General features: G+C 42.7%; 7 protein-coding genes and 2 long non-coding RNA genes across 22 annotated transcripts in view; 6 read left to right on the forward strand and 3 right to left on the reverse strand.

The window, feature by feature from the left end:
- The first annotated feature begins 684 nt into the window (after nt 1-684).
- Nucleotides 685-6,966, forward strand: NODAL (nodal growth differentiation factor). Its single transcript, XM_067552987.1, is given in 5 exon segments — nt 685-696; nt 3,479-3,649; nt 4,555-4,828; nt 4,831-4,916; nt 6,430-6,966. Coding segments are annotated over 5 exon segments (696 nt in total). The 3' UTR covers nt 6,583-6,966.
- A 9,022-nt stretch (nt 6,967-15,988) lies between these two features.
- Nucleotides 15,989-37,420, reverse strand: EIF4EBP2 (eukaryotic translation initiation factor 4E binding protein 2). Its single transcript, XM_067552704.1, has 3 exons — nt 37,018-37,420; nt 24,867-25,043; nt 15,989-23,614 (listed from the first exon to the last, which is right to left on the reverse strand). The coding sequence occupies exons 1-3, from the start codon at nt 37,154-37,156 to the stop codon at nt 23,583-23,585; spliced, it is 348 nt and encodes a 115-aa protein (XP_067408805.1). The 5' UTR covers nt 37,157-37,420; the 3' UTR covers nt 15,989-23,582.
- On the forward strand, nt 37,127-182,325 carry LRRC20 (leucine rich repeat containing 20). Of its 12 annotated transcripts, none has more exons than XM_067552691.1 (7): nt 37,426-37,711; nt 58,557-58,633; nt 68,249-68,481; nt 70,859-70,988; nt 77,601-77,750; nt 113,971-114,138; nt 179,505-182,325. In XM_067552691.1, the coding sequence occupies exons 4-7, from the start codon at nt 70,907-70,909 to the stop codon at nt 179,660-179,662; spliced, it is 558 nt and encodes a 185-aa protein (XP_067408792.1). In that variant the 5' UTR covers nt 37,426-37,711; nt 58,557-58,633; nt 68,249-68,481; nt 70,859-70,906; the 3' UTR covers nt 179,663-182,325. The 12 variants fall into 12 exon arrangements, with proteins under 12 accessions (XP_067408797.1, XP_067408793.1, XP_067408792.1 ...); XM_067552690.1 differs by having other exon boundaries at nt 58,557-58,622; XM_067552695.1 differs by having other exon boundaries at nt 58,557-58,622; nt 68,463-68,481.
- On the reverse strand, nt 67,139-69,671 carry LOC137156083 (uncharacterized). The gene is made up of 2 exons (XR_010920664.1): nt 69,403-69,671; nt 67,139-67,608 (listed from the first exon to the last, which is right to left on the reverse strand). It is a non-coding gene; the product is annotated as an uncharacterized lncRNA (long non-coding RNA).
- A 24,757-nt stretch (nt 182,326-207,082) lies between the features above and the next one.
- On the reverse strand, nt 207,083-217,163 carry LOC137156231 (uncharacterized). Its single transcript, XR_010920706.1, has 3 exons — nt 217,078-217,163; nt 212,712-212,792; nt 207,083-209,025 (listed from the first exon to the last, which is right to left on the reverse strand). It is a non-coding gene; the product is annotated as an uncharacterized lncRNA (long non-coding RNA).
- On the forward strand, nt 216,110-233,172 carry NPFFR1 (neuropeptide FF receptor 1). Its single transcript, XM_067552956.1, has 3 exons — nt 216,110-216,314; nt 229,852-229,951; nt 232,281-233,172. The coding sequence occupies exons 1-3, from the start codon at nt 216,125-216,127 to the stop codon at nt 233,170-233,172; spliced, it is 1,182 nt and encodes a 393-aa protein (XP_067409057.1). The 5' UTR covers nt 216,110-216,124.
- A 7,536-nt stretch (nt 233,173-240,708) lies between these two features.
- On the forward strand, nt 240,709-259,203 carry PPA1 (inorganic pyrophosphatase 1). Its single transcript, XM_067552705.1, has 11 exons — nt 240,709-240,843; nt 244,102-244,166; nt 248,096-248,149; nt 250,437-250,556; nt 252,019-252,105; nt 252,480-252,606; nt 253,510-253,637; nt 255,261-255,346; nt 255,558-255,627; nt 256,956-256,995; nt 258,871-259,203. Exons 1-11 carry the CDS (start codon nt 240,780-240,782, stop codon nt 258,900-258,902), a joined length of 873 nt encoding a protein of 290 aa, XP_067408806.1. The 5' UTR covers nt 240,709-240,779; the 3' UTR covers nt 258,903-259,203.
- Nucleotides 259,204-261,950: 2,747 nt separating this feature from the next.
- SAR1A (secretion associated Ras related GTPase 1A) lies at nt 261,951-273,877 on the forward strand. Of its 3 annotated transcripts, none has more exons than XM_067552707.1 (7): nt 261,951-262,388; nt 264,353-264,427; nt 267,851-267,970; nt 269,323-269,388; nt 270,955-271,058; nt 271,677-271,808; nt 272,682-273,877. In XM_067552707.1, the coding sequence occupies exons 2-7, from the start codon at nt 264,370-264,372 to the stop codon at nt 272,796-272,798; spliced, it is 597 nt and encodes a 198-aa protein (XP_067408808.1). In that variant the 5' UTR covers nt 261,951-262,388; nt 264,353-264,369; the 3' UTR covers nt 272,799-273,877. The 3 variants fall into 3 exon arrangements, with proteins under 3 accessions (XP_067408808.1, XP_067408807.1, XP_067408809.1); XM_067552706.1 differs by having other exon boundaries at nt 262,342-262,497; XM_067552708.1 differs by having other exon boundaries at nt 262,342-262,497; nt 269,326-269,388.
- A 9,842-nt stretch (nt 273,878-283,719) lies between these two features.
- Nucleotides 283,720-288,358, forward strand: part of TYSND1 (trypsin like peroxisomal matrix peptidase 1) — a 10,191-nt gene continuing 5,552 nt past the window's right edge. Inside the window, exons 1-2 of the mRNA XM_067552710.1 lie at nt 283,720-285,329; nt 287,887-288,017. Coding sequence (XP_067408811.1) covers nt 284,164-285,329; nt 287,887-288,017 — 1,297 coding nt within the window. The 5' untranslated portion in view covers nt 283,720-284,163. The remainder of the gene's footprint in view (nt 285,330-287,886; nt 288,018-288,358) is intronic.

Below are 288,358 nucleotides of genomic sequence, written 5' to 3' on the forward strand. Positions count from 1 at the left end.
ATCATCTTCAGCCACTGAGCATTCATTTCTCCCTCTGGAAACTTAAGTGTTTGTATGGAAATATGGGGGAGGTTTACAGCCTGCGTGAACAAGACTTGCAGAAAGATTCCACTACTTTTCTGTCCTTTTCTCTCTGAAGAGATACCCAGGAGATTGAAAATCATTAACGAATTTTCCTAGGTAATCCTCCAATGATTTTCAGCTGGGTAACTTTCTAGGGAAAATCCTAGGGAGCAGAGCTACCTTACATGTTTCCAGTTTCAAACCTTTGACAGCATTTTGAGATTTGGAGGGAGGGTGGAGAAGGAGAAAAGCAGAAGACATGTGAACGGTCAGATGTTTTTTGAATTTTGACAAAAGTTTGACATTTCAAAATTCTGTGGAAAAAATTGGAACTTTTACAAAAATTGTTAGGAAGTTTTTCCCCTCTAGCTTTGCCCAGCTCTACTGAACATTGCCTGATGCTATCTTTTACCAGTAGACAAAATTCAGTATCATAGAACAGTGGCAGTGCTATACAGTAGCTATGTGAGTCACACCTGTTGTATCATCTTAGATTTACATTGCATGGTTAGATAAGAATGAAATAGTTCAGCAGTGCAGAACGTAATAAATACTTTTAATAATAAAAAAGTAGGGAGATGAAGAAACAAACTGAGCATACAGTATATTATAAAGGAGATTATGTTGGAGCAGGTGAGCATATATTTACCTTTTATCTCAAGAAGGATACATATCTCAAGAAGGATACATATCTAGAGCACCCATACTACTATATGTATGTGCCTTCCTTGGAGCCCCTTTGCCTTCCTGGAGCCCCTTTGTCTTTCATGAAGCCCCACACAGGTACAGAAGTCCACCTGCTAGGATCAGAGCCTAATTAAAAAGTTAAGTAAGGCGATCATCTCTGCTTCTCTCTTGAAGACTGAGCGGGCGAGGTTTACAGACAGGGGCACCATTTCAGATTTTACTAGGGTGGGGCAACTTTAACCAAGATTACAGGGACTACTTAGGCCTCTAGGTTTTTTTGCAAGTAATAAGTTAGAGATTTAGCTGACAGGAGCACTGTACCTAATTCCTTTATAAAGAAATAAATAAACCCCAATTAAGCCATATTTTAAGTTTATTTGTAAATTTAGAACAATCAGAATACAGAAAAAGATTACCAATCCCACATCTGACTAGGCAGATAATAATGACAACACTGATTTAGGCCACTACAAATGAAAGAATTTAAAAAAGTGTAATGTAGTTGGTAACTACTTATGTGCTTTACTTTCTGCGTGTGTTTAAGTGTAGACAATGGGGAAAAATCAGTTCTTCTACTTGTAATTCATTTCACTTTCAGTATCCTAGTAAGTGCTCCAATGTTTGGGCTGCAATCTGCACAGGAATCTTGGTCTAAGAACAATTTTCAGTCAGATACATAGCCTTTTTAAAAAGGTTTTGGAATTTTTTTTGTAGTTATGGTTTTATAACTTTGTTGTTTTTATAAAATAAGTCATAGGTGCTGGAATTAGGGGTGCAGCATCCCCTGGCTTGAAGTGGTTTCCATTATATAGAGGGCCAGCACAACAGCTGCATGATCTCTATATTATTCTTGGGCATGATATTTTTGGAGATCTTTCCATCATGAAAGAAGTTTTCAGATTATGTGTTGTAACCTGATCATCTTTCACCACTAACATAAATGAGCTGATGCTAAACTACAAGGTTAAGATGAACATTTAAAAGTTTGTCAAGGGGGAAAGTAGTATTAGAGAGACAATATGTGCATTAATTAACAAATGAAGGAGGGGGTGAAATTAATGATGGCTCAAAAATAGCTGAGATACCAAATTTAAAAAAAATCTCTTTAAAGAAACCACTATCTAGAGTGTAATTAAATGATGGATGTCAGCAGCATTGATCTATAATGAACAAATTTTGGCAGCCAAATCTTACACATTTTTCATATAGGCTTGGGTTTATGTGCACTGAAGGTTTTATACAAATAATTATGATAAATAAAAAAGATTAAGTTGGAAGGAGGTTTCTAGTGCATAGCTGTAAGGATTTGAGAGAGTAAACATCAAACTTCAATGAAATTCACTGAGGTACTCAAGTTTATGAGACTCTGGACCCTCAGAAATATTAAAGAGTAAGTACAAGACAAGAGGAGCTAAGATTACTTACCAGGACAAGAAGGACATACAGCACATCATACACAGCTACAATGGCTGCTTGAGGGCAGCAGTAGCTTGTATCTGCACATACAAAGGACCACCAACTCCTCAGAAGGTATTCTGGGGAAAAGGTCCTAGAAAAATGCAACCCTGGGGAGATTTGGTAAGATCAAGGCATTCACAGCATTTGTATGTAACAGCTTATGTGGACCTACCTGGTAACCTGACCCAACCAAAGCCCATGGTCGGAAAGATTCTCACAATGGGATTAAATGGCAGAATAAACAGCCACGCTGGAGTACTGCTATTCACTAAAAGATTAGGGCATTGGAAAAAATAGGGAAGTTTTAAGTGTAATTTAAACAATATTTGTGGTGTGACAGTGTTTACTTATTCCTTCACAGTAGGGAAAGATTCCAGGTGGTCATTCTTCAGTGCTGCTCTTGCAGCCTGAAGCTTCCAAAGCTGGGCTGTCTGTGAGGATAATTATCACCTGAATGTGCCTGGGCTGCTGCTATTGTGCTGTGTCTATTGGTGTTACAAGGTCAAGGAGCTTGCTCCTAGCTTTTTAACATGTCAATGTGAAGATGTGGGGCAGATCATGGTGAAATCTGCAACATCTTCAGACTAAGCACAGATCCTGCTGAGAGTTTGCTTTGCTTCCACCAGCTGAGCCTGTTTGTTTTTTCAAGATTGAAAAGTGCTGCAAGGCTCCCAGCCCTGCTATTGGTTCTGCCACATACCACATTCCTATTGGCTGAGCAAAGAGTAGGCCAGTTGGGGATAATGGGGGAGAGGAGCAAGCAAAGTAATTGCATTGCTCCAAGTCCTGGCTGGTGAGGGAAGGCTGGGGGGGAAGTCACTACCAGCTGTTATGAAAAATCAGAATAGGGCGAATGCCATGTCCTGCCATATCTAACTGCCACCCTTACTGATGGAAGAAAATATCTGAAGGTGGAAGAAAACTTGCCAGCCATAGAAAATCAGATGTGATGATCATAATGGTCCCTTCTGCTCTTTAGATCTATTAATCTTATTGCTGCATCTGTTGAGAGTTGGTTAAATCACCTTAAAAACATCTTTTCTGTTTAACTTACAAATATCTCTGTGAAGAGTTTTGCTGTGCTCTGTCTGAAATATATATATTGCAGTCAAAAAAATCATTTTCATAAAGCAGACTGATCCCAGAGATAAATCTCTTCTTGTCCTTGTACTTGGTTATGTAGCTGTTATCACATGTGGAACTAAGTTCCAGTAGAAATCCTTCTTTTTTGCTGCTTTGCATAGGTGTTGATCAGGTGGGGCAGAAATAGGTCATTATTTTCAACTTCTCATCCATTAAACCAAGGGAGGAGCTGCAGCTGGCTGAATTAAGATTCCATTTGTCCAGGTCTCAGGGACACTCTGAACCTGCTGATGCCCCAGTGCTGCTAGGTATCTTTTACCAGAAGGAAACAACTTATCAGAGTGACAGTGACTACCTGGTGTGGCGACAGTATAATATCTAGTGACTGGCACTCGCCCCTGCTCACCCCCTCCCGCTCGGCAATTACAGTAGACCTGAGACCTGACCTTATCAGGACCTTTCCTGACACACCTAAGATAGCACGTCTGAAATGGCAAACAATGGGACGTTGCAAAAAGCCCAGGGCAGCCATCGGCTGTTACGAATAATGCACACCTCTCACGAACAGGGGCAGCCATCAGCTGTTACAAATATTGCACACCCCTCCAAGTGCATAATAACTGCTGCATTTTGGCGGGCCTGGCCGAAGAGCTATCGGCCCGCCAGCCTGATCACATGGAGCTGCTACCTCTTCCCGCCCCCGAGTCCTCTGCTGGGTGAGAGTCGAGTCAAGTGTAACCGGTCCGAGTTTTGAATCCGAGTTTTTCTCATGTCCCCCATTGGTCAGGCGTCATGACCCTGTTCCTCGTGGTGGTAAGATTTTAAATAGTATTCTTGTTATAGTTTTCAGGTATAAGTAACATTAATTTGATTATGCTTTTGAAACTCATATAATCGTTACCTAGTGTACTCTGTGTCTTGTTCTTCTTCTAATCTGCTTAAGTCCCCCACATCCCCTTTGCCTCAAATAAACTTGTAAATAGTTAAGAAACTGTTTTCTCAGCATGGTGCTTGGTAATCTGGGGATTCCTTTACCTGACTGCAACACCTGGGTAATCTCCATCTGGGCTCATTTGCTGCCTCACCCACCTTTCCCTCAAACTGGATGGTCCTGGAAGTCACAGAGCAGTTCTCCAAATGGTTCAACAGTAGCAGCTCAACAAAGAATTTATCCTGGAGATCTCCAGCTCAGACAGAGATATGCCAAACATTTGCCTAAAAAAAGAGTGCAAGTATAGTAAATTGGATTCTGTTGACAATCAGGAGTTTGTAGTGTTTGTCTCCAGTCTCTCCAAAGGAGGGAAGGGATTGGGAAGCTCAATGCTACTGGCGATGCCCAAGGGCTCAAAGTATCCAAGGCAAAGTATCCAAGAAGGCATGATGCACCTGTGGAGCACCCAGAGGCACAGGTGCCACAAAAGACTCCAAGAGCTGCTTTTACAGAGCTCAGAGGGAGCTGGTTCTAAGTCACTGTGCAGAAGAGTGGACTTCCATGTGGATTTTGATGGAATAGGCTGGGCCTCATGGATTGCGTACCCCCAAAATACAATGCTTTCCGCAGTGAAGGGGAATGTCCCATGCCACTGAAAGTGGAATTCCAGCCCGCTAACAATGCCTATATGCAAGTAAGATGCCTTTTCTGATCAGTCTCAGGGTTTCTCAGTAAATAAAACTGTGATCTATGTGAATTGATAAGATTAATTGTTTTCTCCATGTTAAAACCTTTTTATTGCAGATACACAATTACTTCTATTGGAAACCAGAATGGCTCCCCCATCCAGCAGTCAGTATCCTTAGGGAGCCTTAGACGTTAAAGTGCTGTTCCATTGCTCCTTTCTACTTAATATTTTAGTAAGGCAGGAGTTCAACATTTTCATAGTATTGGCACCAGTTTAAAAGAGTGCCTTGTGGACACCTTCCTCTCTCTCCATAATCTCTGTAGCATTCCTTTGGCAACTACAGCAATTGCTTACATGCAAAAAAATAACAAGAAGAAAATAGTTCATGTATTTTTAGCTTGTTTTAATGCATTTTAATAGCTAGAAACAAGAAGGGAGGAACCAGAAACCAGCTGGTTCTTTGTGGACCACCAGCAATTCTCTGCAGAGCATAGTTTGGAAATCAGTGTTAGGCATCCTAGGTTGAAAATCAGTCTGTGCTGCCAAATGAGATGTAAGGGTACTTTAATGCTCTTGTATAGTCCTTTACTATTTAAGCTTAACAGAACTGTTTCAACATACTTGTGGATAATCAACATCGGTGAAAACCTTGGACAAATGTAACTTTCTCTAGGATGGATATAAATCATAATACTTTGCATTTCTACAGCACCTCCCATATGAGGCTCTCAAAGCACACAAAACAATTTAGCTTTGAAACACTTCTTGATAGATAAGGAAACTGAGGCAGAGAGTGATTACTGTTATACCTTGGACAAATCAATTATTCCCAGCTCTTCTACAGATTAAGCCCAGACCTCCTGATTCCCAGTTCTGTGCCTTAACTATAGGGCCATTCTTCCTTTTGTGCACAGTATCCAAGAATAGGGACTTATGGTGAAATCTTGATCTCTCTGAAGTTAATGGGAGTTTTACCATTGATTTCATTAGGGTCAGGATTTTATCCAGGGATACTGTCCAAAGTCTTCCTTGTATCTCCCAAAGCTTAAAATCACAGAGAACACAAAGTTTAGGCAGTCACATGAAACATATTTGTCAGACATTTCTGAAGATGTTTTAAAGAGCTATATTTTTAAAGTCAAATTTAAAGATGGATTGCAAATAAAATATTAAAATTCCAACGACTTTACCATTGCTTACTGAACACCCCAGCTTTCTTCCTTTCTCTCAGACAGCCTGTCAAATGACACCAGCTTCGGCACCTTACTGGCTGAATTTCAAGTTCTCCAAAAAGTTGTTAGTCATGCTGCTGTCCACCCCTCAGGATAACTCATTACCCTTTCCCCTAACTACCTTGCTTCTCTTTTCTTAGTACTTGATGCTAAGCATCTGGATTCAGTCAGGGCATGTTGTTCCTTTCCTTCTCCTCCCCAAAAGGGAAAAGGGAAAAAAAAAAACAAAAAAAACCCAACCACCACTATCTTTCATGTGACATTTGGCTCTTTTTCCCCCCCTCCAGAGTTTGCTGAAATATTATCACCCTGATCGAGTCCCTGCCTCCTGCTGCAGTCCAGTCAGAAGGAGTCCACTTAGCATGCTCTATTATGAAGAGGGACAGGTTACAACAGGCCACCATGAGGACATGATTGTAGAAGAATGTGGCTGTCACTGAGGAAACTTCAGAGCTCTGTGCAGGCTTTCAGTTCTACAGAGGTAGGGTCTGTAGCCCAATTTGAATGTCTGCAAACAGTTACCATGGACAAGACAGCACTTGTGCCCTTAGCCTACTGTAGCCATCTTAAAAGTTACACAGCATTTTTGACAACAGAAAAAGGAAACTTTTTCACATACAAGCAGTAGGATGACAAGCTGTGCCAAACCCTAATACTTCTTTCAGCTGATATCAAGACAACTAAAGGAAAGTACACAACATTAACACCCGCGGTCTAAGTATGGAATATAAATATCCATTTGTTGGTATATATGTGTATACTTACCTCTTGGTGAATAACCATAGCTATTGAAATCAGGAGGCTGAAATACAAATCGATGTGCCGTCTGAGACTATTTGTCATGAGTTCAGGATGAGCTACATCAGAAATGAACTGGTAAAAAACAGGGTTACTTACCAGTAACTGTTGTTCTTCGAGATGTGTTGCTCATATCCATTCCATTATAGGTGTGTGCGCGCCAGTGCACAGATTCCTGGAACTTTTTTCCCCTTAGGCCCCGTAGGGTCGGCTCAGGTGCCCCCTGGAGTACCGCGCTCATGCCGTGGTACATAGGGCGCTGCCGACTCCGCGGGATCTCAGTCCCTTCTTTCTGCCGCCTCCAACAGTGGGCACGGAGGGTGGGTGTGGAATGGATATGAACAACACATCTCGAAGAACAACAGTTACTGGTAAGTAACCCTGTTTTCTCTCTTCGAGTGATTGCTCATATCCATTCCATTATAGGTGATTAAATAGCCATACCTTGGAGGTGGGTAGGAGTCAGCGTTGTGCCGCCCTTGCCAGGACGGCCCTGCCAAATCCTGCGTCCTCTCTCGCCTGCTGTACGATGGCGTAGTGGGACATAAAGGTGTGGATCGATGACCAGGTTGCTGCTCTGCAGATGTCCTGCAGGGGCACTCCTCCCAGGAAGGCCGCAGATGAGGCCTGGACTCTGGTTGAGTGCGCTGTCACACGTCCTGGAAGCGGCACTTTCGCCCGTTCATAACAGGTCTTAATGCAGGCGGTGATCCAGGTGGAGATGCACTGGGTGGAGACAGGTGAGCCTTTCATCCGGTCTGCCACTGCCACGAACAGCTGCGTTGACTTCTGGAACGGCTTGGTCTGTTCTATGTAATAAGCCAGGGCTCGCCTGACATCCAGTGAGTGCCATCTCTGCTTCTCCTCCGTCCCGTGTGGTTTTGGAAAGAACACAGGAAGGAAGATATCTTGGTTATAATGGAACTGGGACACCACCTTAGGCAGGAAGGCCGGGTGGGGTCTCAGCTATACTTTGTCTTTGTAGAAGACCGTATAGGGGGGCTCCGAGATCAAGGCTCTAATCTCAGAGATCCTCCTAGCCGATGTAATGGCCACCAGGAAGGCTACCTTCCAAGAGAGGGAGAGCAACTGGCATGTAGCCATCGGCTTGAAGGGGGGTCCTGTCAACATGGTGAGGACCAGGTTCAAGTCCCAAGGAGGCACCGGGTTGCGGACCTGGGGGTATAACTTCTCCACCCCTTTGAGGAACCTAGCTGACATGGGGTGTGAAAATAGGGATCTGCCCTCCATCGGCTGGTGGAAAGCTGAGATGGCCGCCAGGTGCACCCGAAGAGAGGCCAAGGCTAAGCCCTGCAGCTTCAAGTGAAGGAGGTACTCCAAAATCGCCTGTATTGGCGAGGAGCATGGTAGGATGCCCCAGAACTGGGCCCAACAGGTAGAACGCTTCCACTTGGCTCGGTATACCACCTGGGTGGAAGGTTTCCTGCTGCTAAGCAGGACCTGCTGTACTTGCATGGAGCAGGCTCTCTCTCCCTTCATCAGCCAGAGAGTCTCCAAGCGGTCAGGTGGAGGGAGTCCAGGTGAAGCAGGTGACCCCGGTCCTGGGAGAGTAGGTCGAAATGCCTCGGGAGCGGCAGGGGCATGGTTATGGACAGGTCCAGCAACGTGCTGAACCAGTACTGTCTCGGCCAAGCTGGGGTGATCAGTACGATATCCGCCTTGTCTCTCTTGATCTTTAAGAGGACTCTGGGTAGCAAGGGAATGGGGGGAAACGCATACATGAGAGTCCCCGTCCAGTCTAAAAGGAACGCGTCAGAGACGGAGCCTGGCTCGCGACCCCGGAGCAAGCAGAATCTCAGGCATTTCCTGTTCCAGGACGACGCGAACAGGTCCAGTTGGGGAACACCCCACTTGCGGAAGATGGAAGCTACCACCTCCGGGTGCAGTGACCAATCATGTCGGGGAAGGAACGACCTGCTGAGGCGGTCTGCCTCATCGTTCCTGATCCCCGGGAGGTGAGAGTCAGATATATGAAAGTCATGTCTCACCGCCAAGTCCCAAAGCTGTATGGCCTCCTGGCAGAGGGCCGAGGAGTGCGCTCCCCCCTGTCTGTTCATATAGAACATGGCTGCTGTGTTGTCCGTTAGGACCTGTACAACTTTGCCCTTGAGGAACTGGAGGAAGACCTTGCATGCAAGGCGGACTGCCCTGAGTTCCCTGACATTGATGTGCAGGGACGTCTCGCCTGGTGACCAGCGCCCTTGGGTGCTCAGGTTGCCGGTGATGTGTGCTCCCCACCCCACATCTGAGGTGTCCGTGATCAAAGTCACCGACGGTACTACCTCCCTGAAGGGGTCTCCTTTCAACACCTCCCCTGGGTCCTTCCACCATCGTAGGGACGCCAATATCTGGGTGGGTAATGTGACCATCCTGTTCAGAGAGTGTCTGGCTGGGGCGTACACTGAGGCTAGCCACATCTGGAGAGGCCTGAGTTTGAGGCAAGCTAACCTCACCACATACGTGCAGGCTGCCATGTGTCCCAACAGCTGGAGGCACCGCCTGGCTGTCGTTGTGGGGGACCTGTGGAGGTTGTCTATTATGGCAGCCATTGCCTCGAAGCGAGGCCTTGGGAGGAAGGCTCAGGCCTTGGTGGCATCTAGTGTGGCCCCAATGAACTCTAAGCGCTGCACCGGGGTGAGAATAGACTTCTGCTTGTTGATGAGCAGCCCCAGGTTGGTGCATGCCACGCACGTGAGCTACAGGCTGTTCCTGACGTGGGCCCTGGACCTGCCCCGGATCAGCCAGTCATCCAGGTATGGGAATATCTGAACTCCCTTGCGGCGCAGGTGGGCCGCTACTACCGCCATACATTTTGTAAATACCCTGGGGGCAAGGCTGCAAACTGGTAGTGGGCACCAGCTACCATAAACCGTAGGAACCTTCTGTGCCCTGGGAGGATAGAAATGTGAAAGTATGCGTCCTTTAGGTCGAGGGCAGCATACCAGTCCCCTGGATCTAGAGTAGGAATAATAGAGGCTAGGGAGACCATCCGAAACCTGAGGCGTCTGATGAACTTGTTCAGACGACAGAGATCTAGAATGGGCTTCAGACCCCCCTTGGCCTTGGGGATTAGGAAATACCGGAAGTAAAAACCTCTTCCCCTTTCCCGTGGGGGAACCTCCTCCACCGCTCCTAGCTGGAGGAGGGAGCAGACTTCCTGAGTGAGGAGATGCTCGTGAGAGGGGTCCCTGAAGAGGGACTGGGTAGGAGGGGAGTCCGGAGGGAAGGCCGTCAGCTGTAGGGCATAGCCCCTGCGGACTATACCAAGGACCCATCGGTCCGAACTAATACTTTGCCAGTGGGCGTAATACGGCCTGAGTCTGTGGGCAAAGGGTCGGTTGAGATCCAGGAGGAAAGGAAGAGTGCCACTCTCGTGCGCACCGTCAAAAGGATTTTTTATTGTTTTGGCCCGTATTAGGGCCACTCTGGGCCCCCGCTGAAGAACCTGAGCAGTCTCGGCGGTTGGGGCTTCGGAACTGTTCCCGACCCCTCCTGGGTTGAGCGGGTCTGGGGGTTTGCCTTGGAGGCTGAGGCTGCTGCTGGGCCTGGGGCCGAGACTGACGCCTCGAGGCCTGTGGGGTGTAGAGCCCTAGGGACCGCAGCGTAGCCCTAGAATCTTTCAGGGCATGCAGCTTGTCATCAATTTTGTCCGAAAAGAGGCCAGCACCATCAAATGGGAGGTCTTGTATGGTGTGCTGGGCCTCTTGGGACAACCCTGACGATTGGAGCCACGAGGATCGTCTCATGACTATGGCCAAGGCCATAGCCCTGCTGGCGGCATCCGCCGCGTCGCTGGAGGAATGCAAGGCCGCTGCTGCCACCGCAGCGCCCTCCTCGATGACCGTCGAGAAGTCCGCAGCTTTATCCTGGGGTAAGACCTGCGGGAGGATCTCGGCGAGTCTCTGCAGCGAGGACCAGAGGTTGAGGTTGTACCTCCCGAGGAGCGCCTGGTGGTTTGCGATCCTCAGCTGCAGAGATGTCGTTGTATAGACCTTGCGGCCAAACAGGTCTAGTTTCTTGGCCTCTTTACTCTTGGGGGTGTTACCCTGGGCCCTTTGCCTATCCCCCTGGTTCACCGCATCCACCACCAACGAGCATGGTGCAGGGTGATTATATAAGTACTCCACCCCTTCGGTGGGTACAAAGTACTTCTTCTCTGCTCCCTTGGCAGTAGGGGGAACCGAGGCGGGGGTTTGCCAGAGGGACTTTGCAACTTTGAGCACCCTCTCGTGGATGGGGAGGGCTACTCTTGATGGGCCTACCATCCCAGAAACCCCGAATAGGGGTCCTCCTCCTCTGAGAGCTCTTTCAGTTCTAAATTCAGGTTGCTAGCAACTCTTTTCAGCATGTCCTGGTGAGCTCTGAAGTCAGGCAATGGGGTCTTGCGGTCCCCGGAGATGACATCATCAGGGGATGAGGAGGAGGACTGAGGAAATGGCCCTGTGGAGGGGCCTTCCTCTGGGTCTGATCCCCCGTCGGAGGGATGGCCCTTATCCTGCTGGGTCGCAGGAGGAGGTGGTGGCGGGGCCACAAAGGAGTAGAGTGAGGTGGTAGCCTGGCCCACCTGTGTACCCCAGGGACCCCAATATGGCCACTGCCAAGGCCCCTGAAGCCACGCTGCAGTTGGCATCGGTGCCAACTGGGACACCCGGTGCCGAGATCTGGAGCCGGAGCCGCTAGACCTCCGCTGACTTCCCTTTGCGGGGAAGCGGCTCCTGGAGGACGACGACGGCGAACGTCTGTGCTGTTGAGTGCATTGCCGGCGCGGAGAGGAGCTACTGGAACTAGAGCATCTCCTCCCTCTCGACGACATGCATCGATGCTTGCCCCCCGGGGACCGAGAGCGGTGCCGACGTGCGGATCGGGACCGTGAGGATCGGTGCTGACCAGAGGAGCAGAACCGGCCACGAGATGTAGCGCACGTTGGTGCCGGAGGCTGTGGTGCTGGTGCCGGAGCGACTGGTGCCGGTGCGGGCGGTGCCAGAGGCAGTAGTGTTGGTACCGGTGCCAAAGCGGGCGTTGGCGGTGCCGGTGCCGCCATGTAGGGCACCGGGATCCACGCCGGACTGGGTGCCGGGGATCGAGACCGGTGCCGTGAGCTGCAGTGCCAAGCTGGACTCTCCACAGAGGACTAAGAGGTAGTCCTTCATGAACTCCTCGAACGCCCTTGGTGCCGTGGCATCGAGGAGCTTGACTCGGTGCCGGAGCTGGGAGGGGAGCCCACACTCTCTACCCTCCTTGACCGTCTGGGGGGAGACTTGGACTCTTGTCTCTGCCACACACCGGGGCCACCCAGCGCGGGTTTACCCCGAGACGCAGGTCCCCTCGGCCGAGGGGGCGACGGAGGCGTGGGCAGGCCCATGAGGGCACGTGCCGCGGCGAACGCCTCCGGCGTCGACGGTCCTTGCAAGGGCACTACTCCACTCCGCAGAGTCAGGGAAGGCTCCCTGCGTGGAGATGCCGGTGCCGGAATAATCTCGACGGCACGTGGCTGGGGCATCTCCTGACTCCCCCGGGGTCGGGTCGGCGGTGTGGGGGAGTCTCGGTGCGCGGAGTCCTTGCGGCGCTTCAGTGCCAGGCCCTGGGTTGACGACGCCAGTGCCAGAGGAGCGCTCCGTACCGAGGAGACGCTCGGTGTCGCAGGTGAACGCGCCGGTTCAGAGTCCGGGCGGAGGGCGGACTCCATAAGAATAGCCTTCAGCCGCACTTCTCTCTCCTTCTGGGTGCGGAGCTTGAAGGCTCTGCATATTTTGCATTTGTCCCTGCGGTGCTGCTCCCCGAGGCATCGGAGGCAGCGAGAGTGAGGATCACTCACAGGGACAGGTTTGGCACACTCAGTGCAAGGTTTGAAACCCGTTGAGCCAGGCATGGCCCAACACGAAGAAAAAACCCCCTGAGGGTTTCCTAAACTACCTAATTACTTAAGTGCTTTGTAAACAACTAACTACTAAGGGGCTGCGACTTGCAAAGCAAGAGGCAATGTTCCAGCAACCGTCAATGGGCGGAAAGAAGGAACTGAGGGCCCGCGGGGTTGGCAGCGCCCTATGTACCACGGCATGAGCACGGTACTCCAGGGGGCGCCTGAGCCGACCCTACAGGGCCTGCTAAAAGGAAAAAAGGTTCCGGGAATCTGTGCATGGGGTGCGCACACACCTATAATGGAATGGATATGAGCAATCACTCGAAGAGAAAACAAATGCTTTTCATATGGCCACACTGGCAACTTGAGTTTTTCTTGTGCAGGAATGTAACTGCAAATCTACCCAGCAAAGCTATTTGTGGTCTCCAAATAAAGATGAGAAAAATAATGTTTAATCCTGTTCATGCAGAGTTCAGGCTAGCAGTGAATTTTAGGACCTCGTGGTAAGTACCCTACGTGGAGTGGAAGATAACTTTTGATCTACAACAGAGTTCTCACACTCTTCTATAGTGTGGACCATGTCTTAACAGTGAGTTCATCTCAGGACATCTCCCTTCCCACTTGTACTCATGCTGACCACCTCATGCTTAACATCCCTGTGGGGTGCTGGAACTGGGGGTATGGTAGCACACCATGTCAAAATAGTAATAGCAACTGAATGCTTTTACAATTTTGTTCAGTGGCTTTCAGTGCCCCCACTGTAAAAACTGTTCCAGTGCCCCCATCTCTATAGCAACCACAATTTTTTACCAGAGAAAATGAGGAAAGCATTTATATATTTTTCTCTCTTTGGTGCAAAGTATTCTCGTCTTTTTGAAAATCATTTTTCTTTTTCTTCTTCGCCTGCCATCTGTACTATTTCTCTCTCCCACTGCTCATGCATTTCTGCTACCTGGTCCCTTCTCTCCTACAGCATGATTCCCTGTTGCCTTGCCAGCCTGGGGGTCAGCATTTGGAGTGGTGAGAGCAGCACAGACTGGAGGCAGAGCTATTGGTCAGGCTCAGCAACATGGGAAGTGCAGTGCCAATCGTGCCACCAGTGGGCTTCATCCCACTTAGCCATTCTCAAACACTTAGCCGGATCCAGAAGATTGTTTTACACAGGAAAAGCAGCTCATTCACGGTTAGCAAACCTTCCCCCCCCCCCCCCCCAAATACTATGGTGAAAGAATCCTGTCCCAAACAGGCTGCAAAGAAAAGGGACAGCAGCACAAAGGACCCTTCCCTTTCTCTTCTGCAGCTGATAATGCACAGAGAAGCTTTGATATAGGTAAGGAGAAAAAGGGATTATTTATGGATGCACTTATTCATTCCAAGGTACAAAAATAGTATTCCAAGTCACCTGTGTGGGTAGAGCCCCAAACAAATAGCAACCATAGTTTGCAACTGGGGCTGTCAACCAGAGGTCATGAACAGGTATCAGAGGGCTGCTGTTCAGTTCCCATAAAGCTAAATGGGAAGCTATTCCCAGGGCAGTCCTAGTACTGTAAATTTCAATAACTCTTATAAAACACTCATACGCTTTATTTTCTACCTTTGCTCTTGCTGGTGAAATTAAGCTCTGGATACCTATTGTTCATATACCCAGCTAAACAATGGCATTAAGACTTAACTGGCAGTAGGGCTAGTAGTCACTGCTTTATATTTATATTTAAATAGGACACATTCTTGAAAATCAATAAAGGAATCTTAAATCAATAATAAATCAAACATATGCCTATTCATGCCCTTTTTTGTTGTTGTTTGGGTAAAATGTAGGCAAAGATTATTCAAAGAGTGAACAGGCACAGAGTGAGTTGTTAGTTGCCAGATTTGTTTGCTTACCCAAAGTCATTAAGCCCTGCACATAAGAACTGAGGTCCTCTTTCTGAAGCTATTCTGGGTTAGATGGATGACAAGTTTCTCCACTAAGACCTGTAGACCACTGAACCATTCCTGACTTCATGATCCCCCTCAAACGTTTTTACTAGCTCACAATATTTTTTTTTTGTCCCATCAAACTTCCCTTGATTACTTGTCATGTCAGATCAGTATAAGAGTCATCTTTTCACCTGAGGTCCTTCAGCACCCAAGTTCTCTTTGTACTGTGGGATTGAATGTTAAAGGTCCCCATGCCATTCTTTTTAAGGGAATAGGTGTATCCTGAGTCACTGGTCAAGATTTCCTTCACCCCAGAGGTGGCTGTTCATCAGGGATTATATATGTATGTAAGTGTGAAGAGCTTGGGGATGAAGAACTATCAGAAATGTATTACCCTACATTGTATCACTGTACTTACTACAGAATGTAGTGGCATGAATCACTGCTGCATTGACAACAGTGCAAATAAAAAAGTATTAGCAGGCACAGAAGATGCCAGAAAACTGTGACTATCCCTTCCACCCATTTGCTGTGATGTTAAGGTAAGGGAACTACAACATATCCAATAGACTCAGGGGTACAATACCAAACAAATGAGTCTTTCATCCAGAGGATGCCTTAATTGTGAACGATGAATACAAGGAAAACCTCACTGAACCGCACCATAACTGTCCAGGCGTGCTTTTTAGGATTAGTACTGCAAGACAATAATCAGAGCAGTAAACAAGATGCATTCAGTGCTATAACTCTAATCTTCTACAGTCAGAAGTCCAGGGTTATGCTGAGTCACTTTGCTCTGCACCATTTGCTATTGGGTCTGAGCAACATGAATGATTGATTTATCATCAACTGCTTTTGTGGTAAGCAAAGAGAAGTCAGTGAGCCAGGGGATGAAAAGCCAGGGCAAGCTAAAATGCTTCCTCTGTTGTGACTCTCTAAATTACGCACCATCCAACAGCAGCAGCTTTCTCCAGCTGATTAGGGAGTCCCATCCAATGATCCTCAGCTAGAAACATGAGATCCAGGAGGAAACATGAGGCAGGGAAGCAAATGGACAGGGAAATATGGCCCCAAAATGTTGTTCACCTTTTATTTGGACTTTTAAACTTTTAACCGCAAAATACTTAGAAGAATCTTTAAAAGAGATCTATATAAAACTACAAACAAAGGGTCTGTTTTTAAAAGCCCCTGACTTCCTGTAACAGAACAGAAGCTCATCATAAAGAAAATAAATCCAAACAACATAGTTTAATATAATCAAGATCTTTATTGATCTTGTAACAGCAACCATTGGTGAGAGCTTTTTTCCAAACACCTGTTTGTTTCAAGGACAGTAAAAAACTGAATTATACAGAAGTTGCCCAATTATTGTTCAGACAATCTGCTTTTCAGCCAAAATCACATTTAACAGAAAAATTGAAAGGGAGTAGGGGTAGGAAAGGGAGAAAAGAAGGAGCTGGCAATGGAACTTTTTACAAATTTATAAAGGCTTTCTAAGAACAGTGAGTTTAAAAATGTCACAGGCACCCATGAATTACCAAATGATTGTACTGTCCTCTATGCTCTCCAAAGTCATGTTCACAACTCAGCTAAGAGCTGCTTTACAATACTGCAAACAGTTTTCCTATGTGAGGTGAAGAAAGGCACTGGATCACCATCTCGCAGTGATGCACATATGGACATGGGAAGGGACCTAATTTTTTCACTCTTGGTGTGATTAACAAAATGGTTAAAACTCAGTCCTGCTGCATGTTCCTCTTGGCTCCTGTTTTAGGTTAGTTATCCTTGGATTTTGGTTTTTAGAGCAGTTTTGTGAAAAGAGTCACTCTGCTAAAACTGATGCTTCACACATCAGCTTTTTGCCCCTTCTTACTTAGCAAAGTCAGTCTTCCCCATACTGCTCCATCTATCCAAGAATCTAATAAGACTTCCTGGGAATTTATTTTAAGTAAAATATATTTATTTTTATATATTTGTGTGTGATATGAACAACCGCCCACACACCTACATATTTCTATTTGCACACACTCTGCCCCTATCACACCCCCACCCCCCGGTGGAGATTTGTAACTTAATGAATAACCACACAATTTTGTCAGGTAACTATCAAAGCATACTTCTCAACCTGCCAGACGTCGTATGTGGGATTAATTCACAATGACGGAGGCAAAGGACAAACAGCTTAAAATCACATTGAGTAATAACTATTTATTTCTATTATCTCAATTTCATGAATCCGAATTTCTTAGATCAATTTACAAGCACAAAAGAAAACTCATACCAAGCCCATGTGGAACGAGGGGTGGATTTATTCTAAAGCAAGGAGTGATTTGAGAGGTGTGCTATCAAGTCTTACAAGAGTCCCCACATTTACTACATCACTCCCTCCTCAAAAGGCATTACAAAAACCTCCAGCATGAGTTCAGAGGAAGGGGCTGTTTTCCCTAGATGGACAGCTAGAGGAAAGAACAGATAAAAGATGGTCACTGAAAACTAGATGCTGCAACAATCTGAATGAAACATTCAGATAGAAATAAGTTATCAAAAAAGAAGCAAGTCCTGCATCTTTGTTGCTCAACGAGTCCCATTACAAAACTAATTTTGAGTTTAGCTCCTAAGAAAATACTGATTTGTCATAAAGTGGTATTTTTCAAATGTAGTCAGGGGCAATATCATTAATAAAGAACAGGCACTAGGAGCTGTGGAAGAGCAATATTAGCTCTAAAAGGAAGGGTGCAATGGGAGGTGAGTGGTGGAGAACAGCAACCCACAGATAGCCAAGCCAGGCTGATTTACATCAAGAAGACCACCATCAAATTTATGGGGTGGGGAAGAGAAAATTACTAGTTAAAATTTACAAGGTAAATAGTTCAGAAATACAAGAGAAAAATGAAATTAAAACATACACAATGACACTCCCTCCAAGGATGGTGTACTCCTTTCTTTAGCTAAGAAAAATGGTTAACTCTTTCCCATCCAGCTGTTTAGATTTTGCTATGTCCTGGATTCCTCAGGTCAGCAAAAAGCCCATGTGTTCTGGGGTCATTTAGAGGTTTCCTACATATGAATATAGAGACAGGGAAAAATTAAACAAGACAAAGATAATTATGAGGAATGTGTTTTCTTTAAGGACAGAGTCAATTCCAAGAGCAAGATGTTAGCAGCCTAGAGAGGATCACACTGCCCTCTGATGGCAAAACTGATGAACTTAAAATACTATACCACCAGGAACACACGTGCAAGAATTACGTTTGTTTTTTCAATAGTGTGGAAACAAGCCCTGTACTGCTGAATCTAAATGATGGAACCTGAATGTAAATGGTCATGGTACCAAAAATGTGGGATTTTTTCCCAGTGTGTAGACCACTAAGGAGGGGAGAAGGAAAGATAAGCTGTGCTCTATGCCACCTGGCACATTTTCTGTTACTGGTGGAAAGGAAGATATGAAGCCAGAAAGTCTAACAGCCAATAAACATGAGAGAGACACAGAAGGCACAGTTCAGGAAAGCGCTGTGCAAGCTTCCCACGCATCTGCTATGACACCGGATTTATAAGAAGTGTGCATCCAGTAGCACTTCTGGCTGCTCCCCAGGCCACCCCAGTACATATTGCCAGGCATACCGAGTACTGCAGAAGCCCAAGACAGCTACCAGGCATGGGGTTTGAGACCAACAACTCATTTCATTTGAAAACTAAACCACATTTGACTCCTAATATCCAGAGATGAAAGGAGAATTGCAAAATAGACACCCACTCGGCAGTGTGTAACTGGAAGCTATTTTATCCTTCCCTCTTCTCCCCAAGGTCAGCTTCAGAGGACAGGCACACAGGTCCAGAGGAGAGTTACTGTATACACAGGCTGGATAGATAGTTAAGCAAAGTTAGTTCAAAATGGATGTATTAGGACTGTCACAAAGGCACTCCGTTTCTGATACCAAAGCTTGAAAAAGAAACCACCATTTTTTAAAAGCTTTGGACATCCTGGACACTTGTGACAAAGACTTAATATGGCTTATTGGTAATTGTCTCGTAGCTCTTAGCACTGGAGAGCAGCTGGCAAGTTGTTCAGAAATGGACCTTCTGCTTAGGCACAGAAAAGAAATGCTGCTTTCAGTGTAGTTAATTCAGCACAAGAACCAGCATCAACAGTGGCTGACATGACACTATTTGCAAAAAACTTAACAGATTGCTTTGGGATTAATGTCATCCCTAACCTACCTCTAGGAAACAAAACCCTCAGTCAGAAACCATTCCCCATCCCATGCTGCAGATAGCCCCACTTCTGCAATCTGTTCTGTTAACACAGACTCCAGCACCGGTGCAGAGCCGCTTCACACCAGCACAGTAATCTGTGCTGTGCAGGATTGGAGTCTATGCTTTCATGAAAAGCATAAAATTCAAAATCAGGAAAAACTGACAATGGTTAGATGGAAAATGGAGGTGAGATAACTGTCACTCTCAGATGTGAAGGTTCATTGTAGGTTTCTTTCTATAATATAAATCACTATTATTCTACATCAATCAGTACATGTCTTTTCACATAAGCTGTGATCCTTCTTTCAAAGCTCTGCATGCCTAACTCAGAGCAAAAGTGTAGAAGGGAAAGGAGCAGGGGTGGCAAGAAATAAATTTAAATCGAATCAAATCTGAACTAGAAACACTGCATCTTTGAGTTCCCTGTGTTATTATTGCTCAGTTTATAGTTTATTTTAAAAAGAAACCACAGAATTTAAGCCCTTTCAAGATACAAATCAGCACTGAGATGGACCAAACTAAAACTAAGAATGGGAAAACGGGTCACACCAGCTAGGATAGTGGGTTGTTGGAGAGGCAAGTGGATTTTTGTTTTGGTTTTTTAGGTGTGCGATTTAACTCAAGGAAATGGAGTGTTTGGGGCCTGGGCTGGCTCTGGGCATGGTGCTGCTGAGGAACAATGCAACAAAAGGGTTAATGGAAAAGGCTACTGATACCAAGGCAGACATCATCTTATAGCATTGTCTATCACCATCCTTTGTTTGTGCCCACAACAGTACTGGAGGGAAGGATGCAATAACAGAATACATCCATCTCTATCTTGTTTTTTTGTTTTTGTTTTTTGTTTATAAATATGTCAGAATTTTGATAGTCAGGTACAGCCAAGTACAGAGTGAGACTCAGTTAGCCTAAAACTGGTTAAAGGGCACTGATGGAGTGATACAAAGTTGCCCTGATGCAGGGAAAGATCTGACCTGCAACATCTGGGACACAAAATTTAAGTGCAAAATTTAGATTTAATATGATAAAGAATTTACAAAACTGAATATTTTCATTACCATCTTCCCTTCAGTTTTAACAAAGAGAGCATTTAGATTGGATTTAAGTGTTACCCTGCAGTTGCAGCCTTATACTGGTGTTTAAGAACCATAAAGTATCTGAATATTTTCGCTGTCCGAAGCAAGTGTAGTGGAAATAGTAAACAAGAATTATTAATGGAGAAAAATAAATTAGATTATATTTTGCTTCAGTTTTATTAACAAACAGGAAATGACATGTTTAATATTGTTTTTAACCTGATGGTGTCATTTTAAACAATTGATTTCAGATATTGATTGTTCAACCAGGATGATATCAAGATGGAAGGTAGGATAGGCTCCACCTCACACTGCTGGTGTCACAGATGCAAATGATTGCTAAGATAGCCATCAGCAGCAGGAGACACAGAAATGCAGATTTTAATCAAAATCTAAATTCAAAATGAAACTGAAAGGGAGAGTGTGAATGTGTGGAATTGCTTGTTAAGGGTATTAATGTTACAAGACACTGCACTGAACAAAACGAATGAGAACTCTTTATCAAAACCGATCAGCAAATCAAGAAAGGTTGTTGAGTGCATTATTTTTATCCAGTCACCATTTTTCATGGCACCACCGCATGTCCCCAGGAGTTGGGAGGGAGAGATAAAGCACAAAACAGTAGAGACATGTCATTGCACAAAATGATGGTGCCTTTAACATCATCTCCACTTTCATGACATCCTCCTGTCCTTTAAAAAGTATTTTGACGCTTTCCTATAACCCTTATTTCCACTGTATCTGACAGTCTCTCAAATACTAATGAATTTATCCTCACAACACTCCTGGGACGTGGGGAAGCGCTGTTATCCCTATTTTATAGATGGGAAACTGAAGCAAAGAAAACCACATTATTTGCCCAAGGTCAAACAGGAAGATTGGCAGTGCCAGGCACAAAATCCAGATTTCCCTAATCCCAATCCAGTGCCTCAGCCACCAAACCATCCTTTCCTCTCTGGATGCTTGTTTCTTGCCTTGGCGATTAAAAAAAAAAAAAATCTCAAGTCTACAAAAGTCAGAATGGTTTCTCCAGCCAACAAATAAGAGGACTGTTGCATAATGGAAACTTGCTGTACTGTACACTTAGGGATACATTTTCAGTGTTGCAGAAGGGTTTTAGCTGCACAATTCTCGTTGTAAGAGTTAAATTGCTGAACGCCTGTGCAACGCTTTGAAAAGCTGAGAGGTTACCAACAAAACAAAATGTATCACTATGATGAAAAAAGTGACTAACAATATCTTGGCACTGCCCATTTCTTCTTCCTGTTTGTCCCTAACAATTCTTAGTTCACTGACAAACCCAAGTTTTAACTATTATCAGCACTGCAGAGCAAATCTGGATTCTATTCTGCCTCATCAACAAAACTGCCTGCTAAAATCCAGAAACTATTGCTGGTGATGATGCATGAAGCAGAATGAAAAAAAATAAAATCAAACAGTGTTTCCTACACAAGACGGAACTTGTAGTGCACTTTAGAAATATCTGAACTGAACAAATTGGATCTGGGAGACACAAAGTACAACTGAGCTTTCTATAGCATCCTTCATACTTAACATAGGTGGAATAATGCCAGAGAATAAATACAGGACATATAGATGTAGTTTTAATCACTTTTCTGGCCATCACCAAGCGTTAAGGAGACCCTGCATTTCCCAGATACACTACAGAATCTATTCCTGAGAGATCAAACATTACAAAGGGCTTTTGCTCCTGTGTTATTCACATTTTGAAGGAGAAGGAAAAACAAGTTTTACAATAGACCTTCCCCTTCCCAAAGAAGTATTTTACCAGTAAAGTGCCCCTTTTATATATCAAAAGAGAAAACAAGGGTCTTTTACCAATTTATAATTGAGCTGTGTAAATTTCTGACTCACATGTCAGATACAGTCCCCCAGCTAGTGGGTCAATGGGAAACAAGTCTACCTACGGTTTGAGTGATGCCGTCAGTGACTAAATCAAACCCATCAAAAACTTCAAGTGGCAAGGCCAGACTGGAATTGGCCAGAAGCACACTTGCCAAAATCCACACTAGTCCAGCGAATCCCTTTGGCAAGATATGGACAGGAGCAGCACTAGACAGTGTGGAACCAAAAATGACCCATACAGGCAGATGTTCAATTTTACAAGTCAGCCAATATACACCTTGGCAGTGAACATAAAAGTTGCCAACAAAAAGCCCTGGAGGAAAAGTAATGGAGCCACTGAATGAAAGGCTCACAGTGAACTTTGAGTGGAAGGATGGTGTAAGATGAGAAGCAGGCCCGCTGTTCCTCAGAGAGGGCTCGTTTCACATTTGCTTTTTCCCTTCTGATGGAAGTGTTATTAAATGTTTAAAGTTTTAATTTTAAGTGTATTAATTAAAACTGTTAGTGGGGGGTAAAACAATGCTCCTAATGCAAGAGAGATGAGGGGTGTTGGAAATCAACTATTACTGCAGTATCTTTAATATAACACTCTACAGTGTGGACCAGCAAAGAAATCAGGAGAAACTAACAAGGTCAAAAGGGCAAAAACAGAGAAAGTGCTGAGGATAATATGAGATACCCCTCCCCAATATACCAGAAAAAAAGAGTTTTGATTTAGCATTGATGGACTCACTCAAAGTACTCAGTGAATAAAGGGTTAAGTTTCAGAAAATGGGAAGTTTTTGTTGGCATTCCTTTGGAATGGGATAGAAAGAAAGGAAGAGGAGGAAGCAGCAGTATAATGAACTGACAACTTCCTCTAAATACACATAACGTTAAGAAGTATTATCCAAAAGAAGTTTTTTGGGAGGAGGGGGGAGGAGAACCAGTGAGGTGCAGGAGCAAGATGAATTAAGGTTATGCTTTTCCAGAAAAGAGAACATGTTACCATTACAGGGCACACAGCACACACAGAGTCATGGAGAAAGGTCAGAAGTGGGACTAGAACCCAGCCTTCCCTTGAGTTACTCAAGTGAGTGCTCTGCTCACTGAGCAGAGACTCTTACCTTTCTCCCACTATTCCTTGCAGTTGCTAAAATGTGAGTGATCAAGAGTATTTGAGACACCATTTACAACTTGCTGTGCACACACAAGCCCTTTGTGAGCTGGGATCAGGCTGAAGGGAAGGGAACAGGGAAAATGCCATCTGCACTTAGTATAAATCCACCAGTCCCTGGCCCCTTTGCTGTTTGCAATTAATATCCAATTGATGATGGAGGTATGTTCTCGCTTGTGTATGGTTTGACAGGTTGCCTCTAAAGTGCGAGTTGCCAAGGTTCTACTTGAAGTGCTCCTCAGCTCAGTATAATTTGACAAGGGCATCCATTCTGTCACAGAGCAGGGAGATGGGGGTTAAAAAAAAGAGGCAGAAGTTGGGGGAGCTAGTCTTCTTATCCTTTGGCACTTGGAAGATGAGGTGAGGAGTCTAATGGAGACTGCTGCTGCTGCCGCCTCTTCCACCTTTCAGTTACAGATCTTATTAGCTGAATCGGGTATGTACAGGTATCAGAAATTGCTGCCTCTCCATGGTTACGCTCTGGGGTAATTAGATGTCCATCTCAAACTGAGCATCATCCCCTGGCAACAGAAAGAGAGCAGCATTAGAGGGAGATCTCAGAAAGCTTTCAAGAGGAAAGACAATCCATACACACCTACCTACTTACCCACCACATTTCCTCACATATCTTCTGGTAAATAATAAATTGATAGGTTTCATTCCCATAATTAACCTTGCACCGCAGTACGGGCAATTCAGATTATCCATTATGGAAGAATATGCTCTTTTTGGGAGATGCTGCAATCACAGTGTGCATTAAGAACAGAGTGGGCAGCCCTGTCTCAGCAATCATGCTGCTTTTGCTGGTTTAAATTGGCAGCATTAAAAATCACCAAAATATCAAGTTTTTGTCAATTTATTTTATTTCCTTTATTTGTAAAAGGGTCCTATGAAGATCAGTAACAGCCTTGACTTCAATGCAAATGTCCTAGTTGTTAAATATTAATTAATGTATGTACAGTCCTCTGAAAATGTTAAGGGTTATATTACTGCTAAAGACACTCTGTCACCTTGAAGTGATGAGCATTGAATCTTGCTACCCAGATCTCATTAAAGGAAAAGAAGACAGTTTGAATGCCACTCAGTGGCCCATTATCTATGGAGAGAGATGATACAGCAGGAAGTAGTTATCTGTTTAATCACATCCCTGTACACATAGGAGTATTTGATCTTCAAATATGCTTTCTTTTAAAAACAAACAAAAAAAAACTTTTCTACCATGGCAAGAATGACATGTACATTGATATTCCCATCTTCTCAAACACTCCCTGGTTTAAAAAAAAAAATCCTGAACCAACAAACAAATTTTACCTAAAAGAGGGAGCAGTACCAAAAACATCAGGAAATCCATTAGGGACTTTGCTATGGCTAACCATTTTCTATGGAAGGTGCTTAGGACTGAGGGATGGCAGTATAAAATCCTTACAGATACATAAAAACCCTCTCTAAATATATTATTTCATATTACAGAGTCAGGATGCCAAGTTTCATGCAGGGAGAGGGAAGAAGAAAATTAAGCCATATTTAAGTTAAATATTTCTGAAATCAGACAAATCCCTTTTGCTGTGCCTGAGACTTAAATAACAATTACTGAACTGGGGGGAGGAATCACTCTGAGAAAGGAAACCTACATATTAAATTTCAGGCTGCAGATATTTATAATAAGCCCATCACCATAGCATCTGAGCACAAGATCTGAAAATGTCACAAATAAGGAAGCTATAAAGAAGTTAACCATAGTATCAATGACTACTATCATCCACTCTCTCTTACCCATTGCAGGTTTCCTGTCATGATTGTGCAGATTGTTTACTTCCACTTTGGAATCCTCAACCATGGTACCAGGACTGGTGACTCCTGGAATATTTGGAAGATGGCATGGTGGGGTCTGAGCCATAGGGGAATTGCGGCGATCTAACAGAAACTTACGGTCATAGATGATTCGGGTACCTAGCACATAGTCCGACAAAAGGAGAAAAATGAGCATGTAAGAATACATACAGAATATGTGTTGATAATGACATTCGTCCATGTGAGCAGAGTTCAGAGGAAAGACGTATTTGGAGTCTCATCCCCAGGCTGGTAAAATTAAATGAAATTAAAAGAAGCATTTGGGCTTGGGAGATGATATGTCGACTCCAATCACTTCCTGACACTTTATTTACAGAGTGGCACTGCCTTTTATCTCAGTTAAAAGGCCTGTTTTTCCCACTCTTGCAATCTTGAGTTAAAGAGGCACAGATTAAATGCATGTCACCAGATCATATAGGAAAGAAAGCCCCGATACCCTACATGCAAGGGCTCCCAAGTCAGAACTATGTCCAGCACTGGAGAATCCACACTTGAGCCAACTCATTGTGCCCTCAAAGTGAGAGAATAAAAAACAAGTCTTAGTTTGAAATCAGTCCTATTTTGTAACAACTCTCTATCCCCCGATCCACATTTCAATCTTTTTCTGCTACCAAAGGATGTAATAGAGGGGAGGAACTGCTGGGCAATTTCATTTCAAACTGTTCAGTGTTCTCTCATACTGTACAATAAATATTCCCTATGTCCCCAAGCAACTTATCAATACCAAATAAATTTAAGTAGACTCGCTCCAGTTCAACATTATAGACACTACAAAGTCTACAACCAGACTCATGGAACATCCTTAATTTTACAACTTTTTTTGGTTCTGAATGCAGCGTTTGTGAAAGGTGCCAACTGACAGTTCTGAACACTGAAGACTTCTGTTTATCCATAGTATAGGATGACATGGACACGAATAATGCAAATTTCCTCTCCAAAGAGCTTCCTGTGTAGCGTGGTGGGACTTCTAGAGGGTGAGGGAAAAGGACAGTTGTATCAAGTTGAACACTGAGATACTAGCTGTCACCCTTGCTGGCCTCTATACCCATTAGTGCCAATCATGGTGACAGTTTCTGTGATGTGGACCCCTATTCATTGGTACTATTGACTGTACTGAGACCATTTAGAAAGGATTGAGTGAGCAAAAGGGGAGGGGGAGTGGCACTCTATGTAAAAAATGGCATTACCTGTTTCCAAGTCACAGATACTAAGAAAAAAATGATCTCGGGGGCTTATGGATCAATGTCCTAACACTGAAAGCATAAGATAGGATACTAATTGTTTGCTACAGACCATTAAATCACACTAGGGAACAGAAGGACCATTTCCTTATGCACCTTTCTACAATAAATTGGAGAGGGTTCAGAGAAGAACCATGAGAATGACTAAAGGATTAGAAAACATGCTTTATAGTGAGACTCAAAGAGCTCAACCTATTTAGCTCAACAAAGAGAAAGTCTATGGATAACTTGATGATAGTCTATAACAGTGGTTCCCAACCTTTTTGGCTTGAGGGCCACAGATATCATTTTTACAACCCTGAAGGGCCACCAGTCTCCGCCAGCAGCCCCCTCCCCTCCAAACTGCAGCCAGACGGAAGGAGGTCAGCAAGGAGGCTGCCTCCCTCCTCACTGATCTCCCATCCCCCTGGCTGCAGCAGGGAAACTACGGCGTCCTGTAGCCCTGTGTGCTCCACCTGGGTCCCTGGGTAGTGACTCCCTTCTGCAGCCAGGGCGAAAGGAAATCAGTGCTCTTTCTCTGCCTCCAGCAGGGACCCCAGCACCTAGAGACCCAGGCAGAGTGATTTGCCATGCTTCCTGCTACAGCCAGCGGGAGGGGAGTGCTGATCTCCCATCCCCTTGGCTGTAGCAAGGAGCTTGCACCGGTCTTGTAGCCCCGCAGTAATGCACTCTGCCTGGTTCTTCGGCAGTGGCTCCCTTCTGCAGCCAGTGGGAGGGAAGTGGCGAGCCACTTTGAAAGACCCCCGGGGCCACTTTTGGCCCATGGGTTGAGAACCACCAGTCTATAAGTATCTACATGGGGAACAAATATTTAATAATAGGCTCTTCAATCTATCAGAGAAGGGTATACACTATCCAAAAGCTGGAAGCTGAAGCTAAACAAATTCTGAAGGGAAATAAGGCATACATTTTTAACAGTGAGAATAGTTAATCACTGGAACAATTTACCAAGGCTTGCTTGATTCTCCATCACTGACAATTTTTAAAATCAAGATTGGATGTTCTTCTAAAACATATGCTATAGGAATTACTTTGGGGAAGTTCTATGGCCTGTGCTATACAATAAATCAGACCAGATCAGTGGTTCTCAACCTATTTATCACTGTGGGCTGCATATGTAGCTCTCTCTGTGTTATGTGGGCTGCATCCACACAATATATATATACATATTGAAGATGTCACATGGGCTGCAACTGTGTGTTGTTTTGGCCGCAAGCAGCCCATGGGTTGAGAACCACTGGACCAAATAACCACAATGGTCCCTTCTGGCCTTAGAATCGAAGATGGAGATTACCAAAGCATAGTAAAGGTCTCAGCTGGAGGGAGGGAGGGAGAGAGAACAACATGTTTTGGAGATGGTGCATCCTCCATGAGGGTAAATGGGTGTGTGTGTGTCAAGGATGACAACAAGGCTGGAAGCCAGAAAAGCAGGTGGTGTGGAGGAAGGCGTGGTTGCTGTAAGACTGTTACATCCTAACGTAGATGAAAAGAAGAATGACAGACTAAATAAGAATGAGTAAGAATGTTCCATGGTCTGTTCTGGGTGACCACAGTTGCACACTGAAGAACCTTTAATTTTCCATTTGTGCACAAAGTATCTGCATCTCAGTGTGGGAAACTGAAGCCAGGGATCTTCTACGTTGGGTCTTTTACAAGGTGTTTATTTGTAACTTCTTGTAAACTCCATTTGGATTTCCAAGCTTCATCAGGGTTGAAGTTGCACTGTTGAAGGTTAAACGTGTGGGTCCAAAAGGGCTTACGTGACTGCAAGCGGTAGGAAGGGACCTTGTTCAGGTCCTGGTGGTTGGGAAGATGATAGTTTTCCATGCTCCTCTGGAATTCCCAAAGGATTGTGGCATCGCAGCGAATGGATGGGGAAGCAGTGTGCAACAGCACTGGCAGCCAAGGTGTTGGGGCTGACTTGAAGGTTCCAGTGATGCACCGCATTGCTGTATTCAGTTCGACATAAACAAGTCGAGTATGGCTACTTCAGGTCCATACTGTACAGCACAATACTCTGCTACGGAGTACACAAGGGCCATTGTTGATGTCTGTAACTCTGATGCTGATGCTCCCCAGCTTGTGCTTGCCAGTTTCTTGACCAGGTTCTGGACCTTGTCTCGTCTTGGCAGCTCCCTTCTTCAGATGGTCATGGAAGGTTAGCATGCGATCCAGCTTCACTCCAAGGTAGGTCGGAGTGGCGTCATGTGTGTTGCCACAGGTCACTTTCAGGATGCGCTTATTATTCCTGTTATCAAGATGGATTGCAGCGACTGCTGTTTTTGGAGGATTTGGCTTGAGCCTCCATTTCCGGAACTATTCCTCCATGGTGTTTAGATCCCCATTCAAGGTGGACTCGATGTTGCTGAAGGTGGCTGCTTGTATTACCAGGGCAAGATCATCCACATACACAAATTTCCGCAACTTCATTGGAGGCATGTTGCCTATGTAAACATTGAAAAGTATCAGCGCAAGTACTGAGCCTTGTGACTGAGTCCGCTGTTGAGGAACCGGGGCAAATGGACCTTGTTACCCAGGTGGACATGTAGCTACCTTCTGCTCTGTGTCATCCATAATAGACATAGTGTTTTGCAGCAGGGATGAACCTTATGAGTATCAGCATTGACCCTTTAATCCAGACCATGTCATAGGTCGATGGCAGGTCTACAAAGGCTGCGCCAGTCAGATTTCCTCTGGAATCTGGCCTCAGTGTGCGTTACAAAGACCAGAACTTGGTCATAATTGAATTTAGGGCAGAATCTTGCTGGTTCTTTGGGGATCACTGACTTGACGAGAGGACTGATTCTCCAGAGAATGATACATTTCAAGAGTTTGTAGTAGTGCACAGGAGTGATACTGGCCTATACCTTCTGGGGTCGTCGGTCGGCTTGTCCTATTTGAGTAGGGCAATGACTATCGCCTTCCACCAGGCTTTTGGAATGGATCCGGATTTCATGGTTTTAGTTACAGTTTCACCAACCACAGGAATTCCCTGGGACCTATGATGAAGAAATTCCTGGGGGAGCGGGATACCATCTCTGCAGGACGTCTTCCCTTTCTTCACTGTGACTAAACCTTCTTTCGCTTCATCTTTACTGATTGCGATGGGGTCTTGTGAAGGGATTGAGGTCATTGTCCGATGTAGTTAACAATGGATCTCTCGCTTACGTTTTTGTCGAGTGATCCTTTTGTGCTCTCCACCAATTTGGAGGCTATGGAGTTGGGCAGGACTTTTGAGGTCCAATATTCTGTCAGATTAGCATCTCCAAGATGTTGTAATAAGGCCCAGGCATGGTGACTACTGTGTGCGAAGTTCAGACCTTCAACACACTCAATCCATGCTGGCATCTGGCTGAGTCTAGAGACTCTAAGAGGGCCTTCACAACCTGTGGGCTGCCTGACTGGTTGTACTGTCAGTGCAGCTCTTGGGTCTCTTTTGTCCAGCAGGAAGTGTATTCTTCCAAGAAGTTCCAGGAGATACTCTTCTTTGTGGCAGCGGTAAGGAGGCCAATGAACCAGTGATAACATTCTGGTGTTGCGGGGATTCAGATCACCACTTTTTGATGGCTTCCCTATAGCAGTCCCAGTTGGCTTTGGCCAGGTTCCACCATGGGATTTGTTTAGACAGAATCATGGGGATTTTGAGGCTGACGTGAGTGATGATGGACCTGTGTTGAAAGTCGGAGAAGTTGGGAAGCATTTTGTGGGATGCATGAAGCGTACTCCTACTTTTATCTTTGGAAACAATGGTGAGGTCTGGGTTGTAATCATGTTGCCAGCAAGCAGATTGGAAAGTTGCTTACTGTTTGGGATCAAAGACCAGTTGCAGATCTTCCGTGGACATCCAGTCTGTGAGGTCTTCACCATCGGCTTCATTTACTTCATAGCCCCACATAACATGGTGGCTGTTAAAGTCACCAATGTATAGGACTGGGATTGGTGCATTTGCGAGCACTGGCTTCGGCCATTTTGAATTAGGGGCTTTATACATGTTGGTAATGTGCAGCTCCCCATCCTGATGGCGGTGGTGTGGGTGGCTTCTTCAGTTGGAAGGAAGATGTCAAAATCTGTGATGATGTTCTTCAAATATATGGCCAAGCCATATTTCAGATGGTAGTGGCTAGTCTTGAGGTTGTAACCATGGATATGGTAGCAGCTAGCCTGTTGGTCACTGAAGACGTGGGTTTCTTGGAGCGTAAGGATGCATCTTCAATGTGTTTGCAAGAAATTTGCACTCCTCCCGGGAAAGTCCCTCAACATTAAGTTGGAGGATCCTTGTTCCAGAACCTATATGGCATGTTACTTAGCCCTGAAGAGGGCTTTGTGGTGGTTTGAGTTGTTGCTCTGAAGACCAGGATATCAATGTTTCGTCACCGGATTGATGGCATTAGTCATGATTTCTCACTTATCAGAGGGGCCATGTGAAGGCTGCCATGTTCCACCTAGGGCAGTTATTTTGCAACAAGATATCATGTACACAATTCTTCATATCTGAATCGCAGAGCAACACCTGAAGCCTTTTATTTTATTTCCCCCCTCTCTTTTAAATACTCTCTAACCAGATACCTATCCATGTAGGTGTCTGCACAGCAACTAGAATGAACAATGGGTCCCGATCCTGATTAGGGCTTCTGGGAGATATTATTTAATATTTCATATTGTACTAATAGGGTACCAGCTGAAATATTCTTAAAAAATTTTGCTACTTGGATCCAGGGCCATCAGGAGTCCACAAAATATTTTCCTGCCTCAGTTCCAGGGGGGGTAAAAACCAGTGCCTTAGTAGTTCTCAAACTGTGGGTGTTGAGAGATTACTCCACTGATAAGAAGAAATTAAAAGCATACTTAGCAGGAAAGGAGCAGGAAAGGAAAGGAAGTAATGGCTCCAGGCAAGGGAGAAACATGAAATAGTAATTGCCACTGTCTTAACAGAATGTTGAAAAGATAGTCAAGAGAGCTCTCCCAGAAACAAACAGGGCAGTTCCCAGGGACCTCCACTCCTGCTTTCTGAACTGCTATTTTTAAGGGGACCCTTCACCAGGAGGACTGCACATGTAAAAGCACTTCTGAAGCCAGAAGGGTTAAACACTGGATCAATTCAAAACGCTCCCAGAAGCCTTCTACTGAAGCAAGTTATTGAAGGCAGGGTTCCCCCTTCGTTTTACAGAAGGATTTCTGTCAATGTGAGAAAATATCCAATGTCCATGACAGGTGATAAGATAAAGTTGGCGCTTTCAAATTAAAGCACAACCATGAACTCAAAAGGACAGGCAACTATTTTCAGAAAACAAACAAAAGGGACTCTGTACAAGCAGGACAATCTATCCTAGCTATAGCCTCTGCATCCTCATTCAGAATTCTATGTTGCCTGTCTCCAGCTTCTACGGGCTCTTGCTACTCCCTAAACCCAAAATAGGATTCTGTTTCTGTATATTCCCTCTCCCCTATAGTTGTCTTCAACCAGACTCACAAGAGCTAGTCTCCAATACTCTGTTCCTAAGGGCTCTGCATTAACTCTTAATTTTCTGATACCTGGGATAAACTCTCGTCTGTGTCACTTATGAAAAGGACACCATTAACATGAAGTCGAGTCAGTTTAAAAAATAAAAATTTAACTGCAGTCCTATACTTCTGAGAGTTCCCCACAAACATCAAAGGTAGGAGTTTTACAATAACATTTTTATTTTAATGAAAAAAAGATTTAGGAGTCTTGCACAACAGTGAGGACAGAGCAACAGGGGAAAGAGTTAAATAAACTGGACAGAAAGTGCTGTCAGAATATGCAAAGTAAATAAACTGAAAATATAGATTTCTCCCAACCCCTCATCTCAGTTATAGCGATTTCAGGCATTACTTACAATAACAGTTAATAAAAAATTCAGGTAGACATGGATATACATTGACAGTGACCCTTTATTTTGGGAGCATCTTTCTGGAAGACAACAATTCTAAGTAGCAAGGAACTGGGAGTTGTTCGGTTCTATGCCTGATCCTGCCACTTATCTTTTATAAACCTGGGCAAGTCACTTAGCCTCATAAGAAAACTGAGGCCCAATATGTAAAATAGAGATAAATAATACAGTAGTATTTCCCATCTTTTTAGTGTACTTTGTGTTCCTTGGATGAAAGGTGTTTTAAGTGCAGAGTGATGGTGTTTTCAACACCAGTGATATTTTTAACATCACAAAAACCAACCACACAATTTGGTACTTGAGTAGACACTGCCAATTGTAAGGGCCAGAACAGTGATATCAGAGACAGTGTAGATCTGGATTGCCTAGCAGAATCACCTGTTGTGTTACATGTGTGTGTAGCACAAAGGGTGTTATAGCGGACTGAAGGTTAAAGATTAAGGTACCTTGGCAGTGTGTGTGGGAGGAAGAAGTTAGCATGGTATCTGGTTGTAGTACAATGAGTTCAAGTTAGTGCCATTTGTCCTTCATTTCCTTGAGTGATACATTTACTCATGAATTTAAAACAATAAAATAAAGGCACCCAGTTGTAGCTAACCATTGATTTATTCAGAACCTTTATATTTAAATGCTGCATTAAAATAAAACCACCAAGAACCTTCTGAATGGAGGGAGGGGAAAGAAAATTTGAACTGAGTGTGAAAAATAAAAACTTAGCATTAGTACTGTTCAGCATCCATGGATTTGACTCTGTAAAGTGTTAATGAAATACTAAATATTAACTACAACTATAAAAAACTACATTCAGCACATTAACTTAAACTTATTTCTTCTTTTAGTTTCCAAGTATGATTGAGAGTTTTCAATCTAGAACCACTCACTAAATTGTCACACCTATCACTGAACCAGGGACATCATTCCATGTGGCTTGTTGCAGGGGTCATATAAGGGGGAAGGAATTGTCTACTATTTTTTTAATTCAACTATTTTAGGGTAGGGGAGTTCATTTTTGAGGTCCATCTCTGTTTCTCCCTCACTCCCACATTGATTTCATTAAAATATCTCCTCCTGCCACCGTTTATTTTCATCATTCCCTTTCCCATTTCTTCTGTGCATCTCTCCCCGCCCCATGTTTATTTAACTATGCCTCTTCCTTATTGTGGGATTCTGGGATCCCCCAATGAACACATTCTAAATGTTACTTCTTCCCTGAATACTCCAGTATGACATTGATACCCTCTTAGGCTGAGGACAGAACTTTCAAAGCACAAGCAAGCAAAATGAAATTAACAATTCCAGTAAACCATGCTCTGCTGCTCCTGATGGGGAAGTACAGTGCTGGTAGGTAGGTGAGTGAGTGAGTGAGTTAACACAAACTTGCTCAGCTCTCCTCTGTACCCCAAATTCTACAGCATCCAATACCCCATGTGCCTCTCTTACTCCTGTTTATAACATTCTGCAGCAGGAGCAGCAAACAGAATCTGGTCAGTTTCATTCTGGTGCTTCTGGGCAGCAGCAGTACAGATTTGAAGCTCACATGGGTATTCTCATTCCAGAATAATTTCTAAAATGCAGGCTAATTCAGAAAAAACAGGAACAGAAAGTCCTGCAACTCTACCCTTACCATAACAGAACCTCACAATAGACTAGTGCAAGTCTATGAGATCAGGTACTCCAGTCTTATCTTCTCAAAAATTTTATCATTTTTGAAGAAGTTTTTAAAATCATCATCATCATCCCTGATTCTTTAAAAGATACGATTCCACCAGCATGATACATGCTACAATATCACATCATGTAGGGATTTCACAACTCACAGTAGATTCTGAACAAGTGTATTTATGTTATATGCTAATATTTTGTCCCTCTTATCCAGGTTTTTTATCACATTCTGCACATACTTCTAATAATATAGTTGTTTTTTCCCCTCATTTACAGATGATCTTTTTAAGGCTTACAGAACAGCAATGGCAAGCCACCTCATGCCAGCACGAAATACCATAACAGAAGCAAAACCCAACTCAATAGCTTAATAGCAAGAAAAAGTATTAGAATACCTAATTTGGAGGAAGATAAAGTGAAATAATAGAAGTCCATTACACAGGAGGATGCAGAAACATTATACAAGGCCTGTAAAATGCACACACTACTAGAACTGTATTTGCTACACAAAAAAGACACTAGTTTTTACATTTTTATAGCCATCTGCAAAGTGAGCAGCTGACAAAGTTAAGAGACAGTAAAGGATAGGCCTATTCACAAAAACCGCCGTACTGGGTCTGACGAATGGTCCATCTAGCCTAGTATCCTGTCTTCCAACAGCGATTAATGCCAGGTAAATCAGAGGGAATGAACAAAACAGGTAATCATCTTGTGACCCCTCCTGTCATCCATTCCCAACTTCTGGCAAACAGCAATCCCTGTCCTTCCTGGCTAATAATCATTGATAGACCTATCCTCCCTGAACTTATCTAGTTCTTTTTTTAACTCTGTTATAGTCTTGGCCTTCACAACATCCTCTGGCAAGGAGTTCCACAGGTTGATTGTGTGTTGTGTGAAAAAACACTTCCTTTTGTTCGTTTTAAACCTGCTGTCTATTAATTTCATTTGGTGATCCCTAGTTCTTGTTATGAGTAGTATTTACTTTCTCCATACCAGTCATGATTGTATAGACCTCTATCATATCCCCTTTTAGTCGTTTCTTTTCCAAGCTGAAAAGTCCCAGTCTTATTAATCTCTCCTTATATGGAAGCTGTTCCATACTCCCCTATCATTTTTGTTGCCCTTTTCTATACCTTTTCCAATTCCGATACATCTTTTTTGGGATGGGGCAACCAGATCTGCAGATATGGGTGTACCATGGATTTATAGAGGCAATACGATATTTTCTGTTTTATTATCTATCCCTTTCCTAATGATTCCCAACATTGTGTTAGCTTTTTTGACTGCCGCTGCACACTGAGTGGATATTTTCAGAGAACTATCCACAATGACTCCAACATCTCTTTCTTGAGTGGTAACAGCTAATTTAGACCCCATCATTTTATATGTATAGTTGGGATTATGTTTTCCAATGTGCATTACTTTGCATTTATCAACACTGAATTTAATCTGCCATTTTGTTGCCCAGTCACCCAGTTTTGTAAGATCCCTTTGTAACTCTTCGCAGTCTGCATTGGACTTAACTATCTTGAGTAGTTTTGTATCATATGCAAATTTTGCCATCTTACTCTTTACCTCTTTTTCCAGATCATTTATGAGTATGTTGAACAGTACTGGTCCCCGTACAGACCCCATCTCCTTTAGCACATATAAATAACATACATACAAATTTACTATACCCCAAAAAAGCAGCAAATTCTGCACCCTTAATATTTGACTATAAGGAAAATTAAGACAGATTAGAGTTCTAATATATTCTTTCCACATATTTTACCACTGATCTAAGCCAGGAACCAAGGCACTATTTTTAAAGTGACCCTGAAAACTACTGTGAAATGACTGCTTAGATATTTAATAGCAAAACAGCTTTGCCAACTGAAATATCTGAGTGCTTTTCCTAAGAGCTCCCTCTCAAGAGAACAGAGTCAATATTTAGCTCAGGAATCCTGCCTGTGTGCATGTCTGCCTCTATGGTTCATGGAACATTCAAGTCATGTAACACACCATGGGATTTACTGTTAATCGATTTTTATTTAGGGTGGTGGGGACCGGGAGGAATTATTTTATGACTCAGTCTTGTCTTTGGGAGGATGACAAGGTTAAACTTTAGCTTTTAAATACAAATAGGATCTGTGGTGCTCCTATGTCTTGGCTCCTATTTAGCTCTTTTAATACAATCAACAAGAGCAGCAGGCTTATCAATACATTTATAGAGCCCTGGTTTTCCAAGAACAAGCCTAAATGAAGGTTGCTGCACAGCATAGTAAACAACTTTGCTGCAGTCTACATCCGTGTCAGTCTACAAAGTTAGTACTTCCTTCAACTGAGCCCTCCATGCTTGCTGATGCATTTCTTTAGACAGAGCTAAAAGAACCCCAAGCCCCCTTGACAATGGCCAGAGGCTGGTTTCTCACTGGGGGCATCCAAGTTCTCGGTAGAGTTCATGTTTCTCTCCCTGCTGCAGCTGCTGGAGAATTCCCCTTACTCCTCCCTCCTATCCTATTGTGCAACAGTCACAGGCTTGTCCTAGATTCTTAGGCCTTGTTGACAAATATCTCCCCCCCCAAAAAAGGAAGAAGGAGTTTGGGGCCCAGTGAAACTGTTTCCAAACCCAGCACAAGTGCCTTCCCTCCTCCACCCTTCCTTACAAATGAAAAATCAAACGTTATAAATAAATACAGAGGGGGAAACGGCTCTTTTCGTGCTGGAGTCTCTCCTCTCCCCTTTTTACAGTGATCTCTGGTGCAGCTATTTCTCTTTGCTCCCCACCAACGCTGCTGGTTCCATAAAGCACTAGCCTGTGTGTACCCCTTTGCTTTGAAATCCTGGGGGAAGCGACAGAGAAGAAGTAATCCTATAAATTTACCCGACCCTCACCGCACAAGGAGTAATAAACGTGAGGGCCTCCGAGCAGGTGGGGGTTGCACCTACCCCCACTATCAAAACCTGCACTTTCCTGCGTATTCTTCCCTTCAGTTGCACCCAGTGTAACATTAATTGCATGCATTACACTTCTCTGCATATTCCCCGCCCCCACTAAATTGCATGCACTTCTACGCTCCCTCGCCCCCCACTAAAACTGCCTGCTAGGTAACGCTAATTACATGTACTTTGCATCTCTCTCTCCCTCCCGTTAATTGCATGCACATCTCCCTGCAGCTGGTTGCAGGGAGCCCCGCGTGGTTGCTTGCAGGGAGCAGACTGGCGCGTGTAGTGATGGATGCCTGGGCCTGGCCAGCAGCTGGGCGTGCTCTTTACCTCCAGGAGTGGTGGAAAACAGGGTTCCCCCGGGCGTGGTGCAATAATCATGAGGTAGCTGCGTGGCGTCGCTGATGGGCACCGTCCTTGTGGGGATGGCCCGGCTCTGGCTGTGCTGGTGGCCGCCGGAGGAGGACATCTCCCTGCTCTACTGTCCCGGCTGCGGGGGGAGGTAGGTGGCTGGTGGGAGGGAAAGGGGCAAAGACGCTGAAGGAGGAGGTGGCGGCGGCGGCGCTGGATTCACTCGGGGGGCGGGAGCCGCCTCTTTTTTCCGACTCCGCGGCGCTTTCTCTCCCTCCACCGCCACCTTCTCCCTCGGCCTCCGCCAGCAGCAGGAAGAAGGGGGCCGCCGAGCAGGGACAGGCGGGAGGCGGGGACAGGCGGCGCGACGTGCGGGGCGGGGCGGGGCGGGGCGGGGCGGAGCAGCCCAGCGGGCGGGCGGCCTGTGTGGCAGCTACTGCAACAAACGGCTGCTGCTACGCGAGCTGCCTGAGGAGGAGCCGCTCCAGGCCCCGCAGCTGCCCGGGCCGGGGCCCGCTACCGTTTTGTGCCGCCCACCCCTCGGGGCAGAGCGGGGAGTAGGAGACTCGTCCCCCCCCCTCCCCTGCACGCAGGCTGGGCGAACGGCGACTCGGCCCCGGCTAGCGAGCTGCTCGCGTCTCCTGGGCCAGGCTCGTCGCGGAGCCGCACACAGGCACGTAGTGCTGGGCCCATGCCTGGGATACACGTGTAGCATGTTCAGTCCACATGTGCATGCTGGGTCCATGTGTCTGTGCGTGCCTTGCATGTACGTGTCTGGTGCGCTCGGGCGTGTGGGGCAGCACCGCCTTCCTTGTAGAGCTCGCTTCTGTTTAATTTACACGTCGATTACTAACGGGGCCTCAGGCACTTTACTGACAAAAAGACGGCCACTAGGCTGAAGGGTTTCTGGCAGGGTCCAAGGAGTGAGAGTGACAAACAATGGAGGGGAAGGAGGACGAGGGATGCAAAAAATAAGGCCAAGAACATCTGATAATATCATATGACAACAGCCTTCTAGCCTTTTTTTGGTAACATGGGATTAAATAATAAGGAACTGGAGTTTATCTTTAAAGAAAATACTGTGGTTATATTAGATTATGGCTCCCACATACATAATTTAAACACGGCACTCAAGATGTGGCATAAATGACTCATATTTCGATTTTTAGTCTGAAGTTATCAAAATACATCATGAATATTGTCTCTATAAGGATAGTTGGATTTTTTTTTACCTTACTCTGTTTTTCTCTTGGAAGCCTCTTTCAATTTTTTTTTTTTTTTTTTTTTTGGACTTTAAGTATTGTCTCTGCCTCTTTCCATATCTTCATCCACAAAATGACATTGATTTTTGTTAGTGCTATCAAATTGTGAAACTGGCTTTCTTGCAATATTTTTGTTGTAGTGCTGTTATTTTATTTTGTTATAGTACTGTTATTTTATTAACCAGATTTTGTTAGTGCTATCAAACTATGAAACTGGCTTTCTTGCAATATTTTGTTGTAGTGCTTTTATTTTATTAACTGGATCAGGGTCATTAGGGCAGTTTTATTATCATTAACATACTCATGCTGATTTGTTCAGCAAAATGCCAAAGGACAAGTTAATTGCAAGAATTACTAAATATGCAATGTATTTCGATAGTAATCTATACTAGGTTTAATTTAGAACAACCTCACTCTGGTGCTAGATGCCTGAGGAAATAGGAAGAAAGCCTTTCATCTCCTGACCAGTGATTGAAGTTTAGCCTAGATTTGTAATGATGAAAGTAATTAGTGATGGCAATTTGATGACCTGTGTGAAATGAGCAAGTTCTCTCAATCTATTTCATAGTGGACAGGTGTCCACATCATAAATGAATACATAAGTGTCATGCACTAGCACTCATTGGTGTTAAGAGAGAAGCTAATGATTCACCAGGCATGGAGACTGAACTACCTTCACCATTAAGGTCCAGTGTATAATATGAAAATTTTGCCATGTCTGAATACAGTTGTCAACAATCATGTTAGCTGAATGGGAGCTGAACAAAGTTCAATGGTTAGCTACGAGATCACTGAACACAATTTGTTTTGGTATATTGACTCCCAAACTCTATTCAGTGCTCATTCAGCTAACATGGCAACTGCCAACAGTGTTCAGAAACTGTACAATTGCATAATGTAGACAAGGCTGCAGAGATGCAGCTGATAGTTAAGATACATTTGTGGGGCATGGTGTAGAAGATTACACTGTCACTGTCTGGGCTGAATTTTCCACAGGAAAATCAGTCTACCATCTTTCATGAGCAGTAACTTTACTTTTTAAGAAAAAGGAGGGAAAGGAAAAGAAATAATTCATTAGCTTTAACATTTACTGTTGTGTGTGACATGAGGTATATTTTACCTAGGGGCTGGACATCCTGCCTCTGATGTATTCCCCGTTCACTGCTAGCCAAAGACTGATAGACAGGAACTGGCAGATAAATCTGGGTTTCCTGCGTGGCACTCTTGTGATGCTTCCTGAAGGGTTCAGAGGGACCTTGTTACTATCTGCCCTTAGCGTGGAGAAGCCTTCTCTGCCTACTGTGGATCAGTTCCCCAATACCACCAGCCTCTGGAAACACAAGCACTGTTTTCCAGGCCTCTTCAGGTCCCACTTTCTCTTTACAGGTTAATGATAGGCACACTCTAACCCCTGCATCCTCCAAGGATCTCCCTGGAATGTCCAGCACCTGATCCCTGGGACATTCACAGAATTCCCACATCTTCTATGCCCAAAGGAACAGTCATGGGTGGTGTATGCACTCTCCTCCTTCAGGCAGACTAGTCCCCCTTCCACCTAAGTCCCTGCTCCCATCCCACCCTTTCTGCCAGAGGCCGTGCCCCACCTCACCTGCCAGCAGAGCCATGGATGCCCCCACCCCAGCTTGCCCCCGAACCCTAGCCAGAGCACTGCAACTCCAAGCAGCCCCCTGTCCCCCCCCCCCCTCCCCTGGCTGGAGCAGAGTAGCTACCCAAGTCCCAGCAGGCACCCAGCCAGAACAAATAAGCCCAGAGCAGAGCAGCCTTAAGCCCCGGCCAGAGCAGAGCAGTCACCCACCGGAGTGCCCCAGTTGGAGCGGAGCAGGCCCCTGGTATCTCAAGCAGTCCTGGCCGGGCCAGCCTGCCAGCACCTTCATTACCTGTCACCCGACTATGAGGGACAGAAAGAGATGGAGACACCATAGCACATGCATTTGGTGGCATGGCAGCTGTGCCAGAGAAGGCCTTTGATACCTGCAGCCTATGGGAATAGTACATCATAGTTTACCAGTTACAGCACATAGAACATAGCTCCACTTAACACCCACCCAATTTATTTATAGAGAAACCAGATAAGTTTATTTAACAAAGAACAGTGAGTCAAATAACAGCAAGCAGAAATATTGGAAACAAAGAATAAACTCATAACACTCACACTAGAGCCTAAACTTAACTAACAAGACATTGTCATGTTATACACAGCAAAATCTCACCCAAAATCCTTCCAGTGTATTACAGCCAGACTGGGCTGCAATCTTCCATTCATGAAATAAGCTTGTTGTTGGCTTATTTCCTCGGTGAAAGATGCAGGCTGAGTCTCTGTACATACAGCTATTGTCCCAGACATCCATTTTCTCCACTGGCAAATAGGCTAAGCCCCACTGCTTGTGTTTTCCTGTCTATAATCCCCCCCTACAGACTTTGCAATCAGTTGATTAGAGCTTTGCTCAGACTGTAAATAAGCACTCATTATGAAGTATGCAACATTCAATTTACATGTAGACAGACAGACACTTGATTCTAACCTTTTGGTGACCAGCCCCAAGTCACAGACCTTAAAAACATAATTTTCAGTATATGCAGGCTGGCGGGCAGGGGGACCAATCGCTTAGGGGCATGGGCAATTTAAAAGGGTCTGGGCCTCTTCTGCCCATGGCCTTGCCCACATTCCACACCAGACTTGGTTGCTTGCCATGTCACTCCTTTTCTCTCCTGGCTCAGACCCTCCCCTCCCCCCCCGCAAGTTGGGGGAGGGATGCAGTGGGGCGAGTGGGCTGAGTGGGGAGGGGGCGGGCTTGGGGTGGGCGGAGGAGGCAGGATGGACTGTTCTGCCCTTGGGCCTGCAAATGCTGTCCGCCGGCCTGAGCCTATGTCTATGTCTATAATGCCTTACATATTATGCATTTATACATTTTGCAATGATTTTGAAGATCAGTGTTACACAGGTTTGCAGTAGAGACCTTACGTGAGATTCTTTGGCAATCTAGGATGTAGATACCAGACCCAAGGGATCCCCGAAACCTGTATGCACCTCTGTGCCCTCTATCACTTGGCCTCAAGAGGCCCCTGGGTCACCACTAACAGTTGGCAACAAGACCAAACATCTTGAGAACACATGGGTGGCAGTGATTATTAAATGCTATTGTGATTAGAGCTTAGATTTGCTTTGTTTGGGATGATGCAATGAATTGATGCTTTTCTCTGGTGGCTGCATCCTGATCCAAAAGTAGGTATGTCTATACTGCACACTGTGTAGCTACATGATGCAGTGAAATGTAGGCTGCATCCACACTGTGGTGTATAGCTACACGCAGCAGTGAAAGGCTCTAGCAGGGGGAGGCAATGGGGAACAGCTCCAGCAGCTCTCTGCTGCCAGAGCCATTCCTGTCAGCTGGAGCCTTTCCCTGCATCAAAGAAAGGCTCTGCTGTTGGCTAAACTGCTAAAAATAGCAGTGTAGATGGGGGAGGTACTGCTTGGGCATATAGAGAACTGTGTGGGATACATACCCACAGGACTTAGCAGTGTCTTTACTCATCTAAGTAGCTCCTCACTATCAACATTGCTATTTATACCAATGCTAGGGGGCTGTGCAGTGTATGTATTCTGTATGTCACTGTAGGGAGTGCACAGTGTAGATGTACCTTGTAATTACAAAAGAAAAACATTTCTAGTCCTTATGAATGCACATAACTTCCAAAATATGAAACAGTTGTAAACTACGGCAAGGATATCTGGTGTGAGTTAGCAGACAGCCTGAAGCAATAGCACTAAGTGAGGTATGAATTGCCTCTATTAATTTCCAATGAGCGTTGACTCAGAAGTCTGATGTCCATTTAAATATTACAATTTAAAAATATTTTTCTCATCCTCAAAACATACAAGACAGGTGATAGATAACAATGTTATGAAGATTGTGCAATCTTCTTTGAATGACATCTCATTTTGACATGATGACTGGGTACATATTGAGTTGTAGATGGATGTAGTGTCACTTTTTTTTTAAAAAAAAAACCAGTCTCATTTGTGATAGTGATAGGTAAGGAATGAATGACAAAAGTCAGCATTTGGGTGCATTCTTGTTATTTGCTCATAACTCAGCAGCATTTTTCATCTATTTTATCACAATAGCATTCTTGATTTGTTAGATGTGGAAGTACAATATACACTTTGTTATTGACTTTTAATAGGCAAATTATAGGAAAGAATTAAAATATTTTGTGTGAATGTAGTGTTGGTGAAATCTGGCAGTTTATTTCAGTTCAAGAAAGGTGGGGCCTCCAAGGCGAACTCATTGCAGCAACAGCAATGACCTCCCCTTCAGAGGAGGGAGGGATCATCAGGAATCAGAAATCAACTAAATAGGGGAGACAAATGAAAAGTGCAGAGATGGGAGTGGGAGCAGACAGACAGTAATAGGACACTGAGCAGTGATATGTGGCAGGTTGACAGCCTTGGAGAACGATGTCGTCTTTTTAGCCCACAGAATGGGTACTGCCTCAGCATTGCCAGAGCAGGCTTCTCTCACATTGCCCTGTCGTAGTGTTTCACCCCTGACTTAGGGGACAATCGTAAAGCTGCGTCTACAGTAGTGAAATTTAACAAAGAATTCCCACCACCAGTACAACCACCAATTCGATTCTACAAGGCTCCATCATCCTATCAGGTATTTGGTAAGAACACTGGAAACTGCCAGATCTTTGCCCACTTTACAGTCCCAACACATGCTATGACCATTGCAGGAAAACAGAGTAGAACTGCTGGGAATTGTTCCTAAAATTTCCAGGCCAAATCCTTGCCTCCCCTCTATCCTGTACTTGTAACAGCTCAAACTAGCTGGAAATGCAGTGGGTCTAGCTATTTGGGGATTCCCCAGTCTTTGGCAGTCTTCTTATTCACTGCCCCTTTGGTGTCACTTCCCCAGTGGCTGGTAGGGGAACCCAGGCCTGCCTTCTACTCTGGGTTCCAGTTCAGGGACCCTCTAGTCAGCAACCAAAGTTTGTTCATTCTTGGACCTTACTGCCTTTCCTTACCTTCTGGCTCTCACCTGCTCTCTGGGCTTGCCAGTCTCACAACTCCTTCCTCCCAGAGATTGACTGCAGACTACTTACTTGCCACTCCTTTCTGCAATCAGCTCCCTGGCTTCATAGAAGCCCTGCCTGTTCCCACACATAAGAATGACCATACTGAGTCAGACCAATGGTCCATCTAGCCCAGTATCCTGTATTCTGACTCTGACCAATGCCAGGTGCTTCAGAGGAATGAGCAAACAGGCAATCAAGTGATCCCTGTTGTTCACTCCCAGCTTCTGGCAAACAGAGGCTAGGGACACTCAGAGTATGGGTTTGCATCCCACCCTGTCTATCTTGGTTAATAGCCATTGATGGACCTATCCTCCATGATCTTACCTAGTTCTTTTTTGAACCCTGTTACAATTTTCATCTTCACAACATCCTCTGCCAACTAGTTCCACAGGTTGACTGTGCATTGTGTGAAGAAGTACTTCCTTTGGTTTGTTTTAAACCTGTTGCCTATTAATGTAATTGGGTGAAATTTCTTGTATTAAGAGAATTAGTAAATAATACTTCCTTATTCACTTTCTCCATGCCAGTCATGATTTTATAGACCTCTGTCATATCCCCTTTTAGTTGTCTTTTCCAAACTCAAAGGCCCAGTTTTTTCCATCTCTCCTCATGTGGAAGCTGTTCCATACCCTTAATCATTTTTGTTGCCATTCTCTGTACCTTTTCCAATTCCAATATATATATATATATTTGAGATGAGATGACCAGAACTGCACATAGTATTCAAAGTGTGTGCATATCATGGATTTATGTAGTGGCCTTATGATATTTTCTATCTTAATATTTGTATGTTTCCTAACACACTGTTAGCTTTTTTTGACTGCCCCTCCACATTGAATGGATGTTTTCAGAGAACTATTCACAATGATTCTAATATCTTTCTTGATCTTTTTCTTGACTCTATGATCTCATTCTTAACAGCTAATTTGAACCCATCATTTTGTATATATAGTTGGGATTATGTTTTCCAATATACATTACTTTGCATTTATCAACATTGAATTTCATCTGCCATTTTGTTACCCAGTCACCCGGTTTTGTAAGATCCCTTTAGCTCTTCACAGTCTGTTTTGGACTTAACTGTGTTGAATAATTTTGTATCATCTGCAAATTCTGTCACCTCACTGTGTACCCCTTTTTCTAGATCATTTCTGAATATATTGAACAGCACTGGTGTCAGTACTGATCCCTGGGGAACACCACTATTTACCCCTCTCCATTCTGAAAACTGACCATTTATTCCTACATTTTGTTTTCTGTCTTTTAAGCAGTTACTAATCCATGAGAGGACCTTTCCTCTTATCCCATGACTGCTTACTTTACTTAAGAGCCTTTGCTGAGGGATCTCAAAGGCTTTTTGAAAGTCCAAGTACACTATCCATGGGATCACCCTTGTCCACATATTTGTTGATTCCCCTCAGAGAATTCTAATAAATTGGTGAGGTATAATTTTCCTTTACAAAAGCCATTGTGACTCTTCTGCACCAAATCAAGTTCAGTCTATGTGTCTGATAATTCTGGTCTTTACAATAGTTTCAACCAATGTGCCTGGTGCTGAAGTTAGATTTACCAGCCTGTAATTGCCAGGATTGCCTTTGAAGCCTTTTTTAAAAATTGGTGTCACATTGTCTATCCTCCAGTCATCTGGTACAGAACTCATTTAAATGATACATTACATACCACAGTTAGTAGTTCTGCTATTTCATATTGGAGTTCTTTCGGAAAGTGAAGAAACAAATGGCAGATGAAATTCAATGTTGATAAATGCCAAGTAATAAACAGTGGAAAATATAATTCCAGGTGAGTTTCCCCTAATTAGGGCTTTCCTCTCAGGCTTTATTCTCCTAGTTTGTAGTCTAATAGATTAATTGGCCCATGTGGCCTCCATTAATGCCTCTGGGGTGAATATGGGGTGAACACCCCGTCACAGGGGGGGTGTTTGGGATGTGGCTTGAGATCATTAATTCATTTCCCATAAGCCACTGAGCAACCATCAGATGGAATAACTTTTGGTCACTTCTGTCCTGGGTTGGGTTAGAATGAGCACCATAGACATGTAATGGTCTAAATCTCATTACCACTCCCTTAAATAACTGAGCCATCATTGGCATAAGTAATATACAACATTTGAATTATTCTGCAATAATTTTTCTCCTCCAAAATTTGGACATGAGCTCAGAAAGATTTAGGCCTGTACATCAGTTCTGTATGACATGATATGTTCCTTTCACAGTCCTGTGAGGCAGAAAATAATCCTCAAAGCTATGATGTGACACAATCATAACAGTTAGAAACTTATTTCCTTTTACATGAAAGTTTAGCTTCTATAGGAATTGCTGGAACTCGCCAGGAAGAGCTTTCTACTTCCCCAGATGAGTGGGCAATTGGATTATTCATGCCCTTATAGTATTAAAATGTATTGTCCCACCAACATACTCCCTGACAGCATTTAAAATTAGAGGCCAATAAATCCTGATTGTGTATTGAAAAGATTAGCTGAGAAAAAAATAATTAAAAGCAATTTTGGTTTCATACAGCTCATATTTATGGAAATCATGAATGTGTAAAAATTCCAGGGACGGTCTGAAAAAGACCCTCCTTCTGTTCTAACATGTAAAAATAATTTTAAAAAGGAAGATTCTATTTGAAAAGTGCTGGACTCCATAACAGTCCTTCCAAAAGTGAACAACTAGCTTAATTTTAGAGAACACTACCCACTAATGACAATGGAAATGATGCCCAGTGAAAGTAACAAGCAGTTATGTGCCCAGCTACACAAAGACCTATAACCTGATTACGGGGGGTGGGGGTCATTAGGACTGACCTGCAAAATGTCAAGAGAGCAAGAAGACACTAACATGAACCCTAGTTACAGGGAGGTCACACTTCTTAAGGTACCAAAGAGCTCAGTGTCCCTCAAAAGCAAGGGGGAAGATAACATGCACCCTAATTATGGGTTCAGTATCCCTATATACTACAGAGATGTAACCTGAGCTCTAGTTAGAGGGCTATCACTGTGCCTGGAGTCTCTTTCCTGACTATTTAATCACCATTTCTTCTATGCTTCCTTTTTTGTGTCCTTGGAGGTGTGCTGGAAATAGAGAGAGAGCAAGAGGGAGAATATAAATCAGATAGCCTAAGGATAGGGCTAAGCAGATTCCATGTCCCTAACACAAACTAAGCATAAACTAATGATGCAGCATTGTTTTCCTGGGTCTACAGGCAGCCTGAAATTGTAGTTCTAAGGGGGTTCTACGCTATCACGTCCCATGGGGTCAAAAGCTACCATATAAATCTTACTCCAAAGCCCTAATCTCCAGAGTCCCCCTTGAAAACTATCACACAATCCAGTTCTAAATTCCTGATACAACATCTGCAGGAGTTAGTATATCAAGGGCAGTGTGAAATTAATTCATATTTATTCCAAAGACTGTGACAGAAGGCATACTGTGCGCATTCATTTGGTCCAAAAATGCCAATAGAATCTCTTTTTGAACTCACCAGCACCTGTTGCAAAATCTCATTTCTCCAACTGCAAAGTAGGACAAAACCCATGAAGCCTAATTGCAGAAATCCAGGTTCATTTGAAACAGAGCAATGAGCCAGGACTCTGCTCTGTCCAGTGATTCCTGGGGGCACAATACATGGTAACTGAGACATTTGCCTGCATACAGTTGCTCATTCTGACCATCTGGATAAAATAAGTAGTTTAATGCCAAGAGAATAAAGGGGCGATACCTCATCGTTAATTGCAAAACAGTCTCTCTCACTAAACAATCAAACTGATAGCAAGAAATGTGAACCTCAGTTACAGGGAGGTCTCTCTGACTAGAGCATGAAAAGGAGTGAAAATAGAAAATGTCGAAAGAGACATGTGCAACCTAATTAAAGAGTGACCTCTCTCATTAGTCAATGAGACAGAGAGAGAGACCTGTAAATCCAAACAACACACACTCCAGCTAACCTGTCAAAAAAGTTAAATCCCTAAAAGTGATGTATGCAGACACCTCTAAAACTGAATTACAGGGCAGTCTATGATTATCCCAAAACACTGAAAATCCAAAACATCAAATGAGACTGTACACCCTAATACTCTCATCACCCAATCAAATAGAGAAAATTAAACCTCAACTGAATGGAGGTCTCTCCAGCTAACTTGTACAATTAATGAAGTCCAAAAATGCCTTCTATGAAAGCAAATCCAAAAACAAGAAACAGGGCTGTTTCATTCATTATCCAGTGAAATATAGGCAGAGATCTGTAAAACCCACATAGAAGAAGACCTTTCAAGGTACGCTCTCCAATTAGTGAGATCCTAAAATATCATAGATGTAGAGTCCCCTAAAACCCAGTAAGAAGACAATCTCTAATTAGCACGTGAAATATAGAAAGATCTGTGAACGTCCATTACAGGGTGATCTCTCCAGCTAATCTGTCAAATAAATGATATCCTGAAATATCATCTCTGCAGAGACTTCTCAATCCCAGATATAGGGTGGTTTCTCTAAATCGGCAGTCAATAAACGCAGCCCAATTACAGGGCCATCTCTTCAGCTCACCTGTCACATGGAGAAGATCCCAAAATATCATCTCTGCTGAGACCACTAAACCCCAGATATATGGTGGTCTCTTTAAATAGCAAAGGAGATGGATGCAGATATCTGTCAACAACAATTAGAGAACGATTTCTCCAGCTAACCTGTCTGAGTAAGATGCCAAAATATCATCTTAGCAGAGACTCTAAACCCTAGTTGTAGGGTGTTCTCTGGAACCAGGTAGGCAAGTAGTCATGGAGATCTGTGAACCCCAGTTACAGGGCCATCTCTTGAGCTATTTTCAAATGAGTGAGAAGCCAAAATATTACCTCAGCAGAGAAATCTAAACCCCAGTTATAGGACAGTCTCTCTAACTGGGCAGTCAGAGATGCAGAGATCTCTGAACCACAATTATAGGGCGCTCTCTTGAGCTAACCTGTCAAACGAGTGGGATCCCGCAATATTTCCTCAGGAGAGATGTGAAAACGCCAGTTATAGGGTGGTCTTTCAAACCAGTAGGCAAATAGATTGGAGTTCGCAGATCTCTATATTACAGGGCTATCTCTCCAACAAACCTGGCAAATGATGGAGATTTGAAAAAATATTACCTCAGCAGAGACCTCTAAACTCCAATTATAGGGTGGTCTCTCTAATTCAGCAATCAAATAGAGGCAGAGATCTGCAAACCCCAATTACAGGGCGATCTCTCGAGCAATCCTGTCAAATGAGTGAGAAACCAAAATATTATCTCAGCAGAGACCTCTAATTCCCAATTATAGGGCGGTCTTTGTAACTAGGCAGCTTGAAACTCCGATCTCTCAACCCCAATTATTGGGCGATCTCTCCAGCTAACTGGTCAAATGGTGGAGATCCCAAAATATGACCTACGCTGAGACTTCTAAACCACAGTTATAAAGTGGTCTCTCTAATTAGGAAATCAAGGAGAGGCAGAGATCTGTGTACCCCAATAGTAGCGTAATTTCTAAAATTTAGCAGTCAAGCAAGAGAGAAGCCAAAATATCACCTCAGCTGAGACCTCTAAACCCCAGTTATAGGGCAGTCTTTGTAATTAGGCAGTCTGAAATTCAGCTTTCTGAACCCCAATTACTGGGCGATCTCTCGAGCTAACCTATGAAATGATGGGGAGATCCCAAAATATTACCTCAGCGGAGGCCACTAAACGCCAGTTATAGGTCGGTCTGTAGAACCAGGTAGGCAAATAATCGTAGAGATCTGTGAACCCAGTTACAGGGCAATTGCTCAAGCTAACCTGTGAAATGATGGAAATCTCAAAATATTACCTCATCTGAGACATCTAAACTACAGTTATGGGGCGGTCTCTAGAACCAGGTAGGCAAATAATCAAAGATCTGTGAACCCCAATTATAGAGCCATATCTACAGCTAACATCTTAAATGAGTGTTATCTCAAAATATCACCTATGCAGAGACCTCTAGCCCCCAATTATAGGGTTGTCTCACTAACTGTCAGGCTAATACATTCAGAGATCTGTGAACACAAATTAGAGCAGTGGTTCCCAAACATTTTCCCTGCATGACCCCATTTTCAGATGTGTTGTTTCCCACTACTCCAGACAGCATGGAAGTTGGAGTTTAAAAATGGTGTCCTCCCTGCTGTGTGACCTCATAGCAGTGTACATACAAGGTCACGCTGGAAGGAGGATGTCATTTTGTTTTACAAAATGACGTCCTCTGGACTGCATCACCTCACACGTATATGGTGTGTGTGAGGTCATGCTGCAAAATAGCTTCCCCCATGTGATGTGACCCCGTGCATATGGTGCATGTGAGGTCATGCTGTGCAGTGGAGGCCATTTTGTAAAATGGCATCCTCCTTACACTTGGGATTCCCATGATTCCATCTGCTGATGAAGCAACCCCACTTGGAGTCATGACCCATAGTTTAGGAACTGCTGAATTAGGGGTGAATTTGCCAGCTAACCTGTTAGATGAGTGAGATGGCCAAATATCACCGCAGCTGAGGCCTCTAATAAACCCCACTTATAGGGTGGTCTCTCTAACTAGGTAGTCAGACATCTGTGAACCCAATTACCGAGCAATTTCTCAAGCCTACCTGTGAAATGAGTGAGAAACCGAAATGTTACTTCAGCTGAGACCTCTAAACCCCAGTTATAGAGCAGTGTCCAGAACCAGGTATGGAAATATGCATAGAGATCTGTGAACCCTAGTTACAGGGCTATCTCTCAGCTAAACCTCTCAGATGAGTGATATTTCAAAATATCACCTCAGCAGAGAACTCTAATCTCCAGTTGTAAGGCGGTCTCTCTAATTAGGCAGTGAGACACAGAGATCTGTGACCCCCAATTACAAGGCAATCTCTCTAGCTAACCTGTCAAATGAGTGAGAAGCTAAAATATTACCTCAGCATAGACTTCTAAACCCTAGTTATAGGGCAGTCTCTAATTTGGCAATCAAATAGACGCAGAGATCCATGAACCCCAATTACAAGGAGGTATCTCCAGCTAACTTGTCAAGTTAGTGAAATCCCTCAATGTTGAGTAAGTAGTGACCTCTAAAGCCCAATTATATGGTCTGTCTTTGACTACCTCATAACTTCAGTGGCAGTTGAAACAGCGAGAGGAGGAGAGACTTGCATATCCTATTTACAGGGGTTTTGTCTAAGTGGTTGTCAAATCATTTCTGATAGCCAATATTAAGTTAGTCTGACTAGCTCTAAATTAGTGAAAATTATTCAGTGTGATGTGAGTAGTGACCTATAATGGTAGGGCACTCTGGCTAACTCTCCCCTCTGAAGAAGCATCCCTACTCTTTTACCTTCCACTCTCACCTCCACCCCAGCAATTCTTCAGTGTTTTTCTCTTTCTGGTGCACATTTTTCCTCTGGGTGAAATTAAAATTCACTTTGTTCTGGGGCAAATAATTCCAAATATTTTAAATTAAAAGTGATTTTTTTAATATAGGGCAGTTTCTTTGACTAGCATGCAAAGTATGGCGCAAAATTGTACATCCCAAAGCTCAGTGTCTGACTTCTTTTAAAAGAAAACGTAGTGTCAAAAGGTTATAAACTAAGTCAGACCTATATATCTAAATTACTCTGCTCTCTCTGACTAATCTGCCTCATTCTCATATTCCTACAATTCCTATTTAAATTTGGAGATTTATTCTAGAATTAGAAGGCAGTCATTGCCTCTGGTATTTTAAGCAGAGAAAATTCCAGTCATCCAGAGGCTCAAACCCAATCACAGGGTTGTAACTTGTCCCTCTCATGAGGTTTCTACAGGTGTGATAGCTCTGTGCAGATGACCAGCAATTACAGGTATGTGGTAATTTTTCCTAGCAGGAGAGGGTGGACAGGGGCTCGCCCTCCCAACTACAAATCCTTACTGTAATTTTACTTTCGTGGATAGCGGGAGTAAATGCTCCCCATTACAGTGGGGAGGGAGTAACTGAATCTGTGGTAGCAGCTCTTTTGTAGACAACTGGGTTTCCCACTGCCTCAAGCCTCCCCTCCCAGTACACGAGCCCTGGTGCCCTTAACACCTGCAAACAAAGGAAAAGGAATGGATATGGATTATTGGAAAGAACCCACTTTGTTCAGCCCCGTCCCACTCAACCTCTCCCCTCTGCTGACAGGCCTCTAGTACATCCCCACACCATAACAACTGTGCTGGCCCACCGCCCAGCTCAATTCCACACTTCACACCTAGAGGGAAGACATGCCCGCCTCTATCTTCCATCCAGTCAGGGAAATAAGCCACCTCAGGAACAGCCCCCTGAGCGCTAGCCATGCGTGTCCTACAGCCTGAACTGACTCAGCCGTGGCCCTGCCTGCTGAGTGCTAGCCACACCCCATTCCCTCCCCCCCGTTATTTGTGCAGACTGTTTCAGCATTTTCCCACTCAAATCTGTCTTCCCTTCCCCTCAGACATTCACCTCAAGGTACTGAACAACTCCCAAACAACCAGCCTAACACAGGAAATTGCCCTGGAGCTTCCCACAGTCACTGAGCCTTTTCAGCACTAAATAGCTATGGTTTTCTCTACAGGCTCCTGCCCTGTCTCCAGCAGCGTGTCCCTCCACCCTCAAACTCAAGTGATACTGGGCAGCACTGCATCGGATTAATGCCTCCATTGCTGCATTATTCAGAGACTAGCCTTGACAAATTTAGTACCTCCTAGAAGGCACCCCTTTAAATGTATCACCACAAACTCAAGGTGCTGTTCACACCCACACCCCCTCAAAAGTAAAGTGTTTAATTACCACTGTTCTGATACCAGAGATTTAGCACCACAGATGCTATGCAGTGGCAGTGACCAAGCTAATGCTTCATGAGCCACTGTTCCCAGGATAGAGTCACTGCTTCCCAGGATAGAGTGCCCCATCACGTAAGCAAGGTCTGCATTCTTTGTTCCTAGATGTGTAAATCTGCATCTAGCTGTATTAAAGTGCATATTGTTTGCTTGTGCCCATCTTCACAAGCAATCCAGATTGTTCTATATCAATGACCTGACTTCTTCTTTACTTACCATTTTCCCAATTTTTGTGTCATCTGCAAAGTTTGTCAGTGATATGTTTTCTATCAAATCATTGATAAAAATGTTAACTAGCATAGAGCCAAGAACAGATCCTGGAGAGACCCACCTAGAAACACCCCCACTGAATGCTGATTCCCCACTTACAATTAGCCAGCTTTTAATCCATTTAATGTGTGCTGTGTTAATTTTCTGTTATTCTAGTTCTTTTAATCAAAATGTCATGGTAGCAAGTCAAACAGCTTAAATAAATCTAAGCATTGTTACATCAACATTTTTATCAAACTTGTAATATCATAAAAAAGATATTAGTTTGACAAGCTCTATTTTCCATTAACCCATGTTAATAGCAATAATAATATTTACCTTCCTTTAATTTATTATTATTAGAATTCTGTAAAAGCTGCTCCATTATCTTGCCTGGGATCAACATCAGACTGACAGGACTATAATTATCTGGTGATTCAGTTTACTCTTTTAAAATATTGACACAACATTAGCTTTCTTCCAGTTTCTAGAACTTCCTCAATGTTCCAAGCCTTATTGAAAATCAGTATTAATGGTCCAGCGAGCTCCCTAGCCAGCTCTTTTAAAACTTTTGGATGCAAGTTCTCTGGGCCTGCTGATTTAAAAATGTCTAACTTTAGTAGCTACTATTGATTATTCTTCTGAGATACTAGTGGAATTGCAAGAGTAGTCATATATGACTACATCTTTTTTTCCCAAAATATAGAACAGAAATATTTATTGAACATTTCTGGCTTTTCTTCATTATTGATAATTCTATCATTTCCATCTAGTCATAGTCATTGGCAGAGCGGGTAACAGAACTCAAGTCTCTTGTCTCCCTGACCTGTGCCCCAAACACTGGATATATAGGGATTGGAATAGTCCCCATTTTAGTCATAAATCAGCCTGAATCAGTACGCAGGAGTGTTCAGATTCACATCTAGATCTGAAGTTCAGTCCTCTAGGTCATTCAATATAAAAGACTGAGCTAGAACACTGAATCCAAAACCCAGCAAACTTTTGCAAAACTCTTGATCCAGAGACTCCTTTGGCAACCTGTGCCCCTCCCTAGTTTAAAATATTATTAAAATAAGAGCTGAACAGTTTTTTTTTTCTTTCTAGGCATTTGTTTCCACCAGTTAAAGTAACACTTAGTGGGTCAGCAAAAATTGGAGCTGGAGGTCTTCAAATAAACACACATTGTCTTTGGGATAATAGTGCAAATAGAGGATCCAGCCATGGACCAGAACATAGGACAGCTGGAAAGAGATGTCCTATGGATGTAGAGGAGATCTGTCTTTGGATATTTGGCCAGGGTCCAAGAACATTGACTTTTTAAACTAAATGTTGAATTAAGTAAGCCAGCAGATTCTTCTGTAAGACTGGAGGAAGGGAAATAAACTGGCAATTTGTTTGTTGAGTCTTGCACAAAATACAGATGAAAAACTATCAGTATCTGCCAGTTTTGTGTAGCAAATGCAAATGAGGAGAGGCAGCAAACCCATTATTGTTTAGCCTTCAAAGGAGGCAGCATTTCAGGCTATAAAGCTTGAATCTCCCAATCTCATAACAGCTTGTTCAGACACTTCTCTTGTAACCAATCAGTGACCTGAATGAATTCATCAACATGCAGAGGAACAAGTTCTCCCTACACAAGCAAGACAAGTAGCTGGACTTGATGTAGGAGGTTCCCAAACGAGTAGGTGGGATAAAATAATTCTGCACCTCAGGTCATGGAATAACAGTAGAACAATTCCACAGGTAGGGGCGTGTTTACATCAGGAGTTTAATTGCAGTAATTTGAGTAAGTGCGGTGCGAGAATCCCTGCATATACACACTGCAATTAAAACACACTAACTCCATATTTACCGCAAACTGTGGCATCCTCTTTCAATGTGCATTGCATGTGATGTGAATTTAGTTACTGCAGTGTATTAGTTGTGTGCACATAATAGTGCTTTCCATTACTTTGACAGTCTTCCAAATGATATCGGACACGGCTTTGCAGGCGTCCATTACTGACCTGGCTGTACTTACCTGTTTATTCTTTACTGCTCTGGAGTCAGTTTGGCTGGATATCCCCTCCCCTGTTTAAAAACTGACATCCAGAATTTGTCCCTTTCTTTCCTCCTGAATTCAAATATATTGGCATTGCTTGTGATGTTACTCCACAAGCTTAACAACATGAGCATACACTTGGAGCCATGCTGAGACCCTGAGATCTGGGCAGAAGCATTGATGCAGCAAACTCCTGCTGCCAGCCACTGGCATAAGGATCTTTTTGTGGACATTGCTAAGCAGATGTCCACAAGGAGCTACAACCAGGATGGTGACCAGTGGCAGATAAAGAGCAAACAGCTCAGGAGAACTTACATTAAAACCAGGAATGCCAGAAGAGGTGCAGCAGAGAAAGTGTAACCTGTCCATTTTCTGAAGAGCTGGACAGGATTTTGTTAAACTGCTGACTCTCTTGAACTGATTTTCCCCTTAGACTTGCTTCCCATGGGATCTTACCTACCAGTTCCCTGAGTTTGCTAAAGTCTGCCTTCTTGAAATCCATTATCTTTATTCTTCTGTTTTCCCTCCCACCATTCCTTAGATTCATGTACTCTGTCATTTCATGATCACTTTCACCCCAGCTGCCTTCCACTTTCGAAATTCTCAACCAGTTCCTCTCTATTTGTCAAAAATCAAATTTAGAACAGTCTCTACCCTAGTAACTTTCTCCACCTTCTGAAATAAAAAGGTGTCAATACATTCCAAGAACTTGTTGGATAATCTGTGCCCTGCTATGTTATTTTCTCAATAGATGTCTGAGTAGTTGAAGTTTCCCATCACCACCTAGTCCTGTGCTTTGGATCTTTTTGTTAGTTGTTTAAAAAAACCTTATCCACCTCTTCTTCCTAGTTAGGTGGTCTGTAGTAGACCTCTACCATCACCTCACCCTTTTTTTTTTTTTTTTATCCCTTTTATCCTTACCCAGAGACTTTCAACAAGTCTGTCTCTATTTCCATCTCAACCTCAGTCCAAGTGTACACATCAAAGACATAAGGCTACACCACCTCACTTTTTTTCCTTGCCTATCCTTTCTGAGCAAGCTGTACCCTTCTATACCAATATTACAGTCATGTAAACTATCCCACCAGTCTTTGTGGGATCAACCAAGTCATAGGTGTGTTTATTCACTAGCATTTCTAGTTATTCCTGCTTATTTCCCATAGTTCTCACAGTAGGATACAGACATCTAAGATACTGATTTGATTTCCCCTGTATGTTCACTCTTGTTTCTCCCTTATCCCTGCTATAATAGCCCATGCTGCCCTCCTCTGCCCCCCGAGTCCGACTTTCTCCCAGGTCTCCATGTTTTTGATTGACCTGTGGGCTTTTGTCTCTTGCCCTCATGAAACCCAGTTTAAAACCCTCGTCACTAGGTTAGCTAGCCTGTATCCAAAGATACTCTTCCTCAATAGGTGGACCCCCATCTCTTTTCAGCAGTCCTTCTTCCCAGAACAGCATTATGTGGTCAAGGAAGCCAAAGCCTCCTAACAACACCTTCCTCACAGCCAAGCATTCATCTTCAGGATGCATCTGCATGACAGTATGCAGAACACTTAAGGTACAGCCTAGGAGCTGTGGAACCACTGGGTACCCTTATCAGCTATTTAGTTTGGGGTAAGCTCTCCACTTACTCTGGCTGGTGTCTTACAGGCAGCTCTTCAAACCCTGTTGTCACCCAACCCAACAGCAGGTGGCGCCAGACACCCAATTTAGTTAAATGAATGCTTTCCAGCCACTCATGAACCAGTAGCATCGAGGAACCCCAGGATTATATCATCTAACCCTGGTCAAAAAGCTTCACCAGGGAGATCATCATCTAGTCCTCCCTTCCCTTAAAGGAGAATTGCACCAGCTTCTCTAAACACTTCAAAGACACACTGGTTAATATAAAACACTAAACAAGTTTATTAACTACAGGAAAATAGATTAAGTATTTATAAATGGCAAATTTAGAGATTAAAAGAAGTTACCAAATGAAATAAACATAAGATTGCAGTCTAAATTTTACACACTAACAAGGTCTTCAATTAGCAAGGTCTCACCTTTGTTAGCTGGTAGGAGCAGTTTCTTAAACATAGGCTGGGCAATCTTCCCTGCCTGGAACTCCCCTCCCCCCTTCAAAGTCCTTTTGTCTTCCAAATGACCCTTCAGATGTTCAGTTGAATAGGAGTGGAGCCAAGTGAAGATGTCATGCTCCGCCTTTTATAGTCTGTTTCAGCTTGTTGGAACAGTCCATTCATGTCACGTGACAGCTGCTTCCCATTGGTCAAGCAACCCCATTGCAAATGTGTGTTCTACAGGGAAGTCTTCACTGTAAGCAGTTCCTGGTAGTGGATTCTTTTCTTGATGGCCCATTAGCACATCTGGCCACTTCATTGTTGGACCTGAAAAGCTGGTTTGGGTGGTTCCCACCTCACAATATTTTATAACTTCACGGACTATGGTACCACATACAATCCCACAGAATATTAATGTTTAGCAGACTTTTAAAATACCAAAGACATACCTACTACAGAACATACAGTTACATGACTGTGGTGAATGTGGAGTTTCTGGGGTGGTGTTCTCAGACAGTGTCACAATCTGCCTCTGCCTGGGCCCCTGCCCTTGACTAGAAGGATGAAAGAACACCTCTTGTGCCCCCAAACTCCTTCACCCTTGCTCCCAGAGCCTTGTAGTCATTTCTGATCTGCTCAGTGTCATGCTTTGCAGTATCATTAGTGTCCACCTGGATGAGTAGCATAGGGTAGTAGTCAGAGGGCCGGATAATCCTTGACAAGCCCTCCATAAAACATCCTAAGATACAGGCTCCTGGCAGACAACATACCTCCCAGTATGCATTGGGATTTTTCCTCCTCCCCCAGCCATGGAACCTGCAGCAGCCAGACCCTCAAGGACAGTCTTTATCAGTGGCTGAGTAACCTGAGATGAGATGAAGTGTTTGCAGACCTCATTGTAGACTCCCCCCACAGAAATGAAATCAGTGGAAGTGAAAGTTTTTACTTGAGGTCTGAGAGGGAGAAAGACTGGGAGCCATGGAAAGAGATTGAAGTGGCCAGAGACAGCATTGCCATGGCAAGACACACTATGGAGAAAGACAGATGCAGAGGCAACGTCAGGAGCCTCAGAATGCTCTGCTGCAGCACATGCTGTGTGCCCACTAGCAGACAGACAATCTAGTACCCTGAGCCACGACCCAGCCACGTTCTGTAGCACCTGAACCATACAGGATACTGGGAACACCATCAGATATTCCCAGCTGTACCGTGCAGCTATGCTCCCTAAGGTCATTCCCCTTCCTGGGCCAAGCTCTGGACAACGAGAACAATTGCACATGGAGCTTGGCTCTTTTGAGCCATTTAATGCCCCTGATAACTGAGTGCCAACACTCAGCACCAGAAAACCTAGGAACAAGAAGAATCAGAGGCAGGGCGTGTACTTGCCTATGAATTGGAAACCTCCCCTCCATGAGCATGTTCTGCCCTCCTCCGCATTATGTCACTTTAAAGTTTTGTTTCCCTGTATTTTAAAATTAAAGGTTCATTTGTGGTTGTTATATAATATGTTTAATAATCAAAACCATTAAAAATCCACTGTCAGCAATACATTTTACACAGAAAAATCCATACTTTGCGTAAGTTACAGGTTTTTAGAAGAGTATAAACAGAGATACAAGTTAAAATAAAACATGCCACAATCTGCCACTTTTACCACCCATAAAAGAGACTGCATTGCTCACATGTTAAGCCAAAATTTAACCAATTGGGAAGATTGTTTCAGAGGACCCCCTTCCCTTCCTGCTGATCGACCCTGCTGTGTCTGATCACCAGTAGGAACATGGAAACAGTAAATAGGAGTAAGATAGTTAGAACAATTTATTAGATAACAGTGAGGAATAACAGTACAAATGGCTCGGGGGTTAAGGGGTGTGAGGCTTTAAACCCAGGCCCACTACCAGTAAAACAACCCATGGAACAAATGACATTAATTTATATACATCACCATTTGTCACCCTTAAGGAGGAACACACGGAAATCAGTAGTCAAGACACATTGAGACAACAGGAGTCCACAGCAGGAGCTAAGGTAAGATGGAGGTAAGTCTCCATCGTTGCTTCACAGCAGACACGGGTACATCTGTCTCTCAGATGGACAGCCTAGAGCTCTGTTCATTCTGACCTTATATAGCAGGCTGTCTCCAAGCAAACTACACACCTATGTGACCTCTCCCACCCAAACCTTCCCATCTCAGGTAGAAGGGCGGGAAAATTCCATGAAGAAGGCACCTCAATATGGAGTCCAAAATTCAGGATGGAGTTCATATATCCACAAAATTCTGCCCTATGCACAAATCACTTCCCCATCTCCTGGGAAAACAGCTGGATAAACATCTGTATATGTTCAGGTCTCAGACTCAATGTAAGAGCAATAGGCATCCCTGACAGCATTACTCTGGCCAAGGACCCTGTGCACTATGGACATTGGATGGTCACCCACATTCCGTAGGGTGGGAGTGGTAGTGGGAGGCCACCATAGTGGAACTGTAGAGCAAGCCCATTCTGCAGTCACCCCCGCAGTGGCTCCTGGCCCATCTCCCCACTTCAGTCCAGTGGCTCTCACCACAGCATGCAGGTGGGAACCTTCCTCTGATGCTCTGCTCCCTTCCTGGCCTAGGCATCATGAGCTGGTCTGTGGTGTAAGGTGTGTGTATGTATGTTTTTCCAGGCGGCTGGGCTCCCCCTGTTGAAAGTACACTGATTAATCCAAGCTTGGCTGTTTCCATTTTCTACCAGTCTTGCTAGCAGCTCATACACTGAGTAAATCTCTGCACTGCAATCTCTCACCCATCATTAAGGCTCTCGCTCTTACTCTCATAAATATTGTGCAAAATACGTGCCTCTATAATGATAGGTTGAAAGCTGCAAGGGAAAAGTGCCTATTCCACAAACAGCACCACCTTCCTTTCAGAAGGCCAAATGCACATTCTACTGTCATTCTGCAACTACGGAGGCAATAGTTAAAACCATTCTTTCCTGGCCCATGTGGCCAATGAATGGTTTCATTAACTAGGGCAGCAAAGAATGAGCTGAGTCTCCTAGGATAACTGGAGCAATCCCAACACCATTAATAGCCATAGTGATCCTGAGGGGAACTGTCCTTTATTCATTAAGGTAAATAGAGCGGAGTTCTAAAAGATCTTAGGATCATGGACTTTTCCAAACCACCCTACAGTTGTATTTGTAAACTTCCTACTGTGGTTAGTTAGTATCATGGAAAATTATCCTTTTCTGTTTATGAACTCAGCCTTGGCCGGGAGGCAAATTATAGGTGCATGGGTGTTGTCAGTTGCTCCAGTATAGTTTAGAAATCCCAGGTATGCAAAGCTAGCAATCTGAGCCTCACCAAGCTTTTATGACCCAGTGTAACAACAATACCATGTGCAGGGCCGTATACATCTGCATTACAATGGCCCTGTAACAAGATCAGCACCCCCTATCACAAGAGCCCCCTTTGTTGAGTGCATGTCTGCAATCACTCAGTTTGTAGAATAGGGTGGGCACCCAGCTCTTAGAAGCAATCCTCCTTGGTCAATGGTTTCTTCAGCAGGTCTTCAGTAACTCAGCCCTCCAGCCAAGTCTCTCTCTCTCTCACTCACACTCACTCAGTGTCTGTAGATGGAACAGAACAAATCTCTTCTGGAGTATACAGTCTTTCACTTCTCCCAGCCCAGGCCATACCCCCAGGGCTTCCTCCCTAGAGACACTGTGTCCCTGCAGCCTTCCCTGGGCTCAGTCCTTACTCAGTCCTAGCAACCAGTCAAGAGCTCCTTCTAAGTTCCCTGGGTTCCTACCCACACTGAACTGTCCATGGTTTTGCTGTTCTTTCAGCCAGCCAGGAACCCAGTCCTCTCTCTTGCAGCTCTATGCAGTAATTTACTGACGATCTCTTCTGCTCCTTTTTTTAATATGGCCCTGCTGGCCCCTGACTGGCTAATGGCTGCTCCAATAGCCCTTCCAATTGGTTGATTCCTCTGCAGCCACTCTAAACCACTTGGAAGACTTCTCTTCTGCTCCTCTGGAACAGGGTGTGGCAGGATCACACCCCATCACAGGCCCCAACAGTTGATCCCCTTATAGCCAATGGTTGATGATGGACCAATCACATTTGGGGTGGCCAGCTTCTCGATGGCATTGGTGACCTGCTTCTTGATTAGTAAGGAGCATCGTATGTTGGTACCCTGCTGCAGCCATTGTCCAAGGTCAGCACCGTTCTCAAAAACAATTGCCTTTGCCGTTCTGAAATTTTCTCACTCCTGCTGGTAATACCAGCTCTGCAGAATAATCCTCTCTCATCCCTTGACACTGGTTTCCCGAGCCCATATGGTGTAGCACTGTTCCTGAAGCTGTTCCAGTAACTGTGCCTATAATAGCAGTTGCTCGATGTCATCCTCATTTTCCTCGTCCTCATTTTTCTTCTGAACCTGCTGCTTCTCCTGGAGGAGCTGTTATTGTTGCCACATCCAAAGCCATAGGCACCTGGCTTCAAGAGCTAAAATACAGCTGAAACAGCCTCTTCTAGATATTCATGGTTAAGATCATGCCCAAGATAAGGGCATGGAGCATTGTTGAGTCCATACTGGCCAACAGCAATTTGAAAATCGTGCTAGTATGCCCATTGCTGACTGTGGAGGACACTGTGCTAATGGATCTTTAACCCCTTCTTGACTGAGGCAGAGAGCTGCCCTTCCACGGGTGGGTTCTCAGATTTCTTAGAAAATAGAGAATAGCACTGTAGGTTCATCTTGCCTCACATCTTCATCTCTGCATTGACATCGGCCTATTTAATTTGATGCTCACTAGCTAAGCCTCCATCCTTGCTTTAAACGTCTCTATACTATCTGCTTCCAATGCTTATATTGAATTCATAACTGAAATATTAAAAGCACTTAACTTTACAGAGGATTTAAAAACATACAAACAGAAAAACAAGAACCACAACAGCTGTTCAGTGAGACCTGACTGCAGAAAATGAGTCATCTGGAAACAGAAGTATTTTACAAAGAAAACTTGGGTTTGCTTCCCTCTTGCATTTACTACTGAAATAAGTTTTTGGGAAAGCCCTATATGAAGACTTGGTTGAAATGAATAAATACAAAAAGTAATATTTTATTCTCCTGTAGTGCCTTTCACGTGAGGCTCTCAAAGTGCATTCCATGCTTCGGGGAATTAAGACTCATATCTCCTGAGGTGAGTTAGTCTATTCTTCAACCAGTGTATCATTATCTTCATTTTACAGATAAAATGAAATACGGGGGGGGGGGGAGTGATTTGACCAAGGAGTTACAGTGAGTCAGTGACCAATCTGGGAACAGAACCATGAAATCCATCTAATAATAAAAAAAATACCTAGTGCAGAGACGGCAAGATCACCCAGCAGGTCAGAGGCAGAGTTGGGAATAAAACCCAGGTCTCCCAAATTCCAGGCCTACACTCGATTTATGAGGTCACAATACATGCAATATAATGTCTAGTTTCCCTCAGTTACACTCTGATCTATCTTTCTTCCTGTCTTTACTGTCTTTGTTTGATTTTGAAAATTTGTAATGACCCATCACTGTAGCATCTGGGAGGCCTGTGCTTTAGGAACAAAACCACCTCTGGAACTGTACAAGAGGCTGGCTTAGGGATCAAACGAGACCAGCATACTCTAGTTACAGGGGATCTCTCTCACTACCGAAGCATATCTAGAGAGACCTGTGAACTTCAAGAAGCCTGACTAGCTCAAAATCTGAAAATCCAAAAAGTTGAATGAGACTTGTACATCTTAATTACAGAGGGGTCTCTTTTTCTAGCCAATCAAATGTCCCAATTACAAGCCCATCTCTCCCTAAATGTCAAATAAGCTGAAACCTCTACATCCTGGTTACAGAATGGTCTCCCTCAGAAAGCAGTATATATGTCAAACCCTATTACTGGAGAGTTTCTTTGACTAGTCCATAAAATCAGCAAAAAACTAAACTGTCAAATGAGACCAGTACACCATAATTTCAGGGTGCGCATTCTCATTAGCCAATCAAATAGATAAAGAGAGCAGTGAGCTCCAATGACAGGGCAATCTCTCCGGTTAACCTGTAAAATTAATGAAGTTCCCAAATGCCAGCTATGTAGAGGTCTTTCAACCCTAATTAAAAGGCAGTCTCTTTCACTAGTTGGTCAAATATATGGATACCTGTAAACACCAACTATAGGGTGGTCTCTATATGACTATCTTGTGAAACCCCTAAATCTCAAATGACCAGAGCCCTATACACCCTAATTACTGGGTGATCTCTGTAACTGGGCTGTCAAAGAGGGAGCAACCTCTTTCCACCACTTATCTATTTCATCACTCTAACTGAAATCAAAATTCAACCTTTAGAGGTCAAATAAATTAAAGTGCTAAATAAAGAGGGACCTGCACTTCCTGTTAACAGAGTGGTCCTTCTCCCTAGCCTGCCATACACGTAATGACCTATAAACCCAAATTACAAAGCAGTCTTTCTGACTAGCCCAAAAATTTAATGAAAATTCAAATTGTCAAATGAGACTGGTACACCCTAATTACGGGATGGTCTCTTTAATGGGGATGACAAGAATGCAGAGACCTCTTTCTAACTACTGATGTAATTCAGCACTTGCTGCAATCAAAATGTAACCTTTTTGGGGTTCAGAAACATTAAAGTGCTAAATAAGGGAGAGAACTGCATTCCCTGTTTACAAGGTGTTCCTTCTAACTAGTGTGCCAAGTATGCAGAGACTTCTAAACCTCAATTATCGGACAGTGTCTCTGATTTGCCCATAAAATCATTGTAAATCCAAAATGTCAAATGAGACCTGTACACCCTAATTACAGGGTAGTCACTCCCATTAATCAGTTAAAGGAGCAAAATGGTAAGAGAGCCAAAGGGCAGAGACTTGAATGCTAATTATAGCTAGGTCACAAGCCTCAATGTATCGAATGGCTCAGTATCCCCATATACTTCAGAAATATGACCTGAGCCTTGGTTACAGGGAATTCACTGTGCCCAGTGCCTCTTTCCTTCTCCTCCATTTCAGTGACTTGTTTTCTTTCATCCTTTTCTCACCATTTTCTTGGATGCTTGCTTCTTCTCATCTGCTTGTATTTGGAGGTGCTTGAAAGAGAGAGAGAGAAATAGCCTTAGGAGAGGGCTGAGCCAAATCTATGCTCCCAATGCAAACAGAGTGTAAACTAACGATGCAGCAGTTTTCCTGAGTCTGCAGACAGCCTGAAATTCTAGCTCTAAGACAGTTGCTGTTCCTGTACTCTTCAGTGGGAATTTCACCTCCTCCCATGCTTCTGTGAACCAGAACTACTAAATAAATCTTACTGAGAAGCCCAGACCTCCAGATTTCCCCTTGACTATTCCTCAATCCAGTTCAAAATTCCTAATACAAAATCTGCATGAGTTAGTTAATCAAGGGCAGTGTGAAATTAATATATGCCAAAAACAATGACAGAAGATATACTGTGCTGATTGATTTAGTCCAAAAATGCCAGAGAAACCTCTCTTTTTGAATTTACCAGCAATTACTGCAAGATCTCGTGTCCAATAGCAAAGCAGGATATGAAACCACCAAGCTTGGCTGCAGAATTCCAGTTTGAAATGGAGTGCAATGGGCTAAGAATCTGTCTAGCATTTCTTGAGGGCACAATAAATGGTGATTGATGAGATGTGTACTCATTTTACAAGGTGCTTATTCTGATCAGCTGGCTAAAGTGGCTCAATGCCAAGGAAATAAAGGGCAGAGATCTGATCCCTAATTACAGGGTGGTCCCACTGCCCAAATTACTAAAATATCCCTAAACTCCCTTAACAAAGAGGGATGCAATCTGTACCCTAATTACAAGATCATCCTTTAGATTAGCTGGTTTAAGGAGCACAATGCCAAGAGAGCCAAAAGACAGAGATCTGGACCCGAATTACAGGAAAGGCCCACTGCTCAAGGTACCAAAGAGTTATATATGTCTCATAAGAAAGAAGCTCAAGACATGCACCCTAATTACAGTTATCAGATTGCCTCGATTGCCAACAGGGCATAATGCCAAAAGAGCAAGAGGATAGAGACCTTAATCCTAATTACAGGAGCTCACACTAATCAAGGTTCCAGACCTGCATAAGTGACAGGAATGTCACTGACACCTGGTTATAGGCTAATCACTCTCTCTAAACTATAAACACAGATTAATGCCAAGAAAATAAAAGGGCAGAGACCTGAACACTAATTTACAGGGAGGTCACTGTGCCACAAGTCCCTTTCCTTCTCTTCCATTTCAGTGACTTGTTTTTGTTCCTATTTTCTCACCATTTCTTGGATGTTTCCTTCTTCTTGTCCACTGGTACTTGGAGGTGCTGGAAACAGAGAGCGTTGAAGTCAGAGAGCCTTAGACAGGACTGAAATTCTTACTACAAAAATCAGTGGTATATTTAATTATATAATGATTGTAAAGGTTGCATGAAAGAAAATGTATTCTACCAATAATAAGAAAAGGCTATAGTGACTGATTTATTCCAAATCTTTCAAATGAGTTTCTATTTTTAATCTATCCTATATTGTGGCAGAATCTCTTAATTTCAAGACCAAAGCGAGGCAGAATCCCTGAGGTTTAGCTGCAGAATTCCAGAGTATGTTTAAACTGAGTGTGGTGGGCCAGGATTATGTTCCAGTTCAAAGGGACAATAAAAATATTGACTTAGAAGATCTGCAGCCAGATTACACAATGGTCACTCTGACCACCTGACTATGATATGACAACACCTCAGCACATGCCACCTCAACCACATTCCCTGGTTTTCCCACCTAAGCACTTTTGATCTAAACTCAAGCCCTTCCCATCACTCATGCTACTGCAAAGTTTCCCACCTACTCTCAACTAGCGCCAACTCATGGTCACATGCCACCTGAAGCACATTGCATATATGCTCAGAAGGTGTGGAGGGACTCTTCTTTTTTACAAATGGCACTTGAATGAGGAAATGGATTTTGAGTGGCAATACATGGTAAAATACTCTTGGGTCACTTCAGGTGGCACATTCCTGTGACTCTTAGGGTATGTTTACACTTGGAGCTGAGGGTGCGATTTCTGGCTTGTGTAAACATACTTGTACTAGCTGCCATTGAGCAAGCCATCTAAAAATAGTAGTGTATCTGGAGTAGCATGGACAGCAATGAGCAGCAGCATGGGGTTAGCCTTGCCAAATGGGCATGTAAGTCGACTTATCTATCCTGTGCCGCTACTCACCGCAACTCTCACTACCCTGGCCACACCACTATTTTTAGTACATTCGCTTGATGAGAGCTAGTGCAAGTATTTCTGATGAGTAGGGAATCATACTCTAGCTCCAAATGTACACAGAGCCTTACAAGTGAGGTGAGGGTGTGACCTGGGGTAGCATATTGCATAGAAACAAAGCTAAGGCTTCAGGTCAGAGAGTGGAAAATTTTGCTTATTTCAAATAATCTAATGATCACTGGATGACCTCAGATTTATTTTTGGTTTATAATCAATCCATGTCCACATCCTTGTTCTAATAATTATAAATAATTATTCTACTTATTAATAATTAATTTCTAATATAAATAGTTACAACATTCAATCTTATTTATTTGGTGAAATTTCTAAGGGAATTCATCTATGTAAGATTAATTTTTAAGACATGTTGGAACAAGGAACTGGGAACCATGAATTAAAAAAACCAACTTCACCCTTGTGCCTCACCGGCTGCCAGGGCTCCTGCATTGATTGGCTCTGGGCCTTTTGCAGCTCTGTCAGGTGACAGGTCCTCCTCGTTGGATTTCCCTCCCCCCTTCTTTCCCCTGCAATTTGGCCATAGAAGCAGCTGTTGCTGTTCTTCACAATGGTTGAAGGAAACCAGACAGACAGAGCTGGGAGTTCAGGCTGAGCAGCAGCAGCAGCAGCGTCTGGCTCTGGGTAAGAGATGGTTTCTGTCTTCTCGTACTGAGAAAAAGAGATTTGAAGAGCTTCCCCCTCCCTCTCACACACACTGGGGCCTGGGGATACTGCCGAACTCCGCAATGGAATGGGGCTGCATTAACGCAGCCCGAGAATTTGTACTTCTCAGTGCAGACTGCTAATATGCAAGAGTCTGAACTCGTTTGGCCAGGTGACCAGAGGGGCTGCATTCACCAGGAAACAGAGCTCCTCAGCTGAAAGTGAAAGAAGATTACTGTAATGCATGCAACCTCAGGCTGCTTCCTGCTCTGTGCAGCAGGAGTACTCTGCTGAAATGCAAAAGCTCTGAGGATAAGAGAGGGGGTGGCAGTATCTTGTAGTCTTCTCTTCCCCAGCTCCAAAGTGGAAAAGTTTGGAAACAAGTAACTTCTTATGCTGTACATTTTGGTGTTAGAAGTTGAACATGAAAGTGGGGGGAGGGTGAAATGCCATCTTCCATGACTTTGGGGTATCCCTGCCTCCTCATAGCTGGGTTGCCATTGCATGTGAAGTAATTCTAGGATTGTATGTAGATATTGCTGCTAATCGTCCTTAGCTTAGTTTTATCCATAAATGAAAGTAAGTGTTGAATCAATGCAGACTGATAGCATTTGGTTATCATATTACTTGGGTTTGCTTAGGGAATACTGCAACCCAATTTAGTGTTAGATTTGCATGGAAATATATCTTGGTTCAGAAGCCTTGGGTTTCTGCCACCAGTCTAGTATTTTAATTTTACTACTCAGTCAACTAAATATAGGACCACTGCTGCTGGGTCACTGGCTAGGGCTTAGGCATACCTTTAGTAAAGATACCAAAAGCATCCAAAGGAGGCATGACATGGAGATGTGCTGCTTGGCCAACCACACTCGGGTTCTAGGCTCTGTTTTCTTGAAGGACATCTTGCTACATGCATCCACTGGTTCTTTTCTACTTCTTTCCCATTTTGGCTCATCTGTTATCTCTTACAATTCTTTTTAGCCAAAATTCTTTGCTGTTTGTCTCCCCAGTTTTCTCTGTTAATTCATGCCAATGGAAGCAAACAGGTGTCAGTGATCCCCTTTAAAAACAAAATAAATGAATAGATTTTAAGACCAGAAGGGACCATTATAATTATCTAGTCTGATGTGCATAAACAAACTATAGAATCCCACCCAGTGATTTCTGCTTCAAGCCCATAACTTTTGAGTATTGTGGTCTCACAAAGAAGTCCAGTCCATCATGGAGCATTACTGTTACTGTGATAGGGCTAGCCTCGACATTCTAAGACATTCAACCAATGACCTCAGGAGTCACTCTGATGAAGTAATTTTAGAGTTGACTGGTGGTAAGAGAGATAGTTAGAGGTGACTTGCCCCATAGAAGGCAGAGTTTTGCCTTCTGCTCAGTAAGTGAATCCTAGTAAAGAGGTAATGGAGATCAATGTGTGCCAGAATTCAATTCCCCCTGGGGAATACCCCAGGGAAGACCTGGTGTCATTGACAGAAGGCCTCTAGTTTCTGGAAAGTCCAGATTATGAAAACAAATCTTTTTGTAAGGACTAGTGAACTGAACAGTTATTCTGGATATACGTAGGTTTACATTTGCATGTATTGTTTCTCTGGTTCCTTCTCCCCCCCTGCCCCATGTTTATTTGTATATTGTTTTTTGGGCCTCAATTCATGTGTGTGTAAATAACTCCTGTTCTATTATCCATTCAGAGGATTGCTTGTAAGAAGTTTTAAATGAGGCTATATAGCCTCATTTTGTCTATCTTTGGGACATGCTGTATTAAAGACACAGTATTGGGAATCGACATTCTGCCTTGGCGAGACAACAGAAGTGGGTCTTGGTGACAAGATATAATAAAGAAAATCCTCCAGAACTTAAGAATATATTTTTCTTTTTCCTGTTCTTGTTGTACCCTTTCCCCAGGGACAATCTAGGCTGACAGGTAAATATACAGAAAATTGTAGGGTCATGTGAGTCCTTGTGATTTAACTTATAGTCAGGAGTTCTTACAAACTGAGCTCCATATGAAGATCTGAGTTTTTCAGGATGTCAGATTTGGATGTCTTTGGCTTTGGGAGGAGGGATTAATTTTTTAAATGTATGAATTTATTTTGGTGTGAAAATTCTGTATTTAATTATTGAGAAAAACACATTTAACAAAAGGCAGTCAATAATATTAAGAATCTACAAATGTGTCTTTCATTTTGCTAGCCACAACTGACAATTTTGATTTAAGAATATAACTCAAAAAGCAATTAGTAAATGTATCTTTAAAGTGACATATTTTGTTGTCTTTTAGATGGTGCACCAATAATGACAATAACAAATAATTAAGAAAGATTTAAAATTGAAGTTCATGTAGTCTGTTCATAAATTAAACCCAGAATACAGAGCACTTACATGAAAATTAGAGGTTAAAACTTATCTTCAAAGTTTGATAAATCTTTTTCCATGTGTGTCACAGGCCCCTATTTGGGGCGGGTAGGGGTCACTAAAGCACCACGGCTGTGTGTCTCGACCCCCTTAGCCTCCAGGGGTGCAGCTTAATGGCCAAAGTCAATTTAACTGTTTACTCTCTCAGGATTGTATGGCCTAATGGCCAGAGTCATTATAGCTGTTCCTTCCCTCAAAGCGGTATGGCCTAATGGCCAGCATCAGTATGTTGGCCCTGTTATGCAGCATAGAAAGGCTTAATGGCCACAATCACAAAGGTAGCCCTCTCTGTGAGGGCAGCATGACCTATTGACACGCTGGGGTAGTGGGATACCACTTAAGGATGTTTAGGGCCCAGATAGGGGGTCTTAGGCCCTCCCTTCTCCTCTGAGCCCCAGCCCACGGCCCTGACAGAGATGGGGGTACTCACCACCAAGTCAGCAGGGATCCTCCCAAATCACTGACCAGTGCCCCAATTCTCCCCCCATCACACTGTTGAAGTCTCCTGGGCTACTTCCTTCCTGGTTTCCTGTGGTGATGATCCACAATTCTCTGGGGCCTCCAGGGTCCTCAGCCGGTGCCACTCCTGGTGGCTCAGTCCCTTCTCTGGGTTCATCTACTAGCCTGGAATCCACCTGGGGCTCAGCATGCTTTAGCTCTGGGGTCAGCATTCACAGCAGCTCCTGGTAGAGAACCAGCGGTCTGCATCCTCCCTCTCCAGTAGCCAGCCCTGACTGAGTTGCTTAGCTCCCTCTTATACCCAGTCTCCATCTGAAGTATGCCAAGCAGGATCAATGAGGCGTGGCCTCCTTGGCCCACAGGCTAGAGTTAATCCTTAAAAAACCAGTGCAGGGGAAGAGTGCCCCCTCACAACGTATTTAAAAAAAAAAAAGCCAGTCTGATGCAATGGAAAATAAATAAAAGTAAAACGTGCTTATTTACATAAAAATCATAACTGACTATTTAGAATTCCTGAAAGTTTTAAATTGGTTCATAGCATTAGGCAATGATGATGGTATAATTATGGTTGAGGAAGCACTTTTGTTATCCACATCTATATTTAGGTTCTTTTAACTTTAATATCATGTGGATGAAATTTCTTCTGCTTATTCTCAACTCAAGTTTTGTGTGTGTAGTAAGTTGGATAAAATTGTTTTTTATAATTTTAGAAAATGTGAAGATCTTTTTTAAACTGGTTAAAGGTTACCCGCAAACGAGGGGGGGGGAAAAGGGCTCTGTGTGCTTCTTTATGATGTATAAAGCAAACCTGAGAGCTCTTTAAAATAATATTTCTTCTGCCTTATATGTAGATAGATATCAAATAGATCTCTGAATTGAGAAGAGGGAAAGATTCTGGGCAGAACAGATGAGGTCAGCTTCTCCATTGCCCTGCATCTTGTGTAGTTACTTACACTAGTGGAAAGTGTATGCAAATAATTGCTATTTCTGATTTAGTAGAATTTCACACTTTGCACTATTGTAAATGACTACATAAAATGCAGGGCCCATTGTAAAAAACAATTATTCACTGCAGAGTGAAGTAGAAAGGAAGTGGGAGAGGAAGAATATTCTGTGCTTAGAGAGGTAGCCTAGGATTTGGGAGACCTAATCCTTCCTATGCCAAAGACTTCCTGTGAGACCTTGTTCAAGTCACTTAGTTTCTCTGCGCCACGGTTTCCCATCTGTAAAATAGGGATAAATAATTGTAAGGCTAAATACAGCAGATTCCGCTTAATAGCATTCCTGATATTACCAACTTCTGATTAATAACATTTTGCCAGGAATAAATCCCATCCCGTTGACTGTCCTGGTGTTTATTTTTACTTGCCCCTTTCATGATGTGCTAGCATACTGGACCCTCATTGTTTTTATTTCCTCATTCACAGCTTCTTCTGTGGAAGTGCTTCCCTGGTGGGACTGGGTGTGGTGCCTGCATGGAAAAAATAATGGGAGAAGCTGTAGCTAGAGTTGCCAGAAAGGTGAATGAAACAGTGGAGAATGGAGCAGATGCTCTAGGTGAGTTAATCAGTCTGGCTTTGCTCACAGTATTTGAGTTGGTCCCATACAGAAGGGCCTGTCAATTGGGGACACTAGGGCCATCGTTCTTGGACTCAGTCATTTAGAAGGGTGTTACCAAGACTGCTGGAGAAGGCTTTTGTTTTCCTACCATTTGTTTCTTTTATATTTTGGAAATGTTGATTTCTCCACCTCCTGACCCATGTTTTCAAAGACAGCAGAGGCCAACATGGCTTTCTTCACTTAACTTTGGCATGTGCATGCTAGTATGGTTAATAATGTCATCAGGGAGTGTGCACAGAGCAGAAAATAGCATTAATAACTAATAGTTTGCTGCAGAAGGATGCTTTCTATATTATGAAAAAAATATTCTTTTTTTGTATTTATTTTGATAGAATTGTGCATTTTAAAAGTATGCCAATTATTGCTAGGTTGGTTAGCCTTCTGGCACTAGTCCCTGTGTTTGGACTTCACTGTGTTTGGACTTCACTGAAAAGTCCAAATTTTCTGTGGGAGAAGAGCCTATATTCTAACCAGCTCTGCTTTCTAGACTGGTTCTTGTTAGGGGCCTGCAGGGTCCTCGAGATGGCACTATGGTACTAAGTCGTGATAGATATGTCATTCTCCTTTATTCTCAATACCATGGTAGCTCTTCCACAGCTTGGAAAAGTGCATGGAGATGGGTCTCATGCCCAATCTCACTAAAAAGTAAATTTAAACAAAATAAATCTCTTTATTCACCAAGTGTTTGTTTCTTTAAGTAATAAGGTTGGTATAGTATAATTATTGAAATTTTTACTAACTCTGAATGTCCTTGACAAACTCTTAATAAGTCATACTAAGACTTTACAGTTGACACACTAAGAGCACTACTCCGGCAGTAATATACATTACAATATACATATACAATAAATCCCTACCAGTAAAACTACCATTTGAGTCTCAGTCTCACCCTTCTGTATACGTACCAATTGTGCCAACTCTCACAATATTTGTTTTTCTTAAAGTTCCAGCTCCCAGATTTACATGACTCTGGGAATCTCATCTTTCATTTTAAAGAAAAGGCAAGTTTCTAGTTCCCTTCTGGTTGCAGAAAAAACTTGAAATTGTGATTTGAGTATACCCTAAAGGCACAGAAACCAGAAGGCAAATAAAAAGCACCCAAAATGTATTTTTAACTAAAAATCTCATGATTTTTTGAGGCCTGACTCTTGATTTATAAAACTTGGGATTGGCAATACTGGTATATTTAGAGAGACTTCTGCCTAAATAAAGATTGAGTACAGACTATTAGATTTGGCCTCATATGTACTGAAAATAAAAAATATTTTGCAGAGATAGTAGACATGGAACTGAGAAGTTTAATTTCCACAAGAACAGTCCCCAGGCCTTACTGACCACATTTCAGAGAAAATGTGCCTCTCTTCTATCTGTGGTATATTCTAATATGTATGTTTTTGTTTTTTTTAAAGTAAAGGATCAAAGTTAAATTTGAGTGGGGGATAAGTGGGGGCTTGAAGTTATAGTAGATGGTCATTTACTTCTCAGCAGTGAGGAATTGGTGGAATTCATGGTATTGTGGCATGAATTGGCTCACTAATATGCATCTAGACTTTGTAACGTTTAATTTTTAAAAAAACATTTGTATGATGTGTAAAGAAGCTCAGTCTATTTAGTTTATCCAAGAGGATGTTAAGAGGTGATTCGCTCACAGCCTAAAAGTATCTACAGGGGTAAAAGATAACTGATAGTAGGAGGGCTCTTTAATCTAACAGACAAATACATAACAAAATACGTCTGGAAGCTCAAACTTGATAAATTCAGATTAGAGATAAGCAGTACATTTTTACCAGTGTGTAACTAATCATTGGAATATTTTACCTAGGAATGTGGTTCATTCTCTGTAACTTGATGGGGAATTAGTCATTTTAAATCAAGATTGGATATCCTTCTAAATTATATGCTACAGCTCAGTCAGAAATTATGGGCTTAATACAAGAATTGCTGGGTAAAATTCTATCAGACTTGATGATTAAAATGGTCTTTTCTGGCCTTAAAATTTAAGAATCTATAGGGAGACTTTAAAATATTTGAGTGCTAGCTGTATTTTGCATTAACACCCTATTATCTTTAACAACCTTTTAACAAATTTTATAGGAAAACAACCTCGAGACCTGACCTTGGAAACATTACTCCCATGCTTGATTTTTATAATGTCCCAATGAGGTCTTTTCTCCAAAATTTAATTAGTCACTGGAGTTAAATAGGTTTTTAACAAAAACAAAGAGCCAGTCCTTTCCCTTCTCAGTTGCTCAGTTTTCACTTTCTTTCCTCTTGTAATGTCACAATTTTACAAGTTCTCCAATCAGTATAAACTGTTCCAGACTATACAGGACTTGACTTCCCACTATAATGAACAAAGCAGGAAAAAACCTTCCTCTCTTTAAAAAAACCAACTGAACAGCCAGCCAAACAACCAACCAAACAAAAATATCTTTCAGGCCTTCTTTATACACCAGAAAGAAGCAAAAAAGGGTGGAGAATCTTTTTTGGTTTTGATTTGATTTTTTTTTTCCTTTCCCAAATTACTGTTAATCCCAAATTTATTTTTACTCATGAATTCCCATGTAGAGAGATTGCCAAAATGGTGGTTCTGTTCCTGTAGCAATGTGGCATTTGGCAATGGATTTCTTTCCTTGAGGGGCCTATGAGAGAGATGATTGGTTACTACTTGTGGGTACTTAAATGTTAAAATAATTTAAAACAAACATAAAGACAAGTCAGAAATATTGGTGTTATCAATCAGACCTGTAATTGACTTGATTCAGTTTGGATAGAAATCCAGTAGGTGGTGCAGTTTAATTTCTGAACAATGGCTAAAACTAGATCATTGGATGAATTCTCCCTACCGCAAGTGGAAAAATGAATTAGGATATTTTCACAAAGGATTCCAGTGCAGGCTTATCACGTCTAATTATTGCTTACTGTTCCAAACCTTGCTTTTTACAATTAAAGACTGGCTTTTATTTCTCTGTTTTTTCTTTAATCCCTGTCATATTTTTCCTTATATTATCACTTTATGTATCTTAATGTTGTTGTCTTAATATAATATAGATTGCCTTGGAAGTAAGACTAAATCATTGTTTTTGATATTTCATCTTGATGACAAAATATAATAGTGTAATAGGAACAGAATAGCTAATGGGTATTTCTATCTGAAGAGAACCAGTTCTGGTTCTCTAAGCAAATTTAGGACCCATAATTCATCGCTATAGGATTAGACAGTGCAATGGTTAAATCATATGAATCCTGTCAGTTCAGACAGCTTCTAACACCCATGAAGCTGCTTTAATGAGGAATGACAGCTACAAAGTGTGCTGGTATAGATGCAACCTATAGGCCTCTGATTAGAATATTTTAGGGCAAAAAGTATGCCACTTTTTGCTCTAAAGTATCCTAATCACTAAGCTATGGGATAGTGTTATGCAGGTTTCTCAATTTCTCCTGTTGAAGCTGTTCCACTGTATATAAATAATTCAGTAGTCATTGAACCAAGATCATGAACTTGGGTCTCCCACCTCCCAGATGAATGCTGTAACTGCAAGACTATAGCTTCATTCTCACTATAGCTCAAAGACTATTCAAGTATTTTATACACAGTGGAACAGTTTCAATGGGAGACCTTGAAAGTGACTTGCACCACTCCAGTGGTCAGGGCACTCTATAGCAATGTGGGAGACCCCCATTCAAATACCATCGTCATTTGGCAGAAAGGGGAACTGAGCCTGGGTCTCCCACGTCTCAGATCAGTACGCTAACCATGGGTTAAAAGAATGGAATACAATTGAGTTACACAAGTAGCTCTAGAGTTGGAACCTGGTTCTCAGTTGTGTCATGAGGCATGAGCTTCTTAGCTGTGATAGTTCTGCAGGAAAAGCCATAAAATATTGTCACTAAAGTCAGCACAGGTGACTCTGAATATATATGGGGGATGGACCTGTTGCATTAAAGAAGAGCTACTTACATGTACTTCCCATTTCAGAATAGAACTGTCATTTGAATCTGGCTTATGTAAAGCATTCTGGCATAATTTGGGGGAGGAGGGGAGCTTCTAGAACAAAGGATTTCCTATCTTCTGACACTTATACAGTCACTTTCCTTAGTATTGGTGAAGTGGGAGGGATAAAGACAAAGAAAATCAGGAAGGCCAAAGCACAATTGGAGTTGCAGCTAGCAATGGACATGAAGGGTAACAAGAAGGGTTTCTACAGATATGTTAGCAACAAGAAGAAGGTCAGGGAAAGTGTGGGCCACTTACTGAATGGGAGAGGCAACCTGAGAGCTGATGTGGAAAAAGCTGAAGTTCTCAATGCTTTTTTGCCTCTGTCTTCACAGATAAGGTCAGCTCCCAAACTACTGCACTGGGCAGCGCAGTGTGGGAAGGAGGAGAGCAGCCCTCAGTGGTGAAAGAACAGTTTCAGGACTTTTTAGAAAAACTGGACATTCACAAGTTCATATGGCTAGATGCAATGCATCTGAGCGTACTGAGGGAGTTGGCTGATGTGATTGCAGAGCCAATGGCCACTATCTTTGAAAACTCGTGGTGATCAGGGGAGGTCCCAGACAATTGGAAAAAGACAAATATATGCCCATCTTTAAAAAAGAGAAGGAGGAGGATTAGGGGAATTACAGACCAGTCTGCCTCACCTCAATCCCCGGAAAAATCATGGAGCAGGCCCTCAAGGAATCCATTTTGAAGTATTTGGAGGAAAGGAAGCTGATCAGGAACAGTCAGCATGGATTCACCAAGGGCAAGTCATGCCTGGCGAATTTGATTGCCTTCTATGATGAGGTGACTGGCTTTGTGGATGTGGGGAAATGCGGTGGATGTGATATATCTTGACTTTAGCAAAGCTTTTGAGATGGTCTTCCAGTGTTCTTGCCAGCAAGTTAAAGTAGTACGGGTTGGATGAATGGACTGTAAGGTGGATAGAAAACTGTCTGGATTGTCGGGCTCAACAGGTAGTGATCAATGGCTTGATGTCTATTTGGCAGCCGGTATCAAGTGGAGTGCCCCAGAGTCAGTCTGGGTCCGGTTTTGGTCAACATCTTCATTAATGATCTGAATGATGGGTTGGATTGCACTCTCAGCAAGTTTGTGGATGACACTAAGCTGGGAGGAGTGATAGCTATGCTGGAGGGTAGGAATAGGATACAGAGTGACCTAGACAAGTTGGAGGATTGGGACAAAAGAAGTCTGATGATGTTTAACAAGGACAAGTGCAGAGTCCTGCATTAAGGGCGGAAGAATCCCATGAACTGCTGTAGGCTTGGGACCGACTGGCTCAGCATGTTAAAATGAGAAAGTAAGCCATTTTTCATTAATAATGTGCTATAAAACTTTTGTATTTTTATGTCTGATTTTGTAAGCAAGTAGTTTTTAAGAAATTATTGATTCTTGCTAAGGTGGCAGGAGAGGCATCTGTGAGGAGCAATCCAAAACAACAACAAACTGACTGACAGCAAAGACCAGTGGCTTGCCAGATCAATTTTGCCATCAGAAATATAAATCATCTCTTCTGGTTTATGCTTCTGCCAGCTTAAAATCTCAATCATGCCAATGGGAGGCTACAGTTGTACTCTGGTGCTTTAACATTGCCTCCCCCTGCAGACAGCCAGTGCAACCCAAAAAGTGTGTGGTGTTGGTCAGGGAGGAGTTTGACTGGAGTTCCAGGAGGTGGCTGAGGATTCTGTAATTCATTACTTACCCATTGCAGCTTCTACCAGCAGGATTCCTGTAGATACCCTGGGTAAAAGATAACCTGCTCTGTCCAGGGGTGAATGCCCTCTCATTGCCTGGTGTAGGCTCCCCCCAACATTTAAGGAGACTGGGTTCCTGTCTCTCAGCAGCCACTCCCCTTGCTTCTATTTGCCTGACCAAAGAATGACAATCTGTTGCTATGGACAGTCCAGCAACCAGTCTTTGTAACAGAAGCTGATTGTACGGCTTGTGTGTGTGCTGCACATATCTCCCATGTACTGTGCCAAGAAGCCACAAAGCTGCCGTATGTTCCCCTGTGCAATGGCCTGGTGCAAAAAGCCCCGTACAGGAACCAGAGGGCTAGCTCTGTGCCCCCCCTTGGAGGAGGCTCTATGCAGGAAGTGGGGAGCATGTCCAGGGCAAGAGGGAGAGTGGTTGGAGGTTCTTGTATCACAGCAATTTTAGATCACTCTAATGTCCCATGGGAGTCATTGCAGCAGGAGCACAAGCTAGGTTTTTGGATGAAGAAAAGACCCTCAGATGAGATGTCACTGTCCTACCTGTGAAAAGCCAGTGGGGTAGAGAAATTGCATCCACAGAACAAAAACTAATACTCTCGTATCTCTAGCCAAACTTTAGGCTGTAATAATTCTTTTACACAATCTCAGGATCTTCTAAGTAAACAGTGTCCTATTAAATGCATGTTGTTACAGTTACTGCTCTTCTTACCTTGTTCTCTAATCTTCATGATAGAATAAAATAAAATATATGAACATGGTAGTAACTTGAAGCATTCTGTGCACTTCTATTGCTCTGCAAGTTTGTATCCTTTTTTCCTTGTTTCGCTACAGATTTGGCTGACTGCAAGTTGATGATGTTCCCTATTGGCATTTACAAAGTCATGAGGAATGTCACCGAAGGGATACATCTCATCACTCTGGCAAATAATGAGCTCAAGTCTGTGACTAGCAAATTCATCACCACCTTCAGCCAACTCAGAGGTAGGAGTGAGTCCTTGAAGAAACCACAAAAAAGGAGAGATGGGGAAAGACCTGTTTCTTGCCAGGTGCCTGTAACACAGTGTCTTTGACACACATGGCTGCAGCTGGCTTTGTAATTGGTGCTCTGAGTAGTGGTGATGTAAATTCTGTTGCAAGCCTGTGGTAGATGGAACACAATATTTTTCATTATCTAATTCTGTATACTGTATTACAATCTCTATACAGTGTATCAGGATCTTTTCTTTCACAAAAGAAACTTGGCTCCTAGCAATCCCTAATGTGAGACATGGTACTAAAGGCTGACTCCCTTGAACTAGTATTACAGTGGTGTAATTCATTGACTTAAATAGTGTAACTCCTGATCTACTCTTCTGCAGTTGAGATTTAGAATGCGGTATTGTGTCTTGCCAATGTGCCTGTGCATAAGAATACAGATGCTGTATATCAATACTGAGGTGAACTGGCAATGCCCTGTGGTGTCACAGGACAGGGATAGCAGGAGTTGTTGCGCGTCAAGATCAAGGTCCATTGGCAGAGCTGTGTGGAAAGGAGATATGTTGCCAACCTACATTTACCAGATTTTTGCTAGTCAGCTCAAATTCAAATAATTGCTTTGAGCTGACAAGTAACATATATTTATTTAAAATGAGAAATTTACATAATGAACAACCAGTGCAGTAGCTAGAAATATTTTTCTTAAGACGATTATCCTAAAATACTTACCTATTTCAGCAACAAGAGACTATGTTCAAAACCTGCTTCCTTCTCTTGGAAGAATGGACATTTTGTCATCACTTTCTAGCATCTGTTTCTGGCAACTGAAGAAGAGTTTTGCCACTTTGTGTGAAATGAGAGCAGAATCTCTTTTTGAGGTATGTAGGTAAAAGGCCTTATCCAAAACCCAAAGAATTTAATGGGAGAGTGCACTTTCAATCAGATCCTAACAGAAGGAGTCTCCTAATTGCAAAGGATGAAAGGTCTTCCCCCATGCGAGGCTGAGCCACTTATGACCCAGGTTTCACTTCTCAGACATTGTTTCCCTGTTGTAGTTTTGGGGGGGCAGCAATTGCTTTTCGGCCACGTACCAAACTTATCATTTACTAGCTTGACATCTCTGGTCATACAATAGTTTCTCATCTCTTTATATATAACCAGTTATCTCTTTGCATCCAGACTCTTCGGTTCATCTGCACTACCACTTTTAAGATAGCTCGTAACTAGTCATATCATGATTAAAGATAATGTTTAAAGAAATGATCAGATACGAAGTTTAAACGAGAGCTTCTGGACATCCGGGCATAATGTAGCGGGTACACAGTTTGGTTGGAAGTCAGAGAATACAAGGAAAGCATAATCAGCGGTATCCCAGATGGAGAGTAATAGGTTTGACAGTTTAAAATACAAGCAGTCAGGTAAGGGGGTACGTTGTTCATACAGAAGTTACGTTTAAGTGTGATTTGTAGGAAGTAGATATAGTAATGAAAGTGGATGGTTTGTGTCCACATACAGCATTGTTAGCTGCTGTGGAAGCTTAGTAGCCATGGAAGCTAACCTTACTTTGTTGAACTCCTGGATAACTAGTCGTTTAGAAACTGGGACTGGATGATGGGATGGATCACTCAGTAATTACCCGGTTCTGTTCATTTCCTCTGAAGCATCTGTCACCAGCCACTGTCAGAACACGGGATTCTGGGCTATATGGAGCATTGGTCTGTCTCAGTATGGCCGTTCTTATGTACAGGGAGAGTGATTAAGGTTCCTACATGTTTTTCTTTACATTCCTGTGCCCATACAACTCTGGAAAGAAGACTTGTGATGATCTGAGAATGTATCATTTTTCACAGATACATATTTTGATTCATTAACAACGTTACTGTGGTCAGATGACTATGAATTAAATGTCATTGTTAGTGCATCAGTATCCTAGATATTTTCTGTGCCTCTCTCTTCTTCCCCCTTCCACCTAGCATGATTTCAAGGTTTACTTTAAACCTTGGAAGTGCAGTTTTCTTTATCCTTCCTGACCCTCTATCCATGTTACAGAAAGGGATACTTACTCTAGCAGTGTACCCACTGCTGTCCCTCTTCCATGTTCCTTCTGAACTTTTCCCCTGGGTATCTGTGATTTCACTTCCTGCCCAAACCAATAGTACACCTTAACTGAAAAGGCCAAGACTGAGTCTATGCCAACAGTAAATGGTGGTATCCTAGCAGTGACTGGATAGCTGGGATAATAATGGTTTGTAGTTAGTGGAATATAGGTCTTACTGACTGCAAGAAGCTTTTTTGTCAGTAACATCTTGTGACCATAGGCTTAAAGGTGTGAGGGAAAATAAAAGCTACTTTGCTGCAGACAGCAATGGCCTAATAGTGGTCTTTCATCACTGATCATTAAAACACATCACAAGTCATTTTTGCACTCCTGAAAAAAGATGTCTGCTAGCTTATTTTTGTTATAACCATTACAGCTGACTTTTAAAAAATAATTACTTTTATTTTTAATGCAAATAGCCAAAATAACACAATACAAACAGTAAGTCATATCTAGGCTCCTTATAAACAAGTATGTGAAACAATATTTAGACAAGGAAACAGTGCTATCATAGGAGTTTCTCCTCTTAAAACTCATCCATCCACGCATCTATAGTGTTTCCCTCTTCCCTCCATATTAAGATATACTCATTATCTATCCTCGGATTATGAGAACCAAGCTTTGTAATTATAACATTGAAGTTCTTAGTCCTGGCTATCAATATTGCAACATATAAAATTAATAATATATAGCATGCAGCAGCTGGGGGAGCATGGCCCTTATCCAGCAATACGCTTTAGCATGTTCTTAAAATTTAAATCCTGTCGACTTCAATAGACTGAAGCATATGCTCAAATGCTTTGATGAACCAACAAATCTGGAAGCACAAAAGGAAGTAACAAGAATATAAGCCAGTTTTAGTCTACTTAGTTTTTTAAAGAACACATTTTCAGCTCTGGCAGTCTGGTTAATATTTTATTTGTCTTAAGAACAATGGAAACGATTGTAAAGTCCTTAGTTAAATCAGGAGACAAACATGCACACAAGCCACTGTAAGATAGTTTCTGAATCTGAGTGGGAGCCATGTCTAATGCAATAGGACTGTATATTACCTCTTTCCTTTTCTTCAGGCTTGCAATTCAAATGCAGGACTGGTCAGTGTCACCATGGAGCCAAGTGGAAGCTACATGTAGCATGACAATTTGAAAATGGAGGGTACAATCATGTGGAAAAAGGAAAATATTCCCCATCCCTTAATTTCTATAGTGTTGCTTTGCATTGTGTATAATAGGAGCTGTTGGGACTCACTGAGGAATACTGTTGTAGGAAATAGCAAACCAGCATTTCAGTAGAGGAAACTGGGGCACTTACAGAAGCTACAGACAAGCTTCCATCAGTTCGTCTGAGCTCCTGCAATTCAGTTTTCAAAAAAGGTTAATAAAAGTTCATCTGTATTCAGAAAAATTCACTAAATTAAACAGTTTAAAGAATTAGTGCTGACGTCAGCTGTCTCTTTTTATTCAGAGCTAAGAGAGGTTAGTATCATAATTTGGTTCTCAGTCTTCTCCATGTTGGACATGGATGCCACAGAACAATCAGGCATTCCTGATCTCCATGGCAATGGCAGAAAGAACAGATCTCTGCTCTAAACCTTGATTTAGGATTGCCATTCAGGACGCACTCCCAGAATTGTCTGCCTCCAAGTGGCATATATGGCAGACTCCAGGGCTTCCTCTGAAGCAGAAATTTCACATGATTTTTAATTAAATGTCTCTTTCTTCATTGGCTTTGAGATTTTCCTTTTCAAAACTGCTAAACTTTAAAAAATAATTCTTCTGGCTCTGTAAGGAGAGTGAAGGACAGCACTCTCTCAGAAGTGGTAGACAACAAGCCCCAGGAATTCTGTTTCCAGGTGGTGTGGGGATAAGGTCCACCCATTGGGATGGGTGAGCAGATTGCATGGAAGCTCCCCTCACTGAGCCCAGGCCAGAATCAGTGATATGGAACTTGGGAAAGGTGATTTTTATTCCCCCAAAACCCCATGCCTTCTCCCTAGGCACAGGATCCCATTCCCACAGTTTGCAGAGGAAGCAGAAAAGTTTCACTGGAACTTTCTGAATCTCAGGGGAAGGCAAGGTACCCTCCCATAGAAACCAGGAGGAAGCAATTCCGGCTTCCAGCTAATACATATGGACTATGCTGAGGTGCTTGAGAAGACCACAAAACAACCCTTCTTCCCACAAGCTATTTTATGTGCAAGGCCTTAGCTACCATGAAAAGTGTCACCTCCTGGGACCTTTTTGATATCAGTGACTCATTTGTCCTCATTGGTTCTGGTTCACTCCGTTCTGTGCATTTGGCTTTACTGAGCCCATATCTAGCAGCAGGGAGCATGGGTGAAATGATTCAGATCCCTTCCCTGGGAGATGGGCCTGCTCTCCCATTCCAGGGGTCCAATGGGGGTTCATAAAGTGGCTACAATTATTTTCAGGGAGACAATGCAGATTTCATGTCTGCAGACTGTCCTTTCAATCTGCCTGGAAACACACAGCACCCCTCCCCATTGACTCTCTCAGGGTTTTGGCCCAGGGACCGGTGAAGGATATTGCTCACAGTCTGCTCTTAAAAGGGCAGCAGAAAATCTTAAAACCTCTCAGGAGAGTCTCCCCTCTAGAGCCTCTAAAGAGAAGGAAAAATCACTAAAGCTTGGGTTTAATTTATTAGGTGATTATGGTTTTAGATCAGTTAGACTTTGAGTGCATCACAGATCTGGCTGGAAGCCTGTTGATGAACCTCTCTGCATCCAGCTCCAGTTGGAAAACTCAAAATGTGTGAGGAAAAGACAATCAAAATGGGCTAAAAGGCCTCCTTTATGACTCCTCCTCCCCCCCCTCAGCCAACTGAGATTAAAGAAAGTTGCAATGGAACAGGCCAGAATGATTGTCACCTTTTCATTAAACCTCAGGTTTTGATTCTCAGATCTGAATTAGATGCAGTTAGAACCTGAGATTCCTAATGTGCACATAAAAGTGCAAGGAATCCTGAACCAATATCCAGTGTTGACTGACCATCAACTGGGAAGCTGAGAGAAAGTACAGCCACTTGTTCTAAGAAGGTGATAATCATCTTCCTAGCATCCTGGAGGAAATCCACAAATGATGTTTATGTATTACTCATGGTTTAGATGTTGGGGTTACTAGGAACATGCAACATCAGGGAAAAGTCAGCTGAACAAAAGGACATTCTAGTGTTTTTATAAGATGGGCTGACCATGGAGCTCAGGGACAATCTATAAGAAAGACAAGTCAGTAGTTGAAACATTTTCTCCTCCAAGAAACCCATGAGAATCTCACTGTCATATACCAGATTCCTAAGGACTACCATTCTTATAAGTCCTGTAGCAACATGCAGATTCCTGTCATGATCTTTTTCAGTGTACTAGAAGTACTGATAAAACTACCTTTCAGCTTCAAAGTTGCTAGTTCTCTTTCTCTTCTCACTGAAAGTATCTTGTGTACTGCCACCTCCTTATCCAAGGGAGTTTTTGGAGCTTGTCATGCTCTCAATTATACATTCTATCAATGTGATAACCAGGCTTCCATCCCCACACCCTTCTTCATAACAAGAAATGGTATTATTTCCCTTGTGGTTGATCCTTAAGAAGAAGGAAGTTAGTGCATAAGTAAGATGTAAACGTTTATGGGTGAATAAATGTGTATATAGCAGAGGGATCCAAAACCTCAGATACATTTCATTTCACCACTGTGCACTCTGTGAAAAGAGAAGCAATTCTGTAGGCAATGAGATCACCCACAGTATCAGATCTGTAAGGCAGTAGCAATACAGAGTCTTCAGTCCATACCAGTGGCATACCATGGGTCTCTGGCGCCCGGGGGCCAATACTTACATTTGTCATCCCCCGCCCCCCCACTCACTGGCGGCGAGTCTGCGGGCCCGTTTCCTGCTTTCCTCCACTCTCCCCCTGCTGTAGGGTTGGCGGGTGCGGTGGGAAGCGGGCGTGAGGGACAGCAGGAAACGGGCCTGCAGACCCCCCCATGGGGTGCTGGGGGGTGTGGAGAGGGTGCAAAAATATGAGGGGGTTGCCTAGTGGTGGTGGGGGGGAGAGCTGTGATGGGTTCTGCCCCGGAGCCCCACCTTTGGCTGCCTGGCCCTGCACGGTCGGGATCCCTGCGGCTCCCTCCTTGCGCCTAGTGTGTGGGCGGAAGGGCCAGGTTGGTGCAGCCGCCAGAGATGTCAGTGGGGGCGGCTCCTCCAATGAGATCTCAGCCGGTGTCCCCCCACAGGCTGGTGCCCTGGGGCATGGTGCCGCCACCCCGCCGCCCCCGGCCGCCTCTGCCTCAGTACACCACTGATCCATACTTTGTGTTTGGCAATAGAATTGACATCCTCACCCCTGCTGATGCAGCATCTGGTGAACGATGTTAGGGAACAGGTTGCCCTCATAACCTTGAAGTTCTTTTTCAGTCCTGCATGGGTAAATTGAATCTTCCTCTTGCCCTAGAGATGATCTACTGCTTTCTACATCCCACTGTGAAGCCTATCTGACATGGAGGGAATTGAGAGAGGGAAAATTCTGTCTTATCTGTAAGTTTTCATTCTCAGACTCTCCACTGCCTAGGAAGAAGTACTAAAGAAATGGATCTGGGAGTTATAGTGGATCACAACTAAAATATGAGTCAGCAGTGTAATGCTGTTGCAAAAAAAAGTGAACCTAATTCTGTAATATATTAACAGGAGTGTTGTAAGCAAGACACAAGAAGTCATTCTTCCACTCTACTCAGCACTGATAAGGCCTCAGATGGAGTACTGTGTCCAGTTCTGGGCAGCACACTTTGGGAAAAATTGAGACAGTCCAAAGAAGAGCAACAAAAATGATTAAAAGATTAAAGATTAAAACATGACCTGTGAGGAAAGATTGAAAAAACTGGGTTAGTGTAGTCTAGAGAAGAGAAGACTGAGAGGGGATATGATAACATCTTCAAGTACAGAAAAGATTATTGTAAAAAGGAGGGTGATAAATTGTTTTCCTTATCCCCTGATCGGACAAGAAGTAATAGGCTTAAATTTCAAGGGAGATTTAGGTTAGACATTAGGAAAAACTTCCTAGCTGTAAGGGTAGTTAAGCATTGGAACAAATTATATAAGGAGATTGTGGAATCTCTGTCACTGGAGGCTTTTAAGAACAGGTTAGACAAACACCTGTCAGGGATGGTCTAGAAATAGTGGTTCTCAACCTTTTCAGACTGCTGTACCCCTTTCAGGAGTCTGATTTGTCTTGCGTACCCCAAGTTTCACCTCACTTAAAAACTACTTGCTCACAAAACCAGACATAAAAATACAAAAGTGTCATAGCACATTACTGGAAAATAGCTTACTTTCTCATTTTTACCATATAATTATAACATAAATCCACTGGAATATAAATATTGTACTTACATTTCAGTGTGATACTTGAGCCTGTTTTTCATTTGTGAGCCTTGTCTGAAGCCTGAGCCCTGCTGCCCAGGGCTGAAGCATGTAACGTAACTTTGCGGGGGCCCTCGTGGCATAGGGCCCCGGGAAATTGCCCTGCTTACCACCCCCTAATGCAGCCCCTGCACTTGCAACCTGTCTCACAACCCCCATGGAGGTTGCAACCCCCAGTTTGAGAAACAATGATTTAGATGAATTGAGTACCCTGGGAAGACCTCTGCATACCCCCGGGGGTACACATACCCCTGATTGAGAATCACTGATCTAGATAATACTTAGTCCTGCCTCAGTGCAGGGGACTGTCCCTTCCAGTCCTACATTTCTAAGATTCCGTGTCAGTCAGTCTGATCCTCCCTTGGAGGATTGGATTATGTGGAGGGCTTTTTTTTTTCAGGATATTGCTCACTTTTGTTAAGTAGTTTGAAGGGGAAGAAAGCGTTCCTCCAAGAATTTCTTATACTTTACATCAAGGCTTTTCTGTGGATAGTTTGAGTTGAATAGTACTTTTAAACTTTTGTGTTGCTAGTATTTTTTTCCCCAAGCTTTGGAAGCTATCGTCAGGGAGAGTTCTTCCTGAGGAGCAGTCCTGAGCCCAGGCTCCGAAAAAAGATCTGGTCTGCCTCTAGTTGCCGTGGAGACAAGGAACACCACAAAGTGAAAACTGTCTGGTCTTAGAATGAAAGTTCACAGGTAAAACAAAATTCCCTTTCTTGTGCAGGAGTTCAGGGGAGTGGGAAAGCGCCTCCTGACAACCAATTTGCACACAAGGCCATGAGCATGAGCACATGAGCATTTCCAAACATGATTGAACCTTCAAAAAGTTCAGATCCAGGTACAAACGTCTGGCCCATCTCTACATCATGGATTTTGCTGGGTCTCCTCCTTTGTTAGTGCTGTCCCAGACAAACAAACATCACAAGACGACACTGGCATCTCAGACCCTTCTCTATTTAAATTCCTCACTGTTATCACAGTCTAGAAGAATGAATACAGGTCCCCTGTGCTACAGTTAAGCTTCCTAGTCCAGCCCCATACTGTTGAAGAAATGTAGTTAAGAAAGCTTGAGAATTTTTTGCTTGAATCTTTATTTTAAATTATTTCTTTTATATTTAAACTTACAAAATAGCTTTTCCTTCTCCTCTCCCCCTCACCACCCTACAGGACACTATTTGTCTGAATATGCTTGGCAGAAACAAGCAAACAGATCCCTCCAAATATCACACAATTATCTCTAATATGTGGCATACTTGATTTTATTTTGTGGGGACTTTTTGTTTTTTGAAGGACAGGATAGGGCAAGGACAAAACAGGAACAACTGTGTTGTTATTCTTGATCTAGTGCCATAATGGATCTCCTAGATGGATTGCGAGACATGAGACTGAAGGCTGAATGTGCCCAGCAGCCCAAAAGGGATATGTAATTACATATCCTGGACAGTACCATTGTACTGATTAAATGGCTACCTTGAATGCTTTGGCTGAGTTCTGACCTGAGTGGATTTAGTCTCATACAGCTCAAACTTCCAGGGCCAACTACACTGGTGTAAATCTAGAGTTAACTCTGGTAGTGTTTATACTGGTTTAACAGAGATTATTTTGCCTCTAGCGGTCATCTGAGTAGATTGCCTCCTCAGTCACAAGCTGCATAGTTAAGACAGATAAATCACAAACCTTCCTACCTATGAAGGAGCCTGTTTCCTTTGATTCTTGATTAGCAATTGGCTTCATGAAGGGTGGGCAGGGACCTTGGTACCAAGTAACTTCCTACTTTAGGACTAGGAGTATAATTATACATCCTGCTTCTTCATCATACTTGTGGAGGGACTGAAATACAAGTTTAAAAGAAGGGAAGGGAAACTGGACACAACTGAATATAGAAAGCGGAAAAAGAGGCAAGAGGTGATACGATGTTTCAGGGTCCAAAATGCATGTTCTCTTTAAATGGGCTACTGGCTAATTAGCCTTCTTAATATAATATTTAGCATTTATAAATAGTTTTTTACACTCTCAACTCCACATGAAAGCACTAATGTATTCCTAGTGTCGTTATTAATACATAACCATTAGTGCTATGAGAGAGAATAGCTACCTGTAACATTAATTCATCAGTCTTCACAGCTGGAAGCATTCAGATGACAGGGATGTTAGATCTGCTCTCTGCACATTCTGCTTCGGTACATCTGATCATTTTGTGAAGACACAGTCTGCATGCAAAACTGCGATGCACGCAGAGCATGCTTCAGAGGGGAGGGATGCTGAAGTTTGCACTGACTGAATATGGAGACAAGTAAATTGTTCTGTTTACTTTCAAGGAAAAGTACAACTAAGATACAGAGAATTATAAAAAGGTTCTTAGCCCCCGTTACCCCACTGCAATTCAGGTTTTCAGTTTAACTGATAGTATCCAAATAAAAAAACAAGCTTCAAAGGTTCAGGAAAGTAAAAGACTGTAAATATCAATTTGTTAAAATAAATTTCAGTTGTATAAACTGAGTTTTATTCCATGTTTATTCCATGTTTTAATGCTGCTGTAATAATGTCTTGTTGAGACTTCTGAAACACTCATCTCTACTTCATAGGTTTTCTCTGTATAAGAACACATGAGAGAGTTGTCATTATAACAACAAATGACTGAAAGTTGAAGCCAGACAGCTTCAGACTGGAAATACTGTAAGATAAATTTTCAACAGTGAGGGTAATTAACCACTGGAATAATTTACCAAGAGTCATGGTGGCAACTTTTACATCAAGATTGGATGTTTCTCTAAAAGATCTGCTCTAGGAATTATTTTGGGGAAGTTCTATGGCCTCTATTATACAGGAGGTCAGACTAGATGGTCACAATGGTCCCTTCTGACCTTGGAACTTAGGAATCTAGGAATTTGCAAAGAGTAAGATCATTCTGAGACATGCTAGTAAGCATGGGTGAGACAGTGGAAGCACCCGGAGATCACTTTAAGCTAATAACTGGTAAATTCTGTTAAAATTGTTGCTTCCCTCAATGTTTTAAAAACTCTTAAAGGGAAAACTTTGTATGAGGGATACTTTTCTCACAAAATGCACTGTGTGAATGTTAAAGAGACCACAAGGCAAATCTTAAGAAGGAAGCTTCTCAAATGTATTATTGATTTGGTGCCAGCCCTGCTTCTGCTGTGCTTGCTTATTAGTTTTAACTTTTTTTACTTTTCAGTTGGAGGAGGGAGGTAGTCCCTGTTTGAGTATGAGCTGGGCAACAACAATTTCTTGCTCATTAAGGCTTCCCCATGGCTCTAGGCATTAAATTTATTTAGTAAAATAATTCAGGAATGTTCTGAACCTTATGACCCAGACTCCCTCATGTAAACTGGCTACATAGAATTTAATTTAAAACCACACGTCTGCAGGAGTTTCTGTAATCTCTACAGTTCAGAGCCCTATCAGGTAGTATAAGTAGGCATGCTTTTATTATGTGCCAAGCACCACAGGAGTGTTGTGGAGAAAGTGAATAAGTAAGTGTTATTTACTCCTTCATATAACACAGGAACCAGGGATTGCCAATGAAATTAATGGGGAACAGGTTTAAAACAGAGAAAAGGAAGTATTTTTTCACACAACACAGTCAATATGTGGAACTTGTTGCTAGGGGATGTTGTGAAGGCCAAAACTATAACAGGGTTCAGAAAAGAATTAGATAAGTTTATGGAAGAGAGATCATCAATGGCTATTAGCCGATATGGTCAGGGATGCAATCCCATGCTCTGGTTATTTCTAGCCTCCGACTGCCAGAAGCTGAGAGTGGACAACAGGGGATGGGTCACTTGATAACAGCCCTGTCCTGTTCATTCCCTCTGAAGCACCTGGCATTGACCGCTATCTGAAGACAGGATACTGGCCTAGGTGGACCATTGGTCTGACCCAGTAAGGCCATTTTTTTGTTCTTATGAGGTGTGGATCTTTCTGAAGCATCATTTCTCCCAGAGCTCCCCTTGAGCAGTACACTGACATACCATGTAAGGCTGTCCTTAATAGTTTCTACCTAAGTCAAAGTGTATAGACCAGTATAATGATATAGGAGCAGCTCCAACTACCCAATGGAACTGTGCCATCTTCTGCTGAGGACTCCTTCACATAGTTTAACGTGATGACCAAACACTTGAGTTAATAAGCTAACTACTAGAACAACTTCTAGTGATTAAGAATACCTTGAAATGTTCCAAATCTTCAAGTGTCCTGTTTAAGGTTACTATATTTCAAGTTCCCAAATAGAGGGCACTGTGGTAGAAGAGGGAGATGGTATTTAAATGCAATGGAGAATTAAGAACCAAAGTAAAATCTCTGTCATTTTATGATGGACAGACAGGTCTATTTAACTGTGATGTCACACATCAGGGAAAGGGGGCAAGAAGATAAGAGCGAGCAACTGCATCTTGTTGATTTGCTTACCTAAAATCCTGTGGCATCTGAATATGTTTCTACGTCAATGGAGATGCACACCTGGGATGATAATAAAATAGTGAAAGAGAGGCAGTGGTACAAAAGCCCATTGAATTTAGCATTTTTATAACTTCTCCAGTTGCAGGGAAATTGCTTATACATATCTGATGGATTCTAATTCATAATATAGCAAACTTCATTCTGTATTTATTTTCTCCCGAAAGAATTTTTTGATTTAAATTGAAATGTGGCTGTGTTGGTCTGGGAATGATAGTCATTCTTCACATATAATAGTCTCAAATCATCTTTCAAAGTTCTGCACTCGGTGAGCATGGGTTGATTTGTTTTTTATGATTATTTTCCCAGGACTGAAAGGGACAAGGTCAAATTTGCCTCAAAATGTTATTTCTGTAAAAACATGTTCTCTCAGAAGCTAAGACCAAAAGAAATATTTCCTTGATCTTTAGAAATGTCAACGGAAAGTTCCCTTTTAAAAGTAAAGCAAATACACCCTCCTGCACTACCTACAACTCAAACAGTGCAGTGCTTTGAGCACTTAATGAATGTGCCTCATCCATATTAATTCTCCAAGCAGAGGGAAATGTTCAATAAAAACCTTCCCCAAACCAATGTCAGTTACATTTCTGAACTATTCTGTCATTAGAAACAGATAAGGACATGTGTTTTAAAATTAGGAGCATACATTAATCTACTGGGATCCCCATATGCAAAGAGCTCCCTCGCCTACACAAAAGGGGACTCTGGGGCAGGGATAAGAAAAGCACATTATGTCTGTTGTACCATCTGCCTCTACAAGACTTAGTTAGAAAAGATGATACAGTGTGGGACTGCAATTTGGGGGTGGGTCTCCTGAACTTTCCACTAGGAGCCACATCCCTTTGACTAGACTGGGTGTACATGTGGCAGGGTGTGAAGGGTTGGCCTGTGTGACAGCTTCCTTTCAGAGATTTCCCCACCACTGCCATGCGAGGGGATGATCTGGCTCTAACTTGACAGTGACGAGAGAGGCTGGGCAAGAGAAGCATGCTCAAACACAGCTATACCTTTTCCCCCTCCTCAGCTCAGACCCTCCATTAACTTTCCCTATCTGTAACCTTGGTTTCATCCAGGACCACCATGAACTATCCTTTTCCTTCCACACTCCTTTTGTCTGCAAATCTACCTACTACCACCTTTGTGGTATTGCCTTGACTCCACTTAAGTCGAATTCACTCCCAATTCTAATGTGTGTGGAATGCTACTGCCTGCCTTCTTGCTGATACAATGGAATGTACCAGCATCATTCTATCCTTGGTCAACCCCACTGGCATCCATTCATTTCAGGATTCAGTTCCAAATCGCCTTTCTGTATGGGTACATTTATACTGCAATTGGAGGTGTGACGGCAACTTGTGCAGACATACCTGAGCTCTAGCGTTGATCAAACCAGCTCTAATAACAGTAGCAGTAAAGCCACAGCAGCACAGGCTAGCTGCCTGAGCAAATGCTCAGGGTACCTCTACACTGCAGTTAGACACCCACGGCTGGCCCGTGCCAGGTCACTTGGGCTCACAGGGCTCGGGCTGTGAGGCTGTTTAATGTGATGTAGATGTTCCAACTCAGGCTGCAGCCCAGGCTCTTGGACCCTGCCACCTCAAAGGGTCCTAAAGCCTGGGCTCCAGCCCGAGCCTGGAAATCTACACTACAGTTAAACAGCCAGACACAGCCCAACCCCAAGTCAACTGGCATGGACCAGCTGCAGGTTTTCACTGCAGTGCAGACATGCCCTCAGAGTCACAGACGGTCTTGTATGGCCTGTGCTGCCATCATTTCACTGCTATTGTTAATCAAGCTAGGTAGATCAAAGCTCATTCAGTATGACCGCTTGTGCTGCAGTCACACCTGAGTACACCATGAAGCAGGCTGATGCAGATTCATAGGATATCTCCCCTCACTGTGTGAAGGGACAGAAAGATGGCCATTAATGAATGCGCTTGCAGCCACTTCTGCTGCAAGAGCCTTCTTCTTTGAAGCTCTTGCCCTCTGGAATAGCCTTCCCTTATCTCTTTGCTTCACGGAGTCTCTCTCATTTCAAAATTCACCTCACACACTATTCCTCCCTATCCACGTCTTAACTTCTCTCTCCCTTTCCTGCAATGTATTATTCAACTCTGCAAGTATTCAATTATGTCATTAGGGAATTGTAAATTTTATAAGAGCCTGTCAGTCATCAAACAAAATACAGTTGCATTTCATCACAGTGCTTTGGAAGACTCTATGTCCTTTTAAGAGTAGTGCAAACAGAAAAGAAACCCCCTTAATATATTGTTACTGTAGGAAATGGAGACAGATCTTTGTGTTTGCATGAGTCTTACTGTAGAAAATGATATAATAGCATTTCAGAGGATGACAGATGCTGTAGTGAAACTAGGCAGCCTTCCAATCCATTCATCAAAGTGCTCATAAGTGACAGAAGGTGAAACATTTAATTAATGCTGAGCAAAGAAAATTAATCTGTCTGAAGAGCAAATAAAGTTATTGGAGAAAAACAGTACATATTTTTTAGCTCTTGCCAATGGTGTTTGTCAATTACAATGAAAAAAAGCTTTATTTATGGCATTATAAGCTATATTTATTGGCTTTATCAGTCCCCTGGGGAAGGGCTGGTAATCAGAGATGTTTTTATTCCTTCCGAATAACTGTCCAGCAGATGCATAAACCTCTGTTTATTTTTCCTACTTCACATCTGAACAAGTGCCAGTGCTGCATCTCCTAGTGGATTTCTTATATTACTGACCACCTATTTTGTCCAGGACTCTTATCAAATAGATGGCAAGTTCACGGTTTCATTTGGAGGTCATTACCTTCAGTAATTGAAAAAATTAGTTATCTCACCAGAAAGAAGATCTCTCATCTGCCACGAAGGCACTATGAATTGAAGTAAATCAGTGAATAAATAAGAGCTCTAATTCTTATCATTAGTGGGTACTATATGTATATAGCGAGAGGAGAATACATGCCAGATGCTCAGATAACACCATGATGGGGCAGCAGAAGAATGTGAATTGGACAGAATGTATAAATATTAGGCTAAAGAGGCAAACAAACTGACATACAGATACGTGTTTATGATGCATCTCAATATTTTTCCCTGTAAAATGCCCTCTGTTATTGGGAGTAGAAGGAAGAGAATATCACTAGCTCTGTGATTTTGATCATCAGGACTGTGTAACCATAAAGTCTTACCTGGATTTCTCTCAACTCCCTTTTCTATCCTTTGGGCCAAGAATGATTGCCTGGGATTCCCTCTGAAGCCTTTCATTGCTGTTCTTTGAGAGATCAATAGCATCCCACCAGTGTGAAATAAGGCACTGTGCAGCACTGACCGTGCCTTGTAACTTGGGAAGCAACATAAACCAAAGACCCATATGAACTAATCAAGCTTTTTCTCCTAGAGACTGGGAAAGAAGAGAAATTATTTCTGATTGGGGAAGCACTCAGAAGCTAGAATGATGGCTAGAATGATGGCTGCCACATAAGTAGCTAGATAGAACTCATGTGTCCCAAGTAAATGTCAGCCTTAATGGCAACTTCATAAATTATTTCAGTATCCTGACATCTAACTTTATGGCTTGTGAAATGACTCTAGAAGTTTGAGGAGGAGGAGCCATGTTTGTGAAAGTTGGTAGATACTGTTTTGGGGCTGCTGTGTTTTGCAAGACATCACTGCATTTACTTTCAATTGCTCAATGCTAATGGCAGGTGGGACATTGAGCCTTGGCCCACATTTGCCCCAATATATGCTTCATTTATTCTTTCCTGCCTGAGTAAACCACAAAGGAAATGTTCTTCAAAAATAATTCATATGTTAGGAACTAACCATGATTGTGAAGACTAAACGATCTGGCCTTTAATGAAATGTTTGTTCTTCACAGCAAAATCGTGTTGTGCTAGAACAAATATGAGATGTCATGTTAGTGAGCAGAATGTTGACTGTTACTTTATGATCAGTGTAAACCTCCATCCCTTGTAATGAATAGAAGGCCAAAGGAAATTCCTGTTTTGCTTTGCATCAGCTTGGTTTTCCTGTAAGTGACTGCTGCAGTGGGCCAGATTCCCATTACTCATGCAGCCCCTGTTGGGCTTTGCAGCTGTGTAGGATAAAAACCAGTCAGCTTGCTCAGCCTTTCTTGTTGTCTCATTTCCATAATTCAGTCTAATCATGAATTCTAATATGAAAATGTGAAAACCTGGAAAAAGGCTATGTACTCCTTGATCCTTATTACTGAGTGCGTAAGTGAGAGCGAGAATGAAGTGGTGCACACATCTTGTGCTAACAACTCCGCACGGGTCAGTTTCAGCCTATGGGGCTAAAATCTAGTCAACGTCAAAACTACCTGATTAAGCACCCACATAAATGCAATCTTCATTATTCCAGACAAAGAAACTTGAGAGATGCATCAGATTGATATTAGATGATCTCTTCGTCCTGAAATCAGTTGTACTGTCTCCTCAGTTATCCCAGTCACTAACAGTACTGGGACTATGGGGTCGGATTTAGGATACAAATTCTGAGCCCTTGCAAGTCAGTGCATTGCACTAATTTGACCAGTCCATAAATCTAAATTCTGACCTTGATTATTTGGGAATGGATGGGGTTCCCCATTTTAAAGGTTTAAAGAGTCTGTGCATCGTATAGTGATAATCTACTTAGTGACTCTTAACAAGGAGGAAGAGAGTCTCAAGTATCACATTTTCCACTCAAATCATCAATTAGGTTGTGGTTTGGAAGATCAGGGCTACAGTTATATGGTGAGAGACAGAGAGACAGTCAGTGGCACTCAATATGAATATATGATAAAGAATTTAAGGCCCCAAAGAAGTCAGAAGGAGTCTTTCCATTGACTTTAAGGGGATCTGGATCATACCTTATATTGCTTAGCACGAAATGAACTGATATTATTGAAATAGCCTGCCAGGGCCAGAGAGAGAAAGAGAGAGTGGGAGTGATGTTATAGTCCAGTGGTTATGACACCCATCTGGGGACAGAAGGCCCTGGGTCTAGCCGCTTGCTCCAATCATTCACTCTTTATCCACAGGAAAACAACTTCAACAGGAGAGAGAGCCCCACATTGGAACATCCCATAGCTCAGTGGTTAGCACACTTTCCAGAGACGTAGAAGACCCTAGTTCCAAAGCTGTCTCACCTTCTGTGAGGGAGGGGGAAATTGAACATGGGTGTTCCATATCCCAGGTGAGGATTGTAACCATTGGTTTAAAAGTTATAAGGTGAACAGTGGCAGCATCACCACCTCAACAGCTTTTGAATGGGGCCCAAGCCAGTAGGTGCACTTAGAAGGCGCCTACCATATCAGATCCCTTAGGCAAGTTAATTGGTTAAATGTCTGTTTTCCTCTGGTTTGTGAAGCACTCTGGGGCTTAGTCTATTAAATAGTAGCAGGAGTTCACAAGAAAATTTTACACAAATTTTGCAGGTGCCCACCAATCTTCTGTGGAAAGGGAGACTATATAGACTTTCCCACCCTCTCTATTGCACAATAACAGTGGAGGAGGAATGGTCTCAGCTCTCTGCTTCCTAGTAGCTTTTGAACCTGCATTGCATAGATATTAATTAAATGATGTAATGTGTAGTGGCTGTGTTTGGAGACACCAGGCAGTTCAGTCAAGTGGACAGAAGGACGTTATCATACTTGAAGTGTGCTTCTGCTCTGAAGAATGATTGTGTAAAAATCACATGTGTTTTATGATTATTACCCCTGAGTAGTTTGTAAAGTGAGCACATTTAATCAATAATTGCAAAGATTTTGCTGACAACTGCCAGGCCCGTAATCTGAGCCTAGGCTCTGAGAGTGAAGCTGGATTGTCTCTTCCATGTGTCATTGCCCATAATAAAGGCTCTGCAAGAAAAATTAATCCCTCAATGGCATCTGTGCCACCTATTGTCATCAAATTATGTCCTTGTGGGTACCTGTGCTGTCCTTGTAGCCTTCAGTATATTAACCCAGGTATAGCTGATTGCAATTAATGAAGCAAAATGCAATATAAAGCTTAGGTTTTGGTATTAAGAGGTCAGATAACAAAGCTAAATCAATATTTATTAATCAAAGATTATTAGTCAAAGATTAATCAGCACAATACCTAATACAGAAAAAGGTCGTACATTACCAGACCAGTCTGGGAGAGTGGTCCTGCCACTCCATTCACTCTCAACTAATTTTCAGAAATTCACCTTATATATTATGCATGAGACAAAGAAATGCCATTCTTATAACTTTTATCCATGTGATTCCTTTCATGGTATTTCAGCTTACATGATCAATAAGCTAAAGACATCAGTAACCAAGTCATTACAGCAGAAAACACTTGTGGCAACTAGTAACTCCTGATTAGTTTAAAAAAAAATCTCTCAATAGATCATTATTTCATCAGTCACAGTAGACACTTGCAATAACAGCTATCCTTCATCAATCACAGACGACAGCTGCAATAACAAGAATTCCTCATCAATCATAAGTAGTCTCTTTCTGGACATCTGGACATAGTTCCTAAGAGACAACAGACCAAAGTAAATGATTATATACAAACCATCATTTGGTAGCACACTAAGGCTTTATCTACACTAGAAAGTTTTGTTGATGCAAGTTACAGCAATGATCCAAAAGCGCTGTAATTAGAATGCTTGTGCTTGTCCACACAGCACTCATTGTGTCGCCGAAGTGCATCCACACTTGGTGCTCTAGCATCGACAGTGAGAGCAGTGCACTGTGGGCAGCTATCCCATTGTGCAGCTCACCACCTTGTCCTGCTAGGGGTTGTGGGAAGGCGGAGAGGATCGCAGTGCATCATGGGTGTGGGTTCAACGTCCCATGATGCAGTGATTTCAGTCCCATCATTCCATAGGTTTCCGACTGCGTTTCATGGCTTTTTTCAATAGCCCCAGTTTCCTGAGTCATCCTGAGTTTCCTGAGTCATCTAACCTAAGCCCCCTGCCAAGATGCAGGAGTTGTTGTGTCTAAACCATCCAAGATAAATAGCTATCCAGACTCCTTTTGAAAACCTCCTGCAACGAAGCTTCCACAACCTCCCAAGGCAGTCTGTTCCATTGTTCTACTCTTCTTACAACTAGGAGGTTTTTCCTGAGATTTAATCTGAATCTGCTATGCTGTAGTTTGAACCCATTGTCTCTTGTCCTGCTCTCTGTGGCAAAAGAGAACAAATTTTCTCCATCTTTTTTTATGGCAGCCTTTCAACTATTTAAAGACTGCTATCATATCCCCCCTTAATTTCTTCTTTTCCAAATTAAACATACTCAGTTCCTTCAGCCTTTGCTCTTATGGTTTGCATTCCATCCCTTTGATCATCTTTGTCGCTCACCTCTGGATCCTTTCCAGTTTCTCTACATCCTTTCTATACATCGGTGACCAAAATTGGACACAGTACTCCAGCTGAGGCCTAACCAGAGCGGTATTATCATTTCCCATGACTTGCATGCTATGCCTCTGTTAATGCAATCTAAAATTGCATTTTTCTTTTTTTAGCAACAGCATCACATTACTGATTCATGTTGAGGTTGTGATCCACCACAACTCCCAGATCCTTCTCAGCAGTGCTGCTGGCAAGCCAGTTTCCCACCATTCTGTATTTGTGCATTTGGTTTTTCTTCCCTATGTGTAGCACCATACATTTGTGTTTATTGAATTTCATTTTGATGTTTATAGCCCAGCTCTGCAATTTATCAAGATCCCTCTGAATTTTAGCTCTATTCTCCAAAGTATTGGCAACGCACCTAGTTTCACGTCATCTGCAAACTTGATCAGTATGCACTCTATACCTACCTCCAGGTCATCAATAAAGATGTTAAACAACACCAGACCCAGAACAGATCCCTGTGGAATTCCACTTGAGACCTCCGTCCAATCTGACATCATTTCATTAATAGTTACTCTTTGTTTGCAATTGTTTAACCAATTCTGTATCCACTTAATGGTAGTTTAGTTGAGCCTGCATTTCTCCAGCTTCCTTATCAGAATGTCATGTGAAACTGTGTCAAAAGCCTTGCTGAAGTCTAGGTATATTATGTCCACTGCATTCTCCCTATCCACCAAATCAGTTTCCCTGTCAAAGAAGAAAATTAAGATGGTTTGGCATGATTTGTTCTTGGTAAATCCATGCTGGCTGTTAGTGATTAACTTTTCATCCTCCAGGTATTTGCAAATTGAATTGCTCTGGTAGCTTCCCAGATATTGAAGTCAGGCTGACTTGTCTGTAGTTCCCTGGCTCCTCCTTTTTCTCTTTTTAAAAATGGGCACTACTTTAGCCTTCCTCCAGTCTTCCAGGATCCTTCCTGTCATTCATGAGTTTTTGTAAATATTATTACCAATGACTCCAAGATTTCTTCAGCTAATTCTTTCAGTACCCTCAGGTGAATAGCATCTGGCCGCCCTGATTTGAATTCATTCAAATTTGTAAGATCTCTGATGTGTTCCTTACTTATCGCAATCTGGGTCCCGTCCCCTTTATTGTCTATGGTAACTTCGCTAGTAGTCTGGTCACGTTCTTTTTTTGTGAGAATACTGAAGCAAAGTAGACATGAGAACCCTTCCCCTGGGAATTTCTTGCAAGGCTACAGAATAGTGTGTTTTGGAAGAAAATTCAAAACATAGCGATATTGGGGATTGGACATGGCTTTGGGGAAAATTCTGAATCATAACCTATCTTTTAAAAGAGAACTAATTATCTGGAATTTTTCATGTGTAAAACAGAGGTTATCAAAAGATAGTGGGGACAACATCTTCATACAAGGGTTGTCTGGTGAATACTTCTCCCATTCATGACCACATAATGTCTTTGCAGTAATATACGAAGTGCTCACATGGAAAAGTATTATTACCTAAAAATCCATGCCTGTCTTTTAAAACAATTTAACAAGTGAAACAAGGGAAGGAAATTAGCACCATGTGAGTAGCCAGCTGTCCATAGACCAGCAGCAAGTGCTCTGCAGTCAAAGAACTTCATAAGAGGATGCATTTCAGAATGAAATCCTGTACAAGGAATCGTGGGCAAGAAAAGGAAGGGAGCATAGCTTTCCAAGCAAACTGCTACTAAATGCATTTGCTGGAATTGCTTAGAGTTCATCATTAACAACTGCATAGGGAAAATGTGTTGAATATTTGACTGATAGCAAACTAAGGAATTTTCTAAGAGTCACTACTTCTGCAAAATGTTCCCATGTACATGGCTGGATCAAAAAATGCAAGCAAACCCTTCTGATGATGTTTTCTTCAAATATTTTATTGCCGAATATATATAATATATACTAGTAGCTGAAATACTAGTGCTGTCACCTGGAGTAACTGGTTAAGTCGTGTGTAAAAATGAAAACCAAAAAACTCCCCAAAATGGCTGAAAAATTTGACAGTAAAAGACCATGAATCGCAGTGATGTTTGAACTCAGTGATATTGAAAACAAAAAGAACTCTCAGCCAGGCTAGTACCTGTTTCCATCACTTCACATGACTCAACAGACGTTATAAGCTTCAGAGCGACCTGCAGACAGGATGACAATCCTGTCTTTTATTATAAATATAGATAAGGAGTGGGAAAGCAAAGGAGTTAACTGACATAGTTATTTAGGGCCAAATTCTCCGAAGTTGCCTTTTAGGGCCCAATCCTAATCCCACTGAAATCGGTGAGAGATTTGCCATTGATTTAAATCAGAGTCCACACGGGTTTTAAAATTTCAGGTGCAATACAAATGCTGTTAATGGAACTACATGGACGCAGGTAACTGCTTAAAAAGTTAACATGCTCAAATCCCCACAGCAATAATGCACCATTTTTTTTCTCAAAAAGTATAAATCTGAAGGATATCAAATGGTCGTACATAATGGAATGTAGAAATGTAAAAGAAGGGACACTGTCCATCTGCTTAGGCCTAAAGTGTATCTTCCTTGAAGGACATTTTGTTCCATGTTACATCCTTGGGAGTGTTTGATATTGTCAAACAAGGAAAGAAACAAACTTACAGACTTCAAAGGATTGCAATGACTAGGTACATTTTTCTAAACAATTCTCTCTCTCTCTCTCTCTCTCACTCTCTCACACACACGAGTGATTAGACCTCAGTCTATTGGAGTAGTGTGTCCAGTTCTGGGTGCCACATTTCAGGAAAGATGTAGACAAACTGGAGAAAATCCAGAGAAGAGCAACAAAATTGATTAAAGGTCTAGAAACATGACCTGTGAGAGAAGATTGAAAAAATTGGGTTTGTTTAGTCTGGAGACGAGAAGACAAAGGGGGGCCATGATAGCAGTTTTCAAGTACATAAAAGGTTGTTACAAGGAAGAGGGAGAAAAATCCTCTGAGGATAGGACAAGAAGCGAGGGCCTTAAATTGTAGCAAGGGCGGTTTAGGTTGGACGTTAGGAAAAATTTCCTAACTGCCAGGGTAGTTAAGCACTGGAATAAATTGCCTAGGGAGGTTGTGGAATCATTATCATTGGAGATTTTTAAGAGCACGTTAGAAAAACACGTGTCAGAGATGGTCTAGGTAATGCTTGGTCCTACCATAAGTGCAGGGGACTGGACTAGGTGACCTCTCAAGGTCCCTTCCAGTCTTACAATTCTCTGATTCTATGATCATTGGGGACCCAAACAATAATTATAATCCCTCTAAATCTCTGGTAATCCTCTCATAAATTGGTACTTATTTATATGGATCTGATCATTTAAATTCCCCAAATGAATTACTCTTAAAATTACTATGTGCTGTATCCTGCCAGTAGGAGTTTTCATAAAAACCAGTGGGAGGATATTTAAAGTGCAGAAAAAAAGCCAGATATTACCACAAATTTCATCAGCTTTAGGTTTTCTCCATTCAGTCTTCCTTTCTTCCAAATATTAAGTTTGGCTATTACTTTATTTACTTCCTGAATGAGTGCACAGTCAAATCGCAGCATGGGAAAAATGACGAGTGGCAGAAATTAACGTTAACGAAACACTAATGATCCCTATTGAAATTCAAAGTTACTGTTAGCTCTACAGGATACCAGTTGAGTGACAATATAAAACAAGGATTATGTGCTAGTGAAATATACATTAGAAGTATTTGGGATCTTTTCAGAGGATCAAGAGTCTCAAAATGCCTAAGGTTAATTATCTCTTTCATCTCATCAATGATTTCCTGGCTGAGAGATGGAATTGTGCATTACTTAATGTTGAATTATGACACCAATGTGTCTCTTGAGTACAGAAGGCAGCTCCTGTGTATATTACACCCCACAGAGCTATTCCCACTGGGAGATTTCTTTAATGTTCTTCCATCGCCAGTTAAAAATCAGTCTCCTGCCACAGTTACTGGATACAATTCTTCCTGCAGTTCTTGCTTCTGTTCCTGTTCTAATGGACTCCTCAATTATTATTACCTTTAGAGACAGCTGCCAGATGGTGGGATATAACTGTTGTAAAGCCCACAAAGCACAAATATGCTTAAATCAACTTTTCATCACTGCAAAGCACAGATTATCCTGAAAAAGATGTGAAAATTATTGTAGACAAATACTTATTTCCTTTGTTTTTCCAAAGGGCTCCTAAAGGAGAGATGAAAGTAGGGAGAGCACCCCTTTGAAGTTTCCAACATTGTGACTAACTTTTCAGCACTTCCTTAACATCTCAGAGCTGCAGTGGATGGATAGAGCCCTTCCCCCGTTGATGTTTACAGCAACAGAAATGTGTCAGCTGCTAGCTAGTACCAAATGGCCTCACACCCCTAAGAAAATACCTTTTATAGAGGGCTTGGGACAGAGCCACTGCAGGAGCCTCCAATGCAGGGACCGCTCCTGAGAGTGTTATGCCCCAACTACTGCAGGACTCATAGGTGTCCTTGAAGCCGGGTGCAAATTAGAGCAGACTTCAGCATTGCCCCTATCTGCACTAGGGGCCAAACTGGCAGCCCCAGAAATGGGCAATGCATGCCTCCCCTCCCTTCAGTGCATGTGCAGAGATGAACTCCTTTCTTTCTAGTTGATCAGTTTGTGAAGTCCATGGAAAGGTTGAGGGCACACAGAGCCCAATCCTGCAGGCTGGTGAGTGACATTTTTGGGAGCTAAGGATCTAAAAAGACCAGGCCTGAACCTGCACTATCAAGCTGTCTTTAACAAAGTACCTGAATAAGAATAAAACCCAAAGCTGCAAGCTAGTCATGTTTTAAACCATTTGAAACCCAGTTAAGTCAATATATTCCTTAGCCAGCTGAAACCTCATTCCCTGCTGAACCACTGCTATCTATTTCTGTTTTCAACACTCATGGGCGAGAGCAAAATAATTTTGCTGCTGAAAATTTCAGGGGTAAAGGTTTCTACCTATTCCTGCCGGCTATACCTATTCCTGAAAACTCAGTGCAACAGGAAGCCGAGCTCATGTGACATTTTAATTGGTTCTGCAAAACATGGAGGCCCTCAGTATCATGCTGTGATTGTTACATTCATTTATTATTTGTACCACTGATAGGTCCCTCACTGCCCTGATTCTTATGTAGGGAATGTTCCTAACCCTATGAGACTAATAAGGTAATTGTAAAACTTAATATAGGAAAGTAACAATGTATTATCCATCCATTTGTATTGTTTCGTGGTCCATTTTGGGGATGATGAGATACAGCAACTGGAGTAAGAATTGAAAATTAAATTGCCAGCTGAAAAGACTTCGTTGCTGCAGGAATGTGAACCATTGACTTCACATGGAAAAGCAGCTGCTGTACTACTTGAAGTAGACGGTCTTTCATAACTACTGCTAGTACCCATTAGAGTGCAAGACTGGTAACTACCATCATTAGAAAGAGGCTTGCTGGAGTGAGATTTGTTTGGCAGCCTTGAACAGCTGATAATATAGGCTATGGATCCTGCAAAGAGTTGTATGCAAGAGTAACATTAACTCAGTCCCATTGAGTTCAGTGGATGTGCTTCAAGCATAACTTTATTCATAGGTGCAGTTTCTTTCAGTAGGGGGCCCTAATTGTTCATTGTCAGTGACTGGGGGTTCTGTGGGACCAGACTCCTGGAATCAATTTGAAGATAAGTAAACAATGTAAAAAGAATGTCCTTTTGCAAATATGTCATATGTACTTGTTTCCTTTTGTTACTCTATTTATACTTCAGAATAGCTAGCTGGTGTATGTGGGAATAGAAAAGTAGTATTAATTCACAGTGTATGTTTAATTTATGGGGCTAAAGCCACTTTCACAGAGATAGAATACTGATTAGAGCTTGCAAAATAACTTGTTTCATTTTGAAGGTTCATGAAAAGATTCACAGCATGTGCCTAGAGCTGCCTCACTGAGCCTGAGGAACTGGTCCTTTGCTGATAGTTTTTATAAATGTATTTTATAAGAGGGAGCTGAAGCTGCTTTCTAATTTAACTTAACTAAACTAAAAAGCACCTTCTACTCCTTTCCTATCCCTGATCCCTCCACTCATAGAGACAAAGAGTGCATGAACCTTAAAATAAATTACACTTGTGCTATGAAAAATACCCCCTGCCTCATTCACTATGTTTTCCTATTATTTTTACATATATTAAATGGCCCATGCTATTTTTCTTTGGCCCAGAGAAATCTCATCTGGGAAAGCAGAGTACAGCTTTCTAATCCAAAGGTGCTGGAAACTGGGAGCATAACTGAATTTCAGTCTTCCTTTGTTTGCATCAAATGAAATGTTTAGAAAACCTTAGGAAGAAAATTTTTGAATTCTGTCAGTAGGACAAACATATAATGGATTCTTCAGTGATGTTATTAGCTTGGTGTTTGTAAGCATTAAAATGTGTGTATGGTGTTATGTACTGTAATCAGGACAGAGCCACAGCACCATGAACCTAAAACAGCTAAACAACAACAAAAAAAATTACTACATTAACATGAAGGTAAAAAGTATGCCCTAGTTCTATGAGTCTAATACCTAAGATTACTCACATCACTGCATATTCCCTCTCTATGAAATATGTATCTCTTTTAGTAGAAACAATAGAATTCCATAATACCTCAGTTAAATGGTGCACAGATGTCGGAGTGCTAAGTATAGATACAAATTAATCAAAACAACAGTTTCTAATATTAAAAAAAATAAGTAATCAAGCCTTTAAAGCAACATGAGAGTTAATACACACACACACTCTCCTGTCACATAATAATCTCTAATTTATGTAGGGGCTCCATGTTTTAGGGGTGCTATAACTTGGGACAACTTCTAATTACTGGAAATCAGCTTTAGGTAGTAAATAAACTTCACAGCTCAGGCCAAAAGTATGTGGTCATCTGATGCTGATGAATAGTTGTAAGATGTACTGTATGGCATTTCATGAATTCCCATGTAATAATTTTTACTTGGAAAGGGCCTTTCTGTTTAACAATTGGAAGTGAATCTCGATACCTGGTCTTTCAAATTATAAATCCAGCTTTAAGAATTCTGTAGCAGGTCATGTTCTGCTCTTGCCTTCTTGCACCATAGAAACTTGGTCAGACTCCACTGGTTAGATAGCCACATCATGCTGTTTATTTATAGTCCCTTCACTAACACCTTTACAGTTTTGTGCTGCAGTAATACTATTTACAAGGTCCCTTGTATCCGCAGCCCTTTTCCCAGGGACCAAGAACAGAGGCTGCCTTTCCTGGAGATCTTTCTGACTCTAGCCTTAGCTAGCTCTGCTCCTCCCCCTTACACTTCCTTTCTGTGTCCTTTGTCAGTTCTCAGCTGATGGGCTACTTAATCCTTTAGCTCACCCCTACTATCCTGACTAGGCTAATTCCATTTTATTCCCCAATCAGACCTCTCTGGGAGAACTAATTAGAGCCAGAGTGATCAGAGTGTAGGGTCATGTGATAACTCTGCACTCTGTCACAGACTCCTAGGAAGCAACTAGGCTTATGGTATGTGCCTTCTCTCTCGCTTTTATTGAGCTACATTGTGTTCTGTGCTGTTGTATTGGACTTGGGATTTAGGACTTTTTATCAGACTTAAATTCCCAGGACATGCATTCCCTCACAGACAAAGTCAAACCAATAAATTCTGTTTTATGGGGGCTACGTCACTTCTGAATTTTACATTATTCATAAATGCAATTGCATGGCCCTACTTGTCCCGCTCAATGTAGTTTGCCATCATGGAGATGGGGTTAAGGAGGGTCATTCTGTGCAAGTGTGGAAGAAATACAATTATTAATAATGTGTAGATTTAAAGAAGTAGAAAGGCTCAGCCAAAGAATAGAGGTAATTTTCATAATATGCAACTCTGCTAGCACATGAGTGTCATGCATCCCCAGTGCACATGGGCAATCCAATCCCAGGGATTGTGTTCTTCAAGTAATTCACCAAGACTAGCAGGGTTGCTGGAACAATTTTTATAGTGGGGGTGCTGAGAGCCATTGAATCAAACTGTAAACCCTGTACATAATAGAAATCACTTCAAGCCAGGGGGTGCAGTAGCACCCCCTAGCATCCCTAGTTCCAGCACCTTTACATTTTGTTAGCTGTGCACTCTGAAAAAGATACAGATAAGACGATTCAGGTAGATGTGACATAACTCAACCAGAATCTACCCTTGCTTCTGTGGAGTGTGACTGGTCTCCAGGGTACAAATATCAAACTAGCCAGCTAGTTTCTATGCAGGGTGAGGTCAGTAGACTATTGTCCTATCTGCACTCGGGATAATAACATCATGTATGATTTCTGGAGTGGTAACTGAAGCATAACATAGTGAACTATCTTCTCTTTCCACATGAATAGCAATGGGTATCTTTTGCATGGCATCCTCCTTAGTTGGCTAGGGGCTGAACAGTGATTGCAAAAATGCACATATCTGGTTCCAGTGTCTTTAAAGTCCTATCTTCTAATAGGCCAGTCCTGAGAAGTGCTGAGCACCTGCAACTTCCACTGATGTCTAGGAGTGGAAGGTGATCAGCACAACTCAGGATTAGCCAGTGTTACTATTGCAGATCTCCAGAGTCAATACAGCAGCAGAATAGCAAAGCTATATTTTATTTTGATTTGGGTATCATCATCCCAGTTGTCAGCTAAATCCTGATTTCTACATCTTTATTGTTGGTGATGACCTACAAAGCAGAAAGAAAATTGCTTGATATTTTTTCAAATGCCAGGCTGTTCTTGTAATTACAACACTTATATTAATTTATAAATTCTCTGGATTATGGAATTTATTGCAGGAGAAGATGCAATGTACAAAACTCTAAGATATGACTTTTTTAACAAAACTGCACTTCAAAGACTTGCTGATGCTAAATGAAAATCTTTGACTATTATTTATTTATGAAGAGTTCTATCTACATACCATATTGTCAACATTTCTCCTTATTTATTTGCAGAAACTTGTATGAAAACAAGATTTTGATCTCTGAAGAGTTATGCTGTTGCTGGTCCTTTTGCACTTAAAGTTATAATACTCTTTTTTGTGTGTGTCCTCTTTATTGTTTCTGTGGAAATTATTATAATGTCATAAACAGAGAATTATGACATGAAGTGGAGAAAAACCAGCTAGTGATAAAGAAATATAGAAGCTGTAATGAGCAGAATTGGTTTGGCATGGAATCTTCTTCAAAAAATTTTTATGAGCCACCAAATTGCTATGTAAAAAAGGGCGTGAGCTAGTGATTTACGGAGAGCTCCTTAAAAGCTACACAACTGCTGTACAGCTGATGCAAAGTTCACCCTGTATGCTTTAAAAATATATTCCAGAAGTTTTAAGCAGCGTGAACATAGATGTGAATAGCTTAAACAAAAATACCATTTGGCGGAAGTTTCGCCAACTCCCATTTGCTGCTAGTCCCCTACTTCTACTGTAGAGGTGGAGTCAGATGAGAAAATTTGAGTGAGGAAATCAGAGCCTCTGGCTTGTGTGTTTATTTTTGTTTGTTGTTTTTGTTTTCTGTGTTTTGTTTCTATTTTTGTGGTGTGGAGAGAATGGATAGGCTGAACCATAGAGGGGGGAAAGAGAGATGTCTGATGAGAATAAGGGGATGAAGATCCCTACTTCAGGCCATTGCTCACTCTCTAGTCCTTACTTTGAGTTGCTGAGAGGGGCCTTCTTGAAAATGCAGCGTTGGACTGGTAAGAACGGGCATGTCCCAATGGCAGCAGTCAGTTCCTTGCAAACTTACTCACTTACACAACAATAACTTAAGGAGTTCTTCAAGTATGGTTCTTATCAAACTTCATGATTCTGTTGATTTTTCATTTGTTTTTACGTGAATCCACACGAACATATACTTTGGCTAGTAGCTTGTCTCTGCTTCTAAGTTGAGTGTTTCTGATAGTTTATTAATAATCTCTTGATCTTATTTAAAAGCAAACACTCCCAGGGTCTAGTTCATAGGCAGATTTTTAATGAGTGAAACAAAATAACAATATTTTCTTAACGATCATGGGAAACAAGCAGAAAGCAAATTTTTATGTCTCTTGTTTTCCTAAAAGTGGCAGAATGACACAAGATTCAGGCTGTCTAAAAAGAAATAAACTAAGGAGTTATTGCTGCTGGTTTATAGAAAATTGTTGTTTGTGAGATTTTTTTGTTATGAAAGGCAAAAAATCAATACAATGCATTAGATATCAACCAGCCTCCCTTATATTAGTGTCTATTAGTAGATGGTGGTGGGATAAGTTTATAAATAAAGAGCACTGCTGGGAGCACGAAGCTGATATCTGCGAGTGGTTTGTGGGCACAGAGGACCTGAGCAGCAGGGGGGCCTGCACGAACCTGCTACATGTGGGGACTTGTCCAGGATCAAGAGCCAGCAACCGAGGTTGGTGGCTGAAGGATGTAGGACACCCTACAATGGCTGGTGAAGCAGCAGGAGCAGATGCAGCAGGCAATGTAGAGTTTCCAGCAAGCCCATCAGGCAGAGAGAGACAGGCCGTGCTCTCCTGGCAGGCAGAGCAGCAGAAAAGCCTGTAGGACTTCATCAGGGAGCAGGCCAGCACGCAGCAGCAGATCCTGCAGCGCGTGGTGAGTCCTGCGTTGGGGGAGGGCAGTCGATCGCCTGGTCTAGGACTATGTAAAATGGTCCCTGTGGATGACCTGGATATCTTCCTCAGGACATTTGAGTGGGTAGCCATGGGCGCTGGCTGGGATAAAGCAACCTGGGCCCTATAGTTAGCACCATACTTGGCCAGTGAAGCCCAGGCAGCCTAAATGGCCCTCAGAGAGGAGCAGGCCAGGGATTATGAGGCAGTAAGGGTGGCTGTCCTCGACAGGGTAAGTTTGTCGGTGGAGAAATACCGGCAGGAAGTTCCAGTGGACAGGGACTGTGTGGCCCCGGGTGTTTGCCCAGAGGCTAATGGGCTGGGGTACCCGTTGGCTAAGGCCTGATACCCACACCATCGGAGTTAAAAGGGACATGCTAGTTCTAGAACCATGTATACATAGTCTGCCAGAGACCCTGCGGGTTTGGGTCCAGAGGCATCAGCTGAACTCGGTAGATGCGGGGGTGAAGTTAATGGAGAAGTATGTGGAGGCAGTTTTCCCCCAGAGAGAGGGTCAGCCCTCCAAAGGACCGGAGTTGGCAAGACCACCCAGGGGACTAACCGCTGGGAAGAGCCAGGAGAAGAAGAAGAAGGAATCATGGGGGGCTTCTGGGAGAACCGGGCAGGGCATCTGCTGGCAGTGCAGCAGCCGGGACGCTAAAAGACCGATTGCCCGCAAATGGATGTGGTTGGGCTGACTTTTGAGGCAAATGGACAGTGGCTGGGCCGACTGTACTGAGGTTGGAAGGCGTAGAAAGGGGCCAGAGTTATCCATCATCCAAATGAGGCTGGGAGGAAAACCCAGAGGAGCCTGGTGGATATAGCCTCCGCTTGATCACTCATCGGGGGGGAGGGGGCGGGGGCTGGTAAAGCCATATTGGATATGATGCCCTGTGGTGCATCCATGGGGACAAGAGGTATTGCCCAGTGGCCCAAGTGCCCCTTGAAGCTAGGGGCAGGTTCAATTGGAAATGGGTTGGGGTAGTAGAGGGACTACCTTACCCAGTGATTTTGGGAATGGACTGAGACATCTTCCTGCGTGGGAGGGGACACAGGCGGAGAGGGCCAGACAGAAAAAGGGAAAAAGCGGGGAGTTCCCAGAAGGAGTGGGTGGAGCCCCTGGTGCTTAGGAACCCCAGCGAAGGAGAAGGCTCTAGACATCGAAGCCCAGAGAGGGAAACGGGTGACAGGGGAGACCCCAGAGCCCAGAGAAGAAGGTGGATACTGAGAGAGACTGTAGACAATGGAGCCCAGAAGGAAAAAAAGGCAGGGAGGAAAGGACAGGGGATACAGCCCACCTAAACCCCTTAGAGGGGAGAAAAGGGCCGGGAGAATCCCTCCCGGTGCAACCCCTTAGCTGCTTAATGGGGGCAAGGAACATGGGGGGGGTTGTATGACTTTAGTAAGCTGTCAGCAGACAGAAAAACACTCTTGAACAATAGTATGGACCTTCACTGGATGCTGACTCATGGGAATGTTCAGACGTCAGTGATAAAGACATCTATGTCTAATTGGACAACATCCGTCACATTTTGCCACATGACAAGCATTCTCCACTCTAAACTTTCCAATTCATTCATGATGCAGAGCTGAAAAACATTTCTCCCAATATATAGAGGATAGCTTTGAGGATTCTGCTCAAGCTGCCTGTTACAGTCATGAGTGGTGAGCATAACTTTTCAAAGCTCAGGATCTTCAAAACATATCTTCAGACTGACATCACTTGCTATTTTATCGCTTGCAAATGCTATTAGCCACTCTTTGGATCTCTCTGATGCTGCACTTTAGTTTGCGATGTCAAAGACAAGAAAAGCGACCTTTTGAAGTAAAGGACTAGGGTTACATTCTAAGGATGTCACCTACTGTAACATTATTTAATACCAGTCCACCCAATGATGTTGCACAGTTCAATTTCTTGATGTTAGTACATTTCAGTTATTCTTAAAATTAAAAATTTTCTATAAGCTTAGAGGAAACAAATTTTTTTATTTGCTTATATATGGCATGAATGAATAGATTATACAGATCCTAACATGCAAATTTATCATCTTATATGATGGGGATAAATCATGCATGCAAATCATGAATCAGTGTTGTGAAATGGGCTACAATTGCAATTCAAATAAGGCATTTAAAAGTTTAACAAATGGAGGGGGGGCACCAAAGACGCTTCCCGCCTGGGGTGTCATTTCGTCCAGGGCCAGCCCTATTTTCAAGGTCTTCTTGGGTCCTGACACTTGACACTGGACAACAACATGGTCCTAGACCTATGTGCATTCATGGCCAGTAGAGTCTATTCATCACCCGTTCAAGGATCTTATCTAACTCCAAGTGCCCCCTGCATGAGATTAAGTGGGTAAACCGTAATACTTCTTTTGATATCTTTTTGGTACAAGGAGCCGTATTTTTCTCTCTTTAGTTCAGTATTCCCTCTCCAGGCAATACAATCATTCCCCCCTAAGTTCAAAGTGGGGCTTTAGTAGCTGAAGGTCCACTATGCCATTGGCTGCTGCCACTTGATCATAGACTCATCTTACTGTCTGGTCATCTCTCTGTTCCCTTATGAAATCTACCTCTCTGGTTAGGAGCTCTGCATCCAATGGGTGTCGGGTCTCATTAGTTTTTGGGGATGGGGTTGGGCATTTCACCTGGTGGGAGGTTCCTTTCCTGGGGTCCTCTGTTTCATCCAATCCCACTAGTTCTTTGGCCCCACGAATTCTGGGGCCTCCAGGATCAGGGTGGCCCCCATAAGTAGGTGATTGCTCCACTCTTTTAGAATTTCCCTAAGTATTTCCAATCCCTGCCCAGGATTATTGGATATCCCAAGGTAGAAACTAGTCCCATGAAGAGACTCTCCATATGTTTCCCTACCAACAATCAGACTTACTTGGTGGAGTAGAGTCATACATCTTCATGTATGCATCGGAGAAAGACATTTTGTCCAGGGATGCCTTCCTTGCTCACCAACTGTGGTCTAATCAAAGTCTGACTGAACCCTAAATCAACTAGCCTAGGCTTCTCTACCCCTTTGATCTTTACTGGGACCATTATTTTAGATGGGCCTTGTTTTCAGTTCCCGGTTTCAGCTGTCTAGGCTCTGTCCATAGTCACATTCCATAAAGGGAAAGTCTCAGTGGAAATGACCTTGTTGCCCACATGGAAAAACAGCTTTCTGTAGAGGTGGTGGTTATTGGTTCTTCACCTGGGGGGAGTTTGGTCTTCAGGGCTGACCCCGTCTGTGGGTTTAGATATTCTCCAGGTTTCCGTCCCAGGTCGAGCCAGGGTCCTGTGGCCTTCATGTGCCCTCTGGCCCTTGGTAACACTATGTCCAAGCCACAGTTCCAGTCAAGCCTGCCTCCTTATCTAGCCCATGCCTCAGGGTTGGCAGGTACCCTAATTCCAGCATACTTTCTCCTAAGTGTCTCAGAAAGGGGTCTGCTGGGAGCCATGTAATGGTCCTTTGAATTTACAGCTTTGGCCAAAGCCTCAGATCAATGCTTCAACCCCAAGTCACTCCCCCTGGCTGGGAGGATTTGGGTGAGCTGTTCTATTGCCACCTGCTCCGGCACCTGTATTCTGGTTCATGTCTCAGGTCGGAACCAGCAGAAGCAGTGTTCCTTGAGTTTCTGGGCCTCCATCTGGGGCCGGACCCCTGGTGAATATTTCTCTCCATGGAAATGACGGCAGTACATTTCAGCTGTGATTCCAGATAATCCAAAACGGTGACTTTGAATGAGAGCTAGTCTTGTGAATCGACTAAATCTAGTCCCCTTTAGGAAAGGCTGACAGGGCGAGCAGAATGTCCCAGTTTTCAGGTGGCCAGTGGGCTGCTGTTGCCACCTGTTCAAACGTAACCAAAAATGCCTCAGGGTCATCTTCCGGTCCCATCTTTGTAAGCTTTACCAGCATCATGGTAGTTGGGATTGGATTAGGTGCTCCTATAGAAGGACCTACTGCCTCCTTGTAGCTCTCTGAGCATCATCATCTGCTGAACAAGATGCTGCTGCTGCTGTTCTTCTTCTTGTGCTATCAGCTCTCGAACGAGCTGCTGCTTTAATTGTTGTTGTATTGCTTGTTGCTGCTGCTGGGCGCCCATCTGCAGCAATAGCTGATGTTGCTGCTGTGCCACCTGTTGCTGCAGGTTATCAGTTACCCACTTCAACAACGTCTTCATTTCCGTCTTTTTGTTACCTCTGTCTGTTACCTCTGTTTTGTTTGTCTGTCTGTTTGTCTGTTTTGTTTGTCTTTTTGTTACCTCTGTCTGTTACCTCTGTTTTGTTACCTCTGTCAGTTACATTTCTGTTTTGCGGGGCCTGTCCCTTCTTTTATGGCTCAGCCCCACTGGCCGGGTCACAGGTTCTAGTTCGTCCCTTTCGGGATATCCCAAAAGAAAGTCCAATCACAGAGAATTCTTTCAGCACCCAAAGGGCTTCAGGGCTTTCACCCTAGGGTCTTCCCTAGCTGGATTTTCCACCAAGATAAAGTCTTCTATTATTGTCACGTCTTCTGGAGTTGGTAGAGGAGTGTGAGCCCACCCTTTCCACCAGGCTCTGATCCAGAGCCCAATGGGGGGCAGCTAAGTTCTGCACCGAGGGTGCTAAGCAGCTGCCTCCCTGGATCACTTCCTACCTAAGCCCCCTTTTTCTCACAGGGTAAATTAAAGAACCACAAATAAAGTTTCTGACCTTCACATTCAATCACCAGGCTCTCTCTTGCAGGCTTTAATCAGGTCTGTGTTGTGGGTCTCAGGCAACAAGAGCTCCTGGGCTGTTTTCCCCAGAGTTCAGAGCAGAGGGTCTGCTCCCTTCCATTGCCTACCTCCCTCTCAGCAGCTCTGCTTCTCTTTTTAAGCTCCATCTCCAGCTGTCACAGGCTTTGCTGGTGCAGCAGGGCAGAGCTACCTGGGCCCAGAGCTGCTCAACTCTTGTTGTCTGGCATGGGGTTTGTATAACCCCATCAGAGGCAGACACTCAGCATGGAAAATTTTAAGCCAAACATTTTAAGTTTTACAAGGTATAAATAACTGAAAACAGGGTCCTATGATGTAAAATGTCAGGCAACCTGAATATTCACCACCTCTAATTCCTCTTAAGAAAACACCATCAACGTCAAGCTAGTTTCTGTAATTTTTAAATATCTTTTACCACGTTCCTCTGGCTGGCAAGGAGGATAAAGTTAGGAGCATTTTCATACTGTCAAATGCACAAATATCTGATAAGTTTATTCATAATTCTGGATTTTATGGGGAATTATTTGTTGTTTCTAATAATTAATTACCCAATGTTCTAGTGAGGTGATTTTTCCTTAAATCACTGATATACACTCTCATATTTAACTGCAGCTTAATGAAGTTCTTTTTATGTGAATTGTTCTCAATGAGACCATCTGATCTTTCAGAGCATTAGTCTCTTTTTAATGCACAGGAATTTATGCTGTTACATGGTGAATTTCTTATGAAACAATAGAAGAAAGATTTCTAGTTAGGGACTGATTCTCTTCCCTTTATTCACAACGAATAGTGTCTCACTGCACAAGTAACCCCACTGAAATCTGTGGTACTGCATGTGAAATAAGGTACTGCCCATTGTGAGTGGAGGGTGGCAGAGCTTGTCCCTTAATGGGAAGTCTGCTTGCAGCTGCTGACAAGATTTCAAAGGACTAAACTGAAGCCAGCACCTACTTGGCCACAAAGTGGTGAAACAGGAAGTAAGAAAACTCTCCTTTGCATAGCCCACAGTCACCCACTTAGGAGGGCAGCTCCGCTCTAGGAACCATTCTTCAAAAAGAATGGGGGAGAAATGTGGTGGTGAAGTCAGTGTCATGGCTCCACTGGTGGCCTGTGCTGAGGGGAATATGCTGCATGCCTCAGAAGGGGAGTCTCAGATTGTTCCTCCCATGCAAGAGGGGAACTCAGTGACGCAAATTGCCTCTTTGAGCCATAATGTTCCCTGGGGCAGTGCAGTTCTGTATCTCTCACAATGTAAGGCTGTGACTGGCTAAAAGCCACAATTTAGCCCAAAAGAATATAGCCTCACCATGGATAAGGCCACATATATAATAGGCTAGTAAAGGATGGATTTGGTTGTTTTTCATATAAAAATCATGGTTTCCCTTCTCCTATGTTGTCACTAAGAACTGTAATAGTGACAGCAATGGTAGGTTTTAGGTTGTTGGGGTTTTTTTAAGTTTTCATGATATTACTTTGTCTCTCCCCTGCCCCCCATTCCCACCCAAACTCAGAACTCAACCTGGAAGGGAATTATTTGCATCGCCTGCCAGAAGAGATGAGAACCCTGTTACATTTAAAGGTCATCAACCTATCCAGGAATAAGTTTCGACACTTCCCTGAGCAGTTGACTACATTGAAGACTCTTGAAACCATCAACCTTGAAGAGAATGAGATTACAGGTAACAGGCTGTAACAGGAGTGTATGTGAGAATCAAGTGCCTTTATGTTAGATAACAATAGACAAGCTTTCATCTCATGGAAAGCATTTTGTTTTGCAGTAGTTTTCCTCTTGTTTCTATTAAGGGAGTTTGAATCAGAACATGATTTTGTTTATTAAAATGCTTATCTGCTACCTGCTCCAACAGTTTGTCTGTCATGAAGCCATAGGTCTGATTTTGTTCCATCATAACCATCTCCAAAGCAACCAATTGTGATGCCACATACAGAGGATTATGAGCCAAATACAGATGCCATAAAAGCACATACATCTATTGAGATTAGAAACAGAATTGTCCATGCTTATATTATGTTTGAGCTAGGTAAGGTCTCTGACTATGTGTAGGCAACAGAAGCAGATGAAAGCTTAAAAACAAAGATCTGATTTACTGGCAGAAAACTTTGTAATAAAGGACAAAAGTATCACTACAACTCACAGTGATTCCTTTTAAAGCTGGACAGTTCAACTGAATGGAATAGCATAATTTACAGTACTCTATATTATCAATAAGGTGGGGTTTTTATCAGTTTAATACTATTTGCTTCATATTTATTGTGTGTAGTAGCATGTTTCAGAACATGCAAGTCTAAAGGCTTTCAGCATTAAAGAATCCATAGTAGGCCAAAATTTGACCTATCATTTGTGTGTTCTTTGTAGTAGTGGTTCTCAACTTTTTCCCTACTGCATGACCCCATGCTACGACAGAAAAAAATCTTGGGAACCCCTTCACCAGCCACAGAGAAAGGGAGGATGTAGAATGCAATGGAAACTATAGACTTTTAAAGTTGCTTAAGAAAAATCCTATTTTTTAAGAGTTAATGGAAGGGTGGTTGAACAAGCTGAATGTACCTTAGAATGTACCTTACAACAGCTTTGACTGCCATTTAACAGCACTAGAAATCAGACTAAGTAAATTCTTTCCTCAAACTGGCTATCCTGCTGGGAAGTATGATTTCATGGCAGTCCTTGCATAACTCTTGAATGTACATAATTCAGCCTGGAACATTTTTCTTTTCACTTAGCAACCTTTCCCTTTTTTGCCAAATTCTGCTTTGTTTCACCCGCATTTCTCACCTCCTTCCACAAGTGGCTCCACTGAGATGTTTGGCTTAGATTTTCAAAGCCCATTTAAGGGATTTGGATACCCAGTTCCTAATTGGTATCCAAATCCACTAAACAGCTTTGAAAAACTTTGTCTTAATGTCTTTCCTCTCTTTTGCTTTTGCCACAATGTTCTTAAGATTCCCCAATTTTCTCTCAGCCCTGGAATGGGAAGATAGGGTTTCCTCCCTTGATACATCTTTTTGATAAGGAGTGACTTTGATGAGTTCTGGAGCAAGCCACTTCCAGCTCTCCTCTGTTGGAGTGAAAGTTGCTATAACTTGAGGTCTTTGAGGAAGAATAAAATGGGGGAACTGATGGCTCTGAGAGCCCTCCAGAGAATGTCTGAGTCCATCTACAAAGTGTTTGATGATGCTCTGCATTAAAGGACATTATATAAGAGTAGATTCTGTTATATACTGTCTCTCTTATTCAGCACAGTACATTAAACTTATGTAGTAATAAATACTGATCCATGATGGAGATATAAAGAAATTAATTAACCAGGTGGACGAGGTGGGTGAGATAATATCTTTTATTGGACCAACTTCTGCTGGTGAGAGAGACAAGCTGTCAAGCTCACGGAGAGCTATTCTCAAGGGCAAATTAACTAGGTAGCATTTGTAGCAGATTAAAAACACTTTTAGCTCTAAGAAGTGTTTCTATGCTCCACACTTCACATATCAGAGAGCTATAACCTTAAGGATCTTCTGCTGAAGTAAATTACCGCATTCACATGCTGCTAGATGAGTCTGTGCCTTTTAAACATGCCAGACTTCATTTTCATATATGTGCTGTCTCTTAGCTTCAAAGCCTTTCTGTTCTCAGTTGTGCTAAATGGAAAACAGCAGCCAAGAGGCTTTTCGGGAGGAAGCTCCTCTGTTCTCCAATAACAAATCTCTGCAGCCACATAAGGAGCAGCATTGAGAATCTCCGATTGTTCTATAGTCTCTGCTGGAAGAATGATACCCAGTGGGCTGAAAATCAGGGAGACCTGTCGGGTCTAATAAGGATGTGGAGTCTCCAGGAACAGGGAGTACTCATTTTACTGATTTCTCAGCAGTGCATCTAATCACGTGACCTGCAGTTTCTCTGAAGTTTTACCTTCTTTCTGGCAAGCCCTAGCATCCTGTGATAAAGCACTTTATAACATCCAAACTGGCCAGGGAGCCAGTTCACTTGTTTTCAGGCAGTAGACTTTTTCTACCTTGAAAACCTCACAGGTAGGCAGCCTGTGGTACCCTACATTAAGTGCAAAAGATACTAGAAATCTGCCATTTCACTGATCCTAACTGTAACAGAATTAATTAGTAGGTTTCTGTTAGTACATGTGCTCCATGTAGGGTGAGCTAAGATGGATAGTGAAAGTTACAGTTTGTGCTTTGTTTTCCCTCATGCTTTGCACATGGTTTATTTAAAATAATAAATAATAATAAAATCCTTTTCTTGTCACTCTGTTAAGGTAGCACAGAGTAAGGAGACTGGGTGACAGAACATACTTCTTTCATTTGGTCACACTAAAAAAAAACCTCTCTGGGAAGGAAGGATCAACTGTAAGTTGTAAGGCACTTATAATTGGCCCAGTTAAAGTATTTAGGCTGCTTCCTCTGTTACACAAATAGCTGTTAAAGAAAAACATGTTTTGAAAGGGGATGGTGGGAGACAATGTCTGAAATTGCTTATAAGAAAGGAGGGCAGGAGTATAACTCCTTCCTCCTCCTCCTCTCCCTTCCCCTTGTCCTCCCAATCATACGAAGGAAAAAGATCGTTGCAGAGTTTTCTTTCCTTGTTGCTTGTTTGGCTCAGATTCAGAATGTGATAATGGTGCCAAATTCTGAATCCCTTAAGAGTTATTTTCCACACTTCTCCCATGAGAAATTACAAACTCACTTTTTTTATATGTGAGCTTTCTTATATGTATTTACTCTGCTGCAGTAATACAAGAAATAGCAGAAGTCTGATTTTTTTTAAAAGAAAATTGTATACGGTTTGAGTTATGTTTTTGGCAGTACAAGATGTAAGTGCAAAGAAGAGAATCCTGGTGTGTGAAAACATAATTTAAAATAAGATTGGAAGCCAACTCTACTTTAACTGATAGTTCTGTTTTGTTTCACCATGTTTTTAAATTAGCTGGCAAACCAGAAAACTAAGGGCTTGGGTACAGGGGAAGATTTTTTTGCCTTTTTCATATTAAATTGCTTTGTGTCCACATGATGCAATTATTTTTTTGAATTAGCTGGTGGCTTTCTGTGTATTGGATAATCTGCTATGAAAGCAGATTAAATCAATTTTGGGTAGAGATAGTCCAGAAGAAGCTTTGTGTGGCGCGTTTGTATTTCAGATTAACTTTTTCATTTCTGGCAGTCCTCCAACTGCTATTCCACACCACATTGTCTCACAGCTGGATTGACCTGTCTGTTTACCTGTATGCCTTCTATTGCTCTGCAGTGTTGCCTGGATATAATCTCCCCGTTGAAATGCTGGGCATGCAGCTAGGTATCCCCCCATTTGCGAGTACACATGCCCAAAGTCATATATCCTTCTCAGCATTATAACAGCCATGTCTTGTGCTTTTGGATGGACCCATACAAAGCTCATGAATCTCTTTGAGATGTGGGAAGAGGAGAGAGTCCAATCCTGCCTTAAAAGCAGCCACTGGAATGCCAAAATATACCAGGGTGTATCAAAGCAGATGACAGAGAGGTCACTTCTGAGACAAGCTGCAGTGGTGCAACAAAGGAAAGGAGCAGAATTATAAAAAAACTCAAGGACAGTAACAAGATCATTAGTAACATTCCCAGTAATTGCCCCTACTATTGTGAGCCGGACTGGATTATTGCCAAGGAGGTTACTACCAAACCCAACTATTTCATGGATAGCATGGATGGCACCCAAGAGGCTATGGCCTTTCATCCCAATCAGGATTCCAGGGCAGATGAGATTAACCCGGAAAGTCAGGATCTCTTCCCCATGCAAGAGCCTGAGGGGGAGAGAATGTTGGGGAAGGCTCCCAGAGCACAGGCAAACACCTAGCATGAGAGTGCTGGGGAGAGGGCTTCTTCTGGTAAGTATTCTATGCTGTACTGCAGTACAATTGCATGGGGGAGTTGAAACAACTTTTGTTCTGGGGACCCCAAGGCCACTGTCATATTGAGCAGATGTGAGCTAGGAGCCTTTCTGGCCTGCTTGACTTTTATTTCCTCATCCCCATCCTGCCACACGCTCAAAATGGGGCCAATTGCAGAGAATTTAATCTCTATCAATTTTATTTCTCTGAAATATCAAATCCCACAGGCATGAACCAAACAGATAACCCCACACCCAGTTTTCTGTGTGGCTTAGCATTCTCTCTCTCTCTTTTGGGTGATCAGTGCTCCCCACTCCACTCCTCACTTCAACTGGCAGCACCATAGGGGTTAAAATCAAATACATTGCAATGCAGGTGTATTTATTGAAACAGCAAGTACAGAAAGAGAAAAAGCAATAAAAAAATATTCTGCTTCATGGTTTGAGAAATGCTCTGAGCTCTTAGCCACCGTAGCATTTAGGAAATATATTTCCCAAAGTGAAACATTTCAAAATGCATAGTGATTATAAAGCATTCGTGGATATTTTCAGTCAGACTCTCAGAGCTTGTCTACATTTGAAATACTATAGCGGCACAGATGCAGCACTGCATATGCGCTGCTTTAGCATTTCAACGTAGATGCTCACTGTGGTGACGTGAGAGATTCTCCCATCCCATCAGTGTAGTTAATCCACCTCCCCAAGAGGCAGTAGCTAGATCAATGGAAGAATTTTTCTGTTGACCTAGCTCTGTCTATGTCGGGGGAGTGTGGGGGGTGTTAGGGCAGCTCAACTGCATCACTCACGGGTGTGGATTTTTCACACCTGATAGTGACGTAGCTGGGTCAACTTAACTTTTGAGTGTAGACCTGGCCTCAGCATTGTTAACCTCTTGGGTTCACGACAATCACTGCAGAAATCTATTTATTTTGCAGCACACTTTGTGCTGATCTGCAGGTGTAATAAAAAAATGTAAGACAAAGATATTGCTGCTTTTTATCATAAACATTGCAAGGCAGGGTAGCCTTTTCAAAGCCACATGTATAAGCAGTGTATTCCTTCTACTCCTCTAGAATGATCTGGGGGGACCATTTTGGTGCATAGCAGCACTGCATATCTTGCTGGGTCTGCCCATTGCCTTTTTGAACAAGACCTTTCTTTGCCTTTTGGAAATATGCCTCAGGGTAACATCCTCCAAAGGACAGATGGTCTACAGAGGTGCATTTGCAATTATGAACCTGTCCCCTGCCGCCCCTGCCAACCTTAACCACCCACTCTACCCAGGTCCCCAGCCCACCAGGTGCACATGCAATTAGTAACCCACCTCCTGCTTCTCCTACCTACCCCAGCCTCCCCTGTCCACCACCAACCCTGGATTCGTACGGGAGTCCTATACAAAAGGGAAGTGAGGTAAAAAACATCTTATCTCCAAGCTTGGAGACCTCATGTCTGCAGTCCAGAAGAGGGATAAAGAAGACAGAGTGGAGGGAAGGTCTCCTTAATGAAGGAGGAGAATAGAGAATTGACAAGAAAGAACTTGGAGAAAGATAGGGATATGTAGAAACAGCTGTTGGAGTTGATGCAGAAGCAGACAGTCTCGCTGGTGAACATTTTGGCGCAATGTGCCTGCCCAGCACTTCAACCCTGACTCAGCCACATCCTACAGCCTTTTGAAAACAATGCATACTGGGAGCAGCACTGCACTTCCCAAACTCCCAGCCACAGAAACTTCCCTCCACATTGCACGACAATGAGAACAGTGAATACTGAGAGCTCACTTTCATTCAGACAACTATAAGGGATGGTCTCTTCCCTTACTATTCTGAAGGCACCTGAAGGCCAGGATAACAGTCAGAAACCTTGTACTTACATGCGTTTGTGACCAGAATAACACAAACGTGTGCACTCAACACTGTAGGCATGTATGCCACATTGTATTGTTATGTTATAAAGCTTGCACTGTTTTGTATTACAGTTTATGTTCCACTGGTATTAACACATTGCAAACTTATGTTCAACAAAGGATTTTATTATTTGCACTATATGATGTTCACTAACAGTTATTCTGGACCTGGGTTCAATAGTTCCATAACATTACACATACACCAGACAACATAATGAAATCCCCTTTCATATAATCATTGCACAAAGCATAAAGAAAGCTTAATAAAATTTTGTTTAATAAAATCTTTACTCACAGACTAATGGAATCTTTGCACGAAGCATAATAAAATTTCATTTTGATGTTTTTAGTTCCTACCTTCAAAATAGGACTGCAAGGCATCCCTGAACCTGTGGACTGATAATTTGCTGAAGTTTGCAGAGGCAGCCTCTCTGGCTGTTCATAACATTCCCAAAGTCCCATTCTCTGCCTCCCTTCCATCAGTGAGGAACTCTTTCTTATTTTCACAGATGTTGCACAAAATATAACAAGCAGTTATCACATGAGGTAGATACTGCTCAGCAGCCTCCAGCCTCATCATCAGGCACCATTATCTCCCTTTCAGCCTTCCAAATGCAGACTCTGCTGTCATTCTGCAGTTGCTGAGGGTATAGCGATACAACTCCTTTCTCCTATCCAAGTGCCCAGCTTACATATGTCTACTCTGCAAAGAAGACCTGCGGCATCACACTTCAGAGCCCAGGTCAACTGACTTGGGCTCATGGGGCTCTTGCTATTGGACTAAAAATAGCTGCATAGATATTCAGGCTCAGGCTTGAGCCCAAGTACTGACACCTGGTAAAGGGGATAGGTCTCAGAGCCTGGGCTCCAACCTGAACCTGGTGTCTACACTGCTGTTTTTAACCTGTTGGCCCAGGCTCTGAGACTCACTGCCGCTGGTCTTTTTTTTTTTTTTTTTTTTTGCTGTGTAGACATACCCTTAAAGACTTCACAAGGGAAGCAGAAGGTTAGCTGGGTCTCCCAGAACAACAGGGACAACCACAACATCCTTAATGTCCACAGCCATCCTGGAGCAAAAGTTCCCTTTTTCATTGCAGTAAACTGGGCTGAGCTGTTAATGACCCTGGCATCATAGACCTTTCCAGACCATCCCACATTAGGATTGATGAACTTTCCCCGGTGATCCACCAGGTCTTGAAGCACCATGGAGAAATAACCCTCTTTGTTGATGTACTCTGAGGCCTGTTGTAAGAGGAGAGAAGTACAAAGAATAGGCATGTGGGTCCCATTAGTGTCTCCAATGCCGTTCGGGGACTCCAACTCAATAATCTCCTGGGCATTGCAAAGTTTTATGTGGGACAGTGCTGCCTTGATAACAGCACAGGCCTCCATGACAACAGCCCTGACAGTTCATCTACTAATACCAAACTGGTTAGCTTCCAGATAATGATCAGCTCCTTTCAGGCACTGAGGGGAGCTGTCATGTAAGTCTTCTGCCACTGTAGCTCCAGGATGAGCTCCGCACAGATCTCTAGGAAAGTGGCCTTTGTCATCGGAGAGTCTGCCACCACTGCTGGTTATCCCAAGTCTGCATCATTATCCTTTCCCACCAGTCAAACTGGCCCAGAGAGAGCATTCCACTGAGTGAAGCTGCTCCAGGAAAAGTTCATCCACAAGTAGTTGCTTAATTTCATCTGCCGCCATCTCCTCTACCCAAATCATAAGAACATAAGAATGGCCATATTAGGTCAGACCAGTGGTCCATCTTGCCCAGTATCCTGTCTTCTGACAGTGGCTAGTGCTAGATGCTTCAGAGGGAATGATCAGAACACGGCAGTTATCATGTGATCCATCCCCTGTATCCACTGTCAGCTTCTGACAGTCAGAGGTTTAGGTACACCCAGAGCATGAGGTTATGTGTGTCCCTGAATATCTTGGCTAATAGCCATTGATGGACCAATCCTCCATGAATTTATCTAATTCTTTTTTTAACCCAGTTATACTTTTGGCCTTCATAGCATCCCATGGCAGTGAATTCCACAGATTTACTGTGCTGTGTGAAGAAATACTTCCTTTTGTTTGTTTTAAACTTGCTGCCTATTAATTTCATTGGGTGACCCCTGGTTCTTGTGTTACATGAAGGGGTAAATAACACTTTTTCTACACACCATTCATGATGTTATAGACCTTTATTAGTCATCTCTTTTCTAAGATGAGCAGTCTCAGTCTTTTTAATCTCTCCTCATATGGAAGCTTTTCCATACCTCTAATCATTTTGTTATTGTGACACACTGTATCCCATGTACACCCCTTATAGTGTGATTTGTGTATCATTCATGTTCACCCTTGTAGTGTAACTGTGTATTGTCTAATGCAAAGTATGTCATATAAGGTGTTTTTGAACTGCTTATGACATACTGAACATTATTTTTATGGTAGCGTGTTTCCTGCAATGTCATGCATATGAACAGATAAGAAACTCTGCTATATTATATCCCCAAATATGTGTCTCACATGGCTTGAATAGACGCAGACAAACACAAACCTGTGGTTCCATGCCCCACGGAGGCAGGCATACAGGAACAATGGACTGGCCTAAGCACTTGTGAGCTCTTTGGCTCAAGTGGAAGAAATAATGCCCATTGCCGGACAGGGCCGATCACCTGACCCCAGGGGGTCAAAGAAACTTGTTAAAAGAAAAGAGGCATTTTTGTCTCAAGGCTCTTCCCTGGAATCCATCTTCTAAGCAACATCAATGACTGACAACAGCCCACAGCGGGGGAGCCTGTTTGTTTTATCTAAAACAGTGCATGTGGATTGAGTGTGTGTAAAGACTTTGTTTGGTGTGACAGAGCTGGTGCATATCAATTTCTTTGATAAATTGATGGACAAATGTAAATAAGCTTGCAGGGTACAGTGTACAGCCCTGAACCCTGCAAGACGGCAGTTCCCGGGGTTGCATCTGGAGCTAGGAGTGTTTGCTGAGGGCCAATCTCATGAGTGGCTGGCCAGAAGTGCTCCTTCACTGAGCCAGGGACCGATTACTTGCAGGAGGCTGGGCGTGCACTGACCCCGGAGTGTGTCGTTCATACAGCAAAGTGGAGTAAGTCGGGGCCCAGGAGTGAAGAATTGGGGTGACACAGCTACACACCAGTCCAGATTGCAGGGGGGAATGTCACAGTTGCCCTTCGTTGTACATTTTCCAATTGTAATACCTCTTTTCTGAGGTTTCACAACCAGAACTGCACACAGTATTCAAAGTGTGGGCATATAATGGATTCATATAGCGGCACTGTGATATTTTTTGTTTTATTATCTATCTGTGTTACTATTAAAAAGGATGTGATTGAGGCAACTTACATCATTAGTGATGCTGTTGCTCAGAGCCTTAGCTAAGGGAAGAGTGATGTACACAAGTGAGGCAAGCTGTTTCATTTTTTTTTTAATGACTGTGAATGCATTTATGAATATGAAAATACAGATTAGAGCCAGACTCAGTATCAGCAGGCAGTGTGTAATCTTCCCCCGTGGTACTCATTCCTATCCTGCAACACCACCTACAATTCCAATCCTGGGCCTCCATATACCTCTTTATTGCTCCTACCATTCTGTCATTCTCTTTTGCATGGAAGCTGCCAGTCCATTGCATATAGCCAGGGAGGCGAAGAAGTCTGGAAGAATAAGGGCAGCATTGCAAGTCAGGGACTTCTCAGTTCTTATCCGTGTTCTGGTGCCTATTGACTGTGTGGCTTTGAGAAAGTCACTTCACCTCTTTCTTTCGTTTGTAAGATGGGGAGAATGATCTATATTGCCTCACCAGGGTGGTGTGAGCAGTCGGTAGCTAATATTTACTTCTAAAAAAGAACTTTCAAATCTAGTTGTGTACACAGCCTGCGTGACTGCATGATCACTATCTTCTGTGGAGGATGTGGGGTTGATCTGTAAAAATTTGACTGCTCTCTCCAGACTGAGTATTATGTTGTTTACTATCTGAATATACTGAGTTAATTCACTGGCAGGCTTGTCAGGAAATGCATCCAGGAGGGGAAGAGACAATGTAGAGTGGGTGATTGAATAGGTTTGAGGTGCACCTTTGACACAGGTTCAAGCAACATAGCAGAGAACAAAGGAAGTGGGAAGGGACAGAGGGTTTTGAGCTAAGGAAAACCCAGACTCCATAGGTTGGGATGTTTGAGGTAAGATAGGTCTACCTAGGACTCCAGGTGTGATAAGACATGCATAGCCTTCTGTTGTTTTAAAATCCTCTTTTCTTGGTATGCTTTGGTTTTATTTGAGATTAAACAAGACTTTGTTTTTAAAAGGCTGTTTTGGGTCACTGTATTAACCACTAGTCACAGCTGCAGAAGGGAAGACTTGCAGGTGCTGAACCCAGTCAGATCTCCTGAATAATAATGGTTGGTGCACTGGGTATCATAGGCTAGGAACTGGTATAATATTGGAAGAATTGTAGGATTACACCACAGAAAAGGTAAGGGCATGAGACCCAACATATGAGGAGGGGTACTCAGAGAGGCCAGAAGAAGAGACAGAGGTGCAATTGTAACACCCTCTTCTGCCCTCCAAGCTACCCTCTTTCTCCCATTGCTTGTTACACTCAGGTGTTGCATCATGTTTCAAACTAGACTATAAACTTTTCAGGGCAGGGACTTGTGTCTTCCTGTGTTTTGCACAGTGTGTAGCAAAATGGGAATCCCATACTGATCAGGGTCTTAGGGTGTGAATGCACCATGAACAGTTAATAGTTAAAGGTTTGTACAGCAGTTAGAACATGTGAAGTATGATATGTTGTTATGTGATATGGGCAAACATTCACTAGAGAATGGGTTGAAAACTTGGACTTTGTTTCCGTGGAAACCTAAAATACATATAAATACAAGCCATCCCAAACTAAAAGGGTTACACATTACCCTGCAGCAGTTGTATCACCCAGATTCCTTAAAAAAATTATAATGTCCAAATGTCATTAAATATCACCTCTCTTGCCAGACTTAAGACTAATCTATAGTGGAGTTTGTGGCATAGCTATACTGGCAAAACTTTAAAGTGTAGACCAGATTTGAGCAAAGAAACTATAGAGGCAAAAGCACTTTTATGTCAGTTTAACTTCCTCTATTGTAAGGCTTTTGCTGGTATATAAATGTCATAAAAAATCAGACCCGACTAACATTACTATGCCTGCAAAAGATTTGAGTGTCAACCTGGGGTTATATTGTCTGGATGAGATGAGATACTGTCTGCAATGGGGGTGAAATCTTTATAGGTTCAATGAAGTAGTGAGTTTGTCACTTTTCTACAAATAGAAAATGGACCTATTCATGTTTCCAGTTAAATTTAACTAGTGTTGCACCTTGTACTCTAAATATATTTGAGTCTGTAAAGAATTCTGGCTGAGAGCAGCATAGACATGTCAAACATGTCAAAGATAGATTAAAGGACACAAGAAATCTTAGCTTTTCATTCCTCGCTTTGCTGGTTTGGTATTTGTTTTTCAAACACCTGGAAGAATCTTTTGTGATTAGCTATTTCATTCAAATGCAGAAGGGGGAGAGATGAAATTCTGCCTTTCTTTCAAGGAGCAGAGTGAAACAGCCACTTATATAATGCATGGCTAAACCCTACAGTGATTTGCAGAAGTGCATCAAGCTGAAGCTTCAGAGCTTGACAAGTCTTGCCTTCTCTGAGGTCTTGGCATTCTTTTAATCTGAGAGAAGTCTCAGGAAGATGAGGAACATTTCTTTTATAAAATATTTTGCATTTGTTCGTTTCACACAGTGTCAGGTTCCTTCCTTTTCTGAATTCACTGGATTCTAAGTTAAAAAGGAATTGGAAACACTCTTTAGTGTTAGTAAAAAATATGTTGCTTATTATCCAATTATGAGGTTGTCTACATGGTTCAAACAAAAATCCACACCCGATCACAATGAGGGATTAGTTAGTATTGACTTGGCAAGAAAGAAATCACCTGTTCAATCACCCACTTAGTGCACCTGTTCCTAGAATTCTCCAATGTAAGCAGTGATCCTGCTTAAGGCAAAAGTTGATCCTGCCCTTCCCCCATTCAGTGAAGAAAAACATTCAAACTGGCCTTCAAACTGGTCATTAAATTGTCAAACCTCCACGCTCTACCTATTTTCAATGGACAATAGCCCAACAAAAGAACTGTGATCAGTTTTGAGGCCCAGGCACATGCATACATTTAACGATTTCCTCCCACTCATGCTCTCTGGACTGCTACAGACAGGATTTTCATAAATCCTTTCATATTGCCTGCTGATCACAAGCACAGAACAGATTGCTACTGTTGGGGAAAAGTTGGTTTGAGTGGAATGACTCCTAATTTAAACCAGCAGAACTTGGCCCTTTACTTGTCTGAACAAATGGAAAAATAAAGGACTTATTCTGCTCTCAGTTGTAAATCAGAATTAGGAGTCACTTCATGGAGCCAGTGTAGTTAAATTGGTGTCAGTTTGGTGTAGGTGAGAGGAGTCAAGCCAGTTATGGCAAAAGAGCAGATCTGTGTGAAATAGTATTGTGACACTGGCTGGATTAGGGGAACCATTTACAATGTGATTTAGTATCATTGTTTCAAAATTACAACAATTCATGTGAGGTATGCCATGTCAAGTACCATTAGAAAGGTTACTATTTGCTAAGTATGATGATATTGTTTATGTGTTTGTGTCATATTTGTATTGGAAGTTACGGGTATGTTTGATGTATCTGTATTTCAACTTGTGCTGTGTTTCTTGGGGACACTCCAGATAGGATGGCTGCAGCACTATCCTGTTTAATAGCCCATTAAGGAAACTCACAGGTACAATGGATCCAGGGGAGAAGCCAGGGATACACCTGATGAGTCACCAGGACTTACTCATGTGACCCTGGACTTCATCTTATTTCTGTAAATTTCAACAAGCAGCATGGCAAAGGCCAAGGGACATAGAAGGCAGCTGTACCACATGATCCATTTTATCTTCAGTCAAGTCTTTATTTAGTCTTCACCTACCTCTGGATCAACTCATCTACAACTGAAACTGTGAAACAAAGGACTCAGACCCATCCAGATACTGGATGTACACCAGAGAGACTACACAAGCCTGCAAACTCCACAATTCTACTGAAAACCTGATATATATGGACTTTCAAATCATTTGTATGTATCTAATTGCTTTAATCATTTAACATTTATCTTATAGTTTGTTTCTTTCGTTTTATAATAAACCTTTGGTTTTAGTTACTAAAGGATTGGCTGTTAACGTGGTATTTTGGGTAAGATCCAAACTTATATTGATCTGGTACTGTGGCTGATCCTTTGGGGTCAGGGGAACGTTTTGGTAAAGAGCATAGAGTTTTAAGTAACTTATCTTTTTACTGGACCTAGTGGCTGATTGGGAGCCAGAGACTAAAATGCAGTAAGGGGGCTGTGTATATTTTGTCTTAGCTTCTTGATAACCAGTGTGGGGAATCAGAAGCATTGTTTGTGGCTTTTTGGGAAGTCCAAATTCAATGTCACCCACCAGTGCTGGGAGAATTTGCTCTCCTTTTGCAGCCTGCCCTGACCTTGGCATTTTCAAGCGGCTACCCAGGTATCATGGTTTTTTGTTACTTTGAATGATCACTGAACTTTGCTACTTGCCTTGTATTCATTCCGATCCACAAATGAAATAAGTATTATGCATCCAGCTTATACTTACTGTGAATGACAATTCAGTTGCACTTGAATATTTTTGCTTGTCATAGAATGAATGTTGGACTTGAGAAAATGAAAGCAGAAAGAATAGAATCAAACTAGTATGTGGATACAAGTTTAACATTTGAAAATTTAATGAGAGATGGCATCCAGCAGATGCAAACAGACAAAAAGAGGGATCGAGGGAAATGAAGAAAGGAGGAGGGCAATGGACTCAAGGAAATTATTCTGGTGTTAGTTATGAGAGAAGAATCAGATGCAAGTTTTTTTTAAAAGAGTCAAGAATATGGTCCTGATTTAGCAAAGCACTTAAGCATGTGCTTAACTTTGTCAGTAGAACTAATCATATGCTTAAAGTTAAGTATGTTTAAGTGCCTTGCTGAATCAGTGTTTGTTATCCTTAAAACATAAAACAGTAAAATTAGAAATGTTTGTCTGAATGGGTTGGCATGAAAATAACTGCCCAAGAACCCTACTGAAATGTAACTCTTAACCTACAAGGAGCTTGGAAGTTATTTGATTTTATTAGTGGAATTTCTTGTTTTCTATTGGTTTGTAGAACTGGATGATAAAAGTTTAATAAATAGGTTATATTTTTACAAGGTGAATTATACATTGTGACTGAGTCCCCAGCTGTGTGGGACTTGTGGGATAACATCTTATAAAGAAGACCTCTGAGACCTAGCCATTTTACTTTGCCTGATGTTCAGGACATTATGTTACAAAAAAGTAAATGGAGTGTTTCACTTGATGCTTTTCTGAAGTGTTGCTAATAGGTTTATATTTCCAATTTTACAACTCACCTTCCAGTAGTAACAGTAATCAAGAGACCAGCATTGAACACATTATCCAGAGTGCCAGCTAGTGAGATTTTTTAGAAGAAAATGTCATGAGCAAATAAATGTGTCTGCCAGGTCAGAAATTCAAGTTTCCATAGAAAAGTAGAACTTTCCAGGGTTAGCTTTGTTATTTATTATAATGAAGGTACAAAATTCCACACAAAAACAATCTAGCTCTTATAGCATTGATAATCTGTTTATAGCAACAGCAGGGCCACAGGGCATAGTGCTTTTTGTGTCTGTCTGCAGACTCAGCACTGCATCAGTTCAGAACATCTTTGCAGCCATAAGAGTTAGAAACTTTTTGTTTTTAATTAAATAACTGTTTTAAATTTACAGAACCTGTGGTCCACCAGAGAAGTGCTGATATGGTGTATTATACAAGGGGGTTTAATCTGATCCTTATGCTTCAGGGTGCAAACCAACTGTGATTGCCTAGAGTTAAGTAGAAATTTCTCAAATAGGCAAGTTATTATAAAATTGGCTGTCAGGGAGGCTTTATATTATCCTCTGAATCATCTAGTATGTTCCATAGTTGGGGACAGAATAAATGGACTTGATGTGATCAGTGTGGCAGTTCCCTTTGCTCTGCAAAAATAGAGGCCTTCATGCCAAGAGCTGTCATTCCAGCCCCTTTAACCAAGCATTCGTGTCAGTTTCATTACAAATAATTAAGAAAATGTTCATCACTTGACTTTCTAGCAAACTCCAAACCGTCACTGCATTTACTGATTGAATCGCTGCTCTGCCACTCGGGAAAAGTCTTTTATTTTTGCAGGACTGACTGATTCTGGCAGGTTTAGCCAGTGAAATAGATTCAATGCAAAAATTAATAAAAGGAGGAATCTTACAGCACGTACTGTGCTATAACGCCTCTTTAGGGTTTGTTGTTCAGAGTTGAGGCAGCTTGGCTTGACTTCCTTTTAGGGAAGCAACTGACTCGGACTTATTGAACTTTGGCTGCAGAACTGTTTCATTGCTGTGTGGCCTTTCAAGCTCAGGCTGGAGCCTGAGCTCTGGTACCATCCCAACCTGCAGGGTGTTAGAACCCTGGCTCCAGTCCAAGCCCAGAAGTCTACAAACCAAGAATCAGCCCCGCAGCCTGAGCCCCGTGAGCCTGAGTCGGCTGGCATTGGCCAAGCCATGGGTGTAGTTGTTGTGTAGACATACCCTTAGAGAATAGGGCTTAGCTGACCCAAGCTATGATCTGAGCTGCCCTTGTTTCTATTTTGGTTGAAGTTTCTAAACATGAAAGGTTGTTGTAGCTGTGTCAGTCCCACGATATTAGAGAGACAAGGTGGGTGAGGTAATATCTTTTATTGGTGAGAGAGACGAGTTTTCAAGCTACACAAAGCTCTTCTTTTCCCAGACCTGAGGAAGAGCTCTGTGTAGCTCGAAAGTTTGTCTCTGTCACCAACAGAAATTGATCCAATAAAAGACACTACTGCCTTGTCTCTCTCTAAACATGAAAGGATGAGTCATCAGAAACAACTCTTCATTTATTGCCCTTTGGGTTTAGAGGCATATTCATTTGCCATTTGAAGACTTAGTGTACTTTGAAGATGACGGAGCTGCCTCATTAATATGAACAGTTATGATACTAGCTGGCCATGAGGTGTGGACTAACTTTGCCTCACCCCTCTTACCATAGATTCTGTATGGCATCTGGTCCGGTATGGAATACTACTGCATAATTCTGCTGTCATTCCTACATGGTGTGCACCAACACTACGTTAAGAAACTTCTGAAGAAATGACAGTGATATCTTAGTCTTTGGATGTGACTCTGAAAAACCCAGTGAATATTCTATTGTGTAAACACTAACAAATACAATAATTTGACCTGTAAAATCTTTCAAACAAAATAAAAAGGAGAGAGAAAGAGAAAAAGAGAGAGGGGAAAAAACTACATCTTCACTGACATAATCATATCTAATAAAACAAATATTTAATGTTACGAAGAGAAGCATATGGAATCAAACTAATTGAACAAAAATGACAGCCATCAAATTACATGCAGATAAAAGGGTAATTATTTTTCAGAGTGAATTTTTAAAGAATTAAATCTGACATATCATAGAAGACATGAAACACACGAGGAGGTGAATATCAAGAGTAATCAACATTTTTAGATGTTTATCTTGAATCTACTGATAAGAGAACCTTATTTTCAAAGCTGTTTGATTAGAAGTGTCATGTGTGTACCGTAGTTGCCCTGTAAAATTCTGATACATTAGATAAAGCAGTGCTTTTAGTTACTAAAACCAGGGAAGAATATTTCTCTCTTCCTGTTTTGTTTGGTTTGGTTTGGTTGGTTGTTTCAGGTTTTGTTTTTTTGGGTTTTTTTCTATTTTGGTGGAAGTGTTCTGGAGGAGCAGCATAAAAGGAGAATGTAATAGTACTACATAGAAAAGCTTGTTCATGTGGGGACTCTCGAAGACTTACTCCTGTGCTTTGGCTTTCAAGGTTTATCTGTGATTTTGATGTACTGCTTTGAAAATTAATAATTTAGTGCAGTGGAGCTTCATTCAGCAAGTATCTGCTAAAAGATCAAACCTAGTTCATCCTGTCCCAGTATTAAACATTTTTTTTTCAACAGCCTGTTAAAGAAACAAAGACAGTGGGAAAGAGGGAAATGGTGTTCTCTAAATGAGGGAATTTCTGTGTGTAAATATATTGATTGGGGAAGTGTTTACTATTGTCATTGAAAGCATCAAGCTTATCCATCTTCTTTTTAAAAATGCTAAAGCATTAGATTGTTCAGTGGAAAATGTCTTTCTATTTTGTTTCTTCTTTCGGGACTTTCTGTATCTTTCTGCATTACTATGCAGTCCGGCAAGCTGCTAGTAGATAGTTTAATCATTTCACTGAAAAGCAAAAAGACTGCATTCAGACATATATGTGAAACTCCCATTGCAGTACCGAAGAACCGTATGTGTATTTACTGTGGAGATGATTATAGGAGTAAACTACTCTGCAGCTGCTGATTTTCCACTGTATTTGCTGTACTTTTGTTCTATTAAGAAACAGTGGAAAATTGGGGTGCATTAGGTATGTTGAGCTGTGTTGTACCCAATAGATAGATAGTACCCAATGCCTCGGTATACCTGGAATGCTCAGCATCAGTCAGATAGTAAAAGAAGGAACTAGTGCAGATCTGTAGAATCTAATCCCCTCTCCAAGCCAGCCTCTATTCCTAAAACAAGAACTGTTTCTCAGTCCTCATTTGTTTTACTGTATCAACCTATGCCACAAACGCAAATTAAGAATATGTGTAAGGCCTAATCATCATCCATTTGAGCCAGTTGATTGGATCCTGCTGGATCAAGCCCATTATAGGAGAAGGTTAAAAAGGGAGCGTTAGGATGCAAGCTTATATTGAACAAAGGGAATGAAATTGTGAGCAGAAAAATGTATGTAGGAGCAAAAGCCTTTAAAAGTGAGAATCTGAAATCATGAGAAGTCAGGAGAATAGCAGGCAACCTAGCAACATTTTAATGCCACTGCTGTTCCTTAACACAAACGTACATACACATCACTCTCTGACTGCTTATGAAGTACCCACAATGAGCCCATCATAAGAAACACTAGTCGATTATTGGTACGGATAAGATTTTGTCATGGAGATCGCAGATTCTGTGACTTTCCAAGACCTCCGTGACATTTTCCGCTTTAGTTTCAGGGGCAGCAGGGACGAAGCTGTCAGCTGCCGGGGGCTGCGGGGCCCCTGAATCTTTAAGCTGCCACAGGGAGTGGGGGCCACAGAGCTCTGAGCTGCTTTGGGTGGTGGGGGCCCCAGAGTTCTGAGCTACCAGCTGTGAAGCAGCAAAGATGGTGGGGGCCCTAGAGCTGTCAGCCATTGGAGGCGGCTGGGGCTGGAGCTGTCAGTCTCCCCCTGGTGGTTTAAAAGTCATAGACAGATCATGGGCTTTCATGAATATTTGTTTATTGCCCGCATCTTTAGCTGGAGACAGAAACTTTTAATATTAGATATCCCAGTGTATTGTGATAATAATGTAAACCTTTAGACCTATGTTTTGTTTTTTTTTGTTTTTTTAAAAGGCAGATTAAATTATTTTTTTTGCAAATCCATAAAAAAACTGACCAGGCCAGTCAAATATCGGCCAAGTGGTAACACTACCCACAACCGGTCTGTGACTTTTACTAAACCTGACAAATGTGACACAATCTTAACCTTAATTATTGGATTTTCCCTAGAATGATCCAGTAACTTGTAGTCTACAGGCAAAAGCAGTAGCCTCATCAGGTCACCCATGAAAAAGATGCCAGAGAGACAGTTGGAGATGCAAGACTGACAGAAAGGGGGAGATTGGGATGGATGGATGGATATACAGGATGGCGAACTAGCCCTTTCGCAAGGGTTTCATTGGTCATTTTTGCCTCAGTGTCAGAAACTGTTGGTGGTTTCAGCTACATGAAAAATTGACCAGATTGTCGCAGGTGGTTGGCTTCAGTACAGACACACTCATGATGTGAAATACTGACCCTGCAGGGCATTGGGATAGATGGGTAAAAGGTAAAGTCAGTTCTTAAACTCTCTGAGAATTAACAGGAGTGCAGTTATAATGGGGGCATTTGTGTGGTCATCTGTCTGCAGGAAGATAGAGCTGGACTGAGATCACAGTGTAGGCTGATTTATAACTAAAGACTGTAGGTCACTACTGACCTTATTGTGCATAATAGAAGATGCAAGCAGTCTGTTGGCCCCTCCTCCCACACCTTCACAGCCTGCTTAAATCAATGCAAAGCAGTTTAAAAAAAAATGTTAAAATATTGTGTTTACTGAACTATAGTGTAGTTCATATGGAAGTGAATAGGATTCGCACAAAAATATTACCTGGGGCTTATACAGAGTTCTTATTATAAAGACCTAAACAACTATTAATGATTTGACCAGCTTGCTACCGTACTCAGGGCACAGTGATAATGTCCTGCTGTGTCATGTGAGAGCTGTGTACAGTATACCCATAAGTGACTGCCACTCATTGAGTAGGTGGGATTGGAGTCTGTGTGATATATTGTGAGGAATAAATAAAGGAGAGTATAGGCTTGACTCTCCTTTGACTTTCCCCTTGTGCAAAATGCTACCAGATCAGACCTTTCCACCTGTTTTACACTCACTCCGCACTGGTTTAAAGGAAGACAGTGGGTGTAAGGCAGGCAGTGAAGAATCAGACACTGAGTTGCCCTGCTCAGAGAGCTCCTCTAGAATCCCCGTATAGAGGATGGGGGGGAGAGGATATTTTAAGGTGTAATAGGAGTGTGAAGGGAAAAGTTGTCTTGGAAAGAAGTGCCAGGAAATGCCTTAATCAGACCAAATCTTAGTATATTCTGAGATCATGTATGTATGATGTTTTTCCAGTACTCCACCTGTTCCTGGTTGTGGAAAATATAGCAGTAGATGAGGTGCAAGTGTATCTTTCCTGTAAAAGAAAAACAAAAAAACAGCCCAAGCAAGCCCTTAATGTGGTATTTCACATGTACTGAAAGTGTAATATAGCTCATTCTAGCTCTGCAAAAGCCATCTTTCCTGCTAACAAGTCATTTATGAATTAGCATATTCTAATTAAAGGCTTTAGTTGCAGTCCCATTCAGCTAAACGGGTATTAAACAATGCAAAGCTATAATTTTCTCTAATTCTCCCATAATTGTTTTGGCACAGTAGTGCTTAAACCACACATGAATGCTGTACATGTAACATATTGTGAGTGTAGGGGGTATGGACCTATAGTTCAAAAGTAACCTACATAGTACATTGGCAGAAAAGCAAGTGCAAGCTATGCAGAAAACTCTGACTTTTGACTGATGATAATTTTGAGATTAATCCTTTCCTAAGGCATACGGTGAATGTGTTCTGCTTGAGTTGAGACCAGAAGGTTTTTCAGATAGCTACAAAACACAGCGAATGGCAAAGGACATGAAATTAATTCACAAAGAGACAGTCAGTAACTTGGCAAGGCAACATTATCTCCCTCTGAGAGCTGTCTTCTTCTTAGCGCATCCGCAGTGTGCCTCAGGTAGCACGTGACCTGGATTCATCACTGAATTTGGGCTGCTGGATCATTAGTTTCCCTGTCTTAGGATGGGTACTAATGGGGAGTGTGATGTGAGCCCTGATCCATGCCCCCCTATGAGAGCTGAACTTGATATTTCTGTAGCACCTACCATCTGAATATTTCAGTTTGTTTTAGGCATATTCATTAATTTAGTCTCCCAGTACCCTGTAAGATAGAGAATTGTTATTTACAATTAATGAGAAAACTGAAGCATGGAGAAAGTAAGAGACTTACTCAAAGTCCCAGAAGAAGTCAGTGGCAGAGCTGAAAACAGAATCTAGAGGCCAGTCTCTAGCTCTTTCTGTGGCTCCTGCATATTGTTCTAGTGCTATACAGGATCATAAAAGGGACTGAGTGGTCCCCAATGGAATTCTCCTATTGCAGCGATAGTGTAGAACTTGGATATGCAGCCCTACAGTGCTCGTTACACTCACAGCTCTTAGCACAGGGACTTGCTAAGGGTGGAAAAATAGCTGGTCTGCAGTTCTTACAGTAGTGGGGCGGCTGTCATAAATTAGAACAGCCCTAACAGCTGCTGTGATCTACCCTGAGGGCCACACTGGATATGTCTATACTGCAATGTAAGGCCATGGTCAGTGGGACTCAAACCCGCAGGCTGTGTTTCTAAGCCTGGGCTTGAGCGTCCACACTGAATATTTGACCCTAGGTTTAGAATATCTGGACCTGGATTTCACATTCGCACTCAGGTATCTAAACTGCACTACACAGACCCAAGTCAAACCAGCCTATTCCACACTACCTAGCACCTTTCTCAACTTTAGTCACTCTAAACCAATGTTTGTGGTGCATTATGGGAAAACTTGACTGTCCATCCTGCTGCACTTTACAGGAAGTAGTCACAGCCTGCCAACACATCCTGCCAAGTGATCTTTTGGATCTGCACACTCCTGGCAACAGGAGCCAGCAACATGAAGAGTCACCATTTGAAGAACTTGTTCTGCTTGGACTTTCACTGCTGTTTCAGGAAACAGACAGGGCCTCTATAAGACACTGGTGGACATTTCAGTGACATTTTCTGATCCACCAAAGGCACCTGTTGAAGAAGGAGGAGAACCATGATACAGACATGGCAGACTTGAACTGGCTGATGCTGTTCACGACTCTCAATTTAGCTGCAGATGCCCCCTATGTAAACCAGTATTTATGGAGCAGGACCACAAGCACAGACTGGTGGGATCACATCATCATGCAGACCTGGGATGCCCAGAAGTGGCTCCAGAACTTTCTCATGAAGAAAGCTACATTTCTGGAGCTTTTTGAGCAGCTTATCCCCACCCTCCAGTCTCAGGACACATGCATGAGGGCAGCCATGCCAGTCCAGAAGCAGGTTGCTATAACCGTCTGGGAGCTGGCTACCCCAGAATGCTACCGGTCCATGCTAACCAGTTTGGTGTTGGAAAGTCAACAGTGGGTAAAGTGATGGTGAAAGTTTTTGAAGCAATCAGGCATGTGGTTTACCCCAAGAGACAGATATAAACAATATCCCTGAAGTAACTGCTGGTTTTAAGATAATGGGATTTCCAAACTGCAGTGGGGCCATTGATGGGACTTGTGCCCATAGTTTGCCCTCCTCAAGGAGCACTTGAGTACATAAACTGCAAAAGGCCCCAAAAGCCTGCATAAACTCTTACCTTCATGGACCGGCCAGGACACTGTTCCCACTGAATGACATTGTCATAACTGGAGTAACTCCCTTACTGTTGTTCTAGCTAGGGATCCCATGTACCCTCTTTTGCCCTGGCTAATGAAACTGTATCCTGATCTCCAAGGCCCTGGCAAAAGTAGGTTTAATTACACCCTCAGTAAAACAGTGACTGAATGTGTGTTTGGCAGATTGAAATCCCACTGGCGCTGTTTACAGAACTGCTTGGATTCCAGTGTCATCAGCACTGTCTGCATTATTGTGGCTTTCTGAGCTCTTCACAATCTTTGTGAATCAAAAAGTGAGCCATTTGCCCCTGAATGGATCTATGACAGTAATGAATTGCTGTACCAGTACACTGTGCCAGAAATTATGCCTGTAACAGCTGGATAGGATACACACAGGCTACAGAAATCAGAGATGCTTTGTGCACCCACATTATGGACTTTCAAGGACCAGTGGACGGGGGAGAATGTGTATGCATGTATTTGTACAGCAGTTTTTACAGTACATGAAGTACTCTCTTCGTACTCTACAAATGGTGTGTGATTGTCAGGAATTGTTAACTGCGGATGAGATGGCTGCTTATACAAGGGCTGGTGGGGTGGGAACAGTGGTTTGTGTGACATGAATAGGGGCTTTCCATTATGGATTGATCTGAATAGATGTTCTGAGAAATTGTATTGGGATACAAATGCACACTTGAGCCTTGTCATGTCTTTATCTTTCTTTTTTGAAATACAGATGATCTGATATAATTGCAGTGATGGTAATAAACTTTTTAAATAAAATAAAGCCTTTCTTTGTGAACATGGCTGTATTACCAAAAAAAAAAAAAAAATGCAATATTAAAACATTCAGGCAGGTCAGCTGTCATTACAACTTCGAAACCCCATTAATAAACCAACACCAAAATCAGTAATAAAATAAAGAGCCATAGCACAAATGTTGAACAGTGCAAAACAATGAAACAAGTGCAAACAAATAAATTCCCTACTTCTGCATGTCTCCTGGCCCCCATTCTCCCTTTCCAATTCTAGCACATTTAGCATGCACTTGGCGCTGCAGCAAGAATGGAGGACTGCAGGAGATACATTTGCCCTGTGCAACTAGTGTCATGTCTCAGTTGCATGGGCCACACAACCATGGTATTGTCCAAATGAATTCCCGATTTGTATTGTGGTGGGGATTCAGGACGTGGCATGGGTAGAGCTGAACCTGAAATCTTGCAGCCATTAACTCAAGACTTGAACCAGCGTGTTGCTTCCATTTCCTGGGCGTCGGTTGGTTTGGGATTAAAAGGATAGGAACACCAACCCGTGGGATTGTGTTGGTGGATTCTCAGGATATGAGTCTGCGTGATCCAGACCCAAGCTGCATCCACACTGCAAAATGATACATTTTGGACCTGAGTCCCACTGGGACTTGGACTCAGACCCACCCCTCTTGCTGGGTCCTAGGGCCCAAGTCACATAGATTTGTGTTGTGGATGGAACGGAAGTTTGGGCTTAAACCTGAGTCAGAGCCCAGGTTTACAGTGCAGTCTAGACATACCTCTAGTCCAGTGCTTTAATCACAGGACACTCCTTTCTCTCATTTTCTCTAATGACCCCTTAGTAGATGTATTTAAAGATATGCCTGTATCAGAAGAAAAAGCTTTAGGACAGAGGGAAATTCTTTTCTCTGTAGCAGAATCCCAACAGATGTTGTTTGCTCTCCACCTGCGCCAGGGGTCAGTGCAGGCCCTTAATCAGGAAGTGATCAAAGTTACCAGTATTACCTCAAAGTGTACTAGTAAGGAGAAATCTAAAAATAGTCATGGTGAATCTCCATTACAGAATGGGTTTCAAATCAGAAAGATTGTATTTGGATTTCATTTTAAAAAACCAGAACTCTGATCACACATTGAAATGAATGATTTACTTTAAAATGCAGCTCTTCACACTGATGGTGGTTTCTTTCAATAATTTTACTATGTGTGCAGTTAAATCAGAAAGGGAAATAATGTGTTCTCTCTTCGAGTGATTGCTCAGATCCATTCCAATATAGGTGTGTGCATGCCCCGTGCACAGATTCCCGGAACTTTTTTCCCCTTAGCAGGCCCCGTAGGGTAGGCTCAGGCGCCCCCTGGAGTACTGCGCTCATGCCATGGTACATAGGGTGCTGCTGACACCGCGGGCCCTCAGTTCCTTCTTTCCACCCGTTGACAGTTGCTGGAACATTGCCTCTTGCTTTGCAAGTCGCAGCCCCTTAGTACTTAGTTGTTTAAGAACAAAGCCTTCAGTAGTAGATAGTTAGGAAACCCTCAGGGGTTTTTTCTTCGCGTTGGGCCATGCCTGGCTCAATGGGTTTCAAGCCTTCCACCCACTGTGCTAAGCCTGTCCCTGTGAGTGATCCTCACTCTCGCTGCCTCCGATGCCTCGGGGAGCAGCATCGCAGGGATAAATGTAAAATATGTAGAGCCTTCAAGCCACGCACCCCAAAGGAGAGAGAAGCGCGGCTGAAGGCTATTCTGATGGAGTCCGCCCTCCGAACCGGCGCGTTCACCTGCGGCACCGAGCGTCTCCTCGGTGCGGAGCGCTCCACCGGCACCGGCGTCGTCGACCAAGGGCCCAGCACCGAAGCACCGCAAGGACTCCGCGCACCGAGACTCCCCCGCACCGCCGACCTGACCCAGGGGGATTCAGGAGATGCCCCAGCCACGTGCCATCGAGATTACTCCGGCACCGGCATCTCCACGCAGGGAACCTTCCCCGACTCCGCGGAGTGGGGTAGTGCCCTTGCAAGGACCGTCGATGCCGGAGGCGTTCGCCGCGGCACGCGCCCTCATGGGCCTGCCCACGCCTCCATCCCCCCCTCGGCCAAGGGCTAGGGGACCTGCGTCTCGGGGTAAACCCGCGCTGGGTGGCCCCGGTGGGTGGCAGAGACAGGAGTCCAGGTCTCCCCCCAGACAGTCAAGAAGGGTAGAGAGTGCGGGCTCCCCTCCCAGCTCCGGCACTATGTCAAGCTCCTCGACACCGTGGCACCGAGGAAGGTCGAGGAGTTCACGAAGGACTACCTCTCAGTCCTCCATGGAAAGTCCGGCTCGGCACCGCAGCACCCAGCCCGGCGCAGATCCCGGTGCCCTACATGGCGGCACCGACACCGCCTCCGGCACCAGCTCCGACACCACAGGCTCCGGTGCTATTTCCGCTGCCTCCAGCACCGACGCGCGCGTCATCCCGTGGTCGGTCCCACTCCCCGCGGTCCCGCTCCTCTGATTGGCGCCGTTACTCGTGGTCCCGATCCTCATGCCGGCACCGACGGCACCGCTCTCCGTCTCCAGGGGACAAACGTCAATGCAAGTTGTCGAGAGGGAGGAGATGCTCGGGCTCCAGCAGCTCCTCTCCACGCCGGCACCACACCTGACGGCACCGACGTTCGCCGTCGTCCTCGTCCTCCAGGAGCCACTCTCCCAGAAAAGGGAGTAACCGGAGATCCAGCGGCTCCGGCTCCAGATCCCAGCACTGGGTGTCCCAGTCAGCACCGATGCCAGCTCCAGCGTGGCCTCAGGGGCCTTGGCAGTAGCCATATTGGGGTCTCTGGGGTACACAGGTGGGCCAGGCTACCGCCTCACTCCACTCTTTAGTGGCCCTGCCACCACCTCCTCGTGTGACCCAGCAGGATAAGGACCATAAGGGGTCACCTCCCGGGATCGCAGGGCTCCATTACCTGACTTTAGAGCTCACCAGGACATGCTGAAGAAGTTTGCCAGCAACCTGGGGTTAGATCTGAAAGAGCTCTCAGAGGAGGAGGATCCCCTATTCGGGGTTTCTGGGATGGTAGGCCCATCAAGAGTAGCCCTCCCCATCCACGAGAGGGTTCTCAAGGTGGCGAAGTCCCTCTGGCAGACCCCAGCCTTGGTTCCCCCTACTGCCAAGGGAGCCGAGAAAAAGTACTTTGTACCCACCGAAGGCATGGAATACTTATACAATCACCCTGCACCATGCTCACTGGTAGTGGACGCGGTGAACCAGAGGGATAGACGGGGGGTCAGGGCAAGAACCCCCAAGAACAAAGAGGACAAAGAACTAGACCTGTTTGGCTGCAAGGTCTATACGACGGCATCTCTGCAGCTGAGGATCGCAAACCACCAGGCGCTCCTCGGGAGGTACAACCTCAATCTCTGGTCCTCGCTGCAGAGACTCGCCGAGATCCTCCTGCAGGTCCTACCCCAGGACAAGGCTGCGGAATTTACGACTGTGATCGAGGAGGGCGCTGCAGTGGCAGGAGCGGCCCTGCATTCCTCCAGTGACGCGGCGGACGCTGCTAGCAGGGCCATGGCCTCGGCCATAGTGATGAGAAGGTCCTCGTGGCTTCAGTCGTCGGGGTTGTCCCAAGAGGCCCAGCACACCATTCAAGATCTCCCTTTCAACGGTGCTGGCCTCTTTTCGGACAAGACTGATGACAAGCTGCATACCCTGAAAGATTCCAGGGCCACGCTGTGGTCCCTAGGGCTCTACACCCCACAGGCCTCGAGGCGTCAGTCTCGGCCTCAGGCCCAGCGGCAGCCTCAGCTGCCTCCTAGACAACCCCCCAGACCCGCTCAACCTAGGAGGGGTCGGGAGCGGTTCAGAGGCCGTTCAGGGTCTTCGGCGGGGGCCCAGCAAGGCCCTAATAAGGGCCAAAACAATAAAAAATCCTTTTGATGGTGCGCATGAGAGTGGCACTCTTCCTTTCCTCCTGGATCTCAACCGGCCCTTTGCCCAAAGACTCAGGCCGTATTATGCTCACTGGCAAACCATCACTTCGGACCGATGGGTCCTCGGTATTGTCCGCAGGGGCTATGCCCTACAGCTGACGGCCTTCCCTCCAGACTCCCTTCCTACTCAGTTCCCCTTTGGGGACCCCTCTCACGAGCAACTCCTCACTCAGGAAGTCTGCTCCCTCCTCCAGCTAGGAACGGTGGAGGAAGTTCCCCCACAGGAAAGGGGAAAAGGGTTTTACTCCCAATACTTCCTAATCCCCAAGGCCAAGGGGGGCCTAAGGCCCATTCTAGATCTCCGCCGTCTGAACAGGTTCATCAGACGCCTCAAATTCCGAATGGTCTCCCTAGCCTCTATCATTCCTACCCTAGATCCAGGGGACTGGTATGCTGTCCTCGACTTAAAGGACGCATATTTTCACATTTCTATCATCCCAGGACACAGAAGGTTCCTATGCTTTATGGTAGCTGGTGCCCACTACCAGTTCACAGCCCTGCCCTTTGGCCTTTCTTCCGCCCCAAGGGTATTTACAAAGTGTATGGCGGTAGTAGCGGCCCACCTGCGCCGCAAGGGAGTTAAGATATTCCCATACCTGGACGACTGGCTGATCCGGGGCAGGTCCAGGGCCCACGTCAGGAACAGCCTGGAGCTCACGTGCGCAGCGTGCACCAACCTGGGGCTGCTCATCAACGAGCAGAAGTCTATTCTCTCCCTGGTGCAGCGCATAGAGTTCATTGGGGCCACACTAGATGCCACCCAGGCCAGAGCCTTCCTCCCAAGGCCTCGCTTCAAGACGATGGCTGCCATAATAGACAACCTCCACAGGTCCCCCATGACGACAGCCAGGCGATGCCTCCAGCTATTGAGACACATGGCAGTCTGCACGTATGTGGTGAGGCTGGCTCGCCTCAAACTCAGGCCTCTCCAGATGTGGCTAGCCACAGTGTACGCCCCAATCAGACATCCTCTGAACAGGATGGTCACATTGCCCACCCCAATATTAGCTTCCTTACTGTGGTGGAAGGACCCAGGGGAGGTGTTGAAGGGAGTTCCCTTCAGGGAGGTAATACTGTCGGTGACTCTGATCACGGACGCCTCAGATGTGGGGTGTGGAGCGTACATCACTGGCAACCTGAGCACCCAAGGGCGCTGGTCACCAAGCGAGATGTCCCTACACATCAATGTCATGGAACTCAGGGCAGTCCGCCTGGCATGCAAGGTCTTCCTCCGGTTCCTCAAGGGCAGAGTGATACAGATCCTAACGGACAATACAGCAGCCATGTTCTATATGAATAGGCAGGGGGGTGCGCACTCCTCAGCCCTATGCCAGGAGGCCATACAACTTTGGGACTTGGCGGTGAGATACGACTTTCACATATCTGCCTCTCACCTCCCAGGGATCAGGAACGACGAGGCGGACTGCCTCAGCAGGTCGTTCCTTCCCCGGCACGATTGGTCACTGCACCCGGAGGTGGTAGCTTCTATCTTCCGCAGGTGGGGTGTTCCCCAACTGGACCTGTTCGCGTCGTCCTGGAACAGGAAATGCCCGAGGTTCTGCTCGCTCCGAGGTTGCGAACCGGGCTCCATCTCCGACGCGTTCCTTTTAAACTGGACGGGGGCCCTCATGTATGTGTTTCCCCCAATCCCCTTGATACCCAGAGTCCTCTTGAAGATCAAGAGAGACAAGGCGGATATCATATTGATCACCCCAGCTTGGCCGAGACAGTACTGGTTCAGCATGTTGCTGGACCTGTCCATAACCATGCCCCTGCCGCTCCCGAGGCGCTACGACCTGCTCTCCTAGGGGCAGGGTCGCCTGCTCCACCCGGACCTGGACTGCCTCCACCTGACAGCTTGGAGACTCTGTGGCTAACAGAGGGAGAGAGAGCCTGCTCCATGCAAGTACAGCAGGTCCTGCTTAGCAGCAGGTAACCTTCCACCCAGGTGGTGTACCGAGCCAAGTGGAAGCGTTTTACCTGTTGGGCCTAGTCCCGGGGCATCCTACCGTGCTCCTCGCCAATACAGGCGATTTTGGAGTACCTCCTTCACTTGAAGCTGCAGGGCTTAGCCCTGGCCTCCCTTCGGGTGCACCTGGCAGCCATCTCAGCCTTCCACCAGCCGATGGAAGGCAGATCCTTGTTTTCACACCCCATGTCATCTAGGTTCCTTAAGGGGGTGGAGAGGCTATATCCCCAGGTCCGCGACCAGGTGCCTCCCTGGGACTTAAATCTGGTCCTCACCATGCTGACAGGACCCCCCTTCGAGCCCATGACGACATGCCCAATGCTCTTCCTCTCCTGGAAGGTGTCCTTCCTAGTGGCCATTACATCAGCCAGGAGGGTCTCTGAGATAAGGGCTTTAACCTCAGAGCCCCCCTACATGGTTTTTTATAAGGATAAGGTGCGACTGAGACCCCATCCGGCCTTCCTGCTGAAGGTGGTGTCCCAGTTTCATTATAACCAGGATATCTTCCTCCCCGTGTTTTTTCCCAAACCACACGGTTCGGAGGAGGAGCGGAGATGGCACTCCCTGGATGTCAGACAAGCCTTGGCCTTCTACATTGAGAGGACCAAGACGTTCCGGAAATCGACGCAGCTGTTCGTGGTAGTGGCGGACTGGATGAAAGGCTCACCTGTCTCCACCCAGTGCATCTCCACCTGGATCATCGCCTGCATCAAGACCTGTTACGAGCGGGCAAAGGTGCCGCTTCCAGGAGCTGTGACAGCGCACTCAACCAGAGCCCAGGCCTCATCTGCGGCCTTCCTGGGAAGAGTGCCCCTGCCGGACATCTGCAGAGCAGCAACCTGGTCGTCAGTCCACACCTTTACGTCCCACTACGCCATCGTGCAGCAGGCGAGAGAGGACGCAGGGTTCGGCAGAGCCGTCCTGGCAAGGGCGGCGCCACGCTAACTCCTACCCAAGGTATGGCTATTTAATCACCTATATTGGAATGGATATGAGCAATCACTCGAAGAGAGAAAACGGTTACTTACCAGTAACTGTTGTTCTTCGAGATGTGTTGCTCATATCCATTCCACACCCACCCTCCGTCCCCACTGTCGGCGTCAGCAGAAAGAAGGGACTGAGGGCCCGTGGGGTCGGCAGCACCCTATGTACCACGGCATGAGCGCGGTACTCCAGGGGGCACCTGAGCCAACCCTACGGGGCCTGCTAAGGGGAAAAAAGTTCCGGGAATCTGTGCACAGGGCGCGCACACACCTTTATTGGAATGGATATGAACAACACATCTCGAAGAACAACAGTTACTGGTAAGTAACCCTGTTTTGCACACTAGTCTCGCTTAGAACTTGGTTTTTGAACCAGTTTATTTTAAACTTTGGAAAATACACATTTCCCAGTTCCCCATTAAGTACTACGCATGAGCTGTAGTTGAACATCTAAAATGAAACCATTTTTGAGTTAGAGCACAAAAGGGAACATTTTTCTGCAAATGTGAAAAATACCATTCCCCCTCCCCATCCTTGTGGATATCTTAATAACTTCATGGATTTTCTTCAAATGTCAAAAATAAATGACATATTAGAGCTAAGAATAAGTATGAGAATGGAGCCTGGAGGGTTGGGCTGTCTGTATTTTTAGCTATAAGTCAATGAAAATATGGGTGACGACAGAAATCTCTTTATACCACTAACTGTAATGTCACAATATGGAAAGCACTTGACAATATCCATTTAATATATTTCCTATGCTCAAAATTCAACAAAAAAAATGTGGGGTTCATTTAGGGTCAGATATTTTTTGTGTGAGTGCCCTTTGAATGCTAATAATTGTACTATTCAGACTGGGCCTGAGGATCAAAATGACTTCCATTCTTCATTTCAATATAACCGATGAGCAAACAGACAAAGCTCCAAGTGACTTTGTTTCAGCAGAGAGAGAGCAGCCTAAAAGAGGGAAAGGAAATGGGTCATGGGGAGGCAGGATGAAAAGCAGGTAAATTACTGCTTAATCTTCATCATTAAAGTGATTTCTAATCCATATCAGAGCCTAAAAGGAGAACAGTTGAAATCCAGGGCTATTTAGTCCAGAAGTATTATCACTGTAGTATTTGGTAGCAGCCTTAGGAATATTGAGAATGAGAAGCTTTACATGCTCCCCAAAGGTGAAAACAAAGAGAAGAGGAACAATTAGTAGTGTTTTTGCATCTGTAAGGCAAAGCAGAGCTCCAGTCACAGGAGGATCCCCACACACTGGGGTCGAACAGGGCTAATGTGAGAAACTATTGGTTTAATAAAATACTCTTATCCCTAGTTGTTCTGCAGACTCCTCTTATCCCTGGTCTGATATCAATGTGGTGGTTTAATATAGTTTATTTTTCCTTTGTGAGGAATAATTCCAGAGCCACTTGTCAGTTATGCAGGCATCCTAAATTCCAGATAATAAAAGCTGTTTTTACAGCATTCTTGGTCACATGCTTTCTGCTTCTGTAACATGAATTAGAGATATTGTAATTCAGATCAGTGCAGTTATCCATCTGAGAAGCAGGGACAGCCAGCAGCTGCTGTTCTGGGGAGACTGGAATCCTTACTATCTGGAGGTGAGCAAAATATTTTCTCCTCTCCCTCATCATCATTAATTTTTAAACTACAGGTAACTATTACACTGACAAAATACAGGAATGCACAAAATCTAATGGAAACTCAACAGAAGAGGCAAAGTAGCAGGGTTTGGCAAGTATGCAAGCAATGTACTGGCTCTGGCAAATGTGGGCAGGTTACGTGATGCTTTGGCAGAATTTCAGGTGCAGGTGCCAGCCTGGGATTTTCAGTAGGCTAGTCTGTGAGACTGGAATCACTGCAGAGGGGGGAGAATGTGGCTTCAAAGGATATGTCTATAGTAGAGTAAAAGGTAAGCTCCTCCCTTAGGGTTCACCTCAAACAAGTGTTAAAATGCAACTTGTCCTCCATATGCTAGAGATTTAAAACGTATTGGCCTAACACGTTTAACGAACATATATCCTTATGCCTAAGAAACACCACTTGCTTCTGAGCCCTACTTTCTAGAAGGGGTGGCAAGGGTCAGGACTAGAAGCTTGCAATAAGTGAGAACTTGCAAGCTTTCATCCCTCCATCTTCAGAAATTTGTATTCATTGGGATTCTTTAATTAAGTTCCTTTCCATTGTGAACTCTAGCCATACCTACTAAATACTTCTGTTGTTAAAGCAGAATTGTATTCAGCATACTGGCTACAAAAGTGGGTACCAACTTTCTGCCCAATATTTACTGTTGTCTGCTGCAAAGCCCCATCTAGGCATAAAAAAGCAAAGGTACATTCTCTTTCACCTTGTACTCCTCATCAGCAATACATCAGTACACTTCAGGTACCCGTATTTCTTTGCGGTGATGTTCAAAAGCAGAAGGAATGTGATTCGATTGTCATACACCAGACTGAACTTCCAGTGCTGGCTGCAGTTAGAAAAATAAGTTTCCTTTTCAATTGTAAATTGAGTACTCTTGATTCTGTAAGTGACTGAGGAAGAACCAAGATATCATTTTCATTTTCATATTCGTGCCTTTAAACCCACTTTCAGAGCCTGCCAGAATTGCTGTTATAAACTATTACCAAACTCCATAAAAATAACACAGGGGTAGAAATTCATGTCATACTATTACCTTGTGCATGAGATTTCAAACCTGGGTGTCTAAGATGCAAAGATACGTTGATGATAAGCATGGTTTAAATACCTGGCTAGATAGAATGAAATTTCAGTGAATATTCTCTTACACATTCTCAGGATGACAACTCGGCCAGTTTAAAGCCTGTAGGAGTGAATTTTTTTTTAACATAATGTGACAACACTGCAAAAAAAAACAAAAAACGTAGCCAAATTATTAAAACAGATGGACTTGACACATCCAGATCTAAAATTTAGGAATGTTCAGATCTTGAGTTTGAGTTGAGCCCATCTCTTAACTATTAATATTTTTAATGGATTATTGCACATGCAAAGTAATATTTTGTATTAAGCCTATCTATATATAAACTAGATCTCATCCTTCCCTATAAAACTGGGTTCTGAGAGTTCTGCTGAACCAGAAGATGAACTGCCTTCATGATGGAAGGGAGAGGCAATTGTCCCCTTGCTCTTTGTCAGAGTCCCAGTCTCTCCTCTCCCCCCGCCAATGAGATTTTTAATCATTGTTTCTACTGACTGGGTTACTATGCAGTTGAGGGAATAGTTCATTAGTGAGCCAGATACAGGCCTCAAATTGAATTATGAACAACACAGGAATTGCTATTCTGGATTAGGCCAGTACTCCAGCTAGTCCTGTATCCTCTCTGCCAATATCAGAGGCTTCAGAGGGTGTATGAAACTTCAGAGTGGACAATTTATGGGAAAATCTGCCTATTGAGGGAGTTTCTTCCTTATCATGTAACTTAGTAGTTTTATGGGCCCTGAAATATATGTGTTTATCTCTCTTATCTAATGTAATTGTTGATGTATGAATGTCTAATCCTTTTTGAATACTAAATTCTTGGATTCAGCAATATCTTGTGGCACTAAGTTCCACAGTCTTTCCTTTTATCCATTCAACACTTTTTTGCCTTTCAGTTTCACTGAATGTCCTTTTGACTTTCTGTTATGAGAGGATACATAGTTTAATGTCTCTATACGTTCAGTTATTTTGCATACTTCTGTCATATACCTCTTATAAATCTCCTCTCTAAACTGAGCAGCCCCAGTCAAATTCTACTGCTACAGAATTCTTTCCATGCCCTTCTCTGAACCCCATCTACTTCTGCTCTGTCTCTTTAGAAATGAGGTGACTGGGACTGAACCCATATCCCAATGAGGGCAACCATCAATCTATATAATGGCATTGTAATTTCAGTATTATTTTATACATGATTATGGAATAGTTTGTACGATAGTGATTGCTTTTTGACTGTCACTGCACATTGAGCTGCTCACAGTGAGATCAAGGTCTTTTTCTTGAGTGGCTGTGGTTAATTTAGGATGCAACAACCTGAAAGTATTTCAAAAGATTCCATGTAATATACATTACCATTAATGTATCAGTGCCTGGGTTTGTTAAATCTATCTGAAGTTCCTCACAATCTTCTTTGGTTTTGACTAACAAATAATTTTGTCATCTGCAGATTTTGCTACTTCACTGACAATTCCCTTTTCCAGAGCTCTGATATATATATTAAACACTGATTGCAGTACACCCCAGTATTAACCTATTACCATGGCAAAATCTACCGTTTATTTCTACTCTTGTTTTCTATCTCATTGCCAGTTTCTGATATGTGACAGTGCTTTCCTTTTCATTCCATGACTACTTCCTTATTATCTTCCTGTTAGGAACTTTGTGAGAGGCTATTTGAAAGTCCAAATACACTTTATCACCCCATTCTCCTTTACCCATTATTTCATTGACCTGCTTGGAGAACTCTAGTACACTAAAGAAGCCTTATTTTCTGCCATGCTGGTTTGTCCGCATTACATCAAGTCTGATTTGATCCTTTCAGAAGTTAGAATGAGATTGCTCAGTACTTACTGCAGTGGGAGATCCTGCAAGATCTTGGAGCTTAGCTGCCAGGAAATTGCTGCTCTATTTTAGTAGCATTGTGTGTGATATGTATTTCTGAATAATATGCTCTAGTAAAAATGGCTGAAAATTCTGCTTTGGTAGTTGAAGACCTTGGTTTTCCTATATCTCACTGCAGCATACAGTGTGCATATGACTAATGCAGAGAACCAAATTCCAAAGTTATAGTATAAGATGAGGTGATGATAGGACAGAACTTTGCAAAACTAAAAGAAAAGATCAAGCTAGATGGTGAGTAAAAGTTATTCTTTTTATTTATTTATTATAATTCTGATTCAACATAGAGGACCATTGCAAAAGTGATATCAACCACTATTGCTTATGAATCGTCCCTATGCTCTCTGAAACTAGATACAAAACATATAGTAGCGAGCCCAGCCAGAGCTGTAGCATGTATCACAGACACTCTAACAGAGAAGATTCTGCATTTGTTTCCATGAGAACTGATTGTGCTGCAATAATGGCAAACAGTGTTGTCTAGCTCCAAGTGATCTTATCTGGGAAACAATTTGAATATTTCTTACAGCAAGAAACGTGACTCTGTCACTGGATGCAAACAGCTTGGATTGAGCAGGTCATTAAGCAGAATAGTTTGGGTGACTGGGATTTGAAATGCTATGCGGGAGGCAACAAAACACTTTGCCTCCTGCAAAACCATGGCAAAAGATTTCTGAAACTCTTCATGCTTCTGTGAATCTGATTTGGAGCAAGACTTCTATTACGGGTGTTCTAGCCAGCTTCTATGCTGGCTCATCTGTCAGAGAAAGGATATGTCGACCTGTGAGAAAAAACCTGAGGCATGGGACATTTAGGAGCTGCTGTATCAATTGTTGAGGGCAATAAATCATTGGACTATCCCACCCAGCCACTGAAAGTGTTGTCTGTGTAATTCCATGGCGCACACACTTATACCACGCCCCTCACTGGGTCATCAGCAACAGGGATCAAACCTGGGACTTCTGAATCGTAACACATGAGCCTCTAGTGCCGGAGCTAAAAGATTCACCTCTGTTAGCCAAAGTAGTAGCAAACTCATCCACTTCTATATGTGGCTCAGCCACCACTAGAGGTCCCAGAGCACCATACTGACTGGGTGTGGGTTACATCTGTAGCCAGATAGTATCCCTCCTCAGCCCTCTGAAATCCAATAGTTTTCATTAGTCTTTGGGGACAAATATGTCTTTCATCTTAAAACAAAGGAAGTGCCATTGGACTATAATGAGCAAATCATTTCCACACTCTTCCTCCATATCCTTTACTAAGAACAAAATCCAGATTGTGGCCAGTTCTGAATAGAGTCAGAAATGCCATCAGACTATCCTGGAGTTGCTAAAGTGGCTATGAAATCTAGCCCACAGGAGTCCTCATCCACATAGATATTGAAAGCCTCCAGAAAAATTAGAGTTGGCAACGCTAGTGCCACTGCAGAAGGAGCTGCATCAGCTCAAGCAGGGACTTTGTGAGGCAGCAAGGTAACATGTACTAGGTTACAAGATAGCCAGTACTAGTCCTATCTGAAACCTGTTCAAGGACTTGTACATGAGTTATGGACTCTAACAAATCCCTTGTTGGTATTGGAAAACTAATGAAGACCACAAAAATACAAACTTTCTGAAGGTTCCAGGATTACATTTCTCTCAAAAGGCCTGATCATCTATTCTTCAGTTTCTACGGGAGTTTTTCTGAATTGGAAGTATAGAATCAGTCCCAAAATGATGTACTCATTTACACTAACAGATTCATGCTTTTCCAAGGTGATGTCCGCTTTTAGTATTCAGGCAAAAAATGTTGCTTAAGGAATACCACTCTTGAAAGAAAAGATCTTACATAAAATTCATTTAGTGTATGCTTACTGTTCTTCTGGATAGAATGACTCTTGAATGACTGCAGTGCTTAGAGACTGTGAGAGGCTTAATATCATCTCCATCACCAGTTCTGGCTGAGATTTATCTGCCAGCTTTATGCAGGTTTACACTGTCTTTATTTGATATCCCTACTTCCATTAGTGACATGCTGCTTTTCGTATCACACACTCAGTTGACTGAGTGCAAAAAAGAGAGCTGGGCCCAGTTAGATTTTCCTGGTTAATGACCATATCACTCAGGCTTGTCTGCACAAAAAGTAAATCTGCATCATGTGCTAAACAAGGTCCTCCAATAAGGGTGTAGTGTATTTGGAGTCTCAGATCAGTGATCTGCTATTGGTACTACACTGATGACATCATCAAGAAGTCAGTAAGTTCCCTCAGCAGAGGCCAAGATTTTGTTTCATTCTAGCACTGTATTTAAAGAACAGAAATATAGTGGGCACTGGGAGTCTCAATGGAAAAAACACAACTGAGTGATTTAGTAAACTCTATTGAAGACTAACAAAACTAATTTTTCACTCATTTCAGCTGTGTGTTTGGCTGTGCCATATCTAGTACATAGTTTTTGTTCTGGTCTCAGCTAAAGCAATCTGTGTGCTGGAGCTTTGAGCACTTCTTTCTCTTTGACCCATATTCTTTTCCCAGCTACACCAGTGTAACTGCAGTAATTCCACTGAAGTGAATGGAATTTTACTGGTTTAAATGGGGACAGAATTTGGCTCTTAGTTGTCTTCATCCTGTTTAGTATTTGTCCATCTTCATAAAAGTTAAACAAATATTAGTGCTTTCTTAGAGCCTTCATACTACAAATATTGAAAATGGAAACATCTTGGTGTTGCTTATGTCAAATATTATTTCTTTCTTTCCTAAACTTAAATTAGCTCAGTTCAGGGAAAGATTCCTCTTTCTCAAGGGGAACAAGAAGGTCCCCCCGCATAGTGGAAGGTGTGAGAGGATTTTCCCTCACGTCTCTGATAGTGCTGTAGAAATGGTCTGATGGAAGCATATGTCTCAAGGAGAAGGGTGCTGGATGTTTCATAGGAGAAAGTTGGGAGGGGGGTTTCCCTCAAAGAAGGTGGAAGCTAAATGTGTATCTCTCCATGGAGAGCAGGATGTATAAAGCTTCTGGGTGCATCAGAAGGGTGTGAGAATCTCTGCTTGTATGAGGGGTGGGTGATTCTAGCAGGGGATGGTGGACAATAGTGGAGAAAAGACAAAGGGAAGGTATCTAGAGGGGACAGGTCAGCCCACCGTATTGCTACTTTCAGAGAGTAGTAAGTCGGGGGTTGGACCACATCAGCATTATTCCTCTCCGGTCTCCAGGAGAAAGGGGGTGGGAAGACCCAGGAAAACCAGCACCTTCTTCCCCTATGATCCTCCTGCCTCCAGAGTAGAGGAGCAGATCTTCAATGTCCTCCTTCCCATTCTGCAAGTCCATGTCCAACTACATGGAGAACCCACAGAACCTTTGACTGGTTTGTTTACAGACAGGTGGAGGCAATGGGGTGTGCCATCATTGTGGTGCCCTTCCCCATTTTCCTCCACCCTTCAGAAGTCCCTTTTCTAGGAGTTCTGCAGCGTTCCAGCTTCATAATTAGAGAGGACAGAGCAAGAAAGAGCAGGCCTAGCCCACTCCAGATAGTCCCCCTGTCCCAAAGCCCAGGAGGAAATAGCTGAAGGAAATATAGAATGAGTGCTGCTTTCTCCTCTGTAATGTGCAACTTATGCCTCCTTCCATTCTTTCCACCAACCCCTCACACACCTCTTGGGGGCTGGGGTTCAGGGATAGCCAAAGGCAGGGCTGTTTCTGGCTGCGCCTTTCCTTTGGAGCCATATTTTCAAAGGAAGCAGAGGGAGTCAGGAATCCACAGAACTGGAGCAGAGACACAAGATGTCCCTGAGAATTAACTGCATCCGGGGTGTAATCCAGACCAGTGAGGGGCTGCATCACCACCTGCCCTGCAACCTTGGGTGCCTCACAGTGTTGTGTTGTTGTAGCTCCCAACCACAGCAAAACAACCTGCAGGTCACACCCTGAATGCAGCCCTTCTCCAGCCACTCTAACCTCAGCAGCCTGTCAGCAACACACCAGCCACACTCTAGTGTCCACCAACTTTGGTTAGTACTTACAGGGTGACCCCAACACACTCCCAGTCCTGAATTTTCCCCAGAACACATGTTCTGCACTGTCCAGCTCTTTCTTGGACAGTTGAGATATTAAGGTCTGTTGCCCCTGTAAAGACTCAATATTCAACGGTTTGCTACTTTAACTGGAGTTACTAAACAGCTCAGTTTAAACACAACACTGGATTAGTTTAGATTAAAAATAAAACAAGTTTATTTAAATATAAGGAAATAGGTTTTAAGTGAGTACAAGGATAAAGTATTAACATCAGAAATGGTTACAAGAGAAATAAAAATAAAACACTTTCTAGCAACTAAAACTTAACAAGCTAGACTTGGTTCAAGGTAAAATCCTTTCCACAGGTTACCAGCAACACAGCTGACCAAATTCTCAGGTCAGGATCTCCCCCCAAAATCAAAAGGTTTGTTCATTTGTTTTCATAGGTGAAAGAGAGAGAGAGAGAACCTTGGGTGTTTTTGCCTCTCTCTTGTATAGTCCGGTCATCTTTGAAATACATTTTCCTGAAGGTTAACCCTAGATAAAGTTCATTCCAGATATGAGGAAGGAGACATGGAGTCTAGTGGTGGAAGAGGTTCCATGTTGTTTGCTAAAATTAAGACTGATCTGTTCCTCCCCTCCTTCATTGCCAAAGAATGGCCACTTCACACATGATTGCCAATCAACTTTGATGGCACCTGGCGAGAGGCGTCGACTTGTCCTTTGTCTTTGAGAAACATGTTTATCCCCTTCCCAGATTTATCTAGTAAACACACTCTAGTTATAATTTCAATTTATGTTCATAACTCTTAATACACATAGTACATATATTACACAAGAATATTGATTTACTGTATGTTATTAGTTTTTAAATGATACTTCACAAGGCATATTTTGCACATAGATTATTGCAGTACTGTGTAGGATCTGAATACAGGGGTGCTTTTAGTCACCGAGGTAGGGACCCACAGAGCTGGAGACATAAGAGAGACAAAACCTCTGTGAAGACCAACCTGGCCTCTAGTAGATCTGTAGGGATTTTTAGAGGCTAAGATCTGAACCTCTGCTCCCTCTGACAGAAGAGAATTTAGGAAACTTGGTTCTCTCTACTCTTGACTGGAACACTAAATTATTCACTGTAACATTTTCATTCTCTATGTTAGAACTGAGGGATTGGAAGCTTTCAGAGAAGGCGCAGGAGAGGATAAAAAAATCCTCTTTTTAGGTATATGTCCCTAATGATAAAGAACAAGGGAAGGAAAATCAAAAAAAATAGAATTTATTTAAAAAGTTTATAAATTGAACATTTCTCAAAGTTCTCCATGGCTCATCTGCAGCATTCAATAGTAAATTTAAAGAACAGTTTTTCTAGAGAGCTAGAGAAAAACTAACAGAAAATTCAGTAAACACTTACTGCAGCTGTGCACTCTCTCACCAGCATCAGGGCAGGAACAAATCTAGCCCTCAAAAGTATTTAAAATGTCATAAAAAGAAAGTGTAAATAGATTTTTTTTTTAACTTGAATGTGGTTTGGTTGATGAATAAAAATTAAGCCCTAACACTGAAGTGCACTACCGGAGGTGGGAAGAGAATGCCATTATTCAAAGGAAATGTTAAACCAAAGTCTCTTCTGCCTGTCTCCGGTGGTCGCTGTCCAGTTTAGTTAGTTAGTTCTCATGCTGTTGTTTGGACAGATAGAGGCCACTGAACGCATTATGCACCTCCATGGTGTTCTGTCCTAAGCCAAATCTGGAGTGTTACGGGCTAGCATGCCTGTGAAGGACAGGCAGCTGTTGATGCCATCCAACCAACGTGTTTTAGATCTTCTGGGAGGTCTTTTTGATTCTGCTTTCATTGGACTGAAGATGATCCTCCCAGTGAAGCTGCTAGGCATTTAGAGCAGATGACCATACCACATCAGAGCGCGTTGGTGAATGTTGAGAGCGCGGGACTGGTTTTGTTAGAAAATGGATCTCTTTGTTCAACTTGAATTCATAACATTTGATATTTTTGATCATTTAAGGATGCTTCATCTGAATAGTGTCAAGCTTCTTTTCAATCTTGACAGTGAAGGGCCATGTTTCAGTGCTATCAGTCAGAATATTGGCCACTGAAGCATTATATATCCTCAGCTTCATCTCTGTTAAAATTCACGTGGGACTCTTTTTGAAAGGAGTAGGAGAGAGTCCTGCTGTTTGGGCTAACGTTCCCTCTTCACTGTAATGGGCTCACACTAGGCAGATTATATTTTCCATGTGTAATGGGGTCTATAAACCCCATTCAGGATTTAGGCAGGAGGGGGAGGGGAGCTTTCCCTATCTGCAGACAAACAGACCTGCCACACCCAAGTGCAGCTGCAAGAGCTGCCAATCATGGAGACAGACACTCACAGCTGAACCTGGTGAAGGACGCAAAACCCAGTATAAATGAGGAAGAGCAAGGAGGCAGAGAAGCTTGACAGCAGAGCAGCAACAGCTCTATATCAGGCAGCTTCCCCTGATCCTTTTGACAAGGCAGCAAGGGAAACAGCAACCCCAGAGACTGCCCCAATTGGGGGGGTGCACAAATTGGGACACCTGAGGGGCCCAACAAGGGGCCCAATACAGACCCCAACATGTGATACACCATGTCAGTTCAACTTAGAGAGGAGACCACAGTGCTTCTTGGGAGATGTGGTCCAGCCAGGTAGCCTAGCCCACTGGGGAGAATTGGTGCAGCTAAACTATAACTCCCATGAGGTACCATGGCAACTCAGGTGAACGCAGATTAATGTCAAACTGGCCTGAAATGAAATGAAACATTTCATTTTGACAAACCAAAATGTTTAGTTTGACTCAACCTATTCCAGAACTAAATATTTTATTTTAATTTTCCTCCTAGAAAATCTAAAATTTTCTGCAAAATTGAAACTTTGCCACAGAAAATTTTAATGTTGCAGAAACTGTATTTTCCATTTTAAAAGAGTAAACTTTAATGGAAATTCCCACAACCTCTAATGCTGGGGGAGGAAAAAGCCCTGGCCAAGTTATTCCTATACCCTGGCTCTTGTGTGGCTGCTGTAATGCCCATAAGGGCCATAGCTCAAATTAAGGCAACCCTCGGGACTGCCTTAACCAGCACTATGGAGTTGAATTGGCCCTGGCAGCACCAGGATAGGGAGGCCCCAAACCCCCCATTTCCTGGGCTCTGCATTAGCACAGGGATGTAACAGGGCCTAGAACCCAATTGTTTGCATACAGCTATAATCCCCGGTGTTAACAAATAGAAATGATTTGATTCTTCAGTCTATCTCCCTTAGAACTGTTCAATCTAATTTTCAAAATCCAAAGGAAGAGGAATAGACAGAATTGCAACTGGCCCTGGCATCCCAAGTGAGTAGGCTAGACATACTGAATTATGCCAGCAGAGAATTTGGCCCACTGGGTTTCACTAGCATGCAGTACAACCTGGCAAGGACAGATAAAGAATGGCCATACTGAAATGATCAGTTACTATTTACTTTTTACTGACTGTGTTTGAATAATATATGTTGGGGCAGAAAAAGAGCATAAAGCTTAGCTATTCTGCATCTTGTTAACAGAAGAATAGGACCTTATGTATTTCATGATTCTGTGGCCAGGGAATTTGCCATGGAATCCATCACTGCTGCAGAATTAAACTCTAGGGTCTAAATTTTTTGTTTTGTTTTGTTTTTAAAGTTTCTAGTTTCAAAGGAAATATGAATATAAATAGATTCATTGTTGTCTGCCTGAGTCTGTAGACATCCTGAAAACACTTGTCCTTTTCACATCAATGGGGTATTAACACTGAAATCTAATTATGTAAATTTCAGTGTCAAGACTGTTAACTCTTTCACTGCTGCTTATTTTAATATCAAGCTTCCCAGGTGCCAAAAGCTTCAATTTTCTCCTAGCCAGCTGCAAAACCTTAGGCTTCTATAATATTTATGCATTTTCAGCTCAAGATTCTACAGCACACTGACAATTAAAAATATAGGGATAGCATACGATGAATTTTCATTAATTTCCTAGTAAAGAAGAGGGAATACTGACTTGACTGTATTATTACTTTTCATAGTCAGGTTAAAAAATTGTTGGTTAAATTATCTGAAACTGCTGCATCACCATCACGCAATTGCACTGGAATGCTGCAGAATACAGTAGTAGTTCTGCAGAATGTAGGTCACAGCCAGTTTTTCAACTGCTAAGGAATGAGCAATGGGTGGAGAAAAGAACCTCTTTGCCCTTATTAAAATTATTTTTAATTTTATATGTAACCCCCTTCTATTTCTGGGTTACTTGGGAGCCGGCAACACTCACCTGTGTGCAAGGGCACCTAAGGTTGTTAACAACAAAGGAGATCCTGAGTATCCCAGCGGTGATGTAGAATAGGTGGGAATCCTCTATCCACCCCCCCTGCTGCAGTCCCTTTACTTTTAAAGGAATTTAAACTTGGCAGTGCCTCCACCTGGCTGGCCCCTGCACACTCTTAATAGCGGTTCTTGGGAGCTTCCAGGACTAAACCTAGTCTGATAATAATAATCTGAGACAGGTCTAACAACAATTGCACTTATGCAAACTAAATATCCAATATACTTAAATTAGAGTTAACACAACTTTACTTAACAAATTAAAGAAATATGGCATAACAGACTGAAATTAAACATCACTATTATGTTAAATCCACAGGGCAGCTGAATAAATCAATTAATAAAAATAGTATGAAAACAAATGAAACTTGTCTAAACTTGCATTTACACTGCCACTGTGTACCCCACCTGCAGAGTGCACACTCCCCAAGAGTTCAGAGCCCTAACCCCTTGCTTGCGTGGGCGCGCTTGAAGATCTGCAGAAGACAGCACTCTGTGGATTCGGTGTTCCAGTTCAGCCCAGTTGTCACGCTGGAGATTTGGAGCTGGCCCACCCAAATGTCTGCAGTCCTGGCCCTGCTTAAAAGGACTCTCTCTCTGCCTCTTCTCAGGCCCAGTGAAAGTCTCTCTGCAGTGCCCCTTCCCCTACACACCCTACCCCAAACAAAAATGGGGGGGGCACTCACACTACCTTCACTGCAGGCCCACCTCAGGCAGCTCCAGGCTCAGTCCCTGCCCTGGCTTGGGCAATGCCATCAACCTCCGAAGCTCCCTGCTCGATCAGCTTCCAGCAGGCTCTTGGCGGCGGCGGCAGCAGCAGCAGCTTTGGAACTTCGGTAGCAGGCAGTAGCCAGCAGCTTCCAGCCTCGGCTGCACTCCACCCTAGCACCAAAATGGAGTCCCCCACATGCTATTCTGTCTCTCTGGAAGGGGAAGAGTCTCTCTCCTTTTCCCCAAGGCATCATGGGAGTTGGAGTCTTCCAGGATCTTCCCAACTGTAAACTCCCAATCAAGTTCCAAGGCCCCTGAAGTACAGGGTGCCTACATATATTTTTTTCAAAAGGCTACAAGGGAAACATAATTTCCCATTGTTAATACTTTACTATTCTAGCTCTCTTGGCAATAATGAAGAAAGGGAGTCCTTTTCCATCTTTCATAAAATAAAGATCCTTCTTCCTTTCTAGCTGATTGCTCTATTGCTCTAGAGATGTCTCCTTATGATTTGTTGCAGCATAAATCTCATTAAATAGTATTTTGCTGTAGGACCTGTCAATAATTTAATGTTGTATTCCTGCATAGCATAGGTACTGTTCATATAAACAAGGACCAGTGACAGGAATTTATATATTTCCATTGTTTGTTTTTTGAGTTTAGAGAATCAGTTTATTTCAGTCAGTGCTTACAACCAGCTCCAATGTGCATACTCTGTGAGCTGCGTAAGAATGGTATAGATTAACACATTATTCCCCCAGTAATCCATGCTCTTCATTTGTTTGCCCATGGGGTAAAATTGGCTCCCTGCAGATAGACATCAGTGCTATGATATAAACTGACAGTTACTTGCTACACTGACTCAGTTAAGAAACAGCAACCTTGCTACTTGAGAGGACTTTTAAGTGCGTGGATGACATTCCTAAGAAGTACCTGTTTTTCCATTAGCAAGTGAATATTATCCCTTGCTATGGTACAACAAATGCAGCTTGATGTGTTTTCTAAAAGATGTACAGATATATTGGAGAGACATGGATGGCAAAAAAGAGAATGGGCCTGTTTCTGTTTAATATCCCACTCTAACAAAGATCATTTTTTGTAATTTTGATTTTTTTACACATATATGAAAAAAAGACTAAGATCATTCTGAATGCAGTGCAGTAACAGAGTGGACAAATGCACTGCATTTATCCCTGGAGCTCATACAATACTATATTTTGCTTCTGGTATGCACCAGATTGTAACAGAAGTTAGGGGTGGGTTTTTGTTGGGTTTTTTTTTTTTTTTAAACCTCCTAAGGGAAGGTATCACCAGATGCTAGGCCCCCTTCAAGCTCAAGAGCATTGTGATCTGAGACAAGAGGAAATGATTATAGTGTTATAGATTTAGGGTAAAAAGTGTGAAAGCACCTCAGTTATTTAGACATCTCAGACCCATTGAAAACTTTTGAACATTTTACCATTAGTCAATAACTAGCTAAAATGATACCCTTCTGACTCTGTCTGAAAACTGAACAGCCAGCACTTGGAATCATCAGACTTAGATGAGCCAGAATTATGAGGAAAGTTTTGATTAAGCCAAGTGAAAGCTAACAGCCTTTTCCATTTGAGACAGTCTAATCTTGGGCTTGATGGATAAAGAAGGCAAAGACTGTTGCAGAAGAGAGGCTTAGTCAGAAGCACCTCTTTTCTCTGCACACACAGCATCAGTTCCCAGTGCTGCTGGTGTGGCAGAGGCTTCATTATATTATCTGTAAATGCTACTGGACTGAATTGTACTTACAGAGAAAGAGCCCTTGCTGTCAGGCTCCTTGAGGAATTTAGAGGCAGCAAGATTATCAAGCTCCCTGTATCCTTTGGATTCAGACAGCCCCTGTTAGCAGCTGAATACAACAGGGAGCCCCTAAGGCTGTCCTAAACCCAAACAACAAATACACAGGCACAGGATGTTTACATGGCACCACCACTCACATATTCCTGAACACATTAAATTGAAGAGACTTATGAGGCAGGGGCCTGATTCTCCTCTTGATCATCCCAGTGAACATAGGGGGTAGCTCTACTGAAGTAAGTGGAGTTCCATTGGTGGGAGACTGGTGAGAAGAGAATCAGACACAAGGATTCTCACTATGTATTATTTTAAAAGGAAGCCAATGATGACCTCTTCTAATGCAGAGTTTTTGTGCAATATAATACAAACTTAATTGAAAACTCTTTACTCGGGGTTTGAAGTGATTTGTTTCATTCCATATTATAAACCTATTTATTGGTTGCAGTGTATTCAACATGCCTCTTATTAGCCAAGTCGCTCTTTAAAAGCACATTGTTATAAAAAATGCCATGTTGACATAATGTCAGTATGAAGCAACACAAGCTATTAAATCTGAGGCCCACAGAGATCCTGAACTAGATGCCTATCCAGATCTCACAGAGCAGCCCTCAATGGCCTATGAAAGATCTTTTTTGAGAGTGTGCAGCCCTTCACTTGTTTCTTTTTCTCTTCCTTTTCCCCATATCTCAGTAGACAGCTCCAGGTGTGGTACCCATCTCCCATCACTAATTCAGTGTCCCACACACCTTCACAAGCCACTAACTACTAAGGCACTCCACCTATCTAGTGGTGATCCCTAAGCCCTCTTGCAATTAGTGACCCCTGCAATAAACTTATGCATGATAGGTGATCTTTTCCCATGCTTTGTTCTGCTATAGGGATTAGCATTATATACAATACATACATCATGTTAAATAATAATTCCTATTTTCCCATCAGGAATAAATACTCTTTTCTCAGTTGCCACTCAGTAATAGGCCAAATGGTGGCAGATTTTCTGACTGGGACAACTGGTGTACACAGTGGAACCATGCTGAGGTGCAGAAGTGCTTTGCCCAGAGCTGGCCTGAGGTGTTTTGTCACACAGGGTGGAAAACTTCACCTAACTTAGCATCCCCAGAAGTTGGTGCCCAGGGCGACAGCTCTGATTGCCTCCCCCTAAGGCCAGCCCTGAAGCTGTCCATAGAGGTAAAGATTCAGATCCTCAAATCACTCATTATTCTACTTTTATCCGCTGCAGATGGATAATGGCATGAAACTCTTCTGATTGCAACACTGTTGTCTGCAGGTATCAGAACAAAAGATCCAGGTGAGGGAAGGAGATTTAAAGAAGAGGTGGGTATAGAACGGACCATGGACCAGACTCACATGGGTTTCACCTGTGAAATGTGCTGTAGGGTCTCCCACTGGTAGCAAGTCTGCATGGTGCTGGTCAGCACAGCTCCAAATGTGGGCAATACCAGGATCAGGCTGGTCAGAGGATTAACTGAATCAGCATATCTCTCCTGTGGAGCCCTTGATAGAACTTAAATGGAAACATTGGGGGAGAAGGCTGCCGTAAAACAGCCTGCTCCTAACCCCTCCCAGGGGCCATTGCTTCCTCCACTCTAAAGCATTAAGAACAAGTAGGGGGCTGAAGGGATTGATTTTTGAAGAAAGATTTAAAGAGCTATAGCTCCCCTCAGCTAAAGAATGATTGGAAGTGAACGTGATTGACAACAGACAACTGGAGTATGTAAATACCAAGGAGGGGGAGGAATAATTTAATCTGATATGTGAAATAATGGGTGAAATTAAGGAAAATTTAGAATAACTAATGTGTTTAACTGCCATTCAAGTTAATAGGACTCTTTTCAATTGCTTCAGTGAGTGATGTGTCAGGCTTTGATATTGTAGCACAATCTCCCAATGGAGAACATGGAAATGTTAATTTGTACCATCTAAAAGACACTGCCATTACTGGGGAATAGATTGTCGGGAACAATTCTTCATGGGCTTAGATAGGAGGGACCAGATGACCTAATGGGTCTTTTTGTCTCTAGCATTTCTGATTCTGTGGGTGAGGTAGAGACAGAGGGAAGGATGTTAAGGGAAGACAAATGCAGCGAAGGGGCAGGGTAGGGGAAACAAATAGAGAATCCAATTGCTATCCACATTGGGGGACAGAACCATGTTGGCCACACCCAGGCCCAACCTGTGCTTGCCAATCCCTCTTCCTCCCTCCCCCATCACCATCTTGGTGGTCTCACTGACTCCTTAGCACTCCACCAACCCAGGGTGATGCCACAAGGGGAAATTAATTGTATGGGTATTGCATGATTTCACTGTAGGACATTGATACAGCTATTGGGTACTTTAACTGTGTATTTCTTACCTTCACATATTTGGATTTCTTTTACATATAACCTTAACTGTGTTTCTTGCCTTTGTAATGTTTGACTTGGGGATAAACAGGATATCCCTGTAATGCTGGGGGAAGGGGTTTACCCTCAAAATCCCAACCAACACTTTCAACCTTAGCTCCATTTTAACATTTTTTGCCTGGGAATAAGCTCAGCTATGGAGCTACCTGCAAAGGGGTTGCACAGGAGTTATTAAATGGAATTTAGTATATAATTCTGTGGATTATGTGCAAGAAGGAATAGAATGTGGCTCGTTGATTCTGCAGGGCTAACAGGGGTAAGAGCCAGTAAAACATAATTTGTGTCATAAAGGTAGCCCATAACTCTAAAATATACAAGGGGGTGGGGCAGATCTGCTGAGAAAGATTTTTATGTAGCAATTTTTATGTAGTAATTTTTAAGATTCGTTCCCTACTCTTCTGTGCAATCTATGGGTCTGTTATGGCTCATTGTCTGTTTCCTTTACAGTGCTTAAAATCTGTTCCAATCACTTTGAGCTGAAAGATTTGGTTTTCTTAGCAATTATAGCCATGTTCTGATCTGAGAAAATTACTATTTGGTTTAATTATGAAACAGTGTTGTTTTTTTTAACTGACAAGAAACATTGAAAAGCTGGTGCTGCTAATTAGGTCCCAAATTTGTGCATTGGGTGATCAGTCAGAATTTGTCAAATAATTAGACCTTTTCAAAAGGGAAATTAAATAATTTCCATATGAGTGTGTATGGGTCATTTGAGGGATGGAGTAGTAGTGAAGAATAGATGGCAATCTCATAATGCTAATCCTTTTCCAAGACAAAAGAAAACTATTGTAATGGTGTGGTTTATAAAGGCAGGATTAAAACAGAATTGTTTATCCATTTGCAGTAGAAAATACAGTAGTACAGACACCACATCTTAAAAAAGGAATCATAATGTTATGGATGTAAAGCTGAGTTCACTTCATTAGGTAAAGACTGAAATTACTGTTCAGGAGAAACCTCCAATGGAGACACAAGAATAAAGACAGATAGGGAGGGTGATAGAAGTGTCTAAATATCCCTCTTCTCCCTGCAAAAGAATTCTGAGTGCTAGAAATCTCCAAGGAATGCCTTTCAACAGTTAATTTTTGCTGCATATAACCTCAGTAAAGCTGAGTGTGGTTTTGATAGTAAAGCCAGCAGGTGAAGTTTAGGATTGTTTGTACAATTAAACCTAATTTGTAGCAAAACAGATGTGATTTTTCTAATGAGGTGAAGCAGAATTGTACTCTTACGTTCATGTTGCTAGTTTTTGTGATTTTTATTACAAGCCTTACAATATTTGGTGTGTTCTTTAAGGCCCCATTAAGGCCCCTGGAGTCCTGTCATTACATGAAAATCTTGGATTTAATTTTTTTTTTTAAAGTAAATTTGTAGCCTTTGTGGTTGCAGAGAAGCTTCAAAACATGATCCCAAAGGCTTCAAAAACCAGAAGGCAATTAAAGAGAACTCCACATTTATTATTTTAATATTTTGTGATTTAAAAAAAAAAAATCACATTATTTTGGGGGCCCTGACATTTGAGCCCCTGGAGTTGTCGGTACTTTAGTATGTCCAGCTTTCCGTGAGAATCTTGCCCTTCTGCACCTGACAAATATATTTCCTCCCATTGTTTATAGATCACAAGCCAACATGGCTGTGATGTCAGCAGAACCATGGGCATAAGCTGTGCTATTTTGACCTTCCTTCTTATAAACAGCACAAAACACTGTAGGATCATGCAGAAAGAATCACTACTGGATTTTATTTAATTTCATGCCAAGTGATAGACTTTAAAAATAACAGAATCTAGAGGTAGATTACACCAGATTACAATGGTGGTAATGTATGGTAAAAATGTCAAGCACATCACATAGTTCTTCCTTTAACAGCTGTATAATAGTGTATACTCACATTTAAGTTATAGCAACCAAATTAACATTGCACGTATGTACTCTGATTTGTTTTCTTTAGGGAAGTCTGTCTGTGCCACTCTAAAAGGCTCAGGATTTATTTTTATATCTATAGCACACTGCTTTCCCTCAGGGCTTAATTAGATTTCTATGTAAAACAAGCCCTCCCCCACCACACATACACCCCGCCCCCTGCAAATACAAATAGGCACACAAACAGATACTCAGACATTAGTTATTTATTATCCATCTTCTCAACTGAAAAAAGCAAGTTGCTTAGCCTGAGAACAGTTATTTGCTAGCTCCCTGCCCAAAGACAATCTGATCTTGCCATATGACGAGACATTTTTTGTTATCATCAGTTCCAACAGGGTAGCCCTTGCTTTCTGTGATTTTTTTTTTTTTTTTACCTCTCACCAGATAAAGAAAGAAAACTAAATATAGTTTAAGGTGTGTTTGTTTGTTTCATTTCAAAATATCAATTTCAGATACAGGCCATGGCCCTATAATCAAATCTATGGGCTAAGCAGTTTCCATTTCCCCTTATTCTCCTGTTTTTTTCTCATCAGTCAGCCTCATCCCATATTTGAAATCCTGTACATTGACTGTAAAACAGACTTAAAATGGGCTCAAGATGGAGGACTGTGACTGGTCAGTAGTCACTGATTCCAGTGGCTGCAGTTCACAATGCATTGTTCAGCTGCTTGTTCTGAGTAGCACACCAGCAGGGGAAAGCAGAGCTGCAATAACACCCATCACTAAATCTCCTCCAAAAAGAGCTAGCAGAGGTCTATTAGTTCTAGCTAGTGCTCTTGCTCACACTGAATCCTCTAGCTGGGTTTTTGTACCAATTAGTTAATTACATTGCACTAATTATGGAGACATTGGTTGCAACTCTGTAGCTAAGGACGGGTTGAAATTAAATAAGGGGAGTGTACTGCAAATAGATACACTGAGTTTGCATAAGGGAGTTCTATAAACAGGCCGTTATGTTTAAGCAAACACAGAAGTGACAGAATTGAAAGAGCCTGCTTTTAAATTCATCTGGGAACATCAGGAGTTAGAGAGTCACAGAGTAAGGGGCATGGGCATAGAAGAACTGTGACTAGTAAGAAACAGTCTTCCACCTTCAGAAGCAGTTTTATTCATATAAAATCATCTTTAAAAAACCCTTCAGCATTATAGAGGATATTTGATTGTATACCCACTTCTAGGACAATGTACCAAGATTGAGAGGCTAGGTGGCCATTTAGATCAGAGGCTGGGAGAGCAAGTGCTTCAGTTCAATATTAGAATGTAAAGATTTTCTTTGAAATCTAAATGAAACTCTTTACAGCATTTTGCTCAGCATTTTAATAAAATGATAATAAATAAAAATAGCTTCTCTCACTCCCCAGCTGCCGTTCTGCAACTGAGTGAGCTTATAAATATAACAGAATTCCACTACATTCAATAGCTCAATCGCTGCTTATTAACTCTTACATCCAGGATTAGAGATGCATTCACCTTTCCAAATTGAGCAGTGGCATAGGTGATAGAACTAGGGGTGCTGCCGCTGATTTGAATTGGTTTCCATCATATACAGGGTTTACAGTTTGGTTCAATGGCTTTCAACACCCCGAGTATACAAGTTGTTCCAGCATCCCACCAGTGGCATCTAAGTCAATTAGCACCAGTAGACTTGAAACCATAGGCAGTGTCTCATTCGTCTAACTGTTATTATACTGCATAGTTGTATTGCTTCAGCTATATTAGGAAAACTTAAAATAAGAAAATCAGAAAAAGATGATGTCACAAATTTGGACATTGAAAATCTATGACTTAAAGACCGAAATGTGAATCTTCAACTCAAATGTCATTTTCATCTGTAATATATGGATATGAAAGGTGGGAAGCCACCAAAGATACAGACATTTAATTGCTTTTGAAAGTAAATGTCTTAGGAAAATACTAGGTATTAAATGGAAAGAATTAATAAGTGCCATGATTTGTTAGAGTTCAACAATTTCTTATCTCCAAAGTTATCTAGAAAAATATACATATCTGGGAGGTGTTAAGAATGAAACCGGAGCATCTGCCTTGACACGTGAGCCATTGGGCAGCTGGAGAAACATGCAAAAGGGGCCAACTGAAAGCATCCTTCTGTTGAACAGTACTTAAAGAGGGAAAACTTATGGGACTTAACACAGAGGACATGCAAAGGGTAGCCTTGAGTAGACAGGGATGATGGAGCTTTGTTTGTGCCCTAAGCAATGTCCTACCGCATGGGAAGGATTCAGCTTCAACTGCTAAATAGAACAAGTGGAAGCAACTAAAAACAGCTCACCGATGAAATCAGTGGGGAAAGAATAACCAGACATGTCAGTGATGATATTGCTACTCGTGGGAAACCTGAGCTGTTGACTCCCACATTTATAGCACTCGGCATCTTAGAATCATAAAATATTAGAGTTGGAAGGGACCTCAGGAAGCCATCTAGTCCAACCCCCTGCTCAAAGCAGGACTAACCTCAGCTAAATCATCCCAGCCAGGGCTTTGTCAAGCCACAGTTTAAAAACCTCTAAAGATGGAGATTCCACCACCTCCCAAGGTAACCCATTCTAGTGCTTCACTACTCTCTGTAGGGCAAGCAAGAATACTGTGACGCGAATGTAGCAGGGGTCATGGACATTATTGAAGCACACTTATTTCCTCACCTTTAGAGTAATTTGAAACTTTCTTTATTCAGAATAATAATAATTTTTGAATGTCTATACAATTGTATATATTTGCTTAATTTCTCCCCTCACCCTTCATGTGTTACTTGTTCTTCAGAGGCATGGACCATGACACAGAAACATAGAACTAGAAGAGACCTCTTGGGTCCAATCCCCTGCTACCACAGGCAACCCTGTCATATAATCCTGTTCATAAATTTATCAAGCTCCATCCTAAAACTAGATAGATTGTTAGCCCCCACTACTCCTAATTGGGAGGCTGTTCCAGAACCTCAATCTTCTATGGATTAGATTAGAATCCTTCTTCTAATTTCCAGCCTACTTTGTAGCCTTCTTACGCCAACATTGTCCTATAACTGAACTAGCTCTTCTCCGTCCCTGATTTCTTTACATAGAGCAATCATATCTCTGCTCAGCCTTCATTTTGCTAGGCTAACCAAACCAAGTTCCTTTAGTCTCCAGTCCTAAAATAGACCTTTAACTTTCTTAAACATGGGTGAACAGAACTTTATTTTGTATTTTAGATGAGGTCTTATTAGTACCTTGTAAAATGGTATTAATACTTCCCTCTCTCTACTGGAATTACCTCACCTGATATGTCCGAGAATTACATTTGCCTTTTTCATAGCCACATCACATTGGTGGCTCATAGTCATCTTATGACTGATTAAAACACTCATGTCTTTCTCTTCCTCTGTCATTTCCAACTGATGAGCCCTCACCTTATAGCAGAAATTCTTATTAGTCCAGAAATGTGTGACCTTGCACTTTGTACTATTAAATTTCATTCCATTTCTATGACTCTGGTCCTCAAAATCATCCAGTTCTTTCTGTTTAACATTCTGATTCTCCTCTGTGTTGACAATACCTCCAAATTGGGTGTCATCAGCAGATTTCATTAACACACTCCTACTTTTTGTGCCAAAGTCATTAATGAAAATATTAAATAAGGTTGGTCCCAAGGTTGATCCATGAGGAACTCCACTAGTGAACTCCTTCAGCCCCATAGTTCTCCTTTCAGCTTAACCCATTGTCATCTCCCTTTTAGCCAGTTCCTTATCCACCTCACTATATTGTACCAGTCCCTAATGTGTTTGAATAGCACACTGGGACTCCAATCCTGATGATCCTCTGGGTGCTATTTCAATATAAATATGTAACAATATTCCCCTGAATTCTCTTTTAAAAAGACAACTGCCTCTCATCCTCTCCCCTTTTGTCCACACTCTCTCCCCCTTATCCTATTTTTAGTAGTAGATTGTCCTTGGGGACTGAGCATAAGCTTTTGTCCAAATTTGCAAATTGAGCAACTTTTTGCCTTGTTTCACGCCCTTCCACACCCCTCATTTTCTTGTATGTCTTTTTTCCCCATTAGCTAGGTGCCATTTCAGCACTTTACTTCCAACCAGCATTGCCATTTGAGGGCAGTTGTCAGACTGGGAACAAGTGTAGCTAGCAACTTTTTTCACTTGGGCCTTATCTACACAGCAAAATTACATCAAGTTAGAGTAAGGGCTAGTCTACACTTAAGAGCGCTTGGGTAGTTGCGTTATATCAATGGAAGGCAGATCTCCCGCCAATATAATAAAACCATCTAAACAAGTAGTAATAGCTATATCGGCGGGAGATCATCTCCTGTTGACATAGTGCTGTCCACACAAGTGCTTATGCCAGCAAAAATGTATGTTGCTCAGGGATGTGTTTTTCCACACCCCTGAGTGACAAAAGATTTCCTGGCATAAGTGCTAGTGTAGACAAGACCTAAGTGTAAACTGACACAATACTGACCATTCAGTGAGCCCAAGCATTTGTTGTGACCCATCTGTGCCTAGGGTTGCCCACCTGAAAATGCCAAGGTCAAGGCAGGCTGCAAAAGGAGAGTGGATTCTCCCAGAACTGGTGGCTAACACTGAAATTAGATTCACCAACCAGTCACAAACAGTGCTCCTGATTCCCCACACTGGTTATCAAGAAGCCCCCCAAAAAAGAAATACACAGCCCCCTTTATTGCATTTCAGTCTCTGGCTTCAAATCAGCAACTGGGTCTAGTAGTGAGACAAGTTATTTAAAAAACTCCATTCACTTTACCAAAATGTCCTCCTGATCCCCAAAGGGTCAGCCACATTACCAGATCAATATTAGTTTGGATCTTACCCAAAATATCACACTGCCAGCCACTCCTTAAATATCTAAAACTAAAGGTTTATTATAAAAGGAAAGAAACAAACAAGATGAGAGCTGCTAAATGGTCAAAGCAATCAGACACATACAAATGACTCAATGAGTCATCAAATCGGATGGACAGTGTTGACACTAATCTGCCTAGGAGGTGTAACCCAGTAGCACAGCACAAATTTTTGGATACAGATATATCACACACATCCATAACTTACAATACAAAAATAATACACATACATAAACAATATTGTCATATTTAGCAATTTATAACCTTTCCAATGGTACCTGACATGGCATATTGTGTAAGAATAATTGCAATTTTGTCATATTAGTACTAAGTAATATTATAAATGGTCACTCATATTTTAGACAGTGTCACACTTGTCATATTTAATATCCAGCAGAAATTGTAACAGACACCGTATAACCTTGTCTGCGTGTCTAACATTGTGCTAGTTAAAGTTTTCAAATATGCTCAGATTTTCTAATCTAATTAGGACCATGAAGATATCTGCCCTATAACTGCACAACATGTCTAGGGTCAAAGTAGCTCCATCTCTTGAATGGAGATGCTGCTACTGCCAGATCATCAACTGTGTGCAAAGGTTCTGGCTTGACCTTCAGCAAGAGCAATAGGCTTTTCTCCATTGCCTCCAGCTATTGTGTGTCACAATCTTTGAACAGATTAGATCAGAAACTCAGGGGGATTTTGTTATTAAATATTTGTTCCCCATATAAGTACTTGTAGACTGTAATCTAGTCACTCCTTAACCTTCTCTTCAAGTTAAACAGAATGAGATACTTGACACTCTCACTATAAGGCATGTTTTCAAATTCTTTAATCATTCTTGTGGCTCATCTCTGAACCCTCTCTAATTTATTAGTTGCATTCTTGAACCGTGGCTACCAGAACTAGACTCTGAATTCCAGCAGTGGTCGCACCAGTGCCAAATACAGAGATAAAATAACCTCTCTACTCTTACTTGAGATTCCACTGTTTATGCATCCAAGGATCACATTAGCTCTTTTAGCTACAGCATCATATGGGAGCTCATGTTCAGCTGATTATCCACCACAATCCCCAAATCTTTTTCAGAGTCACTGCTTCCCAGGTTAGTCTCCCATCCTTTAAGGATGGCCTACATTTTTTGTTCCTAAATGTATACATTTTTACATTTAGCCATATTAAAATGCACATTGATTGCTTGCGCCCAGTTTGTCAAGCAATCCAGGTCATTCTGAATTAGTGACCTGTCCTCTTTATTATTTGCCACTCTCCCAGTTTGTATCATCTGCAAATTTTATCAGTGATGATGTTTTCTTCCAGGTCATTAATAAAAATGTTATATGGCGTAGGGTCAAGAACCAATCCCTACAGGACACCATTTGAAACAGACCCACTCGATGATGATTCCCTGTTTACAGTTACATTTTGAGCCCTATCAGTTAGCCAGTTTTTAATCCATTTAATGTGTGCCATGTTCATTTTACCTCATTCTATTTTTTTAATCACCATGTTGTGCAGTTCCAAGTCTCTTAAGAAGGTGCTTTACTGAAATGGGTCCTCTGTGATTATTCCTGGCCCCGGCACAGGAAAGTCTCCATGTGCTTTCTTTTCTCCAACCCTGCAGAGTCAAGCACAATCTGCCCCTTGCATAGAGTTTGCAATACATTCTTGCTTTAGATACCAAACCAGAGGTAAAATATGTCACAGCAACTGTTAGTACAAATACTTTGATTCATGTGTTGCTGCTTCTAGTTGTTGTGTAGTTGTAGACTGATTATGCTGTAAGAATGGTTCTTAACCCTCCCATGTGATATCTCATGTGTAATTTCAGAATTGAGGGTCCAGTCTGTGTTTCATTGCTTCCATCCTGCTGCCTCCAGTTTAACTGAGCTCTGGAAAAATGCCTACTCATTGCTTATTCTGAGCTGCTTCAACAAATGATTGCCAAATCTTCACTGCTATCATGATTTGAGGGATAAGTTGCAGGTCACTGGAAGTTGCTGGCAGAAACTGCATCTTGGCAGCCTGTCACTGAGCCCGCTTCATATAAGTGGGAAAACTGCCCAGGTTCCTTTCAGAGAGCTAGATGTCTGCAGAGATGGAAAGATATATTTAGAAGTACAACTTGCCAGCATCATATTGTGTAATTAAAGCTTTTGGTCTTCTTTGTGAAGATAAGAACTAGCATATGGTTAACAAACTGCAAACAGAAAAGACAGGAGAAAAAGCCACTGAAACTTGTAGCTGCATCTTCTGATTACTAATCTTGCAGCACTCCACACACACCACCCACACTTCTCCTTAACTCTCTTCACCCATAATAAGGTGTAATAAACGTGAATGTTGGTAAGAGACTAATCTTTATTTCCTGGCTATAAACACCTGATCTATGGCTACGGCTACACTGACAGTGGCAAAGTCACCGCCGTCAGATCTATTTCTCTGGATCGACTGAGTGATCAGTGAAGACCCGCTCAGTCGATCCAGAAATCGATGTATTAAGACCACCTTCTCAAGTGGCATAGCGCTGTGTTGACGGGAACACGGTTCCCGTTGGCGCAGTGCAGTGAAGACAGCGTGCAGAAGAGAAGCAGAGAAGTCGACCAGAGTTACGCAAGTTTTTTGCATAGCTTGCATAACTCCAGTCAACTGCCACTGAATCTTGGAGGTAAGTGTAGACAAGCCCTATGTCAGGGTTACAAAAGGTTATTGACCCCTGTCCTGTAACAGGGATATTATCAATTAATCCAGTTGCTCCTGATAAATCTACCATCATGTAAGGCATGAGAGTTTAAATACAGGCTTAGAGATAAAACATTATATCAGCAATAAGTACACACTGTTGAAAAAAGTTTTGAAATTGTTTTTTAAACATTTTCAAGTTGAAAATTTTGTTGCAAAATTCTTGACTAGCTCTATGCAGGAATCAATTTACTGGCAGCCATACACAGGATTTTATTTGTGTATTTTTGAGCAGGGGGTTGGACTAGATGACCTCCTGAGGTCCCTTCCAACTCTAATATTCTATGATTCTATCATTTTCTCCCAGGCAGTGCTACTATTAAGATGGCTAGGAAATGAAATTCTGCCTTGATTGTGATAGAGATTTCACATGGGGGTTTAACTGGGGAACATAAAACAGCAATAAATTTTCACATTGCTTCTTTTTTTAGACCACCTATCTTTTTAGAGAAACCCTTGGGAGGATTCAGACCGGTGTGTGCTGAATCTGCAGCTTCCACGTCCATCCTTCTGGAGCTTTAAAAAAACAAAACAAAACCCTCATTCTTCTACAATAGCTGTTTGCTTGAGAGTTAGGGGTTGTGTCGGGTGTGCGTATGTTATATTAATTTAGATAGAATACAGGGGCTAAAAGTGTAACATAACCCAGTCACTGTCCAACATTAAACAGTGTTTAAACAAAGACCAGGGTTTGGTATACAGAGACTTCAGCCTGCTTAGTATCATGGCAAACACAGCATTAAAAATCCTTTAAAACTTTTATTAAAGATAAAGAAAAGAAGGAAAGTCAGTTAAAGCATTTGAAATGTAATGTATTAAGTAAGCCTTCCAATTTAGAAAGAAAAAAGCCCTTGTTTCACAGTCTTTTAGATGGTATCAAAGATGGTAATAACTGCACTTTTGGAGGAAAAGAAATGTTAGTTGAGATGGGATAGAGCTGCTGTTGTTGCTTTTAAAGTCCGATCCCATTTCTTCCCAGATGGTATTTGGTATTCAGCTGGAGCCTGTGGTGGTGGCAGTGTCATCTGTGTCCCTCATTCTGGGCAGGGCTGGTCAGAACATCTCTCAGGATCAGGATGACGAAGGCCAAGGGTTCCAGGAGATGGTGGGGGTGGCAGCCATGATGGTGAAGCTTGCTCCAGTAGCCAATTTTTCCCCCCAACATCTCTTTCTTTAAGGACCCACAAAGGGAACGGTGGGCGGACTAGCCCATCTCCTCATTATTTTGTCCACCAGTTAGGCCTAATATCTGACACACCAATTTTGGTTCATTGATTTCTGGTTCCATATTTTTCTTGTTTACCAAGCATGATCTTCACACAGTCCTTCAGTGATATAGGTAGGCCGTTTAATTTGGACTAACTGAGTCTTTTTGTCTTCCTTTCATACTTTTTGCCATCAACATTTTGTTGTTATAGGTTATTGTGACATCTTATGAACTTTCACTTACTTTTTACAGTTGAGTTCACAATTAGAGTAAACTTACAGGCCCAATTTTTGGGAGTGTGAGAGAGATGAATGTGCCAGGACCATCAAAGTTAAATAGGGGATATTGAAGGAGACTATGGGTCAACATCTCTGTTCCCCCATAACATGCAGAAACTCTTAAACAAAATATGTGTCATGCTGATGTAACATTGCAACGTGACAACCTTGCATCCACTTAAAGAGGAGACCTATCATAGCCGACATCATGAAGCCAGTTAAATTGTATGTAACACAGCTACTTAGGGCAAGATACTGGCCAGAACTGATGTATGGGAGAGGGTTTGTATACATGTGTGTATAGTGCGAGTGTGCTTTTTGTGAAGCTTGTCCTGCAATGGGATGGTCATTTAGCATGTGGACCAGCAACAGAAGTGGACCCTCTGCAAAGTCTGTGGTAATGTGCCACATGTATGGCTTTAAAAACTCTTTCTTTTGTGGGATTGAACATGTATGCAAGAGTATTTGTGTGGGTGCACGTACGGGTTCAGTTTGATGTATATTTTTAGGATGTGGTTTGGAGAGCTGTGTCCCTGAAGACTTGTGCACATAACTTTTTAGCGGATGGTAAATGCGTAAGAACACTCTGTTGAATAAAATGCTTTTTGGAATATCTACAAACTTCCGGTAAATTTAAAACAAATAAATAAATCAGCTCCTTAGAGCTAATTTTTTTCTTAAAAGAAAAAAAAACAATAAAAAACAGCCCTCACCCCAGTAGATTCTTATTTGGAGGAGGGAAGATGACCCCCTTTATAAGTAATAGAAATAATTCAGCTGTTACATCTGTGGACTTTTCAATGACTTCCATGCCAGCTTCTCTCAGCTTGTTGATAGACAGTGTTTTGATTGTACTCAGTGCTTTGTAGGGATGGTGGTTTCCAGCTGCCTTTTAATATGCTCTATAGACCAGTTTCATCAATTAAAATATGCAGTTTTGGAGAGGGTCAGTCTGTTAGCAAAATAAATTTTTGTTTTTAATAAATATTTTTCTAAAAAACTCAGTGAATTGAGTGCTGTTAAAACTCAGCCGAACTGAAATTCTCTGTAATTTATCCCATAACAAGGGAAGCAGCTGTGCAGGTTTCCCCACAAAAATGACCATCAAGGGACTACTTAGAGTAATTCAGTCATTGGCCCCTTTGATGAAACTACCATATAGTGCCAATTGTGATGTGAACAATCTATCAATTGGGACCTGGACAGACACCACCATCTTTGTTCACATACGTATTCAACAGCTATCAAATGGTAACAACTTCTTCATTTGTGACATGGGCTATACTTGAATCATAAACTAATTAACAGGTTGGTTTGTAAATTTTCAGAAAATTCATTCTATACTTACAGTAAATTGGGGTGAGGGCATTCATTGTTCATACATAACAGAGATTTCATCTCTGTTTTAAATGCCAACCTAACACAACCTTAACTTTGCAGACACTGTAACAATGCCATAACATAGAAAAGTTGTCACTGGTGCACGATCACCCATTGAGGGGCCCAGACTAGGGTGATTTTTGGGAAGAGAGTAGGAAACATTTCTCTGGGCAGGTTCATTTGTTTGTCTGTCTGTTTTAAACAATGGCAGTGATGTGAAGTTGTTTTGGATTTGGAATTTTAGAATAAATTCTGGGAGATGGATTAGAGGCCTAGATGAAGTTGAAGCAGTGAAAGATACTATGATGAATTCACTTATCACGTGGCTCTTGCCTCTACGTATATGAGGAGATGTAGATATTGCATATGTGCATCACTTTATTTAACATAAAACTGAAAAGCAACCATTTTGGGAGTAGAATGGGACAGCGATTATAACAGTGCCAGAAAAACGGCACATCTTAGGGTCAGGAAGTGAAGATTTTCATATCTAATGAAAGCAAGGTGGGATTTTAGGTACATGAAATGTTAATCTCCTAACACCATTGTTTCCCATTCATTCACCACAGACTAATAGGGAAGATATGCCACCTCCTGAGTCATCATTTTGCTCATCATCTGACTTTTATTTTGGAGACCTTCCACTCAAGTACTGACTAGGCCTGGCTCCACTTACACTGAGAGTTCTAACAAGAGCACAGCCTATGATGGTTAGACTGGAAGGTCTGTGAATAGTGGTCTTTTGGCTGAATTTCTAGAGGCTTTTTGTCTCTCCTCCCAAGCCGTATTTGATAGTCTTGTTTAAAGGAAAGAATCAGGAATGAAGCGCAAAGAAAATGGCAGGTCATTTAGTGCTTTTACAGCCCTAGTTGTAGTCCAAGTAGATGCCATTAGAATTTTTCAACTGATCTCTTAGTTTCTAGCACCAGAAATCAGAATTCCAGTATTTATTGCTTTGTTTTAAAACCTCGTTAGTCTGCTGAAATCGATAAAACATTTTCCACTAGGGAGAGCTGTGTACGGCTCAGAATTGGTATAGCTAGTCAGGAATGAAGTACTGTTATTTTCACAGTATTAAATTAGGTTGTAAAATGTTAAAAAAACAACAACAAAAAACCCACAAATCTACCTTCTTCCCTCAACCAAATTGTCTGATGTTGGGAGGCATTAATAAGCCTGTCATTTATATTGTAGCCACGAGAATCTGCAAGACTCCACGTGTTCACTTTCCTCCTCAAGAAGACTATCCCCAGCAACAGCCTTCAGAGCCCATCAGAGCTCACTGTTGAGTAATATGAATTGCTTCCTTTTCCTGTGAGTCTGTTCTTCATTTTTCCAGGATTTCCAGATCCTGTTGACTCCAGGGAGTGAAATTCTGTTTTCTTCAAGAGTCTTTACTACTTTTCTGTTCCATTCCTTGAGAATCCACACAATATGTTAGGAGGAGAAATCCCATAGCTCTCAGAGGGTTACCACTATAAAAACATCATGGTGCTGCAGTGTTTTGCATCACTACCGATCATAGAAATGTAGGGGCTGGAAGGGACCTCAAGAGGTCATCAAGTCCAGCCCCCTGCACTGAGGCAGAACTAAGTACACCTAGACCATCCCTGGCCTTTCTATCCTGTTCTTAAAAATCTCCAATGATGGGGATTTCACAACCTCCTTTGAAAGTCTATTCCAGAGTTTAACTATCCATATAGTTAGAAAGTTTTTCCTACTATCGAATCTAAATCTCCCTTGATGCAGAGTAAGCCCATTATTTCTTGTCCTACCTTCAGTGGACATAAAGAACAATTGATCACCATCCTCTTTATAGCAGCCTTTATCATATCTGAAGATTGTTATGAGATCTCCTCCTCTGTCTTCTTTTCTCAAAACTAAATATGCCCCGTTTTTTTAACCTTACCTCATAAGTCAAGTTTTCCAAACCTATTACCATTTTTGTTCTCCTCTGGACTCCCTCCAGTTTGTCCACATCTTTCCTGAAGTGTGACACCCAGAACTGAACACAACACTCCAGCTGAGGCCTCCCCTGTGGCAAGTAGAGCAGGACAATTACCTCCTGAGTCTTATATATAACACTTCTGTTAATACATCCCAGATTAATATTAGCTTTTTTCCCTAGTTTGTCACATTGTTGACCCATATTCAATTTGTGATCCACTCTATCCCCCAGATCCTTTTCAGCAATGTTACCGCCTAGCCAGTTATTTTCTATTTTGTAGTTGTGCATTTGATTTTTTTCCTTCCTAAGTGTAGTGTTTTGCATTTGTCTTTATTGAATTTTATCTTGTTGATTTCAGACCAATTTTTTCAATTTCTCAAGGTTGTTTTGAATTCTAATCCTGTCCTCCAAAGTGCTTGCAACTCCCATCCCCTAGCTATGTCTCATCTGCAAATTTTATAAGCATCTTCTCCACTATATTATCAAAGTAATTAATAAAAATATTGAATACTACTGGACCCAGGATTGACCCCTCTGGGATCCCACTAGATACGCCTTCCCAGTTTGACAGCAAACCATTGATAACTACTCTGAGTATGGTCTCTCAAACAGTTGTGCACGCACCTCATAGTAATTTCATCTAGACCACATTTCCCCAGTTTGTTTATGAGAATGTCATGTTGGAATATGTCAAGACATAGCTTGTCTGTTGGTTTCCCCTCTCCACTAGGCCGGTAACTCTGTCAAAGAAATAAATTAGGTTGGTTAGGCATTATTTGTTCTTGACAAATCCATGCTTGGTATTACTTATAAACCTATTACAAATTGATGGTTTAATAATTTGTTCCAGTATCTTTCCAGATACTGAAGTTCGGCTGGCTGATATACAATTCCTTGAGTCCTCTTGCATATAACTCTTCCTCCCCTCCCCAGTACACCCAGTGCACACATGCACAGATGTGTACCCTGGTTCCTGTATGTTACAATTTGTAATATTTTAATGGGTGTCTGACATGCCTCAATAAATATCTCCATCATTAATACAGTAGACACCAATTTCAAAGCCCCACCCCAGAGAAACACATCATAGTAATCAGTTTCCTGTGATGGGTTCTCCCACAGTTGCCATTGGCTGCCTTCTATGGGATCATCAGTACAATTTCTGGGATGCACTTGATGCCTATCTTTCCTCCCTCCAACTCCAATACAATTACACTGATGCTGTCAGTCATGGTTCTGGGATGTGGCATAGGAGAAAGGACTGATATATCATTAACAATTTTTATAAGGCATGAAGAAAATAGACAAAAATAATTGAAAGAGAGGTAAGAAAAGTAACCTGTGAGCTTCGGGAAGAAGAATGTTGAGGTATTCACATCTGCAGTCGCAGTTCAGAGCTTCTTGCATAAATACAATATTAATTAAATATTAATATTAAATACAAGGCAGGTGAATTTCAGTGTTGCGACCATTATTTTACATTTCCCCCAGTCTTCACATGGCTGGTAGGTGAGATTCAAGTAGTCGAAGGCTTGGAACGAGAAGGAAATATTTTGTTTCATTCCGTTTGATTTTGCCATGAGCTTTGAAGACTAGAGCGGTATATTCACACTCTTTCACACATCTGTATTTGGAATCTTGAACTGGATCCCTTTCTAGCTTTCTTACAGGTTATTCAAAAGACTCATTGTGGGGGAACTGTACATAGCAGGAGCTCTCTGGCAACCAAGATTAAAAAATCTACTCATTCAGATGCAAAATTTCAGGGTTTTTTTCTCCATGCAGGTAGGGGGATATCTCAAGAAGCCTTTTGGACAAGAATGTCTGAAAAGTTGCCTAAAACCATGCCACAAAACAAGGCAGAGCTCTTCATGGCACAAATTCTTCCTTACTATGTGTTTTACCATACACAGCGCAATGGGCCCCTGATCTTGAATGGGGAACTGCTTGGCATTACAGTAATGCAAATAATAAAATAAAATTAATAATTCTATGAACATCTGTGAAATACTCTCAATTATTTTCTGTAAGGCTGGGTAAATAGGGCAGCTGCACATCTGTTTTACATTGTGGCAACTGTATCTTTGCAAAAGAAATTACAGACATAATTTCCTTATTGTTTAATTAAAGCCATAAAATATGCAGAATGCACCCAAATTGTGGAGTTCAATTCAGAATTGTAAGATCCATGATTCCCTACCCAGACAACAGTTTTCTCCTGTTCTGAGTGTTAGTGAGTTTTTCTATGATGGGAAGAGGAGAGGGATTTGATCTGTGTGTGTATTTCAACAAGACAGTTAGAATCCCCTCGTGTAGACTGTCCTAGCACAACCTGCAGGGCTTTTGGTTTTCCCCAGCAACATCTGAGTTATTGGTGAGCAGCAAAGCAGTTTGAAGCTGTTAAATTGTGCTAGATATTTGCAGTATCCCATAATTCAAATGGCTTTTTCTCAAATTTCTGGAAATAATTCACCTCTGGGCTGAGACCAGGCAAGGACAATTCAATCTAAAGGAAATATTTTTCAGAACCTGATGTGTGTGAAAACAAAATCTTATAATGAAGGCATGAATGTGACCTTAATTATAGCTCTATCTCCAAAATCAGCTGAGTCTGCAACTCTGGCACCCATCTAAAGCGAGGTCACTTGTACTCCTAGCTTCCACGCCCCATTCTCGTAGGGTGTAATTTATGTACTCTTTCTTCAGTTAAACCCTCTTATTATGAATAAATAATAGACATAGAAATTGGAGCATTACCAGAGCTTCAAAACCCTGAGCTCCTGGGCTTCAACTAGTCACAGAGCGCAGTTGCTGCCTCACTCTCTGTCTTACATTGGATTCATTTCATTTCACAGACTGATTGCACCTAAGGATGCGAGTGACAAAGATCTTAAATTCCCAAGGGCCTGACTATCTTGTGTGTGTCTCTGTCATAATCCAGATGGTTGTTTATTTTGTGCATGTTCTTCTTGTTCCAGATGTCCCTGTTGAGAAACTTTCTTCAATGGAGTCCCTGCAGAGTGTGAACCTGAAGTCAAATCCCCTGAATGAGGAGGTCCGGGTGATTGCCAGGCCGCTGATAAAATTTGACCTCCTGGTGTCTCGAAAGGGAGCACATGCTGCCCCACAAGTCTGAAACACTGACTTTGGGTGTGTGGACTTGGTATGACTTCATTTGAGAATGGTTTTTAAAGGGAAAGTCAGGGTATGAGGCTGCAGGGCATGCTTATCTAGAATGGCTCCACCAGCTTTTGCAAGCTACATCACTCCTGCATGTGTTAGGTTTTGTGTAGCTGTGAGGAATGGGATGGGGGGAATTGTGTTTTTTCAGAATCAATATTTCATTGATAGAGAGTGGATCTGCTTGTTGTTTCTTTGCAGCTGTCTAAAATACACAAAAACAACAAGAGTCCTGGAGCACTTTAAAGACTGACAAATGTAATTAGCTTATGCCTGCAGAAATTAAATGTGTTGGTCTTTCAAGTGCTACAAGACTCTCATTGTTTTTGCTGTATACAGACTAATACGGCTACCCCTCTGGAACTAAAATACACAGCACACAGAAGTGCAATGAGTCCCTAGTAAATTGCTATTTGATAAAGGAATAAATCTGTGAAAAGATTAAACTTCCAGGGCAACAGAAATGCAGAAATAAATTGGATAAGAGACTCAGTCTCCTGAGTGGATTTTCTATGCATCAAAGAAAACTAGAATTAATCTCACAGCAGAGCCTTCTGCAGTGAGTCTCTGGTGAAAAAGAGACTTGTTAGAAGAATAACACTTTGCTGCAGCAGTGATCAATGTAATAGCCTACTCCATTCCTGTATCAGTCAGAGCCCTGTTATTCAGCGTGAAGCATGGGATGGAGCAGAAGAGTGCTGGAGGGAGACTCTGTCCCATGAATAACGGGAAAGCACTTGTTTACAGAGCCTTGCTGATCCGGGATTGAATGAAAATACTATGTGGATGGACTGTTTGACTGGTTTGATCTTGATGGCTTGCCCCAAGGATCTGAGCCGGATGTTAGGTGGAGCTTATTAACTGGGCACCTCTGTGAGCATCAAAACAAAACCATAAAACTTACCCTATAATACAGATATCCTTTTGGAAAAAAATATCCTATCTACAGACAATTCCTTTTCTTCTCTGGTTCTTCCAATCAGGATTTGATTGACAAGGCATAATGATCACCCTGCCCCCGTTTGGACAGATTAGTTGATTTGGTCCAAGATAAATAATTTCTGTTCAGCCTCCTAGGTCTTGTCTTCACTGCAATGTTAACTTGAGTTATAATTTGAATGCTGCCTTTAACTCAAATCCCAACCACACACAAAAAACCTTTATGGAAGTGTAATGGTACTTTTAAGTCAAGTTGGCTGGCCTGAGAGGGAAGGCAAAGGCCAAAACTCAAGTGAGCACAACTCGTCAGTTGCTAACATGACCATTCTGCTGTAGTGTGGACGCAGGCTAGCTCCACTCGAATGCCAATACTTCTCTAATGCCTTCCCACAATTCCTCCCCTGTGCCCAGAAAGGACAGACAAGTTCCCCTACAATTTACTGGGAAAGAATTCATAGAAAGGCTCATTTTATTACATCACTAAGAACCTTGGATTGTGTGCATCCCCAGAGTTCTTAGTGCTACATGAGTGCCTCTCCAGTGTGGCTACAGCAGCTCAAGTATATCACAGTGAGCTAGGCTTGCTTGAACTCAGCTAATATGAGAACAGTCATTCAGGGTAGATAACTTGAGTTATACTCCTAGTGTAATACCACTCAGTGGCACTGCATTGACATTAACAAGAGAAGGGCTGGAGGAACATGTTTGAAAACCCTTGGTTTCTGCATGTCACTCCAGTGTATGTTAATTCAGCTTTTAGTGATCTCTCTGAGTGTGTCCTGTCATGAGCTGCTTACTGCTTGTCCCATGAAGATTTCACGTTAGATGCATTTTGTTTTAATAAATTTAACTTAGTTTCCTGTTGCGCAGGATCAAGAGAGAACCTGGTGGATGGAGGAATCAGAAAGTTTCTGGTGAGAAATGATATCTGATGGTTTGATTTAAAACAAAAAGGCAATAAATTAACATATTTGTTTCATCCTCTACTTGAATAATGTTTTTCACAGAATACAGACATATGCTGGATGTGCCTAATACATACATGCGGATGTTATTGTTTCCCTTTCTGACCCATGCAGCTAGTCTAAGTTTGGGGGCCCAGGAAATTCCAGCTGGAAGCAGCAATTGATGGAGTCTGGTATTTTCTTTGATGCAATCTAATTTATTTACAAGGAATGTACAACATGCTGCTTTGCGCACATGCTCCCACCCACCAGTCAAACACTCCATCTGCAGGGTTCTAGGTTCGGGCAGACTCAGTTTCGCCTTGTTTTTGGTGTGCCCCCCTGATGTGTTAAGGGGAAGTTCACACATCAGTTTCAGTGAAGTTTTAGCTCTGCTCTTAACAAGATTTCACCCAGCTTGTAACATCTAAATGGGGAAACAGTCATTTCAGTGGGAGTACATTTACGTCTCTATTGCTCACTTCATCTCTAAAAGGTTGGCTGCTTTCAAATATTGGTATTAGTGGCAAGTTGGGTAGAAGGCTTTTGTTGTTCTATACCCACTTTATTTACAATGAAACTTTACTTTGAAATAATATATGTGGTTGGTTTTATAACATTGGCCATTTTGTAGAAGCAGTGAGATGGATTCCTAAAGCTCTACTGACAAAAAGTCATTTTCATTTAATCAATACGTGAAATGTCAAGTGTCAAAATAAATATACCCTTTGCTAAACCTCTTTAATGCTTATCTTCTTGAGAGCAATTGTGTTCCCATCTGGCCTGGCTTGATTGTAAAGATGATTTCTTTAAACAATCGATACATGCTGTGAACTAGACATTCTTTATTGCTTTGCATTGAAATCAGTACTGCCTGTGCTTTCTTCTTTAAAATCATAATCTTGATTCCAAGTTACTGAATTCAGAAGTGGTGTGTGCATGTGTGAATATAATACTGTATGTTAATTCAGAATTTTTTGTGACTTCATATTGATGTCTAAGAAGTCAACATTGTACTACTTCAATTACAGAGATGATTGGGAGCTGGCAGCATGTTATTTCAGATGACTTTCAGATTCCATGACATGGTACAGCCATAAAAGAAAGAGCATAAAATAATATGACAGGTTGACAAGATATTTGCAGGGTCTGATCATTTAAAACTCATTGCATAACACAAGTCATTTATCTATTTAATAAAAAAGACCTAGACTAGATACCACAGACTACTCAAGTGTTTGAGATTTAAACATATTACAGAATATGCACCAGGGAGTTCCCTAGTGGTGGCTGATACTTTATCTAGGAGTTCTATTGGTCATCTAGATTCTTCAAAGGCTTTGAAAGACACAGAAGAACTAACATGGGTGCCATATTGAGTGGGCTGCCATCCTCACTACAGAGATCAGAACTGATTAAAATAGTTGCTAGTGATGTGATGATACCATTTAAAGTTGTGTATCAGATGTTACTGAGCAGACGTCCCAGATCCAGCCCTTGACTTCTATGCATAGTTAGAACTCTTTGAAGATCTGATGACCTATGCTGATTGTACCAGAAGCCCACAATCCTTGCAGGATCACATGAAGGAAGAGATCAAGAAGGACACCAACGCCTCAGTAACCACTGCAACAAGCCCCAGTGTCTGAGTGGCCACGCACTTAGGGGTGGACCTAAAACTCAAAGTAGAATCATGCAAGTCTTGCACTAGAAAAAGACAACTCAAACCTCTTCCACCAGGAAGAAGAGGGGCCATAGGTATCTAGTAGCCATTAGCTGTTTCTCTAGATTTCTAGAAATTCTACTTTTCACTAGATACACAAGCCAACACATCACAGAAAAATTAAAATGCATCTTTTATTAGTTTGGCACTTGGAAGAAATAGTCACTGGCCATGGGTCACAATTTGCTAGTTCTAAATTCCAGGCTTCTGGGCTACAGTATGACTTCAAGCATATTAATTCTTGCAACAAGGGAATGAATTGGCAGATGGAACAGAACCAATTATTGAGAGAATTCTACAACAAAAAGATCCCATATTAGATCTTCTGAGCTATAGAGCAACTCCCACCACATTGGCACAACAATTACCAGCATAAACCCAGCTCAGCTTCTTATAGGTTGTCAGATTAGATCAATGCTGCCAATTTATATGATATCTTTTTCCTAAGGGCTCTTCTTAAAGACATGAAGCTGAGAGATACCAACTCTAAGAGATCTCAAGCTTTCTTTGTTAGTTATTGGACTACAGCCCAAAGCTTAAACCAGTAGACATAGTCCGTATAAAACTGAATAGGTAAAAATATTGAACAACCGTTGTCACTGGACACAGGTCTGCCCCAAGATCCTACATGGATAAGACAGATCAAAGCATTCGTTGTGGAAGAAACAGGTGGGATATTCAGCTGGTAGCTAACCCAGTTTGGGTCTGTTACGGGTTTGACACTGAACTCACTAGGTACAATTCTATGGCCTCTGTTATTCAGGACATCAGGCCAGATGATCATAATGATCCCTTCTAGCCTTAAAATCTTTGAACCAGTTGAATTGCTGTGTGACTCTGCTAACAATGGTATTCATACTGCAGGCTGTGTGAAGGTTGAGCAAAGTCCTTCATAATTCAAGTGAATAAACCGGACAAAACCCTCAAGGCCAGAGGATGATCAGATCTGGATGAGCTGTAAAGCCGGTGACTCAAACTGATCTACAGTTTTGTTTTTAAAGATTGTTTATACGGAAAAAAGAGGGACAAGATATGAAGATGTCTGCACTGTTTGTTTAAAACTGAAGTAGGAAACCAGACAGAAGAAGGCTATGTGAGAGCTCTAGGCAGGAGCTCTAAATGACAGAAGTAGATTAGTTTTAGGGATGATACCATTTTCCTTCCTCAAATAGTTTCTTGTTCAGTATTAAAAGAAAGCAATTTTTGTAATTCTTTACCATTACCATGACAGAACCATCAGTGCCATCAAAACTTATATAATAAAATGTCAAAAACAGCTTGGTTGTTTTGGGGGCATTTTTTGCTTTCTTTTACATTTCAAAGAAAGTAAGTCTCAGAATTGAAACATTCCAAGTCCAATGGGGAAAGGACATGGGAGTCCTTCAAGAAAATTGTGGATCCACCCTCGATCTAGAGGTTTGAAAGCTTTTGTGAACAGGTACACGTTTACAAAACACCAGAAATTAAAGTAAAAGTTGTATGCTGAGCTGCCGGGCCATTCGAGCAGCAAAAGTCATCATTAGCCTATCCTTTTGACTACTGTGCATTCAGCAGCTGTTAAGGCTCGAACACCACCTCAGCTGCCTAATATAGACTAGAGTAGAACAAGGAAAGAATTTCCAAATCCCAAGGAGCACTTTCATTTTTAACTAAACTGATAAATGATGTATTTTCTCTGCGGATAAACAACATATCTGTGAGGAGGCACCATGAGGAATGGTTTTACAAAAGGGCAGGGTATGGCATTACCCAGGAGAGAGCGCTGTTTGGGTGAAATTCTGAGTTTTAATTCTAATTGGATAAAGGTGTTTTTATCTGTTTTCTATATATGCATGTTTTACAATAACTTTTCCTTTATTTGAGGCTGAACTGTTTGTCTGCTCTCTGAATCAGAGCCGAAGAACACTTTGGCCATTTCAGAGATGATGAAGGATGCACTAATTGATAATTCACTCAACTACCAGGGGAAAATACCATTTCCAGCTGAAGCCCTTCCAGTGTACAACCCCACAGGGTCCCACTGAGAGGGGAATTTGGAGGCTACTCCTTTGTTTGGTGCAGGCGCTCTAACTGGAATTCTCTACTACTTCAGAGTCTAATGTCCCATTAAAAGTAACTTCCTTTGGCTGAATTTCAATGTGTGATTGCACACTGGGTTTGATTTCTCAGATCGGCCTAACCTGGTGGGTGTCAGCTGTTGTGGAATATTGTAGGAGCAGCACTTTGTTGTCAGTGGGGTAGCAACTCATGTCATTCAACAGCAATTCCTTCAGTCATCTGATCTGGACAGAAATGATTAGTTTCAAAGGGAGTCTGCTCTTCTTTGGCTGAAAGGATGGTAACCACAATGTAGAGTCACAAAGAAAAGGAGTCTGACGATTAACCTTGTGATGAAAGAGTGTAATGTGGGTTCAGTGATTGGTTACAACTGGTCTTTTCCATCTCTGTCTTATGTGATGATATGATAACCTCCTCCCTGTGTGTAATTATGAACATTTGCAGACTGTGCTGTGGTAGGAGATGCTGTATTTCCATTGAAAATTCAGTGCCACAAAAGTGATGACCCTGGACTTTGGGGCAGCACTGGAGTGGTGGTTTGTGCTTTTTACCAAAGACATGATGCAGCAGCTAACCAACTTGTTCTGGTTCCTTGTTTAGTCACTGGCATAAATGAAGTCAGTACTGCTCTCTGAAGATGGTTTGTAGCTAATTTATGCTCTTTTATTTGTCTAGATCTGTAGTGGCAAAGCATAACTTTATAGGCTGAACAAAACCAGTAGCTCTTACAGAGGTTTTATTTGGTGACAAAGACACAAGGGGTATTTTAAATAAAACCTTGGAATCCAGTGGATATTCTCCAATTTTGAGATAGAGGAAGAACTCTAAAGACATAGATTGAATTTTGGATCTCAGCTACTTGTGCCTCTCAGTTTCATTTCCTTCCAGAAACTTGGGAAAAAACAAGTGCTAAATGATGTAGGTGCTTTGAACTATAGGCAAAACATTAATGATTCCAAATCCATTCCAAGATCAGTAAATATGTTTTTAAACTCCAATAGAATTTGCTTGTTTTTTAACACTCTAGGACAGAGAGGGGAAAATTTTAATTTGGCCATGAGGAAAATGTTACTTGATTTTTAGTTTTGTGGTTTCATCATTTAAGCCATTGATGACACGTTAGTCTCAAAGTCCCATCGGACTATGATTTTACAAAATGGATAAGAGTGAGAGAATCAGCCTGAAGGAATAGCTAAGATCGCATCCTGTCCAATTATAGGATTAAAATCGCAGAGTCTGAAACTGCTGATCCTTATTAACTATTTTTTTTCCTACTACAAAAGTCAGTTTTCTAAGGTGAGAACCCATCTAGAGATTGTTGTTTTAATAGTTTTTGTTGGATACTGGCAACTCCTAGCCTTCAGCCTTGTGCCTTCTGCTGCTCCCACAGCATCTGGCTATCTCTCAGCACCATAGCCTTCTAATGTGCTGTTCACATTTAAGCTGCTATAAAAATGGCAACTGGTACTGGCCTCAATGCATTTCTCAGTCAGCAAGCACTTTCAGGTTGTGAGCAAAGAAAGATCTAAATTTACCAAGTTAGTCCTTGAGCTGAGTCAAGAAAATGTGGTGGTGGTTGTCTGTTAAGCTGTGTAGATACACAAGACAGAGGGGGAAATTAAGTATTGTGACAGGGCCAGACATGAGGGCTATAGGAGAGTAGTGGAGAGTATCTATATTAGCCCCAGGATCAACAAATCCTTGTTTCCTGGGTGATTAAGCTGGGGGTTTTCCAGGTCAATTAGGCCAGCTGAGGCCAATTAAGAAGCTTGCCCCAGCAGTTAAAAGCCTCCCTATCAGATAGGTAGGGGCAGCTGAAAGGGAGTTGAGTAGCTCTGCCCTGCCTAGAGTGATGGCTGTTGCTACCACAACCCCAAAGGTACAGGAGTTAAGGAGAAGCCTGTCTGGGAAGGGCCAAGGGTCATAGGCACAGAGGCATGAAGGAGGACCTGGCTGCTCAGACAACTGAGCAAAGGAGTTGAGGTGGGGTGACCTCACCCAAATGGGAGGATCACAGGGACAGAGAGACCCACAGTGAGGAAGGGGGAAAAACCCTCGCTCTGGTTCCAGGAAGTGGACCATGAGCAGTGGAGCCAATGACAGGTGACCTAGGGAAGGTAGTAGCTCTCGGACTAAGTGGTTTGAGGCTACTCCTCACAGGCTCCCTGAGTTGGGGTCTGGGGTAGAGGATGGGACCAGGCCCCCGCCGCTCCCACCCATCTATACCACCAGTGTAGCCGAGAAGAGTGCAGGACCTGCGGAGGGGCAGAACAGGCCTACCTTGCCACAGTATGTAAACACAGCATTTGCTTAGGTTATGATTTTTCCTGTTTGATTGTCTGCATTTAAACAGTAGAAGTTAGAATCCCCACTCCCAATGGGGCTTATGGTCACAAAGCTTATATTTCAGTCATGGTAGTTTAGCCCTATCTTGCATCAGCTGAGTCTGTAAAAGCTGGTAGGATCTCAACACAAGGTGCTACGGCTCAAACTCAGTGGCAGTAGAAGAGGGCAGCAGCATCCATCTAGAAGAGTTCTTAATCAAATTCATCCTAACTCCTGCTCCCTAGTGAGATTTGCCAGGGAGTATAGTAAGCAAAAACACCTTCAACAAACAGTGTGTGGCCAAGTTACTTTGAGCTATCTTTTGCCACCAACTCTGCCCTTCCACCAATCACCCTGACCATGAGCACTGAAGAGCACTGCTATGTGTCTTTCTCCCCCCCCCAGTTTCCCACACACACACACAGCCCCTGGCCAGCTCTGAGCATGCATTGGCCCCCCCACACACATACACAGTAATTTTACCAGGTGTCCTGTATTCAGCATAGGGAAATATGGTCACATTAATTAGAGATTCAACTCCAATCTTTTCTCATCCTCCTGGATGGCTGTTCAGGCAGAAGTTAAAGATCCCACTCATCTTTCTAAAGCTATTCTAGAAGGCTTTTCCTATTCTTAAAAGTCTGTGAATTAAAGTAGGTCACCAAGAGGTGATAAATATGTCCCTTTTGAGAGGCAGGAGACACCTATCTGATTATGTGCAAATTGAGTATTGTATATTTCACAATGGATACCTATCTGCATACTAAACTACTAGCTAATCAAAATTAAAAAATTAACAAAGCGATGGCAAAATCTACAGGAAGGAATGCACAACAGGATGGTGTCTGGTTTATGAATGAAGATCCAAGAACTGTTTTGATATATCTGGGGTTGCAAAGGGACCCCCTGGAATCCGTTACCTAGAAAGTGAGCTGACAGTGCCCTTGCTTCATGAACGGAAGATCACAGCAAAGCTGTAATACACTGCAAGGATTTGGGATAAGCTTTTGTTCTTATGACATAATAAGAGTTAAGTTTAGGTTCTAGTATGTGTTATGATTTTATAGGTAATCCTTTTTTTCCAATACTGCTGCTGGCTATCATTCAATCTATTCTTTGTTAAATAAACGCATACTTGCTCTCTCTATAAACAAATTAAGTGCTGGGTGTTAAGTAGAGCTCTTCTGCTTAAGCTGTGATGTACTGTTCCTTTGGGAACAGAGGATCTGGAATTCTGTAACTGTCCAGTGGGTCAGGGGCGGCACTCCAGGGAGACATTCGGAAGTCTCAGGGGTTGGAGTGTGCCTGTCGGTAACCTGCAGAGGAACTGCATGGGATGAGATGGAAGTGCTTGTGATGCCTGTGGCTGGTGGTGTCAGGGAACTAACCCCTGGCAGGCACAGACAAGCCTTCCTCACTTGAAGGGCAGGCGGTAGCCAGATGCCCCACAACTATGGTGGGTACCCCCAGCAAGAGTCACACATAGTTATACCAACAAAACTGTGCTTGTGACAGTTTGGGAAATTTGTCTTTGTAAAATGTATGAATTCTGATTGATTTTATGGAATTGCTGTATCACTGAATTTCTCAGAGTGTGTGGAGTCAACTATTTGGTATTAGGGCTGCTGTCATGTATCTTCCAGATCAGGAACAGTTGATTATCATTAACCTGTATAACCTCCCATTCAAATGGGAGCACCTTAAAACAATGGGATCACGACAGCCTAGGAAAAACTGGTTCTATCTAGATGGCCTCCATGGAGGGGGGCTGGAAGAAAGAAAGAAACAAGTTGTTAGAAGTATTTTCTGTGGGTTTGTTTTGGTATGTTTTTAACAACAAACACACACTCTAGGAGGTTCAGGAAACACAAAGGGACATGCTTGCTGAGTATGAGTATCTTTTGACCACTGGACTGAACAAGTTGAGGGTGGCTTCCTGTGGAAATTAGAGACTCCATGGCCAGAAAGAGAAGACTGAGCTGGGGGAGTACAGTTGAAGGGAGGGGACATCTGATGGCGCCAACCCATACCAAAAAAATGCTCAAGTGATGAGGACTAGGAGAAAGAAGTGGGGGCAGGTGTTTATTATTTTGCCAATATCTGTGTCTCATTATTTGTCTATGAGTAAAGTGTGACTGGCTTAGAAATTCCTCTGAAAAAGTCTGTGTATGTTTCTTGCTTCAACTGTTATATGTTCCTGAAGGGTTAAACTGAAACCAAAATATCCACAAGGATGGAGTTCTGGGGAGGGTGTACTTATGTCCTGGGAGGACTTTGGGGGTCAAAACTGATCTTGGGGGTTTGGGCAGCTTGACCTCAGGGTCCCATCCCTAGAAGTGGTACCAGACAGTCTCTGCTTGGGAAGCATGCCAAAAAAGCCAGAGACTGTCTGCAGGAGAACTTAAAAGCACGCAGATCCAGCATGTGAATCCAAACACAACTGCCTTGTGAGCATCCAGAATGGTTTGTTCATCCAGGAAAATAACAGTTGGTATAACTTATGTCACTTGGGGAGCTGGAGTAAGCTATACCAACAAAAGCAGGTTTCTTGTGTCCCCACGAGGAATGCTTTGCCAGTGTAGCTATACTTGTAGATCTATAACAGCAAAGACTTCTGGTATAGACATATTTTTATTCTGTTAGGCTAAGAGAGAGGATTGGTGTCCTGGCCAGCATTCAGTTAAGCAGGTTCACTTATCTATGCTGTGCATGAGCTCCTGCTTGATGCATAATGTTTGTTGCCTTTGCCTATGCAGTCTCAGACATCACAATGTCAGACTCATTATTGTAAAGCAATTTTGTTTTTAAGTACGAAAAAAGCACAACATGAAAGCAAGCTTTGTTCCATTATGTAGTCATGATACAGAGTATTCATCAACAACACAGCTAGGCACGAGGGAGGAAAGCAAGCAAAAGTCACTATACGATGGATCAGGCAGGCAGAGGGTATGAAGGAGTTATCATTCACTTACATTCTCTTGTTCATTTAAGAGGCATTCACTTGAGATTATACTCTGCATAAGAGAGAGACGGTCCCATTTCAAAAGCAGATCACATTAGCAGTGGCAATTGCAAATGAACCAATTGCAACATGGAATGGGCCTGTCAGGACTTTTAAGATTTGATCTTAGCCTGGGTAGTTCCATCAGCTTAAAAGCTTTGCCTGTCTTTTGTTAGTGTTGAGCCAGCTTCATCCCCTCTGCAGCCTCTTCATGTCTAAGAAATGAGAAGCAGCAATTTCTGTGCTATTTCTGAATGTTAAGGGAGAGCAGAGCCACTTGCTCCCCAACACTGTGAGAAGGGATTACGCCAGAGTCCGGTCCTTTGTTTTTTAATACCACTCCCATTAGTGTGGTGTATCATTGCCTTTGGAGGAAAACAATTTTAACCTGGATCTTAAAGTAACTCATGAAGACTTGCACAGATGAAGACAAATTGGTAGGAATGGAAGGGAGGGGCTTATGGTTAAGACACAGGAATGGGGAACTAAAAGTCAAGAAATTAGGGTTCTGTTCCCAGCTCTGCTACATCCTTCCTGTGTGATCTTGTACAAGTCACTCAGTCTCTGTACTTTTCCTCAGCTGAATAGTGGAGATAACCACATCTCCATGGCAAGGATGCTGTGAATCTACTCCCTCTTTCTCTGTAAAACACTTTTTGACTGGGGAGGAGGAGGTGGAAGGAATTATAGAAATGCAAAGTAATAGTGTAGTTTTTTTATTCCATTTGAAACACTTTTATGCAAAAGAGCCCATCTCATTAGGCCACGAATGTTATGCCCATTAAATTGGACTGTCACTGTTCTGATCTAGCCAGCTGTGACTGTCTCTAGACATTAACAAATAGTGATAATTCCAATCCTCTGATGGTGATTGTGGAGGGAAATGGCTACTCTAAATTTTTTTTGGTCATCTTTAGAAAGTTTGGCTGGTAGTTGGGCATTGGCTTATTTTACAATGAGCTTCTTCAGGGGAAACCAGAGACCTCAACTCTTCATCATCACAAAGCTTGTCACTGCTACCCTCCCTGGCACTCAGTGCTATGGGTTCTTTTCCCATAGCTGAATATCTGCAGAAAACTAGTCTGTCAATACATCAGAGGAAATGAGAAGGAGTTGCTGGCTCTTTCTGTCTTGGGAATCAATTATTTTTAAACCACTACATTTGTTTTAAATTATGATTTTTTAAAAAAATCTCCCGATTACAACAATTAATGAAAGAGTTGAAGCACTTGGAAATGTAAAAGCTGAAACACAACTGGAGCAAGCGACCTATGACACCTGGAAATGGAGCAGAAGTAACTGAGACTAAGACTGTTTAGCCCAGAAATGTTAGAGTGTATTCAAAATTATGAAGATTATAGTGAAAATCCAGCAGTCTCTTGCTTACCCTGACCCCCAACATGAGAACAAGGGCCACTTAATTAAATTTAAATGGCAATTGCTTTTGAACAGATCAAAGAAATGGTATTTTTTGTAGCATATAGTCAGCCTGGGAGGTGTTCTGTCATGGGAAGCTGTTGAGTGAAATACTGGAGTGGGAATCTAAAAAGGGCTGGTTTAATCTAATTAACATTTGTCCACTTCTAACATGTGAAGAGAAATCTAATAATAGTAAGTGGATCTCATATACCTTATAGCATAAGATTTACCTGTGCAAGAAAAGAGACTTCCCTTCCCCTGACCTCCTCTATGTACAGCTCTTCGTGATTGACAAGATGCTTTGGCAGGTTCTCCAACCTTCTGCTTGATATTGCTGAACCAGATGTATTAAGACCCCAATTAAGCAAAGTACTTAAGCACGTGCTTAAATCCCATTGAAATTAAGCCTGTTTTAAATGCTTTCTGAACCGGGATGCACTTAAGCACATGGTTGAAGTTAAATCTGTGTTTAAGTGCTTTGCTAAATCAAAGTCTAATAGCCTGCTCTGGTATGACAAATCATGACTTCGATGTTCTAGAGAAGGAGGAGTCGTCTAAGAACCCATCTACTTCCTAAACATAACCTGGTTAGGGGACATGGTTGTCACCTGATGAGGTTCACATGGCTAAAACACATACAGTAGAACCTCAAAGATATGAACACCAGAGTTATAACCTGACCGGTCAGCCAAACAACATGTGGAACCAGAAGTAAGCAATCAGGCAGCCAGGGGAAGGGAAAGAAAGCAAATACTATACTGTGCCTGTATTGCATCTTAAAGACTGGCATGCAGCACAGAAGCATCTTGGGGTCTGCACTGTTTCCTGTAAGTCAAGGGTGCTGTTTCCTCCACCACCACCTCAGCGCAGGACAAGAAACAAGCTGCCACAGTGAGCTGCTGATGCTGCAAGGAACTGAAGGTTACAACCAAAGCCTGGCCTGAAGCTGGAATGGGAGCCAGAGTCTGATCTGCAGGCTGCATGCTGTGCTCTGGAGGAGTTTTAAAGGGCCACAGCTTGTGCACAGATATGGCCCAAGTTATGCCTGTGGCTGCACTCCTGGATCCTGCCAGCAAGGGGCAGGGGAGGGAGGGGAGCGGGCTGGCAGCAACCCCCTGCCATGTGCTGCCTCTGGAGCACGGCAAGCTGTGCACAGAGCAGAGTGAGCCCCAGGCTGAGGTCTGGGGCTTGTAGTGCCAAGAGTGTGGGACAGGCCCCCTCAGTTCAGCCCAAAGGCAAGAAACAGGAATAGGGCAGGGAGCTGCTTGCAAACCAGGCAGTGCTGCCAGGTGCCACCTTTGCAGAGATCTCTCCCAGCCTCAGCTGGAAGACACTGACTTCAGGGTACTGTGCCATAATGTTTTGTTCAGAGTTACGAGCAACGTCCATTCCCAAAGTGTTCGTATCTTTGAGGTTCTACTGTAGTGTAGAAAGAACCTGTGTCCAATAACCAGACTAAAGCCTGGACCACGTCTGAGGAGTGGAGGGATTTTGAGCATCATAGAAATGTACATCTGAAAGGGACCTTAAGAGGTCATCTAGTCCAGGGATGGCCAACCCACGGCTTGGCTCTTTGCTCTGCACATTGTATGGGGCGCCCAAGTGAAATTGACAAGATGCCGCCAAAATTGATGGATCCAGGCGAATTTTCGGTGGAGGGTAAGGTAAATGTGGCTCTTTGCGGTATGTATAGGTTTTTTTTTGGCTTATCTCTGACTGGTTGGCCACCCCTGATCTAGTCCATCTGCCCACGAAGAGGCAGAACCAAGTCTACCCAGACTATCCCTGACAGATGTTTGTCTAATCTGTTATTAAATGCCTCCAATGATGGGGATTCCCCGACTACATAGTTTAGCACAATTCATAATGTGTTCAAGAGAAGCCCAAGACTGAAATAACAGAGCCTGACGCATGGTCCGCATGATGTGCTTTAGCTATCTGTGGAAAAGTTTGCATAATGACAGTCCATTATCAAGAATAAGAATGACACTGCCTTCTAGTCATTGCACCTCAAAGCCAGGGTGAGGGAAAGGAAGTGAAGTGGCAACGAGAGTGAACTACACTACTTTAAAAACAAAATAATTTAGAAAAGTCAGAAATTGATTATTTAGTTGTACTATGGTAGCACCTGAAGGCCCCATTGTACCTACACATAGTTAAAGACAGATCCTGCCCCCAAAAACTTACAGTCTAAATAGACAAGACAGATAAAGGAAGTATTATCCCCTACTTACAACTGGGGAACAGAGAAATCAAGTGACTTGCCCAAGAGCAAACAGTGAGGCTATGGAAGAGCCAGGAACTGCACACACATCCCTGGAGTCACAGTCTAGTGCCATAATCTCAAGACAATCTTTCCTCTTGGTATTAGGCCCCTATGATAATGGTTCAGTGTGTGGGTACTGGTTTCCCCATAAGTAGCTGCTCACTTGAATGCAACTCTTTTTGTATGCCCCAACAAACAATACTGCTTATCTCTCAAATATTTCTATGTTGCTTGTGTTTGCAGTGAACAATAATTATCAGGCATGCAGAAGAAAAGGGTGCTGTCATCCAGTGCTGTCATCCACTTTGTCTGGATTGTGATGAAATAAATAATTACACAGAGCTCATTAAATAACCATGTGTAAGTGCAGTTTCTCAAAAAGAGACTGTTCAAAGGGCACCACCAGTCTGATTAAAATAGAGTTGAGGTTGTTTAAAAGTGAGGCAGCACATTAGTTGAAGACTGAACCAGCCTCTTGTCTGGCTATCATGATATCTGATACAAATTATGCTACATGTTATAATGAGGGAAATGGATAAAACTAGGAAAAATGGAGAAAACAGTAGTAACAGAAAGCAATTTTTTAAACTATAATTAAGGGCAGGAAGGCCTAGACTATGGCACTGTTATGTAAAATTCTCTATTGTATCTTTCCATTTTCTCTTTCTTAACTTTTAGCACTTTCTATCTCTCTCCTTCATATCTTCTATCATCCACTGTCTCTCTTTCTCCACAGCCAAGTCCTTTCACTTTTCTATTTCCTGTATCTTTCCTCTTCTTCCCTCCTATGTATTTGCTTTTCCTCTGCTGGCTCCATCTTTCTTGGAATTTTCCCTACTAGTCAGTTGCTTATCCAGTCCATAGACTGTGCACAAAAGCAGCATAGCAAGGGTTGCATAATAGGACTGCTTTGCAATTTCTGGCCTACTCTTTGAATAGTTTATGGGAGAGAATGCAAGCTTCAGATATGCAGCCAGTTTATGAATGGAAAACAGGTATGAGATTAGAATTCAGGCCCCCTCTTTTTTAAATGCTGCTGTCTGCCCCTGTTCTCTCCCTTACATGACTTCAATTAACTGCACTGAGCATATTGTAAACAGAAAAAGAGGTGGGGTCTGATTCTCATTGACAGGAAGTCCTTTTATGTTGCTCAGGTACTCTTAGTGTAAAGGGGCCTTAAAGTGAGGACAAACCATTGCACATTTCAGTATCATTGAGTCCCTGTTGAAGAAAAGCCCAGGACTGAAATAGCAGGGGTGCTGCAAGTAAGGAATTGATGTGTGAGGAGATCAGGAATAGAACAGCAGAGGATCTAAAGGTCAGGATTTGAGATGCACTGGCAGAGTTATGTAGGTATAACTTGCACAGAAATTGGCTGCAATGTCTCTTGTACCCCAGGCAATTAGTCTTCCTGCTTTATAAATACTTAATGCACCCATGAAATTCCAACAGTGAAATAAACAGAGTACTTAACAATAGCCCCTGGGCTGAGTGTTATGGACTGGGTACTGCCCTTACCTCCTTCCCACTGCATTTTCTTCACCTGTGGCTTCTTGGCAACATGTTTAGCAGGAATAAATTATTCCACTGCATTGTTTTCATTATGTGCCATTTGCCAAGAGTTTTAAAGAGGCTTGAAAGTATAACTGTTCTTCTAGATGACTTTCAGTAAAAGCAAAGCTAATTAAGTCCATTGGTTAATCTATTTCCCCTAAGATTTGGTTCTTACAGACCCAATCAGCCAGGCAATGTCTTTACCTCTTTTTTCCCCCAATTAAAATGTATGTCCTTTCATGTGGAAATTCATGGGGGGTTTTCATTTGCATCATTAAATAAAAGAATGTGATGGCTCTCTCCAAATTGTTTCTACATGTTAACTCACAGACTGGGATCTGCTCTTAGTGTGCTCAGGAATTGACACGACTCTCGTTCGATAATGACAGAGAGGCTTTAATTACTATACTTATAAACATATAAAATGAGCCCCCAAACCAAAAGTCCAGTATATTTTAGCTGCAAAAGCAATTATCCTCACCAGTGCAGGCAAGAGGTGGTGATGGTTTCTTAGCAGCTTCCCCCGAGAGCCTGGATCTGTGGTCTCAGAAGGCAGCTGGGCAAGATGGTAGTTCTTCTCAGTTTCTTGTCAAGAGTGATTCTTCTTCTCTTGAAGCTTGCCTGCTTGCTTATTTCCATTGCTTCTCTTTTATATTCTTCAATCCAATGTTTTTCAAAGCATTTTGGTAATTTACATGAGTAACCACAGGAATTCCAGAAAACAATACAAGAGGGAGAGACCCATGTGCTTTAATTAGTGAAAAGGTGCTAGCCACCTAGATTTGTTCTTTAGTTTCAGTGTTCCACCCTTCAAACAAAGGAGTATTGGGGTTGTTGTGATTAAATTGAGCAATACCTGGGGTGGCATCCAGCCATTAGCTTTGATCATAAGGAATTTTGAGAGGTCTGGAGCTGTGGAGGTCTAGCACGCCCTGCATTTAACACATTTCTGTTTACTGCATAGATAAGTTACTCCCAGAGGATAAATTCATTAGGGAAAATGGTCCCGACAGAGGCAATTAATAAACAGTTATCTTAATGAAATACCAGACATACTTTGAGAATAGAAAGACAGCATGGGTGTGTTGCAATGAGAAACAATCACCCCTTTTCAAAATGGACTCCAGTCACCATTTCACATACTCTGCAATATGCACTTATTAATTTGGTAGTTTAATTTTATAAGTAGGCCCATCTTAGCTGAAATTTCACGGTCTACACTACATCAGATGATTCTGTCCTGACTCTTTAAAACAGAATTCTTAGCAGTGTCAAAAAAAATTAGTAATTTTATCTGAATGGGGGAACCTTTCCCCCTACAATTACCATGTCTTATACTGCCATCTCTGAAAGGAGCAATTCCTGCTCTATGGCCTGATAACTGTTCCACTGTGGATAAATATTTAAATAGTCATGGGGCCAAAGAGAGAGAGAGAATGACTCCGTAGTCCAGTAGGTAGGGCACCCCCCAAGGAGGTGGCAGACCCTAGGTCCGGTCCAGTCCCCTTGCTCCAATCACTTTTTCATTATCTATCCAAAGTGGAACAGTTTAACAGGAGAAACAGGGATTTTCCCACATCAGAATATCCCACAACTCAGGGGTTAGAGCACTCTCCTGAGAGGTAGGTGACTGCTCTTCAAATCTTTTCCCCTCCTCTGGCAAAGAGGAGGGGGGAATTGAATTTGGGTCTTCAATATCCCAGGCAAATACTCTAACCACTGGGCTCAAAGATAATAAGGTTGCAGCAGTATTTCCTCTTACTCATTTTGTGTGGGGCAAGACAGACATCTAATTCATTTTTGCAAGAAATGCCTTAAATGACTAATCCACCTGATTTCAAGAGAGGGGTTCCCATTTGAGGATCATTATGCAAAGACATGCACCTCCCTGCAGCCCAGATTTGGGCTGAGCACACACTCCTCTCATCAGTGTCTTCCATTGGCTAGCTCAGGCAGCTCCCTTCCTACTGTGCTGGCTTTTGTGGATCATATTCTGAAGCACCTACCTCTCTCCACTCAGCTTTGTGGACAGCAGTGTTGATCCTATGATTTTTTTTCTAGGTGCTGCAATGCTCAACTTTGCAACATCTAACTCCCTTTGTGGATCCCACCCGTGGTGATTAAACAAGAAAATACACGGACAGTCATGTACTAAGCAACACCACACACATAAATGGGGATAGGGAATGTTGACCAGAGCCCTGAGATGTTATCCCCTTACTGTTCGAGATCTTTAACTCCCATGTAAATAGTCAATAGGGATGGGTAGAAGGGTGCAGGGTTCAGTGTCCCATTCAGAGGATAACACTTCTGATATGGAACCTTTCAGAATGGAGGAGCCTAAAACTTGAAAGTCTGATTTCTCTGAAGCACTCTGTATGGCTTGCAGGCCATTGTGGGGGAGACAGGAAAAGAGAGGTATTCCCGAATTCCCACCACCTTTGTGTTCCTTAGTTTTATAGCAATGCAATGTACTGAACTGCATCTTAACCTCTCCTCCCTTCCTCTGGGGAGCACTTAGGAGACCAGTGCAGCCAAAAACACAGGTGATGCTGGCCAGGAATGGGGCCCCTCCCTCAAAGCCTCTAGCAGTGGGGCTCTTGTGAAGCCCCATCTGTAACCCAACACTGCCATGGCAGAAAGTCCCAAAGGAGGACAACACCCCTGCTCTCCTCTGGGATGAATGCTCCCTAAGGGCATAGAATGGCCTGGATGTCACAGAGAGAATTCACAATACTTTTCAGTAGCAGCTTGCTTGAATCTGGCTCAGAGGAAGCCATTGGGACCTGATTCTCCATTGCCTGACTGCAGTCAGGAAGGATGGTATTGTATGTAGGGCACTGGACTGGGCCTCAGGAGATCAGTTTTAACTCCTCAGTTCACCATCTGTAAAACAGGGCTAGATAATATTTCTTGTGTCAGGCCTGGCTATTTAATCTTTCCAGATGGGCTTTTCAGAAGTACTCAGTGGGAGTTTTAGCAGTGACTTCAGTGGGAGTAAAGTTATGCCAATGCTCAGCACTACTGAACAGTCCATCCTAAGTTCTTCATGGCAGCGGTTGTCTCTCACTATGCATTTGTATGGCATGCAGCATAACAGGACCTTGATCTTTGTTGGGGCTTCTAGACACTACTGTAATATGTATAATAAATAAATACCAATTATAATTGCTATAATGGTACTGTAGGCGGGAGGCGTGGCCTCCCTCGGAGATTGATGGTGAGGGAAGCCCAAACCCCCACTGAGGAGCGGAACCGGCAGTGCACCCCCACTGGACAGGAAGTATAAAGGGCAGGCCTTCCAGCTCAGTGAGGAGAAGGCGGCCAAGAGGGAAGGATGTCTCTCCCTTGGTGCAGGGGCCTGACTGTTACACTGAGGGAAGGCTGCCAGAGCTGCCAACTGGCTGGGGCCCTGAGGACCTGCTGGAGCTACCTGAGCCTGGCGTGCTGGAGGAGACCCCTGGACCTTGTGACCTAGAGGAGCTGCCCTCCACAGATGGCTGCGAAGAGTTCCTGGACCTCCTCGAGCGACGAGGCTGAAGGATTCTGGAATTTCCCTCAGGCAGAGTATCCTGAGGAAATGGGGAGTGACGCGGGGGACAAGCCCCTCTAGGGAAAGGAAGGAGCCCCGGGGAGCCAGACACCCATGTGGCTGCGTTATGGCTTGTAGCTGTGTCAGCACATTTCGGCTGGAGCCCCGCTGACCCAGTGACTGGACAGCCCGTCACTGCCAGGGCCCTGGGCTGGGATGCAGTGGAGTCAGGCGGGCCTGTGTCCCCTTCTTCACCCCCTCCCCCCGACCTAGGGATGCTCGCCCACTGAGAGCCAGAAACTGTTCCCTGCTGCCTGCCTGCCTGCCTAAGGGCCGGGATTTGAACTATTTCCTTGCCCTATTGAGGGCTGGAGACTGTCCCCGTTTACTTGGCCTACCCCACTTGAGGGCTTGGGCTGTGAACTGGGTGCTCACCTAAGGAGGGCTCAAACCCTCCTACCTGGTTGGCCTGACCCCGAGGGCAAGTCCAGGCCCCCGAGATACTGGGTTGCCCCTCCTGACAACTGGCAGGGCTGAGGAGACTCTGAACTGCTAACTTCCCCCTTTTGCTAGAACTCCCCCAGGACGCAGGCGCCGGGAGGTGTGGCCTCCCTCAGAAATTGATGGCGAGGGAGGGCTGGCAGCCAGGGGTCCTTTACAGGAACATAAAAATAATCAGAGGTGTAAATGAGCCTTCTTCCCAGTGGAGATACTCCTATTTGCATCTAGTCTGCCTAGAACTATTTGGGCACCTTTTTTTTTTTTTGGTCAAAAAATGTTGACTAAACAAAACTTTTTGTAGAAACCTATCTGTTTCAATGACACTTTTGTCAGAAAGGCTCCTCAATTCCAGGTTGGACTGTCTGGTCCATGAGAGACACTCCCACCCAGAACAGCCAATAGCCTACCTTTTAGTGCACTCAGCTGACCTGCAGCAGTGACTTGACTCTGGGTGTCCCACTTCCCAGATGAGTAACCTATACACTGGGCTGTAAAGTAAGGCTCTAACTTTCTCTCTTTGGCACAAGGAATATTTAATATATTTAACTACAGTGTGGAACAGCTTCAACAGGAGAAATTGAGAGAACCCCCTGTGACCCTTCCGTGCCCAGGGCAGCCACCTGAAAATGCCAAGATCAGGGCAGGCTGTAAACGGAGAGCAGACTCTCCCAGCACTGATGAGTGACACTGAAGTCAGGCTTCCCAAACAGCCACAAACCGCTTCTGATTTCCCCACACTGGTTATCAAGAAACCAGTCCACAAAAGCACACGGTCCCCTTTGCTGCATTCCAGTTCCTGGTTCCCAAATCAGCCACGAGGTCCAGTAACGAGGCCTGTTATTTAAACTCTATGCTCTTTACTAAAAAGGTTCCCCCTGACCCCAAAGGGTCAGCCACAGCACCAGTTCAATATAAGTTTGGATCTTACTCAAAATATTACGCTGCCAGCCAATCCTTTAGTAACTAAAACTAAAGGTTTATTGTAAACAGAAAGAAATAAACCATAAGTGAAATGTTAAAGGATCAAAGCAAATCAGACACATACAAATGATTAAAAGTCCATATACATCCAGTTTCTGGGAGAATTGTGGAGTTGCAGGCTTGTACAGTTCCTCTGGTATACATCCAGTACCTGGATGGGTCTTAGTCCTTCGATTCAGTTGCAAAATTAATTGATCCAGAGGTAGGTATGTGTCTGTAGCTGAACAGGAACAAAGACAAAATGTGGCTTGGCCTTATATACCCTCTGGCCTTGGCAATGCTGTCTTGTGGAGTGTTACAAAAACTAAAATGTAGTCCAGAGTCACATGGGCCAATCCTGGTAACTCTTCAGGTATGCCTTTAGTTTCTTCCTGGGCCCTTTGCTTCTGTAAAGGTTTTGATGGGCCATTAAGCGGGCTATTGTCTTGCTGCCTCTCTGTCTAGGGTGTGTCTTATACAACATAGTTTGAAACACAGGTACATCAAATATGTCCATAACTTCTATTACAGATATAACACATGAACATAAGTATTGCCATCTTTCTCAGCGCATTACATCCTTTCTAACAGTACCTGACATGGCATATCTTACATGAATCATTATGATTTTGACATATTAATGTTACACAATACAATAAATGCTCCTCCCGCCCCCCCCCCCCCCAAGCCAGCCCACGTGGCTCCCCCCACCCACAGTAACTAAAGTTCTGGTGGTTAGGATACTCACCCTGGGCTTTAGGAAAGGCACATTCAAGTCCTAGCTCTGAATCAGGCAGATTCAGTGGGCTATGAGGGGGAGGACAAGTGTCTCTTCCCTGCTTTTTCAAACAAAAATTCCAACAGTCTCAGTTTTATCCTAATGTAGGATGAAGCCTCAAATATTTTCACAAAATGGAATTGTTTTCTGGCCAGCCCTAAATCTGCTTATCTGAAGCCTCTTCCTCAGATATCTAACTTGTTCTAAGAGCAATTGGAAATTTCCCACACTGAAAATGTTGTTATAGATTTATATAGTGCCCTTTACATGCATTGGATTATTCTGCGCAGATTTAAACTATATTCAGTTTAATGATTGATTCACCTATCACTGAAATGGAGCCACATTTAGGTGGAATATGGCAGCTGTTACAAAATGCCATCCACACCATGCAATGTTTTAGGAAACAGAAGGGAAGAATAGTGCTACAGACAATTAAATATGAACTGCAGAGCTTTTGCTAAAAGTTAATATTTTATTTCTACAGTCCTAAAGGAGATGGCTGTTACAATGTAGCACTAATTTCATTTTGAAACTGAATTGCCTCTGTAAGAGCCTGAGAAATCTGAACTTCCTATTTTCTCTGCCAGAGTGAGTGATATTAAAAGTACCATAAATAAAACTGATGTGGAGGGAGGATTTAGGTGCTGATCCTACTCATGGAACATGCTGAGTGTCTGTCATTGAGGTCAGTGGGGAGTTGAACGTGCTCAGTGTGTTGTAACATTTGGCCCTTAGAATGGAGTGGTTTTTTTTAAACCATTATTTATGGCATTTGAGCTTCACACTGTGGCAAAAGCAGGAAGTCAGTGTAGTATTTACAGTAAATATGTAACTATACTTTCTTTCTGCATACTGCAGCTTTAAATCATTAAGGACTCCACTGTCTGCAGAGATGGCTAGTCACTTTACGTTGAGTTTTGTGAACAGTTACCGAGGGTAGCACTGTGTGCCATCTCGTGGAGACGTGACTTTAGTTCTTGGTAGTTACTTTCTTTTTAGATTAAAAGATCTGGTTGTCTTTGTGTATGACAGTAGTTCCCAAACTGAGATCCATGTATGAAAGATGTTGTTCAGAGCACTAGCAGGTCACATGGCAAAGGCTCCTTCTTCTTTTGCCTTAGTTGCTTCCATGTTTATTGCAAAGAACAGCCTGGAGGATTGTAAAAGGCACTGAGGATAGGGAGAAAGATCCTTCTGATTGTTAAGAGGATAAGAGAAAACAGGAGCTACTGTTAGGGACCAGAGAGCAGCCTAGAGCTGCCAGCCACCAGTGGCAGAGTAAAGTACAGGGAGGAGGGAATCAGACATCAGGAAAGCATGTGCTGGGTACAGAAGGAGAAGTGGACCATGTGTCAAAGAAGCAGGGGTACAGCAGCAGACCAAAGAGCAGAACAGGAGATTGGGGGCGGGGTAATGAAATGCAGAGCAAAGTAGACAATGTTATTGACTGTTTTGCATAATGGACAAGACACATGCTGCACCAAAGACAGTTAAAAATACTTATATATATCTGTAGCAGGTGTGTAGACTCAGTCGTTAACTCAGTATCTTGTCACTCAAATCCTCAACTGTTTACACTAGTTTGAGCTCTGATTGAAAGACAGGCAGTTGGCAATTTAGGAAGTTGGCAAATTAGCGCTGATACAGTTGAGGAGCTAATTGGGTGAAAGTACCCCCAGCATCTCAGCCTACATAAGCAGACAGGAAAGACATATAGGAGGAAGAGTTGAGAGCTTCAAGGAAAGTAGAAGTAAGCAGGACTGGCTGCACCTTCAGCCTGCTCGCCACTCCCATAAGCAAATGGCGACTCACTGAAAATATAAAATACAATAAAGTACAGGGGGTGGTGAAGGGACTCACAAAGGACCACCCTGTAATACCCTTAATGTTTCTTTCCTGCATATGCTGAAATTGCTGTTATTGCTACTTGGAAGTTAGGGGACTGTGAATGGGAAGGGATGGAGCCTGCAGGATCACAAATAAAGGGAGGTGTCTGAGAGAGAATCTCTGTGATAGGATGTGGTTCACATTATGCAAAAGTTTGAGAATCCAAAGTGACATTCAGGTAAAACTGATTACAATTGTTGCTCTGAATGATAAGGAGGCAAATAAGGTTCCTGTAACTCTCCCTATGGTCTAAAACACCCACATTATTAGAAAACACCCTGCCACTACCACGGTTTATGGACTAAATTTTCCTGCTCTTCATCATGGCCCAAATCCATAGAAATGTGAGGAAACAAGAATACATTCTAACCTAATGAGAAGCTAGAAGATAGTACAATCACACGGGCAGCCTGACTCTATTATTCATGGAGATGTGCATCATATCTGGATCTAGCAGATCATATATTATTTCAAGGCAGAGGAAAGCAATGCTGTGAATAAATGGGAGAATCCACAGTCAGCTTTTAGCAGATTTGATGGCAAAGTAACTAAACATGAAAAATCTTTTTTAGAAAAATAACACTTTTTCCAGATAGTATGATCTAAGCCCAGTTACCATCCCTTGAAAGGCCAATATAAATCTACCACCGGTCCAGAACACTGTTCACCAGCATTGTCAGCCTCACATGATGGTCAGAATAGGATGGGGAGCTCACCGTTTTTGGGGTTGTGTGTCATTGTGAGTGGTGATGTCACGTGGTGAGACTGCATTTCATTGTCCTGTGCAACAGGATGTGACATTAGGAAGATAGCGAAGACAAGCTGGTCCTGTTTAGCCAAACAGAAGTGGGAGTGTATTTATGCATGCGCACGGTATGGAGTTGTGTAGGTGAACAACCTGTTTGCTCCCTGCCCACATACTCCACTGTGGAGGGGCAGGAGAAGAGAGGGACCTGACACGGCTGGTCTGCTCCCCCTGGATTCTGGTTGAGGAGGATGGCTGTAGCAGGGTCTCCCTTTTTCCTTGGAGGGAATTAGGATCCAGCCAGGGGGAAGAATTTACTGAGGCAGATGGAGAACACCCAGCTTGGAAAACTCTTCTTGCCCCATCAGATGCTGCTGCTGCCCCCGCTACTGATGTGAACGGCATGATGCTCCTTCTGCTGTCAGCACTTCAGATTCCTTGTCAGGTGTTGTATCCAGGCAGTGAGGAGGGAGGAGCACAGCTTACTGAGCTCTCACTAGCCCAGGGAATGGAAAGGAGGGGAAAGTCTCCCTCTGATTTTAGTGGAGGAGGGTGTACAGCTGGGCTTTGCCACACTCCCCCTTATTTTAACCCCAGTCATTCAGCCTGTGCATGGGGCTTGAGACTGCAGGCTGGCTTCTTCCTCTATTGCCAGGAAGTCTAAAGTCCAAGCTTATGGGCATGCCCCACTAAGAGGATTGTTTGCCCTTTGGTTTCCACATTAATTTCTCCACAACAACTTTAGGCCTGTATAATGTCCAACTTCGAACGCTCACCTTCTGGATCAGAGACCAAGCTGGTGCGGAGTCCAGTCAAATGTCTCACACAGAAACCTTGGCCCCACCCAGGTCTTCCTCTGGGATAGTTTAAAATTCCCCGCTTTGCTCCCACCTCAAGTGAGTTCTATACTGTTCAGTTTTCATACAATAGAAAAACATTAATGGCTAGATTGGGCTTGGCCCTTGCGCAGTGCAACTAGGCGGGAGGCTGAGGACAAGGAGCATCTCCACACAGAACTGTGGTCTCTCCTGATGCCCCTTGAGGTGCTGGCCACCACAACTGGGTTGACTGAAAAAAATGAGGCTTTGGCGCTCTCCCTTCCCTTGCCTCCACATGCACCAGGAAACAAAGCTGATTATACATGCAGGGTGGTCCAGCAGGCATGCTGTCTCTGCACATCTGGGATTGTGTCAACTCCTGGAGTGGTGCAGCTCTCCACTACACGCATCATGCCTCAGTGTCTATCAGCTACAATCTTGCCCTACATAAAAAATTGCAAAGGAAAAAAAGTTGTGTAATGACAGAGAGGAATCTGTATTTATTCATGCCATATGTAAGCAAATACAAAAAAATTGTTTCCTCTAAGCTAATAGAAACTTTTAATTAAAAAAATAACTGAAATGTACTAACGTCAAGAAATTGAACTGTGCACCAATATTGAGTGGACTAGTATTAGATAGCAGTACAGTAGGTGACAACCTTAGAATGTTAACCCTAGTCCTTTAGTTAGTCACTTTTCTCACCTTTGACCTTGTGAACTGAAGCACAGTGTCAGAGAGGTCCAAAGACTGGCCAATGGCATTTTCAAGCGATAAAATAGCAAGATAAAAGAAGCTCCTGAAAGCTTCTGCAGGGGCATCTTTTATTTTCTATGGGGGAAAACAGACTGTATTAGGGTGAGCAAAAGTCTATATTCTGCAGTTTTAAAAAATCCTTAAATGTGTTAAGCATGGCAAAAGAAGTAACAGTATTTCTTTTATATTGTTGCATAGATATCTGTGGTGTCTCATTAAATATGTCCCTTATTAGTCACTGCTTACACTCTTCAGGTCTTAAAACACAAGTTTACTTTCACAGTTACACAATCAAACAAGGTTCACAATATCGCAGCTGGGTTCTCTCTTCTCTTCAGTTCGTTCTCATATCTCATTGAGTGACTGGTGACACCCTGCCCCTTATATACCCATGAGGACATGGCTGACAACATTCTAGGAGGTTCAAGGAAAATGTAGTTCTTAAAAAGTCGGGAAGGTTCCATGAGATTCTACAAAGGTCCAGAACATTCTAGGAGATTAGTGAAAAATGAATCCATATACAGAATATGAAACATTTTTTCCCTTTTGTCACTAACAACAAAGCAGATATCTGTCTTGTAGGATCCTAAACTTTGATACACATGAGTATTTTAGCCCCCCTGCCACTGATGGGAGTGTGTGTGTGTGCAAATAAAAATATTGGCCCCCGGGCACCAGAGACCCACCGTACATCACTGCCAGCAAGGTCCGATAAAAGGGACTATAGGAGGTTAGCAGTTCAGTTCCTAGCTGGGGCATGGAGGTGGAGAAGGGTGCCTCTTTCTGGCCACAGGTGTTTGACTGGCTATGTTTACTTAAGCTGGAAGAAGGGGAACCAGGGAATTTTAACTCTAAAAATAAGAGATAAAGGGGCCAGGTGAGAAGAGGCCCAGGGAAGTAGCAACTAGCTGAAGGAAGCAGTATGTGACTGCTGTTTATAGGGTCCCTGAGTTGGAGCCCAGAGTAGTGGGCGGACCTGGGTTCCCTCACTGGTGAAGTAGTCGAAGCCCTGGGAAGGGGACAAAGCTCCTTTAAAAGCCCAAGCAAAGGATTTAAAGGGCCCAGAGATGGGGCTGAAGATCCTGGTAAGGGCAGATAGTTTTGTTGGACTTCCCCTACCCTGGAAAGGGTTTACTCTGATTGTGTGACTTGGCTGGAGGGCTGACCCATTGAAGACTCACCAAGCAAGGTCGACAACCTACATTTAGAGACTTTAATTTAGGGTAACTGCAGAATTGTAATTGAACATAGACCCATTCTATGGCACAAGAGGATTTTGAGAATAAACCACAAAATTGAAAATGTTCCTTCATGCCCTTTTCTTGCCTTTATAGAGAAATTCTAACCGGACCAGAAAAAGGAATGGTAATACCTTCAACTTAAACACACATACTCTGCAACACCATTTGTGCACCAGACCTGCCTGATCTTTGGGACTTTCTGAAAAAGTTACACTGTCTACCTAAGCCATTATCTAGTCTGTATTCCTACCTATTGGGCAAATTGGAAATCCATTAGTGATAAGGTTAGAAAGAAATGAGAACATTAGCTGTCAGTTTCCCTTATCAATATTCAGTGAAATTGGATTTGTTCCAACATATAGCATTACTTGGTAGATTTGGGGTTAAGATTGATACAGTAGAAAATTATTTGAAGGACGCACTGGACTCCATATAGACTTTTCAGGTCCAGAGCTAAGTCTGAAAAATGTTGGTGCTAATTTATACCATGTGATTTGGGATTGCCTTGTCATCCATCCTTTTCTGAATAGAAGTAAATTTTTGGGCCAACTTTTTTCTCTCCACCAAGGAGGAATTGTAGACTGGTCACACCATCATAGGCCTATCCAGTTCATATTGGAAACTGAAATCCTTTGAAAAATTATGATTGGTAGCGCTCTGATCATAGCCAAATGTCTAATTCTACAATAGTAAAAGTCCCAAGTGTGCCAAACTATTGAAGAATGGTTCTCTGACTTGGTAACCTTGGGAGAGATGAAACAAATAGTGTTTTGCAACAGAAACTACCAGGATAAATGTATAGATATATGGTCTCCATTTTTAGAAGTATCAGTCTAATCAGTTAAATTCCTCTCTGACTTATCATTTATCTCCTATCCTCTTTTACTTATCTTTTGGGCTGTTCTCTGATCCTCTTTTCACTCTCAACACTCCTTTTTCTCTTCTACTTACCTGTTTTTCCAAAAGAGAATAACCTAGAGACTTCTTTATCATCTTACTTTACAAGGAATCCCAAACTGGAACTGTGCTTTTCCTTCCCCTTAATAATGAAGAAGTTGGGTCTTACCTACCTTGCTGTAAAATTTGATATTGGCTCTCTGCTCCACGTTAAATACCTTTCTTTTCTTTGTTAATTGTGGTTAAATAAACTATAAAGAATAAATGCATTTAAAAAAAAATAAGGCAGAGTTGTAAAAGGCTTAGAGGAGAAGCTTAAACTGGTTGTAGTGAAAAGAGGAATCCACTGTTGGGATTCAATGAGGGAGTGACATGGTGACATTGATGGGTAAGGAAAATATACATTAAAACTAGAAATGAAAAATTAATAAAAATGACATATGCTTTCATTGTACCATTTTACTTCTACACCTGACTTCTTTTGACCCCAAAATCATTACCATTCTGTTCTAGTTTCTCCAACCACTGGTCAAGATTGTGGTGAGACAGAACTGAGATGAGATACAGATGGTGATCCAGAATTACTTTTTATATCATCAGCCCATCCCTTTTGGCCCTAATTTAACTTGACGGTTTCTCCGAAATTACAAGTGAAACTTTGTAGTGCCACATCTTCAACCAGCTGGCAGAAGCATGGTACACCAACATTTTTTTTATCCCTCCTCTGAGCTCTCACTTTCCCTCCTCCTCTGCTTCTGCCACTGGGAACAAACAATATATCCCCTACATCATCCACATCCTCACACAGCCCAAGAAAAGAGTTTTGGTCTCTTTTTAGACAATGCTGCAGTCTTCTGTCAAGCCGCTCTTCTGTCTGTAAAAACATCTGGTTAAGGTATGGCTGGTTTTCAGACTATGGCGTGCTCTGTAGTCGTGAGACATCTGCTGGTAGGAATCAGCTCAGGAAGACAACTGTACAGCAATAGTAAGTAAAAAGTGACTTGGTACAATCCCCCCTACCTAAAAAGCAATTACATATACAGTACTGTCAAAATAAACCACCGCAATTCCACCACAACCACTAAGGGCTATGCATATTTACAGCATTATAAATTATTTATAACTTTATTTCCCTTTAATTGGAGGATCCAAGTCCCTTTGAATTCCAAAGCAGGCAACGATTCACTTCCATCACTTTCTTATCTTTTAAAGGAAGGCAAGGGAGTTGTTTTCCTTTAGAAGCATACACATGGGGGTTGTTTTTAAATGTGGATCACTCAAATGGCTCAATGTTGTTCTGACTAGAGTTGGGCAAACAGATTCACTATGTATTTCTGAATTAAAGCTCTGTCCACTGTTATTTCTGGGCTCATATTATTCACAAGTATTTGAACATCTGCCTTGCAGTGGTGAAAAAATTAAACTGAGGGGTCAGCCTCAGTCCTTCATGACAGGTCACTGTTTTTGGGCTTAGGGCTCCAAATTCTGGAGTCTGTGCACTACAAATAATTGATGACTTTAATGTAAGGCCCAGGGGGTCATGAACGCAGGTCTGTAAAGTTGCTAGACAGCAAACACCGCCACACTGGCACCCAGCAACACTGTAACCTGCTCCCACGCTGTGACCTGCTGTGGACACTGACCATGGGCAGTCCCATCTCAAGGAGTCTGACAGACAGGTCCCCACCCTATATAAGCCCAAGGAGTGGTCCAGGAAGCAACCAGGTAATACTGTGGATCTCTTGTAGCTGCCGTGGCCATTTCTGGCTCTCACCTCAGCTTGATTTGGACCTTGCCTCTGAAACATGACCTGGATTCTGATGGTTTTTATTGATCCCACCATGGAACTTGACTGTGAACTCCTCTGCTACACTCAGCCCCAAGTTTGATGCTGCTGTGATCCTTGGTCCTGACTGCCCTTGTCAGGATCCTGACAGCTGTGTTCTCAACACAGAGAATCTGCTTCCCTAGCCATTCCTTCATCAGGACTGTACATTTTATCCCATGTTCACCAGTACAAAGCGAAGGAGTCACTCTGTGTCCAGCTGCTACGTGAACAAAAAGGTCAGACACAATACTCGATCCTTTCTGACTAGAGTTAACAGATTCAGCAAGACACTGTGCCGCTAAAACACTGTTCCCTGAATAAAGTGCAATAGCACACACTATAATACACAAGGCAAAAAGAGGCTGCCACAGAAATCTGATTTTTCTTGTTATTCAGTGTGGTGACTAAACCCTTCACTTTGCCCAGTTGATAAATGAGAGAGGCTGCAGAAACTGTAATTACTTAACCAGTTGTTTGCCTGTACATCCAACAGGTGTTCCAGTAACCATGACAATGGGAAGATGTAGCCCCACCCCACGCACACACACACTTTGCCCCTAACTGATAGAAGCAGCGTCTTTGCTGCTGAGCAGTAAAAGCTGGTGTGTGGAGAGTCCGTGGAGCAGAAGCTGAGGGGAGACAGAAGTCATGCACAGAGAATGCAAGAGGGCTGATGAGCTAACAGTGTGTGCTTCGTTCTTCAGCTGAACTGGAAATAGCTCCAAGAGCTCAACTTGCAACACTGATGGTGGGAAGAAATTTGTGGAGCTGTTTGAGTGAGAGGGCTGGAGCATTTTGAGCAGTCTTAATCCCATAACAAGGACCATATCAAAGGGACTGGGCATTAGGAAGCATTTCAACAGGTATCTTTGCAAAAGGATTCTGATTCTTCCCCCCTTGCAAAGCATTTTTTAAATAGCTGCAAATTCAGTATTCACAAAGCCTGTGGATTTAACCAAATCCCTAGCCTGGACTTTAGTCATCCTTAACTAATAACCCCATTGCAGTAACAAAGTTCTCACACTTGACTCTCTTCTTGGACTTGGACAAAAATATTACCTCTCTTCATCTCCTTCCTTGGAACTGGAATAGACTGCCCTGAGGGTTGAGAACCTTTTAACTCTATGGGAATTTTATGAAGAAAAAAAAAAGCTCTAATTCTGCAGTTATCTTTCATGAGTTATCCTGAAGCTTTGAGAACCTGGGGTGAGTGGCTGAGTGCAGGAGGACTCAAACCAGCTGTGCTCTAAGAGAGCATTCATCACTACATGCAGAGTTGCCGCTTCCTTTCTGATAGCAGAAGGCTGCAGTCAGATAAAGAGAAATATTAAGGAGTGGCTCTGATCTCAAGACTCCAGTCTACCTGCAAACAATACAACATTCCATATACTGATGCAAGAATCAGGCTCAGGCTGTGTCATGGAAGGTGAGGACATCCAGTTTCTATCTCCTTCTGAAATGTGTATTGCATGTGTTCAATTCCATTTTCTTAGGGCGTCTCTTCACTGACTTCAGTGGGCTTTCAGCTCCTCTCTTATAGCATAACTTATTATGGTATATTTGTCATCAGTGAAATGTATGGGAAAGCTGTTTAGCACTGCAGAGAAGGAGAGTGAGGGAAGGAAGAGAGGAAACATGTATTCTATAGCTGTGTGCGTGTGCGTGTTTTCCTGGCTCTTGTGGGTTTAAAAATATCTAAAATGTTGCAATGATGTAGTTTTTTGCATTTAATTTAATTGTCATTTCAACAGAAGTACGAAGTAAAAAAGGGAGCCCATTTTCCTCCAGCTGTCAAGGTTTCATACGTATGTGGAACCACACATTTGATAAGCGTACTGCAGCTGACCCTTCTTAAAGTGAAGTCATTTTCTTCATAGAAAGCTTTACCAATTTGAAGGCTCATGCTAAAGCAAAATGCAATTTACACACTGAGATGCACTGACATAATCTGGGATCATATCACAGTTGACTAGAGTGGGTTCCTCTGTATAAGCACATAACAGCTCACGCCTGGATAATCACACAGGGAACCCAATCCAAACCCCCATGAAATTCAAGGAAAGACTCTCATTGACTTTAGTGAGCTATAAATCAGGCTCTTCATACACCCTTGCATCAGCAAGGGAAATGACATGCCAAGGACCCTATTTTCAGTATTCATCTTCCCCCACATACTCCTCACCCCCACCCTCCAAAAAAAATACTGGGCAAAGCATCCCTTCCTGACTGAAGGTACTTACGTGCCCAACTCAAACATTTCAACTAATGACCCTTCTGCCCCTGCTCCAACCTCCGCCTCACCTTGTTCCCTTCTGCTTCTACCACCCCATTCCCTAGCACCTGCCCCTTCCCCATCTGCTATTCTCCTTGGTTTCCGTTCCTGCCTGTATTCTCACTGTCCCCCATCCACACACACACGACTGTCTTTCAATGGCTCCTGCCCTTCCCCCCTCGCTTGTATGCCCCTCTCCCATGCTTGTTCCTGTCTTCCCCAACCATCTTCTGACCCCTCTTGCTCCTGTCCCTCTTCCCTGACCCCATTCCTCTCCCCTCTGCATCAGAGTCAGGCAGCTCCTTCCCTCTCCCTCCATGCTACCTGGGTGGCGACAGGGGGAACAGTGAGCATAGGAGAGAGTTTTCCTCTGCCTAACACCTCTGTAACAGCAGCTGGGAGGAGCAATTGCAGGGAGAGTCTTGCAGAGCCCCTGAAGCCCTTGGCCAGAGCATGCTCAGTACAGATAGAATTCTCAGAGGATTTAGCTGCCAAATTCTAGCAAGTCTCTGCTCAGCATGCGTGAACTGAGATTTTTGTCAGAGTCTTATAACTTACCTAAATATGGCAAAATCTTCCTTGGGATGGCAAAAGACACTTCCTGGCATCAGGGTGACTCTCCTGTCACATTTCAAGTCCCTGCAAAGCATAGAGGAGCTAGAGCTTCTCAAAAAAACGTTTTGTAATAATTATTTTTAACAGGGGCAGAATAATGTATTTTTTCTATAATCTTGTTCTCAAAAATGGCTCAATCATTGTAGCTGAAATTTCTGCTATAGGCAGACAATTGGCATGGGAAATTTCACTCAAACAGTTAAAGTTTGGCCAAGTTCTAGCAACTGAAAACTGTGTCTTACAATGGAAAATCTCAGGCAATGTTAACTATAGACATTGTTACCTATTCTGATTAATGGAAGCTGCCTGACCAGAGACAATTCAGAACCTTATTCTGATTGGACATGTAGTCTTTAAGCCAAGTTACATTCCACTATTCACACAGTAACACCAGAACAGCATCCTGTACTGCTGCATGCGGCTGTTACCAAAAGCACATCCTTAGCATGCACAAACATGACAAGCAAATGTGCTGTGGCTACTACAGTTCCTGAAACTACTGTTTGACTATGAAAAGAGACTCTACTGAAATGGTGCTTTCTTACTCAACCAGTCTCTTCCTTATGGGTGAATGCTGAGTCATAGGTCCACACTCTGCTAATTAATCTTAGCTTGTGCTCCAATCAGCCCTGCAGAACCAAAGGATTAGTGGTACAATGGCAGCATGGTCTAGCTGTGGCTAGGACCCTGGATTGGGAGGCAGGAAGGATTCTCGATTCCTAGCTCTGTCACTGACTTGCTGTACAATGTTGGGCAAGTCACTGTGCCTCTCTGGGCCTCCATTTTCCCTCTCACATTTTGCCTGCCTTGGCTACTTGGATGGTAAGCTCTGAGACAAGACTGTCTCACTATGTGTTTATATGGGGCCTACCTCCAGGGAGCTGGGGCTTTAGATGCTACTATAATACAAACAGTGAGTTTGTTCTGGTGTTAACATCTTCAACAGAATGAGCAACTAGATTCTGATCAGAATTTAATCTTTAATGTTAGTGATACATGAGTCAGAAAGAGTGTACCTAAACTTGAAGATTGCAGGTTGAGTTTGAGCAGCAGCAGTTGGGGGGCAGAGTGGGGGGACTTTGTACATGTGACTTGAGCAGCTTTGATATAAAATGGTTGGAGAACAATAAGCATGGAACCCTAGAGTAGCATTCATACACCTTCCAGAGCAGAAATTAACTGGAAGCTTTTTTGTTTGAGGTCTAGAACTTCTCTTCAAGTGCAACAGCACCTTTGCTTCTATATTCACTTAAAATAAGTCATATAAAAATAAATCAAGTACCACATATATTTATGTAATGTTAATCATGATGAAAGCATGCAACCGTGACTCGTTCCCTGTGGGAAGTCTATAATTTGTATGCCACTTCACTTGTCTGGTTTATATTTTCCTTATCACATTTCAGCTACATAGACCAGATAACATCTCTCATCACAGGTGGTGAAGTCATGTTTTCAAACAAAACAAGGTCCTGGATCTTGAATTGCAGATCTTGAATTGCATCTGCATGAGTGCTGAGCAGTTGCAGGAGCAGGGACAAGAAACTGAGTTTGCAAATGAATCTTCAGTATGACCATGTGGGGTTCACCTTCTTGCTCTAGTGTCATTAGCTGTAACTCAGACATCATTGGTTATCATTGAGGAGATCTCAGGAGAAATAGTGTTATACAGGAGAGGCAGACAAGCAAAAGATAAGAGACCAATGGAAGAGAAAGTGTTTGGAATAACAATAAAAGAAACACTAATAAGGACAAGTCCCATTCAGAAAAGCTATAAATCCCATCAATAGCCATTTGGAAGCTTAGAGAAGGACACCAGCACCAGGAGAGGAACAAAATCACAATTAGAATAACTGAGTAGTTAAGAAGAATTACAGAGGCTCAAGCAGGAAAACTCCAGGGTTGGATTTCAACCTAGAACATCTCCAAAGTTCAGGCTATTTGAATCAAGGGTTTGGGTTGGACCCATGCTAAAATAAACAAACAATAGTAAAATGCAAAAGGCTTGTAGCCTCTATGTGCCTTTCTCTTTCCCATAAATAACCCAAGGGGCACATGACCCATAATATCATGGCTGCAAAGTATGAATTAAAATCAGTCAAGGTCTATTTCCATTGAAGTTTTGGTGCCTTCTGCACAGCTTCTCCTACTGCCTCCCTAAATATGTTTTTTCCCACCCACCCTCCTCTATAGACTCTTCTTCCCCCTGTAAAATGGGAGTTTGTCTTTTTCCCAGACTTAAGTGGAGTTCTGGGTTTACAAAACAAAACCGCAGCCAGTCAGTTTGCCAGCCCCCACTGCTTTTGCTACTCAGTCTTTGATCATCATCCCAAGAATGAGGCAGCCCAGATAATCCAAGTCCACTGCATCAGGAAGTCAATGTACAGTACTCCTTGCTATTCTGCTTCTGATTAACAGCTGAGTCCAGTTCCCCTGCATACTGAGGGCCCTGATTCCCACTATGTTGGCTCTAATCTGTACTTTACAGCTCCTTCATCTTTGATTCCCTCAGTGAGAGGAAGCAATCTAGATAGTAACGTAGGAAGCTTTTCTGTAAGAACCTGCAGGTCTAGAACCTGACTGAATTTGCAATTTGTAATAGCAGCACTTTCCAGGTATTAATTAAATCATTATGACATCTCTAATAATGACTGTGAATTCTGCAGGGACAATATCAGCTCACCAAACTGTGAATTGTTCATGACATCTCTGAAAAATATGTGCGTGAGCAGTACATAATGAGCCAAGTGAAAATTGGTCAGTGATAGGTCAAGGGCACTGTAGTGCCTGGTCCTGATGGTCAAGCGAGTGACTCCTGCTGAGCTTCCCACTCTCCTTGCACAGATCCTTAGGTGGAAGAGTTATAATAGTGATTATGTCAAGGAAAAGTCTTTGGGAAGGATGGGCTTTGCAGCCAGGGGCCACAGAACTGATTCTAACCCAAGCTTTCTGTTTATATTAACTTATACTTTCTTATTCAACAATGACCTTGAAGAAAAGACCTGGCTTGCTGCTTATTTTTTTCCTGATGAGTCATTTGACCAGTTTATGTTACTATTCTGTCCAGCTTTGCTTAGTCACAAATCATGACCATGATTTGTTTCTTATGTAAAATGTGAAAATGTAAATAAAAACGAACCACAAAATGCTTTGGAAAAGGTTTGGTGTGAAGAAAACAGTATCTTTATCAAACTGGGACTTCATGAGTTCATTTTTCTACCTTGTTTCCCTTAGGTGGCAATTGTCTCCCTTCCAACCGCAGCTCACCGAACTCCAAGAACGAGAGCAGAAGTCACATCCTCAGGGAGAACTACACTTTTTCATCTTACTACCAGCACTCCTCCCCCATAGCTGCCATGTTCATCCTGGCCTACACCTTCATCTTCCTCATGTGCATGATTGGCAACATGCTGGTAGGCATCATTGTGCTGAAGAATCGGCAGATGCGGACCGTCACCAACACGTTCATTCTCAACCTGGCCATCAGTGACCTGCTGGTGGGCGTCTTCTGTATGCCAACCACTCTAGTGGACAACCTGATCACAGGTGAGCAAGGGCTTGAACAGTGACCCCGATCACAAAAAAAAAATGTCTGAAGGAGGAGAGGGAAAGAAGTGGCTAAGGAGCTCTGAGTCCCAAGGGTTGGGGAAACTGGAGGAGGAATCTGTTTGTGATTGTTGGACTTTCTTAGTCTGAGGCTTAAGAGAGTAGTCCCAGTGGGAAAGGAAATAATATAGAACATTAGTACAAATGCTTCCTAGAATATAAGCCTCAGTTCTTAAGGCAAACTTTTCCACATTCTCACCATTCCACCCTTACAGCAGAATTTCTTGATCTTTGACTTGGATGTCCCTTTCCTAGGAACTAGGAGAAAGGCAGGGCTTCTGTCAACAGTAATGAATGAGATCTGGTGGAAATATTGTAAATGAAGGTGGACATCAATGGAGGCAGAGAGGAACATCTCTGACTATGATTTCCCATTGCATATCCTGATTTTGTTTCTGAAGGCTAAGGGGCCAGCAACACTGTAAACTGATGTTCTCACTTTAGTCTCATTGCACAGACTGTGTAAACAGCAACAGAGTAAGAATCCCCAAGCTCTTCCTGCGCATTCCTTACCAAGTTGACATAAGTCTAATGAAGACATACAGGCCCCAACATTTTGTGCACCATATCTGATACATTCATAACTCCTTTAGTTCTCAAGGCCATTTAAGGGTGGCATGTCAAAAACAGCCTGAAGATCTTTTTTCACACAGTTGCCTCACAATAGCTGCCTGTGCATTCATTTCTCCCAGCTCCAACTTACCTACTTCTCTTCTCTTCCCCCGCCAAGCATCCACACTCTGCTCCTCCACTGTGCCTAGCCTGTTTCTCCTGCTCACTCTGTGATAGGTGCTTTTTCCTGGAATCTAAAGATTTAAATGCAAAGGACAGGAGACCAAATTCAGTACCACCAACCGTAAGCATTCAAAAGTAATGAGTCAGGCCCCAAAAATCACAAAACGGGCTTAAAAATCATGAGATTTTTAAAAAATGGGGGTTCTTTTTATTTGCTGTCTGGCTTCTGAGCCTTTGTGTTACACCACAGTCATGTGTTCAAGCTCTTCTCTGCAACCATGAAGACTAGAGACTTGTTTAAAAAGCAAAAAGGTGTGATGCTCACCTACTATATAACTCTAGAAGTTGGGGCTTTAATGCAAGCATCAAATAGCACAAGACCTGACAACCCACAGCAAATGCTTCCTGAAATACTACCTATATCTGTTTTGAGCAATTTGGAGACAGAAGTCCCTTCCCACTATCTATACTTTGCCACCTAGTAGATGATAAAAAGATACTATGTATCATTACAAGGAATCAAGCCAATAACGCACAAACTCTGTTCATATAACTATTTCCTACACAATAAGGGTGAGCTATACCAACACTTAAAGAGACAAAACAGCAGGAACCTCTAGAGCAGATTTCAATGGCAAATGTGGGTCTTCTCTCCCACATATTTTGGGGGGAGCAACAGAGGGAAATATTTGTATTTTCTCTTCTTAGTCTTTTATTTTGTAGCTGATCATTTCTAGCTGAATTACATAATGCTAGCTTTCAGGAGATCATGGTAAACAACCAAATATAAATCGGTGGGAAACTCTGGTTGGAAAAGGTGCCATAAAGGTTTGTTGAATGCAGAATATCATTGACAAGAGTCAGCAGCAGCAACACGCAGTGGAATTTTAAATGCTATGAAGGTCCAAAGAGCGATCCAGTTTTTCTCTTTTTGATTCCCCTTCTTCCCATCCTTACCCCAACACTTGTCACACACATCAAGAACATGCCAATTTATTTCCTAATTTCAGTATCATTTGCAGATCACCTAACATAACATAAACTGCCTCAGAAATGATCCCAGGAGGGTGATGGTGGGGAGAACTCCCTCACTGGAGCCAATAAAACACCATGTTGGATTTCCTGAAATTGGGGTTTAAGATATTAGCCATTCAAATCCACTGCTTGGCAGCCTCCCTGCATTTGGCAGTATCATCTTCCTCACCCCTCAGAGATTGGAACCGTTTCCTCAACAATGTAAACGTGTGAAACTATATCAGAACTGAAAGAGTACAGCACAGCTGGTCCAGAAGTTGATGGTCTCAGTGCAGTTTGTGTGGGCAAGTACCTCAAGTTAAAACGACAGCCATATTTGCCGCTCGTTGGCACTCTTGTGACAATCTCAGCAAAAAGACCAAAGACTGATGGGGCCTGAAGAATAAACTCCCCTCTTTCCACTAAAGGAAATCCATCAAGATCAGAGGTACATGAAGGAAGTTTGCACTGTCACTAGCTGTTCTCAACCTGTTCTGTAAGTAAATACCAGACTGCACTCTCCACCCTTCACAGCTACTTAATTCACAAAAACTAAAGGGGAAAAATAGCTGCATTTAATCCAAAAGAGAAAACATCTTCCAATGAATTTCATGAGAGAGCCCACTGTAACCATGAGAACAGAATGTCATTAAAATACAAATACCAGACAGCCTGATTGACAGAAAACATTTATTAGCACAGCAATACAATTAATTCCTAAAAGCTGATTTGCCACCCTCTCCCTCTGACTCTTTTCTTTTGTGGGCTGTAGCCTTTCCTGTAGATTTAACTGGCTGTGTTTCTCTGCAGCAGGTAGATTTCAGTAGACAGAAGAAAGCAGCAATTTGCTTTTCTTTCCTTTTCCATCATCACGAACATTTCTAAAGGGCAAATTATATGATAGGATGTCTGAAATAAGCAGGAGGCTGTGGTGCTCTTAATCTCTCTTGTTACAACAGCCCTCTTCCATTGGAGTTCTTGTCATGCACCATGGCGACGTGAACAAAAGCTCATGAATTAATTTGAAGAATTTGTCAGTGCTGTTGTTTTTAATTTTCTCTTGTGTTTAAAACTCAGTGCAACCAGCTAGTTTTTTTTCTCCAGCTACTTAAATGTCTTATATGATCCATGAAACTTCCAAGCTAGAGTCACTGATTACAGCAAAAATAAAACCAGCCTCATGTAATTGCATTCTTCTAACCAGACATTCAGTAGCAAGGAGATCTGATCAAACTACAAGCTAAATGCACTGGATTTATTGGAGATGATTTCATACAGGGTTAGGACACTCAACTGTAGGAGTGCAACATTGTTAGGGAAGGATAAATCAAACTGGGTGTGTTTGCACTGGGCTCCCAATTAGAAGAGATGTTGGGAACCCAGCACATAGAAACACTTTAAAAGAATAAGGAAGATGACCAGCCATTGGATTAGACCATCATCTTGGACACAAGAAAGAGACAAAATAAGGTTAATATTCTTTACTTCCCCCATTCCTTTTGCTGTTGCTTTGTTGGCCTGTTTACAACTTCTTTGACTTCAACTGCAGACCTTCCTCATGTTCCTCTACTTCTCAGACGCTCCTTTGGTTCACCCTATTATTCAGGATCACTCGTATATTCCTCCCAGCTTTTGGAGGCTCTCCCAACCCTCCTAGCAGCTCTCTGAATCCTCTGTGACTGCTTCCTTATTCCTTTCTCCTTCCTTCAGTACCCCTTTGATACTCTTGTTCTACTTGCTGGTACCTCTTACAAAAGGAAATTAGCATTACAGTGGCTTTTTAAATAAGAGTGGGGGGAGTATAAACTACCTTTTTGTATTTTAGAGGGCCAGTTTGCTTAGAAAAATAACTAGTGTATGTAAAAACATCATTTCTTTTTACTCAGTCTGTTCTCTGTGAGTCTTCCAAGCACACAGTATATTCTCTCCTACTGTCAAGCCACAACTTGTACTCCCATGAGCTGTATTGGTTCTGCCGTGCTAAAGGTGAGCTGCATTATATTCTGCGTCATGTATAGTATCATCAATACTATACTCAACTCAGCTCTCATTATAGAGGGTTAAAATGTGCCAGTGGAGTGGTGCAGAACTGCAGCACCCCATGGAAAGAACTGCAGTTATTCTGACTCAAGAAGTAAAATGCCTCTTGGAGCTCCCTAGTGTGCAAGGAAGCATACAAAAAGTAGTTCAGGAGAGTTAGCAGTTTTTTAAAGAGATGTTACTGATGACACAAAAGCAAACTATCCAAATGCATAGGAAAGATAGGAAATATGGTAAGAGGTCACCCTGGCTTAACCAGGAGATCGTCAATGACCTGAAAATCAAAAAAGAGTCAGACAAGAAGTGAAAACTAAGTCAAATTACAAAGGATGAATATAAAGAAACAACATGAGCATATATGGACAAAATTAGAAAGACCAAGGCACAAAACAAGGTTAAACTAGCTATCATATAAAGGGTGATAAGAAAGCATTTTACAAATACATGAGAAGCAAGAGGAAGATCAGGGACAGGATAGGCCCATTATTAAAAGAGGAGGGGAAAGACAACAACAGAAAACGCAGCAATGGCCGAAGTGTTAAATGCCTTTTTTGTTTCGATTGGAGGACTAACACAATGAACATCAGTGTAAATGGGGTAGGATCTGAGGCTAAAATAGGGAAAGAACAAGTTAAGGAATAAAACAAGTTAGATGTCTTCCTAGTCAGCAGGGCCTCATGAAATACCTCCTAGAATACTTAAGGAACTGGCTGAAGAGATCTCTGAGCCATTATCGCTGAGGACTTGTAGACGACAGGAGAGATACTAGAGACTGGAAAAGGGCAAATATTGTACCTATCTATAAAAAGGGGAATAAGGACAACCCAGGGAATTATAGATCAGTCATCTTAACTTCCGTACCTGGATACATAATGGAGCAAATAATCAAACAATCATTTTGTAAGCATTAGAAGAAAATAAGGTAACAAGTAACAGTCAACATAGATTTGTCAAGAACAAATCATGTCAAACCAACCTACTATCCTCTTTGACAGGCTAACAAGCCTTGTGGATGGGGGGAAAAGCAGTAGATATTGACTTTAGTAAGGCTTTGTGCTGCTTCACATGACCTCATAAACAAATACAGAAATATAACCTAGACTAGCCTATTATAATGTGTGTGCACAACTGGCCGGAAAACTGTACATAGAAAGTAGTTATCAATGGTTCACAATCAAGTTGACAGGGCATATCGAGTGGGGTTCTGCAAGGATCTGTCCTGGGTCCAGTTCTATTCAACATCTTCATAAATGATTTGGATAACAGCATAGAGAATGAACGTAAAGTTTGGAGATAATACCAAGATGGGAGGGGTTGCATGCACTTTGGAGGACAGGATTAGAATTCAAAATGATCTTGACAAACTGGAGGAAGGGCCTGAATTAAATAGGATGAAATTCAATAAGGACAAATGCAAAATACTACACTTAGAAAGAAATAATCAGTTGCACAAATACAAAATGGGAAATGACTGCCTAGGAAGGAGTACTACAGAAAAGGAACTGGGGGGCTATAGTGGGTCACAAACTAAATATAAGTCAACAATATGATACTGTTCCAATAAAAGAAACAACATTCTGGGATGTATTAGCAGGAGTGTTGTAAGCAAGACACAAAAAGTAATTCTTCCACTCTACTCAGCACTGATAAGGCCTCAACTGGAGTATTGTGTCCAGTTCTGGGCACCACAGTTCACGAAAGATATAGACAAATTGAACAAAGTCCAGAGGAGAGCAACAACAATAATTAAAGGTCTAGAAAACATGATCTACAAGGAAAGATTGGAAAAGCTGGGATTATTTAGTCTGGAGAAGAGAAGACTGAGCGGGGACATAACAGTCTTCAAGTACATCAAACATGGTTGTTATAAAGAGGAAGGTGATAAATTGTTCTCCTTAAGCACTGAGGACAGGACAAGAAGTAATGGGCTTAAACTGCAGCAAGGGAGATTTAGGATGGACATGAGGAAATCTTCGTAACTGTAAGGGTAGTTAAGCACTGGAATAACTGGAGGTTGTGGAGTCTCCATCAATGGAGGTTTTTAAGAACAGATTAGACAAACACTGGTCAGGGATGATCTAGCTCAGCGGTTCTCAACCTTTTTTTCCCCGAGTACCACTCGGGCCAGGTACAGTCGGGTCAAGTACCACTTGACCCGACTGTACCCGACCTGAGTACCACTCGGGAAAAAAAAGGGAGGGGACTTGCGGCAGGGTTTCGCCGCGGCGGCGGGAGGGATTTCCAGCGGGGTTTCGCGGCGGCAGGGAGAGATGGGCGGCGGGGTTTCGCAGCGGAAACAATACCCGCCGCCTAAACCCTTCCGCCGTTTCCCCATTTTTGGCGACAGAGTTTCGCAAGGGTGGGCGGGAGGGCCCGTCCGGCGGCGGATTCAGCGCTGTGCGTACCACCCAGCCCTCCGGTAAGTACCACCGGTGGTACGTACCACCGGTTGAGAACCGCTGGTCTAGCTAATACTTAGTCCTGCTTCAGTGCCGGGGACTGGGTTAGATGACCTAATGAAGTCCCTTCCACTCCTATATTTCTATGATTCTGGGAAACTGCTGCCACCTTCAATGGATGCAACCTATTCTTCCCAGCATAGTGGGGTGGAGCCATGGCTCCACCTGCTCTTCTCCCGTCCCTGTGTTCATAGAGGAATTTTCCCCTGAGCTCAGGATCTGACATTCTGCTTAGCCCTTATGCAGGCTGCACAAACAGGGAAGAGTCCCTACTCTTTCCTGCTACTGCTCACCTACATAATGCTAGCAAGATCTAGTGCAGAATCTGTCGTTCTGGTGATAGTATAAGAAACAAAAAGAATCCAGCTTGACTTTCAGATCCCAGGTAAGTTTTCACAGCTATCAATAAGAAGAACCATCTGGGCCTCATGTCATTTTAACAGTACCACTTTTCAGAGGATACCTGAACCTAAATATTGGAATCTTTATGACTGGGGAAAGGTATCAACTATTTTTCTCCTGACTTCCTGTACAATATGTAATTTCCTCTATGTCATATGATGTTATATTGCATAGCTCAGCTCAAACTGCCATCCTATCCACCTCCCCACATGCTGAATGTTGATGAGAGAAAACTTGCAGTGAAATAGTTTAACGCTAGAAACTACAATTTAATATAATTAACACAAGCACATTTAATAACCTGCAGTAATTCCAGTTTGAAACCACAGTAAAAAAAATGTGCAGTAGGTGTTTATATTTAGTATTAGATATTCTGTCTCCCGTGTGGCTTAGTGATTAGTGCTCTGAATTGGGTCCAATTCCTAGGTTCTAGCCTTGTGAGAAATAGAGACTCTCAGACTCTCTGATGTCATGGCTAGGGTGTACATGTACCACTGCCCTCTCTTGGGCAGCATGCCAAACTTTGTCAAATGTGCTAGACAACATCACCCTCTCGTGGCTACAGATTATAAATAGACAAACCCTGTAATACTTATATAGTGGTTATTCCTTTACTGAAGTGTGCAGTATATAACAGATGACACCATGGTGCAGTAAGCCACAGTGAATAGTTTATGCAAAGCAAGGCAGCTACAGAGTTGCTCAAACGCTTATGATCCTCCTGAGTAAACTCCAAAGAGAACCCTGTCTAGTTTTAGGATGCCAAACACAAAGATGGTAGCAGCAGTTCAGTGCATGAGAATAGGATTTAAAACAGAGAAAAAGCTAATGCACCCATGTAAGGATGCTCCACGGCAGCTCCTCCAGTTTGGCCACCCTCTAGCTCACAAAAGACTCAGAGGCCCTCTGGTTTAGCCTTCACCAGTGCAGTTTATTCACAGTGCCTTTATGCTTCCACCACCTTCATACAGTTCCTGGCTAGGACTAGCAGCCTCTCACCTACCTATGAGCCAGATGGCAACTTTTCACTTCCCTAGGCCCCCTCCTTTCCTTCCTCTGGCTGGTATATAAGCCTATTTAGTCAGCCTGGCAGCTTCTTCCTATCGTAAATAAACAAGTGCAGGGAGAAGTGCAGCCAGAACCTCAGCAGGAGGTTCTGGAGGAGCCGGAAGAGGGGCTGCAGACTGGCGCACTCCAGGTATACGTGCGCCAGGGTCTCCCTCGTGCCGCAGAAGGGGCAGGTGTCGGGGCAGGGGGTGAACTGCGCCAAGTACACGCCCATGCTCACGGCTCCGTGAAGGAGCCGCCAACTGATGTCCCCGGCGGGCCACCTTCCGGGAACAGTGGGCGCTGTCCGGGGCTCTCTGCTCGGTGTCCCCTTCCAGTTCCCTTCGTTTATACCTCTGACCCTCACGCCCTTCCTGTTTTTTCATTTGTTGTCCCAAGAAATTAGTTGCATCCTAGGTCCAGTAGCTCCTCCCCTTAGGCTGGGGAAGGGGCCTTGAGCGGTTTGCACCTTTCTAGTTTGCAAATAGGAGCTTCTTCCTATCTGCTAAACAGGTACAAGCAACCTCTCAGCCCAGTTAGGCAGACAGCTGTCTCCCATTCCCTAGTCAGGTACAGGTTCTCCTAACCAGCTCTACTGCACCTTAGTTAGCTGGGGCTGGCGTGACAGAAGGCTGGCTAGGGGGTTACCACCCAGCACTTTGTCACAACTCATCTGGGCTTTTTAATAACACTGGGCAGCTCTCTAGGTGGGGCAAAGGACATTAAAATTCCCCGTCTCTTCTGGGTCACTCTGTATTGGACATTTAGTTTTCTTCTTTGTATTACCATAGCACCTAGAAGCCCCACTTATGGACCAGGACCCTATTGTGCTAGGCACTGTACAAACACAGAAAAAAGACAGTCCCTGCCCCAAAGAGTTTACAATCTAAATGTAAGACAAGAGAGAACAGATGGAAAGGAGAGTACAAGGAAACCATGAGACAGTAATGGTCAGCATGATAAGCAATGAGATCAGTATACCTGTGGCCTAAGCTCTGTCAGGTCTTTTTTGTAGGCAGAACACCAAAAGAGAGTTTTAAGGAGGGATTTTAAGAAAGATAATGATGTAGCTTTGTGGATGTTTATGGGGAGCCCCTCCCAAGCGTGAAGGGCAGCATGAGGGAAAGCACAAAAGTGCTTGTTTGAAAATTTAACTAGTGGGCAATGAAGGATGGCATCATTGGCCATTCAGAGGCAGGAGTTTATATCTCAATAGCAAAGGGGAGATAGGAATAGGCTGTGAAGAGTATGGCAAGTGAAGACAAGCATAGAGAAGGGGGAGCCAGGGGAGGGATGCAAACGGAGAGACATGACATGATCAAATTGAGAGGCTAGGAAAATAATCTTTACAGCAGCATTCTGAATGGATGTGAGAGGAGCATGATTGTGCTTGTCAAATCCAGAGAAAGGGCTGTTGCGGTGATTGAGATATAAAATGATGAGATCCTGAATGAGTTTTAGCTGGGTGGATGGATAAGAAAAGCTGTGTCTTAGAGATGTTATGCAGCAAGAATCAGCAAAAATTTAGGCATAGCTGTGATGTAAGGACTTAGTGAGATGTCCAAGTCAAAGATGATGCCCATGTTAAAGGCCTGAGTGGCAGGTAGGGGTGGATGGTTGTCTATGGTGATCAAGAAGGAAGTAACAGGGAGAGCTTGCAGTGGGCCGGGGGATCTTAAGAGGTCTGTTTTAGCCATGTTGAGCTTGAGCTGATGGCTACACATCCACAAGAAGATGTCAGAGGGACAGGCTGGGACTTTAGTTTGGACAGAAAGAGACAGGTCTGGAGCAGAAAGGTTGATCTATGAGTTGGCGGCATAGACATATTAGTTACATTTTTGGTTGTTGATGCAATTATCCAGAGATAAACTGAAGAGGGAGAAGAGAAAAGGACCAATGACAGGGCCCTGTGGAACCCCTACAGAAAGCTGGAGAGTGGGGATGAGGAGTATCCCGCAAGGGACACTGAAGGAATGATTAAAGAGATAGGAAGAGAACCAGGAGAGGACAGAGTCATGGATATCATGGGAGGACAAAATTACAAGTAAATGAGCATGGTCAGCTGCATCAAAGGCAGGTGACATGTCAAGGAGGATGAGGATGGAGTACTGCTTCTGAAATCTGGCTAGGAAGAGATCATTAGAGACTTTGTCAAGAACAGTTTTAGTGGAGTTGCAAGGGACAGACACCAGATGGAGAAGGGCTAGGATAGAAATGGAGGAGAGGAACTCCAGCCAGCAACTGTAAATTGCACAGTCAATGAATTTAGAGATGGAAGGGAGATGGGGATTATTGGTATTTAGAGATTACTTGGTTTTGTTTATCAGGCTAGATGTCCCTATAGATACTGAAAGATGAAGTGTAGATCAGGGTGGCAAAAAAGAATTAAATTTTGAAAGATCAGGACATTTTTTCTTGTTTTCTTAACAATTCAAAGAGCATGGCCCAAATGCATCCCTGGTGTAACTTCACTGAAGTCAGTGGAGTTATGCCAGGGATGAATTTGGTTCCATGTCTAACCTTTTTTCACTTTATTGTAGAAATGATATTATGTTTGTAAGGCTTCATTTTCAGTGTGTGACATTTTGGATAAATAAATATTAAGCTAAAACTTCTCTTCCCTCTCTCAACCTAAATTATCACAGTGGCTGGCTCATTTTTCACAGCATGAATGAAATAGATCAATTACACTATTCATGGTAATTAGTAGAATTTGTTAAAGCCTACACACATGATGCATCACATGTAAATAAAGAACAATATAAACAGTTATGGTTTCTTACTGCTTCTCTGCATCAATTACTTCCCATATTTCACTGCACATATCCAGTAATAATGTTCCTCTATTTTCAAATACAGTGCAGAAGGGTCACTACCCCTCATGAAATGAAAATAGATGATGGCTGCTTAACAAGTAATTTGTTTTGTTCCATCTAACCCAATAATTAAGAGGATAAGTGCTATAGAAAAGTTAGAATGCATAGCTTACCTATGACAGACCTCAGACTGTAAATAGAAATGCATTATTAGATGTTTTTCCACAAATGTCAGACGCACTCCTCAATATAACTCCCAGCAGAGCATATAATTATGGTAACAAGTTGTTTAGTGGCATGTCAGAAATTCTTAGGTAAGCAATGACCTCACTTAGGGCCATTGGGATAGGGTTTGCATTGTAATACAGAACTAGCTTTCTGATACCGAAATGTGCAAACAGTGAAACAAGACTGTATAGTTTATGCTAATGCAATCTTTTTCCTCCCCAACCCTTTCCACAAGATACCCCACAGAGGCATCAGTGCAGATGGGTGCTGTGTTGAATGTGAAAATTAACACTTCTTCTGTTCATGGAAAGTTTTGAGGGTGGCTTCTCATTTCATTCTTTCCAGTCTGGCTTCCGGAATAATTTCTAGTAAATTACTAAACACCAAACAATACTTGCATTGAAATTGACTGGGAAATTTTAGAGATTTGGAATGCACAGTGCAGTCAAAGCTGAGTTGGTTGCTGATTCTTTTACCTTTCTTCAAACTGACACCTATTTTGAAGTTAAGCAATGGAATTCCTGAAGAGAAGATGCACAATACTACCTTTCCCCTGGGCCTGAGAGGACTACCTCAGTACCATAGAAATCCCACATCTTCTTTACCCAGGGAGTCAGAATGAGATTGGAAATCGAACCCTACTCTTTACCACAGAAAGTGAAATGAAAACAAATGTGTTAGTGCAACACAAAGATAACATATTTAAATACAAACCAAGACAGAGAATGCCAAAGCTCAGGTTCTTATAGGTATATTACCTTTCCTACATTCAACAAATAAAATATTTTGATGATTGTTTAGGCTGTTAAATATATATAAAAGGCCAAAATCTATGCTGGTGTAAACAAATGCAGTTCCATTAAGTCAAGATCATAGTATGATTCTGTTTCTTCAATGTGGCTCAGTTTGTTAGTATGAGAACCTTCAAGTATGGTGCTACTTTGAAAAATGATTCTGTAAAAATGCCATTGTGGGTTTCCATCCTTATTGTGTCTCAGTGATTACCAAATGTGCTCAATTAACAAGTAAAAAGATGTTTTTCTATCTGCCAGTCCTGAAAACTCAGTCTAGGTCTGATATTAAAACTGAATTCTTAACTTCTTTCCATCTCAAGTATAATCACCTTAAAGTTCTTGCAAGCCAAATTAGGCCCTATTGCAACTCTATTGTCTTCAGATTATACTCTTACTTACTTCTGTACAACCCTACTGCCTTGCAAACAAATCTGTTGAGGTTATACAAGATGGAATAGAATCAGGTTCACTCAGCCTTATCTGTGTTATCTCTGCAATGCTAACAGGAGAAAAAAAGTAACATTTATTTTTGTCATTAAGGTAACCAGTTCTGACTCTGAATACACAAAGGATTCAAGGTGCTTTATAAGAAGATGTCATTTTTATACAGCCACGTCTCAGAGTAAAAAAACCCCTTTAATTCTTTACATATTTTGACACAAAAAAAGTAATCTTAACATTGCATTTTCTACAGTTATGTTGTACTTAAAGTGCAAACTTGCTCTGACAAGGGACTATGCAAAAAAGCCACCTTCCTTCTCAAGTCAATCTGCTCCCTGCATTTATTCAGTCATAGTTGCTGACTTTGGTAACTAAAATGTTATTTTTCTTTTTACTCTTGTGCACCCTGCAGAGCCAGCACAGGTTCAGTGCATAATGAGAATTATCACTAGAACTGCTAACTGAGTTCCAGTTGTACACTCTTTATTGCTTATGATGTACAAGCCAAAAAGAACCCAGCTTGGCTTTTATATCCCATGTTGCATTTGTAAGGCTGGCAGTTAGAAAAAAACCTCTCTTTTTTTTTTTTTTTAAACTTATACACTGAGCACATTTGACTTGGATATCAGTGAGAGAGACAAACAGAGCCCTACAAGTCATATTTCATAGCAGAACTACATGTAATAAATATGGAGGTGAACTATTAAGAGTGTGTGTGTGTGCACGCAAGTGTTGTGCAAAAATGGAAATCTAGTGATTAGCATTAGAAATATTCAATACAACTCTAAAAAAAACCAAGGGGATGATATTTGTACCTGCCTGTTCATGGGGTCTTTAAAGAATGCGGTACAATGTTTTGTAATTATTCAGAATGTCATGGACTGGAATATGGCTTATCATCATCCCTACCTCATGTTGGTTTACAGTGATCCACTCCTTTTTTTAAAAGCCACTACATTGCAAAGGACATGTTAGTGTGATAACAAACCAGATGTACAGCCATGCAGAAATCAAGCTAAAACTGGTACAGGCTTTGGAATATATCTGCAGGTGATTGCTGAACATCTGTAAAATTGCTAATAGCTATGAAAACTGCACAGTTCTCTGGCTGTCTTTAGTAGCAGCATTGATGCCTTATGGGGTTTTGTCCAGATCTCAGCCAGAAAGACTGTTTCCAAAATGCAGGGTAGAAACTGAGGGGTAAATGAGGTATCCTTAGGGCAGGTGAATTAGGCATCACCCACGTTGTCTGGAAGAAAATTGTATTTACTTTTATTTTTTTTCTTTTAGAAAAGAAAATTATTTAAGTGCAGGCTCAGTGCAAACAAGATCAGCCAGATCACAGAGCCTTGCAAGTCATGTTTTATGGCAGGGAGTTTATGAGCCTTTTCACAAGGTTTTGTTTTTTGCAGCTCTGTGTAACCCTAGGTTAATGTAAATTATTCTGTATAGGGGTTTATGGTAGAAATGTGTCCCTATGATGCTATCTGTGTAATTCCAGGTTGGCCATTTGACAACATCATGTGTAAAATGAGTGGTCTGGTGCAGGGGATGTCTGTCTCAGCTTCAGTTTTCACTCTGGTGGCCATTGCAGTGGAAAGGTATGTATCAGCAGCAGCAGTAATCTCTTTTTAGCCTTTCGCCTGCAGAAAACAGACTTTAAACTTTAAGGTAATTTCAGTGCTGTTTCTCTGGGGTGCCCCATCTGGTGGCAGAGTACTGCATCTTCACTGTTTGTTTTCCTCCCCTGGAACATGCAGGCGGAGTGCTGTTTGTATTCTATCAGTTCCTCACCCCATCCCCTGGGGATCCAACAGATACAATACAAAATGTGTTTGATGGTGGGGAGAGAAAGAAAATTAAAGAGGAAGAAAAAAAGGAAAGAAAAGATCCAGGCCTATCATCCGTCGGCATGTGAGTCCAAGATGTGTGCAATGGGCAGCTGGGAACCTAGAAAAGTAACTGTCATTGGTGGTATGGCCTCAGCTTTGGACCAGTCTCTAGAAGGACCCCTTCAGTGTGCCAGACCCACTCTTCCTCCAGGGTGAACCACACAGTTTCACTGCCTCCTTAGGCTGGACTGCTGGTCTTTCAGCACCCCTGCTGCACACCGCAAGCTCCATTCAGCAAGTCCAATTGAGAAGGACCCGAGGGAAACTTACACAATCCTTAGGGAGAAATGCACCTCCTCCATCAGCATCTGCATTGACACTTAGCCAGCATTGTAAAACAGAAGGGTTTATTAGTTGATTGGAATACAGCACAGGAAGTCCTTAGTTAGCATAGAGAAAAGAAAGTTACAGCAGAGTCCATCCCAGTCAACACAGAGCCCAAAGTCCTATGCTTCTGACCTCCCTTCATCCCAGTTCACGTGTGACCTTGACTGCTCCAGCAGCCAACCCTAAACCAGTCCCCTGGCACTTCCCTCAGTCCTTTGTTCTTCAGCTGGGCAAATATTGCTTGGCTTCCTGCAGCGAGATCGGCCATCCATGGTCCTGGGTTGCTAGATATCAAAGTCCCAGTGATTGGATTTGCCATTGTCTTCTCAAAAGCTCCAAGGCTCTTGACACAGATGTTTGGGTAAATGGTTTCCCCAACACAGTTGTAATTGTACTACAGTCCAGGCTTTGGTGTCTGAGATACAATCTGAAAAATGTTGTAACATCATTTTTTTTCTGAATTGTTAACATTGTGTTAGTAAACCAAGTCCTTTCCTCTTGGTGTCAGTAGCCATTGGAAAGGCAGTAACTAAAATGCCCTGATACCAGCTGTAGGAAATATTGAAGACTAGGTTCCTTGTGCCACAGCTTAAACCTCTCTGCAAATGAATCCATTATTCGGCATATCCTGCCCTGAGTGCAGGGGACTGGGCTAGATGATCTCTTGAGGTTCCTTCCAGTCCTACACATCTATGATTCTATGGGGCCTTGTTGTGTCATACAGGATATGGCAGCTCATCACTGAGTTTTTTGCATTTTTCCTCCAAATTGACATAATTGCATCTTACGCTACATGGTAATGTTGGTAGACACATTGATGTCACCTTCTGGTGTCACCACACTTTCTCAAATAGGATTCCATGAACCAAAAATTAGAAGAATCGCCCAGTTCTCCTCTTTCAAGTTGGCACAGATATGAAAAAGCAGGCACAGGTACATCATGAGATTGTCCCTTACTACATACTTACAGCAACCGATGATTACAACATCTTTCTGCCCAGACCAGTGAGTGGAAAATTCTGACTTGGCAGTGCTCATTATTCACTTTACATGGTTGTAAAAGACTATGCAATGTGCAAGGTAATGGAGAATCAGATCCAAAGTGCTTAAAATGTTTTAAAAAATCATGTATATAATAGAAAATGTACTGCTGATTCTAGACCAAGGCACAGGCCTTGTTTAATATTCAGTGTGCTGATTCTTAAAACATCGATGCCCATTTAAAACATTTCATTGCATGATGTTTTAGGCCTTGTAAACAAATGAAACATCGAACTTTTTGCTTAAAAAAATCACTTTCTTTATTTTTTATATGAGTCATATTACTCAGTAGTTTATGAATGGGCCAGGTCAGTACATTCAGACACACTATGACATCAGCCTGTTGTAGGATCCAATAATTACAGCATCCTTCTGCTAAACTTCTCACTCTTCTCTCTTTTGCAGTGATTTAGCTCCATAATGCAGGTTGATGTCTGATGATGAGAAAAATGACTCATCAAGTAAACTGAATTTTGTACAACTTTTGTTTTTTAATCATTTTTTCTCCAGTATGAATGTTCCTCTTCAAAGGGACAGAGGTCAGGATGGGAGGACTCAAACCTGGATCTTCTGCACGAAAAGTTATAAAAGGCCTCTATAAATGTCTCTTGGTACATATATAAGCACCTCAGCAGAACTTAAAAGCAATGCTCTTTTTTTTCTCTCATAGGTTTCGTTGTATTGTTTACCCCTTTAGACAGAAACTAACCCTGAGGCAAGCTCTGATCACCATAGTTATCATTTGGGTCTTGGCCTTGATAATCATGTGTCCCTCTGCAGTTACCTTGACAGTCATCAGGGATGAATACCATTTCATGGTGGATGCTTACAACAATTCCTACCCACTCTACTCCTGCTGGGAGGCATGGCCTGACAAGGGAATGCGAAAGATCTACACAACCGTACTCTTTTCTCACATTTATGTGGCCCCTCTTACCTTAATTGTGATCATGTATACACGGATCGCTTTCAAACTTTTCAAGTCTTCTGCACCCATAGGAGGCTCCCAGTCAGAGGAGAAAGAGGGGAGGAGGGTCTCCAAGAGGAAAATCAAGGTTATCAACATGTTGATCATAGTGGCATTGTTCTTCACTCTCTCCTGGTTGCCCTTGTGGAGTTTAATGCTGCTGACAGATTATGGAAACCTAAGTGAGTACCAGCTCAACGTCATCACAGTTTATATTTTTCCATTTGCCCATTGGCTGGCATTTTTCAACAGCAGCATCAACCCAATCATCTATGGGTATTTCAATGAGAACTTCCGAAGAGGGTTCCAGGAGGCTTTCAAGATCCAGCTCTGCTATGTGGAGAGCAAGCACAAGGATACATATTCAGAGAGAAACAATAGTGGGTTCCTTTTTGGAGCGCGAAACCGAATTTTTGTTGAAGCACATCCTAGTGATTCAGTGCAACCCTCTGATTCTGGACAAAGTAACATCCCAAGAATCGGGTTATTTCCACTGAGGAATGGGAGTATTGCTAACCATGGGCTGATGGTGGAGGACTTGGACAATACAGGTTGTTCACACAACAGTGTCAGCGTCCCAGCGTGGGATATCTAAAAATACTGCATATGGGGTCCTGTGGTTGATGGAACTTAATGGACAACCCTGAAGATCTGTGAACCATAGCATTTGCAACCAAACACTTTTCATTTTGATGGGCAGCTGCCTGAAGCGCAAATTATTTACAATGATGGACATCGAGACAAAAAGTTATTCAATTTTAAGGACTAGATCTCTAAAGTTTAGATACTTACATGTGGTACTACAGTTACAAAGCAAAAAAGAAGTATTTATGTTTAGGTTTCCAAATGTATTATTTTCTCCTAGACTGTCATGTGAATTAAGGAGTGGTTTATTGAGGGATGTTTAGGATCCAGGCCCGTGATCAGAGGGGACCCAGGCATAGCACTTATTCAGTGGCATAGCAGATGATGGTGGTAATGCAGTGCACAGCTGACTGTTCTTTGTTGGCTACCTTATGGAATTGACTCAAGCTGGCTGGGCTACTTCACTTGAAAGAAAGATTAAAGACTTGGTACTGGGAGAAAGACAAAAGTTCAGCCAGGGAGTGGGGGAATGACCGTGATGAATAGGCAGTGTATAACAATGAATCTTTGAGCTGGAAACAACAGATAACTATTGGGAAAAATCACATACACCACTGGGGAGCCAGGTCTAGAAACTTGATTCTTTAGCTCAACAAACCTGGCTTTTACCACTGGAGCTAAGGGATTCTTCCTTTGTTGTTAGCAATAGCTAGTGCATTACAAATTTAAATTTTTTTATTAAAACTGATATTATAAAATGATCAAATACAGAGTTTTTGAAGAAAAGAGTTTCTGTACATCTGGGAATAATGCATAGATTATCCAAAAGGTACGTTAGGTTTAAAAGTCATACAATACAAAGAGTACATCATCTGCAAGATCCCAGATTAAGGGTTATCAATTTAGTGATACAGTTAAAATATAAGCATACATTCGGGTACATCACTCATACAAAAGAAATACTGAGGTCAGTTAGTGGAAAGCAAATATAACGAATGATAAATTCAGGATAGGTAGTCCTTCAGCAAATATGATCCACAAAACGAAGGACTTTCTACATTGCTTTTTCGTTGTGCTCTAGCTCATTCCTCCTGGTATTGCCTATACCTGGTGATGTGTTACTTCCTTTCCCAGCCAGCTAGACAGATCTTGTCATACACAACTGAGATTCAGAGGAGTTAAACTCCAACAATCAGGCACCAAATCTGTAGTAAATCCATGTGCTGCATACACCAGACAGACTTGCTGGATAAATCTTACAGGGACAGGACTAGAACTAGGACTAAAATCCTGTTCCTTCACATCCCAAAAGAGAGCGCTCAACCACTTCAAGTAAATGAGATCTCCTGGTCTTTTAACTTCAGTGTGTGCAAACCACTCTAGGAGAATGCATACATGCCCTCCTCTTCCAAGGGAAGCCAAGAAGGTCAGTTAAAATAGGAATGGGCACTTTCATCAGTTTTGGAGGTGGTTGTAAGAGTCTTGACGTGATGATATGATGTTACATCATTTTGTAGTGACAGAATGTAGAAAGAGGGAAAGAATATGGACAAGAGAAGAAATATGTCTGAAAGCTTATGTCCCAATCAGGGCATAGCCTGCCAAGCAAAAGTGTGAGTGCAAGGAGCTGTGTACAGATATTATCCCTGATGTGCCCCATCCTTAGAAATATTGTCATTTGGGCATATTAGATTTGGGCAGGATGGAGAGTCTGTACTGAAATCGAAATGAGACGTCCTGAGCTTCTTCCTCACAAAGTTATGAAATAGCCAATGAAATTTCCTGCATTTTAGAAAACTGACATTTCAGGAGCAGAGCTGATCTAAATGGAAATTCTAACATGTAAAAGTTTTTCTTCTGATTCAGAATGAAAATTACTAATTATGAAATTTCCCAGGAAGGGAAATTCCAAATTTTTTCATTGTGGAAAAATTGAAACATTTGGGTTTTTGTTGTTTTTTGTTTTTAATTATTTCCCAAATGAAATGGAGCAGATGGCTGCCCCTGACTCCAGGAGCTACCCTCAACTCCAGGAGATTCCCCAACTGGAAGTTGAAGGGCTCCCTTGCTGCACACTGGGAAGCCTAGAAACCTGGAGTTGTCAACTCTGAGTTAGTCTGCATGATGGGACAACCCTGGAGCCATAGACCCTAGAAGCTTGGGCTCCCCAGAAACCTGTCAGGTGAGCTAGCAGGAAACAAGGCAGATTTCCATTTAAACCTGCCTGTGTTTCATGGGAAGTCTGTCAAAAACTGTTTCCACAAAACATTTCATTTCAATGAATCAGCATTTTCCAGAAAAAAAACATGTCAGAGAATTCCCAATCAGCATTATTTGAGAGAGATATTTAATGTGAAATGTATTTAATGTAGTTCTTTTCTCAAACAGAAGGAGCTGGTAGAGAGTGATTTTCTTCCCTTTCCCCCTGAGGGAGTGAGAGGCAGCAAAAGGACATATTTCACTCTAGGGAAGAGGGAGCTGGGACACCTCTTCTTCCATCAGGTGCTACAGCTGTTCTACTTATTGTCAAGAAAATCTGGGACCCTTAGAAACTGCTCAGAAAAAGACAGCATATCAGCTCCTCTTGCTGCATCTCACTTCAGCTGGTGCTTCATTCGGTAACCCAGGAGAGAGATGCTCTTCTGTTTTTAGCACCAGATGGGGGATTGTGTTCCCCTTTACAATAACTCCTGATTACAAGCATGGGGGATGGAACATGATTTTGAAGGATTTGGGCCCTGTTTGCACATAATACACAGCTGTACATTTTTAATTTTTTTCTGAAAATACAGTAAATTTGTCACTTTATTATTTGCAGTTTTATTTTTAAGTTGTAAATTCCTTTAGTTCTCAAAAATGAGTGGCTTACACCACTAGCTAGGGCCAGGCCTAGTGTAAGCATGTATGTACTAGCTTTTTCCTCCTATCTCTATTCTCCTTGACTCCTGTCCTGACCCTCGAGCAGAGATTGCCAACCATGAATTGTATCTGACCGTATTGTGGTTCTTTGATGTGCATGAATGAAATCTAGAAATACCACCAAACATTTTCACTTTTGACTAAAATATGAATCTAGTTCTGCAAAGGTGAAAGGCCAGTGCAGTTAACTTACTTTGCTACCTATATTTCTTCTCCAAGGAAAATCCTAATTTTCTTCATGTAACATTAACTCCAAGATTATATGATCACTGCAACATACATAGTAAACCATTATTGTGTACAGTCTTGAGCTATGACATCAAACTGTATATTGTTACCTAGCAGCTCTGTGTTCTTGGGGAACCAGGGCGCAAAACCCCAACTCTCTCTCTCTGGCTCACCTGAATTACCCCCCCACCAGCCCATGCTTGAACCAGAAACCAAAGGCTGCTTGAACCAGAAACCAAAGGCATTTCAATATGAAAAGGCAGGGGACACAACTGAAACCCTCCCATCAAGGGTGAGGCAACTCCCCATGCCTCATACAAGAGACACAATTGGAACCCTCCCATCAAAGGTGAGACAACTCCCCAGGACACAATTGGAACCCTCCCATCAAGGGTGAGACAACTCCCCATGCCTCATAAGCATCTCAGTTAGCACATGAATGAAGAACAGAAGCCTCATCTACATCGAAGATGGAACACGCACTGAACTCTGGGATTGCTGAAGCACGGAAGCACTGCATTTTGGGAAATCTCTGCTCTCGATGTAACTGAACTCACACCTGTACACACCCAGCTCCGCAGTTATCAGACCATTCTAGTTATTGGTATGCAAAACACTGAAACCTGGTTGCATTGTGAGCCCTCTCTCAAGAAAGGACGCCCTTCCAGGAATGATCAGCTCCTTTTGTCCAGACATTGTTTATCCATAAACAAACCTGGCATCTACAAATTCCCTATCAAAGCTCAAACCTCTGTTCTGATGCTTGGATCCAAACTCTGCATCAGTTCCACTGTAACCTGTCTTCTCTTCCTGACTGATCGTGTTGGGGGCTCTGCCAGACTCAAAGCCCTCCAGACCCTGAACTGACAAGCCTGTTCCTGGGAACCTCTGAACTGCATGGAGTGGTGAGATCAACCCCCTCCTCCTTCCCCCAACACAACTGATCTCTCTCTCTCTCTTAGTCCAGGTATAACTTTCTACTTTTGTAATCAAACCTGGGATAGCTTTCTCCAATACCCCAATTGTAATTGTGTAGTATTGTAAGTGTTTGATTGTTTTTCTCTCCTTGTATGGTATTACTATTAGTATCATAAGTTTTATATACCTAGCAATAAAATAACTGTTATAATCAAGCTGGTTGCCACTTTCTCTCTCTCTCTCTCTCCAAACTTTATGTTCTTCCTTTGTGTCCTTGGTCCCTATCTTGCTCTGTAGCAACGCTTCTCTTACCTAAGCCAAAGATCCCTGGAGTGCCCAAAAATCCTATGGGGTTTGCTCATCAAGGGGGTTATTGCTAGAACAATTGTGGTGTAAAGGGGTATATGAAGGGGACAGCCAGGAAGTGCTACTCTGCCTAGCCTATGGGATCCAGGGGCAAATGAGGGTGCAGCTCAAGTGCTGTTTGACCCAGCCTGATCGATTCCAAGGGGCAATTAAGGGGAGTAGCCAAAAAGGTGCTGTTCTATTCTGCTCTATTCTGGTGTGTTGCACAGGGGCATATAAGGGTAGCCACTGAGAGTGTGGTGTCACCCAGCCTGCTGAGTTCAGGGACATATAAGGGGTCAGCTGAGAGTGCTGATAGCCCGGTCTGCTCAGACGCACTAAGTTGAGCTGAACTGTGTATGTGTGTGTGTGTGCGTATCTGTGGGGGGTTGTGCTGGAGGAACCCAGCCCTGAAAACCTTAGGTCCTGCAGGATACCTCCATTGGGAGAGGGCTTGTAGCCCTATGAACACACAAGTAACACAAGCAGTACATTAGTAGAATCACACCCCTAGAATCACACCCCTCTTCCAGGAAGGTAACCCTAATAAATGAGCATACCCCAAGGAGAAGGGCAAATCTGGTAACAATATTGTCAGTCTCATTGAGTTCCTGCCTCATGCTGTTACTGTGCACCTCTGCATATTTACAAAAACAGAACAATCCAGCATTTGAAATGTTTAAGAAATGTAACCTGAAGTTTGTGATGTAGTTGCAATGGGGTTACACCAACAATGAATTAGGTTCAGTTTGTGTACATTAGAACATGCACTAGTAAAGAAAATGTGCTTAAGTTAGAGAACAGGGAGTATTCATAATATTTAACTCTTATATATACTTCTGAGCTGCAAGGTGCTCTACAGCCACTAAATTAATCCTCATAAATACCCTGTGAAATTGAAGTATAATCTCCATTTTCATGATAGGGAAACATAGAGGAATACTCTAAGCAACCTGCTCAATTTCACAGAGCCATCAGTGTAGGAGCTGAAATTGGAACTCAGTAGTTCCTGGCTCACAGGCCTATCCACAGATCCCCAACTCTCTGTCAAAATTGTCAAACTTTTCTTAGTGCAAAGACCTCAACCTTTCCTGTTGCTACAATTAAGTCAAATCTGTTGCTGGATAAGGCCTCTGCAGCCACATTTTTTTAAATGAGCCTCCAACTTTGGATGACCAATTTGACAATATTTGGGTCTGATTTTCCAAATGTGCCAAAGACCAGAAACTCCCTTTAACTTCAACTGGATTTCTAGGCAATCAAACTGAGATTCTCAAAGCTATTTAAGTACCTAGCTCCCACTGAAATCAATAGAAATCTGAAGCAGTGCACCTCACCTTTTCTGAAAAGTCAGGCCACAAGCTGAACAGCCCAAAATGGGGGCATCTAAAATTAGAAGCTACTTTTTTCTGTACAAATCTTTTTCTAATGGTTCCCAACCTGTTTGGTTATCTGTAATAGTTTATCAGATTAAAGATGGGATTTTCAAAAGCATTTTGCATTGGCCTATGGTTGCTCCCACTGAAGTCAATGGTGAAACTCACTGAGTTCATTAGACGCTGGAAAATGCTGATTCATTTAAACGAAATGTTTTGTGGAAATATAACCGCCAATCCTAGCACTTTTGAAAATCCCATCCTAAGACCTGAGCTGTACTAAACAGTCGTAGCTGCTTCCCATTCAGTGGAGCTAACTAACGCAGGACAGAGCTTCCAAGACAAAGATGTATTTGGAAAAACCACAACTGAAGTGTGGCACAGCAGACGCACTAGAGCATGAGTTAGATCATATTCTTAGTTTAATAAAAAGGCAGCCGCACACACACCAGGGCCTAGTGCAAGTGAAGCATCAAAATAAAAAGTTGCGATAGAGAGAAAACTGTTCACCTTTATCAATCAATTCCACATGGCTTTTTGCTATCTTTAATACATCAGTATTCACTACCTCTTGCCTCTAGTAACATTGTAAACAAAGATTTCCTGTATCAAAATTGTGATTTGGTATTTAGTAATCGCTCTCCCCACACTGTACAAGATGGCATTACTTACATGACCATGAGTGACCGAAATAAAACATCACTCCTCTGGGTTTTGTGAACACTTATTGTGCGAATGTCTGTGCTGTAAGAGTTGTAGCAAGTCCCTGTTGCTGATGGGTTTGGTCCCGCTGTGAGGACAGATTGCAGAGTTAGAAAGGGATGTGACTGAGCCAGATCCCTAAAATCCAATGGCACTGACTTCTGGGAGTAGGGCACTTCTGGGAGCAGGGCAGGGCCCCACCCTCAAGTCGATAACCAGACCAAAAGGCAGCCACAGTCATGCAGCGGGCAGCAGCGGCACGTTCCTGGAGAAGCCCACTTCTCGGGGTGCCACATCCCGTCCCAACCTGGGCCTGCCCACATCGAATAAAGGGGACAGAAGGGGAGCTCGCACCGGGGGCAGGGAGCTTCAAAGCCCCGTGCAGAGACGGAGGGCATCGCTGGCCTGCCAGCACAGGTCGGCAGCGCAGGGCTGAGGGCCAGGCCCCCGGCCCGGGGCGCAGCCCGCAGGGGAGGAAGAGGGTGGGTAGGTAGGTTCGGGTGAGGTCACCCGGTGCATTCGCAGCTACGGTCATGGCGGGGACCCCTCGCCTACCAGCCCCTCTGCATCTTAGGGCGTCCCAGCGGCGCGCCGCTGCTGCCACGTTCCCTCCCTCGCCGCAGCCCGCAAGCCACTGACTGTCCTCCGGACTAACTGTGCGCCAGGCCCTGCGGCCGCCACGCTACACGCCACGTACGCAGACAGGCAAAGCGGCCGGGCCCGGCCGGCTCACTCGGGCGACACAGGCTAGCCTCGCCACGTGTCCGTGTGTATGTTCTTTCTTGACAGCCTGCGCGTTCGAGCGAGGCCTAAATGACTGCGCATGCGCACAGCCCTCTCGCTGATGGGACAGGAGCCGAGGAAGGCGAGGCCTGGGGATGCGCTTGCGCATTGCTGTTCTCTGCGGCATGGTAGTCGAGGGGAGGGGAGGGGGCCAGATCGCCGTGCGCCTGCGCAATGCTGTTCCCGAAGGCTGACTGGGCGGGGCGTAAGGGGGGGCGGGGTCCGGGGCATGCGCAGTTCTGTGCCCGGGCGGCGCGAGCCTGTCTTGGTGAGGGGTTGGCCCTGACGTAGCGCAGCGCGGCGGCGTGTGTCAGTCAGTATCTCCTTGTTCGCTGCCGGCGGCACCATGGCCAGCTACAGCGTGGAGGAGCGCGCCGCCCCCAACAGCCTGCAGTACCGGCTCTTCTTCAGTGAGTGGGGGGGTGCCCGGGCAGGGTGGCGGGATCGTGGGGGGGGGGCACGGCACGGCACGGCACGGCACGGCGCCCCTCTGGGGGAAGCCTCCCGCCCGGGGGTCGCCCCCTCTCTTCCGAGGGGGCTAGGCACGGCCCCTGCCCTGCCCTCGGTCGGGGACCCGGCCCCGCTGGCCAAATCCCTGCGGAGCTGCCTAGGTACCGTCCCTCGCCGGCCCGTAGCCGGGCGGGTTAAAGTCTGAGCGCGGCGCAGGTGGGGCCGGCCACGGTGCCTGCTGCTGGATAATCCCGCAAGAGGCTTTTCTTTTCTCTGCTTCCTGCTCCACCCCCCAGAGCTGCCTCTGGGGGAGCGACCTTTAGCCTGGCCCGGCAACGTGGGGCGCTGGTTTAGAGGACACCGCCTCCCAGAGCTCAGCCTGGCCCGGTGAAGTGGCTGGCTGGTGGAAATGGGGCCGGCCATCGTGCAGGGCAGCAACGAAAGCGCTGCTACGTGTGTCTCGAGCAGCAATTCTGCAAAAATGAACTCGCTTGTGGCAAGTCATCTACTCATACGCATTGTTTTATCATAGAAGGGGTGTGGATGTGGGGAAGGGGAGGTATCACCCATATTTTTAAGACTGGGAGACTGCCTGACTGCCTGACACTGTTCATCAAGCCCCTGTCATCTCTTCCAAGTCCTACCTTAGAATCCTTTGGGGCTTACAAGACCTCATTGTTCCCTCAGGGAAGTAGCTACTTAGCTTTCCTCTTATTCTTGACAAGACATGTGTCAAACACCTCTGTTAATGCAATGCGTCTTGCTCTGCGTGCATCCTTTAAATCTTCGGAATGCCTCCAGAGAGGTAAGCAGTTCCCAACTGTACCTACTCCCAACCTGTGATCGCTGTCAAGTAAGAAGTTATGCTGGGGATGAAGGAGAGAACAAAACTGGCTCTCTGAGTATTGCATCATCTGGCTTCCGAAGAAGCTGACTTTCTATGGCTAAGAGTATAAGGCATGATAGTGAACTGGTTACAAATAACAGACCTGCTCTGTTGCACCTTAGAAGAAGAAAAAAATGCTTAACTGAATACAGCCTTCCCAACTCAATTGTTTGAAGGGAGATAGTAGCTAAGAGTCCTAAGTGGCTCCTTTAATTTAGCCATTTAAGTGACTAATCTTCTCCTAATGACTGTTTTTACTGAGATTATGAAACATTTTGTATCCAATATAATCTTTCTAGCAAAGTGATAATAATTAATCTAGTACTGTATTGTTTAATAGGAAGAGTTAATATCTAATATTGACCTGCTAAGATTTGAAATTGATTTCACAGAGTAAAAGCAGACTCTGTCCTTGACATTACAAAATGTCCGGGTGATACTAATTGGAAATATATAGGTATGTGAATAACAGAACCCTTCCATACTTTACAACTCATGCAATAGGAACATGAGAAAATGGAGTTGCCAGTTAAAATGGATATTGCTTAGTCAACAGTAAAAATAACTGCCTTTTTTACATTGTCTGCATGGAAATTATACCTGATTTCCAACGTTTTGCTTTATTGAGGAGGAACTAAAGGACAATCTGGTGACTCTTTTAGTCTCAAGGGCAACTACATTTATGCTGGAATAAGTATGTAGAAAATACAGAATACTCACAGAACTGAAACTGTTAATTCCCAGATCCCTCAAAGTTCCCTTAGACACAGGCTGTAACAGCAGCACAGTTGCTGTTGTGGCTTTAAATCCCAGCAGGGGTTCTAAATATTAATTTCACCAGTATGTGAAGGAAAGCAGAACATCTACATAGCATACAGTAAACTTTCCAGTCCTTGTCAACACTACTTCTTTATTTTAGTGGTTTTGTGGACCAGTTTGTTTCAACTTATTGTACTTCAAAGATAATAGCTGCTTTCACTGAGCACTCTGATACTGAGCTCCAAATTAGTTATTTGCAGTCAAGGGCAGGACAGTCTTGCAAAGATCCTGCTAGATTGCTGAGCATAGGATTCTGGCTGGGGCAAGAAACTGCTTCAGACTCATTCCTGCTAAGCAGATGTAAGGTGAGGATGAAACACCCTCCCCCTCCCCCTTCACAGAAAACTGGTGCTAGAAGGAGGTGGAAATGTGTGATAACTGTAACTCATGAATGAGATTAGTCAACCCTAACTAACAGGTAGTCTTCAAGAGCTAGTCATAAAAAAAATACTGTGGAAAGGCCCTTTGCATGAGCTATATATATGAAACCACTTTGACTTGCTGGGTGATCTATAGCAGTGTTTCTCAACCTTTTTGAAACCAGCGACCAGCTTGGGACCAGCTTTTGCTGTCTTCCTAAATTGGGTCAGGGAGATCTCAGGGACTGGTGCCAGTCCATGGAGCAGTTGTTGAGAAACACTGATCTATAGCACTTACGGGGGAGGGGAAGCATAGGCCTTGCTTATTAACAAGGCTTCTGTATGTAGTTATTAGGGGAGCTTTTAGGATATAGCTCCAAGACAAGTTATAGCTGGAACCTTAATACATCTTGTTGTGGTCTTAAAGTGAATCTAGATGACTTCCTGTAAGATCTGGACATTATTTGCTGCCCTTCTTCCAGCCAGTGTTTGACAGTTATCAATACTTGTATAATCTTGTGACAGATAGTCACCTCCATAGGTGTCATTTGAGGTTGTCCTGTGCCATTTTCCCCATACATTCTCTGATGTGTCATTTTCTACTTCCATTATTCCAGGGTTTTTTTTCTTACTACTTGAGGGTATTATACACCTGTGATATCAACTCCTTCTTAGAGTTTGAAATAGAATGTTTCTTTCTGTTGATTCTTTTAAGCTGTGCTAAGATTAGGGAGGTAGACACAGCAGCATAATCATGCCTTACTTGGCAAAGGTATGTCTTGTTACTTCCTACTTGTATTCACAACCTTTTTAAAAAAAAGACTCCTTTTATATGTTAAGTTATGTTTGCAGATATTAAGGTAAGCTCCTCAAACAAGTGTTAGCTGGTTTCTTATGTCTTCTCTTGCATAGTATTTTTGGAGGAAACATGGGGAGTTTCATAAGGCCTATGTTGCAGTAATGGAGCTGTAACATAGTAACACTACATCTCTGACATTAGCTTCATTGTTACTATTTCAAGGCATAGACAACATCTTTTAAGCTAGGCATTTGAATAAAGCCAATTTTATAGCCCTAGGAGATTTTGTTAAATTGCTTTCATTACAGCTAATTAAAGCATTTTTAATTACTAGCTTAATATGTTATTCTTTCAGAAAATGGTAAAGGACAATACATTTCACCATTCCATGATATTCCAATGTATGCTGATGCTGGCAAGGTAATGTATATGGTTATATTAAGCAGGTTCTTAGCTGACCACAATGAGAATTTATCTGTTAGAAACCTATTCCCTACAGATAATGTTGATTTTTGTCCTTTCAGTGCATCTGTGTGGTAAATGACTGCGCAACATAAACTATTACAGTAGATGGGCACTGGCCAAACAGTACAACTGCAATCTCTCTAACTGAGCAAACTGGATTAGGTGGAATTTTACGTACATGCTCTTTCTGTGGTGATAAGGGAAATTCAGTACAAACTTAGCCATGAAATAAATGGTACAGTCTTCTGTACTTTGGAACTAGTAAATAACTTCTGGTGCTAAGCCACTGAGGCAATTTTATTAACTGAGACATGTGAAATAACATTGTTACCATTCTTATTAACTGAAATGTTTGGCTTCATGGAAAGGAGTTACTAAAAATGTAAACTCTTATAAGAATGTTATTGCAGAAGAAGAATTTGAAAAGTGATTAAAAAGTGAGGGTTTGGGCCCTAATCCACATGAGCAGAATCCTTATGTAAAGCTCCACTGAAATATCGTATGTCTTCATTGCATCAAACTGAAACACTTCTTAGTTCTGGGCTAGATTCTTATCTGTATTAGTGCTGCTTTGCATCACTTTCCCACTGAAGACCTGTCCTAATTCCAGTTCAACCAGCTACTGAAGTAACCTTCCAGTTCAAAGTGAGATGATCAGGCTGCTCAGAACCACTGCACTAGCTCCTATAAAACTATCCTGCTCTCAGAGGAGTGTGGCTGGAGCATTCCTGCATTCTCTGTGATCCATGGATGCCATAACAAGTCCTTAAGGTTGTGGGCACCTCCTGCAACTTAGAATAGCTGCTCTCACTTGTTCTCAAGATCTGGCCCAAGAGCAGAAGGGGTTAATGCCTCCTTTTCTGCACATTCCGCCCTGAACTTTTTTGAAAGTGCTTAGGATTTTGGGAATGATACATTGTGTGGAAGAAATTTTTCATTGTGTGTCCCCTGTCCCATCTCTTAAGGATTTTTATTGTACCTCTTCTTGTACTTTTGACAAAACATTGTGCTAGTTCAGAATTGGCAAAACTTGTGCTAGTGCTATGGTGACACAAGTGGTGTGAGACTCTCTTCCATTATATCTGGAAAATTTCCTAGTAACTTTAACATTTTTTAAAGTCTCTATAGCCCCTTGAACTACTGATGTACTTCCACTGACATCAATGGGAGTGCTGAATATGGTCAAACTTTGTAGCAGAATTGAAGGCTTTTTCTGGACTCATCATTTCAAAATGATTTCTGACAAACTGAAATGGCATCAAGTTCTGCAATGTCAATGCTTGATGAAGATGTTGGCTCCAAATACAATCTGTGTCTCAGGGATGTCTCTTCTCCATTGCCCCCTTTTTTTAAACTCATTCCTCCTCCCCCTTCAGGTGCTAATTTTAATATCCTATTATGCAAAGTAATTTGTGGAGCTCGGTTTTACGAAGAGGACCTATAGAGGACCTGTCTGTGTTGCCTTAATATCTACATTTTGTAGAGAGCTGGCTGGTCATATAATGCTATTTTTGTTTTCCAATTGCTAATATTAAAATACATAGTTGTTTTTTTTTTTTAAAGATGAATTATCGATTTAGAGGTAGCCATCTTTTAAAAAAAAAAAAAAAAAAGAAAGAAAAAACACACATCTGTGCACTAGTCTCTGGTACCCTCTGCATTCTTCCTTACTCAGTCTAGGAAAGGCAGTTCTGCTACCTCAGTGAACCACAGCATATGCACATCAAAACCTCAAGTTTAATAAAGGGTAGTTGTAAAACTGCCGCTGTGTGTGTGAAATACAGTGGATGAAAGCTATCCAACATTTCTTTGGGCTGTTATGTTCTGCCTTGGGCTTCTTCCCTGTGAACACTTCCGCTGATGTATGGTTTGAGGAAGTTATACCCATTTTCAGGGAGAGGGTTACTATGACCATGTTCCGAGGGTGGTAAGAAAAGAGGCAAGAGTCCAGAAGATCAGGCAACTGCACAGTCCACTAGCTATCTCTTGCTTTTTACAGTAAATCCTCCTGGTAAAAATATTTTCTCAGACTGATAAGCAAGCATCACACTGCATCAGTGTCTGTGGGATGTGAGTACAAAAGTCAGCGGGGAGAAATAAGTGAGATTAATATTGTAGGGTTTAAACTACACACTGCAGTGGTAATGGTCTTACTTTTCTTTTTATTGCAGGATTATTTTAGGGATCCTTCCTGGTTTCTCTGCTGGCTTAGTAGCTGTTTTGTTAGGGAGTCCATTTTAGGGCAAGAGGTTATATTACTCTGTCTGGACACTGTCCCTAGCTCTTAATCCTGGTATTTTTAAGATCTTGAGAGGATTGTAAAGTATTTTGCAGTCTAAGATTTGAGATGTGCTAAATCTCTTCATGGGCTCTTGCCCTCTTAGTATTCTGTGTGGCTTCACAACATCTTAGTGTATTGATCATGCCTTCTAAGCCATGTCACACTCACCCACCTAATTTCCCCAATACGAAATAGCTTCTATATACATGCAAGTTTCCAGAATCTTGCCTTATCTTAAATTTAGGCAATGCCCTCCAAACTCCTTTTCCCTCCCTGCAAAAGTTCTTTATTTCCATACACTTAAGAACTGATTGAACAGTCACACCCTACCTACTCTGTTCTGATCCATGGCATTTGCCACACTAATGGATCTTTCTCTTTCGTTCCTTAGTAGAGCAATGCACACACACACTAATAGAGCTCTGAACCCACAGAAAAGAGCCCCTAATGTTGAAGGAGTATGTGTAGTAAACTGAAACTGGAGAACATGTAACATTGATTGCATATAATCAGTTGTCCAGCTATGGTGAAATGCAGGTGCAAGGAATTTATCATCTCTGATATAACCATTCTGAAACACTAATGCTGCTTAACCTGGGGATTAGATGAACCAACGGTTGGTATGGAGCCAGGAGCTCAGCACTTTGAGAAAAATCAAGCCAATCTTATTTAGTGGGGTGGTTTAAAAAAAAAAAGGGGGGGGGTACAGAAAAGCTCTCACCTGGAGGAAGAAAGACCTCTAGGATGGGACTTTCAAAAAGCACTCTGTGTTGGTCTAATTCTCATCTCAGTGGAACTTCTTGCCAAGTTCCACCCATAGTCTCAGTACTGCAAAAGACAGTTCTATATTCCTGGCACTCCTTGCACTTACTCCATTAAATGTTCCTTAGCTATAGATGCAACATTTTTCAGGTAAGAGATACAGGTTATCCTTATATTGGAGCTGTCTTAGACTGAATTCTTTGGTGGAGGGGTAGGAATCAGAACGCCTCAGAGATCTTTGGTTCTTTTTTGTTTATCAGGGTGGAGTTTGTATTACTGAAATGTAGAATGTTTATCAAAAGCATTTTTCTTAGAACTGCCTCAATTGTATTCATCCTGTAAATGAAAAATGAAACATTTTAGTGTCATGGATCTGTGTATGCTTGCTTTGGCCTCCATTTTGTTTCTCATTAGAAAGTCTTATGAGCTGCTACTTGCTATATGTTTAAAAAAACAAATAATTTAAAACTGGTTTTTCAGGACCTAGTAGTATCATAGGTTTTTTGTTTGTTTGTTTGTTTTAAACACTGTTGGTGTAACAAGTATCTTTTCAGCAACATAACCCATCAGACTAAAGTACTGTAGCCTTAATGCTGAGCTTGCATGGAGGAGTAATATTAGTCTGAATGTTGTGCACTTTACTGTTGACACTTAAAGTCCTGTTGCCCAGGCAGTTATAAAGATATAACAAAAATTACCTTATTTGTTGGACACAGCAAAATGTTATAGAACTTTAAAAAAAACTTGCTGCTTTTGATTAATTTATATGCTTGCTTTAGAATATGGGGACGTACATCTCATTCCTGAGAGATTTTGCTGATCTGCCTCTTGCTTGTTTCAGAATGTGTTCAACATGATTGTGGAAGTACCTCGATGGACAAATGCAAAGATGGAGGTAAGTGGAAGATAAAAGCCATAATTGAAAGTTTTGCTGCCTCTGGTTCTTAAATCTCTGGCTCTGCTGAATTTGGTATGTTTTGGGGTTTTTTTCCTAAAGGAAAAGAGTTGTCTAGCATAGTACACTTTGTATTCTGGAAGAAGCAGAAGAAATACAAATTAATACAGACCTAAATGTAGAACTATGGTAACTAGCTTTATTGTGTATTAATACTGAAGTAAGCAAAATATCATGAAACTTAAAGCTCTGGCCAATGTTGATGTCTCAGTTTAGATATAACCATTGAAAGACACACTTGACTGTATAAAAAGAATTGCAGAGTATGGGCAGTTTTATGAAAACTTTTAAAATCTTGAGTTCTCCTGTAGTTACTAGCGAAATGATCTAGTAACTTTGGATCACTCCTGTGTGTGGTGAAGCTTTCTTCAGTCCAAGACCCAGGTGTTCATGCAGAGTTAAGACTCATGCTTACAGCCCCAGTTGCCTTGTGGAAGAGACTTTCCTCAGGAAAGGGATTAGTTTGGTCCATACTTCTTGGGCACTGGAATGACTGCAGACTACACAAGCATAATTTGAGAGGAATTGCTTATCTGAATTACCTCCCTTGGGAGTAGTCTTCCTGTAAGCCGGTGGCACAATCTGGCTGGGGAGTCGCGACCCTTCCTCAGGCCCAGGCTCCAAGGAAAGCCACAGCGCTGCCTTCTAGGGGAATAAACGGTGCCCGTTTACAAGTCTTTAGCCCCAACCCCCAGCGGGGCAGGCTTCCTTCCTAGTCTGTAGCCCTCCAGCCCTCCCATAGGGCAGGGCTAATTCAGGGTCTGTAGCCCAGCCTTCCAACAGGCGGACTAGTGCAGCAGTCTGGTGCCCCTGGCCCTCAGGCAGGGCGGGGCAAGCAAAGAGTCTATAGCCCCCAGTCTTTCCCCAGGCAGAGCTAGTGAAGCAGTCTGGTGCCCCCAGCCCTCGGGCAGGCAAGTAGTCTATAGTCCCTGACCTGCAAGCCAGGCAGGGCTGGTGGGGGAGTCAATAGCCCCCAGCCTTTCCACAGGCAGGGCTAGCAAAATAGTCTGGAGCCCCCAGCCTTGCAGGCAGGCAGGGCCAGTAGAGCTCAATATCCTCTGCTAGCCACACGCAGAGGATGTCAAGCACTCCCGGGGTGGTTAGGGAAGGACGGAAGGGGACGCAGGCCCACCTGACTCTACTGCATGCCAGCCCAGGGCCCTATCAGTGGAAAAGCAGTTTGCCACTGAGTCAGTGGGGCTCCAGCCGCAACACGCTAATGGGGATTAGCCCCTGACTCAGCCGCTTGCTAGTCAGCTGATCCTAGGCCACCCAGTCCCCAGGTACCTGCAGGCATTCGTCTCCCTCTGGGTCGCTGGGGTACTCTGTGAGCAGCAGACCCACAAGTCCCTCCCCATCGACCGGTGGCAGGTCTGGAAACTCCTCTCTGTCGTCAGTGGAGGGCAGCTTGTCCCAGGGGTTCCTCCAGTCCACAGGGTTAGGTCACCTTCCAGGGATCCCCGGCGTCAGGCAGCTCCTCCAGGTCAAAGCTGGCCTCGGGGTATTTCCCACCCAGGAGTCTCGGGTGGCTCGTTCCAGCTACTAAGGCTTGGCAGCCCTTTCCAGTCACTAGGGCCCAGCAATCCGGGTAGGTTTTAGATGCCGGCCTTTTATAGTTCCCCTTCCTGCCTTGGCTCCGCCCCTCTATTTCTGGGCAGTTTGGCCTGTCGGGCCCTATTCTGCCCAGCAGGGGCGTTGCAACCCTTCCTCAGACCCGGGCTCCGAGGAAGGCCACAGCGCCTTGCTACACTTCCCTTTATCTCTGGACCCTGAATAGCTGGATCCCTGAGAGAGAGCCTGTACCCTAATAACTACAATCTGTAATGTATCTTTATCTCCAAGGAAGGGCTCAGCCAGAATAGGACTGGTTTGGATACCATGTTAAGCAACTCTTCCAGAGGCAAAATTTACCATTGTGTCAATATTATTTATTTTATACTGGCGAACCCATGCCAACACTTTCTGTTAAAAAGAAAAAAGAGCCTTTAGGCATATTTTGGCATTTGCTTATGTGGTCAGATTTTGAAAAGTACTGAACCCAACAGATCTGGTTGACTTTAATGGGAACTGCTGTGTTCTTAGAAGACACTACATACGCAGCCAGGTTTTCAAATTATTTTGAGATTGAGGTTCCTAATTTTGAAAATCATGGGTCAGGGTAACTAAATGGTCCTTATTTTAGTTTAGGGGAAAAAAGCATGCAGGTAACTCATTTTATCTATTTCAGATTGCAACAAAAGATCCTCTAAATCCAATTAAACAAGATGTGAAGAAAGGAAAGCTGCGTTATGTTGCTAATATATTTCCCCACAAGGGCTATATCTGGAATTATGGTGCTATCCCACAGGTATTGCATTATGCATATATATCATCTTTTCTTACGGTGAAAACTAAATATTAGCCACACAAATACCATCCTGAATATATTTATATATTTTAAGAAAGTGAATGCTACCACAAGAGCAAAACAAGATCTGCTTAATCTATTTAGACTGAAACTGCAATAGCAAATACTAATGAGGGGAAATATGTTGTCAATAGTGACAATGACAGAAATCTCAAGAGAAGGTAAGTATGCAAGTCATGTTGTAAACAAGCTAACGAAAATATAAACTTGCAGCAAAATACCAGTGTAGAATAAAATTGGCATTTTACCAATAATAAAATGTTAGCCATTAAGCCACAATGACCTCTGCCACCTATCAATTCAGTTGAACAGCAGTCTGCAGAAATGAGTTGTAGGTTGATACTCTTCACTGAAGAACGTTGCTACATAAGAATGAATGTTTTAGGCATTTGGCAAGTACTCTCTGGTAGGAGTGATTCTTTGTCCATGCGTAAGTCTCAGACGCCTGCTGCTTCATTCATCTAATGGTATGACCTGGATTTCAGTTCCCTGACAAATTCTTATTTGGGGGTGGAAAAAAAAAAAAAAAGCTTGTCAGGAGACTGTTAATTATCTCATTTGTGATATAGACTCATTTGTGTATAGACAATGAAAAATCATAAGGAGAGCCATTAATGTGTAACTTGAAAATGCTTTAGGATCTTCTGGCTAATTATACTAAAATTACTTTAGACAAGATGCAGTATTAAAACTTGCATTCTACTGGGCTTCATATTTGTAATTTGATCAGTCCTGGCCTTTTCTAGAAATAGACTTGCAATCTTATATAGATAAAAGCTGGGTTTTTACTTAATGTTGTAGCTAACAAAACACATTGAATGGCAACCTATACAGAATGGATCTCTTCTGTACCCTTCTCTGAACTTTGTCCACCCACCTTAAGTTCAAACTTTCCACCTCTGAAGAACTGTGAGGCGATAGACAGGTTTGGCTGCCTGCCAGCATAAAGATGTAAATAATGCTACTACAAATTGTTTATTTTAAAAGGTCTATCTTAATGCTGATCTTGTCTTTTAATTATCCTGATAACTTTCTGTATCTTCCCCTCTGAGCTAGGAGGAAATCAGGTCAGTTCTGATAAGGAGAAGTAGTTCAAAAGAACAGTCAGTGGAAGTGAGTATGCAGCTTATACTGATCTAGAAATCCCAGATCCATAGACAAAGTAAACAGGCTAACTTAAAATAGGTAAAGTGTAAACAAATGTAAAAACACATGGAAACTTCTTAACCAGCGATCAAAACTGACTTTCTTCCCACTGAAACCCAGTTGGAGAACATTCCATCTTAATTAACTTTCTTCATTAGAACATTGCTGCCTGCATGAAAAACTCAGAGCCATCCATTCATGTAAATTCTGAATCTCGGGGGTTCTCTGGTAGTTTAAAAATCTTTCTCATATGTAGACGTGGGAGTATCCAGGACATAAAGATGAAAATACTGGCTGCAGTGGAGATAATGATCCAATTGATGTGTGTGAAATTGGAAGCAAGGTAATGTGCTATTTTACAAAGGATGTTTATTTCTGAAAACTGTAATCTATTAAATTAATTGACTTCAGAGGCTACCTAACTCCTACTTCTGGATCTTTTATTAAGAACTTGGCTTCTCTTCATGCTGCCATAGAGACATCTGGTGCTGAAATATGATGAATCTTAATTCCCCAAATTCATGTAATTCAGGCCAAGGTTCAAGTTAATGGCTAACCAGTAGTATGATTTAGATTAATTTCCAGCTAGTCCCTCTTTTGTATTGATCCTCTTACTGAACTTGTTTTGAATGTTAACTTTTTACTGAATTGTAATTTATATTACACATCCCATAGCACATTGGTAGAAATACTTAATAAATAAATTGATTTAATTAGGTGTGCTCAAGAGGAGAAGTAATTAAAGTGAAAGCTTTGGGTACACTGGCGCTGATTGATGAGGGGGAGACGGACTGGAAGGTAATTGCAATCAATATAGAAGATGCTGAAGCAGCCAACTATAACAGTAAGTAGCACAGGAGGAAGGTGTTGTTTTGGCTCTTTCCTTACCCAACTGGGGATCTTGAACAGAACATTTTTTCATACTGGAAAAATCTGCATTTAAAATCCATAGAGCTAGATTTTTAGCCAGCTTCTGCACAGAGCCATGGCAGAGCAAGGTGAATACAACCCCATTTCACATTCCCATCCAGATTCCTGTGCCAACGGATCCACATATTCCTAGAAGTGGTGCTGGCCTAGGCAGTAGAAGAATGCATTGGTTCAGCACAATCCTTTAGCACCTCTGCTGGCAGAGGCTGATTTGAAGCTTCCAGCAGGAGCTAGTTGCTCTTGTGCAGCCAAAACCCTGAGAAAAGGTGATAGTGGAAACTCCACTGAGGGTGAATTGTATACATGGCATTCATAAGATTTTGCTGGCAGAAGACACAGCTTGTACCTCTGTATAACAGCTGACTTGATCTGGCCCATACAGCTAAGTGAGCATATAGTATCTCACAGAAAACACATCTAAGTTCTCCACTCAAGCTTCTCTGACTAAAGATCAAAATTCCTTCTGTCCCATCTCCCCTGAAAATCAGAAAAGGCTCCAGAAAAGTAACTTGGGCTAATCTGACGTTAAAGGTTGTCAATAAACTATCTTTGAGTATAACTCTTCTACGCTTTTGACAGTTGGATATACTGTGAGGATCAACCAGCCTCAAATCTGACTTCAACAAGTGACTTCTCATGAGAGCTAGGCATACACTGTCTAGGAGATGTTGCAGGGTAGCCAACAATCATGTTTATCTTCCTCAGTAGTGCTAGACCACAAAGGTGGTCTGGACGAAAGAACATTATACTTATTGCATAGACTGGTTTGAGATTGCACCTATTTGCATGATAAGAGTTTCTTTTCCTACACTGTTAGATATTGATGATGTCAGAAAGATGAAACCTGGATACCTAGAAGCTACAGTGGACTGGTTTAGAAGGTACAAAGTACCTGATGGGAAGCCAGAAAACCAGTTTGCATTTAATGGAGAATTTAAAAACAAGGTAATGTAACCATCTCTTCATTATTGTAAATCTGTAAGACCAATTCTGATTATCCAAAAAACACATGATGGTTGAGGAACAGTAGTCAGTACACCAAGGGTGGGGGCACATATACATACTTAAATGCTAGTGAGAGCAAAACAGAAGTTTCACTTAAAGTGTAGTCAAGTGGCTTAGGTTTTTATCTACTGTAATAGAAATCACTGATTTCATTCCTCTTCTAACTCTTCCCAACCCGATCTTTATTTTGCTTGCTAGCATAAACATGAAGGGTTACATCCTCAGGTGGAATGTAGCTGTTGAACTCCCAAAGCTGTTGGAAACCACACGCAAAATAAGCGTATCCCTCTACAGGAGGATCATTCCAGCACATAGGATCCTCTGGTGTAGAATTAGCACAGTAACTTCCATGCATTTCTTTTGGCATTTGGAGCTTAGCCAGAACAAAGGGGGCATGACTGGAGCTTCCTTCTATCTTAGTGATCTCCTCTTCATTTTCCTGCCCACCTCTTATTCTTGGTCTGTTGGAGCCTCCTAGCAGGTGACAGAAGCATGTTCTGAAATTCTCACTGATTCATTCAATATAAGGGTCTTGTTTTGATAGCATCCCTCACTTTCCAATTATTTCTAAATATGAAACAAGAATTTAAGAAAAATCTTATTTTTAACCATATTCACTCAGCATTTCACTTGGCTTTGACTATAATTTCATTACATTACCAGTTTCACTTTCTGGATCATGTTAGGCTACACAAGTCTAAAAAGTTCTTTGAATTTAAATGTTTGTGCAAAAAAAAAATGTGTTAACAATATTTTCCTAAAAATATTTAAATACACAGGAAATATTAGTATTATTTCCACTAACTGACCAGTGTCATGGCTACTGTATGTAGCTATTGCTTTTTCCTGTCCTACCCATCCTCTTGGGTATTGCAGTGATTGGTATCTAAGGGCTTGCTTAAACTAGGGAAAGAGGATAGAGGTTAGGTCAGGATTAGCCAGCATGTCAGTGAACCTCAACCTCCTTCAGTAATCTAGACACTCTGTTAGTGAGAGGAGAGGGGAAATAGTTTTATGGTAAAGATATTGGACTGAGATGTGGGACATCAGAGGTCAATTCTTCTATGTACCACAAACTTACTATGTGACCTTAGGCATGTTGGTTCCATTTTAAAAGAGAGGAAATTTTATAATCCCACATCTTGTCTGCTAAGGTGTTTGGGGCATGCACTGTGCCTTACTAGAGCAGTGGTCCCCAAACTGTCGGACGTGCCCCCTAGAGGAATGTGAGGAGGAGACAGGGAGGGAGTGCCACAGCTTCTGGCCCCAGCTCCTGACACAGATTCTATGATGGGTAAGGCGGGGGAGGGCAACAGAAAAAGTTTGGGGACCACTGTGCTAGAGTCTGTAAAGTGCAAAACGGTCCTAATCTCACTTAGCTACTATAATACTAGTGGTGACACAGGCAAAGTAATGGAAGGGATACTTTGTCTGTTTATAGCAAGAAAATCTAAAATATCTACCTGTAAACATTAGGCTCTGTTGGCTCTTATCTAATTGACAGAATGGGATGATCATTAGAGTATTCAACTGTAATACAGAATTTATTCTTTTAAATTTTAGGACTTTGCAATTAACATCATCAAAAGCACTCATGAGCACTGGAAAGCTCTAGTATCTAAAAAAACAGATGGAGGAGAAATCAACTGGTAAGTTACAACTCTTCTGTTACACTACTTTTTTTGTTAAGAATTCTAAGCAAATGGGAATAAAAAGTAGAGATCTTTGTTATTTTAGTGCTAGCTACTTATTCTGTAGCTTGTTCCAAAACTGATTGAAGTTTTTCCCGTTTTTAAAAAACAACCTTAATACTATTAATGCTGTTGTCTAATAGTCTCATAATTGACCTTTCTCTCTTAGTGCAAATACAACTGTGTCAGACAGCCCCTTTTGTATTAGTCAAGAATCTGCTAAAGCTACCGTGGAAGCAGTAAGTACAAATAGATTTGGATATTTTTATTTTTTTAATAACACCTGACATCAGTGATCATAAAGAGAAGATAAAAGGGTTTTAGGTGGTACACTAAAAAAATCACATTCCTGATAGAAGCAGCTTATTGTACTGGCTAAAATCACTCTGGATGGCCAAACTAAGCATGAACTTTTGTAAGCAGAAATGCATGAGAATACAGAAACTACTTCTTTTCAGAGTGTCTACTCACCCTATTCATCATCCAGGGATGGAATCGCTTTTGAAATTCTGTTTTAATGGAGCAAAGTACTTGTTTCTTTATCATTAACTCATGAAAATGACTTGAAGTTAAAAAACTTAAAGGACTTTTTGAAAATTAATAGCTAAGACATGACATATGAACTTCAGTTTTTAAAGTATAAGCTGCCCTTTGCCATCAAAATGCATGATATTTGAGACAGAACCACTCCCAAAGGACTCATTTCTGATTCCTTGAAAATATTTCCTGTCAAATGGCATTGTCTGACATCTGTGTACTGCATTAATCAAAACTTTTAAGTGGGGGAGGAATCCAAGCACTTCAGAATATTTGGCTACAGGTGTAAATCTGGAGTACCACAATATTTGGCTATTTCCAACAAACGATACAAAAAATGAAGCGAATGAATAGGTAATGAAAAAATCATTTCAATATGTTAAAATAATTCTGATCAGAAACAGAGGCCAGTTATAAATAGATGAAGATATAAACCTGCTTAACTCACTGTGATTTTTATAAGTGTCATGTTACAGCTGTGTCAGAATTACCTGGTAAAATTCTGAGGACAGAACACTACATTAGGTTGTGGACTGGAATTGTCACCAGCCACACCACCTTTCCATTTTTTCACTAGAAAAGCGTGTTGGAAATACTGCTTGGGAAATATTAAACCTTGAATCCAAACCTAATTCTAAATCTCCTTTGCTCTTGTTTTCTGGAATCCAGTATTGGGACATGACAAAATAGCTATAGCTGCAGAAAGAAAACAGCACGTGATCTCCTTGCCTTTGTAGAGGTAGAGGTGTGTAGTGCAGAATGCTTCCAAAAGAGTAGCTGGCTTAGTTACTTCCCCATTACCTAGAAGCTGTGCTGATTTGCAGAATAAAAACAATATATAGCTGTGTTCATCACCCATAGTTCTCCAGTATTGGCTGGTAGGAATCTCTGCATATTTATACACCTTGGATTTGAAATGTAGTTTAGTGAAGAGAGGTTTGTGAACACCCAAAAGCATAGTCTCCAGATCTTAACAGTTCCTCAACAGACTGCATAATCACAAACCAGTAATGCACTTCTTATTTATCAGGTACCACCTGATGGAGTTGCCAATCCAATACCACCTGAAGGTAAACCTTAAAACCTACATCTTGTTCCATATTGACTTTAAGGAGTGTTAAGAGATTTTCTATAGGAAAAATGGACTGCAAATCTTTTAAGGATAGTAATATTTTTAAAAGCATTGGAAATAAACCAAAACCTTTATTTAGAACTCTAGATTTTGTTAGTAACACTTTAAAAATGTCTGAATAACTTTTCACTATTTTAACTCCTAATTTTGTACATGTGAAGATGCTGTAGCACCAAGCATTCTAACTGCTGTTTGAATAGTTCTAGCAAGCAAGAGGAAGGAGTACTGGGATTAGTAGGTTTCTTGAGCTTTAGGAAAAGCATTCCAGAGGAAAGCATGATGATAGCAGAACACACACCTCTCTACCTTATGCAAAAAAAAAAAAAAAAGTGAAAGGGGAAGTTTATAGTAGTAGCGTAATATATATCCATTAATATTGCGATGTATAAGTGAGCTGAAAAAGGAAGGGCTTGATTTCAAAACCCCAGGAGTGGGAAGTAAGTAGCAAAAAAAGTTGTAGAAAAGTAATATTCCATCTAATCCGTTTCTAAAGCATTTCTGTTACTGTTTGAACTGTTCATTAAAAATGCTTTTGCCTCATAGAGCATGCTTGTATCTTTAAACTTGTAATTGGCTATTTCTAGAAAGATTAAATGGGTTCACTGATTGATGCCAGTACTGAAGCAGCTACATAATGCTATAAGCAGTCTTGTCATCCATCCTCCTTTTTTCTACATATGATGCTATAACATGCCTCTAATCTTAAAATCTTGAGGCTGTTAGCACCAATGCAGTCCTAGAGTAAGTCTGTTACTTTTCACAGATTGCCTTACTCCAGGAGTTGTGGGATCATAACTATGTAACAAAGAGGAAATGACTGAAATGAGCTGCCATCTTAGAGCCCCGTCACCCCTTAAAGGGAATCAGTCTCCATAAAAAAATATCTTGGGGTAATGCTTTCTTCAGTTAGCATACTGGAGTAGCTAAGCAAAATGCTTCCAACTCCCTGACTCAGGATTCATTGAAATGTAACACAGCCCTTTTTGCACCAATGTCTTAGACTAATCAGCGTATAATCAAAATGACAGCCTTGTTGCCAAGGCATCTGATGTAGTAATTAAGTTCTAAAATCACAAGTTTGGAGTTCACTTAAGAAGCAGGAACACAAATTAAATTTTCATGTTAACTAAGTTTGGTGAGAGTGCTAGTCAGAACTCTCTTGGATTTTTAAAGCATTAGTACTGCCCTAGATCTGGTGCAGAATGCTTGGTCTGCACTATTATGTAATAACACTAATTTCAGTGCAGTTGGAAGGCTGGAAGAGAGGAGAAGAGGGGGGGACTTAGTCTCACTGAAAAGTTGCCCAACACTCTTCTGACTTGGGTACTCGTGGATTATGGAACTAAAAAATAAAATTAACGTGGTCATAGGCTCCTGCATCCTGACTACACAATTATTAATTTATGTATTGCATCTGAGATAGCACACTATTAAAATACTGGGACTGCAAACATTAGTGTAGCTTAGCTATTTTTAAAGCTATGTTATTGTTGATTGCTTCTCTACTTAGCAGTACTGGTAAGATGTGAGAAAGAAGAGTCCTGCCCCCATTCTAGTTAATAGTAAAGCTTCCACTGACTGCAGTGGGTACAGGAGCAGTTTCCAAATCACATTTGACAGTCCAGGAGTTGAGGAAATTAGTAAAGAGTTTGAGAGAACTGGGTGGCAAGTAATGCCTAATAACCACAGGTAAATATCATTGGGTCCACGAACTCTTCTGCAGAAATATTAACCGTCTATGGTGTCCTAGAGAGCTTGAATTAAATGTACAGATAACTGAGTTTAAATCTTTCTTTTTTTCCCCCGACTACAGTGGACAAGTGGTTCTATACCCAGAAAAACTAAGACCTAAAGGTACCAGGAAGCCATAAGTGGGGAAAAAATAAAAAGAAATAGTAGCTTACAGTTCCAGAGGAAAAAATGATCTTATCATAGGTAACTTATTATAACAGAATTGCATATCTACCAATGATGTGGCAAGTTCAAGTGGAGACTAAAAGCAATCTTCTTGTAAAAGATCAACTTCATGTCTTAATACGTATCCTTGTACATCACAACACTAGGTGTTCAACTCAATTGTGTACAGAATATTTGATGGCTGTTCAATGTATGTTGTTAAGAAATAAAATTATTTTGCTGAAATTCATTCTGTGGATTCTATCTCCTTGTCTCCCCTCTCCCAGTATTCTGTCTAAACACAAAGCTACTCTGCTGAATCAAATAAGACTTTAAAAACAAATGTCTTCTATCAACAGCCAAAGGCTGTATATGTTCATCTTGTGATTCACAACACCAGGATTTTGTGGAGGAGAGACCATGACACTTAATTTCAGTGATTTGTAAAAATATGGGGTGTCTGCTTGAAAACCCATGTACCTAGACACTCAGGGTAGCAGTACTCAACTGCCATGGCAGTTCTTAATTCCAAATCTTTTACTCCTGAGTATCAGCTAGAACCCTAAAGCACAGAAAGATTTGCTTGGGTATATTAACTTTCACAAATCTATAGAACTCTAACTGCTATTGCTGCATGTAATGTAAGATTACTAAAACTGACCAGTTAGAAATTTTTTTTGCTATTTACTTTGTATTCACCATGCTATCACCTAATTTTAAAAAAAAATCAAATCTGATTTAAATACATTTGGGTACTTTTATTTAATTTAAATAAAATTCTGAAATTGACAACCTATGTTAATTTATACTTAGTTTAAACCTTATTAAATTATTTAAAGATACTAAGCAATACACGTTTGCTGCTAAACTTTTTTTAAAAAAGTCAGTTCAAAGAGGTTTAAACAGTCATAAATAAGAATCCCCTCTATGAAGCACTTCCCTAACTGCAGTTGAGAATTTTCAAAATTTCCAGAGAACAAGAATACTTTACAATCCCAAAATAATAGGGCTTCTGTTCTTTGACTACTGTTCTTTAATATAGTCCTGTAAAGTGTAGTTGTACTTTAAAAAAAATTATTTATTGCTTTGCTTCTTAGGAAGGTGCCTTAAAAAACCTAGCTAATTTAAGTAATGTACCATTTCCAAACTGTCTTACTTCTAATAGTTTTGCAGAGCAAATGCTATAGTGAGCAACCTGTAGATTCTATTCCATTTCACATTATCACGACTGTCTCCTAAAATACAACCAGTTACTTGTGCAGGGTATGTCTGTTATGTGACTGAATGAACGTGACCCCTTAAAAATCAGGTTTTCAGGGTAAATACATGCTTGTGATCTAAAAATTCAATTTCACTAAATTGTTAGCTCCAAGATACATCCCTGCCTGCAACTGAAGGCTATGAGGTCACCCACCGCCTGTGACAGGGCTAGGAGTTGCAGGGGCCGGCCAGCCATGGCTCAAGGCTCTGGGATTCCCCCTGCTGTAGGCAGTGGCTGATGGCTACAGGGTACACCCCTCAGCTGCCATGGCTTGGGGCTCTGAGGTCCCTGCCACCTGTGGTGGCTCAGGGCCAGGGGTCCCCACCACATGCCTTGGTGAACAGCAGCAGGGTCCCAGCCACCACCAGCAGCTCAGAGCCAGGAGTCCCTGCCACTGGGTCTCTGCCACCCATGGCAGTTTGGGGCTTAGTGGTCCCCACTGCCTGCAGCAGCTGCAAGGTTTGGGAGCTGGCTGCCCCCTGCGGCTCTCTAAGGTCCCCTCGCTGTCTGTAGGGTTCCTCCACCACCCACAGCTGCTTGGAACCGCCATGTCCTTAATCCCTGCCACTACAGGGGCCTTGCCCTCTGTGGCAGCTAAGAGCTAGGAGGCCCCATGGCAGCTACAAGCTGCCCCCCTCATGCAGAGAGCTCTGGGACCTTCACCGCCTGTGGAAGCTGAGAGCTTTCAGGTTCATGCAGTCCCCAGAAGCTGACAGCTTCAGCCCTACTGCCCCAGGATTTCCGAGGTGACTGGAAGTCACAGAATCTATGATAAGACTCCTGGCCTCAGTAATATTTGTTGTGACACATTCCTGCCAAGTTCCAGAGGGGTAGCTATGTTAGTCCTGTATACAGCAAAAACAATGAGAGTCCTGTAGCACCTTAAAGACTAACAAATTTAATTTCTGCTGGCATAAGCTTTTGTGGGCTGTCTGATGAAGTCTGACGAAGTGGGTGACAGCCCACGAAAGCTTATGCCTGCAGAAATTAAATTTGTTAGTCTTTAAGATGCTACAGGACTCTCCTTGTTTTTATTCCTGCCAAAACACTTGGTTCACTAGAACATGCACAGAAAGCACATTCTAGTGAAGTTACAAGATACAATGGTTACAGCTCGCTCACTTTTTACAAATACTGAACTAGCATTTATATCTTGAGTGTATCCCTTAAGATCTCAACTTCCATCCATATCTGCATTGCTCAGAGAACAGGAGAGCTGGGCAGAGATGCTAAGAATGGAGGAGGAGTAGTATTACCACTTTCCTCCGTTCCATCAGCCAAACCTCCTGTATCTCATCAGAGGGAGGTGTGTTGAGTGGAGAAGGAAGGGAAGGGCAAAGGCTTCTACATCCAAGAGCATCTCTACATAAAAAGAAGGCAGGAGTGAAGCACGAGGAGCCCTTTTATCGGTGGGGCTCAGGGGCAGTTATGGAGAGAATGAGCTGGAAGGCTAATGGGGCATGAATCCGTCCTAGGGAATGGGGTCTCTATAAGCACAGGGTCAAAACGTGGACAGGGGCTATATCGAGGCCGGACTGGAGGCATGGGCAGCTGCCAGGAACGGGGGTGGAGGGTGCAGAGAGCACCTTAGGGCTCTCTCTCTATTCTGGTCCCTCCCCCACCTCGGTGCTTTCCCCCAGGACCCGCGCCCCCCGGCTGCCCATACCTACAACTTAGTGCCTGCTGGGGCGGGGGAGGGAGGGACTCGTGGGGATGGCGCAGCAACCACACGGCGAGGCGGAGGTTGTTCCCAGCTGTGCGTCAGCGAAGCGCCGAGGGCAGCAGCCTTTCCCTGACCCTTTGCTCTAGACAGAGACGCGCCAGGGCTGACCCAGCCCTCACCCTCGCGTCGATTCGCTCCCCGGCAGACACAGCGAGGAAGGGCCGGCCCGGCCCGGCCAGCGAGCGCCTCAGGTACCCGACCGACCGACCCGACCCGACCCCTCCTGCTAGGCACCCACCCAGCTAGCGCCGGCCAGCTCGGGCCGGGCCTGCTGCGCCCGGCTCCGTCGTAAGACTCGAGCCGAAGCGCCCGCCCGGCCCGTGACACGTCACCTCACTACGCCACGGCCGCACGCAGCGCGCGCTCGCCAGCGCGGCGGGCTCGCCCCCCGCCGGAAGCAGCCGGGGGAAGAGGCGCTACGTATTTCCGGCGTGGAGCTGGCGGCTGCCGAGTGAGTGGGGGTTGCTGCTGCTACTCCTCGTTGAGGGTCCGCCGCCCGGGTCAGTCAGTCAGTCCGGCACAGGGAGCGGAGCCGCGAGCGGCTGCTGCTGCGGAGGGAGGTGAGGGGCGAGCGAGCTGGCGGCGGTGGCTGGGGCCCGGGGAGGGGGCGCTGGGCCGTGGTGGGGCCCGGCGGGGGGGAAGGGAGCCGAGTGACACGCAGTCGGTTTGGATGGGAGCCGCTGCGCGCGCGGAGGGGGGCCCCAGCGCCGGCTGAGGGAGCTGGTGTGTCCTGATGGGCGGGGTGGGCGATTTCTGCCCTTTCACCAGCCGGCGTCCGGCTTCCTTCCCCGCGCCCTGCGGGCCCCCCTCACCCCGCCTGGGCCTGCGGGTCCAGGGCAGCGGGATTTCCGCTCCCGCCCGCCCCTCTCGGGCTGTCACACGCCAGGCGGACCGGGTCTGGGGCCTTTGAACCCCGGCTTCAGCCGCAGGCACTTGGGTAGGGCGACCCGATTGTCAGGGAGCTGGAGGGAGGCGAGTAGGTACAGCTCACCCCGGCCGGCTCTGAGTACCGTGTCCTCACGCTGGATTCCAGCGTCCTTCTCAGGAGCCTGTGTTTGAGAATCACACTTGTTACGGGAAGGATCCGCTTCTCTGCGGTTGCTTTTCTTTTTTTGGTCACTGTAAATGAGCTGAGCTAACCTTAAGCCACCGTCATACCCATAGCAACAGGACTAGGTGAGACTTTAAATTGTTCCTCGCCTGACGGGTACTTAAAAATTACTTCTGACTTACGAGCATCAAAAGCATAATGACTTAGTACTGAACAAGGCAAGTTGGGAGCATTAATTACGGCTTCGTGCAGCCTGTAAGCCTGCAGCTCCCCTTGTATACTGATCTTTTGCTAAGCATTGTTTTTATTGTTCAGTTGGGTTGTAGCTTTTGAGAAGGAAAACGTTGACTAGGAATCTGTTTTGGGTTTCAGTTTTATTGAGTACTACTGAAATCAGAGGGGTGAACTCTTTATGTACTCCAGAGAGTTGACCAACACCCAGTTTTATGAAGGTTGGTCTAATGGACTTTTGGCTCTCCAGATACGTAGAAACCATTTACATTGTGTGTGTCCAAAACTGGGACATACAATTAATAACTGCACCAAAGAAAGTGTCATAATGAGCATGATAGTTAAAGGAGAAACAGCTACAGAAGTATAGGTCAGAAAGCAGCTAGAAGTGAGCAATTATTCTTAACGTAGAAGTTAGTGGGATTTTGCATGCAGTGGGGCATTCTAAAGTACACGAACTCCATTGGTACATATAGCTGCTGTTGGTCAAGCAGTTGGTAATGCATGCAGTCTTAGAACCTGTTTGTGGAACAGGAAATGTTGACCTAAAATGAGGTTGTCCCTGCTTTTGAAAACATCCACCCAAAACAGGGATCAGGGGCAAGACATCATCTTTCAATTCCAGTAATATTTGGGTAACAAATTTGAATTCAGCCTTCTGGCTCAGAGGCCTGTATACTACTATCAACTAGGCTTGTGTCAATAGACCAGTCAGTTGACACCCTATTATTTGACCACAGTCAAATATTGTCAAATTCTAGCAATAATACCCTGATGTAGGTGGCCAATCTACCTTTTTGATTGCATCATGGTGCCATTCTTTTATTTTTGTCATTGTTTCATATTTTTCTGAGATAAAATAACTCAGTTAAGTAACTTTTGTTGTAATTAATCAAGAGTATCTGTCGAAGGCTAAGCCTGTTGAAGACTATAAAGTCTTACTTTCGTTGTTCTTATGGGTCTCATAAATTAATGCTTTAAATATTTGGCCATTCTTAACATTATTTGATCAGTCAATTGACCAGTTATTTTTGGACCAGTCAAATGCTCAGCCCTACTACCAACTGAGTCTTGCTGGTATATGGGGGATTAAGGTTTTTACCCATAAACATCTCATATTTATTTTCTTGCAGGCAACTAATCTTCAGCAATGTCTTTCATTTTTGAATGGCTTTACAATGGCTTCAGCAGCGTGCTGCAGTTTTTAGGTAATATTTCAAATGTGTATTTACCATCAAACATAAATTGCTGGTTTAACTAAATAGATTTTAAATCATTCTGATTAAACCAGTGCAAATTCCAAACAGATACACAAACAAGTTTAACTGTTGTTTAAATTAGTTTAATTTAATTTGGTAATTTACCCACACATGCTGAACCATTTTTAACAAGGATTAAACTGGCTTGAGTGTATCTACATTAGGCCTTTGCATTGGTTTTAACTAGATCAATTTAAAATGTAGTTGAAAATCAGTTTAAACAGATGCACCTTTTCAAGTAGAGTTGACACCCTTATTGAATGTAATAGTTATTAGAATTTTCTCTTGTTATAATAGCAAACAGTACTGGTGAGATGATGATGGTAGGATTAGTATATATGCACATTCATTTACAAAATATCTAGTAATAAGAGACACTAGGACCACAGATGACTTTTAAAAAAAAGTAACAGCTATAACATATTAAAACCTTCCTTCCCCTTTATCTTCCTTCCCCTACCTTATACTGTACTGCTATGCAGTAGTCTCATGCAGTTTATAATAAAGATATTCTGTCCTTCAGTGATACCTTTTGAGACAATTACCTAGTCCTCCTGATTGTCTGAGTAGCTATTTATCTGATTTTATGGACAAAAATGGAGGCACAGAGGTTAGGGGACCTGCCGGCAATGTTTTAGGAAAATTGGTGGCCTACCCAAGAAGAGAGGCCATATGTCTAACTTCAGTCCTTCTGATTTACAAGTTAAACATAGAATCATAGAAACGTAAGACTTGAAGGGAACTTGAGTTCATCTAGTCCAGCCTCCTGTGCTGGGACAGGACCAACAATACCTAGACTATCCCAGACAGCCATTTTTCACCTGGTCTTAAAAACTACCAATGATGGGAATACCACAACTTCCCTTGGCAACCTACTCCTTTGCCTAACTATCCTTATATTACAAAACTTCCTAATATCTAACTTAATCTCCCTTGTTTCAGACTATGGTGATAACTTCTTGTCTTACCTTCAGTGGACATGGAAAATAATTGATCAGTTTCCTCTGTATAACAGCCCTTAATGTATTTGAAGGTTGTTATGAGGTCCACCCCACCTCAGTCGTCTTTTCTCAAGAATAAACATACCCAGTTTTTTTAAACTATCCTCTTAGATCAGTTTTTTCAAAAGCTTTTATCATTTTGGTTGCTATTCTTCATCTATCCTCTCATTTTTGTGGACTCGCTCCAGTTTGTCCACATCTTTCTTTAAATGTGGTGCCCAAAACTGGATATGATACTCCAGTAGAGGTCTCACCAGTGCCAGTGGTGTGGACAATTACTTTGCTTGTTGTATGTAAAACATATGACGCTCCTTTAATACATGTCCCAGAATACTATATTTTTTTGCAACTGCATCACATTGTTGGCTCATATTCAAATTGTGAGCCACTCGAACTACTGGATCCTCTTGTGCAGTATTATCACTGAGCCAGTTATTCCCCGTTTTGTATTTGTGCATTTGATTTGTCCTGCCTAAGTGTGGTACTTTGCACTTCTCTTTATTGAATGTCATCTTGTGGATTTCATGCCAATTTTCAAATTTATCAAGAACATTTGATTTTTAATCCTGTTCTCCAAAGTGCTTGTAATCCCTCCCAGTTTGATGCTACCCATAAATGTTATAAGCATACTCTCCACTCTGTTGTTTAAGTCATTAATGAAAATGTTGAATAGTTCCAGACCCAGGACAGACCCCTGCAGGACTTCACTAGGTACATCCTCCTAGTTTGATAGTGGATCATTGATGACTACTCTTAGCACATCTCCTCCAATATTTTCAAATTTATTTCCAGTCTTTTCAATTGGCTTTCATGCTTTCCCTTGAGCTATGGCACTTCTATTTCCTATTACCTACCTACTTTAACTCTTATCAACAAGGCTTGGGAAAACTTATCCAATACCTACTGGGCCAAGGACTAAGTTTTCTAATTGCCAGGCCAGCATACTCCAGCAATCCAAGCCATGTCTTCTCCAGTCCAGTGTCCTGCTGGTTGGATTCCCCCACCAAATACTGGGGCCCAAGATGTAAGTCTTTTGCTAGTTGAACTGAGCTCAGCACTATGTCTGCACAACACTAGACCCAGCACATACCAAATTGGTGCTGATAGGGTCCAAATAGAACAGTATTATTGCCCTTCCCAATACATTAATAATGCAAAACCATCTGGATAAATCAGTGTATGGTGGCCCCATGCCAGGTTTTTGGTGAAGTGGCTGGAGAGCTCCCCACAGACAGAACTGTCCTCTGGCCCTCACCCCAGCTGGTACCAAACCAGGGAGAAGTGTAGTGGTGAGCCCTTTGTCTATCGCTCTAGAAGATGGCTGTTTCATTGGGAGTGCAGAGGATTCTGTGGGGAGGCCTGTCCTGCCATTCCAGCAGAGGGCTCTGTGGTAGTGGCCTTCCTTATGCCTCCGCTCCAGCAGTCTGCTGGAGCAAGAAGTATCCCCATGTACAGAGACTTTCATTGGGATGGCATGGTAGTATCAATGGTGTCCCACCTCTCTGTGGAGACCTCTGCTGGGTGGCTGTGGGGAAGCCCCCTTCAGTAGGGGCGGGGTGGATGAATGCTCCTGGGGCTGCCTAATCCTAATGATGGCAAGTAGGGCTTTATGATCACCCGTATTATTGATAGAGGTGCCATCCTTTTCTTCTCTAACAGTGGCAATACTGGATCTATGCAGATTTAAAAAGGTTTCATTGCATTGGTTCACGTTTGGAAAGCTACCTTCACAAACAAGTTCCAGAAAACTTTTTACAATGAAAGCTTACATGCTGCAGAAAATGACTCTTCCAGGAAAGATGCACACTTAGAAGTGGATTTTTCAAGTTCTGTTTGCTATTTAGGTTGTGTAAATTATATTCTCATTACTTCGTTATGTTTCATATTCTGCTCTTCTTCCCCTAGATAAGCCCATTTACAGTTTTACCTCCTTGTGGATAAAATTGTAATTCCACTTTTAAATGTCTTGAATGGTAGATTAATTTTTAACCCATTGCATCTGAAGATTGGTTTCTTCTGTTCTATTTTATAATAGTTAGACTTGATGTAGTCTTTCTCTTCAGTCTGTCATGTCTTCCATAGGTGTCGAAATGCCTTTCAAAAAAAGCTTGAAGGTCCTTACAGAAATGAGTTTTTGTTGGGAGAAAACAATGTCCCACCTAGCAGTTAATGCTTTGCTCTACCCTCATAAAACCATTGTTTTATTTCCCAGTGTCTTGTTCCCTATACTGGGAGTTTGTAGGTACTGTTTTACACTGCTATTTTTGGAAGATGTGGATTATATGATACCACTGCAATATTTAATATCTATATTGGATCATATTTCTACATGAGAAAATGTAAACTTGTTGAATATTCTTTTCATTTCCAGGACTGTACAAGAAATCTGGAAAACTAGTATTTTTGGGCTTGGACAATGCAGGTAAAACCACTCTTCTGCACATGCTTAAAGATGACAGGTTGGGTCAACATGTTCCTACGCAACATCCAAGTAAGTTATCCAGTGATCTGGTTTTATTGAGTCCATTGTTCACTGGTTTTTTCCCTAGTCTAAATCATTTGTAGAACTAAATATTGAGCTGTAACAATGAAAGATGCCTTAATGATTGTTTTCATCTTGAAAAGTTGCCTTAGACTTTTAAAACTGACCTTGAGGACTTTAGTGTGGTGTCTCTTGAGGTGAAATTAAATTTAGCTTATTTCTTGTAATGAAACATGCAGCTATATAAAGTGAATGCAGAATGGCTGATTCAATGTAGTTAACACAAATTTATTTTAAGCATAATTGCTTTTCTAGATTAAATATAAAATCCATGTCTAGAGACTAATCAGCAGCATGTACCCTTGGAAAAGAGCAATTCTTTTCCCACTTTAATGATCCTATGAAATTCCTTGTATTCCTCAGTGTCTTCATCCTTTCTGTAATAGGTCCCTCCTACCACTCTGTGTACGGTTGTTGGAATTATTAATCTCTGAAAGTATTAATATGGGAAAACATCAAACACCAGTTTAACAATGTTTTTTATTAAATCCAAAGGCCAAGTGGTATTTTATACATTTGCCCTAAATATATCTAACAGCCTAAAAATAAGCTGTCACTACACCTGATACAGCTTAAAAAAAAAAAAAAAAAAAAAGTATTTAAGTATACTGAACAATATACTTACAAATAGAAGAGAGCTAGGAAAAACAACCTCATCCTTGTGTGCTCCAGCACAATCAGGTGGGGTGTGACAAAGAACCCACAGATTCATAACTTTGTATACCCTTCAGCAAACAAATGTCATAGCCAATTACCACTTTAGCTAACAACTAGTTTGAGACAGTTCACCCTTATTTTTAATTTTAATCCAAATAAGATTAAAAAACTTCTTCTTCCTGAGGTCTTCCCTCCTTACCGCTTACCCTCCGTCCTGCTGACCAACAACTGTTTTGTTTCAACTGGGTTCACATAGGTGATAACACTGGTATGTGGGGTTGGAAGGTTCATGTTGATGCTTTTTAAGACCGTTCTTTTTGTCTTATTGAAAACCATCTGCAGTCACCCTTACGGGTCAGAGGTTGATTTTTTAGGAACTTCCCCTAGTTATTCTTTGAAGCAGACATCTTCCCTATTTCCTTCCTTTTGGCCTTATAACTTGTTATTTTCAAGGCCTTACTTTTACTTGCTAGTCAGGGCCTTTTTTTACAACACATATATATTTCCTTAACCAAACTTATAAATATCAAAGAACTAGTTAGTTTATTTATCATATAATGGTGTTGATAGATACAATAAGATATGGTGGACGTGATAATGACTGCAATTCAGCTAACTCAAGATTTTTTTTCTTCTTTTTTTAGCAGCAGAAGAGCTGACTATTGCTGGAATGACTTTCACAACTTTTGATCTTGGTGGGCACGAGCAAGGTAAAAACAGACTTTTTTCAGAATAGGGGACAGAAAAGAATATCAAGGGTTGCAGTTCACATTGACACTAATAATTTAATCAGCAGACTAAACTTTAGCCATCCTAAGTGAAATGTATTGGAGAGAACTAACTATGGTCTCTTTTATTTTAACATTTAGAATTGGGTAACGTTTATTTATATGTGAGGTTAATTTTTTTGCTCTAACTTAGACTTCATTTACTGTAGCTGTTAAATCTTGGTTCATCTGCTTCTGATGGTTTGTACAAAATCTTCCTTTCAAGTATGTTTCTGTCCTAAATCTCTCACTATAGAAGGCTTACATATGCATAGAACCGGAATGAGATTTCCTAAAGGTGGTTTGCAAGGGACTCTTTAAATAAAGTTGATCTTTCTTTGCTTTTTTAGAACGTTAGAGGTTATAATGAAAGTTTTTTCTGATTCTTTTGCTTTAGAAATATCAGGAATGTTAAGTCTGGATTTCCTTGCTGTGGAAGTTATCTGTATCATGAGCACTTATGTCTTAAGACTTCTCTTTTTCAAAATGATCATTAGTAATTGAAATCAAAGAGGCTTCTAGTACTGTTTAGTTTGAAATAACCTGACAAAAATCCCTTCCCCTTAGTTTCTCAGCTTTGTGTCTCAACAGCCTTCCAAGGGGAGCAATAGGGGCAAAAGACCTAGCTGGCTTCAAGACTGAGCTTGATAAGTTTATGGAGGGGATGGTATGATGGGACAGCCTAATTTGGCAAATAACTGATCTTTCACTACTAGCAGTAAATGTGTCCCATGGCCTGTGATGGGATGTTAGATGGGGTGGGTTCTGAGTTACTTCAGAGAATTCTTTCCGGGTGTCTGGCTGGTGAATCTTGCACACATGCTCAGGGTTTAGCTGATTGCCATATTTGGGGTCGAGAAGGAATTTTCAGGTTAGGGGTCTCTTACAGGAGTGGGGAGGTGAGGTTCTGTGGCCTTCATTGTGCAGGAGGTCAGACTAGATGATCATAATCGTCCCTTCTGACCTTTAAAGACTGAGTCTAACTCTGGGATAGGTCACCATCTTACTAGTTTTCCAGGTCAGACAAGCCCTGAACTTCTAATGTTTAGAAAAACCTTCCAGACATCTTACAGCTCAAGGAATCAAAAGGCACAAACCCATTTTTTCTCTTGCATGTCACCTTTAACCCATGGTCTAAACAGTCCTCTAAAACTAATGTGATACCATGGTTATGGGCTTGGCATAAGAACCTGAACAGAACAAAAGTGTAGCTTTTAAATACTGCATAAATGAGTTAATTTAAATTATGCTGCATTAAAATGGCTCCTCAACAAATGAGTTTGAAAATAGTATGAGAAGCCTGCAAAAAGGTCTGGTTATTTTTGCTGGTAGAGGGAAAAGGCAAGAATAGAGCCAACTATTAGTATAAATCGCTGGCTTCAATCCAACTGTTCATCTGAAATGCTTAAACTCCTTAAACAAATAATTTTTTCTCTTTTTCCTGTATGTGGGCATAGTGTCCCCTCCAAGCAGCATTTTCATAGGGATGTTTGTTCTTTTCTATTCTAGCTCGCCGGGTTTGGAAGAATTACCTGCCAGCAATTAATGGGATTGTCTTTCTGGTGGATTGTGCAGATCATTCACGTCTCATGGAGTCCAAAGTTGAGCTTAATGTACGCTTCCAGTTTGTAGCTTTTTCTATGTAGGAGCCAGGTCCTGGCTTCTCAAATGCCAATTTTCTCCCCCTTCAAGTGGGCTAGAGCTAACATACAATAATATCTTGGCTCCTGAGAGAAATTTTCTGAGCATTATAATCTTTCTTTCCCCCTTCAAAAAAAGTTGACTTGGTTAAAGCCCTTTACATTTAACAAAAACAAAAACTCAAATCCAAAAAAACCCAAGCAGTCTAAATTCTAATAATTGGTTGTTTTGAGATGAAGAATTAAACTAACAAGGCCATTCTTAACTTAGCTATTGTTAGCCACTGGAACAACTTATACTTTTTACTACATACACTAATACAGATTTAAAAATTGGCTGAAAGTTTATATGCTTTCATGAGCTTAGTTTGTCTTTAAAAGACGTCAGATTATTCTAAATAGCTGTCTTTAAGAAACTGTTGTGGTGAAATTTGCACATACTTTTGAGGAATCTTCCTCTTCAAAGTGCCATAACATCAAAAGATAATTTTAATTTGTTGCCAGTTGTGATTTGAAACAAAGAAATAAAAGGTCACTACCCATAATGAATTTTTGTAGTGCATCATGTTAACACTTGTGTTCTGCCTGTAGGCACTAATGACAGATGAAACAATATCCAATGTGCCAATCCTTATCTTGGGTAACAAAATTGACAGACCAGAGGCCATCAGTGAGGAGAAACTGCGGGAGATTTTTGGGCTTTATGGACAGACCACAGGAAAGGTAAGAAGAAGAGTTTGAGCCTTTGGCTATTCATGAGGTAATGAGAAACTGAGGTCTTGTATTACAGAATGAAATCCTTTTTATAAATGATATAACGTGTTATTAAGAATGCACATCAGGAATTGTTAACCAGGTCATTCTGTCCAAACATCATTTAAAAGTTATTAAAAATACTGGAGTGTTAATGGGAACTATCTGGATATTTAAGACTTGGTACAGATATGGTATTTTTGAAAGAGATTGCTATAATTTTTCAGTTTGGAATCTTTCTGTGCTGTTCTCCTAACTCTTCTACCCCTGTCTTGTGCATCCTTGTTCTTTTGCTTTGCTAGAAAGGACTGAGGTTTCTTACACAGGTAAAACTGCAGTGTTAAAAAGTTCATTAATCACAAATATTATAACATATAGTGGAAAAATGCAAGAATACACTTTTAGTGTACTATAGAGCTTCCACATGCTATGTATCTTGTACTGCCATTTTAAAATTTATTAAATTGTACAACTGCTATGTTGAAATAGTTGCCCAAATGTTCTCACTTAAAAAAACAGACTTCAAGTTCCCTGCTTCCATGGTCCTATAGCTTGGCTGCCTATTTAAGTCTCTTGGCTCACTGCAGTCTTGCTGTTAGTCAGCTGTTGAGATGCCATTTTGGACAACTAACTTTAACGGGCTGTATAAAGAAGACTATAACATAATACTAAAGAGGTCTCTAAAGACTGGTAAGTGAAACTTCAAAAGGAAAATCTTGCTAGTCCAGCATTTGACTTCTGAGTTACCATTTTGTAAGGATAAAGAAACGGCACCTCCTTGCACCTACATCCTCAGTGCTTGGGTTCTTACAATTCTGACTTCTTCCTACTTTGATTCCCTAGGGAAACGTGCCACTGAAGGACCTGAACACACGTCCCATGGAAGTGTTCATGTGCAGCGTGTTGAAGAGACAAGGCTATGGTGAAGGGTTTCGTTGGCTATCACAGTACATTGACTGATGTTTGGACAGACATAGAGTTTTACTTCTTTGGCCTGATCCTGTTCACAGCTTCCTTATGGACTTTTCTATTTGAATTTGGAAGGCTCTTCTGCCACATATTGGTATTGACCAAGAGACTCCTGGTTTTCAACTATCCTGTTGCACAGTGGTGACACAACTCTTTTCCACATGACTGGGAGATAACACAATTCTGCACTCTGGTGCAAGTTGTTCCTTTCAGTTGCCATTGTTTCCCATGGAACCCATGGCTTTCAGTTACAATGGGGCTGATGTGATCTGGGATCCAAAACACTGTGCACTGCATTGTAACAGCTGAAAAAGAGAATACGTCTCACCACTGTGGCTAATTGACTTAAAGAAAACAATTATATTTTTTAAAAAACATGTTAATGTAAGCAGTGTCCCTTCTAACTTTTTGGTTTAACATTTATCTTGTTTGGTCTGGAGTCTATTAGTGTTTTTTAAAATCTATTTAATGGTATTTAGATATTTCCCTAATTACTGAACCAAGTATCATGATATTAAAGTCCTAAATAAACATAGATTTGGGCTTAACTGGTCTATAGGATGGTTGTGCTGTGTCACACTGGGTGATCATGAAGAGGGTGCTGTTGGGACTGACTTGTGCAATGAAGCTTCTTTAACTTACAGGGATTTAGTTGAAAAAGAATGCACACAAGCACGTCAGTTCTGTTGCTGCCTCATGCTTGGGTGTTTGAATGCGGTTCCCAGCCTCAGCCCCCTAAAATGGTGATGCTATGGAAGGGACAGTGTAGCTGTCTTGTTCAGTTTCCCATCAGCAGTCTTTCTGCTGTGGTGGATTAGGTTTATTGGGTTCTCACTCTAGAATGTAGAATGTTCTTTTGTTGCAGGGTTCCACTGTATTATAACAGTAAAAATCATGATGTTATTTTGTTGTTATTGTAGCATGAGTGTTCAACATTTGCATAAGATAAGTTTGTTCATGTAGATTGCACCAGTTTCTTCTTTTACACTCAGACTGTCTGAAGTTTCATTTACTGTCTAGAGCTCCTCCTTTTCAGTTAAAATAAAATAAAGACATATCTTTCTCCTCAAGGGGTGGTGATACTTAGTTTAAACTTATTCAAGCTTTCATAACTGGCAAGTACCTTCATTCTTAGGGGAAGTGAAGAATCTTATTATGACACTATGCAATGTAAGGCCTGAGAACAGCTTGTGCAAACTTGCCTGCTACTCCTAGCCTCCTTTCTCTCTTGCTTAATTTTTCCATGAACTATTGGGTATGAATGGGAAGTAAAATAAATCTTAACGCTTAACCCCTGTTGATTCTTGTGCCATTGATGATGATCTGATTAATCCCAACACTAGATAGCATTATACTCCTGTAACATGGAGAATGGATTTGGCTCTAAGATGGCTATACCATCATTTATTACCCCTAATGAGGGGAAGAGGAACTTTTGAGGACCTGTTCAACAATTTATCCCCAATCTTTCTTTTTGCCAGCTGACTCCCATTCCCATGAGTGATGATAGTGAACATTAAGAGAAACAGTTCATACTTAGGTTGAGTTCGTCATTTTGAACCATCTTCATCAACTGTTCATTGGAGTGTCGGAAGCCATATCTTTTTTTAGGTAAGTGTTGGCATCTTCTCCATAAGTGTCACTGTGGAGTATACAACAGTGGCATGTGATACTGCCATATGTCAAGTATGAATTTAGTTTTACAATCAGAAAAGGCTGACTGTGCTTCAAAAATATTACATATACTCTTCTCATGCTGGCATAGAAACATACTAATCCTTATATTTCAACAAGTAACTGTGTGTTAGGTTCTAAGTTGAGCTGAACTTTCTATGGGCAAAGATTTAAGGAATGGCAGATTTGCTGAAGAGGAGGAAAATTGATAGAAGGCTGACCCTAAGGTCCTGTCTGCCTGCCTTTATAATATAGGATGATTAACATTCTAATCTGCTGTGATATGTCCCCATTGGGCTGTACATTAATCAGGGTCACAGAAAGGAGGCCTCTATAGGGCCTGCTTATCACTTCAAACCTCTTAAAGGGTTCGAATGAAGTGTCTTTCATTCTTATTTAGATACTAACATCAAGGTTAGTGTTCATTCATTTGGTGCGAAGGCACTGTCATGAATCTGGCCTTCACTATAGTGACTCCACTAACCAGCTGAAGACTGCTGATTTTGTTGCTCAGTCAAAAACACTGCAGTGTTACCATTAGAATCTAGGGCCAATTTACACTTGGCTCATGAATGAGAGTGGTTGGTTTTGACTAGGTCCTATTGCTCAACATAAGACGCGGCAACTCTGCTGTAACTGTACTGCAGTTCTACGCTAAGTGTTTAGAAACTATTTAGAAAGTTAGTAGCATGACATAGCACAGCCTTCTGTGAAAGTGGTGTCCCCACCACTGGAGAAAGGGAACAACAGTAAATAGCTCTCACGGGTTCTGTGCACTGCAGTGTACTGTCCCTGTAAACAAATATTGTTCCCTGAAATGTACTGCTGTAAAGTTTAATAATATATTTCAGAAATTGAGGTACAGTTAGTGTTAGTGTATCTAGATAACTTCAGTCTGTTTTAGCAAAATGCTTGCTTTCTTATTCCTGGAAAAGTGAAATCATGCATATTTTTGCAAAGGAAGTTCATCTGTATCCAGAGCATTTTAATAAAGTTTGTTTTTTAAAAAAAAAAAAAGTCCAGACTGGATGAATGGGTTCTGGCATTCTTTATATAAATGGGGAGGAAGACTATGTGGGATTATAAAATTGGCTTTGGCAATGTGGAGAACAAGTTCCATGAGTGAGATTGAAAACTGAAGACTTTGATGAGCTGATGTGAAAGTCATTTTAGGGAATGGGAAGCCTAATGCATAAGACTCTTGCCATTCCAAAGGTGAGAGAATCATACATGCAAATACCTAGTCTCAAATCATTAAGATATAAATAATACTTTACAGAATGCAAATGAGGATGTTGGAGAAGGCAAATTAGGTAATAGTTCAAACTTGGCTGAGAACAATGCTATTGGGAAGTCAGTTATGATGGCTTTGTGAAGATCTTGTAGGAGAATATGCATTCTCCACCGGAAGGATGCTTCAAGTGTGGGCATGGTTTGAAAAGGCACAAAGATGAGTGTGAGACAAAGGGACTAAAGAATGAAGCTTAGAAAGGAAGATGAAAATAAAGATTGGGAAGAGGGTGGATTGGGAAAAGCAAAAGCATAGGTGATTCAAAGGTACATTGTAAAGAGTACAAAGTTGCATAAATGGACACGATTGGACTAACAAACACTTGGTGTGAGAATTGTGGTGCAATATCAGATCTGTGTGGGTAGCTTATGGAGTATCTGTCTGTATCGGACATGTTTCAGCAGTGTTAGTCTCATAAGCACTAAAATTCACTAGCTTCCTTTTATTTACTATATTTATTAAAAGAATTCCCTGTCTTAGTGGGACTTCAGTGTAAAATGAAAGCAATGTAAATAAGTGAATTAGATATGGAAAATACCTACTACTGCTACTCGAGCTGCTTGCTAGTTCAGGTTCAGTATTGACACTTTGTATTTGGTCATCTATTTTTAAATGGGCCAGGCACTGTGGCTTCCACTTCCTTTCTGAGATTTAATTGTAAGAGAGGTTTTCTTGACTTTATTTCTCCTGCTTCTACCCCTTTTATTATGCAAACTCTTTTTTTCTTGAGGGGTTTACATCCCTCAAATATATATAGACTTATGTAAATACATTTAGTTGTTGCTTACACAAGACACATTCAACTTTTTCCCTGTCTAGTTGAGCCTTCCACAGGCAGAATGTATGGGCTGGCACATTATTGCTAAAGAAGGAGGGAAATGATCTCCTGGTTCTCACATTTTACTGCCCTCCCTTCAGATTGTCTATCTTCTAGGTAGAGCACCATGTGCAGCCCTTCTAACTTGCTATCTGCCCTTAGGACTTTCAGTCTTGGTGTCTTCCAGGTTTTTTCTCACTGAAACATTAAATTATTCCAGATGTTTTATTAAGTCCTGATCAATTAATATGTTACAACTAAAGTTGTTCTCAAGGCATTTTAAAATGAAATAAACAGAAAATGCAGTTGATCTAGTGACTCGTTCAAGAGATCTTGGTCTGATTTGTTTCGGGACTGGTTTTGCCTGTGGGCTTGGGATATAAACTGATACTCTTCGCTGATTCCTGGTGAGCCAGAGCTCTGTTATCTGTGACTTTTCAAGGAAGGCTTGGCATGAAACATGTTTAATACAAAAGGGAGCTTGCAGGTTGTACTGGAAAAATTGGAATCATAGTAAGAACTTTGCCTCCCTGTTCTGTACTGGATTGAAAATGTCTGGGTGGTCATGCTGTGAAGATACCAATAATCATATGCTTTAGTCTGTGCTGAGTCTTTTAAAGGTTCCACAGCTCAAGATCTTACAAAAGGGCTTCCTTACTACAAGAGTCATGTACTAATGGATTCTAACTTTCAGGAGAAGTGGCAGTGGATGAGAATCCCACAGTAATATAACCAAAATCAAGCTCTTAAGTATTAGTGGGAATTAACACTTAAAGCTTGTTTATGCTATTTTTATCCACCCCACTAGTGAAAACCCTTAGCCTACACCCACTGCATAGGTAACTTGCACTGGTGAAGTTTACCTGGTTTGAAAGCAAGGTAAGTCATATGATTCTGTGTTTACGTGGAGACTTACATATGTGCGCACAAAAGAATCCAGTGCTGGGAAGCCCTTATAATAGAGAACGTAACTGCCTCTCATACACTCTCAGCAGAAAGTGTCTTAGAACCTTTGAAGATGCTGCAGTCTGCTACATTTTTAGAGTACAGCTCTTATTTTAGCCCTGGAAATACTATATGAAGTATCTTGGGAATAAGCAGAGAAACATGCTCAGTAGGTTTCACTCACCAAGGCAGGAGCGCAGAGCTCTTTATTGGGATGGAAGAGGACAGAAGAGAGGGAAACAACATCACCTTCTAAAAGTCTGCCCACTAAGTATTTATTCTGTGCTGCTCTAAGCTGCTAGAAATATCAATACACTTCAGTTACTGAGGCTGCATTTAATTTTTTTCCCATCAATTATAATTCTTCAGCTACTGCTTGCTGTAGTTGTGCTGTAGGTCAGGGGCTTGGCTACTCACCCAAGTGTTACTCTTGGGTGGGGCCCCCTCATTAGTTTAATCTTCTGGTTATTAAGGTGTCAAGTAAATTTTTCAAGATGTGTATGAGAAGGCGGCTGCAGGTGAGCAGAAGGAGAGAGAAAATTGAGTAAAATTAGAGAAGTAGGGTATGGAACTGAGGGTATGTCTACACTGCAGACTGAAGTCGATTTACTTTAAATCAACTTTCACCCGCCAAATTTTAGAAGTCGCAGGAGCGTGATCACACCATGCTCCTTGCACCGGGCTTCTGCATCCCCACTTGCCATGCTTGGGTCGACATTCAAAACAGTGCACTGTGGGTAGCTATCCCACAGTGTAACGAGCCGTAGAGGCTTTTGGGAAGCTTGTCGTCCTCCCATGATGCAACATGCTCCCTCCCCCTCCCTTGTCCCAAACAAACTGCAAATGCTTTTTTGTGCTGTTTTTCTTCGCCGGACACACGCCATTGCCAGAGAGACATAGTGCAAAGCTGAGCAGGCTCCATCACTGAGCATCACAAATACCTCACAGCTTATCCTGCAGTATTTTCAAAGGCAAGAGAGGAGCCGCAGCCCAGAAAATAGCAATGTTACTGAAGCCGCCCTGCTACAAGCCATAGAGCAGAACAATTCCTGTTTGCTGCAAGCTGTCACGCATCATCTTCAGTCCGTGGAGCGCTGGTTCTGGTCCTGGGAACAAGCACGGATTGGTGGGATCGCATCATTATGAAGGTGTGGGATGATGAGCAGTGACTGCAGAACTTTCGTATGCAAAAGGCCACCTTCTTTGAACTTTGCATGGAGCTTCCCAAGCCCTGAAGTGCGTGAATATTCGTTTGAGACCAGCTCTGACAGTGTAGAAGCGAGTGGCCATCGCTCTGTGGAAGTTACCAACCCCAGACTACTACCGGTCAGTTGGGAATCAATTTGTAGTCAGTAAATCCACCGTGGGAGCTGCTGTGATGCAAGTGTGCAGGACCATCAATAGGCTTCTGCTAAGAAAGGTAGTGACTTTGGAAAACGTGCAGGACAGACTGGATGGGTTTGCTGCAGTGGGGTTCCCAAACTTGGGGGGGGGGCAATAGATGGTCAGGTGCTAGATAGGGATATGCGTGCCACCTTGCTGCAGAGTACATAAACCAGAAGTGATGCTTCTCAATGGTGTTGCAGGCCCTTGTGGATCACGGGACGTTTCATTGACATCAATGTGGGGTAGTCTGGAAAGGTGCATGACGCACACATCTTTAGGAACTCTGGTCTGTTCAATAAGATGCAGGCAGGCACTTTCTTCCCTGACCAAAAAATAAATATTGGGGCTGTTGAAATGCCAATAGTGATCCTGGGAGATCCTGCCTACCCCTTCCTCCCTTGGCTAATGAAGCCCTATACCAGGCACCTGGACAGCAAGAAGGAGTGTTTCAATAACAGGCTCAGCAAGTGCAGAATAGTGGTGGAATGTGCATTTTGGTCGTTTAAAAACCAGATGGAGATGTCTGCTTACTGGGCTTGACATCAGTGAAAAGAACATCCCATCAGTTATATTTGAATGATGTGTGCTCCATAATTTGTGTGAAACAAAGGGGGAAACGTTCCCCCAGGGTTGGGTCATGGCTGCAAATTTTGAGCAGCCAGATTCTAGCGCTATGCTCAGAGCCAACCACGGAGCGCTTTGGCTTCAGGAAGCATTGAAAAACCGGTTTTGCAATGAACTGCAGTAATGTATGTCTGTGATATGCCTTTATTTCCCATCCCCCACCCTCGCTCCAGCAGCCTCCTCCCAACCTATGAATGAATAAAGACAGATGTTTTTTAATGCTACAAAGTTTTATTTGTGACCTGTTTTAATGGGAGGAAAGGAGGATAACTTAACATTGTAAAGTGTCACTGTGCAAGCAACTGTGATTGTGTGCAGTTCTTAAAGGGGCCATTACATCCTTCTGCTCACCTCCACCAGGGTGGAGTGCAGCATGTACTTCACTCTGCTCAGTCTCCTCCTAGACTGCTTGGGGGTAGGGGCTGATGACAAAGTGGTAGGTGGTGGAGCATTTTGGAGGGGCTGCAGAGGGCTGCCGTTGCTCTTCCTGGAGCTCTACCAGATGCCTCAGCATGTTGGACTGATCCCTCATTATATGCAACATCTCCTGTTGCGTATCATGCTCCTGCTCCTGTGCAGATATTGTGGTCCATGTCCAAGTCTAGTTTTTCAGACAAGGACATCCTCCAGGCTCTGTGTCAGCAGCCATGGAGGCGTTCATTAGTTTGTTGAACATATCATCCTATGGTTTGTTTGTTTCTTCCGCCTGCTTCCTAATCTGGGAAAGTCTTTCAGCCGGAGTTCTGCAAGGGGGGGGGCCTCAGGCACAAAGATAAGCAAAGCACAAAGTTACCAGTGTTAGCTGGCCCAAAGTAGTAGAGGAAATGTTACAATGTAAAAAGTACTCCCCTTCACATTCACAAGGCTAAGCCAGACCTGCATTCTATTCTGTATATCTCAGAAGGGTTGGACTGGCATTACAGATATGGTAAACAAGGGGCCCTTGCACCTGTTCAAGAAAGGCTTCATTAGCACTAAATTCCACAATCCACACTTGACCAAGAAGAGGGCTCACCGGGCTCACCTGTAACATGCCAAAGCCTGGTTTGGGAGGAGGTGGGCAGAACAGATTAGAGGACACTGCGGGTGAATTGTAGTGGCAGAAAACATAGGGCAACCAGTGACTCGACCCATAATACCCATTGCAACAGGACTAGGAATAGTCTTGGGGAGGCGCCCAGGGCCCCCGGCCATGGGAGAGGAATAAAAGGGAATGACTGTATTAGTCAGGTACTTTAAACTTGAGCCATCTTCCCTAGGTCACCGTGTGAGATATCAGTCTTCTGAGGGTAACGCAAGCACAAAGGGAAGATTTGCTGCAACCATCTGGGTACAGGCCTGGCCCTTACGTTGCTATGTTGTGTTTCGCAATGATGCCTACTCATTTAATAGCAGAGTGGTGGGGAAAAGTAGCCTACTGTGGTGGAAGAAATAAGGCTGCCCTCTTCAGAAACCTTCTGCAAAGGTTAACAGATTACCTACATGAAAGTTTCCTTGAGATATCCACAGAGGATTCTCAGCGCATATCTCTGCAGATAAATAGTCTGTTCTGGGAGTAACCCTCCACTGAAGTTTGTCACCACCCAATAAGACCCTCCCCTCAAAAATTCCTTTTAAGAAGCTGGACTGGGGATATAACTGCAAAAAAAGATATGCCCCACACACTCACCAGCTGTGCCTTCCCCTGCATCTTGATCAGTCCCATTGTCTTGTGTGTGGCCGGACTGCTCTGGGGTAATGAACAGAGAGAATGGATACCCCGCTCTCCTCATCCACAGAGTCCTCCTCATTCGTCCTGAACTGGGATTCTTCGGTGATATCAATGCTGCATGGTGGCACAGTGCTGGGGTCCCTGCCGAGAACTGCATTCAGCTCCTCGTAAAAGCAGCATGTTTTGGGCGAGGAGACAGAATGGCTGTTAACTTCCCTAGTTTTCTGATAAGCCTGCCTCAGCTCTTTGATCTTAATGCGGCACTGCTGCCTGTCCCTGTTGTGCCCCTTCTCCAACAGGCTGCAAGATATCTTTTCGTATATATCTACATTTCTTTTGCTGGCTCGGAGCTGAGCCCAGAACACAGACTTCGCCCCGCAGATTGATGAGATGCAAGTCCTCTGGTTGACTCCAAGCCGGAGCGCATTTGGGCCGTGTAATCGCCATGAGCAATTCAACTACAAAGCTTCCTCCACGCTGTCTAAACTGGAAATGAAAATTCAAAATTTCCCGGGGCTTGAGAGGAGGAGCTATTTCCTGTGTATGTGACCACATTACAGCTGAGTGTGAATGTCCAGAGCAATCACAACAGGGCATTATGGGATATCTCCCAGAGGTCAATGGCATCGATTTACGTTGGGTTCTGCAAATTTGACCCATGGAATTTGAATTCAGTGCTACGCTACTTACAGAGGTGGTTTTATTAGGTTGACTTTTACTGTGTTTTAAATTGATGGGACTTACGTGCCAGTGGAGATGCACACTTTAAGGGGTCAGACGTAAGTGATGTTATGTCGACCTCCAGTGCCAGTGTAGATCAGGTCTGAGAGAAAGGCTGTGCACAATGAAGGGAAAGGAAGAGAGGGAGGAAATGGATACTGAAAATTACACTAGTAAAAGATACAACCATCTGTTATAGGGAAGAAACAAAAGAAAATGATTATCAAGATGAGATTGTAAAAGAAATTCTAAGATACCTAGGAGCAATGTTGACTTATATTTTTCAGAATGTATTAAATAGAAAGTTGACCACTTATACATTACACAATAACAAGAAATAGAAAACAAAATATCCAAACTGCAGAGGACATAGTGTGGGAGGGAGCTATTGCTGCTATTTTTTACTTGGGTTAGTAATCTTAACAGGCATCAAAGTTTTCAAACTACTAGGGATTTTATGCTGTGATGGCAATGCACAGGTTATCAACTGGGCCTGATTCTATTGTTACTTTTCTGGATATGCCCTTATCAAACAAAAAATAAGCAATTCTCTCTGACAATGATCGGGGAAATGTACATTAGAGCTTAAGACTTTTCCCAAATAACCACAACTATTCATTGTCCTTATTTATTTAAAGCTATTTAAGTACAGGGAAGTAGGTCCAGCTGTAAAATGCAACACACTGAATACTGAAAAGTCACAGAGTATCAGTCTGCTGGCCTACTGAGTTAATTTCTTTCCCAAGGTAGCTGTTGTAAGCCTGCAGCCATCATTACTTAACTTCATGCATCAATAGTCCCACTGAAGTCAAGGAGTGATGTTAAGTATGTGCTTAAGTGTTTGCAGTATCAGAGCCTTTATTCTTATTGCATATATTATTAATGAATCCATCTGCTACACCTTCCATGGAAGGAAATATTTTCAGTAGCGTTTAAAAGGGAAACTGTACCCTGGGGAAAACATCTAATGCAACATGCCAATCCAGAAGGGGGAAAAGCAAACCTGACACAAGGAATTACTATTTCATTCAGTATGTGATTAGACTGTGGAACTCAATGCCCCAGGATCTTACTGTGCCCAAAATCTCAGCACGATTCAGACATGAGTGGGATGTGGCTACAGCTCACAAAAATACTTAGAGCGACCTGGGACCTAGTTATTTTATTGGACCAACTCCTGTAGATGGAAGAGAGAAGCTTTGCAATTGCACAGCTCGCGGCTGGGCTTCCCCATCCCCACTCACACAGCCACGCTGGGTTGGCCGCGCTGCTGAGGGAGACGGAGCAAGGTGCCACGTTGCAAGGCTGGTGAAGGAGACCTGGGAGACGCGCGGCCTGACTGGCTGAGCTGCCGGCGCGCGCCTGGGCCAGCTCCCAGCAGGCAGCGCGCCGTCCAGACCCCCAGTGACTCAGCCCCACGCAGGAGTAGAACCCGCCCAGAGGAACAGTACAGCGCCCTGCTGCCCGGGGTCCTGCGGTGCAGTCACAGGAGCCTGAGTCACGCCGCCGACCAATCGCCATTCCCCGCTCGCTCGCTGACAGACAGGGCGGCCAATGAAACGAAACCCTTGGGGATCACATGACCGGGGGCAGAGCTAATGAGGTTCGTCGCTCTGCAGGTCTCAGGTGGGTTGGGCTTTTGGGCTGCGGCGGGTGGACGGGACAACCAGCCAACTCCCCCCCCCTCCGGGACACGGTGATGAGAGGACAACTAACTGCCAGGGCGCGCGCGCGCGCGCGCAGCTGCAGTGCACCTCGTTCGCGTGCGCACGCGCCGCACGCACCGCACGGCCGCCGCTGCGCCGCGCCCAGCCTGCGCAGCTGCGGGAGCCCGCCCGGCCCCCCGGGACTGGCGAGCGGCCCGGACAGTGCGCGCGCCCGGGGCTCGGGCCTGCTCCCCTGCTGTAGCAGGCCTTGTTCCCTTGCCGCGTGCCACGCCGGCGGGGCGGTCGCTTCCCTGTAGCCCCCTCCACGCCCCCGGCTGTTCCCTCTCTGCTCGTAGCGGGCGCTGCCGCTGCCTGGTGCGGTGCTCTCCCAGCGCCCGCTGTGACCCTGTCCCACGCACGGGCCACCCGCGCCACTGCTGGGGAGGCTGCTGCTGCCTAGACCTCTTGGCTGCTGTGGTTCCTTCCCTCTCGCTGGGGCCTGGTCCTTGTAGGCGGCTTCCAGCTCCACGCCTGGGCCTGAGATGTTGCTGCTGCCTGGGGAGAGGGCTGGCTGTGTCATCAGTGCTTCTAGTGCACGTGAGACCTCCGTGGGGACTCCAGCCCGGGGACCCTGGAGCTGCAGTGGAATCATCTTGAGCCAGAGTCCAGGGATCGTGCTCTGCCACGGAGCCATCTTCTCTCCTTTTCTCTTGGAGGAGGTGATAGCAGCAGAGCTAGGCAACTGGCCCCCGTGCAGAGTCCTGCTGCCGAACAGCTTCTCCCCAGATATTCAGATCCAGGTCCTCTGGGCTGCAGAAAGTAGAAGCAAAGGGGATGGTAAGGATTTGTTGGGCAAAGATTTGGGGGCCTGCAGTCCAGCTCTGGGGTTCAATCCTCTTTCAAACCAAAAGGGGTCCCCCAGCACCCTCAGGCAGCACAAAGCCGAGCTCCTTATGATGGTGCCCTGCCCAGAGTTCCAGAACACCTTCTCTAAAGTCTTCAGCCGTGCTGAGCAGTGGCATTTCTATAGGAGTGAAGATGAGCAGGAGCATGGGGCACTCTTGGATGATCTGTGCTATCTGCACTGGTTTGCCTTACTGGAAATCCCAGACCTCAATTCATCTGGTACAGCTCAAGTGAGCTGTGTGCCAGCCATGTCACTGAGGAAGGGTGACACGCTGTTTGCCTGTGGCTCACCGTTTGGTTCATTTTGCCCAGACATTTTCATGAACACCCTTAGTAAAGGGATAGTGAATAATACAGCCGGAGAAGGCAATGTCCTTATTTTGACTGACGCTCGTTGCTTGCCTGGCACTGAAGGAGGAGGGGTCTTTGTGATCTCGGAAGATGGTTTCAACCTAGTTGGTATAATTGTGGCTCCACTTTGTTGGAAGGCCAGCGAATGGGTTGGATTGACGTTGGTTTGTTCAGTTGGTCATATCCTGGAGAATGTCAGGAGTGTCTTGCTTGGTCCTGGCAGTTCAATGAAAACCTGGTGGCCTCACATGCACTTGGTTGCTAAGCCACTGAGGAAGGTTACAGCCAGCCCTGGGCTCACACAGCGTCTACTGTCGGCAGTAGTTTTGGTGGAGTGTGGCCAAGTCTGGGGATCTGGAGTACTGGTCAGTTCAAGGCTAGTGTGGACCTGTCGACATGTGGTGAATGAAGCCTCTGGTGTCTGTGTAAGGGTACAGCGCAGCCCTGAAAAGTAAGTTTTGACTCTTGTTTTTGTTTATCTTTGTGTAATAGTAGGACAATGCAATCCACATGGTAATGCAATGTTCTGTGAAGTATCATGCACTGCAGCCTACAGCCTCTTCCTTAAATGACCACTTTCAAGTTTCTAGTATAATTGTTGTGCATCTCCTAACAAACACTGCCATCCAAACTTTTGAGCAACCTGGTTGTTCTGGATAACAGGCATGAAATGGCCAGCGTGTTCCATATCAAACATTAACTGACCCAACCACTCACATACCCAACTTTGATTTGCCATGCCATTCATGGGCCTTTCTGAACTGATACAGTATGGGTTAGGGTCAGTGTGCAGCCAGTCTTCAATTCCAGCGCCAAGGAGAGGATCCTTGTGGCTGTGCCAAAGACAGACAATATCGCACATCGCTGCAATTGCCCTCTGTATAGATGTGATGGTTGTCTGAGGGCTCTGCACTTTGCTGATGAGGCTACTGCAAATTGGCTTGGCAACCTCTGCATCCAGTGATAAGATATCAAACACTTATCACTATTCTCTGCATCTCTTTTATGCATTTTTCCAGGGGTCAAATATGTTCTGTGAATTAAAATTATCAGTCTGTCCCTGGTGTTTGTCAATATGGTTCTCATCTGATCAGGTACTTCAGACTGATGTGTGAAGAGATACTATATTCCAAAATCCACTTGGCTTTACATTTAAAATAACTTCACTGTATAGCAAGCAGCGCACATCACAAATTTCAGAGAAGCATGCAAGACAAAACTTGCACAGTAAGTGCTATGGGCCAGTAGCTCTCAACCTTTCCAGACTACTCTTCCCCTTTCATGAGTCTGTTTTGTCTTGCGTATCCCAAGTTTCACCTCACTTAAAAACTATTTGCTTAAAAAATCAGACATAAAAATACAAAAGTGTCACGGCGCACTGTTACTGAAAAATTGCTTACTTGCTCATTTTTACCATTATAAAATAAATTGATTGGAATATAAATATTGTACTTACATTTCAGCGTATATTATATACAGCAGTATAAACAAGTATTGTATGAAATTTTAGTTTGTACTAACTTCACTAGTGCTTTTTATGTAGCCTGTTGTAAAACTAGGCAAATATCTAGATGAGTTGATGTGCCCCCTGGAAGACCTCTGCATACTCTCAGGGATATGCATGCCATGTATCAAGCTGGGGAAATTTCAGTATTCTGTAAACAATTTATTGTTGCCAAAGCTCTTTAACTAAAGCACTTTGGATTAAAAGGAAACTAGCAGTTATATTATGAAGTGCAGGTTGGGACTGCAGCAGTGGCAAGGTTCAAAATTGAAGACTTCTTGGCTTAATATCCTATTCATGGCTATCAGGCAGAGTGCTACAGAAAGAGTAAGCATCTTCTGTCCCTCTGTAGTATCCCCTAGCAGCCAATTTGGGAGTAGCATAAATGTCCTGTAGGGGGAACCATTTCCAGGTGCAACTGGAGGCTTGGAAGGGAGACAAACTCAGATGTGGGGAAGAATGAGGCCCTGAGCCTCAAAGCTACAAGAGGGCTTCTGCAAAACCCCTGTGGTGGAGAAGGTGGGTCATTTAGAATGTCTGTACAAAAGTGACTCTCCTGATTTATGCATATATTTGTTCTGAATCAAGCGCCTGTGGTAGTCAGTATGCCAGTAATAGGGAACACTGCTTGGACTATTAACAGCTGTCTGGGAGTCTGTATGAGATCATAGGCTCACTCTGAAGAGTTTCCATTCTCTGACTAGGTCCTCGTCTCATGGTCATACCCATTTCAGGCATTCTTCTTAAGATCCCTTTTTTGTGTCTTATTTGCCTAATCCAAGAAGGCAGTCTCTCCACCAGTGAGACAGTTTGATATAAGTTGGATTTTGTCATTTCCCATTAAGTGATACATTTCTTCCCCTGCTTCCTGTTCTAAATGTTTCTTTGTGCATCTAGGGGGCAATCTGAGGGGTAGGTGACATTCCATGCTGCTGAATCTAAAGAAACTTTGTCAAACTGACAGTGGTTAAAACAATCCCTTCTCTGTTGCCATCAAAAGGGCTTCATTGTTTGCAGTGCAACTTAATGCCATTTCGTCCCACCTGATAACCAGTGCAAAGGATGCCGGGGACTGCCTCACAACTTCTAAAGAGGAGCTGAGGCAGCAGCAGTAAAAGAATCTAGAGCTTAGCTCAGAACTGAAGGTACTGGGCAGGAGACAGCAGAGCTCTTCAGGATGTGGAACTGGGACAAATAGGGGACCATGTGGTTTGCTGAGGTGGTGAGATGTCATATGGGGCATTTAATCTACTTGGGACCAGCTTTGTTTTACCTACACCATATTGGGAGATGGGGATTTCTTGGATTGTGTGACACCCGAAGGTGTTGAAGAGTTAAATCCTACTTCCTTGAGAATGAACTTAGCTGGCTTCATCCATTTTATGGCAAACTTGGAGGCCTGAACCTGATGTACAGCATCTTACTAGATTTGGCATCTGCATTCCTTTCTAAAACTAGCATTTTCAGACTTATACTGAAAAACTTTGTTTGTGTTTGCTCCTAGGGGCTGTGTTGTTAAAGGGAAAGTGGTGTTTGCTACAAAAGATGATTCTCCCTATGACATAGCAGTGGTGGAACTAGAAGAAAGCTTACTCTGTTTTGCAAAACCTGTTTTAGCTTCCAAGTTTTGTGCAGGTAACTATTCTTCTATTTTCTCTCCTGCTTGTAGCTTCACTGCTCATGGGTTGGATATCTGACTGATAACTTGATGAACTCCAAGGACCTGAATCTCAGCTGGAGAAGTGAAAGCTCAAAGAGCTATGTGATTACGATTGTCTGGTTATGCTCACCTTTAGAACAGGTGTTCGCATGGCCAAGACTTACACTTATGCTAAGAGAAGTGCTGCACTTAATACCTTCATTCAGTGGTTAGAGGAGGTGGTGCTTGTCATCTTTCAGGGTGAGATATTTAACAAATGTCCTTTCTTATTTGGCTATTCAAGTGACAGATCAAAAGACTGGGGTTATGTTTCAAA

The sequence above is a fragment of the Emydura macquarii genome, unplaced genomic scaffold (genome assembly GCF_026122565.2).
Source record: "Emydura macquarii macquarii isolate MOO-44397 ecotype Brisbane River unplaced genomic scaffold, CSIRO-AGI_Emac_v2 contig_1390, whole genome shotgun sequence".
In the NCBI taxonomy this organism is placed as follows: domain Eukaryota; kingdom Metazoa; phylum Chordata; order Testudines; family Chelidae; genus Emydura; species Emydura macquarii.

What these genes read in the sequence shown, in the direction of transcription:
- EIF4EBP2 (XM_067552704.1), bottom strand. Translation starts at nt 37,156, where the DNA reads ATGTCCTCCTCCGGCGGCCACCAGCACAGCCAGAGCCGGGCCATCCCC. An exon ending in GTTTTCCACCACTCCTGGAG is followed by an intron (nt 25,044 to 37,017) that starts GTAAAGAGCACG and finishes ACTATGTGCTAG; the next exon opens with GTACCCGAATCATCTATGAC. An exon ending in TGACAGGAAACCTGCAATGG is followed by an intron (nt 23,615 to 24,866) that starts GTAAGAGAGAGT and finishes TTCTGTTGCCAG; the next exon opens with GGGATGATGCTCAGTTTGAG.
- LRRC20 (XM_067552696.1), top strand. Translation starts at nt 70,907, where the DNA reads ATGGAAAAAATAATGGGAGAAGCTGTAGCTAGAGTTGCCAGAAAGGTG. An exon ending in GAATGGAGCAGATGCTCTAG is followed by an intron (nt 70,989 to 77,600) that starts GTGAGTTAATCA and finishes GTTTCGCTACAG; the next exon opens with ATTTGGCTGACTGCAAGTTG. An exon ending in CACCTTCAGCCAACTCAGAG is followed by an intron (nt 77,751 to 113,970) that starts GTAGGAGTGAGT and finishes ACCCAAACTCAG; the next exon opens with AACTCAACCTGGAAGGGAAT.
- NPFFR1 (XM_067552956.1), top strand. Translation starts at nt 216,125, where the DNA reads ATGTTCATCCTGGCCTACACCTTCATCTTCCTCATGTGCATGATTGGC. An exon ending in AGTGGACAACCTGATCACAG is followed by an intron (nt 216,315 to 229,851) that starts GTGAGCAAGGGC and finishes GTGTAATTCCAG; the next exon opens with GTTGGCCATTTGACAACATC. An exon ending in GTGGCCATTGCAGTGGAAAG is followed by an intron (nt 229,952 to 232,280) that starts GTATGTATCAGC and finishes TTTCTCTCATAG; the next exon opens with GTTTCGTTGTATTGTTTACC.
- PPA1 (XM_067552705.1), top strand. Translation starts at nt 240,780, where the DNA reads ATGGCCAGCTACAGCGTGGAGGAGCGCGCCGCCCCCAACAGCCTGCAG. An exon ending in GCAGTACCGGCTCTTCTTCA is followed by an intron (nt 240,844 to 244,101) that starts GTGAGTGGGGGG and finishes TTATTCTTTCAG; the next exon opens with AAAATGGTAAAGGACAATAC. An exon ending in ATTATGGTGCTATCCCACAG is followed by an intron (nt 250,557 to 252,018) that starts GTATTGCATTAT and finishes TCTCATATGTAG; the next exon opens with ACGTGGGAGTATCCAGGACA.
- SAR1A (XM_067552707.1), top strand. Translation starts at nt 264,370, where the DNA reads ATGTCTTTCATTTTTGAATGGCTTTACAATGGCTTCAGCAGCGTGCTG. An exon ending in TGTTCCTACGCAACATCCAA is followed by an intron (nt 267,971 to 269,322) that starts GTAAGTTATCCA and finishes TTCTTTTTTTAG; the next exon opens with CAGCAGAAGAGCTGACTATT. An exon ending in AGTCCAAAGTTGAGCTTAAT is followed by an intron (nt 271,059 to 271,676) that starts GTACGCTTCCAG and finishes TTCTGCCTGTAG; the next exon opens with GCACTAATGACAGATGAAAC.